The 275155-nt window shown below is 50.3% G+C and overlaps 14 protein-coding genes and 1 long non-coding RNA gene across 22 annotated transcripts; 11 read left to right on the forward strand and 4 right to left on the reverse strand.

The window, feature by feature from the left end:
• Positions 1-282: 282 nt before the first annotated feature.
• Positions 283-31968, forward strand: SIK2 (salt inducible kinase 2). 2 transcript variants are annotated; one of them, XM_068172270.1, is made up of 15 exons: positions 283-526; positions 5771-5887; positions 6762-6825; positions 12109-12270; positions 19479-19603; positions 20899-21022; positions 21254-21474; positions 23012-23164; positions 24411-24575; positions 26856-27084; positions 27701-27985; positions 28189-28352; positions 28805-28927; positions 29751-29842; positions 30279-31968. In XM_068172270.1, the coding sequence occupies exons 1-15, from the start codon at positions 377-379 to the stop codon at positions 30850-30852; spliced, it is 2748 nt and encodes a 915-aa protein (XP_068028371.1). In that variant the 5' UTR covers positions 283-376; the 3' UTR covers positions 30853-31968. The 2 variants fall into 2 exon arrangements, with proteins under 2 accessions (XP_068028371.1, XP_068028372.1); XM_068172271.1 differs by having other exon boundaries at positions 28808-28927.
• A 4728-nt stretch (positions 31969-36696) lies between these two features.
• LOC137462184 (uncharacterized) lies at positions 36697-37745 on the forward strand. The gene is made up of 2 exons (XR_010993613.1): positions 36697-37107; positions 37408-37745. It is a non-coding gene; the product is annotated as an uncharacterized lncRNA (long non-coding RNA).
• A 10104-nt stretch (positions 37746-47849) lies between these two features.
• ALG9 (ALG9 alpha-1,2-mannosyltransferase) lies at positions 47850-67989 on the reverse strand. 2 transcript variants are annotated; one of them, XM_068172305.1, is made up of 15 exons: positions 67831-67989; positions 66966-67104; positions 66583-66717; positions 66281-66351; positions 65393-65481; positions 64866-65001; positions 64484-64571; positions 64265-64370; positions 60589-60711; positions 58936-59090; positions 56454-56559; positions 55669-55816; positions 54569-54698; positions 52029-52159; positions 47850-48177 (listed from the first exon to the last, which is right to left on the reverse strand). In XM_068172305.1, exons 1-15 carry the CDS (start codon positions 67926-67928, stop codon positions 48057-48059), a joined length of 1776 nt encoding a protein of 591 aa, XP_068028406.1. In that variant the 5' UTR covers positions 67929-67989; the 3' UTR covers positions 47850-48056. The 2 variants fall into 2 exon arrangements, with proteins under 2 accessions (XP_068028406.1, XP_068028405.1); XM_068172304.1 differs by having other exon boundaries at positions 56454-56583.
• Positions 67990-69658: 1669 nt separating this feature from the next.
• FDXACB1 (ferredoxin-fold anticodon binding domain containing 1) lies at positions 69659-73922 on the reverse strand. The gene is made up of 5 exons (XM_068171967.1): positions 73542-73922; positions 72251-72407; positions 71925-72128; positions 71346-71504; positions 69659-71051 (listed from the first exon to the last, which is right to left on the reverse strand). Exons 1-5 carry the CDS (start codon positions 73711-73713, stop codon positions 69893-69895), a joined length of 1851 nt encoding a protein of 616 aa, XP_068028068.1. The 5' UTR covers positions 73714-73922; the 3' UTR covers positions 69659-69892.
• Positions 73923-76742: 2820 nt separating this feature from the next.
• On the reverse strand, positions 76743-79553 carry CRYAB (crystallin alpha B). The gene is made up of 3 exons (XM_068172168.1): positions 79170-79553; positions 78094-78216; positions 76743-77087 (listed from the first exon to the last, which is right to left on the reverse strand). The coding sequence occupies exons 1-3, from the start codon at positions 79365-79367 to the stop codon at positions 76884-76886; spliced, it is 525 nt and encodes a 174-aa protein (XP_068028269.1). The 5' UTR covers positions 79368-79553; the 3' UTR covers positions 76743-76883.
• Positions 79554-81277: 1724 nt separating this feature from the next.
• Positions 81278-83028, forward strand: HSPB2 (heat shock protein family B (small) member 2). The gene is made up of 2 exons (XM_068172307.1): positions 81278-81466; positions 82435-83028. The coding sequence occupies exons 1-2, from the start codon at positions 81373-81375 to the stop codon at positions 82884-82886; spliced, it is 546 nt and encodes a 181-aa protein (XP_068028408.1). The 5' UTR covers positions 81278-81372; the 3' UTR covers positions 82887-83028.
• Positions 83029-87640: 4612 nt separating this feature from the next.
• Positions 87641-93272, forward strand: C24H11orf52 (chromosome 24 C11orf52 homolog). Its single transcript, XM_068172296.1, has 4 exons — positions 87641-87672; positions 91395-91435; positions 92159-92205; positions 92934-93272. The coding sequence occupies exons 1-4, from the start codon at positions 87641-87643 to the stop codon at positions 93168-93170; spliced, it is 357 nt and encodes a 118-aa protein (XP_068028397.1). The 3' UTR covers positions 93171-93272.
• Positions 93273-96041: 2769 nt separating this feature from the next.
• Positions 96042-125634, forward strand: DIXDC1 (DIX domain containing 1). Of its 4 annotated transcripts, none has more exons than XM_068172285.1 (20): positions 96042-96101; positions 109249-109378; positions 110057-110182; positions 111010-111250; positions 112275-112382; positions 117133-117245; positions 117943-118091; positions 119011-119100; positions 119197-119250; positions 119670-119720; positions 120669-120773; positions 121230-121283; positions 121792-121884; positions 121962-122033; positions 122531-122617; positions 122758-122919; positions 123018-123084; positions 123678-123786; positions 123975-124083; positions 124908-125634. In XM_068172285.1, exons 1-20 carry the CDS (start codon positions 96045-96047, stop codon positions 124986-124988), a joined length of 2058 nt encoding a protein of 685 aa, XP_068028386.1. In that variant the 5' UTR covers positions 96042-96044; the 3' UTR covers positions 124989-125634. The 4 variants fall into 4 exon arrangements, with proteins under 4 accessions (XP_068028386.1, XP_068028387.1, XP_068028385.1 ...); XM_068172284.1 differs by lacking the exon at positions 96042-96101 and adding an exon at positions 98505-98718; XM_068172286.1 differs by lacking the exons at positions 96042-96101; positions 109249-109378; positions 110057-110182; positions 111010-111250 and adding an exon at positions 98476-98718.
• A 2178-nt stretch (positions 125635-127812) lies between these two features.
• Positions 127813-137287, forward strand: DLAT (dihydrolipoamide S-acetyltransferase). The gene is made up of 14 exons (XM_068172295.1): positions 127813-128112; positions 129465-129566; positions 129820-129944; positions 130061-130217; positions 131208-131334; positions 131632-131825; positions 132211-132376; positions 132582-132649; positions 133334-133420; positions 133506-133613; positions 134059-134174; positions 134435-134597; positions 135077-135213; positions 135691-137287. The coding sequence occupies exons 1-14, from the start codon at positions 127894-127896 to the stop codon at positions 135818-135820; spliced, it is 1899 nt and encodes a 632-aa protein (XP_068028396.1). The 5' UTR covers positions 127813-127893; the 3' UTR covers positions 135821-137287.
• A 1624-nt stretch (positions 137288-138911) lies between these two features.
• On the forward strand, positions 138912-143316 carry NKAPD1 (NKAP domain containing 1). 2 transcript variants are annotated; one of them, XM_068172292.1, is made up of 5 exons: positions 138912-139073; positions 140060-140160; positions 141037-141189; positions 141622-141675; positions 142078-143316. In XM_068172292.1, exons 1-5 carry the CDS (start codon positions 139005-139007, stop codon positions 142601-142603), a joined length of 903 nt encoding a protein of 300 aa, XP_068028393.1. In that variant the 5' UTR covers positions 138912-139004; the 3' UTR covers positions 142604-143316. The 2 variants fall into 2 exon arrangements, with proteins under 2 accessions (XP_068028393.1, XP_068028392.1); XM_068172291.1 differs by having other exon boundaries at positions 138914-139073; positions 141034-141189.
• A 611-nt stretch (positions 143317-143927) lies between these two features.
• SDHD (succinate dehydrogenase complex subunit D) lies at positions 143928-147970 on the forward strand. Its single transcript, XM_068172293.1, has 4 exons — positions 143928-144051; positions 144660-144764; positions 145973-146117; positions 147334-147970. Exons 1-4 carry the CDS (start codon positions 144006-144008, stop codon positions 147497-147499), a joined length of 462 nt encoding a protein of 153 aa, XP_068028394.1. The 5' UTR covers positions 143928-144005; the 3' UTR covers positions 147500-147970.
• Positions 147971-149092: 1122 nt separating this feature from the next.
• IL18 (interleukin 18) lies at positions 149093-152138 on the reverse strand. Its single transcript, XM_068172294.1, has 5 exons — positions 151654-152138; positions 151024-151032; positions 150379-150516; positions 149463-149608; positions 149093-149337 (listed from the first exon to the last, which is right to left on the reverse strand). The coding sequence occupies exons 1-5, from the start codon at positions 151718-151720 to the stop codon at positions 149122-149124; spliced, it is 576 nt and encodes a 191-aa protein (XP_068028395.1). The 5' UTR covers positions 151721-152138; the 3' UTR covers positions 149093-149121.
• Positions 152139-157756: 5618 nt separating this feature from the next.
• On the forward strand, positions 157757-160408 carry TEX12 (testis expressed 12). The gene is made up of 5 exons (XM_068171945.1): positions 157757-157794; positions 158429-158528; positions 159135-159240; positions 159342-159393; positions 159653-160408. The coding sequence occupies exons 1-5, from the start codon at positions 157757-157759 to the stop codon at positions 159795-159797; spliced, it is 441 nt and encodes a 146-aa protein (XP_068028046.1). The 3' UTR covers positions 159798-160408.
• A 5184-nt stretch (positions 160409-165592) lies between these two features.
• Positions 165593-180761, forward strand: BCO2 (beta-carotene oxygenase 2). The gene is made up of 12 exons (XM_068171895.1): positions 165593-165745; positions 170313-170517; positions 171478-171689; positions 172603-172718; positions 174059-174161; positions 175217-175345; positions 175473-175633; positions 176819-176986; positions 178817-178954; positions 179114-179296; positions 179658-179768; positions 180077-180761. Exons 1-12 carry the CDS (start codon positions 165658-165660, stop codon positions 180188-180190), a joined length of 1728 nt encoding a protein of 575 aa, XP_068027996.1. The 5' UTR covers positions 165593-165657; the 3' UTR covers positions 180191-180761.
• Positions 180762-183479: 2718 nt separating this feature from the next.
• PTS (6-pyruvoyltetrahydropterin synthase) lies at positions 183480-186969 on the forward strand. Of its 2 annotated transcripts, none has more exons than XM_068172315.1 (6): positions 183480-183648; positions 184584-184663; positions 185341-185363; positions 185771-185827; positions 186125-186195; positions 186474-186712. In XM_068172315.1, the coding sequence occupies exons 1-6, from the start codon at positions 183575-183577 to the stop codon at positions 186679-186681; spliced, it is 513 nt and encodes a 170-aa protein (XP_068028416.1). In that variant the 5' UTR covers positions 183480-183574; the 3' UTR covers positions 186682-186712. The 2 variants fall into 2 exon arrangements, with proteins under 2 accessions (XP_068028416.1, XP_068028413.1); XM_068172312.1 differs by having other exon boundaries at positions 183482-183648; positions 186502-186969.
• The last annotated feature ends 88186 nt before the right edge of the window (positions 186970-275155 follow it).

Raw genomic sequence — 275155 nt, forward strand, 5'->3', positions numbered from 1 at the left:
GCGCTGTCCCCCGGGGGTGGCGGCACCGGCGCTGTCCCGGCGCTGCCGCTCTGTCCCCCCGGGGGTGGCGGCACCGGCACTGTCCCACCGGTGCCGCGCTGTCCCCCGGGGGTGGTGGCACTGTCCCAGCACGGGTCCCGCGCTGTCCCCCGGGGGTGGCGGCACCGGCGCTGTCCCGGCGCTGCCGCGCTGTCCCCGTGCCGGCGGCGCTGGCGGCGGCCCGGGGCGGGCCGTGGCAGCCCGGTTGCCATGGCGAGGCCCCGCCCGCGGTGACGCGCGCGGTGACGCCGGTCGGTGGCGGAGGGGGCGGCGCGGCCCCGGGGGCGCCGCGCGGAGCCCGGAGCCGGAGCCGCCGCCGCCGCCCCCCGAGCCCAGCATGGTGATGGCCGAGCCCCGGCGGCCCCCGGCGCTGCTGCCCCGCGGGCTCGGGCCCGTCCGCGTCGGCTTCTACGACATCGAGGGCACGCTGGGCAAGGGCAACTTCGCGGTGGTGAAGCTGGCGCGGCACCGCATCACCCGCAGCGAGGTGGGCACGGCGCGGGGGGCGCGGCGGGGCCGCGGGGGCTGCGCGGGGCCGGCGCTCCCGGGCGCGCTCCGCGCCGCTTTTGTCCCTTCCGGCACCTCCCGCGGGGACGCGGCTCGGCACGGAGCGCCGGCTCGGAGCCCCGGCCGCTGGGGTGGGGTGGGGGGGTTTCTCCCGCTCGCATCCTCCTGGGAAGGGCAGGAGAACGCCTCCGAGGCCGCGGGGGGATGCCCGAGGATGTCACCCGCAGGATGTCCCCCCCCCTCCCCGCCCCGGGATGCCACCCGAAAGATGCCACCCTCAGGATGTCACCCCCAGGGTGGTGGCATCACCCCCAGGGTGGTGGCATCGCTGCCGGGATGGCACCCCACGGATGCTCCGGTGCTGCTCCAGCAGCACTTTCTGCGCTCTCCCAACCCTTGTGCTGTGCCTGCCGCCGTGCCCTGGATATTTTCGGTTTTCCTGACCTGGGCAATGCTGGGTTATCTGCTTCAGCAGAGGAACTTGTGTGTGTGTGTGTGTGTGTGTGTGTGTGTGTGTGTGTGCTGAATTCTTCACGGCATCCTGCAAGTTCACCAAATCCAACCATTTTTAGCCTCTTTGTTCAACCGCCCCCGTGTATTACCCGGTGATTATTGTTAATACCTGGTGCTTTACCTAAAACAAAAATGATTGTCAGTCTGCCTGGGTAAAAATGTAGTCGTGTTCACTTTAAAAAAAAAAAAAAGGTATTTGATGAGAGTAATGGCTCTGAGGGATCAGCTTCCTCTTTGCGTTTTTTTAGGTAGTTTTAGTTGCTACACCTAGAGGTGAGCTTTTTGTAAGGCTCTCTTCTGGTGGCTTTCATTGTTGACTGAAAAGAGGTTCCTGCGCTGCTCTGTCCCGGAGCAAAGCCATTCAAACACTGTCCGGAGGCTGCAGGTATTCACCGCCGTGGGCTTGGGGAGGAAAATCATCCCTTCAGGAATGGGAACATGCCCTGAAAGCTGCAGCTCGGCTGAGGACAGCAAACCCCTGGTGCTGACAGGGCTCTGGCCACGCCGTGATTGATGAGCTCTGCATCGCAGGGACTGACAGAAAGTTCTCCTCTTGCCTCATTTCTCAAGTTCATCATAAACTCGGTTCTTTCTGAGCCCTTCCTTGCTCCTGCTGAAGAGCCAAGCAGTGCCAGCGTTCCCTTTCCAAGTTTGGTGCCACGTGCCAGAATTGCAAATGCTCCACTTGAAGATACTCAGTTGTCATTGCTCTTCAGCCCTCATTTCTTTGGCAGGCTTTGTGATGGAGATGAAAACTTTAATCTTGGTTTTTATTGTCGTTTTAGAAAGCGAGTTTGTTTAGCATTGTTGGGAATAACAAAGGTTACAGAAAGCACAGAGCTTAAAAGCTCCCTGATTCCTGGATGATTCTTTCATCTGTGTCCTAAGGAACTGCTGAATTCTCTTAGTCTTGATTTTTTTTTAACCACCTTTTCTGTCCAGCCTGCAGCCTTTTTATCTTCCCTGGGATTTTTACAGCAAATTTGCCTGTGCTGCAGGATTTTTTGTCAAGGTCTTTGATTTTTTGAGTCAGCTCTGACTTCTGCAGTGAGAGTTGCAGGAGTGTTTTTCTGGAACTGAATTGCTGAGTTGGTTGCTGGAAGTATTTACACAATCTTTGAGGAAGGGGAACCCTGTTAAGATGACTTCTGGTGATGTCAGAGGAAATCAATTCCAGCCAAATACTCTTTGGAATAAGCACTTCCAGTTTGGAGCAGCTCACCTGACTGTTGGACCCCTGAGCACACAGAGTGGACATCCTGCTTGTTAATGACTCCAGACGGAAGGGTTTTCATATTTCAAGCTTCTTCTAAACTGTTGCTTAAGTTCCAGTGGAAGAATATTCAGGTTTTGGGTCCTGGAAGGGCTGTGCTGGTGCACCCTCAGGTCTGTGCTACAGGAGGATGCTGTGAAGCTGCTGAGACTTGCTCAAAAAACCTATTTTAAGAGGACTCCTTGTCAAAGTTGCTCCTGAATCTCCTGATTTCAACCCTTTAGATTCAGAACCTGATTGTTGTTGGGCTTTTCTAGCACTGGCGTTCTGAAATTGTGTTTTATATGACTTTGACCTTTAAAATATTTGCCCTTTTTTTTTAACACAACTCTGCCTAGCTAATAACCATCAAATTAAAAAAGATGGGCTCTTATTACCTTGAATGCGGCACTTATGGATTGTGTACAATCCATCCTTTTTATGGAAAGACTACAGGTGAGACGATAAAATTATTGCCATAAATTGTTAGCAGAGGTGGGAATGAAATGAAACCATGAAGCAGGAGAACAACACAGGGTGTGTGCAAGCAAAATCAGAAACCATCATTTCAATTAATGCAAGTTCTAAACAACCATACAGAAGTGTGAAAGTTGGGGAAAATGGGGGGATTAATAAAGATGTCAGGTGATGAAGATATCAGGAATAAATGAATTCAATAAGGATGTGTAGGAATAGAGGTGCTGCCTGACCCTTTTTACTGCCAGTCCACCCGGGGGGGGCTGAGCCCGACCTTTGCTTGGCTTGTTTGGGTGTTTGGTGCCATTTGAGTGGAGGCCACGTGGCTTTTCCCTGCCACGCTCCTTTCTTTATCCTGCTGCCCAGAAATCCTGTGATCCCAGGGCAGCTCCTGCTAATGAGGCGTGGAAATGAGCAGAGATTTTCCTGGGGAGGAGGAGAGGAGGGAACAGGAGTAATTGGAAGCGTAAAAGTTGGAGGAGATGGAGATTTGCTTCCACTGAAATGGGATGGGAGTGGAATAAGGAAAAGGTTTGGAATGTAGGGAATAGGGGGAAAGTTTGGAGTAGGTGAAGGTGCTGCTTGAAAAAGCAGGAATTTGGGAACCCACCCCTAAAAGCCTTAATTAACCCTTAAGGATTAATGCCCTGCAGAGGAACTCTGCTCACTGCTCCCCAGGGGAAAATAAAACCTGGCTCTCCCTGTGGCTCGCAGATGTGCTTTCACCTGGCTGCTGTTACAGGGAATTCGTGTTTTTCTCTGGAAAAAAGTATGAAAAATGCCCCTGCAGCCCGTGATCTGATCTGTGGCACCAATTCAGGTGTGCTCAGGTATTTGCAAAGTGAGTAACTCCAGCAGAGACAGCAGCTCCCTGTGCTGCACAACAAAATGTGGAGTTTTTCCAGACTACAGGAAGTAGTGTTTGTTAGTTTTAATGCATTTTATCTATTTTAAGAATGTAGTGGGTTAACAAATCTGAATATCTGTAACCTGCAGGGACAAAGCTCTGTTTGAATGTGAACTTGTAGCAGGAGGTTGTGTTGTGGTTTTGGTTTTTTTGTTTGGGTGTTTGCTTTTTGCCTTTGTTTTTCCTTTCAAGAATCAAACGAATAAAACAAAAACAATGAAAACTGACAGTTGGAGTAGCTGAGGAGCAGAAGCAGAAGAACTTTCATCTTTTCTTGACAAGCATTTCGTCCTCACTCCTTGGCAGTTGGAATTCCCAGATGTCAGGGGGGGATGGAGCAAACTCCAATTCCCTGGGCCTTCAGTGAGCGAGGGAAGGAAATAAGTGCAATTCTTTTTATTTTAAAACGAGAAGAAACCATGAAAGCTGCAAAGATATCTTGGAATGTAACTCCTTAAGCAGCAAAATCTGGTGACAGGGGGAGATCAGGGATTCCCTTTTTGTTTTCCTTCTCAGGTGAAGGACGTGCTGACATTATATATTGAAATTTGGGGGTTTTTTTGTTGTTTGTTTCGAGCTGTTGCCAGTAGTTTTTGGCAAGATGCATGTTTAGGAACAAAACACACTTTTCAGATAGGAAGCTGCTCCGTGGCTTGGAGGAGCTTCTCCACCTCTAAGAATTACATCCCTTTTCCTGTCATCAAGAGACAGCTGAGCTCATGGACAAAAAGGAGCTGCTGAATTCCCTGTTCCTGCTCACATCCTTGGGAAGACTTTGCTGGATTTTAAGTGTTTTCAAGTGGTTCTTCTGCAAAATCTTCCCTGGTCCTGGCAAGATGAAGATGCAGAATGAGCTGAGGTATTAAATCTGCATTTGAGTGGAGGAGCTGCTGCTCTCCTCTGGTATATACATTTTATGGACTTATTTCATGCGCACTTCAAGTTGTACATTTTCCTGGGAGCTGGGGACACACTAGGGACTTTTAAAGAAGGAAAATCAGATTGAGCTGAAGTCAATAAATAGTTAATTGTGAACTCAGGTGGGCCCATAATCAGTGTTGGAGCAGATAATGAGGTTCACCTCCTGTGGATTTCTGTCTCCTGTGCAGCAGCTCTCCCCTGTTCAATAGTTTGTGAAATTCTGCTATAATTGGAATATTAGTGGGACTTACTTGTTTGCTCCTGCTTCAGCATTAATAAAGTGACATTCAGGGTGAATAAACACCATTTATACATTCAGCACTCTTTACCTTTTTTACCCTTTGCGGGGGCTGTATTTTCACTTTTTCTTGGTTTCAATTTTAAATGTCTTCTGTTGGAGCTTTGTAGTCCCCTGAGCATCCAGAGTTATCTTCCCTTTGCATTTATTGGCTAAAAACAAGGTCAGCAGGGCCAGGATGTGTTTTGTGAATTAATTGAGATGTGTTTCCAAGGTTTGACTGATAAATTCATCTGCAGAGTTTTTTCTCTGAAGGGATGAACTGCAGATACCCTTTTATAACAGCATATGAATTAATTAAACATGCCACAGCTGCAACTGCGTGGAGCCCCTAGGTTTGGAGTGTTTGTGTGGAGCCAACAGGTTTTTTTTCTCCTAAAATATCCTTTTGTGGGACTCAGATTTGTCACCTTGACTCCAGAAATGGGCACCACTGAGCTTTTTAAGGAGATTTTGGTCACTGCAAATTGCTGATTGATGAGCACCTGGAGCACTGGCCTCCCTCACCTGTTCTGTGCCTTCCATTCTATGGAAGACCTGGGTTTTTTTTTCATGGAAAACCTGCTTTTTCTCATAGAAAACCTACTTTTACTCATGGAAAACCTGCTTTTTCTCCTGGAAAACCTGCATTTCCTCACATGCTGATGTGGGTGAGAGCCCTGCAGCCCCTTAGAGGGACCCCAGACACACTTTGAGTGCTGCCCTGCTGTTTTTTCCAGTCTGGGATTTGTATTTCAGAGCTCCCCAGAAAGCCTCCAGTCACCTGGGGCTGCATTATTCCCTTTCTAATCAGGGTCAACTCACGAGGAGCACCTTGGGGGAGTTTCTAAAGCTCATTTTTGCTGTTGGTCTGCAGGTGGCAATAAAAATCATTGACAAATCTCAGCTGGATGCTGTGAATCTGGAGAAGATCTACAGGGAGGTGCAGATAATGAAGATGCTCGACCACCCACACATCATAAAACTCTACCAGGTAGGTTTAGAGGGGATTTCCCCTTTTATTTTTCCCTTTTTCCCCCCCTCTCTTAGTCCTGCTAAACAAAAATGGAGATCCCAGTTAAGACCAGTTCAGCTTTAAATTAATTTTATGCAAAAGAAGCTGGCCTTTAAAATATTTTAAAAATAAATGGTCTTGAATGTAACAGTCTATTTAAAAGATAAAACTGGCCTTTAAAATATTTTAAAAATAAATGGTCTTGAATGTAATGGTCTATTTAAAAGATAAAACTGGTCTTTAAAATATTGATGTAGCAGGTAGAGGTGGAGCTTAAGGAGTTAAATGTGCAACTGCCTTGATAATATCTCCCCTCAGTTTTTTTCTGAATGAATGACACCACACAAAAGTGGCAGAGGAGAGACTGAGAAGATTTAAATGAAGCCTTGAAGGGAGGGTGATGCTTGGGTGGTGCTCACTCCTCCAGTGACTGGTTAAAAATGCGTTTGGTAAATGAGTTTATTTTTAAAATATTGCCTCCCTGGTTTGCTTTTCGTCGTGAGCAGCATCTTGGGACTGTCAGGCCAGTTCATAAATAAAATGCAAAATCAAATTCACAAAGCTCTTGCCCACGGACAAGCTCAGCTGCTGCTGAGCTGTTTCTCTGAGGTTATCGAAATAACCCCAGAATGCACTGGAATTGTCCTGAAATCTGAAATGGCTTTTTGAAGTGGAGGACTTTTCACTCTCAGGGAAGATTATTCTGTTTGCACACGTCGGAAGATTGTGGCAGCTCCACGTGCGTGGCAGAACTTCCCCATTTAGGACCATAAAAATAAAGATCCTTTTGGGTGCTTTTTTGGCTTTTTTTGCTCTTGCCACGAGCTCTCATTTATCCCTGCTGCATCCACAGGTGATGGAGACCAAAAGCATGCTGTACCTGGTGACAGAATTTGCCAAAAACGGGGAGATTTTCGGTAAGCAGGAGAATATTTCCATGCTCAACTTGTTAATGCACTCCTGGTGTCTGCGCAAAGAAGGATCCTTTGGGTCTGATATGAGATTTAATATTTCTGTGCACCTGCAGAGCTGAAAACCTTCCAGGTTTAAATTCCATTCCCTCTGTTCCAGCTGGTTTCTTTTTGCTGGGCTTTGTCTTGGGACAAAAATCCTGCCCCTTTGGCTGGGAATCTAAAATCACTTTTGGCTTCTGTTTTATTATAATATATATTTTTTAAACTATATAAAACAACATATATAAAAAAATATATTATATATATAGTATAGAATAACATAACATAACATAACATAATATAATATAATATAATATAATAAATATAATATAATATAATAAATATAATACTATATAATATAATATTATATTATATTATATTATATTTTTATATTTATTTATATAAATTTTTATATATTTAAATATATTTTTATATATATAACATATATAATTATATATTATAAATAAATATAATTATATATATTATATATATAATTATAATATATATATATAAATTATATATTATAATTATAATTTATAATATATATATGATTTATAATTATATATAATAAATAAATATACATTATATATATTATATTTATATTTATATATGTATATATATAATATATTTTATACATTGTATATTTTGTATATAATATATTTCATATATTATATAATATATATAATATAAAATGTAATATAATATATAATATTATATTATATTACACTTTATATTATATTATATTATATTACATTACATTACATTATATAATATATATTATATATATTATATAATATGTGAAGTATATTATATACGAAACATATAATGTATAAAATATATATAAAATACATAATGTATAAAATATATTACATATAAAATATGTATTATATATTGTATATATTATATATAAATAATATAACATGTAAGGCTTATAAATTATATAATATATAAATATTATATTGTATATAAAAACATAAAATATATATTGTATTCGATAGATATACAATAAATATAATTATATGAGTATAAATAAATATATATGATTATGTTAAAATAAAAATACTTTAAAAATTTAAATTAACAATTTATAATTTTTGTATTAGTTTTTATTATGGTAGTCATTTTTAATAATAATAATAATAATAATAATAATAATAATAATGACAACAACAACAACACCTGCTGCTCCAGGAGGGACAGGGTGATTCCAGAATAAATAATAAATAAATAATACATAAATAAATAATAAATAAATATTAATAATAATCATTATGTGGTTGATGCACAGCCCCTGCTGCTCCAGGAGGGACAGGGTGATCCCAGAATAAATAAAAAATATATTAATAATAATAATAATAATAATAATAATAATAACAACAACAACAACAACAACCACCCCTGCTGCTTTCCGAGGGACAGGGTGATCCCAGAAAAAATTATAAATAAATAATACATAAATAAATAATAAATAAATATTAATAATAATAATTATGTGGTTAATGCACAGCCCCTGCTGCTCCAGGAGGGACAGGGTGATCCCAGAATAAATAATAAATAAATAAAAATTGATGAATAATAATAATAATAATAATAATAATAATAATAATAATAATAATAATGTGGTTGATTCACAGCCCCTGCTGCTCCAGGCAGGACAGGGGGATCCCAGAGGAAATAATAAACACATAAATAAATAAATAAATAAATAATAATAATAATAATAATAATAATAATAATAATGTGGTTGAGGCACAGCCCCTGCTGCTTCATTCGGGACAGGGGGATCCCAGAAGAAATAATAAATAAATAACAATAATATTAATATTATTAATAATAATTTGGTTGAGGCACAGCCCCTGCTGCTCCAAGCGGGACAGGGTGATCCCAGAGTAAATAATAAATAAATAATATATAAATAATAAATTAATAATAAATAAATACAAATAAATAATAATAATGTGGTTGATGCACAGTCCCTGCTGCTCCAGGCGGGACAGGGGGATCCCAGAGGGAATAATAAGTACATAAATTAATTAATAATAATAATAATAATAATAATAATAATAATAATAATAATAAAATGTGGTTGATGCACAGCCCCTGCTGCTCCAGGCGGGACAGGGTGATCCCAGAGGAAATAATAAATAAATAATATATAAATAATAAATTAATAATAAATAAATACAAATAAATAATAATAATGTGGTTGATGCACAGCCCCTGCTGCTCCATTCGGGACAGGGGGATCCCAGAGGAAATAATAAATAAATAACAATAATATTAATATTATTAATAATAATGTGGTTGAGGCACAGCCCCTGCTGCTCCAGGCAGGACAGGGGGATCCCAGAGGAAATAATAAACACATAAATAAATAGATTAATAAATAATAATAATAATAATAATAATAATAATAATAATAATAATGTGGTTGAGGCACAGCCCCTGCTGCTCAGGGGTGATTCACTTTGTGCCTTTGATGTCTGACTTCACCTTGCTGTCACAGGATTTGTCCGTCGCTCTGGGACGGGATGATATTTAGCTTGCAAATATTATGATCTCCCCTTACTGCCAGGCTTTTGTTTGTTCCTGTGCCTTGCCAAGTGAAACCAGCTGAGCAGTGTGTGAGGTGGGCTGGGAGCTCTGGGCTGAGTTTTCAGAGCTGCAGCTCCCACAGGCCAGCTCTGACCACGGAGAAACGTCGAAATGCAAATATTGCTGAAGTTACAGAGCCCCCTAAATGGTGTTTGAAATAAAAATCCTATAAAATACGGGCTAACAAAGCCCCCTGAATGATACTTGAATTAAAAATCCTATAAAACACAGGCTAACAAAGCCCCCTGAATGATATTTGAATTAAAAATCCTATAAAATACAGGCTAACAAAGCCCCCTGAATGATACTTGAATTAAAAATCCTATAAAACACAGGTTTGCAAAGCCCCCCAAATGATATCTGAATTAAAAATCCCCTAAAACACAGGCTAACAAAGCCCCCCAAATGATAATTTAATTAAAAATCCTATAAAACACAGGCTAACAAAGCCCCCTGAATGATATTTGAACTAAAAATCCTATAAAACACGGGCTAACAAAGCCCCCCAAATGATATTTGAATTAAAAATCCTATAAAACACAGGCTAACAAAGCCCACTGAATGATATTTGAACTAAAAATCCTATAAAACACAGGCTAACAAAGCCCACTGAATGATATTTGAATTAAAAATCCTATAAAACACGGGCTAACAAAGCCCCCTGAATGATATTTGAATTAAAAATCCTATAAAATACAGGCTAACAAAGCCCTCTAAATGATATCTGAATTAAAAATCCTATAAAACACAGGCTAACAAAGCCCCCCAAATGATATTTGAACTAAAAATCCTATAAAACACGGGCTAACAAAGCCCCCTGAATGATACTTGAATTAAAAATCCTATAAAACACAGGCTAACAAAGCCCCCCAAATGATATTTGAATTAAAAATCCTATAAAATACAGGCTAACAAAGCCCCCTAAATGATATTTGAATTAAAAATCCTATAAAACACAGGCTAACAAAGCCCCCTAAATGATAATTTAATTAAAAATCCTATAAAACACAGGCTAACAAAGCCCCCTGAATGATATTTGAACTAAAAATCCTATAAAACACAGGCTTGCAAAGCCCCTAAATGATATTTGAATTAAAAATCCTAAAAAACACAGGCTAACAAAGCCCCCTAAATGATAATTTAATTAAAAATCCTATAAAACACAGGCTAACAAAGCCCACTGAATGATATCTGAATTAAAAATCCTATAAAACACAGGCTAACAAAGCCCCCCAAATGATATTTGAACTAAAAATCCTATAAAACACAGGCTAACAAAGCCGCGTAAATGATAATTTAATTAAAAATCCTATAAAATACAAGCTTACAAGGCCCCCTAAATGATAATTTAATTAAAAATTTTTACACAATGTAAGCAAATACGAGAACAAAATGTTCTCCCTGCCTGTGACGCGGTGGGGAGGAGAGAGAGGTCAGGATGGGCACCTTTGGGGTGCTTGTTTTATTCCCAGAAATTAAAAAAAAAAAATACTTTTGTCCACCACACAGCCACTGCTGAGGCGTCAGAGGGACAAGTGTGATGTGAAGCTTAGAGGAATTAAAGCTTGAAGTGTCCAGGATGGTGAAGCAAATTATTCCAAGTATTCCCCACGAATTGTGTTGTGAAAATATTCTGAAAATAATGACCAGGTGGCTGTAGAAGAAGGAGCAGAGAAGAGTTTCCTCTTTTTTTTTTTCCGTTTTTTCGGAGGGTTGAGCGGGAGAACAAGCAGTTGGAAAATGGTTTGAGTTCCCTTGTGCTAATTATTTGGGAGGAATTGAATTTCAGCGGTGTTGCTTGCTGCCCAGTCCATTTGAACCTGAATTGCTTCGTTTTTGAATGATTTGAGTTGCCAGGTGGTGAAAGTATTGATCAGGCAGCCATAAAAGAAGGAGCAGAGGAAAATTTCCTTTTTTTTTCTCCATTTTTTTCGAAGGGTTGAGTGGGAGAACAACAATCTGAAGACTGGTTTGATGTTCCTTTTTGCTAATTATTGGGAAGAAATCATCGAGTTTCAATCTTGTTGCCTGACTCCATCTAAACCCGATTTGCTTGATTTCTGCTGCTTTTATTTCCCAGATTACCATGAGTTCTATTGTAAAAATACCGAGCAGGTAGCTGTGAAAGAAGGAAGAGAGGAAAAATTCCTTTTTTTTTCAGAGAGTTGGCTGGGAGAACAAGCTGGAAGCTGATTTGAGTTCCTTTGGACTAATTACTGGGGGGAAATCACCGAGTTTCATGATTGTTACTTGCTGCCCAGCCTGATTTAAACCTGATTTGTTGGAGTTCTGCTGCTTTCATTTCCCAGATTATGAGTTCTGTTACGAAAATATTGTGCAAATCTTAGGTATTTGGTAAATACCTATTTTTACATACCTGATTTGGTAAATACCTAATTTTAAATACCTAAACATTAGATATTTGTGCAAATATTAGGGATATTACCAGGTAGCTATAAGAGAAGGACCAGAGAGAAAATTTCCCTTTTTTTCTTTTTTTGAGGATTGGCTGGGAGATCAAGAGCCTGGAAACTAGTTTGATTTTCCTTGTGCTAAATTTCTGGGGGAAACCATGAAATGCCAGTGTTGTTGCCTGCTGTCCAGGCTGATGGAAAGCAGATTTGTTTGATTGGTGGTGATTTTATTTCCCAGATTACCTGGCCAGCCACGGGCGCCTGAGCGAGCCCGAGGCGCGGCGCAAGTTCTGGCAGATCCTGTCAGCAGTGGAATATTGCCACGGCAGGAAAATCGTGCACAGGGACCTCAAAGCTGAGAACCTCCTGCTGGACAACAACATGAACATCAAAATAGCAGGTATTCCGTGCAGCAACACCTTATTTTTGTGTATTTTTTTAATAAAACCTCCCCCCGGTAATTCGCTGCCTGAGATTCCGTCGTGGTTTTCCACGTGAATGTTTTTCCATGGTGGGTGTCAAAGTCCATCCAAATTTCCAATATTAACTTCCAGAAAAAGAAGGGGAAAAAAAAACAAAAAAGAAAAAAAAAAAATTCAAGTTATAGACATTTTTTGTGGGTGTCTTTAAAGCTGCCAGATGTTCAAGTTAAAACAGAGTTAATCAAATAACTTCCTTCAACATTAAAAAAAAACCCTCAAAATGGAAGCTTATTGATTTTTTTTTTCCTTTTTGCATGCATGATTTCACTTTAATTATAAATTTAGACACAGCAGATGTTGCTAGCAATAGAAATCATTTTCATTACAATTCCACGGATCCTTCCATGCTGACTTTAGCCCAGAGAGGCTGGAAATGGATAAAATAGGGAATATCTTGATTTGGGGGGCTGTTGAACTTCAGTCTTCAGTAATTGTCTTCTTATATTGGCTCTGTTCTTTTTGCTGCTCAGATTTCTTCATGTTTCTTTTTGGTGATATCTTCCAAGAGGTAACTTTAAATCCCAGTGATAGGGGAGCGGGAAGGGAAGGGGAGTGAAGGAAGGAGAAGGAATTTCCCTTTCTCAGGCTGAGAAAGGTGGAATGGTGAAACATTTCTGATCATTCCTGGATTTTTTTACCTTTTCATTTCCCTGCTGGCATTTCTGGAATGGTGAAAAGGTTGTGGAGCATTCCCCAGGTGGGTTCATCAGTGCTGCCATTTGTGGGGTGCTTTTCCTCTGCTCATTTCTGATTTCATACTTGAATCCACCTCCAGCAGCTCCTGGCAATCAGAGCACCTGGAGAATTATGGCTGAGAGATAATTTATTCACCAGGCCAGTTTATACTGAATAAATCCTAAATTCAGTCTGAGGGCAGCCAGTCACCCCCTTGCTCTGAGGAATTGGGCTGAAAGAAGGGAATTTCTGTGCTGTTGTTCATCTGTGCTTTCTTTCCTGCCTTCACTGGCACATTTTTGCCCTCTGATCCCTCTGCACAGCTCGTGATGTTCGTCCTGGCAGAGCTCTCCAGAGCTCCTCGGGGCTCTCAGCTCCTGCATCCAGAGGTTTTCCTGCCCTGGATGTCCTAAGCACTGCAGGGATGCACATCCCCTGGGAGAAACTCCTTCCAAAGCAGCTCAGGAGAGCCATGAGCTGTTCTGGCCCTGGGAATTTCAGTGCTGGAGCTCTCCAGGGACCCCAGTAGAAGGGCTGGAAATGGGATGAGGAGATTCCACCAGCTCTGCCCTGCCCCAGCTGCTCTCCTGCTCCACTTCTCCAGTGCACAGAGTTAATTACAGGTGGGCTGCATGCAAATGAGTCCATTAACTGGTTCCTCTGTGGATCTCAGTCAGGCTTTATCAGGTTGGTAAGAGCTCCCCGTGTCCAGCCTGGCTGCTGAAGGAGCTGGAGGAAAGTTCAGGCTGCTGGAAACTTTGCAGTGATTTGTGCCGAGTCAGTTGTTGGATTTTTCACTGCAAAGAAGAAGGATGACGAACTCCATCGTGTTTATCTGGGAATTTTGGAGTTATCTGGTGCTGTGCAGATCCCTGGGAACAGCCTCTTCCAGTGGTTCATCTTCCTCACGGCTCATTTATCAGGCTGGGGAAGGACGGAGGGCAGCCAGGATCCCAGCTCTGATAGCTGGGCTTTCCCTCTGATTTCAGTGCATGTAGGAATTGCAAAAACCAGCACAATCACTGATGAATTATTTTGATAAAGCTCTTCTTAACTTCCAGTGGGCCTCTTGGTTCATTCTGCTGCTTGCAAGACTTTTATTGAAGCTTTTTACTCCTCAAGAATACAGCAGTTTTCAGTCAAACACTGAAACATGCACCAAGTTACCTCTGTATTTCAGCCACCAGGAGAATAAACTAACCTTCAAAAGTGTTCCAAAACCCGTGGGTTCATAAGAATGCCACCTTTGATGCTTGAGGCTGGACTGAAATCCAACAGTTTTGTGTTGAAATTGCTCTAAAAGGATGGGGACAGGCAGAATTCAAAGGATCTTTTCTCTCTCAGTAACTGGACAACAAACAGAGGATGAGTAAAGGACTTGAGGTGAGAGCTTTGATGGGTTTATTTTGTAGAAGATAGGAGGTGGTTGGGAGCAGAGCCCTCAAATTTTAGTGTAAGTTGCAAAACGGAAGGTATTAATAAGATAAAATATCCATTGAGAAGGGGGAAGGTGAGGAATTCCTGCCAGGTTTAATGTGGAATCTGTGCTTAGCACTAGCAAGGCAAACCTGCCTGGTTCTTCCCAAAGTTAAGCAGCTGCACACAGGTGATGTGTCCTTTGGATTTGCTGCTTTTTGAGGGCATCATTCGAGGGCATTTCAGCTCCCTGTGCTCTCTCTGAGCACAACCTTTGCTGTGCAGGCAGAAATCCACCAAATCCAGCTCGGAATGGGGGCCCAGCTCCTCCTTCTGTCCTTCCAGCCCCAGACTGGGGTGCCTGCAGGAAATGCTGGCATCCTGCTGTTTGCAGCAGCCCAGGTAGGCAGAGACTGTTATTTTGAAGGAGGCTGGAGCTGCTGCTGGACAGGGAAATGTGCATTGACGTCAGGAGAGGCTGCTCAGCACTCAGCCCCTGAAGTGGGTCAGGTTTGTTGCCGCCACGCTCATGCCTTGCCTTTATCAGCACCTCTGTGCCCATTATCTGCCAGGCTCACATTTCTCCTCCAACAAAAGCTCCCTGTGGCTCTCTGCAGGCCAGGCAGATTGAGTTCTGCTCGTCGTTTTTAGGAGAATGGATTAATTATAGCTCTGGAGCTCCTTGGAGGCTTTTGGAGGTACAAGTGAGAGGCTCTGCCGTCCTGCTGGATGCTCAGCAGAAGTTGCAGGGCTCTGGCAGGGAGCTGCCATTTCTCAGATTGCAAATGGGGCTGAAATCTCAGGCTGTTTCCATTTTTAACGGGAAAACAGACTCCGCTGCCGTGATGTGCGCTCAAAAAAATGATACCTTCGAAATTCAAGATTATTCTGAAGGGGGTAATGAGATTGAGAAACCAAATACCACAACTGTGGAGAGCCAATATTTGCAGATTGCACAAACACAGAGTTTATTCAACTGAACACAATGCTGCAAATGATGGCCTTTTTTGGGGTTTTTTGGGTTTTGTTGTTTTTTTTTTTTTAACGTGCAGATTCAGGGAAATGTTAAGAAGATCACTCCATTATATAATCTCAGTCCTCTGGTAATGAGCCCAATTTCAGTCCTTTTAGAATTCTGTGGCTGGCATATGTTTGTTTTGTTGTTCTGTTTGTTTCTTTTTGAGGGCTGGCGCGTTTTTCCCTTGAATATCAGTGATATTTCCTCTGGAATGAGACATTTTTTGGGTTAAAAATGACCACTTTGGATCCAGAATGGCTGTGACAGATCAGCAATGGCAAAACAGGAACAACGTGGAAGGGAGAGGATGAGAGACTCATGATTGTTTTGTGCTTAACTGAATCCTGGCCACTCCAAAAAGTGGGGCAACTCAACTGACAGTGCAGTAATTAAAAATTGAGGCAGCCCCATGGACCAAGTATCCAGGATCCTGACTAAATCCTGATTTTTTTTTTCTTTGAAAGGGTTTTCATGGATGTTATCCATGCTGGAGTGCTTAGAAATTGTTTCCCAGCCATTTGTGTGGGAAGAATAATGGAGACAAAAGGGGTGACCACAAGAAGTTGTGTACCCTAACAAATAATGCTGATCTTCCCCCACCCAGGGAATTATTTTGTCCAACAACAGAGCAGAATTGGATTTTTTAAAGCTAAGAGCCAGTTGCTGACACAAAGAGCACTGGTATTAATTCCTGTATTGCATGAAAAAGCCCAGTGCCAGTCAGGAGGTGTCTGGCAGTGCTTTGTGCTGTCAGTGCGTGCTGAAATTCAGCTCTGCAGGATTCTGGTGTTTCATTGGTCATGAAAAGGGAAGGCATTGAAGCTTTGGAAGTGCAGGGCTAAGGCAGAGTGGGGAAATCATGCTCCAGGTGTACAAGACAGCGCTCCCAGCCCAGGCACAGGGGCTGCTGAGGAATTCCCACTCGCTGTGGCTGCTCCTTCTGGTAGCAATTCACAGCCTCTCATTCATGAATTTTCTAATAGAGCTCAATCGTCTGTGCTGTCACAGGACCATCAGAGCCAGCCAAGAGCTGCTCTTCCACCCAGTTAAGCACTGCAAGTTCTGCACTTCTCTTGCTCAGAGAGGCCAGGAGCACCTCCAGGGTATCCTTGCTCCTGAGGTCCTTTTGGTGACCAGAAATAAAACCATTATGTCTTACGAAATTAATCCTCTAAAGATAATAATAACATAAACCTGAGGCTTCTCTTATATTGGCTCTGTTCTTTTTGCTGCTCAGATTTCTTCATGTTTCTTTTTGGTGATATCTTCCAAGAGGTTACTTTAAATCCCAGTCTGGACAGGCAAAGAATTTCACTTTTTTGAAGATTTGAAACCCTTGTGCTCCCAAGCAGGTCATGCTTTCTTTAGCTGTGCTTACAAATAAATGTTCTTGTACTTGTGAATCTGATAGGAAGATTTATGAGGGTGGCACCCGAGGGAGAGCTGCAGTTCTGAGATAAAAACCTGATGTTTATCTGCAGCACTACGAGGATGTTGAAAACCTGACAAATCCGAGATAAGTGAGGGGAGAAATCAGATTTAATGACACCTACACGGAGTGGCAAAATGCTTCTGTGGAGAGCAGAAATGGCTCCGTGCCTCCCGAAGCATTGTCACGGTTGCCAAGCCAATTCTGTGGGAAGAAAAGTCTTCTCCAAGAGAATAATGATAAAAAAAAAATTCACAACAGCAGTCTGGCTGTGATAGGGGGGAAAAAAGGGAAAAGGTGAAAAAAGGGAAGAAAGGAAAAGGTGGCACAGTGCTGGGGGGGTTACACAGAGGGATGGGGGGATTTGGGGTGGATTCTGATGTCCCCCCTGTGTTATTGCAGCTGAAGGCGTTGCAGAACTGCAGGAGGATGAGAGGGGAAGGGCAGCAGGCATGTGCTGTCCCGTTCTAGCCCGTGGTTCCTGGAGAAGTTTGGAATCTGAGCCGGCCTTGGCCGCCCCGGGCCCGGTGACGTCCCTGGGCCGCGGTGGCGTCACCGTCCCTGCCCGTCAGGGCTCTGCTGGGACACTCCGGGCTCTGCTGGACCCTGACCTTCCGAGCAGCCCTGGCAGCCGGCGGGGCTGGGAGCAGCCAGCGGGGCTGGGAGCAGCCAGCGGGGCTGGGAGCAGCCGGCAGGGCTGGGAGCAGCCGGCAGGGCTGCCTTTGATGCTGCCCAGGTGCCAAAAGTTCACCCTGCGGGCTGTCGGGTGTGCCAGCCCTGATCCCGCGCAGGCCTCTGGGGCATTCGGGCACCCGCACGTACCAGGGGTTTAGGGCAGTGTAAGGCGCTCGTTCCCGGCTCCAAAAACCACAGCTGTTCCCAAAACCGCTTCGTTTTTGAGTGATCTTGCAGGTGGAGTTCCATCCGAGGCTGCTGGAGCTCCTGCTAGGAAAGCAGCCTCCTCTCCTTTCCCCCAGAGCTCCGGGTTCAGCAGCTCCAGCTCCGCTCTGCTGCTCCAAACCAACTCCAGGGTGACTTCTTCTGGGGCTTTGTTAAATCTCTCGCTGCTTCTCTGATTCTGAGGGATCTCCCGTGGTTTTCTGGCTCCTCTGAGCAGCACAGGCGACGCAAACGGGGTGAATGGGATGGCTCAGCAGAGGCTGTGATAACCACAGCGTTTGTCAGCTCTGCTGGTCAGCATTCCAGCATCCCTGGGAGCATTCAGAGCTGGATCTACAGCCTGTTTGTCACCTACAGCATCCCTGGGAGCATTCAGAGCTGGATCATGTCACCCTGTTTGTCACCTACAGCATCCCTGGGAGCATTCAGAGCTGGATCTACAGCCTGTTTGTCACCTACAGCATCCCTGGGAGCATTCAGAGCTGGATCATGTCACCCTGTTTGTCACCTACAGCATCCCTGGGAGCATTCAGAGCTGGATCATGTCACCCTGTTTGTCACCTACAGCATCCCTGGGAGCATTCAGAGCTGGATCTACAGCCTGTTTGTCACCTACAGCATCCCTGGGAGCAGTCAGAGCTGGATCATGTCACCCTGTTTGTCACCTCCCAGCATCCCTGGAAACATTCAGAGCTGCACCAACAGCCTGAGCCCTGTTTGTCACATCCCTGGGAGCATTCAGAGCTGGATCTACAGCCTGTTTGTCACCTACAGCATCCCTGGGAGCATTCAGAGCTGGATCTACAGCCTGTTTGTCACCTACAGCATCCCTGGGAGCATTCAGAGCTGGATCATGTCACCCTGTTTGTCACCTACAGCATCCCTGGGAGCATGCAGAGCTGCACCAAAAGCCTGAGCCCTGGTTGTCATCTCACAGTGCCCTGTTTGTCACCTCCCAGCATCCCTGGGAGCATTCAGAGCTGGATCATGTCACCCTGTTTGTCACCTACAGCATCCCTGGGAGCATTCAGAGCTGCACCAACAGCCTGAGCCCTGTTTGTCCCCACTGTCACACCACCACCAGCAGCTGCCCAGCTTGAGGGGAGAAGCACCAGCCTCATTGCTTTTGCTTCTTATCCTTGAATTACAAAAATTCAGATTAATGTCAGACCGCAGCTGGTCCTGCATGAAGCCATACCAAGCAGCATTTTAAAGAATTTTTAATTTGTGGGCTGCAGACAGTCCCAGTAGCAGTGTCCTTCCCGGCAAAAGTCCCCGTGGTTTCCCATGCCTGTTGCTCTTGGCACAGCTCCTTCCTCCCAGCTCCAGAGCTTGTCAGAATTTGTTGTGTATTCAAGGCTAGAAAGCACCTCAGGAAAGCCCAGGAAATCTCAGATTATCTCTTGGCAAGTCAAAAATCTCATTTATCTGCTGTGACTGTCGGTTTGTTGAATTTTAATGATGGCTGTTTACAAATGTACTCGAAACTCCTCCAGGTTTGTGAAGGTTTTGCAGTGTTTCAATAACTCCACAACATGGAAACAGCAACAGAGGACACCCAGCACCCCAATATGATCAGGAGGAGTCCCCACGAAAGGACTTGGGATGGAATCACAGTGGGGCAGTGTAATTATTCTTTGTGGTGCAGTGGGAGCTTGGAGTGACTTTTCCCTTCATTTTTTCCACAGATTTTGGCTTTGGGAATTTCTACAAGAGCGGGGAGCCTCTGACAACGTGGTGTGGGAGCCCCCCGTATGCAGCCCCAGAGGTCTTTGAAGGCCAGCAGTACGAGGGACCCCAGCTGGACATTTGGGTACCATTGTCCTTTCTTTTAACTGCATTCCAGTCAACTTTTGGCAAGCTGGAACGAATATTTGATTGCTCTTAAGCTGCAGATCTGGAGTATTTGATTTTTCTGAAGCTGCAGATTTGGAATATTTGATTGTGCTTAAGCTGCAGATTTGGAATATTCAATTTTTCTGAAGCTGCAGATCTGCAATATTTTATTTTCCTGAAGCTGCAGATCTGGAATATTTGACTTCCTTTTAAGCTGCAGACAAGTTGTTCCTCTCCAGCATCACCCTGGCACTGAATTTTGGTCAGGGCAGCTCATGAAAAGTCATTTTTGGGCTGCTCAGTTAATTTAAATTAATCCAAATCACCTTCACAAATAAAATCTTTGTGAAGTTTTAAATAAAATAAATTTTAAAATGTGCTTTTACATACATTTATCTGCCCGTGTGCTGGTTCTGTGTACATAAGCACCTGTTAAATACTGGTTTTAAAAGGGCTCCAGCCTCCCTGGACCTTTGGGAATTGGTAAACACAGAGCAGACGTCAGCCAGGTGACACTCTGGGCATCAGAAGGGAATCCCTGAACTTTGGTAAATATTCCTTCAGTATAAAATGTCCTAAATCATTAACAGGCCCTGCCTGCCCACAGAGAAGGTGTTGGTGTTTAAAATAAAATCACCTTCACTTCTGAGTTAAGGATTCTGTGAAGGTGCTCAGCTTGCAGCAATCCCCAGTTCAGTTTTTGACAGGGTGTTTTGTTATTTTCTAATCTATATTTAATTGTAAAATCTCAGTGTTTTTACAAAGTTTTGAGGTCAACACCTGCTTTCCCCCCCTTGAGAGACCCAGTGCTGTGCCAGGCTGGTGTGGTTCTCTCACTGTTATTTTTTTGGCAAGAACATTCCCACTGCCAGTGCCAGTTCATTGCATCCTTCCAGGAATAAGCAATTGGAGCAGAGTTCTTGCCCATCATTTTCCCCTTTTGCTCACATTAAATAATCCCCTAAACTGACTGTTCGTAGAAACTCCTCCCCACAGGCTTTAAATGTAAAATATTACAGTTTTTCACTTCGAGTGGCTGCTGTCTGAGGGTTGCTTTTGTTTGGGCAAGGCTGAGATTAATAAAAATATCCCGAATTCTCAGCTGAAGTTGGGGTTCACTTCTCAGGTACCCGTGTGCAGCTCCCTCCTTTGCATCTAAATTCCCTTTTTCTGCAGAAAAGAATTATTTCTGTGGCAGGGCTTGGCTTGCACCCTCAGAGACACTGCTGGGAGCTTGGATCTGAGCTGAAAATTGCCTTTTTTCCCCCACAGAGCATGGGGGTGGTGCTCTATGTGCTGGTGTGTGGAGCTCTGCCCTTTGATGGACCCACCCTGCCCATCCTGAGGCAGAGAGTGCTGGAGGGGAGGTTCAGGATCCCTTATTTCATGTCAGAAGGTAACAGTGGCGTGGTTTTACTCATTCGGTGTGGTTTGAATAAATTCTGGGGTAACCAGGAGGTGGGCAGGGGGAATGGCACTGCTGGCCGTGAAGAATTTGGGCTTTTCTCCACTTTAATGTGATTTTTAGTCTTGTTTTGAGAGGTTTTTAGCAGCAGTGATGCAGCTCTGGGCTGGTAGGTCACTGGGCAAGTTTATAATTCTTTTTTTTTTTTCCCCTTGCCAACAGAGTGTGAGCACCTGATCAGGAGAATGTTGGTCCTGGACCCATCCAAACGTTTGAGCATTGCTCAGATCAAGGAGCACAAGTGGATGCTGGTGGAAGTTCCTGCCCAGAGGCCAATCCTTTACCCACCAGGAGAGGAGAACGAGCCCTCCCTGGGGGAGTACAACGAGCAGGTGCTGAGGCTGATGCACAGCCTGGGCATAGACCAGCAGAAAACTGTGGAGGTAAAACTCAGATGGGGGTAAAACACCCTGAAATGGGGGTACAACACACTGAAATTGGGGTATGACACCCTGAAATAGGGGTAAAACACCTGAAATAGGGGTAAAACACCTGAAATGGGGTAAAACACACTGAAATGGGAGTAAAACACCTGAAATGGGGGTACAACACACTGAAATAGGGGTAAAACACCTGAAATGGGGTAAAACACACTGAAATGGGGGTAAAACACCTGAAATGGGGATGAAACACACAGAAAGGGGGATAAAGCATGCTGAAGTGGGGGTAAAACACCTGAAATGGGGGTGAAGCACACTGAAATGGGGGGTAAAGCATTCAAATGGGGGTAAAACACACTGAAATTGAGGTAAAACACACTGAAATTGAGGTAAAACACACTGGAATGGGGGTGAAACACCTGAAATGGGGGTGAAACACCTGAAATGGGGGTGAAACACCTGAAATGGGGATGAAACACACTGAAATGGGGGTAAAACACTCAAATGGAGTTGGATAAATCATTAACTTGGCAGCTGGAGAGAGATGAGGGGGAATTAGAAAGCAAATTAGTTTTGAGGTTTTAAGAGGGTGGCAGATGAGAATCAAAGCAAATTCTGAGCTTTTAAGAGGGTGGGAAAAGAGCGCCAAGCAGGAGCGTGGAAGAAGAAAGCAGCTGACGTGTCTGCCCTGTCCAAAATGCCAGGATTCCCTGTGGAGCTAACAGGATCATTTCCTCTAGGATGGGAGCTCAGTGCCTTGTGCAGGGTTCCCAACGGAATCTGTGAGTGTCCCATCTACCTGGGAGCTCACCACGACCTAGCACTGATATTTTTCTGTCCCTGCCACTCTGCTTTGAACCCTTCTCAGCTCAGAACAGCATTTCCCTTCCCCACTACCTCCTAAACCCCGCCAAATCCCCTCTTTTTCTGACAGAACACGAAAAACCAACCCCCATCCGGCTGCTCCCACATTTGCTGTGGGCTGCTGTGGGATTGCTGGTGTGTTTCTCTTCCAGCCAGGTCTTCCGAGCTCTCAGAGGATCCCATCACACCCGAGATAGCCCAGCTCCCCCAAACAACATAAAATTAGCAGGATGGCTTCCGAGGTAGTGTTGGAAACAGAAGAAGTTCTAATGAATGGCAAAATCACAAAGCTCTTACAGAGAAAAACCAAGCCAGGGGCAAGAGGTTCTTGCTCCTGCTAAAACACCCCACAAAAGCGATTATTTCCTTTGTTCTCTTCTTTTTCTGGTGAATTACCTAGGCGAGACCTCTTGGCCTCTGTCCAGTTGGCAGCCCCAGGTCTGAGGTGAAGTCCCCAAAGGTCCTAGGAAGGGTCCTTGGACCAAATTGGGTACAGCTGGGTACAATTTGGGCCTTTTGGCCTCTGTCCAGTCGGGCAGCCCCAGGTCTGAGGTGAAGTCCCAAAGGTCCTACGAGAGAAACTTGCGGGCTTTTCGCCTTTTTAAGCAGACCAGGAATGATTAAGTCACTCCATCAACAGGGGGCACATTCCTCCACCGTGCTTCTCTTTTCGCAGTCCCTGCAGAACAAGAGCTACAACCACTTTGCTGCCATCTATTACCTGCTGGTGGAGAGGCTGAAGTCGCACCGGAGCAGCTTCCCCGTGGAGCAGCGCGTGGACGCGCGCCAGCGCCGGCCCAGCACCATCGCCGAGCAGACCGTGGCCAAGGTCAGCTCCCTCCTGCACCCCGGGGCTGCTCTGCCTCCTTCCCTTCCAAAATCCCTCCCTTTCCTCCTGCCATCCCTCGCTGCTTGGTGGCGTTTCATCCTGAAGCCTAAAAATGCAAACATTGGGTTTGGCTCTAGCGAGGATCGCGTTTTTAACTTCGGCTCTCAGCTCGTCTCCTGGGGATGCCTTGGGAAGGCTGGCCTGGAACTGGCACCAAGATGCCCTTTGGGATATTTGGATTCTGCTGAGGAAACTCAGCTTCAGTTATGAAAGCACTGGTCCAGGAACAGCGTGGCAAAGATTAAACTCAGGTTTAAGCTTGGTTCTTGTGACGGAAAGTCGCAGTGTCGCAGAGAAAATTATCCATTTTAAGATTTGTTAAAAGCAGGTGGAGCCACATGAGCAAGGAGGAATAAAACATTTTTGGGAGTAAAACATCTCTTTGGGATATTTGGATTCTGCTGAGGTGAAACTCAGCTTCACTTAAGAAAACACAGGTCCAGGAACCGCGTGGCAAAGATTAAACCCAGGTTTAAGCCCGGTTCTTGTGATAGAAAGTCGGAGTGTCGCAGAGAAAATTACCAATTTTAAGTTGTGTTAAAAGCAGGTGGAGCCAGATGAACAAGGAGGAATAAAACACCTCTGGAAAGGGGTTCCTTGTACTGAATCCCTGCGTGTTAGAGCCACATTCCCTCTTTTTTCTTCAGTTACAGCCTCCCAGTTGTCCCAAGGATAATTTGTTTTCACACATGGTGGCACCACAGCTCCTGGCTGAGGGTGATTGTTTCCTTTTGGCCAGTGGTGTGGATCCTTCACTCCAGGAAATAAAGGTTCAAAACCAGGGGAAAATATCCCTGTTCTCCTAATTTCTAGGGAATTTCCAAAAGAAGTCATTGAAACCATTCCTGAGCCTCCTGGTTGCAGTCAGGGGGTTTGTACTCAATATAAAAAAGGAGTTTTAGAGCACCAGAAAGCCCCAAACTCTGGCTGTGCTGCTGGGAATAAGTCAGCTTCAATAAGTGCTGAGCTTAATGCCATTTGGGGTTGGCCTGGGTGTTCTGGGGGTGGTAATGTTGGGGTTTTTTTTCCATGTTTAAAGGCTAAGAATGTTCTTCATCCTGAACCAAGAAATAAATCTTGCACTTCTGCTTTGGCACCGGGCTGCACATTGTTTAATCCGTGACTTTGGATGTTGCTCCCTACCTAAAACTGTTCCAGTTTTGAGTTCTTCAGTTCTGTTTTTTAGGCACAAGCTGTGGTGCCCTCGGTGAACCTGCATTCCCAAAATCCAAGGCTGCTGCAGTCTCCAGGGCTCCCCTCAGCCTCAGGAGCAGAAACCTTTTCCTTCCCCACCTCCAGCTGCCAGGGAGAGGCAGCTTTTATGGAGGAGGAAAGGGTTGAGACACCAAAGGTACAGCTTGAAATCACTCTATTATTTATTTATCTTTTTCCAGAAATCATTCCAGCTAAAAAATATTGTTGTCTTTTAAAAGCACAGCAGTGCTTCCTGCTTGAAGTATTTAAGCATCAGGAGTTGTAGATATTCCAAATTCTCTTTGCCTATGACTCTCCACAGCTGTGTCTTTTTTCATCATTCTTCTGCCTCCTGTCCTTTGCTTTCATTCCATTCCCACCACACTACTTTTGGAAAGGGAAAAAAAAAAAAAAAACAAAACAAAAAAGTGGGTTTCCTTCCCTTGTTCTTCTAAAATGTATTTTCAAGAGCTCTGGAGACTCCTTCTTACACAGAGGGGTCCTGGATGCAGCTGAAGTGTCCAAAAGGAGCTCCAGCCTGATCTGGAGTCAGCAATTAGAAAGGGGAAATAGCTTAAAATAATTACATTTATGAAGTATGTGACTCTCATAAAACTTCTGTTGTTTTCTCTCATGTTGCACCACGTTATAACTTGAATTTCAGCATCTTTATCCTGCCTGGTGCCAGCTGGGGTTTGATTTCCTGCCTGCCAGTTTGAAGGGTTTATTGCTCCCTGGTTTGTTCCCAGCACCAAGAGTGTGGCCCTGGTTCTCAGCTCTGCCTCCTTGTGTGGTCTCTGGCAGCTGGAAAGCACAAACCAGTTCAAAGGCACTTCAAAATTAACATTTCAAGCTTTATTTGGCATCCCCCTTTTGCTTTAGAGCTGCAGTTTGGCCAGGGTAGGTCAACAACTGGTGACAGCAGTGAGGTGTCAAGGCTGAACTCACTTGGGAATATTCTTAATTTTTGTAGGACATGACCACTAAAGACTTGCAGGCTCTGACCCCTGGAAAAACTGCAGGGAGCCAGAGTGGGATTGGTTCTGCTCTTCCCTTCTGCCAGATCAGTGCCAGGCATTTGAGGGGAGAAGTCCCAGATGGGAAGGAGGGAAGGTGTTCAAAAAATGAAATTTGAAGTAAAATCCACTCAGTCAAAACAGAGGCAGCAGAGCCAGAGTTTTCCCGTGCAGGAATCATCATTTTCCTGCTGTTTAAATTATTTCTAGCTGTTTCTTGATGTTTTCCTACCATATAGAACTGCCTCAAGACCATTTGTTTAGAGTTGCTGTCCATGCAGTGAAACCTCTTTCCCAAACACTCCTCCTTTTCAAAATACCAAAGGACTTGGAGGAAAATTCAGGAATGGCTCACAAAAAAATGGCTTTACATAAAGTCAGCTGCAGCAGCACCAGGTTTTGTGGTGAAGGACTGTGATCTTTCCATCCTCATTTTACCCAGTGTGATCCTATTTGTGCAGCAGGACAGTAATTACAGGACAGAGCCTCCAAAAGCTGCAGGACATTGAAATATTTATAAATAAAAAAATATAAAAATAGGAATATAAATAAGTATGCTAACAATTATAATGAAGTATTTAAAATATGTAAATAATAAAGTAAAATAAAAATAAAATAATATAGATATTTTTTTTTTGCTTAAAACCCATATGATTTCATACGGCAAAGAATTAGTTAAGGTACAGAAGGATCCATGGCAAACTGGCTTGGAGAATAAAACCAGAATTAAAATCCTAGGAGCAGTTTAGGTTGGGGAGGTGCCTCTGAAGGTCTGATTCAAAGCAGTGGGAGGCTGCTCAGGGCTTTATCAGGCTGGGTACATCCAAGGAGGGAGATTCCACAGCTTCTCCAGGCAGCCTGTGTTTGCAGGGGAACAACATTAATCAAGTGGAGTTGTGCTGGGAAAAGGTGCATTTATGGAGTTATTCCTGAGCACAGCCCTGCAAGGATGAAATGCAAGGCTGGGTTTTCTTTTTTTTTTTCCTGGTGTTTATCTGAGTGTGATAAATGAGCACAGTAGGTATAGGAAGGGGGGAACAGCAGTATTGCACATTCCATAAATATTTTATACTTGTGACCAAGCTGGCAAAGTTTTTAATAACTCAAAAAAAAAAAAAAAAAAAAAAAAAAACCTACCAAAAAAAAAACAAAACCAAAAGACCAGCCCTGGAGAGCACAGAACTGTGGGAATGAGAATATTTAGTTTTAGGGAATTGAGTGTTAAGGGAATGTAAGTAGGAAATGAAGAATTGGACATGACAAGGCTTACTTAACTCAGCAGAGTTAAAGATCCCAGCTGCCTTCAGGCCGGGGATTTCCTGCTTTTTGGGGGTGATTCTTTGGGCACGAAACAAAGCTGGGCACAAAAACAAAGCTGAGCTCAACCAAAGCTGGGCCCAAAGCTGTCCCTGTGCCCCCAGGTGAACGGCTGCCTGCTGGACCCCGTGCCTCCCGTGGTGATGAGGAAAGGATGCCAATCCCTGCCCTCCAGCATGATGGAAACCTCCATTGATGAAGGCATCGAGGCAGAAGGAGAGGCAGAGGAGGACCCAGCGCAGGCCTTCGCTGCCCTGCAGGCAGCTCGAGGGGGGAAGAGGCGGCACACCCTGGCTGAGGTCACCAACCAGCTGGTGCTGGTGCCAGGCACAGGTACAGAGCTCGTTTTCTCCCTCAGCACTCAGGCTGATCAGCTGGGGGTGGAAAACGGGAGGGTTTAGGAGGGATGAGTACAAGACAGGTTGTATTTGCTAGAAAGGACAAAAGGGAAAAAAAAAAAAAACACAAAATAACCCAAAATCTGCTGTTGAGACAGTATAAAATCAGAGCAGCAAATTTACAGGTGATTAAACTCATGCCACAACCCCAACAGCAACTGGGAAATCTGGCAAAATTGGCTGCTTTTTCAACTGAATGTCCCCAGATCATTCATCCCCTAAAGATGAGCTGGCAGAAATTAAACCCTCCGGACTCCAGTAGCAGTGAGGTGACCAAGCCTTCCAGGCTACAGTTTTGTCAGGATTAAAAAAACCCCTAAACACTTTCCAGACAAGCCAGTGAACGTCTGCAGAGTGTCTGGCTGCTGCAGATACTGCAGAATCCAGTAGCAAATCCCCATTATTGTACTGCAAGCTTCACTTGACAGTTCCTTTGTCAAAATTGATTCTTTTGGCTGTTCACTCTAAGATAGCCACTGCTGGCAGGAGTAGCTCGAGTCAGTGGCACTGATTCCCACTTTTATCTTGGTTTTTGGTTTTTTTTGTCCCAGGGAAAGTCTATTCCTTGGATGAGAACTCCTCCCTGGGCAGCATCGACTCGGAGTACGACATGGGCTCCATGCAGAGGGATCTCAAATTCCTGGGAGAGACCCCTTCCTTGAAGGAGATGGTGCTGAGCAGCCAGCAGGCCCCACGGGTGACCTCCCCTTTCATGGGGCTCAGGCCTGCCAACCCGGCCATGCAGGCCCTGAGCTCCCAAAAACGAGAGGCTCACAACCGCTCCCCCGTCAGCTTCCGCGAGGGCCGCCGAGCCTCCGACACCTCCCTCACCCAAGGTAACTCCTCTGCGGCAGGAATGGGCCTGGCCAGGAACAAGAACCTGGCTCAGTGCTCTGGTTTAATAGCAGTGGCACCCAGGCACAGCAGGGAGTGCCCTCCGTGCTCTGTGGCTGGGTTATCACCCAGCTTATCTCCCCTGCTAACCAGAAAATCTGATTGTTCTGACAAGGGGTTTTTGCTCATCTGCTCTCCTCTCCAGGAATTGTAGCATTTAGGCAGCACCTCCAGAACCTGGCACGAACCAAAGGAATCCTGGAGCTGAACAAAGTCCAGCTGCTGTATGAACAGATGGGATCAGAGGAAGAGCCTTCCCTGACATCAGCTGCCACCCAGCTGCAGGACCTCATTAACAGCCCTGCACAGGTACTTAAATCAGAAATCGAGCTCCATCTCAATGCTTTGGGACAGACCAGGAGAGGATGAGGCAGTGTGGAGATATGGGAAGAGCTAATTGACAGATTGAATGTCCTATTCTCCTTTCTGCCTTCCCCAGACTGGAGAATTTGCAGCCTTTCCCCATCCTCGTGGTGTCAGTGAGTGGCTCTGTCAGCTTTTCAAACCCAGCAGTCATTGCTTTCAATCTGAAGGGTGTTTTGGATTTAGGAAAGGTCAGTAACGCCTTTTCTTGGTGGAGGTACAATTGCAAGAAGCTCTCACAGCCTGATTTGCAGAGTGAATGTTAAAGAGCTCCCAGTGAGTCATTTTGAGTGGAACAGGAGCACGCCAACCACGGAACCTCTGGCAGGGAAAACCCTTAAAGCAAGGGTTAAGAGAGCCTTTTCTGGCCGTGCAGCTTGTTCCTCTTCCCCCTGCAGGAGGAAGGCTGCCAGCAGCAGCAGCAGCAGGAGGCTCCAGCTGCTTTCCCCAACGGTGCACACCCCCCACTACTGTCCCGAAGGCAGAGCCTGGAGACTCAGTACTTGAAACAGCGGCTCCAGGTGTGTTAACCCTTCCCTTCCCTTCCCTTCCCTTCCCTTCCCTTCCCTTCCCTTCCCTTCCCTTCCCTTCCCTTCCCTTCCCTTCCCTTCCCTTCCCTTCCCTTCCCTTCCCTTCCCTTCCCTTCCCTTCCCTTCCCTTCCCTTCCCTTCCCTTCCCTTCCCTTCCCTTCCCTTCCCTTCCCTTCCCTTCCCTTCCCTTCCCTTCCCTTCCCTTCCCTTCCCTTCCCTTCCCTTCCCTTCCCTTCCGCAGCTCTCACACCAGCTCTGGGCTCCTGCTGCCCAGGGAGAGCTCTCAGAGGCTCAGTGAGCAGAGAACAGCTGAAGTGGGAATTGCACTTTGTTTTTGTGGTGTCAGGCACTGACCCTAATTAGGCAAAAAGTGCATTCTTGCTGTTTTCCTCCTCAGCCTGGCAGTGTTTAATAACTGCTGCTGAATACAGATTATTGCTGTGACATCCCATAAAGGTTCTGCATCAGCACCTGAGGAGCCACTTCTTAACCCCCTGGCTCTTCCTCTTCCACACCCCCTTTATTTCAAACCCATTTTCATATACCTTTAGTTCATAAAAACTGGGTTTTGCCCAGTTTTCCAGCTTGCAGCTTCTTCCATTTGGGAAGAAAGGTTTCCATGGATTTTTAAGGCATAATCTCTCCTGCAAAAGTATTGCCTAAGGGTTAGTTAGAAGCCAGTGGGCAGCATTATGGGTTTAGAGTGGCTCTGTGGGCAGCTGGGCAGTTAGAGGGGTAGAAAATCTTTCTCGAGCTCTCTGGACTAATTCATTAAGTCAAAAGCTATTTAAACCAGCTCTGCTTTTCCCTGCAGAAGCCCACTCTGCTCTCCAAAGCTCCCAACACTTGCCAGCTCTACTGCAAAGAACTGCCCCGGAGTCTGGAACAGCAGCTCCAGGAGCACAGGTGAGAATCCCCCAAATTAGGCAGTAAAATGACTCTAAAGAGTAATAAAAGAACTGGAACTCTCTTTGTCCATTTAGAAATTATCTGGAAAAGCAAAGTTTCACTTCAAAACTTCTTTTAAAGGCAAGGACAAGTCCTGCCATGTGTTTACCAATTTCTCTGCGTGATCTTCAGCTCCCAAATTCCCCAGGGCAGTGAAGATGCTTTTTAAAATACAAACACAGTGCATCTCATTCTTAACAAACTGAATTAAACAATGCATGGGGTTAGCTTAAAAAAAATGATAAAGTTATCAGAGGAGACGTGTGACAACACTGAAAGGTGCTAACTTTGATGTGCTGCAAAAGTCAGTGAGCAGGATGGCCTGGGGCTTTTCCAGTGTGCTTGGAGCTGTGTGAGTGGTCCAGAAATAACTGTTCTTCTGTCCTGGCTGCAGGCTGCACCAGAAGAGGCTGTTCCTGCAGAAGCAGTCCCAGCTGCAGGCCTACTTTAACCAGATGCAGATAGCAGAGAGCTCCTACCCCCAGGCCAGCCCGCTGCCCCTGCCCTGCCCGGAGGAGCTGCAGCCCCAGCAGCAGCAGCAGCAGCAGCAGCCCCAGCAGCAGCAGCAGCAGCAGCAGCCAGCCCAGTTCAGCCTGCAGCAGCCCCTGAGCCCCGTGCTGGAGCCCTCCTCGGGGCAGCTGCACTTCGAGCCCTTCCTCAGGCAGTACCCGAAGGTGCAGCTGGAGCCGCTGCCCCCCAGCCCGTCCCGGCTGTCACCCCCGGGGCAGGGCCAGCCAGCACAGCCCCTGCAGTTCCCTTATCAGACTTGTGAGCTGCCTGCTGTCCCCTCTGCCGAGCAGTGCCACCTCCCCCAGAGCAGTGGAGCGCGTCCTGAGAGCCAGGGCAGCTCTGCGGAGGCACAGCCCAGCTACGACTCCCTGCCCCTGTCAGAACTGCCCGGACTCTTCGACTGTGAGATGATGGAGGCTGTGGATCCCCAGCACGGCGGCTACGTCCTGGTGAATTAGCACCCAGGGCCCACTGGAAGGACAAATGGAGAAGCATGTGAATTTTTGGTTGGTTTTCTTTCACCCCCCCCCCCCCAACCCCCGCCCGTTCCTACCCCTCGGAATTCATGGTAGTTTTTCGACCCTTGAATTAAGAGGGGAAGTAAAAATCCACCTGGCTGGAAGAAAGAAAAGAAAAGAGAAAAAAAAAAAAAAAGGCAGGAGGTGTTTGGCCCCAGCGGCAAGGGCTGGAGAACAGGGAGTGCAGCTTCATCCCGCAAAGTCTGCGTAGAAGGAGGCAAAAAAAGTGAATTTCAGAGGAAGGAAAGAGCCCCTCCTGAAAAAATCTGGGGAGTTTGTCAGCATTCATCCACCATCCACTTGGAATGAGGAGAGTGAGTGCACACTTACCGTACTTCTTGGCAATAATAGCAATAGTTTTCATTGAAATTCAGGGTAGATTTGGGTCTGCGCTGATGGCAACTGAAATCCTCTGGAGAACGGGAGCACGAGGTGGAATTCAAGGGAAGTTGCACTTTGGTTGAGCTCCTGGTCTGGAACTGCTCTGTGGCCAGCCCTGAGCGTGTCAGGCAGCCTCCACTTCCTCCTGCTGGCACCTAATCAGGATTTCCCAGGCCTGCCAAGGAGCTCTTCACTGTCTGCTGAAGGAATCTGGAGCAAGGGACACCTTGACTTTGTCAAAAGACACCTGGGACTGTGTGGAGAGACCTCTGGGTGGGCATCGGAATTCTGGAGCATCAAGGATGAGCCAACAGAGACAGAAGGTAAGAGAGCCATGAGAGAAAGAGCGAGAGCTGCAGGAAGTGGCATTAAAAAAAAGAAATGAAATCCACCTGGGTGGCTTTTAAAATTACCCCCTTTTGCAGGAGGGCTCTGTCCTGGAGAAGTTCTGCTCGCTGGAAAGGATCCACCTGTCCCTGGGTTGCATTTTAAAAACAAGCAAGCAAACAAAACTGTGTTTTGAATTTGCAGTATGTGTTGCTGGTGGTTTCTTGAGCTTTGTATATTTGGACAATTATTTAGGGTTTTAGAACTTTAAGGATAAAAAAAAAAACAATGAGCTTATAAAAAAGTAAAAAAACACCCCTGTGAAGTGATAGTGCTGTGCCTTTTTCAGTTCTTTATCAGCCTATATGCTTTTTTCTGAAGAAAGTAGACAATACCCCATTTATGTCCCTGCTGTGGCCAAAGTCCCTTCAGAGCACACGTCCCACCATGTGGGACGTGTTTAACTTTCTTAGTGTTTGAATGGCTCGTGTATATAGGACACTGAGAGTATCACAGCAATATTTCAGCATCAAACTGTTGATGTATCCACCATTTCAAGGGATGCTCCAGCTCCACCAGGAGCTGTGTCTCCAGAACTTTCCACTCATGAAACCCAAGTCGCAGGAGGGGGGTGGCTCAGGGAGCTGCAGGAAGCTGAGATCTCCACTTTGGGGTTTGGCTCTGACCCTGAAGTGTCGTGGGCCAGGCCAGGCCAGTGGCCAGCTGGCCAGGCCAGCCCTTTCCTGAGCAAACATTAAGCACAATTGCAGCTTCATCAAAGCACAAAGAGCGAGAGAGGAACTGTGCTGATCTCACCAGAGTTTGCTGGAAGGTTTGGTCTTTGATACTGCAAATCCCGAGGGCGGAGGGAGGTGGATAATCAGCGTTCACAGCAATAAGACCACATTAAAACATGGAACAGGAGGGGTTTGGCCACTGTGTGTGAGGGGGAGAAGGGTTTAACAGGTGACAGAAGGCATCTGGTCTCTGTGTGTGCAGGTAGAGACAGCTCCTGTTCTCTGGAGCCTGCTCTGATCTGGCCCAGTCCAAAATGCTCGGCTTCTACCTCTGCCAGCACAGGGATTCTCAAGGCAGCAGCAGCGTTGAAGGAACAGGGATCACGAGAGAAAGGTGGGCAGAAAGCTCTGCTTTAAAGGGCTGAGAGAAAAGGTTTTTGTTGTGTGGTTTCCCTTCAGAAGGGAATCTGTCTGCCACCATGGAACACACAGACCCAGTGACACCTGAAGGGAAACAGCCTGACAAAAACTGCAGCAGAGCAGAGCAGGAGCAAAGAGGAAACTCCTGTCCTTTCACTCCTCCTTCCCTACCCCACAGCATAACCCACACGTTCTGGAATGTGAAATCTGTCCCAACACTCACAGACTGGGCAGTGAAAGCTGCTTCCAGGACAGCCAGCACTCTGGAGACAGCCCCAGTGCTGCTCCAGGAGCTGGGTGACTGCCAGAACAATAACCACTTCCTTCCCCATCCAGCTCCAGGATCCTGCACGTTTCAGGACTCAAAAGATAAAAATAATTCCGTTCTGGAGTTCTGCAATTCATTTATCAGGATGTGCCAACCAGTGTGAGCTCCTTTGAGCTTCGCAGTGCTGGGCAGGGGGAAGCTGCAGTATTTTTTAATGTAGTTTAGACTGACTCTTTCCCCTCAGCCAAAAGCATATTTAACATTTCATCTAATTTCCTTTAAGCCAATTAGAACTAAAAGGCTTCTGAAGCCTTCTCATACAGAGAGGATCCATTGGGCACCACTTCCTACTCCTTTGAAGTGGCTTTTTTGTTCCCATCTCTTCTGTTCTAACATTAGAGAACTGTGTACACTACTGTTAGAGTAATTATTAGCTTTATTATCTTGTACTACAGCCTCCTTTGAAGAGACTTTGGTGTGATGTATATGGGGTACAAATTTCATACGGAGAAAAGTGCAATATGTGTGTGTGTGGTATGTTCTTTAATGTATTTTTTTAAGGATTTAGAGGGTTTAGTCTCTGCTTTGGGATAAATGCACTAGTTTTGTGAGCTCCAGTTTGGCAAGTTCATCTGTAGTATTTACATGCAACTGATCTGCTGGACTCTGTAAAGCAGTAACAGTGTATTAATACACAATAAAGAATATGTGCATTTCATTTTTTAAAATTCTAGTGAGCTAAAGCAGCGCCTGCCACTCTTGTCTTCATTAGGCTCAAGTAATTTTCTCTCTGAGGCACCAGAACAATCGATGTCTGCTGCAAACACTGGATTTTCTAGACTGAGGTTTGCTCCCCATGGTTCTGACGCACTTGGGGTTGTTGGTACCACTGACTTTTGCCAAATATGAGTTTGGACAGACTGGAAAACTCGGTGCTACAGGATTGGCACAGCACTTTGCACTTTCATTAATAGAAGGCTCGTTTAAAATTAATTAAAACGAGATCAAAAACCAGTGGAAAGATCCTCAGCAGCTCTTGTTTCAGCATCACTAGTGACATTCCTGTGACATGGGGACAGGGAAAACAGCACGAACCCCTCACAGGGTGAGTGGGGCTGCACACACAGGGACTGACAGTCACCTGTCCCCAAAAACAGGACATGGGACAGGGAAACACCACAACCCCCCTCCCACACTCCCAGTCCATCACTGCTGGCAGGCACAGCAAGGCAGAGAAGGTGACACAGAAGGTGACACGTTCAGCAGACCTCAGCTGGCCTGCAGGACCCTGCCTCCTTCCCTGCTGCCCCCAAAGACCCAGGCTGAGCCATCCTCGTGGCAGAGGGCACAGCAGAACGCCTCCCTGCCCCTGGCCAGGCTCAGAGCTGTAAATCCCTGCATTTGCAGCATTTCCCCCCGGGCCCGGGGCCAGCAGAGCTTTGCTGCCCTGTGCCCTGGCTGCCAGGGCTGGTGGCAGTCCCTGGCACAGGGATCAGCAGCGGGGCACCAGCGCGGGTCACAGCGGGGTGACAGCGCAGGGAACGGCCCTGGAAAATCCACAGGAGCTTTAAAACCATGTCTGAACTCAGTGCACGCAGCCCTGCTGCTGAGCAGGCTTGGAAAATCCAAAAAGAGCCTTAAAATTGTGCCTGGATTCAGTGCAAGCAGCCCTGCTGCTGAGCTGGTCTGGAAAATCCAAAAAGAGACTTAAAATTGTGCCTGAACTCGATGTACATGGCTCTGCTGCTGAGCAGGCTTGGAAAATCCAAGGAGAGACTTAAAACCATGTCTGAACTCAATGTACACGGCTCTGCTGCTGAGCAGGCTTGGAAAATCCAAGGAAAGCCTTCAAACTGTGTCTCATTTCAGTGCACACAGCTCTGCTGCTGAGCTGGTCTGGAAAATCCAAAAAGAGACTTAAAATTGTGCCTGAATTCAGTGCACTCAGCCCTGCTGCTGAGCTGGTTTGGAAAATCCAAAAAGAGACTTAGAATTGTGCCTGAATTCAGTGCACTCAGCCCTACTGCTGAGCTGGTTTGGAAAAATCCAAAAAGAGACTTAGAATTGTGCCTGAATTCAGTGTACACAGCCCTGCTGCTGAGCTGGTTTGGAAAATCCAAAAAGAGACTTCAAATTGTGCCTGAATTCAGTGCACTCAGCCCTGCTGCTGAGCAGGCTTGGAAAATCCAAAAAGAGACTTAAAATTGTGCCTGAATCCAGTGCACACAGCTCTGCTGCTGAGCTGGTCTGGAAAATCCAAAAAGAGACTTAAAATTGTGCCTGAATCCAGTGCATACAGCTCTGCTGCTGAGCTGGTCTGGAAAATCCAAAAAGAGACTTAGAGTTGTGCCTGAATTCAGTGCACACAGCTCTGCTGCTGAGCTGGTCTGGAAAATCCAAAAAGAGACTTAGAGTTGTGCCTGAATTCAGTGCACTCAGCCCTGCTGCTGAGCTGGTCTGGAAAATCCAAAAAGAGACTTAGAATTGTGCCTGAATCCAGTGCACACAGCTCTGCTGCTGAGCTGGTCTGGAAAATCCAAAAAGAGACTTAGAATTGTGCCTGAATTCAGTGCACACAGCTCTGCTGCTGAGCTGGTCTGGAAAATCCAAAAAGAGACTTAGAATTGTGCCTGAATTCAGTGCACACAGCCCTGCTGCTGAACTGGCTTGGACAATCCTGAAATTGAGGAATATGTCAGACTGACTGTAAAATTACAGCAGGAATTAATTCTCCCCTCCTCCCTTTCTCCCTCCACTGCTGGACAAAGTGCAAGACTGGAAAATGAGGCATAAATTCTGCAACCCTGACCCTGATGGGAACACGGCCAAGCAGGTCACCGTGGGGAAAGAACTGCAAGTTCAGCCACCAGAGGGTTTTGCTGATTCAGGTGGTTTTCTGATGGGAATATTGCATTGGAGGGGAGGTCAGATGGCAGAGAGTTCATTTGAAATGTGATGAAAAGAAACTTTTAATTGGGTGGCTCCCATAGGGCATCAGCTGTGAATTTGAGGCAAACCCTCAAAGGGATAAGAACTGGGAAATGAATGGGGAAATAAGGGAAATGTTTCTGCCCCCAGTGCTTTGAGGATTCTGTTGCTTGCACCTCGAGGTACAGAGAATAACTCAGTGCCACTGACTGAGGTTTGCTAGGCTAAAGGAATAGGCTCTGTGTGGACTAAACCTGATATTAATCTGATTTTGGACAGGTTATCCTGATTCTCAGCGGTTAAAAATTAGCAGAACAAAAAGTAAATTGTGGAAGAGCCCAGACATGCAGGCAAACGAAGAAATTTGAGGTTAATCTGAGTGTAAAACCACGAGATTGAGTGGAAGCTGAAACCAAGGAAGAGCATCCTTTAATTTAAAAGAAATGGCCCCTGATGAAAAATCATACCTGGAGCTCCAGCAGCAGAGAATTCCATCCAGTGCTGATAATTTAATAACCACAGAAATTCCGTGCCTGCTGTTAGAAACCCCACAGATCTTACCAAGGACAAGAGTTAACCCTGGGGGTGAAATAAGCAGTGGGTGGGGGGTAAAGACTGAGAAACTGAAGCCTGACAGCCCCAAAAGGCACATCCAAACCCCACACTTCCTTCCCCCTGACCCCAGGATGACCAGGGGGATGCCCTAAGGAACCATCCCAGCACAGGCAATCCCAAAAGGAGCACACCCCCCCATGGCATCATACTCAGGAATGCGGGCACAAGGCTACAGCAGGTTTTATCCTCCTTTTATCTCATTTTAAAAGTTCTATCTGCCCATTTTCCCAAGGTTTCCAATCCACCATCCCTCCCAGGAAAGCTCCGTTTCCCCCAGAGCTGTCACTCAGTGCTTCCTGAGTTTCAATATGGGGCTTTCAGGAGAGATCTCTCTGCTCAAAAATCTCCCTAAACGTGGTGATTTCCTGCCAGGGAAATGCCATCGTGTGGTTTTATGTAACAGCCCCTGCTGGGGTGACTTCTCAGCAAATAAAGGCGGCGGTGTTTTGATAAGGGTCCGTGTGGGGTTGGTTTGCAGAGCAGCAGCAGAACCACTCACACACAGGGAGCTAATGGAAGGTTTGTTCCCAAAACACCCCCAAATGGACATTCACCGAGCTGAGAGTGCCCTGCCAAGCCCAGGCACATTTTGGGAGCTCAGAACCCCCTGCTGCAGAGCAGAGCTGGGAGGGAGCAGTGCTGACGTCAATGGGGGAAATTATTCCAGGGGTGAATCACCTGGGTCTGCTTCCCCCGGGAGGAACAGGGGGCTGTTTCCATGGAAAACGCTTCATCAGAGCAAGGCAGCGTTCCCCAGGACCACCAGGCGCCACCAAAATGGTATAGAATACATATTGCTACAAAAATAAATACCTTGAGCTCCTCTGTCTCTTTGAAAGCTCAGCTCAGGTGCTGTCATACACAGATTACACAGAGCAAAACTTCTCAGAAGGGAGCAAAAGCATCATTTTCCTGTTCTTCCCCTATTCCAGGGCAGGCTGCTCTGTTCAAAATTAACAATTTACATCTTGGTCACTTGGAGAAGCTCCTGGTCTGGGGAATCAGGAGCTTCAACTTCACCAAAAAAGCTCCTTTTCATGGCAAAGAGCCCTGCAGGAGCCGAGTCCTGTCCTTCAGCAAACCAGAACACCCCGGCTGGTGTCCAGCAGCAGCCAGAAAAGGCAGGTGAGGAACTCCAAATACCTCTAAAGGCACAGTCCTCCACTCAGAAAAACTCCTGGAGCTGGAAAATGAGAGCCCAGCATCCCCCAGGCACCAGTTCCCAGCTTCCCCATCCAGCTGGCCGTGCTGCTCTCCGAGCAGGGGTATTTAGTCCGAATCCAGTGGCAGAGCTCAGGAATTCCCTTTCCCCGGGACTCCCAGCCCTGTGCGGGGCGAAGAGAGGAGCAAACCCGCAGAAAAAGTGGCTTGAACTCGCCCTTCCCCGCGAGCCAAAGCGGGAGAACATCATCATTAACGCAGCAAATTAACAGCCGAGCCTCGTTAGCCTTGCTGGCGTCACCGCCGCTGCACGGAGGGGCTGGTGGAGGGATAATTAATTATTCCCACTAATCAGGGCCTGCCAGCAGGAGCTGGGGCACGGGCAGGGCAGGGCTGCGGCTCCCCGTTCCCAGCAGCGTTTCCTTGGAGCCGTTGCCATGCCAACACATCTGGCTGGGCCATCCCAAGTTTCAGGTAATTCAGCTCAGAAAGGTTCTGAAGGGCTTTAACCCTTCCCCTTCCCCTCGGCTTTGGTCACAGCACTCTCACGGGTGCTGGTGGGAAAGGAAACTGGTGCCCAATTTCCCCTGCCGAGGGATCCACCAGCCCTGGATGCAGCAAGGTCAAGAAAACACCACCAAAAACACACACAAACCCCTGAAAATCCAGCAGCTCTGGTCCACTGGGAATTGCCTAAAGGCTGAGTTACAAACCAGCCACTGAGAGGGGCATGTCCTGCTCTAAACCCCACAAAAAGGGGCCCCAGACCTCACCCCCGCACTGCCCCCCAGCACAGCCACCACAATTCCCCACTTCCAGCCCCAAATCACCCCTGGCCAACAGACACAGATGCCAACTGTGCCAAGCTCCCGTTAAAAAGAAGCAAAACCTCGACCTCCTTCTGGAACCACATGCCTTCAGCCCTTACCCTTCACCTCTGGCTCCAAAGGCACTCCTGGCCCCCAAACCCTTCACCTTTCCTTAATGTTTATCTGAAATAATCACTTTTTTTGGTGAGAGGCCAGAGCTTCATGAAGATCAGCTGTTTCTCAGTTCTTTGACCAAATTTATCCCAAATATTGACAATTATGACAACAACTGGTGCATGTCGTATTCCACAGGGCAGGATGGACTTGAAAAGCAAATACTCTGAGTGCCCTTCACTTCATTTCAGCAGTTAAAACAACGGGAATTCTGGGGGAAGGCTTTCTGAAATCCCTGTCAGCAAAGTCACTCTGCTCCCTGAGCTCCAAGAAGCCCCAAGAATTCCATCCTGATCTGCACGGATGGCACGATGTAATCAAGATAAACACAGAGCACCAGCAGGAAAAACAAGGGTTCAGAAGCAGCTCATCCCTGTCTCACCCCTGACTCAGAACTGGAGGCTGGGTAAGAAGAGCAAAGTGGAAGCAAAACCCTGGCATTTCTGGTTTATTTTGAACACGTTGCCTGGAACCCTGGCACGACACAGCCACATTTTTCCCTTTCCCTGGGGGATTTGTCCCAGAATACCAGCCTTTAAAAGGGCTGATTTTTTTTTTCTATCAACAGTTCTTAGAAGCCACAACGGCAGTTTTAATTGTTTTTTTGGTTTTGTTGTTGGTTTTTTTTTTCCTCCAAAAGAATTAATTGTAACCTGCCTAAAAATAAGCCTGGAGAGACTCAGAGGGGAAGGCAACCTCAGCTCCTGGGAGCTCTGCCTTGTTCACTGGGGGATGGGGGAAACCTTTCCAGACCCAGACACCTCCTGAAGAGGCTCAGAAAGAGTCAGAAATAAAAGGGAAAAAAGGGGAACAGCCACACATTTCAGCTCATAACCAAAAGGAGCTGCGATTAGGAGCAGCCCTCCCCTCTGAAATCAAGGTTAAGGAAAAAAAAAAAAAAAAAGAACACAAAAGGGACACACCTTCACCTGGCAATCCAAACTCAACCCCACCTCCACGGCAGCTGCAGACTCAGCCCTGCCTGCATCCAGCTCAGCCTCGGGCTATCCTCAGAGCGCTCAGGTGCTGCCAGTTTGGGTAACTGGAGCCTTTGTCCCCAGCAGCCACGCCCAGGGGCTGCGCTGCCCCCCTGCCCACCTGTGCAGGTGCAATGTGCCAGGTGTGCCTTTGGGCTGGGGCTGCCACGGCCCCAGCACAGGGGAGAGCTCTGGGAAGAGAGGAGGTGACACGTAAAAAGCTCTTTTTCATCACCACCTGTCGCCAGGTTTTGGGGACAGGCCCTCAGAGTGATGCCTGGTGCAGAAAATAGAAACAAATCCAGATGTTTCCCTCCCAGGCACTAAAGGCCTTCCCAAAGCCACGGGGGGTCTGGGGCAGGGTGGGTTTCGCGGAACACGCGGTGGTTTTTTGGGGTGAAGGCAGCGTGTGAGGGCTTACTTTAGGCTGTATCCACACAGAAATGGCCAAAACATTTCCTAAGAGCAGAGGCAGCTGCAGCAGCCGGGGTTTGAGCCAGGAGCAGCTGCTGAGTTTGGTGCCAGAGGTGCCCCTCTCCCCTCGGTTTCGGACACAAGGCAGGCGAGGCCAAAGCTTTGCTGGAGGGATTTGCTGTGTCAGGGGTGATTCTGGACACAGCAGGGTACAAATCCTCCATGAAGTGTCTTTTTTTTTTTTCTCTTAAGACGTAGAAGTCCCTGTTTTATAACCAAAAAAAAAAAAAAAAAATATATATATGTATCCAAACCCTTCATGCGAGTGGGATCTGGGAAAAACCAGATTTTTTCACCACAGTGTGAGGACAAGGCTCTCATCCAAGCTCCATTCTGCCCTGTTTTGGGGCATTCTTTTTGGGAAGACACCAAGTGTCCTACAGAAGGGAAGCACCATGAAATCCTGGCCCTTCCAGCAAGGTGAGAGCTCCAGCTGCTCAGGTCCCACATCAAGACCCACAGAGTTTTACCCCCTAAACACTGCTGCAATTCAACAGAGGAGCTGCTTCCTCTCCAGGAAGATCAGTCAAGTCCTACAGAATTACAGAGCAGCCTCTGACATCTGTCATTAAATATGAATAAATATTGTAATAGAGCTTTTAATTATAGCATCCATACATGCTTCAACCCACCATTATTTATATCTGCTCATAATTGCTCATTAATCACACACCAAGTCAAGCTGGAAGCACCTGAAAAATTCCACTCAAGCTTTGAAAATGACCACGAGTTAAAGGGATGGAAGCAACCAAGAGTTTGCCTTCAGGAAAGCTGGGCCACCCTCACAGGGAAGGATTTCTCCCAACATCCAACCTAAACTTCCCCTCTTTCAGTTAGAAAGGTCCTCATCATGTTATTCCAGTTCAGTCCAATCTGGCCTTTAACCTGAGAGGTTCAGGGAAACAAAACCTATTCCTGTTCCCACTGGAAAGGCCAAACAACAACCTGGCTTTGGGGCTTTATTCCTCTTCCTCCCCTGCAAAGGTTTAAATAGTGACTGAAAAGTTTCCACAGTCTCCCACACAGATTCCAGGATTTACTCTCCCCACTCCCCACCCTTACTTCTGACTGCACCAACCAGGGGAAGAAATTATGGAACTGGGGTTTTGAATAAATCCCTCAAAATAGCTGAAAGTGCAAAGGGCAGAGCAAAAACCAGCCAGACCAAATAATTCCCAACAGGAGGGATGAGTCCAGCTGGTGCCAACAGGTAAAAAAACACCTTTTTTACCAATGACTTCTCCTTTCTGAGGCAGAACTAGACGAAGATAAACTGGTGCAAATCACCTCCAGAACCAATGCGGAGCCCTCCTGCACACAAGAACTTTAAATCTTCCTCCTCCAGAGGTTATAAATCCAGGAGAGACAGGCTTGGAACCAGGCTCACCCGGTGAGGAGTTCCACAGCACAAGGGACCATTGGGGATATTTTTTTTTGGCTTCAGCTCTGAGGGCACAGAGATGGATTTCACTTGGCCAAGCTGCAGAAAGCAATTAAGGACCAGGCTGCCTTCCCCTACCAGTGGAGGAGAAAAGTTTCCTGCTGGAGCCAAACAACTTCAACAAATCCAACAGTTTGCCAGGGAAGATCTTTGCCAGGGAAGATCTTCAAGCCTCTTGTCAGAGAAGCAGAAAGGCAATGCTGAGCTGAAAGGCAGGGCAGCAAATGTTATTCTTCTCTGGAAAAAAAAAATTTCTTGGGGATCATAGGAGTTGCAGAAATAGGGAAATTAAGTGTTTCAGTAATTGAAAATAAAGAGACACTTGCAGTGTCAAAGTTCCAGGTAATTTTGCACACAAGTGGTGCACATACCAAAAATCCTCTTGGACAGGGCTCTGGCAAAGTTTGTTTTTTTTTTTTTATCAGGACTCCTAAAAAACTGCAGGAGCCCATCCTTGTTACCTTCCCTCCTGGATTTTGGTGGAAGCAGGATTTCACCTTGGGGTTGAATAAATGATCCCGTGGCTTCCTCTAAAGATTTCAGCTTGGGGTTGAATAAATGATCCCGTGGCTTCCCCTTCCCGAACTCCAGCCTTCCTTGAGGCAGCTGGGCTGGAACAAGCCCCACTCTCGGAGGAGAGGATGCAAACATGACCTGGCAGTCCCTGGAAGGCTCCCCCAGCCTTGTCTTTAGGAACACCCACGTGCCACTGCTGCACAAACAAAAGCTGCCAGTGTGGGAGACTCTGGGGCAAGATTCCAGCGAGGCAGGAGGAACAAACACCAAAACCAAGAGAGCAGCAGCATTTTAACAGCTTGCCTGCGAGAGTAAATATTGACTGGTTAAGGGGGAAAAGCCAGCTCATCCTCCTTTTTGGGGGCACAGAGGAGGAGCCCTCCCAAGCCACAAGAACACAAAACACAAGGAAATCCCTCGGCAAATATTTCTGGAAGGTGGTACTGGATGATTGATCTGCACAATGGTTCTGTTCACGGGCAGAAGAATCCCAGAGGCTGCCTGCAGTCCCCAGAGAGGAGCTAAAAACATCCAGGGAATTCCCATGGCAGGGAAATGGGTTCTCCACAGCCCTGGAGCCAGAACGGAGCACCAGGAACACAGCAGAGCAGGAAACCAGGCCCAGCTCCTCCCGGGGAGATGCTGGACCCTCCCTGCCCTCTTTTATCAAGGAGTCCTCTCCAGAGGCTGCAGGAATCAGCTTTTGCCTGCACCAGCTTCCCTCGGCAGAATTTGCTGTCCAAGCACCATCAGCACTTCAGTCAGCTGAGCAGAACTGGCCAGAGCTATTTAGGGCGTGAAGAACCGAGCACAAAAACACATCAACAGTTTTCATCACCCCTCTGGGAGGTGCAGAGTCCACAGAAACACGTCTGTGAACTCACCAGCAAAAATAACAGATCATGGAATGTCCTGATTGGAAGGGACCCACAGGGATTGTGGAGTCCAGCTGCTGGCCCTGCACAGACACCCCAAAATCCCACCCTGTGAGTCCCTGAGAGCGGTGTCCAGATGCTCCTGGAGCTCTGGCAGCCTGGGGAATGTGACCATTCCCTGTGACCAACACCCTCTGGGGGAGGAACATTGTCCTGATACCCAACTTAAAGCTCCCCTGGCACAGCTCCAGCCGTTCCCTGGTTACACAGAGCTGCAAAAAATGCCCAGATTCACCCCCCTTCCCATGCACAGCCCGTTCCTGGTGTGACCGGAGGGCCCTGCGTGGGGACTGCCAGACAGCTGAGGGGAAAAGCAGATTTTGGGGGGTGGAACACAGCTCTGGATCATCTGACAGGCCCAGCTCAGAGCTGCTGTTCCTGTAAATCATTCATGCACCAGAGGCACGTCAGACCCCAGGTGACGTTTCAGAGGCAGCCCCGTTAACCCTGACACTGTTGGTGAGCTCCCTGAAGTCTTCTCTTTCCCTTTTGTTTAAACATTTAAAATACCTTCCTGCCTGAAAACCATTTACACACTGCAGCCAAAATCCCAGCGAGTTTTTATGATGGAAAAAAGGAAAATAAAAAGGTCCTGTGGTTTGTTCTGCCTTGTTCTCCTGAGTTTCACAAAATGGGCAAGTCAGACCACCCATTTATCTCATAAATTACTGTTCCCTCTCACCTATTTGGGCCAAAAAAAAGTGAGCAAGGATTGCACCTAATCCTTCCCAATGATCCCCCTCTCCAGGGCTGTCACTGCTGGGAAGGACAGCCACAGCCCTGGACTTCCAAGCAGTTCCCACAAGTTTTTTTTTTGGACTGCCAGGGATTTAAAATGTTTTTTTAGCAAACTCTGCGAGACAGAGCCCAGTGAGCGAACTGAGAGGAAGCAATTTATCATCAGTTTTCCATACAGAATGGATTATCTGTCAATAAGTTTCAGCTCTCTGGAGAAGATGAGATCCACAAATAATCCCAATTAGGCAGGGATTGTCCATCGCAGCCCAGGGACATAAAGGGAGGGAGCTTCCCCCTCTCCAGCCACGGAAACCACCAGGAACACCTGAAAAATGCCTTGAACACCTGCAAAACCACCTGGAACACCTGGAGCCGGACCCCCAGGGCTGCAGGAGGGAGACCAAGTCAGCAGCACCTCCTTCAGGGCAGCGCAGAGCCGGCTGCGCCTTCCATCCTGAAATCCCAAATTTCACCTGCAGCAAAAGCCCCAGCTCCTCACCCGTGCCCAGGGCTTTCATCCCTCCAGCCCCGGCTCGTCCCGCTTCTCTGGAGCACGGTGCCCTCTCCCGGGAGCCCGAGGAAGAGCTGGAGCAGCCTTTCCCGGCCAGGAGTGGGGTTAAACCCGCCGAGGTCCCCACCAGGGACCCTCAGGCTGAAAAGGAGGGACAGGGACCAAAAAGCGCAGCCAGCACCGAGCACAGCCTGCAGAGGACGGGGCAGGGAGCACGGAGAGCCGAAGGATCGTGGAAACAGCTGGGATTTGCCACCCTGCTGCCACTGGGGTGGATGGCTCACCCCCACAGCTGGAATTTGGGGGCTGGAAGGATGAGCTCAGGGGGGGAGAAGCTCCAGCAGCAGGGCAGGCAGGTTCTGGCCAAGCACAGATCCCTTTTCCTTGCCAGCTTTGGAGAGGCAGAGAGAAAATCATGGGTATTTATAAGCAAACCTGTCTCTAAGGCAGCAGTTTCCAGAGTCTAATAATAGGGTTTGGGCTTGGTTGTGGTGTGATTCAGCCAGAGCTGCACAGAGCTGCTGGAGAGCTCCTGTCCCGAGAGCAGATTCCCGGGAAGCTGGGAAGGGAAGGAGCCAAGCAGCCTGGGAACTGCACTCCCTGCTTTGACCCTTTGGATTCTCACACCTGAGCGCCAGGAGCCCCTGGGACCACGCTCTGGGAGAGGCAGGGCAGGGCTGCACCTGCTGCAGAGGATGCCAGGGATGTGGGAAAGCCACCTGTCCCCAAAATCAAGGTGAAACCACAACTGTGCCATGCCTTGACCACCGGGCAGGTCTCAACCCAGAGCTGGCAGTGTGAATCCAGCACCAAGCCCACATCCAGAGGCCCTGGGGCTGTTTCTTGCTGACTCAAAGTGTTGGAGCTTCCCCAGGCAGCTCCCAGGGGAGGATGAAAAACAGGAAAGGTCAAAACAGCCTCGAGTTTGTGCAAGGGAGAGAACAGGGCTGGGCAGCACCTGGACAGGCTGTTCTGAGGCTGGATAATTTCAGGGAGCAGCTCCCCACCCTGCTCCTCGCTCAGAGCCTTTCCAAGCAGCTCATTTCAACACAGAATTCCTCCGTACTCCCTCCAGGCTGGACAAGGGTTACATCAACGCCACGAGGACTGTGAGACACCAGAGGAGCCCAGAGCAGCTGGGTGGGACACAGAAGCTTCAACCTTTCTGTGAAAAGGTGTTTGCAGCCTGTTTGATCTGTCATGTTTAACACTCACCCAGTAATTCACCTCCCCAGCAGAATTCACGGGGTTGCGGCACAGTGAGGATGGAAAAAAGGAAGATAAAAAGGTCCTGTGGTTTGTTCTGCCTTGTTCTCCTGAGTTTCACAAAATGGACAAGTCAGACCACACATTTCTCTCATAAATTACTGTTCCCTCTCACCTATTTGGGCCAAAAAAAGTGAGTAAGGATTGCACCTAATCCTTCCCAATGATCCCCCTCTCCAGGGCTGTCACTGCTGGGAAGGACAGGCACAGCCCTGGACTTCCAAGCACTGCCCCTGTTTACTCCCAGGAACAAACTCTTGCTGTATTCCTCTGGAAAACGTTGATAACTCCTAATTATTGCCAAGTTATCAGCTCCCAACCACCACTCCAGAAGAGGAATCCAAGTGGAAAGAAAGGTGGAGCAGCCACAGTGGTTTCCAAGGGGTGTTTACTGCACTGTGCTCACACCAAACACGAGGTGAGGGCTGGGACAGGGGACAGTCCCAGCAGCACCAGAGCTGCTGCAATCCCTGCTGGAGCTGCAGCTGGTGCTGTGCGTGACTGCAGGTCAGGGGTTAGCAAGGGAAGAGGCAACAAGCAGGGCGAGAGTTTTGGTTTGGATTTAGCAGCAGCAGAGCCCTGTGTGGACTTTACTGAGGGCAGAGCTGGCAGGGGGGAGGTGATGAACACAGACACAGAACCCTGGTGTCAGCTCTGTCCTCCCCAGCCACCCCTCCATGAACACCTCAGAGCTCCAGAGCCGCCCCTTGGGAAGGTGAGACCTGCATTTCCCCAAGGATGGCACGACTTAGGCACCAGCCTAAATCCGAATTTAGGCTCAGCTTCCAGCTGCTGCCCCAGGGAGGGGGGTGCAATGGCAATCTCCATGGCGTGACCATCCAGGCTCCAGGCAGGGCACTGGCTGTAGCACAAACATTAAAAAACCCTTAATGGGACTCAGAACCTCCTCCTGTTTCTGAGGCTGATGCTATGATTGAGCCCAGCCTTGCTGCTCATCCAGCTCCTCCTGCTATGCCCCAGCAGGATCACGTTGGATCACAGCCTTCCCACCCTGCTGAGATCTGCACCCACCACCTGAACCAACACATGGATCCCCAGAGCTTTTCTGGATTCTAAACATCCAGATCTGCTCCCCAATCCCCCTGCTCCAACCCAACCACAGCCACAGCACGGAGCAGGTGCAGAACTTCCCCTCTGCTGCATCCCATCCCATGGATCCCATCCAATCCCGTGGATCCCATCCCGTGGATCCCATCCCATGGATCCCATCCCATCCCGTGGATCCCATCCAATCCCGTGGATCCCATCCCGTGGATCCCATCCCATGGATTCCATCCCATCCCGTGGATCCCATCCCATGGATCCCATCCCATGGATCCCATCCCATCCTGTGGATCCCACCCCATGGATCCCATCCCATCCCATCCCATCCCATCCCATCCCATGGATCCCATCCCATCCCGTGGATCCAATCCCGTGGATCCCATCCCGTGGATCCCATCCCATGGATCCCATCCCATCCCGTGGATCCCATCCCATGGATCCCATCCCATGGATCCCATCCCATCCCGTGGATCCCATCCCATGGATCCCATCCCATGGATCCCACCCCAGAATTCCAGGGATGTGAGTGAAAACAGCTCCCTCCATCCAGCTGGTGATGCTGCATGTTTAAAAATGGAAATTTAACAAGCACAGCACAGCTCTGAGGCATGTTGGACCCACGTAACACATCCTGGCTATTCTGGGAAACAGAACTGCAAAAAAAAAAAAAAAAGAAGATTCATCCTTCTCCTCTCTGGATGATTCCAGAATTTTTAAGATGCTGAAGTCTAGAATTCAAAGGATCTTGAAAAAAATCATTATAAATAGCAAACAAACACTTGGCTTCACAGATAACACCAACACTGATCCCATTAAACACATAATTGTCCCAGTTTGTTTTTTTCTTCCCAGAAGCACAGGTTTATCCCTGGAAATATCTCCTGGACAGAGCAGCTTTGGCTGTTCCTCTGTGGTGCACGGTGTTTCATTCCTTGAGGTTCAGTGCATTCCAGTTCATTGTCAGTCAGGTGTTTCTCCTCCTTTTCCCCTTGGAAAAGGAAAATTCCTAAGCTTTGTTACCTGAAAAAAATTTCCCTGGGTGAAAGACAGCAGCTGAGGACAGCGGAGGGGTGCGTGGGGGAGAGCCAGAGAGAATTTGAGCTGGATTTTCCCAGATTTGCAGCCTGGAGCAGAACCTGTTTTGTTTTCCATTTTTTCTCCTCTCCGGTGTAAGAGGGAACTCGGGGAGCAGCAGGGATAACCCATCCCCGGGCGGCTGCTGGATTTTCCAATGGCTTGAGGCAGAGCAGAGCCTGGCAGAGGAGCAGAGGCTGCCAGAGCTCCTCGGGGAATCCTCCCAGCACCGTCCTTCACACAGGGAGCTGCGCGTGGCTCAGGGGGCTGCCCAAGAGTGCCAGCAGATGCTCTGGGTGGTTTTTTTGGGCCGGCCCAGGTGTGTCCCTAGCCTCCCATTCTCCTCCTGCCTTGCCTCCTGCGGGGTTTCAGGATGGTGTAGTTGGCGTAGCGGGTGTGCTGCTCCGACAGCAGGGGGATGTAGAACGCCCGCAGCAGCCGCGAGGACCTGGAAAAGCAGAAAGGAAAAGCAAATCGCCCTTCAGTGCCCAATCCTCTCCTCCTTGGTGCCACCAGAGCTGGCTGGCACCGGTTTAAGAGCCCAACCTCGTGCCCCCATCATCCATTCCCAGCAGGACTGAGGGGGAAAGAGGGCAGGGAGGTAATTATTGAGAATAACTGTGAATTATTGAAATTATTGAAGGAAATGAAATGGAACTGTAATTATTGAAAGAAATGAAATCCCAGATACCAGCAACCAGGGGGTCCTGGGGGTCACACAGCCCTCTCCTTCGGGGCACTGTGAAGGTGAAAGGCTGCATTTCCCTCCTGGATCTCCCCTCCTCCTTCCCATCTTTCTGGCTGCCTTTTCCCCCACACCTCTCCGAGAAGCAAAAACCAACCTCGAGGCACTGATCGGCTCTTCTGTGGAAATTCTGACTTACAGAGGGCTGGGCAGCTCTAAAACCCACACTCACCCCGTGCCCTGCCAGAGCTGGGAGCTGGCATTTCACAGCCTGTCAAAAACTGGACCAGTGGAGCACGGAGGGCTTAATGATGTCTGGGTGAAATTAGCACCTTTGATTGGGTTGCTAATTGCTGGAGCTGTGCTGGCTGAGAACATTCTGAATGAATGTATTCTCTCACTAATGGCACGGTCCGGGTTTCGATGTGAAGTGGACAAATAAAACGTCCTTCAGCAGCAGCTCTGAGCTTTGTGAAGCTTCAAAAATCTGAGCAACTCATTGAAATCGGGGCTGAGGCAGAGTTTTGCTTCCTCAGCTTCTCTTTTTATGTCTTTAAGATCACCTGGATGGGAAAATATCAACCCTTGCCAGCCACAAGTGTCACCCCAGTCACAGAACGCTTGGAAAAGCAGCAGCAGCAGCTCTCAGATTTGGATTATGAGTGCTCAGGGATGGCACACTCCTGCTGGTCACTTCAGCCCCCACCTCTGCTGCTCTGGACATCCAATTCTAGCGATTTTTTTTTCAGCAGAAAGACGAATTGTGTTTTGTTTGCTTGCACTGGAGATCCTTCAAAAACGCAGCTGAAAAACAAAGGCAGGAACTGCCACTGGGAGCTGCATCTCCCCAGGGACTCCTGGGGCTCTTGCACAGCCTGGCTGGGCTCAGCTGGGATCAGGCAGCTCCTGCACCCTCACGGTCCCCTCCCAGCTCAGAGAGAGGGAACCTTCACCTCCTGTCACCTCTGTGTGTCAGCTCAGCCACCGCAGACAGCAGATGGCACATGGAAGGGGCTGGGTGACAGATGACAGGGAATATATTTAATGTTCTATTTGCATTTGCTGCTAAATTTGTCCCCCAGAGACAGAGTGTGTGGAGCCTTCATCAGCACTCAGCTCCCAGCAGCAGGAGCCAGGCCATGACTGCTCCGAGCTGGCTGAGCAGGGTCTGTTCTCCCAGGGGCTTTGGGCTCTGAAGGAGGCACTGCTGCAGGACAGAGCAGCTCCCAGTTACCCGAGCTGGAACCACAGTGATCCCTGAGCTAAGCCTGCTCCTGCCTGAATTTCAGGAGAAGCAACCCAAAAACTGCTCCAGTAGTGCCAGAGGAAGCCCTCGTGGGATGGAAGGAAATCCCAAGTGAAGATGTTCCAGTCCCCCCTTCCCAAATTCCCAGACTGAGGTGGAACGGCAGCACTTGGACACCTGCAGTGGTGAAGAGCCCTCCTAAAACTGCATTTTTTAAGCTGAGTTTGGTGAGAGCTCAGAGAGAGGCAGGAGAAGGGCAGGGAATGGCAGGAGCAAGGTGAACTCTGCCACAGAGCCATGTGGGCAGGTCCCAGTGCCACCTGGGCGGGTCCCAGTGCCACCTGGGCAGGTCCCAGTGTCACTTGGGTGGGTCCCAGTGCCACCTGGGCAGGTCCCAGTGCCACCTGGGCGGGTCCCAGTGTCAGAGGGGCAGGTCCCAGTGCCACCTGGGCAGGTCCCAGTGTCAGAGGGGCAGGTCCCAGTGCCAGCTGGGCAGGTACCAGAGCCACATGGGCGGGTCCCACTGTCACTTGGGTGGGTCCCAGTGCCACCTAGCCACAAGAAGCTCATGATCAAAGCTCTCTGAAAACCCTTTAATGTTTGCACTTCCTCTGGAGGTTATATTCTGCACCAACACGCACATTTCAGAAGTAATTCAGCTACTTTAAAATCAAAAATATGGCAAACAACTGGAGGAAAGCACCATTAAAGGGAACGAGACAGCCTCTTATCAAAGCAGAGTAATGCTACGCTCCAACAAGGTGACCCAATCATTAATTTTGCACTGAGAATTTTTTTTTTTTTGATGGAAAACCCAAGTGTTTGGTGCAAGCAGACAGCTCAGCCCTAAAGAGCTGGAAAATATGTGCTCCTCAGAGGGGAGCTGTGATATATTTCCCCTTTTCTGTGCCAGATTCGGAGCGCTCAGCCAATATAGAATTAAATGGACCTTGGCAAAGCAGCTTCCTGAGGAGCATAATTAGCTGGTGGCTTGGAGTGCTCTCTAATTCAATTAGCAGCACCATTTATCAGAGCCAGCTGAGATTTACATTTGCACTTGCTGACGTCAACGGGAGACTCGCAGCGAGCCCCAGAAGCCTCCAGTGCAGCAGGACTGAACCGAGCTGCTGGGGTCATTGATTGCATTTATTTCATTTAATTTCACACAAGAGCTGCACTTTGGGCTGAGTTGGGGAGGTGCTTGATGGGTTTGGGGTTTTTTTTTTACCCCTTGCTCTGCAACCACTGAGCTGCAAACCTGAAACCTCAACTCGGCTCCAAAGATAAAGCAAGCAAGATAAAGCAGCTGTAAGAACACACAAGTGTGGCTTTAAAGCAGAAATGCACATTTAAGGGCAAATCCTCTGCACAAGGAGTGCCTTTGATGCCTCAGCTGCCTCATTAATAACATTCATTGGCCACCTCCTTCCCCCTTCCCAAAGTGCTGCCCAAATGTAGCAGCAGGTTCTCCTGGAAAATACAGTTCATGGAAGACCTTGCCAAGGAAAGCTGTTTGTGTCAGCAAGCTGGGAACACCAGAGCTCTCCTGGGAGCTGCTCAAACATTACCACTCCTTCCCCCTGCTCTTCCCAGCCCCACTCCCTGCAGGGCCCAAGCACCAGGAAGCAATCGGGTCTCTCATGGAAAACAGGAGGACACTGAACTCTGGGTTCGTTTCTTACAGAGGTTTTTCCAGTCTCTGTCCTGGGGTGACACCTTCATGAGCAGAGCTCTGTACAGCTGAGGAGGGTTCCTGTATTTGCAGGGATGTAGGAACGACATTCCCAGTTTGACAACCCTGATCCCACTCCCTGACAGCCTGGAGGAGAGCAAGGCCCAGTCTCTGTCTCTCACAGAGATTCCTGGCCAGACACTCCAGCAAGGTGTGCAGAGAGCAGCACAACCTCTGCAGAACAGGCTCCAGCAGGGATCTCTTCCATGGATCTTCTGGTGCCTAATAAAGGTGTGGCCCTGCTGACTGCCTCCTCTCCCTGCCAGCTTTCATATAATTTTTCAGAGCTCATTCCCTCTGATGATTTATACCTGTCTTGAATTTGGCTGGGATAAAACAGAGTGAGAAGTCTCCTGGGAGGAGGTGACATCCACCTCATTTCTTTGGAAAGCAACCCCAAAAAACATTGCTTCAGCAGGAAGCTTTATAAAGAAATTCTTTATTTCTTTATAAAAATACTCCTTCTCACCCCCTCCTCTCAGAGTTTCACCCTCTAAAGCAACTTAGATCATAAATTTTGCAAGCAGGAGTTTGACAAAGGCTCCATTTTGCTGGGAATTGGATTTCAAGCTGGCGTTAGCCCACGGATCTCTCCTCCCCGCCCCCATCCCTCCCTCTCCAAAGTGCAAACCCTACCTGGAAGCATCAAGGAATGGCTTGTAGGCAATGGTCACCCACTCTTCTTTGTTGGAGGAGTACCTTGGCTCCCTCGGGGTCTCTGTTGCTGTGTCCAAGTCCACCAGGTAGTGGCATTTGGAGATGTCAATCTGCAGGCAGACAGACAGTGCTGGGCTTTATCTCCTGGGGGTTTGGTCCTGTCTTCATTCCCAGCAATCAAAAGAGGGCTGCACTCCCAGCAGCAGGTGAAATGCTTCGTGCAGGACACAGCTAATGCAATTTGAAGGTTTTCAAGCAAAACCTTTGTGGGGGAATCCAGCAGGAGAGCACATTATGAAACCTCCTCCTTCCTGCTGGGAATCCTATGTCTTATCCTGCCTTACTCCCTCAAACTCTTCCTTGAGGGACTTCAGCTCACTCTCCCACAAAATTTTACTGCCAACTTCCTTGGCCACACTTGAGATCCCTTTTCTGAAGCACCTTTGGGGTTTAATGTAACAATTTAGGCTGAAAACAATTTAATTAGGTGGATAGCAGATGGCTCTGTGGCATCACAACTGAGTGGCAAATGAAATTACACCACAGGAAACGCAGCTGAGGATGCTGAATCCACTTCTTGCTCTGTGTGAGAGGAACATTCCAGGCCCTGGGAGAGGCTCTGGCTCATTAGCAGAAGGACTCCCAAACCACTAACCAAGTTTCTCTGGAAGTGATGTAGAAAACATTCAGAGAGAGACAAGTTGCTGCCTCAAGGACCTCACTTGTCTCATCCGAAATGCTGCCCTAAAAGGGCTGGGACTCCAAATTCCAGGTGCAAGCCCTGCTCTGAGGGCCAACACAGCACCTCTGCATTGATTTTGGGATTTACACAAGACTTGGGTGATGCACAGACCTTGAAATGAAAGAAAGGAATGAGTCCTAGTGAACAAAGCTGCGAGGGGTTTCTAAACTACATCCTCTCCTCCTTCTGTTCCCCTTTCCTTTTCCTTCTCCCACTCTTTCTTTATTTGATACCACTGCTCTGCCAAGTGGAGGAGAGCTAAGCTGGATCCCATCCTGACTGACAGGAGTGGGAACAGCCCAGAGCTGGAGCTAAGGGCACAACTGCTGCTGCCATGGGGTCTGGAGGGTGTCAGAAGTGAAGAGAGAGTGCTTAAAAACCCCTTTCTCTGAAGGCAGCTGCTGTTAACAGCTTTCAGGCCTAATCTGCTGGTCCTGCTTGGATGTATCTTGGTAAGAAACAACATTCCTTATCTCTTTCTTAGCACTTTCAGAGACAAATGCACCTCCCCAGCCGGGCAAGTGCAAGGTAAGTGCAGCTCAATGTGATCAAGGAAAGAGAGATTGCAAAACAAGATCAAATCACTCTTTCCCCAGTGTCTCATAGCAACAGGAACACTGAGGTTCCCTCTTCCATTTCCAAGCAGAGCAGTAATAGATACTTACACCTGAAACAGTGAGATCTACAGCCAATAACTGGTTTTATCCATGGCTCAGATAATCCTCCTGAACCTTTTGTTTTCTCCCCTTTAAATGACCAACAGCCTCGTGCTATTTAGATTTATCCCCTCTCACAGTCCTGTGCAGTCCTTGCTAATTATTTCTTCTACTTTTTAAAAAATCTGAATATGCTTGTGCTCACTAAATCTGGGGGAAGATCTTGATCTCTTGGTGTCATTAGCAGGTCAAAAGTAAGAGTTTTAAGCCCCTGTTTAATTTCTGATTTCTGAAGTGCTAGGCCCTTGAGCTTGTAGGAGAAATAACAAAGTTGTAGGGTGACATTAAGGAGCAAGCATGAAACAAAAGTGTGTTTTGCTCTATTAGTCACAGGCTGTAGCAGCCAGCTGTCTGTGCTAAAAATAAGCCCCAGTTAAAGATTTCATAAATTAAATGCACTGCAGCAGACAGCTCCTCTCAGGTGGGAACACGCCTCCTTCCCATTTCCAGTAACTGCATAATGAGCCTCAAAATAAGAGTTTTAACCCAGAAGACTGCCAAGATTGAACCTGTTAGTAATTTAAAACATTCAAGCTAGCAATAATTTTAAGGCATTCCTATCTGTGCACTGGCTTTGTTTAGTTCAACCAGGAAATAAATCAGTAATACCAATATACATTATCTAAGCTGATTCCCACTAATGCAATTAAGTTCCAAATTAAGTTCCTCCTCCTCAGTTGAAAATATGATGAATAGTTTTATATTTAAAAAGAAATAGAAGAGGAAAATTTCAATTCCTGCTCAGTGACAAATATTTTCTGTGGGGGACTTCAAATTACTCATTCCTGTGATCACATTAGCACACTACACTAAACCCAAAACTGCAATAATTAGGAGTTCTTACTTCTGCTGCTTCTTTCATTACCATTATGTCTTCAAACTGGCAGATGAAAGGCAAACAGAAGCCACTCACAAGAATGGGGAGATTTCCAAGTGCTGCAGAGGGACCATTTTTGCTTTGGAACTCACAGGAAACAGAAATGGGGAGATCCACTCTGAGGCATTGCATTAATTTAAATTATCCAGCGAGGCAAGGGAAAGAAAGCAGAATAAATCCTTACATATCGAGAAGGCTCCTCCTTGTTCTGGTCGTTCATGTCCATGGGAATGCTCCTTGTGGCCATGGGCCCCTTGGCAAAGGGTTTGGGCAGCTGGCCCCGGAATTCCGACAGGATGAACTGGAGCTGCCAGCTGCAGGGAGCAGGGAAAACACTTTGTGTGGAGAGCACCAAAACCAGACCCAAGGACATCATTCCCAGAGGTTCCCAGGAACTTGTGGCCAGTGTGTGTTACCCTGATTTTTAAAAGTGTTAATTTTTCTTTTATAGTTCTTTTGAAAGTTTTAAAGTTCTTTTAAAAGTTTTCCATGCCTTCTGACGTTTACATATTTCTCCTGGAGTTGTCACGCACTGTTCATGTAAATAATGATTGTTTTGCATTCTTCTCTGTGGGAGGAGAGAATTGATGGACTGTTGGTTTGACCAATGTGGTTGGAGAGGTGGCAATTTCATCCTCCAATCCACTGTCACTTTTGTAATTCTATATATTGCAAAATCAAAACCAAAATTAGCTCTTTTTCTCTTTTAAACTTACCAAGCTTCTGTGAATTCATTTCGTGTCCAATAGCAACAAGTGTGCTGATGAAAATCCTTCAGAATCCCGTATTTGGACACTTTAACACTGTTTATGACACTGCTGGTGACAACAGAGATCCGAGCTCCTGAGGGTTCCCCATTATTCTGCCCCTCATTATTGTGCCCCTCGTTATCCATCTCACCTAATTGCACCTCTCCCATGTGTTGTTATTGGACACGAAGGAAGCACACAAACGCTTGGTAAGTTCAAAGGCTAAAAAAGAGAGTGTTTTATTTGAGCATCTGGTATTTATAGAATTCCAGAAGTGACCGTGGATTGGAGGATGGAATTGCCACCTCTCCAACCACACCGGTCAAACCAACAGCCCATCAATTCTCTCCTCCCACAGAGAGGAATGCAAAACAATCATTATTTACACAAACAGTGCGTGACAACTCCAGGAGAAATATGCAAACATTATCAGAAAGCTGAAGAAGTTTTAGGAGAACTTTAAGATTTTTAAAAGAACTGTAAAAGAAAACTTAACACTTTTAAAAATCAGGGCAACACCCATGGAATCACTCACTTGTCCGGCAGGAGGAAGCTGCTGGGGAACCTGTGCCACTCCTTTCCCACACAGACATTGACTGGCCTCCCCTCTGGCACCGTGTGGATGCTGGGGTCAGTGGCAATCCTGTGGAATTCCGGGTACAGGTCCAGGGGCCCGTGGTAGCCTGTGGGAGGCAGAACATCATCATTAAGGTTAAAGTAAGAGGGGTATTTAATGAGAGCCTACAACAATTGTTTCATGTATAAATTTTTCACTGGTAACTCACTGAATAAATGAACTGGTCTATGCTAAGAAGTGGCTGGATTCAAAGCTTCCCCTCTTACCCTTGGTGTCCCTACCAATTTTATTCACATTTCCCTGTCCTGGCTGTCAATGGTCACCAAAACCCCCAAAAAATACTGATGAGGTGGGAAGGCTCTGATACCAGGAATGTCCAACCCACCTCCATCAAGGAGTCACGCACCTAATTCAAGTTTTACACAGGAAAATGCTTTTCCAAGTGGGATTATCTATTTGAAAGCTGAAGTATCTGCTTTAATACCAGTCAGGTTTTAGATCAGTGGATTTGACTGGTGGAAGGTGAAGAGGATTTTTAGGTGATGCAATTCTGGTGATCCATTCACACAGATCTATGAACGAATGTATAATTAATAATTAATTCATGGTGACCATCAGAACTTATTCCTTCCCCTACAGCAGCAACACCCCAACTTCTCGAGGTCCCTGATTTGTACAGCACAACTTTTGCAGGCCCTGAGCCCAAGAGCCGGGAGAGCAGAGGGCAAATCTCAAATACCAACCTTTGAATAAGGCAACAGAGCGTGACAGTGACAAAAGGCCAAAGAGGAAGACAGTCCCCAGGGCCAGCCAGTTGGAGGACACTGTGTAGTGCTCCAGGCGGTAGCGCTGGAAGATGAAGTGGTAACATTTCTCAGGGAAGAGATTAAAAAAAAAAAAGAGAGACAATATGAAGTTACTCCAACTCGGATCCATTCAGCAAAATTCTCATTTTTCAAAAAGCTCTTACAACAGTGCATCCCCCACCAGATCTCTGGGCTTTTTAAATTCAGAGCCATCAAAATGCACAGAAACTCATAGGGTTTAGTTTATTTAAGTGATAATTTGGGGTATTTCAGCTCTTTTCCCTAGGAAGGTCTCTGGACCTGAAGTGCTCTTCTCAGAGGCTCCAGCCATTCAGCAAAATTCTCATTTTTCAAAAAGCTCTTACAAAAGTGCGTCCCCCACCAGATCTCTGGGCTTTTTAAATTCAGAGCCATCAAAATGCACAGAAACTCATAGGGTTTAGTTTATTTAAGTGATAATTTGGGGTATTTCAGCTCTTTTCCCTAGGAAGGTCTCTGGACCTGAAGTGCTCTTCTCAGAGGCTCCAGCCATTCAGCAAAATTCTCATTTTTCAAAAAGCTCTTACAAAAGTGCGTCCTCCACCAGATCTCTGGGCTTTTTAAATTCAGAGCCATCAAAATGCACAGAAACTCATAGGGTTTAGTTTATTTAAGTGATAATTTGGGGTATTTCAGCTCTTTTCCCTAGGAAGGTCTTTGGACCTGAAGTGCTCTCTCAGAGGCTCCAGCCATTCAGCAAAATTCTCATTTTTCAAAAAGCTCTTACAAAAGTGCGTCCTCCACCAGATCTCTGGGCTTTTTAAATTCAGAGAGCCATCAAAATGCACAGAAACTCATATGGTTTAGTCTATTTAAGTGAGAATTTGGGATATTTCAGCTCTTTTCCCTAGGAAGGCCTCTGGACCTGAAGTGCTCTCTCAGAGGCTCCAGCCTGGTTGCTCCCAGGTGAACCAGGGGCAAGTGTCCTTTTCACACAGCTCTGCAGAAGTTCCCAGCACAGACTCACCTGATTTTCCATGCTGGACTGAATTCCTGCCTAACACAAGCTCCATGACCCAGATTTCCAGAGTGACCTCTGGTTGTTTACCCTGCCTGCACAAACCACAGCTTTGAAGTGGGTAAAACACCACAGAGCACATCTCGCATCCAGCTTTAAACACAAGTCACTCTGAAACTGATAAAAGAAAAACTGATAAAAGAAAAAGTGATAAAAAGAATAATTGATAAAAGAAAAATTGATAAAAAGAAAAACTGATAAAAAGAAAAATTGATAAAAGAAAAATTGATAAAAGAAAAATTGATAAAAGTCCTTTAGGTTTGGGGTTTTTTCAATTAAGAAGCCTTTCTGGGAATAGCCAGGAGGAAATACATCCAGTCCTTGGCTTGGTCCCTCCCTCCTGCGCTGCAGGAGTGGTTATTCACTCCCTACTCTCAGCTGGTTTCTGTTTCTCTTGTCCTGTTTGCATTTTTCTCACAACATCCACATAGTTTGGAGGGGGAGAATGACAAGCTTGTCCTGCTGGTGGGCAACCAGTTCCAGATTCTCAGCTGGATGCTCCATACTGGGCAAAATGTCATCAAACGGTGGCAAAATATGCAAGAAATGTACACAAAACTTTCCTAAAGCCATATTTACAATAAAAATGAATTAACATTGCTCTGCGATGTTCTGAGAGCACAGAGGACTTCTCAGTCAGAGCCAGAAAATTGGTGACATTCCAAGCTGGATCCTGTGTGAAGGCAAGGACTGGAAGTCATCTGGGAATGAATGGAGATCCAGAGAGAGAAGAGCATCTGAGCAAGGGAAGGATGAGGGATGGAGGGGCGGGCAGGAATTCCAGCAGTGCTGCCCAGCAGGACAGAGGAGGAACAGCAGGATGAGGCCAAACAGCTGGGACAGGCTCCAGCAGAGACTCCTGGCTGCATTCCTGAGCCTTTTTAACAGCAGGAGATGAATAACTCTGAGCTTTGGGAAGGTTTATATCACTCTGCATTAGTGCTTTGCTCTGTGAAGTGTTTCAAGTGATGTTTACTAAACATCCAGTTTTTGGCTCTTCCAAATGTTCGATGCAATTCCCAACATTTAAATGAGATCCCTTTGCCTTTTTTTCAACCCGGTGAGGGATTCCTTCTGAAACACATCAAAATGCATTTCCTACACACCCACATTCCTGCCCTTAAAGCTGAGCAGCCAAGGAGGCACAATTCCATCAGCAGGTTCCTGAACCCTCAGTGAATCTCTTGGATTTTGAGTGGTGTTGACACTACAGCACCACAACTCCAGGAATTGCCACTTGGGACTGGAGAACAGCTCAAAGTCATAATGAAATAATGGCTGGGAAAATATTCTCAGCTATTTATTAAAATTTAGAATTTACCTGAAGAGCAGAGAGATTTACTAAAATTTACTAGAATTTACCTGAAGAGCAGAGAGAGCCACAGCACCAGAGAGACAGATGAGGGGATAGATGGGGAAGAGAAATCTCTCTTCTTTGTGTGGCTGGCTGAAGAAAATCAGGATCCAGATGTACATGGGAGCCAGGGTCAGCCAGTAGGGACGGCCCAGATTCTGAACTGGAAGAAACAAAACCTCAGCAAAGGAGTAATGCAGGAATTCCTTCTCTTGCACAATCCCCTCTCACACCCAGAGCCCACTCTGGAGACCCAAACACGCCCTGTTCTGAGCATCCCTGTTGCTAAATCCCAGGTAACACACCCAAACAGCCAGCAGGGCATTTTCCTCAGAGGATTTTTTTGCAGATTCCTACACTCCAGACAATTCCAACGGCCTTAGGAAGAGCAAAAGCAGAAAATAAGTGTTAGTGGATCCACCAAGACACAGAAGCCATCAGGAACTGCCAGGTCTGAAGAGGCAGACAGGAGTGCTGGGTTTCCTGCAGGGCATTGTACACACAAAGATCAGAAAGGGCCTCAGGAGCTCCCCTTCCCCTCCCAAATGGTTGTTTAGAGCCAGAAGTTTGCCCAACCTTCATTGCCTCGTTACAAAAATAACACCACGAGGTCTCTCAGGCACCTTCTGCTTAACAGAGGAAATAACCGATTCAAAAATAACAACAATTACCCTGAATTTCGGTCACACTGAGGCGGGCTCTACACTGCCTGACAATTTTCAGTCCCTTTCCTACCCCCTTGCTACTCCCAACAGCAGAGTTAGGCAATTAAGCCAACGGCATTTCACAGACAATAAGAACAAAGCACTTGGCAGAGTCGCTCCTGCTGTTAAGTTCAAGAACACCAAGTGAACAGCAGGAAATCTTGCACTTACAGAGCTCCTGCTGAGCTTTTACTGCTTTCTGAGAGTTTGTCACTCACAGCCAAGGAACAGATACAAGCAAACACCCCTTAACATACATTTTCATCGAGGATTGTGTTACTGTTTGTGGAAGTCAGTAAAAATAAAACAGAGAGAGAGCAAAGCACTGACTGGACTGATGAATCTGGAGGCTGCTGCAGAGCCTTGATGAATTTTCTTTAGGAAAACAGCAGAGAAGAATTTACACTTCCCCTCTGGAGTCACTTACAAGTGTCATGTGCTCAAACTGATGTCATTTTATTCAAGAAAAAGCCCACTGTGAAGTAGGGAATATTCTGGTTCCTCTTTTTAATTTTTTTTTTAAAACTCTCAGGATATCCACACCCACGGGGACACTTCCCAGAGCATGGGGAGCCTGGCAGGGCTCAGTCCTGGCAGCTGAAAAATCCACAGTGCCCAGAACAGTCCAGCTTCAATCCCAAAAGGTCTCTACCCATTTCCAGCTGCAGACAAGGTGGGAACAACACCAGGTACAGCTTCTTCCCCCTTTAGGAATACTGACTGGGCCATTCCCAATGCATTAAATGTCACCATGAAGCTTGGGAACCACACACCTTGTCAGACTTGCTTTTTTTAACACATTTTTCCTCTTGAGGTGGAGGCAAGGAACAATCCTGAACCCTCATGAGCTCCAGGAACTTTCCTGGTGCTCCAAAGGCTTTCACTGCTCCCAGTTTCACTTCCAGGAAAGACAACTGCTCTTTGGCAGGCAGACTCTGCCAGCTGCCCTGCACTCACCACGGAATTTCTGCAGCAGACACTCCATCAGACAGGTCAGAGGCAGCACGAGCAGGGCCAGCACAAAAACCACATTGAAATTCAGAAAGCCATTGATGAAATAGAAGTACCAGGGTTCTGTACCTAAAGGGTGAGAAAAAAGGAAAAAAAAAAAAAAAGAGGTTTGAAACACAAGCATGGATGGATGGAACAGCAGCTTTGGTCCTTCTTTGCCTGACACAACCCACCAGAGATTCTCACACCCACACCTGCCAAAGAAACTTCATTGTCTTCCTGCTCAGAAATTATTTTTCTCCTTATTTTTTCACTGAGGGTGAAAAACAGTCACTATTACATTTGCTGCCCATGAATCCCAGAGCACTCCAACAGCCAGCAGAACTCTGGGACACAGAGCTCACCCTTGCATTCAGAAGGACAGCAAGGAAGCAGAGGTGGAAACTTGTAAAACTGGGAAACTTGACCCCCAAATTCATTCTTTCTTTCTAACTGCAGAGGAGCAACACAAAACCACACAATGTCGTGTAATTCTGGAGTGAGGATGTTCATTCTGGGCTGGCAGGAACAGAAACTGTACCAAAAAGGATTAAGAAGGAAAGGAGTTTGTATTCTCACTTCATCCCAACAAAGACTGCCACTAAATGCTGGTTTTGGTCCCTCCTTAGACTCAGCACTATTTAAATGTCCCAAATTCAGCCTGTTCTGACACAAACAGGAGCCAGGCAGCTCTGCCTCCACACTTGGGAGCTGGCTGCAAGCTCTGGAGGATGTAAACTGAAAGAAACTCCAGTCCAACTGTCATTTATTTAGACTCTTAATTCAGGATGCTTAAAGCCCTTAACAATGAGGAATGCCAGTTCCTCTCCACACATTTCCCACTCTCTCAGTGTGATTAGCTCAATCAGCCAGTAAATGACACGCGGGGGCTTTAATCACTGCACTGTTGTGACATGTGTCACATGCCACAGCAATTTCCTGCAATCAGAGCCACTTACATTGGGTCCGTGTTGAAATTAATCAGACAACTGAATAGCAGCAAGGAAAACCCGAAAGCTCTGCAGCTCCTGCAGCTAAAAAAGGGGGAGAAGCTGCACTGGGAATGGCACAAACATGACACTGGAGTCACTGCTTGGCCAAGCAGCTTGGGTTTATAGAGGAAACCCTGCGTTATTAGCACTGAAAGCAAACAGCAATTATATAAATACATTTTAATCTTTGAAGGATAAGTCCAGGGACCATCCTGTCACCTTTCTGGCTGTGATGGAAAGCAAAGGGAATTCACCCTGAATTCACCTCTCTCTGCTCTGGTTTCAGATTTGGCAGCCTGGGAGTCAGGAGTGAAGGACATTTTATGAAACACAACTCCTCCACAATCCAAATACAGCCCAGATAACACTGCTAATAAACAGATCATCTGCTCTGAAGCACAGCTTTCACCAAAAAAAAATCCTGCTCGCTCACATTTTTTTGCAGTGTGACTGAATTGCCCAAAAAAAACCAAGCACTGGAGCCTCCTCTCCTTCTCCAATGAGGGATTTTCTTCTCTGTGAGAGGCTAAAAAAAAATAAAAAGGGGAGAAAAAGGAGAAGAGAACAGTGCACAGCAGGCAAAGAGCACCAGGCTGGCTCACTGGTGACGCAGCCATTCAGAGGCACTCAGGCTCAAAGCCTGCCAGGGCAAAAGGGTTTTTATTCCTGTTATTCTCGTGGCTCAAGGTGAACTGAGACAGAACTGCAGCCCCAAAAAGGAACGACCTCACTGCATGTGAGAAGTCCTGGCCCAGAACATCACCTTTGAAGCAGGGAGGGACACTGAGAAGTCTCCATGCTCAGGGTAATGGAAATATGCTTGCAGAGCAGGAGAGGAGATGGAGAATCCTGCAAGGATCCACATCCCAGAGGTGGGCAGGTGTGGGATACAGGAGACAGAGTGGTGAAAGCAGTGGGAAAGGAACACCCAGGCAGCTCCTGACATGGGGTTTCCATGGGGAAAACAGCTGGAAGCACGGTCAGACCCCAGACTCTGAAGTCTGGGAATGGCCCCAGGAGCACTTCCAGAACTCAAAACTCAGGAGTGAATCAAATTTAGCCACGCTGCACCTTGACCACAGGAATGGTGAGGGCAGCTCAGTCCAGAGCAGGGCAGCTGTAAAAGAGGTTCAAGACAAGGAGCCCCACCCTGGGCTGAAGCCTGAGTGCAGGAACTGCAGCTGGCAAGCAGTAAGTAAGCTGCAATAATTTGGTCATGAGTCACAGCCCTCATTCTGATTCAGTGCTGCTACAATGAACAGTCTGCTCGCTGCATTCCATTTATTCTCCCTCTGTTCAAGCAGGGCTCCACAGAGAAAGGTGTCACATGAACAGCTCCAGCACGCTCCACCCAAGCTGAATAAAGCCTCCCAAAGTGGGACAAAACTTTGGTCACAAATTATGACTTCTTAGAATATAAGTACACAAAAGCACCCCAAAGCCTCAGAATCAGGGATATACTCTTGGCAGCTATTTTCTCTTGGCTGCAGAAACCTAATCACTGTTAATTATTAACTGCACAGACAATATTTATGGCGAGGGTGCATATTGCTAAAGACAGAAGAAAAAAAATTAATTGAACCTTGTCTCAAAAATACTGCAGTGCTTACACTGGAGATGATCTGGCCTGGTGACTCTGCCCCCATCATGTGAACATTGGGAAATCCCAGCTTCCAAAGCCAAGAGGGATTGGCCAGCCTTTCATCTCCCCTGGCAGTGTTATTTTTCCCCAGTGTTTTGAAGCTCTCTAAACACACAGCGTTGTCCTGGCCACACTGCATTAAAGAGCAATTCCAGGCAGGCTCTTTTACTAGCCCGAGGATGTTGTATGAATGTCACTGTGAATAAAACTCTTCAGGACAGATTGGTCCCTGGAGGCTCCTGGAAACAACTCATGCACCAGTGTGGAAAAGGTCAGGCACAAGGCCCTGCCAAAACCTATCAGAGACAGAGCCTGGAGTTTGCTTACACAAAACTCCCAGCCCCACGCTTCAGAGCCTTCCTGCAGAGGCCAAGAGCTGTGGCAGAGCAGTTGCTGTCCTGCTGTGCCACGGCACAAGTGACAAATCACCACTCAGCACCACCCAAAACAGCCCCAAAACACCCAACCAGCAATGCCAGCTGCCAGAGAACGCCTTGCACTGCTGAGCCCTCCTGGAACTGTCCTCTGGCCTCAGACAGAGCACAGAGATGGTGCAGGGATCCTCTGGTCTCTGCCAGCCCTCCTGAAGCCCTGCTAGAAATTAATTTCCAGCTCTAGAAGTGCAGGATATGGACAGAAAGAAGTATGGATTCTGCACCATTCCTCACTTTCCCAAACTTCTGCAGCCTGACTGTGAGGAGCAGCAGCCAGGAACAGGATTCAGGCTGACAAACACACACAGGCCACTTGTGCACAGACAGTGAGACACCTCCTGGCAGTTTCACAGGAGTGGAAAGTGAACAAAAGCAGCACAGCTCCCAGCGTGGAGGAACCGGGAGTGCATTGCCAGCTCGACAGAGACATCCCGTGTCCAGCAGCAGCAGCTGCAGCCCGTGGAGCTGGCAGGCTGCTTTTGCTTTAGGGCACGGCAGAAAAAGCACCGCCAATCAAGGGCCAGGGTAGCCAGAAAAGCTCGGGCTGACCCCCTGGCTTGTTATCCCAAACTCACCGTAGAGATCAGGGCCGTGGGGGGTGAAGACATTGTACAAAACGATGTTGAGAGGTGCCACCACCAGCTTCCCATAGTAATAGCTGTCCACCACCACCAAGGGCACCTGGAAGAAAGCAGATTTTAGTTAAAGTGCCAGCAGCTCCAGCTGATTGTCCTAAAGGAACCCATCCCTTCTATTGCCAGCCATTCCCTCTTTGTGCTGTTGCAGGAACTCACCAAAAACAGGACCAAGGACACCACACACCAGTTCAGGAAACTTTTCCACCTCTTCTTCAGGATCAACAAGTCAAAGGCAATAGGAAGCCTGAAAAGGAGACCAGCTGTCAGCTGGAGACTTTGAGAGCCCCACTGCAGGTTCTGCTGCACCTTCAGAACAAGAGACAGAACCACCAGCTCACTGGCCTCTGCTTCTAGTCCAGATTCATCATCCAGCTCAGGTTTTACTGATATTAACGCCAGGAAATTTGCCCAACCTTAAGTTGTTCAAAAGCCAGGAAGCCTGTAGCAATGATCCTGGGCTAAGCTGGCAGCTCAGTGCCTGCTGGTTCTCCCCAGCCAGGTGAAAAGCACCTGCCAAAGGGCAGGAACTGCTCCTTACCCCAGAGCTGCGCTGAAGGGCCAGCCCAGCAGGGCTCCAGCAGCCACCCCCAGCACTGCCACCGAGGTCCTGTCCATGTACCAGCCCGTCATGGCCACCACCGTGGTGTACATGCAGAAACTGCTGGGCAGGAAAGCTGCAACACAAGGGGATTAAAGGTCAGCACAGCTTCCCCACACTTCACCCAACACCTGCAGCAAGTGTTTTACACAAGTCTTACAGTGGTTGGGAAAACAGGTACAGCCAGCCAGAGGCGACAGCACGCAAAGGCAAAGTGCCAAAGTGTCAGCCTCCTTCCTTAGAACAAAAGATGTCAAGGAAGGCAGGCCAAGAGCCTGTTTAAAAGGCACAGCATTATTAAAAACAGCAGGCAGCAACAGAAACAGGCCTGGAAATTGTAACACAGGGAACAAAATTTTAATCAACGCTTATTCTGTCATGAGAATACAACAAGGAGCACCCTGGAGATGGGATTTTCTTCTCTCTCTGGACCTGTCTTTGTTAGTGCCAGTGCCAAGCCAACTCACCTGCAGAAGCACAGAACATCCCCGTGCTGAGCACTAGGAAGGCCAACATCAGCCTGCTCACGTGCAGCCCAAACTTCTTGCACACAGCCCTGGGGAAGCAGCAGAGAAACAGGTACCACAACATAGCCTCAGGGCAAGAATCAGCAGCACCAAGGCATGCAGAGCCACAAACAACCCATGGAGCAGCCTGAGAGCTCTGAGCTGGGGGATTCCCAACACCCAGCTCTGCCTCTGGCTTGGGATTTCAGACCCTGAGTTACACCAGTGCAAAACTCTGGATGGGGCCTGGCTTCTCCCAGCTGTGCTTGTGCAAATCTCAGGAGCTCGTGGCTGCACTGCTGCACACACCCGTCCCTCTGACATCCTCACCCCTCACAAAACCCCATCGTGCAAAAAAGCCAGAGTACTGACAAACAGAAAACTCATGCAAGGTAGTGGCTGGAAAATCAGGAATCAAGAGGCAGCAGGTAAAAATAAAAATGCAATTTACACAAGATAATTGCATGTTAGGGCTACTGATTTTAGTGGCTGTAAACAGCACTGGCAGAGAGATTACAGACAGCAGCAATCAATGTGCTCCATCAAATTCACCGTGATAAGCAAACACAGCACCAGACTCTCCTCAGCCTGCAACACTCCCACCCTGCTTGCTGCCAGCAGTGAGAAAACGAGTGGAGTCAACAAAATGCTGGAGTAGAGGTGTGGGTGGGAGATCCGGGAGTGCAATTTTGTCCTAATTGTGGCGTTCTGACCAACATCTCAGTGAGTTACCATGAGAACATGTATTTTCTCATCTACACACGAGCCTCAAAGCCTGTTTCCAGTGGCAGGAACTGTCCGTGGCACTCACACTGCTCCCACACATCCCCTGCAGACACTGACACTCACTTGTAGAAGTAGAGCTCACAAATGCAGCTCAGGAAGGCCAGGAAGCATCGCAGGAAATAGAAGATGAGAACCTAGCAGACACAGACAGAATCTGAATGAGGCACAGGACACAAAATGGGCTTGTAAAGCATCAGGGGAAACCCACAAACCCTGGGAAATCCTTACAGGGAGGTCAAAGCTTGTCAACAAACCAGTGTTTTATAAACATGAAGTCAATTTCAACACCAAACAGGACGGCTGTTTCCCACACACTACATGTACATTTCTTCCTCTCAAAAGCAGCTTCCACACACAAAATTTACCTTGTTGGTTTGCAGAACCCTGGCATGGAACCAGGCTGGCAAGGCATGGAGCCACAGGTAAGCATAGGAGCGGATGGCGTAGGCTGGAGAGTACTCCCATGTCTGAAACCCCTTCCCATAAATGAGGTAGTGTGTCTACAACAGAGATCAAATCAGTGAATTAACGTGCAGCACACACAGCAGAGAGTTTTCCACTCCCCACCTCTGAATCCCAGAGCACAACATTTCTCATTGAAACAGAGGGATCAGCACAAGGTTCGAAATAAATCTGCATTTGCACAAGCCAAGTGGAAACTGCAACAGAGAGCACAAGGTGCTAAATAAACGGGTATTTGCCCAGGCCAAGTACAAACTGCCAATCCCAAGGGCAGGAAGGGACTCACCGGCTCCCAGTAGTTAAAGGTCTCGTCACAATCCGAGATGTTGCTCAGCAGAGCTGCACAGAACCTGGCCGAGATGAGACACTTGAAAGCTGTCGATCCTTCAGGGGCCCAGACGTGCCCTGCTTTGCTCCCGGATGATCTAATCCAAAAGGGGTTGGGGGGAAAAAAAAAAATAATTACAAATATGCAGCAGGAAGACTCAGCAAGGAGATCAAGGCTCACGAGGTGACAGCGAGCGAAGGGCCGAGTGCGGCATTAGGAGGGATGCCAGTCCCCTCACAAGGAAGCATCCCCAAAGCAGCCGGGCCGGGGGATGCTCCGGCACCGTCCCCACAGCACGGACCGGCGTGTGAACCCCGGCACTGGTAGCCCCGGTGGCCTCAGCAGCCCCGGTGGCCCCAGCAGCCCCGGTAGCCCCGGTGGCCTCAGCAGCCCCGGTAGCCCCGGTGGCCTCAGCAGCCCCAGCAGCCCCGGTAGCCCCGGTGGCCCCAGCAGCCCCGGTAGCCCCGGTAGCCCTGGTGGCCCCAGCAGCCCCGGTAGCCCCGGTGGCCTCAGCAGCCCCAGCAGCCCTGATGGCCTCAGCAGCCCCGGTGGCCCCGGCAGCCCTGATGGCCTCAGCAGCCTTGGTAGCCCTGGTGGCCCCAGCAGCCCCGGTAGCCCTGGTGGCCCCAGCAGCCCCGGTAGCCCCGGTGGCCTCAGCAGCCTCAGCAGCCCCGGTGGCCTCAGCAGCCCCAGCAGCCCCGGTGGCCTCAGCAGCCCCGGTGGCCCCGGCAGCCCTGATGGCCTCAGCAGCCCCAGCAGCCCCGGCGGCCTCAGCAGCCCCGGTAGCCCCGGCAGCCCCCGCTCCGTCCCCGGCGGCACCCACTCGTTCCGCGCCTCCTCGCTGCCCGCGGGCTCGGGCCGCCGCCCCGCCGCGTCCCCGCCGCCCGCCCGCGGCCGCTGCCGGGCCCCCTTGGCGGCCATGCCGGGTACGGGCAGGCAGCGCCCGCCGGCCGCCGCGGCCGGGCCCGAGCAGCTGCGGCAGCGCGGCCGAAGCCGCCGCCGCCATCACGGGTGTGGGCAGCGCGCTCCCTGCGGCGGCGGCGGGAGCGCGACAGGGACCGGGACCGACAGACGGACCGGGACCGACAGACGGACCGGGGCAGGGACGGGGACAGGGACCGACAGACGGACCGGGAACGACAGACGGACCGGGGCAGGGACGGGGACAGGGACCGACAGACGGACCGGGAACGACAGACGGACCGGGAATGACAGACGGACAGGGACCGATACCGGGACAGGAACAGGGACCAACAGACGGACAGGGACAGCAATAGGAACCGCGAGAGGGAGAGCGCTGCCCCGCCCACCTGTGTCCATCACCCATCTGTGTCCATCACCCACCTGTATCCATCACCCACCTGTGTCCATCACCCATCTGTGTCCATCATCCACCTGTGTCCATCACCCACCTGTGTCCATCTCCCATGTGTGTCCATCACCCGTCTGTGTCCATCACCCGTCTGTGTCCATCTCCCACCTGTATCCATCACCTATCTGTATCCATCATCCATCTGTGTCCATCACCCGTCTGTGTCCATCACCCGTCTGTGTCCATCACCCACCTGTGTCCATCTCCCATCTGTGTCCATCATCCACCTGTGTCCATCACCCATCTGTATCCATCACCCATCTGTGTCCATCTCCCGTCTGTGTCCATCACCCATCTGTGTCCATCTCCCATCTGTGTCCATCACCCGTCTGTGTCCATCACCCACCTGTGTCCATCACCCACCTGTGTCCATCACCCATCTGTGTCCATCACCCACCTGTGTCCATCACCCGTCTGTGTCCATCATCCACCTGTGTCCATCACCCATCTGTGTCCATCATCCACCTGTGTCCATCATCCACCTGTGTCCATCACCCGTCTGTGTCCATCTCCCACCTGTATCCATCACCTATCTGTATCCATCACCCGTCTGTGTCCATCACCCGTCTGTGTCCATCACCCACCTGTGTCCATCACCCATCTGTGTCCATCACCCACCTGTGTCCATCTCCCGTCTGTGTCCATCATCCACCTGTGTCCATCTCCCGTCTGTGTCCATCACCCATCTGTGTCCATCACCCGTCTGTGTCCATCACCCGTCTGTGTCCATCACCCGTCTGTGTCCATCTCCCACCTGTGCCCATCACCCACCCGGCTCCATCACCCGCCCCCCGGGTCCCTGCCCCGCACACGCGCCTCCATCGCTCGCCCAGCCCCTGTCCCATGTCCGAGCCAGGGTCCCTGCCCCTGCCTGCCCGGTGCTGGGCAGGGAAGTGAGGGAATGGGGAACGCACTGACGGAGAACGTTGTTTATTTGGTACCCGCTATGATCAGGAGATGGGGAAAGGATGGCACTGGAGGGATATGGAGGGGTTGGAGCGTGTCCAGGGAAGGGAACGGAGCTGGGAAGGAGCTGGAGCCCCAGGACACCTGAGGGAGCTGGGAAGGGGCTCAGCCTGGAGAAAAGGAGGCTCAGGGGGGACCTTGTGGCTCTGCACAGCTCCTGACAGGAGGGGACAGCCAGGGTCGGGCTCTGCTCCCAGGGAACAGGGACAGGAGGAGAGGGAACGGCCTCAGGCTGGGCCAGGGGAGGTTTGGGTAGACACCAGGAGGAATTTGCATTAGTGAAGAGATCGAATCCACTCTCACAGGACCCTAGGAAAGAGAAACTCCACTTTACAAAACGAGGTTTCATTACGCACACACAGAACAGGAGCGCTTGGCCCTCATTAACAGGAACTCCCACATTGAAATGTGTGCTCAAAGTCCACCCTGCCCTTGTGACAGGCACTGCAACAACACAGTGTTAGGTCCAACGACATGCAGGTGACATTTTCCAGGTCAGAAAGGGGCACAGGAGCTGCTGGAGCCCCTGCAAACCACGGGAGATGTTCTACCTCAGGGTCACACCCAGGTGTTGCTGGATTTCCTCCCGAAAGTGCAGCTGCATCTCCGCTGCCTCCCGGCAGCCCAAGGCTCTGTCACAGGACTGGAAAGTCACCCTGTAGCAGAGGCTCCTCCGTCCTGTCCCTGGCTGCTGGAAATTGTCCCTTAGCTGGATGGAAACGACCATTTCACCTGACACCCTCCTGGCAAGGGTGTGAAAAGCCACTTCATCAAACTCCTCCCCGTCAGGGACCCAGAAGCTGACATCGTGCACGTAGGAAGGTGGATAGAGGGAAAAACTCTTGAAAAGCCTCAACTCTCCCTCAGGAAACTGCCTGAGGAAGCGCCTGTCCGATGTCCAGAGCATCCTCCAGTCGGATATTCCACACAGCAGCATGGCCAGGAGGTCCAGGTTCAGCGAGGCCGAGACAACAACCAGCTCATGGCTTTCTAATTCATCAGGAGCCGTCCTGATAACCCCCACACAGGAGCCCGAGGGCTCTGCGTCTGTCCCCGCACAGAGGAAATGTTGAATTTCACCAAGCTGCCCTTCAAAAGCAGCAAAGTCATTTAGCTCAGCTCCAAAACTTGTGGCTTCCTGCAGGCTGATGCTGGGTTTGACGCCAGAAGCGCCCTGGTGAAGGGAATTCACGGTGGTTTTAATGTTATCCACCAACATCTGGATACAGCTGTTCTCTGTGCCCCTGCTAACTGCAAGCACAAGGAGCATCTCGTGGAACACAGGCATGGAGTGGGGAGTGATCCGACATTTCCTGAAAACTGGCCCGCAAAGAAGCTGAAGAGCCCCTGGGGAAAAGGCTCTTTTTTTAATTATTGCCTGAGCATGAGGCAGGAGAGAAGGCCTAAGGTAAAACTGCTTTGCAATTGGGCATCCTTCCCGTCCATACTCATCTGTGTCCTGGCCAAAATGGGAACACAAAACTGCATCTGCCAGTCCCTGAGACATGTTCTCAGTGCCTGGAGCCTCCCCTGGGCTCACAGCAATCCAGAAGATGCTGGAGTGGCAAACACCACCAGGGTGACCTTGCTGGAGCAGAGGAAGGCAGGAGCTGAGGTTCTGCAGTGGAAAAGCTTGGCTGAGCCCTGCACTGAGCTTCTCCTTTATTGTCCTGACTGGATGACTTGAATTAACTTCGAGGAAACCCCTGTGAAAAATAAAAGCGCAAGTTACAGACAGTATCTGTGATTGCCTTCCTGTGGCCATAATTTACCCAAAACACTCTTAAGCCAGCAACTACCTGACCGAGCCAAGTCTTTCACCAAAGGTGTTGCACATTTTCAGGGTACTGGGGTTTGTCTGCAGGTTACAATCAAGAATTAACTGCAGTTTGCTGGTAAAAAAGGATTTCCCAGCCACCATATCCATTTACCTGACTCCACTGCTGGGCATTCCCACTGAGAGCTGCTACTGCCAAAGAGAAACTAATTGTAAAACTCACCTATTAATTTTATCCACAAGGATTTGTGGCACTTGAAAAGAAACTTTTTGGCTTCCCAGTTGAGTCTGGCAGCTCACGGGTGTGAAACACAGGGGTGCTGTGCTCCGTGTGAAAATGTGGTTCAAAGCACCCTCTACACAGAAGGATTTATCCTGACTCCTGAAAATACACAAAAACAGAGCAAAGTCACTGCTAATTTCTGATATTTAATGTGCCAAATTAGGCCAGAGGTCTCTGGCAGCATCAACCCCCAGTCCCCCTGTCTTTAAGCTGAGATTGATATTTGTTCTGAAACGGATGCTTTTGACCTTTAAAATCCTCAGATGGTCTTATTTTTAGAGGGTGCTTTGGCAGGAAGCTTGCATTTTAATCTTGGTTATTCTGCTTAGAGATGAACAAGAACTGCAGCTATTTTAAGGGAAATTAAAAGGAAAATTAAAAGGAAATTTTCAAGGAAAATTAAAAGGAAAATTAAAAAGAGTTCCTCTCCAGCCAACAAGGTACTAAAAGAATATTCTAGCACTGGAGCATTTTAAGAGCACAAACATCAGAATTGCAGTTCTGCCTCGTGATGGTTACCTGTAACCTGTGCATTTGTATCCATCGATAGTCTCTGCTTCAAAAGGATGAACGTGGCTCAGGATAAACCCAGCTCCCGCTGCCACAGCCACGATTTGCCAGCTGTTGTGCCACTCCCTCCTGGGCTGGTCCGCAGGAGTCCCTCCCTGGCCGTTGCAAAGGGCCACGTGGATTTCTCCCTCCTGTGCCAGCACCTCTGCACAGCTGGAAGGGAAGCCAGGCAAGCAGGAAATCCTGTTAGCACAGCCCCAAATCCCCCGGTGCCCGAAAAACACCCGGAACGCAGCTGAAAAGCTGTGCCACGGAATTGTTTCGGCTTTACTCACCTATGGAAAAAGCCGGCAAGGAGCTGCCTGTTCTTCACCACCCCGGCCTTCCTCCCACAGTGAGGGAAGTTGAAATAAATACGATCAAATTCCCGTTCTCCCGGTAAAAAGTGCTCCTTCAGCTTGGTGCAGTCCACGGAAAACACAACCTCGGCTCCTGCGACAGCAAAACAAGGCTCTGATAGCTATCAGGGAGGAAAATTTTAAAGAAAGGTGGGAATGCAAAACCTCCAGGGCGTTTTTAAGTAGGCGAGAGCTGCCTCGAGCATTGGGAACGCCAGGAAGCCCTGTGGGCTTCTCTTTGCTCTCTTTCAAGGCACCAGAAACTTCTGAAAACAGTTGAAAATAATAGTTTCGGTACTATTTCATCAGATCTTAAGGCATTTTATTTAGCCAGCTGGGCCATTCCAGTCCCTCCCCTGAGACGCCTGGAGGGGCGGGGGGCTCCCAAGGGACACGGCAGTGATGCCACCCTGGGTGACAGCAGGGCGACAGCGATGCCGGGAGGGCGACAGCGATGCCGGGAGGGTGGCAGCGATGCCGGGAGGGTGGCAGCGATGCCGGGAGGGTGACAGCGATGCCGGGAGGGTGGCAGCGATGCCGGGAGGGTGACAGCGATGCCGGGAGGGTGGCAGAGATGCCGGGAGGGTGGCAGCAATGCCGGGAGGGTGCCAGCGATGCCGGGAGGGTGTTAGCGATGCCGGGAGGGCGGCAGCGATGCCGGGAGGGCGACAGCGATGCCGGAAGGGTGACAGCGATGCCGGGAGGGTGCCAGCGATGCCGGGAGGGTGTTAGCGATGCCGGGAGGGCGACAGCGATGCCGGGAGGGTGGCAGCGATGCCGGAAGGGTGACAGCGATGCCGGGAGGGCGACAGCGATGCCGGGAGGGCGGCAGCGATGCCGGGAGGGTGTTAGCGATGCCGGAAGGGTGACAGCGATGCCGGGAGGGTGGCAGCGATGCCGGAAGGGTGGCAGAGATGCCGGGAGGGCGGCAGTGATGCCGGGAGGGTGGCAGCGATGCCGGGAGGGTGGCAGCGATGCCGGGAGGGTGGCAGCGATGCCGGGAGGGCGGCAGTGATGCCGGAAGGGTGGCAGAGATGCCGGGAGGGCGGCAGTGATGCCGGAAGGGTGGCAGAGATGCCGGGAGGGCGGCAGTGATGCCGGAAGGGTGACAGCGATGCCGGGAGGGTGGCAGCGATGCCGGGAGGGTGGCAGCGATGCCGGGAGGGTGACAGCCGAGCTCTCAGCAGCAGCTCCACGCCCATCCCCGCGCTCCCCGGCGCGCACCCACCGCTGTCCCGCAGCCGGCGGATGCTCCGCGCCGCTCCCCCGCGCCCGGCCGCCTCCTCCTCGCTCTCGTAGCAAGTGGCCACCACGTGCGTGCCCTGGGCCCCGCACAGCGCCGCGGCGAAGGAGAAGTTGCCCTCTCCGAGCAGCAGGACGCGGCGGAGCGGCGGCCCCATGGCCCCGGCCGGGAGCGGCGCTCGCAGCCCCGGGCGCTCGCAGCCACCGGCGCTCGCTCATGACGTGCGGCCGGTCAGCGGCCACTGCTGGTGGCGTTGCGGCCCCGCGGGCATCCCCGGGGACTCCTCGGCAGCCGCTGGCCCGCCCCCGGGCGCGGAGAGGCGGCGGTGTCCCGGCGAGGGATGCGCTGCGGCATCCCCGGCACCGGGAGCGGTGCGGGAGCGGGGACTCGGGGAGCTCTCCCGGCCGCCGTGCAACAGGAAATGGGTGTTGCGTTAAAAAAAAAAAAAAAAGAAAAAAAAGGGGCGTTGAAAAAGCCGAGGAATCGTAGACTCGCAGAATGGTTCGGGTTAGAAGGGGCCTTAAAGCTGATCTTGTGCTGGGACGCCTTTCGCTACCCCAGGTCAGGTTGCTCCAAGCCCCATCCTCAAACGCTTCCAGCCACTTCCCAGCTCCTCTGGGCAACCTGTGCTCGAGCCTCACCACCCTCACAGGGTAAAATTTCTTATTAATATCCAATCTAAGCCTGCTCTCTGTCGGGTTGGAGCCATTCCCCCTCGGCCTGTCACTCCAGGCCTTTGCGAATAGTCTCTCTCCATCTTTCCTGGGGGCTCCCATCGGGTACTGCAAGGCCACAATTAGGTCACCCTGAAATCTCTTTTCCAGGCTCAACAATCCCAATTCTCTCAGCCTTTCCTCATGGCAGAGGAGTTCCAGCCCTGGAATCAATTTAGTGGCCTCCTCTGAACTGACCTTTACTGTACCTGCAATTTTTATCCTTTGACAATTTTTGTGCTGCTTGAATTCCCAGAAGGGAGGAGCAGAGACAGACGGGAAGAGAAGCAGTGGAAAGGTGCTGGAAGCATCATTAGGTGTCAGATAATTGCAGACGTAATAGGTATAATAAGAAGGTCCCTAATGCCTCAACAGGGTGATACAAGGTAAATTAATTGCCCTGCCTCACATATGTGTGTGGTGCCTTTGAGAAGGAAGGAAATTATGGTCTAGAATATCTACAACAGCCAGGCTTGGGTGTCACCTGCCCCATTTGTGTGCCCACAGCTGGCCCACAGGGCAGGGACAGTGTGTCAGGACAGGGTTTCACACAGATAATGACAGAGGAAGGTTTGAAATGGGCAAAGCTGAGCTCCTGCACAGACCCACTGCCACAGTTTGTGAGCTCTGTGCCGGGCACTGGGTCCCTGTGGCCTTGAGAGAATCATTTTGTTTATTTTAAATGATTTGTAGTCGCCTGGAGAGGTGCTGGGTACTGAGAAAATAGTTACCACAAACCTTCCCATTCCAATAATTACAAAAAACCCCTCCAAACTTGTATTTAGCCATGCTAAATGTCAGTTTTCCTTTCCAGCACACTCACTGCTTTGGAAACAACCTGCTTCAGATTAGAGGGAAACATCAGAGAGGGAATTTCACCTGTGCAGAACTGGGATGATCTGTTGGATGTGAGGAGCTTCTCGATGATGTTTGTGCCTGGAGATGACAGAGGTGTTTTCTGTCATTCCCCCCGTGCTGGGCTGTGCTCCTGTGCCACCCCAGAACAGGTATTTCAGGTCACTCAGGAAGTGGTTCTGCATTTCAAGTATTCCTGTTTGGCTGACCTCATCCAGTTTATCCCCAGAGAGCTTTCACTCAAAATTCCCATTTCTGGCTGCTGATTTGAGCCTGACAAACCCCTGCACTGTTAAAAAGATTTCCCTCAGTGGCACTTTCTGGCTAAATTCTTACTATTTCACATTTACTTCCTTTCAGCCTTGGTTCTTTTAGGATTTGAACAAAAACCTCATTGATTTCCAGGCCACCACCCTGAGCTGGAACCTCTTTTGTGCAGCCCAACTGCCCAGTGCCGCTGCACTCCAGGCCTGCAGGTGGAGAAGGAACAAGAAGGAAGCAGGGAAAGCTCCAGAAACCCCCAGGAACCGGTGGTGCAGTGATTTCCTTCCAGCACCAAGACCTGTCACACATGAAAGCCATGTGGGAAATGTTCTTCCTGCTTTTAATCTGTGTTTTTTTTTTGACCTCTGTGTGCTTCTGGGGTTTGTTCTTGCGTGCAGAGGTTGTGCCTGGCCAGACAAGCCAAATTAACTTAGCTGGGAGAGCTAATTAGAACCAGCTAATAGGAACCAGCAGACCTTGGAAAAGAGGGGGGATTTGGGGTGTTTGACAGTGACCCCCATATCACAGATGCTCATTTTCTTTTTCTCACCCACAGCCATGGAAGGATGTCCTCCCTGCTCAGCTGAGGTGTGCTGTGATCCCTGCTAACAGAACTTTCGTCTCAGCAGGTCTAAGGAACACAGAAATTAGGTCAGGTCATGACTGAGTCTGATGGTCTTTGTGACAGATCTGTCCTTTCTGAAGATGAATTTCAGAAATTCAGTTCCAGTCATCCAGACATCCCTTTCTACCCCTTTGAAGAGAGGTGCTAGGCAGATGAAGATGCCTGAAAAGGACCTTAGTAGTGGTTTGTATCACTCAGCAACGCTGGCATAAATCAGATTATTGCTGTAGACATCAGATCCTGCTCAGTGTTTGAAGGGCACTAACAGCAGAGTTTCAAAGGGATGTGATTTGCATCATCAGAGCAAGATGTTTGCCTTCTCTTTGGGTAGATCTGTTTTTACTGCAGCCCTGCAGTTTTCACCTGAAGCTGCTCTGAACTGGCTGCAGCCCCTGGATGTTTCTCCATTACATGAATCATTTGAGAGATTTAAGATACGGTTGTCTTCCAGCCAGCTGTTATCAAATACCCACACTTCAGATGGGTTTCAGTTGGCATGGAGCTGTTTTACCAGTTTAATCTCCACGGGAGAAACTCTCCTGTTGCTTGTGAAACACTCTGAAATCCTCTGGCAGCGTTGAAGGGAGAGAGAACACAAGGTGTGATGAGCAAAGTGCTTCTGAACACCCAAACAAGCTGTCCTGGACACGCCTGCCACCCAAAAAATGGTGTTGCCCCGCACCTTTTATCCACCTTTCTCAACCCAACCCAAAACAAACCAATCCAAACTGCTTCTCCATGGTTTTATTTGTTAGTAAACTTACTCAGCATAAATAATACGAGCAGCCATTCAGTACAGCCGGCACCTGGTGGAGGAAAGAGCTCTGGAATGGCTCTCCAGGGGTGGCTTTGGGGACAGCAGAGCAGCCCTCACTTCCTCTGGGCGCCTGCGATGGCCGGTTTGTCCTCGCGGGTGATGGGGATGGTGCGCTCGGGGACATCGCTCTGCTTGCGGGGAGCGCTGACGGTCAGCACCCCGTCCAGCGACAGCGACGACGTGATGGTCAGCGGGTCCACGTCGTCCGGGATCCGGTATTTCCTGCTGAACTCCCTGGCGATGAAGCCGTGCTCGTCCTGTGCAAAGGGGAGGAGGAAATCCTCACCGCGCAGCCTTTTCATGAAGGAGTGCTCGCCCGGTGCCGCCGCCTTAACCACGGGGTCTTTGCTTAAAGGCTGGGAATGGGGAGTTGGGGCTCTCAAAGGAAAGCCTTCCAGGGAGTTAAAAGGGTTTTGAAGACGAGCTGTCCCCTTTAGGGAGCCAGACTGGGACAGTGCCCGGGCTGCAGGTGCCTGCAGGTCCGCGGAGTTTACAGGGCGAGGCTCTGTGCCCACCCCTGTGCCAGCCAGAGGCTGCCCTGCGCTCTGTGCTGGCATTCCCGAGGTGCCATTCCCAGCCACAGCTGCCCTCAGTGCCTGGCCCCACTGCTTGGTTATCCTCCTAGCCCAAAAGGATGCCAGAGATGGTGTCAGGATTACAGGCCCCCAGTGCTACAGGGAGCGCTGCATTTCCTGGTGACACGCTGTGCTCCTAGGGGTGGCATTCCAGGGACACAGCGACTTTGGGGACAGGGGATGGGGACTGGAAAATGCTGTTACATCCAGCTCAGGGCATGGCTTTGCGTTTCTGCCTGCCCAGTGTCCACACAGGTCTCCAGAGCCAGCAGGGAGAGGGATGAATGACAGCAGAACACAACTTTTAAGGATTAGAAACTGCTAGCTGGGCCTAGAAAAGGTAACAGACAGGGCAGTGCACTGATTCATTACGTGGCTTGATTGATAGAGTTAATTTTTAGCTCATTGGATGCCTCCCTGCATTCCTGGCCTCTTCCCAGAAAGAGGGGAAGCCCAAAAATGCCCATTTCACAGATGATTTTCCAGTTCAGCTCACAGTTCATGCAACATCAGCAATCAACCTCCACCCTCTTGCAGCCCTGGCTGGGATCAGCTGGGGGCATTGCATGGAGCATCTTGATTAAAAAAATGACAAATATTTGAGATGAGCAGGGGATTGTCTTGCAGTCACCAGAGGTGAGGGAGCTCACAGTGACTCCCTCAGTGGTGAAGTTAAAGCAGGGGGTACCTGGCGCTCCTCGTGCTTCCCGTGGATCTCGATCATGTCCCCGAGCACCTTCACCTTCAGCTCCTCAGGGGAGAAATGCTTCACATCCAGGTTCACATAAAATTTGTCCTTATCCAGTCGCATCTGCAAAAAGCAGGAGGTGACTTCAGAGAAGAGCAAAAGCAAGGAGGTGACTTCAGAAAAGAGCAGGTGAGGCTTTCAGTTTAAAAAGGAATGCAGTGGGTCAAGACTCAAGCTGGTCTCTACACACACACGCTGATCTTTATTTTGGGATCAGATCTGAGTGGCTCTGTCCCTTGCTGGCCTTGTGTTAATGCCCATCACTGCAGGACCTGAGATTCTCCACTTGAATTGGTTAAAACTGACTCTTTATTTAAAACTGACTCTTTATTTAAAACTGACTCTTTATTTTGGCTGCTTCACTGGGCAGCCAGGCCCAGGTCACTAAATCAAGAGGGACGTTATGCAAGGATTAGAATTATGCTTTCACTCCTTCTGCTTGGAACAGCTCCTCAAGCTCCTTGTAAATAAGACAGTTGACTTGCAGGACAGGCAAAAGCCTCTTGGCTCAGCCTCTGGAGGGAGGAGGCGCCTGCTCCATGATCCTCTGGGTCCTGGATCTTATTAAAATGCTGCTTTTCTGGGCAGTGGTTGTTTGAAATAGGCCCCTTTTCCCTCAGCAGCCATGGGCTCCTGCACTGCTTGGCATGAGGATCCCACTGCCCCTGTGCTCTTCGCTTCTCACGTGGGAGTGGGATTGAAAGTTTGGTGCAGCAGAGTGGGAAATTAGAGAAATTAGGGAAATTAGAGAAATTAGGGAAACTAGGCTTCCTCCTTTCCTCTGCCAGCTCCTAGGGTGACCTGCCATGCACACTGAGCTCTGTTCCCATCACTATGGCCAGACTTGCTCCATCCCAAACAATGCAGAGGCGCAAACACAGCACCTTTTCCCCCAGCCTTTTTCCTAAAATAAAACCACCTAGGAGCATCTTCCAAGCTCTCAGCTCTCCTGGGCCTCCAGAGCCAGCAGGCTGTGCCCCCAGCAGCCACAAAGAGCCCGAAGAAGCAAAGATTACCTCCGAGAGTCCTGTCTCTAGCCAACTGGGCATCCGAAGGATGGGGGATCTCATCAGGAAGGGGCTGAAGCTGGGGGAAACAGGGAGCAGCTCCGACTCCGGCAGGTGCTCCCCGAAAATCTGGTCAAAGATACGACTCGGTGCCAACCAAGAGAAGAAAGGTCTGCGGATGAGGGGGTTGTGGATGGTGATATCCATTGGAGAGCGCTGGAGGAGCCTGGCAAACCACTGCTGCAGTGCCGTGCCGGGAGCGGGGACAGCTTTATATCCTGCAGCTGGCCTGGCCTTCCACCCCCCCGAGGCCTCTTGAACAGTGGTGTCAGGGATTTTATTGTCCCGCTCCTGGGCTGGGCCCTTCGGCGGTGCCCAGTAGCTGTCTGAGGGATTTGAGCGCTCTGCTGAGGAGGAGGGGGAAGGGGAGAGGAAGAAGAGGAGCCCAATGGGGCAGCAAGAAGCCGGAGTGGCCCGGCGCCCGCGCCGCTGCCCACGTGCTGTTTATCCACAGTCCCGGGCGGGCTTGGCCCGTGTTCCAGCTGCCCTGGATGCCAGCGGGATCAATGCAGCTCCTATCTTTGGCTCACGGGGACCGGGACAAGGGGCCCTTGTTCCCGGGACCTCGGCTCCCGCATCACCCGCCAGGGCTGAGCCTGTCCCGGCAGCAAAGGGAGCCCCAAAATCAGGGCTAGGGGAGGTGCCAGGAGGGCTTTGCTGGGATCCTGGCACTACAGCTGTGCAGCCCAGCGAGCCCTCGTGGTGTGTGTGAATAAAGGATGGATCCCTCCACCAGCACCTCTTGTCTTTTGCCCACTGCAGAGCACGTTGTTCTGGAAGGAAGACCCCCAGGTTGTGACCCCAGAGAGAACCTGGGCATGGTCACGGCCTCCAGGGTGCTGCACTGCACCCAGGGGTGCAGAACACCTCTGTCTGCCTCTGCCCCTGCACTAACCTGCTTTCCTGCAGCTCTCCTCCTAACAATCCATGCATTTACTTGAATTCCTGCCTCGCCCGTGAGCCCAAATCACAGGGATGGGTTCAGCCTAGCTCCTGTTGAAGGGCAAGATCTTCTCTGCCCGTGAGAGCTTGCAATTTAAACACAATTTTTGGCTCAGAGACAATGCCAGCTCTGCCAACCCTTTGCAAAAGGCTCTGAGCCTCTTCCTCCCGGCTTGGCTGCAAGAATAGGGAGCAGGATTTGCTCTGTGCAGCCATAAATACCCTCTCCAATTCCCCATTACATCAACAGCACTGCACCTGCTCTCCCGCACTGCAGGGCTCAAGGAAATCTCTGGTTTCAGGGTGTGCAGAGCTCAGCTGGGCACTCCTCCCCTGCTGCAGCACCAGCAGCCCACCAGCCCTGCTCAGTAGAACTGGATTTAGGCCAGGTTCAGAGCCTGGGTTAACTGGTGATGGCTGGCACCAGCATTTCTCCGTGGCATTGTGCCAAAGCCCTGGGCAAGGGAAGAGCCTGGGCAGCCAGCAGGGCTCAGGATGGGGAGGTGACAGCAGTGGGACCTGGACCCTGCTTCACTCCCTGCAGCCCTTCACCACTAAAGGAACAGAAGACTTGAGCTCAGCTCCTGGGAAAATCAGGCTCCTCACGTAGGGAACGGGAGGGGTTTGAGCCCCAAGCTCACAGTGGGGCAATGGGTGTGGGCTGTGGCTTCATTACACGAGCTGAACAAGCCCCAGCCACCCACGGGGGCTCAGGGCCACCAATTCCAGTGCCAGGGACTCCCTCAGCCACTCCAGTGAGCCTCTCACTGGCCCTTGCTTTGGAGCAGCAGAGCCTGGGGTCTCTCCTGCTCCTCTCAGCCCCTGAGTCCTGGCTGTGCTGGGCTGCCCATCCACCCCCTGCTCCAGAAGGGACCCTCACAGTGTCCCCGAGGTGTCCCCGAGGGGTCCCTGAGGTGTCGCCTGCCCTGCCTGCCGGAATGCAGCGAGAAGCTTCCCTCGCCGCCCTGGCCCGGCGTCCTGGGGCCTGCGCGGGGCTATTTTGGTCCATCTTTTTTATCACTCCCTCCTCCCTCTGGAATCCACCCAGCTGGAGCCTTGCAGCCTGCAGCCTTCACTCGGAGAGGCTGCGAGGGCTGGGAAGGAAGGAAGGAAGGAAGGCAGGAAGGAAAGAAGGAAGGAAAGAAAGAAGGAAGAAAGGAAAGAAAGAAGGAAGGAAGGAAGGAAGGAGGGTGCCCGTCCTGGACACGCCATGGCTGCCCGCACCGTGCCCCACGCCTACCCCATGAGCTCTGAGTATGAGTTCGCCAACCCCAGCAAGATCTACGACCAGAACTTTGGAGAAGGTAAGGAAGGAGGTGGGATCCCCCCCCCTCTTTGCACCTTTCTCCCCTCTGCTGCTGGAGGGCTGGTGGAATTCCCTCTGGAGAGCTTGAGCTCCAGAGGGGGAAGCTGGAGCTGAGGAATTTTGAGTGGAGGAACCCAGATCAAATCAGGGAGGAACAGCCAGGGAATAGCCAGGGAATAGCCAGGGAAAAAGCAGGGAAAACTAGGGAATAGCCAGAGAAAAAACAAGGCATAACCAGGGAGTAGCCAGGGAATAACCAGGGAAAACCAGGGAATAGCCAGGGAATAGCCAGGGTATCTCTCCTCATGTCCACTTCCCCATCCATGCCCACTGCTGCCCGTCCCGTCCCTCCCTCATGCCAGCCATGCTCTGGCATTCATGCACATGCTGTGAAAACATGGAGCCAAAGCGCTCAGGGGAGGGGGGGAAAGCTTTTCCAGCCGGGGGGATGTGGAGAAAAGCTGAGCTGGGGCGTTCAGCACAAAGCTGGGCAGTGGCTGGCCCAGGGGAAGGAATGTGGGCAGCAGCAGAACCATTCAGCACCAGCACAACAGCGTGAAAAGGCAAAAAGCTCCAAGGAAAGCCCTGTGGACAATGGCGCACAAAAGGCCTTTAGTTCTTCAGGGCGGTTTCTTCACCATCAGCAGTTTCCATGCCCATCCCTGGCTGCGGGCTCGGCTCTGCAGAGCTCCCAGTGCACCCACCAGGCCCTCCCCGTGCAGCCAACATGTCAAGCTGGATGCCAGCCCCGGGCTCGCTGGCAGCTCTGGGCAGCCCAGTGGCACGCAGCAGCTGGCAGGGATGTGGCTCTGGGTGGGTTTTAGGGGCACAAAGGTGGGAACTGCAGCAGACTCCACCCCTGCTGCGGGGATGCGGCCAAGCCAAGGTGTTCTCCGGGTCCCAAAGTGCTCCTGCCTGCTGCTCCAGCCCCATTCCCTGAAACTCCTCACTGAGTCTCCCGTGCAGGTGTGTCCCCATCGGAGATTTTAGCCCCTGCCCTGTACCACGGCTACTACATCCGGCCCCGGATCAACAAGCAGCTGGAGAGGGGCACCTCGGAGATCTGCCTGAACGAGCACAAGTTCCAGGTGTTCCTGGACGTCTGCCAGTTCCTGCCCGACGAGCTCAGCGTGCGCACCGTGGACAACCTGCTGGAGGTGGTGGGGCAGCACCCGCAGAAGGCTGACCGCCACGGCTTCATCTCCAGGGAGTTCACCAGGACCTACATCCTGCCCCTGGATGTGGACCCCTTGCTGGTCAGGGCCACCCTGTCCCACGATGGCATCCTGAGCATTGTGGCTCCCCGGACGGGCAAGGAGGTGAAGGCCAGAGTCAACGAGGTGAAGATAACCCAGCAGGAGCAGCCAGTGGGGGAAGAAGAACAGGCTGAGGAAGGAAAAGAGAAGGAAAAATCCTAAAGTCCGCAGATCTGGGAAGGTGGGGGGGGGGGGGGACAGGGACGGGGAATCCGCAATGCCAGACCCCTGTTTCTCACCATCAGTGCTTAGCAGGGCCCTGAGGCAGCCACACTTCTGCTGCTGATGGCTGGGAACAAAAGGGACTTGGAACTGGAAAAAAGCGTGGGACTGAAGTGTGAGTGTGAGTGACTGTAATGAAAGTTTTCTCCTAGGCCAGGTGACCATGAAGGGAGCTCTGCTCTCACCCAGGGTCACTCCTACCCTTACCTGTGAGGTGTGTCTCAATGGACTGTGCTCCAGTCCAGAAGGGCACTGGGAAGAGAGAAAAGGGGATCCCAGTGCCTGGCTTCTGAGCTGGAGGCTGAGACTCGTGGCTGTGCAAGGTGGCTGTTGCTCTGTAAAAGTGCCTGCAGCAATCAGGAGGAGAGGGGAATAAATCTGCCTCTGCTCTTCTCTTGTTTGCCTTGGATTTGTGACGCTCCTGTGCAGCAGGAAGGATGGACAGTGCCCAGTTGGGGCTGAGCTCACCTGTGGAAGTGGCACCAGTGGGGACATGGAGGGATTGTGGCCACCTCTGGGCCTCAACCCCTGGCCCAGCTGCTGGTTTAGGGAGCCCAGAGTGAAGTGACCTCAAGGACAAAAAGGTGAGGAGTGATGAGCCCTTGGAAGGTCCCTGGGCATCTCCAGAGCTGCAGCTGGGATGAGCCCGAGTTAATGGGGCACAAATGAATGCCCAGCCGCAGCCTGTGCCTGCTCAGCCCTTTAGTTACGGGACATCCTTCACACGCAGACCTTTGTGGGGCGACTGAGCCCAAAACACTGAAGGGAGAGGCTCTGCTCAGCCCCCAGTTGCCTTGCTGGCAGCCCAGCCCCGTCTGTGAAGGCAGGGAGGGGCTGAATTTGGCCCCTTTTGCAGACGCTGTGATGCTACGTGAGCAATGTCCCCGTGGTCTCGTGATGGGGACAGGGATCGTGTGTGCTGCTGGCGTTGGCAGCTGCTGCCCCAGCGGCCCCGGGGCTCAGCAGGTGACAGTTGCCACCCTTGTGTCGTCAGGGCCGAGCCAGGCATAAAAAATGCTGTGTCAGTGGCTAAATTTGGGGGTGCCTGGCATGCCTGGGTGCAGCTCTCCCAACAGAGAGGAGGGGAGGCTCCAAAACCCTGGGGGATGTGACTTCCCCCTCTCCCCGGGGCTCTGCTCCACCCCACTCGGGGCAGGAATGCCTGGGGCAGGAATGCCCTGCCCAGCACATCCCTTTGGCACTGGAACACGCGTGTGAGGCTGGTTTTTGTCCCCTGCCAGGCCAAGTGGGATCCAGAGCAGAGCACTGCCCGGCTATTTTCAGCTCTCTTCTGCTTCCCAGCCCTGGGGATCAGTCAGATGAGGAGCAGCCCTGCCTGCCAGGCTCAGGCTCAGGGGGCACAGCGAGGGTGGCTGAGCCCAGGGCAGAGCAGGCGCCCTCAGTGTCCGACCTCCTGCCCTGACCCCTGAAGTAGAACCAGATAAGCTGTCAAAATAAAAACTCACCTTTCCAACAGGCATTGTCTAAGTCATTAATAATCATTCCAGGCACAGTTCTGGGCTGGGGACTCTCAGTCACCTGCATCCCTTTCACCCAACACCCAGCCAGAGCCCAGATCTCAGGAGGGCTGAGCTCCTGAGCCCTGTGGCGAGGGCAGAGCCCCGGGGGTGTGTGGGCTCAGGTGTGGCCATCACGTCCTCAGTCCCCCTCACAGAAGGGACCCACAGACCCACAGACGCACCGTGGCTCTAAAAGGCCTCCCTGTGTCCCTGCTCTGGCAAGAAGTGCTGCTGGTCCCTTTGCTCCCTGCAGGTTTCCTGCGGTGGGGATGGGCTCCTGCTCTGCCTGGGGATGGGGGATGGCCAGCAGGTGAGCCCGGAGCTGGGCAAGGAGAGCACGCACACGGTCTGGCACGCATGGCACAGCCTGGACCATCGGGTGCCACCTGTGCCTGCCCAGCAGCTCCGGGGGCTGACAGCAGCGCTGGGGCTGCCCGGGGAGAGGATTCGGAGACAAAAGGAGTGGCCAAAGCAGCGCAGAGCCCTCTCCCCTGCATTTCTGCTAGACAGTGCCAGCTCGCTGTGCGCTGTACCGCTCCTGTCCCCGTGCCTGAGGGACCCGCACGCTCTTGCCATAAAAATGCCCAGAATTAATAGAGACTGCACAATTTCAGCTCCTCCTGGCCCGGATTTTGCTCTCCCCTGTTCATTCTCCCCCGCCGGGCGCTTGTGCCGTGCCGGTGTCACAGCAGCGATGCAGGACCGGGGCTGGCAGTGCCCGGGGGCGGGCAGGGCTGTCCCCGCCGCTGTCCCCGCCGCTGTCCCCGCAGCATCCCCGGAGCCCTGCCCGCCCCCATCCCCGCCGGGCAGGGAATGCGGAGTGGCAGCCAAGCGCTCCCCGGCCCCGCCAGTGTTTTTGATGCTTTTCTGTTTCTCTGGTGGAGCTCAAAGCGGCAGCTCCAGTGTTTGCGACAGAGGCTGATGGGAACAGGCTCCCAGCCGGTTTTGTTTTCCTCCTTCCCCACAAAGCAACAAAGGCCGAGTTATCCCAGAAATCACAACAGACGCTGGCTCATTAAAACAACAGTGTCTGTGGCACGGCCAGAGACACAGAGTCTGCAGCTTCCCAGGCAGGGACAGGCTCTGGGAACACCTGCACCCTGCAGGACCCTGAGAACACGAGGCCAGTACTGAATCCCAGCTGTCTGCACAAATCTCATCCTGGATTCTGTGATGTTTCTCCAGCCCCAAGCTGAGGAGCAGTGTCAGAGCAAGGCTCAGGCTCTGCAGGTCGCAGTGCTGCTCCCCCAGAGCCAGCTGTGACCCTTCCAAAGCAGAATCCTTCTCCTTCTGCCACTCCAGGACAGGTCCAAGCTTTGCTGTGCCCTTGGGCAGGTGCTAACTGGGGCTGTGAGCCTGGCTGAGGGTGTGGGTACACCTGGAGTAGGAAGCAGGGCCAGCTCCTGTCACAGAAAGGTGAATTAATGCTCAATTAATGCTCACCCGGTTGTTGGGCACCCCTAGAGGGATCAGACCTGCACAGAACCAGGGCTGATTGCTGGGGCAGAGCTGTGGGGCAGAGCTACTGCTCAAACAGAAATGATATCGTTCAGGAGGATCTGTTCTCTTAGACCTGCCTGAGATAAGGTCCCAGGAATTACCCAACCCTTAGGGCCAGGAATGACCAGGGCTCCGGTCACTCAGGCTGGACAGTCTGAGGGGCTCTCACCAGGGGCATAGATGTGAAATGCAGGTCCCTGGTCCCGTCTGACCCGCTGGGGCTGAGCCTGAGGGCTGCACTGCAGCTCCTTAAGGCTGTGGGGGTCCCCCGGGACCCTGCCACTCTCAGAGGCACAGAACTGAACCCTTTTATCCAGGTAGCTTGAAAGAAAGTGGATTCCCACTGTCCCTGAGGCTGTGGGGCAGCAGCAGCAGACCTCAGCTGAGACGAGAACTGCAGGAAATCCGCTCCTTCCCAGGTGATGCCACCCACGGCACAGCCTTCCTCGAGGTGCGAGGGTGGGCAGCGGGAGCTAGCCAGGAACGGCCGCTGTACGAGTGACCAGAGTGAGTTTTAGCCAGGAACGGCCGCTGTACGAGTGACCAGAGCGAGTTTGAGCCAGGAACAGCCGCTGTACGAGTGACCAGAGTGAGTTTGAGCCAGGAACGGCCGCTGTACGAGTGACCAGAGTGAGTTTTAGCCAGGAACAGCCACTGTATGAGTGACCAGAGTGAGTTTTAGCCAGGAACAGCCACTGTATGAGTGACCAGAGTGAGTTTGAGCCAGGAACAGCCGCTGTACGAGTGACCAGAAAAAGTTTGAGCCAGGAACAGCCACTGTATGAGTGGCCAGAGCGAGTTTTAGCCAGGAACGGCCACTGAAAGAGTGACCAGAGCGAGTTTGAGCCAGGAACGGCCGCTGTACGAGTGACCAGAGCGAGTTTGGGCCAGGAACGGCCGCTGTACGAGTGACCAGAGCGAGTTTTAGCCAGGAACGGCCGCTGTACGAGTGACCAGAGCGAGTTTTAGCCAGGAACGGCCGCTGTACGAGTGACCAGAGCGAGTTTGGGCCAGGAACGGCCACTGTACGAGTGACCAGAGTGAGTTTTAGCCAGGAACAGCCACTGTATGAGTGACCAGAGTGAGTTTTAGCCAGGAACAGCCACTGTATGAGTGGCCAGAGCGAGTTTTAGCCAGGAACGGCCACTGAAAGAGTGACCAGAGCGAGTTTGAGCCAGGAACGGCCGCTGTATGAGTGACCAGAGCGAGTTTGAGCCAGGAACGGCCGCTGTACGAGTGACCAGAGTGAGTTTGAGCCAGGAACGGCCGCTGTACGAGTGACCAGAGCGAGTTTTAGCCAGGAACGGCCGCTGTACGAGTGACCAGAGCGAGTTTGAGCCAGGAACAGCCGCTGTACGAGTGACCAGAACAAGTTTGAGCCAGGAACAGCCACTCTATGAGTGGCCAGAGTGAGTTTTAGCCAGGAACGGCCGCCGTACGAGTGACCAGGGCGAGTTTTAGCCTTTTTGCATCTTGTGACGCCCGGGGCCACGGCGAGCCCTCGCCCCGCGCTGCCGGGAGCGGGGCACAGCTCCGGTAGATGGCACACGGCGCCAGCGCTCCGAAACCCGACCCTGGCAGACACTCCCCGAGCAGCCGGGGCCGAGCAGGAACCAGGAAATACGAGCTCAGCCTGTCCAGAGAGCGCTCGGGCTCCCCGGGGGAAGGAGCGCCATGGGCAACCTGTGCAGCTGCGGCCGGCCCTGGTGAGTGCGGCTGCGGGCAGCGCTCGGGAGTTTGCGCCCCTCTGCTGGGCTCGCCGGGGCTCCGAGCCCTGCACCTGGCCGGGAGGGACAGGTGAGCACGGCGGCACGGCCGTGCAGGTGTCCCGGGCAGGGCAGCACGGGCACAAGGAGGGGTTTTTGTCACATCTCAGCCCGGACGGCAGCGGCAGCTCGGGGTGCTGCAGCCGCCCAGCAGCTGGGGAGGAGCTGGGGAAATCCTCAAATCGCCGTCCTCAAATCTACCTGGCGCTCCCCGGCCAGGTCGACACCATAAGGTGTCCCTGTCAGGGGCCCCTGGGACAAGGAGGGCGCTCAGCCACCCTGTCCTGCCCTCAGCCGTCCCAGCCCCTCTCCCTGCCCGCGTCTGTCTGGGGTTTATTTCTGCTCGGGAAATCCTGGCCGCGGTGTTGAGATGCTGTGGCTCTTTGTCCCTGGGAGGGAGGGTGACACTTTAATCCCTCCTGGCTCCTGCTGTGCCCGGCACCTCCTGCTCGCAGAGAAAGGGCATCACTCGCTGCCAAGTGGGAATATTTTCAGCTCTGCGAGGGGAAGAGCCATGGATTTCAGACGAAGCTCCGAGGGCGTTCTCTCTTCCGACGCTGCTTTTGTTCAAAGTACGAGAAATTCATCCAGTTTTTAATAATTCCAAGAGGCACAGCATCACCTAGTGGAGGAAGGCTCAGGAGCTGAGGACACCGAAGTTCTTCCAAGCCCTGAGCCTCGAGGAGTTTGGGATTTCGGAGCAGGAGTTGAAGGTGGGAGGTGGAAAGCTGGTCACCCACCAAAACTCCCACTTTTTATTTCCTCTGCCCTGTGGCAGAGGGTAAATGAGGCTCCCAGGGCATCGGCAGGTAAGGGCTCGATCAGGGGATGCCTGGGGCACAGTCTGAGGTCTTTAAAGAAAAGCTGTCACAGCAAATTTATTCTGTCTGGGAAGTCATTGCTGAAGGAATTGTGCCCTCGGGTCTGGGCGCCTCTGCCCCCGTGCGGGGCAGGCCCAGGCTCTCACCATTAAAGTGGCACTAAAGTGGCACAGACGGGGAAAGCTGCCCAAATCCAGGCCCCAGGATTGTGTAGGGCAGGAATCAGGGTGGCCTTGGCACGGGGAGAGGGCAGGCGGCAGTGCAGGAGCAGGGCCGTGGGCGCTGCCCTGGAGAATTCTCTCAGGCTGGGAGCTCCGACAGCCTGGCCCGGTTTGGAGGGGAGGGGAGAGGTTTCCCTGCTCCCATTTCCCGTGCCACACGTGTCCCCATTCCCAGGGAGAAGCCTGGCTGTGATCATCCTGCAGACAGGAATAGCTCCAGCCCACACACTGCCTGCAATGTTCCCTCCACAGAGGGAGCAGCCTGGAATGCCAGCCCAGCGCCTGTCTGCCCGCAGAGAGGGGAGGGCCCTGCTGCCTCTGCCCCACAAGGGGCTGGGCTGGTGAAATCCTCCATGCCTGGGTGCTGGAAGTGCCCCAAAGGTGCTGGCCTGGTCAAATCCTCCGTGCCTGGGTGCTGGAAGTGACACAAAAAGTGCTGGTCTGGTCAAATCCTCCATGCCTTGGTGCTGGAAATGACCCAAAAAGTGCTGGTCTGGTGAAATCCTCCATGCCTTGGTGCTGGAAATGACCCAAAAAGTGCTGGTCTGGTGAAATCCTCCATGCCTGGGTGCTGGGAGTGCCCCAAAAAGTGCTGGGCTGGTGAAATCCTCCATGCCTGGGTGCTGTGAGTGACCCAAAGGTGCTGGGCTGGTGAAATCCTCCATGCCTTGGTGCTGGAAATGACCCAAAAAGTGCTGGTCTGGTGAAATCCTCCATGCCTGGGTGCTGGAAATGACCCAAAAAGTGCTGGTCTGGTGAAATCCTCCATGCCTGGGTGCTGGAAGTGACCCAAAAAGTGCTGGTCTGGTGAAATCCTCCATGCCTAGGTGCTGGATGTGACCCAAAAAGTGCTGGTCTGGTGAAATCCTCCATGCCTGGGTGCTGGAAGGGACCCAAAGGTGCTGGTCTGGTGAAATCCTCCATGCCTTGGTGCTGGAAATGACCCAAAAATTGCTGGTCTGGTGAAATCCTCCATGCCTGGGTGCTGGATGTGACCCAAAAAGTGCTGGTCTGGTGAAATCCTCCATGCCTAGGTGCTGGAAGTGACCCAAAAAGTGCTGGTCTGGTGAAATCCTCCGTGCCTGGGTGCTGGCAGGAAGGGAAGTGCTCTGCCACACAAACCTGGGCAAGGAGGAGACACTGCAGACAGGGGAGGAGGAGGAGGAAGAGGCTGTGAGAGCCCCACAAAGGGGTGCTGCTGTGAGTTAAAGCCCAAATTCCTGGGGAGAACCCCCCAGATTTTGCCTGTGGAGGGCTGGAGGTGCCCCTGGGGCAGTGCCGGAGCCTTGGCCACCCTGCCTTGCCCAAAGCTGCCTCTGCCTGCCCAGGCCTGGTTAATCATTGCTGGCCATTCCAGAGCTCTCTGCCTGCATTCCCGGGGGTTTTTGTTTTCCCGCTGGAGTGCCAGGGCATGGCTGCACAGCCTGTGCTGTCCCCCACCCCGGGAGCTGCCTGGGAGAGCTGGCACAGGCACAGCCCTGCCCGGGGCACTGCTCTGTTCCCGGCCGTGCCAGGGCTGCCTGGCCAAGGCTCAGCCCGTGGCACACACAGCATTCCCTGGAGCCCCATCCAAGGCACTGCCTGCCCCCCTGGAGCTGCTGAGCAGAGCCACAGCCCCCTGGGAGCCCCTCTGGTCCGTGTGTGTGCGGGAGGGGCCGCACAAGGGCTGGCACCTGCTCCCCAGCCCTCTGAGCTGACATTTCCTTCGTGCATCTGTCCCAGAAGGGGACACGAGTCCCCTCTGCCAGTGCCAGCCTGCAGGAGCTCGGCTCCAGGCTCTGTTGTTACAGCTGGGATGAATTTGGCTCCTGTCCTCTCCTGGAGCACATCTGTGCTTGGCCTGTCTCTCTCTGCTCACACAGGTACAGCTGAGAGGAGGCTTTGGCTTGGCTCGTGGCGAGGGCAAAGCTTGTTTGGTTTGGTTCTGTTCTGAGTGGAACACTGAGAGCAGGAAAAGTGTCTGAAACCTTCAGTCAGACAGCTGCTCCCTGGGCAAGGGGGGCAGCGCTCGGGGAGTGGGGCTGGCAGAGCAGCTGAGCCCAGGAGAAGGGCTCGGTGCCAGCTGGGATCGTACCCTGCAGCCCGTGCCTCGGAGCTGAAAAGCCCCAAGGAGGGGAGCTCCCGTTCCTGGGGATGCTGCTGGGACGGGAGGGCAGGAGACAGAGCTGGGGTGGCTGTGGGGTGTGGTGGGTGTGTCCCAGAAGGAGGAAACACATCCCCACACCTTCCCTTTGGACATTTGGGCCAGGAGCTCAGGAGGAAACACATCCCCACACCTTCCCTTTGGACATTTGGGCCAGGAGCTCAGGAGGAAACACATCCCCACACCTTCCCTTTGGACATTTGGGCCAGGAGCTCAGCAGGAAACACATCCCACACCTTCCCTTTGGACATTTGGGCCAGGAGCTCAGGAGGAAACACATCCCCACACCTTCCCTTTGGACATTTGGGCCAGGAACTCAAATGTCCCTTTGGACATTTCCCTGCAAGGGTCACTCGGGCTCTGGTGTGGCTCTCCCCGGGCCTGTCCCGTTCCCTGGCAGCCCAGGTGTGGTGTGGGCAGGTTTGGGCAGGGCAGAGGTTTGGGATTTTCGGGGCTGATGTGTCTCTCTGATTTTAGGAAGTGTCCTTCGCCTTTCAAAAGAAAGAAGGAAAAGCAAGGTAAGGATGTGTGACAGTGCTTTGAGGTGGAGTGGCAGAGCCCCTGGGGAGGTGACACCAGTGCCTCAGCCTGAGGCTGAGCTCCCCTCCCACACTCCTTTTGTACTCAGCCTTCCTCAGGAGAAGTTTGAGGCAGCGTTTCTTTAAATCTTAAAGCAAGGAGGGTGATGTGCCACGGGATTTGCCAAGGGGGAGGGAAGGTCCTTCAGCAGTGCCTTTAAAACAACCAAGTCCCACCCCAAAACACACCCAAGTGCTCTCCAGCAGAGCAGGAGCTGCAGCCACCTCCTGCAGAAGCTGCAAACATCTGTCTGACAGTGCTCCCCAGAATCAAGGGCATTCCTCAAGCTGTGTCCTGTGGCCTTTGGACCCTGCTGGGCAAAACATGTTTGCCAGGCAGCAGAGGAAATAACAAAGTTAAAAGTGGATCTGACTCCTCCGAGGGCCTGACAAGAAGCTCTCTGTGCTGTGTCCGTGGCTTCTGCCAAGAACTCTGTGGTCCACAGCGTGCTGCCATCCTGGGAAACCTTATTTTTCCCAAAGAAACAAGCCCAGGCTTTCTCCTTGCAGACATCAGGGCAGCGTTAGGGCTGAGGGAGTCAGATGAGCTGGAAATCTGATTTGTGCCCAGCGGGGAGAGCCCATGGGCCAACACAGCACTGCTGCATCCCAAGGTGGAACAATAAGCTGGTTTTAGCTGAGCCCCTGGTGTTTCCTTTGCAGGAGCTGATGTGAGGCGTGAGGCTCAGCAGCAGCAGCCTGGCAGGAAGGTAAATAAATTACTTTCCAGAGGGTTTTTCCCTAAGTGTGTGTTGAGAAGACAGAGCTGCCCTGAGCTCCGTGGGCTGGGAGGACACAGGGCAGAGTTCAGAGCCATGAGTCCATGAATCCTCTCGTGCTGTGCAGCCTCAAACGCGGGCACCGTGCCCATGGCTTTTCCCACGTTTTTTGCCCCCTGCCTGTAGGAATGTGCCCCCTGTTGATGGAGGCACCAAATTACTCTTTGCTTAAAAAGGCAGAAAGCCCAGAAGTTTCTCTCCCAAAGACACCTCCTAGGACTTTGGGGACTTCACCTCAGACCTGGGGCTGCCAACTGGACAGAGGCCAAGAGGTCTCGCCTAGGTAATTCACCAGAAAAAGAAGAGAACAAAGGAAATAATTGCTTTTGTGGGGTGTTTTAGCAGGAGCAAGAGCCTCTTGCCCCTGGCTTGGTTTTTCTCTGTAAGAGCTTTGTGATTTTGCCATTCATTAGAACTTCTTCTGTTTCCAACACTACCTCGGAAGCCATCCTGCTAATTTTATGTCGTTTGGGGGAGCTGGGCTAGCTCGGGTGTGATGGGTTCCTCTGAGAGCTCGGAAGACCTGGCTGGAAGAGAAACACACCAGCAATCCCACAGCATCCCACAGCAAATGTGGGAGCAGCCTGAGGTGCCAGAGGCTGCCTGGTGCTGTGGGATTGCTGGCGAGCTGAGCTCCCAGAGCTTTTTTCTCCCCAAAGGTCCCCACGTATGAAGATGTCCCAGATGTCCCTGTCTACGCCACGGTGAGCAAGCCCAGGGGCGTGCAGCAGGATGACAGCATCCACTACGCCGACATCCAGGTGTTCTCCAAGGTGCGGGAGCGCTCGGCGGCCGAGGTGAAGAGCCTGCAGCTGCAGAACGCCACCGAGTACGCCACCCTCAACTTCCCCAGGGCCAGGCTCAAGTACGACAGCAAAAATGGGACCTTGGTCTAACAGACTCGGCGGCCTCGTCCTCCTCCTTCAGCAGGAAAAGGAGCTCACGGCTGTAGGTCCAAGGAAACCTCGCGGACACGTCTGAGATTTTGGAGAGGTGTGTCTGCCGCCTCAACGTTCTCACTGGGGAGTTTCCCGTCTCATTCTGCTGGCAAAAAACGCCTCCTCCCCTCGGGAGAGCTGCCCCTGGAGCTGGCAGCCCAGCTCCTGCCAGCCCTGCGAGGTGGCAGAGCTGCTGCTGGGCTGGTGAAGGCTCAGGGCTGCAGGCAGAAAATCCCTGCGGTGGCACAGCTCCAGCCGAGTGCTGCCTTTGGGAATTCAGGACTAAAGGGAGGGTTTTGTGTTGGTGTTAAAGCTCTGAGTGTGCAGAGGACACGTGGGTGGTGCTGTGAGGAGAGGACACCTCCAGCAGGATCTGCTGCTCTGTCTCCTTCCAACAGCTGCTCCTGGAGGTGCAGCCAGGCCCTGGGTGCATCCCCTTGTCCGAAAATCAGTGTTCTACAGCCATGCACAGCAGCTGGCAGCCAGAAACGCAGAATTAGGAGGGTAGAGAACAATTTCTGTCACTGATGGGCTGTTCAGAGGTGCATCCTCGCTCCTCTGTGCAAACAAGCGAGGAGTGAGCTCCTGGCTCTGACTGGAAGTGAAACAAGGGAAAATTGGCAATTTAGCTGCAGATCACTGCCTGTATTTAGGGCAGTTCTCCGAGTCCAGCAGCTGCCTGGGATACTGGGAATGAATCCTGGGCAGCTTCAGAGAGGACTTTGGACTTTGCCTCCACTTTTTCCTCCTTTTGTGCTGTCAGCCCTGGCTGTAAACCCCAGTGACACAGAGCACACCCCACGTGGGGCTATCAGCTCCACCTCTGAGAACCTGTTTCTGGATTTGAAATAGTGTCAGTAATTCAGTGTATCAAAGGTCCAAACTGGGCAGCACTGGCAGGGCACCAGGGCTCCCCAAACCCCATCTTCAGGCACTAAAGCAAGGCCTGGCACATCCTGCTCCTCAGTCTTGGCCTGCAGAGCAGATTCTGGGGCAGCCCCGGTCACTGGCAGCATTTAGAAATGGCTCCTTTTATCAACACCCAGAGCTTTGCATTTTATAGCTCGGCTGGGTGGGAAGAACATGAAGGAGTTCCTGCTCGTGGTGAAAAGTAAAGCTGCTCTGGACTGTGTTTGCCAGGGTGGAAGTGTTTGAGGACCAATCTTCCCATTTTTTCTGCATGTTTTAATGAGTGCCCGAGCCCCTGGAATGGTTCTTTATCTCCCGTTCCCTGAGGAGCTCTGGCTTCCACACCACCCTCGGGGCTGTTCCTGGAAGTACAGTTCATCCTAGAGACAATTCCATGCTCCCATTCCGGTGATTTTTCCCAGGTTTTCCATGGGGAATTGTGGAAGCCACGTGTTCTGCAATAGAGATTTTCCCGAAGGACTCGGTTTTGCACTGAATACTAAAATCTGTGCTTCCCGCGGCTGCCATGTGTGCCACACGAGTGCTGATGTATCATTAAAGATGCAATATTTAGTTTTAAGTGAGAAATCCGCACTTTGGGCGAGGCTTTGCGGGGCTGGGGGGGTACACAGGGCCCCGCTCCCGGGGCGGCGGTGCGGGGCTGGGCAAGGGCTGCCCCGAGCTGGCTCTGATCCCGATCCCTATCCCTATCCCGATCCCGATCCCGATCCCGGCCCCTCGATCCCGGGGAGGAGCCAGCGCTATCCCGCCCCATCCCGCCCCCGTTCCCACGGCAACCGGAGACGCGCGCCGGGAGCAGGTAGGGCCGGGGGTGCGGGTCCTGGTACTCACCGCATCCCACCGCATCCCATCCTACCCTGTCCCGTCCCATCCCGTCCCATTCCACCTCTCCCCATTCCCCCTCACCCCACCGCATCCCATTTCACCCCATCCCACCCCATCCCACCTCATCTCACCTCAACCCCACCCAGTCCCATCCCATTCCACCCTTTCCGCCCTCTGTGCCCGTTTCTCCCCGTGCCACCCCATCCCCAGCATCTCCTTGCCCCCCAGCACTGCCCCGTTCCTGTACCTGTGCCCCACATTCCCATCCCACAGCCTATCCCAGCCTTGCTCCTGGGTGTCCCCGTGCTCCAGACCCCATCCCATCAATCCCATCAATCCCATCAATCCCATCCCATGGATCCCATCAATCCCATCAATCCCATCCCATCCCACCCCATTCCATGGATCCCATCCCATCCCATCAATCCCATCAATCCCATCCCACCAGTCCCATCCCATCCCACCCCATCCCACCCCACCCCACCCCATTCCATGGATCCCATCCCATCCCATGGATCCCATGGATCCCATCCCATCCCATCCCATCCCACCCCATTCCATGGATCCCATCCCATCCCATTCCATCCCATCCCATCAATCCCATCCCACCCCATTCCATGGATCCCATCCCATCCCATCCCATCAATCCCATCCCACCCCATTCCATGGATCCCATCCCATGGATCCCGTCCCATCAATCCCATCCCACCCCATTCCATGGATCCCATCCCATCCCATCCCATCAATACCATCCCACCCCATTCCATGGATCCCATCCCATGGATCCCGTCCCATCCCATCCCACCCCATTCCATGGATCCCATCCTGTCCCATCCCATCAATCCTATCAATCCCATCCCATCCCATCCCATCCCATCCCATCAATCCCATCCCACCCCATTCCATGGATCCCATCCTGTCCCATCCCATCAATCCTATCAATCCCATCCCATCCCATCCCATCCCATCCCATCCCATCCCATCCCTCTCTGAGGGCTCAGGTCCCTGCTGGATTTGCTTTTCCCCTCAGGTTCAGGAGTGCTGGGACCCTCCCCTGGTGCTGAGGTGACATCCAGCATGGGGACTCCGATGGACACGGGGCCCTGCCAGCCCCCGCAGCCTCCTGCACCCTCCGTGAGTTCCCGGCAGCCTTTCTGGTGTCCTTTCTGCCCCTTTTGGTGCTTCACGAGGAGTTTGGGATCGGTGGCACGAGTGCAGCGGTGGCTTTAGGCAGCTCTTTGGGTTCTTGCTGCAGTCACGGCCCCACAAACCCCACGGGTGAATTCCTGACCCGGCCTCTCTTGTTTTCATCCCCCCAGCGCCGATTTTAGTGACCAAAAGTGTGTAAGGACAAGGGCTGGGGTCATGCTGGAAGTGGCCAGGAGGTGGCAATGCCACCAGCCCAGCTGCCACCACGCCGTGGGCTGGGCTCGGAGGTCACTGACCCCAGGAGCAGCTGCTGGGGGCATCAGTGCCCCGATGGGTTTGGAGTCACTGGGCAGAGGAGTCCTTTGGGAAAATTCAGGGAGAATTCTGAAGCATCCTTCCTGTCAAGGGAAGGGCTTCTTGTAAAAGTAGCACTGGAAGGCACCTACTGTGTAAAAGTGACAGGAAAACACAACCCCTGCCACAAGCAGCTGGAAACTTGGGAGTGAAACACAAAGGGAGAAGGGGAATTTAATTTTTAGAAGTTATTTTTAGCCCACACACCCACCCCAGACCCATTTGTGTCCCCACAATGGACAGGAGAATGGCTCAGCGTGTCCAGCCTGGTTTCTGTTCCCTGGCATTCAGGCAGAGATAACAAACCTCCTGCAGAAGCAAATCTTTGATGAGAAAATCTCTGAGCAGGACTGTACCTGAGCCTGGCAGGGGAAAGGAGAACATTTGGAACATTTTGTCTTTGCTGGTGTTGGGGCAGGAGGGGGCTCTGCAGGAGGGAGATGGGATGGAAGGGAGCCCCTGGGTCCCAGACTTCAATCCCTTTTGGTTGACCCCAAAATCTCAGCATCCTTCCTTGTCATATTAGAAATCCTCTGTGAATGTGTGTTTGCAATATAAAAGCCAGGTGGTAAATATATATAATGTAATAAATAGAAATATATCTAAGAAATTATTAGTCAAGAAGAGCTTTCTAAAGTCCACAGTGGAAGCTCAGGGTGTGTTTTGTTGGTTTTTCCTCCAAAATTAGGTCGCTTTTTGTCTCATGGGGGAACCACTTCATTTTCCCACAATTTTTTATTGGAATTGTACAGGCATAAGCTACTCAATTGCATTTAAAAACGGGGTTAAATATTTATTTAATGGCATTTTGAAGCTCAAAAGTAAACGGGATCAAGGCTCCAACCCCCCAGCAGCTCCAGCTTACAAGGCTTTGTGCAAAGCCTCGCTGTAATCTGTTGTTTTGCTTAACAGATGTGGTATTAGAACCGATGAAAACATAAAAATCTCCACTCCCACGGAATTACGGAAAGCAGGGAGAGCAAACATGAATGACTTCAAACGGGAGGGGAGGGAACCGCCTCCTTTTGGGTTGGTTACAGAGGCAAGCGACCTGTTGCTTCTCTTTATTTTAGCTGTGGCAGAATAAAGCTGTGAAATCACTCCATTGGTTTTTCCTCAGGATGCTTCAACACTTAGGCAGGGAAAAAAAAAAAAAAAGTTTGTTTTTAACTGCGTCTCACGCTTAGAAATGCCTGGCTAAGACTGAGGGCAGCGGGGGCAGTGCTGGCAGGGCTGCTGTGTGCCTGCCAGGCACTGGCCCTGGCTGGAGGGGCTCTCACCCATCCCGGTTTCATTTTCCTTTTTTGCTTTCCCGCTGGGCACTTCCTGTAAGGTGACACCAGCTTGGAGAGGCAGCCTGGAGACACTCGATACTTATTTCTGTATTGCACGTATTGATGCAGAGAGCGAGCTGGGCGTTGTGTTTAATTGTTTGAACGTTTTCTTTCGGGTTTGGGGGGTTTTTGTTTTTTTTTTTGTTTGTTTGTTTTGGTTTGGTTTGGTTTTTTGTTTGTTTGTTTGGGTTTTTTCTTTGTTTGTTTGTGGTGGGGTTTTTTTGTTGTTGTTGTTTTTTTTTTTTTTTTTTTTTTTTTTTTTTTTTTTTTTTTTCTCTGAAAAATACGATGTTCAAACTTGCAAACCTCCCAGCTGTCGTGGCCTGGCTTGCCGCTTCCTGTGGCTGCAGAACCGTCTTCTCTCAGTGCTTTGCTCCCCGTGCAAGGCATCACCTCCCTTCCTTCTCCTCCTCCCTCCTCCTCCTCTCTCCCCCCACACCAAGCAGAGCTCCCTGTGTATGGCGGGTTTGAAAAATCTCATTTACACAGCGGGTTTTGGGAGGGTTTTTTGTTGGTGGTGGTTTTTTTGGTTTGTTTTTTTTTTTTTTTTTTGCTTTTGGCTGGAAATGGGTTTCAGATGTTTTCCCCGCGCCTGCATCTCGTAAAGCCGCGGCGTTGCCGTGACAACCGAGTGACATCTCTGCCCGGGCTGCTCCCTCCTCCCGCCGAGCATGCCCAAAGCGAGCCGCGCTCGGGCTCAGCTCTGCCCGGGCTGCACAGATGGGACGATGAGCGCCCTTCCCGATGAGCTCCCGGCCTTTGTGCTCGGGAGGAAGAGGAGGGAGAGGCGCCCCGAGGCGCCGGCAGCGCGGCCCCGCATCCCCTGAGCCGCTGCCGGCGGCTCGCCCGGGACGATGCTCGCCTGCCTGGCCAGGGGGAATCTGCTGGATATCCTTCAGGAGGGCTTCACCGAGGTAAAGCCACGTCCCCGAGCCTGGCCGGGAGGAAGGCAGAATGGTTTTGTGCAGAATTGTTGCGTTCGTGGGGCAGAAAAGCGGGGGGAACAGCGAGGTTCCTCCCCGGGGGGCTGCGCTTCGGCAGGAGTTGGGTGAGGAGTTTGTGGCCGGTTTTACAGGCGGGGTTTGTGCGGCTCGGGGGGGTTTGTGCTCTTCTCGCTGCTTTGCTGCTGTCCCGGTAAATGATACAAACTGCTGGAGGCTGTGGGGCAGCGTTTGTTGTGTAAAATCGACTCCTCTCCTGAGGGATGTGCCGTGTCCGTGTGCCTGGGGGCTGTAAATCTGCTTTATGGACTCGCATTTATTGGAGCTGTTTTGGGGTCCCCCCATCTTTTTCTGTAAGGTGAATCCCCAGGGCACTGAAATTCAGCTTGGTCGGGAAAATGTAATTTTCCAAGTGTTCTTTATTTGCCTATTCTGCCTGGAGAGTAATGAATCGTAAAATAAGGGCATGCACCAAGAAACTCCAGAGCTGGGAATCCTGCGGCTGTGTGGGGAGTGCAGTGGGACTTCCCTCTTTGGGGAGCAGAAAAAATGAGTTTTGTTGGGTATTTACACACAGTAACGCCCGGGCAGCCCATGCTGGAGCACGATCTGCTGTCTGAGAGCTGGAAAGGAGGAAAAACTGTGGGGGATTTGCTGGAACCACAGAGCTGCTGCTGTTCCATCTCTCACTTTTGGGGGGAGTTTTATTCTTTCTTTGAGCGCAGAACTCAGTTCTGTTCCGTGTCGGGTGATTCCTCAGCCGTGCAGCGCCTGGCTGCTGTGCCTCCACGAGCCCGTTATCCCCAGAAAATGAACACTGCGCATCCCTGCTGGGCTTCCCGGCCCCGCTCCCCTGCGGGAAAACAAACTGGGGGTGAAACCTGAGCCTGCCCCGGCCCCAGGGCGGCCCCAGGGCTCCTTGGATCGCGGGGCTGAGCTGGAATCGCTCCATCCCCTCCTCCTCCTCCTCCTCCTCCTCCTCCTCGCAGTGTCAGGCTCATTTTTAGCCAGCCAGGGTCTGGGTTTAAATCCAGCTCGTACTTCCTGTGCTCGGGGGCAGCACATCCTCCCCAGGCACAATTAGTAACTTATTTATTAATAACGTAATCAACGACGGGAGCAAAGCCCAGGGGTGTTCAGTGCCTCGCCCTGGCTGGTTTGACCCACAGGCAGCTCAGCTGTGGAGGAAACTTCCCTCTCCCACCAGAAAAACAGATTCTCGGCATCTCCGCCTCCTCGCACTGGAACAGAAGTAAAACTAAAACGGGTTCGGCAAGGGGAGGACCTGCGATTTGTGACCTGCGACCTGCCCGGGCATCACAGCCCAGGCACTGGAGATGAGAGAGGAGCTCTGGCGCTCCATTCGTACCAGCCCTGCGTCCCGCCCGTCCCTGCTTGCCCGTTTAGGTGTTTATTTACACAAAAATGACCGTGGCATTGAGACAGTGCAGCGTGCTGACCGAACCCTACACAGCCTAGAGCCTCCGGGGAAGTTCCTTTGTCCTCTTGCTTCCTTTTCCCTCTCCCTCTCCATCCCTTCTGACTGAGGGCACCTCGGCAGCCCAATTACCCCCTGATTAGCGCTGGAGCAGGCAGCAGCGCTGTGCTGCCCTCCCGCCTGCTCCCTGCACAGCTCCGCTGCACTGCTGCTCTCTCCACCACGTGCGGAATCACATCCTGCCCAAGGCACCCCGGAATTGCTGAACTGTCCCTTCAGGCCAGTTTATTTCCCTTTTCCCCCTTCCTCTCCATCCCTTCTGACTGAGGGCACCTCGGCGGAATCACATCCTGCCCAAGGCGCCCCGGAATTGCTGAACTGTCCCTTCAGGCCAGTTTATTTCCATTTTCCCCCTTCCTCTCCATCCCTTCTGACTGAGGGCACCTCGGCGGAATCACATCCTGCCCAAGGCACCCCGGAATTGCTGAACTGTCCCTTCAGGCCAGTTTATTTCCCTTTTCCCCCTTCCTCTCCATCCCTTCTGACTGAGGGCACCTCGGCGGAATCACATCCTGCCCAAGGCGCCCCGGAATTGCTGAACTGTCCCTTCAGGCCAGTTTATTTCCATTTTCCCCCTTCCTCTCCATCCCTTCTGACTGAGGGCACCTCGGTGGAATCACATCCTGCCCAAAGCGCCCCGGAATTGCTGAACTGTCCCTTCAGGCCAGTTTATTTCCATTTTCCCCCTTCCTCTCCATCCCTTCTGACTGAGGGCACCTCGGCGGAATCACATCCTGCCCAAAGCGCCCCGGAATTGCTGAACTGTCCCTTCAGGCCAGTTTATTTCCCTTTTCCCCCTTCCTCTCCATCCCTTCTGACTGAGGGCACCTCGGCGGAATCACATCCTGCCCAAGGCACCCCGGAATTGCTGAACTGTCCCTTCAGGCCAGTTTATTTCCATTTTCCCCCTTCTTCTCCATCCCTTCTGACTGAGGGCACCTCGGCAGAATCACATCCTGCCCAAGGCGCCCCGGAATTGCTGAACTGTCCCTTCAGGCCAGTTTATTTCCATTTTCCCCCTTCCTCTCCATCCCTTCTGACTGAGGGCACCTCGGCGGAATCACATCCTGCCCAAGGCGCCCCGGAATTGCTGAACTGTCCCTTCAGGCCAGTTTATTTCCCTTTTCCCCCTTCCCTTTCAGAGTCGGAGCCCTCGTGGGCGCTGTTACCTGCAGACTTCTGAAGCCAGGATGGTTTTGGCTGATGTCGAGATGCAGCCAAGTCCCCCCCGTGGGCATTAAAGCCCCTCATGAATGGCCTGTCCTGCCTTGAGGGTGTTTCCCTGCTGTTTGTGGGGACTTCTCCCGCTCCCAGGCAGATAAATAATTGAACCCCACAGCTGGACGGTGCCCTGGGGATGTGTGGCTGCTAAAAGCAGGAGTTTATGATGAAAGGGGGCCACAGAGAGGGGTCTCGTCTGCGCTGACTCTGTCCATGTGGCCTCAGCCTGTTCCCTTTCCTCGGGGAAATGCAGTTTATTTATGTGCTGCCACTTCTGTCAGCTCTTGGAAACAGATGGGGCACAGAGAGATGTGTCACAAGCGGCTCCAAGCTGCATTTTAACAATAACACACCTCCTCTCTTTCGAGCTGGAGGATCATTTCCTGTGGCAAACTTAATTATGTGGCTGCTTCTGTGCAGCGAGTCATTTAAAATAACTATTTTCTTTCCCCCCCGCCCCACCCCCGAGATTATGTTGAACAAACACATCCATTCCAGAGAGGACAGGGAGACTTTGAGGGCCCAAGCAGAGCTGTTTGGCAAGCAGGGCTGTGAAAAACACCAGTCACTTGTTTTTTAGAATATCAAAAGTTTATTAGTAATAAAATAGTTACTAAAAATAGTAATAAAATTAGAGTAATAAGAATTGGGACAGTGAGGATCAGGACACTGTGAGACAATAAAAGCAAAGAATTACAGACGTCCGGATGTTTTTGGGCACTGAGCTGCCAAAACCATGCCCTGTGTGCAAAGGAACAACCCTGAAAAGCAACAGCCTGTTGTATATTTATATATTTTATACATGATGCAGAAATTCTTTGTAAATTAAGAATTTTTTTTTGGTTTTTGTTAAATTTTTTCTCTTCATTTTGGTGGTTCTATAAAGATGGAGAGGAGGTGGAAGGATGTTTGTATTTTCTGATAAGGAGGCTGTAACTCTTTGTGTGCCCAGTCGCTGTTATCTCTGTGTGAAGAATTTTTTGTTTATCTTATATTTTTTCTTGAGCCATTAAAAAAAATATTTTACATTGTAGAGATTCTATTTTAACATTATATTGTAACTTAAAACTATATTTAACATGCTACTTAAGAGAATTAATACAGCATAACTTCCTAACGTTACACATATAATATTTATTTTAATATTTGCAAAAAGCCAATCATAAAAATTGGATTGGATTTCGGTTGGTTTCTCTCTCTGGGGTTATTTTCTGGCGGTGTGGCCCGGCCCTGGCTCTGCTCCCCTCGGGCCAAGGTCCTGCTCTGTGACAAAAAGGTCCCTGCTGTGTGACCCCAGCACAAGGAGCTGGCACTCACCCTCTCCTGCCGCCAGGGCTATTTATAGGATTAATAGGATTCACCATGGAGAGCTGTTTTGACTTCTGGCTCCCTCATCCTGCTCAGCCTCAGTGCTCCCGGGCAGTGAATCCTCCCTGGACACACCAAGCTCCAGAGGTGCTGCTGTCTCAGAACTCACCCCCACACTGGGGTGACCCCGAAAGGTGGAAAAGTCTCTCCTCCAACCCGTGCCTCCAAAGAAAGACTCAGTAGTCTTCAGTCGTCCGGTTTCAAGGTAGTTTATTGTGTGTTCTCTAAAAGATTTCTCCCTGAGCTGCTGCGTTCCGTTCAGCAGTCAGGCAAGGGCACACACTGACTGCCAGGGGGCTGGTGCCCTCTTTTATATCATACATTGCGTGTTAAATGTTTATGGTTTTACCCCAGTGCCCATCACCTGTATTGAACAGTGACTTTCTACTCTAAACCAACCTGTGAGTGCCAACATCACCAAGAACATAGAGGTTAGGAAGAAGAAGGAAAGAGGACAGGGCACACCCAAGTCCCTTCATCTTAGAACTGATGACCCCCATGTACAAAACTCAGACCCCTCTGTACAAGGCCTAAATCCCCCCAGTACAGCACTCAAAAACTCTTCCTCTCACTTTGTGACTACTTCTACTATAATATCTAAACTTTTGTGATTTCTTGTTCTTCCTGCAAGGTTGGTAAATTGTTCCATGGGTCAGGTTCAAAGCCACAGGGGTCTGTGGCTGCATTCCAGGGTCTCAAATGCTTCTGACCCGGGCCCAGAACATCCAAGAGTGTCCAAGGGACATTCTGGGTTCCGACACTGCTGGTTTGTCACCCCAGCTTTGTTCTGGGGCGAGGCTGGCAGCATCTCACACCTTCCCCACCTTGCTAAAGCCACGGGGAGGCAGCTGGGTCTGAAGAACCCTTTGAGCCTTTGCAGGGTGTCTGACCTGCCTGGGCTGCCCTGAAAGCCCTCCAAGCCTCCAGCACAGACAGAAAGCACAGCTGGGGCTCCCCACACCTGCATTTACCCCCAGATGTGCTTTCGCAGACCAGTCCTTGCTCTGTGATCAGTTTGCCCCCAAACCCTGGTGCCTGGCCAGCACTGGGACTTCTCAGCAGGTATTTGCTGCTCTGTCGGATTAGGGCTGGAGCAGTTAGGACTCAATCCCTGCCTTGATGGCTAAGCCAGGCTGTCCCTTTGCGGGGTGTCTTTACGGAGCATTTGCACAGGAGCACTCACAGATTTCTGGTTTTCAAACCATTTTACCAGGAACATGAAGATTTTTGCAGCTGCTTTATGGGTAGGAAGAGGTCAAGGGGATGCCACACTCCCAGCAGGTCATGGGCAGAGGGAATTCAAAATTCTGTGTCCTAAATGTGCCTTTAGAGCTTTCATCCTGGGCCAGAGATCCTCCTTGGGTGTCCCTCCCCTCTGCAGAGTCCCTGCCTGCAGATTTTGGAGTCCTGAGGAGCTGAGGCTCCCGTCAGAGCTGCCTGTCCCTGCCTGGGGATGGGGATGCTGCTGAAGGAGGAACGAGCTCCTTTTCCTCCCCGGAGCACCAGGGGATGTGTCAGTGCAGCGTGCTCGGACAGACCCTGGCCTTTGCTCGGGTCTAGTGGAACCATCTGACAGCTCAGGGTGAATCATGTGCTCCAAAGTCCTCTTTGGACTCCTTTGCACTCAAAGCTCAGCTCTTTGCCAGCTTTTGCCTTTTTCTTTGTGTGTTTTTTTTTTTTTGTTTTGGTTTTTTTTTGGTTTTTTTTTTTTGGTTTTTTTTTTTTTTTTTGCCTGTAGCTGGCACACAAGCTCTGCCTGGGTGGGAAAAGGGCCTCAGATACCTGCTGAGCATCATGTGAGAGGTGCTGCTGCTTCAGGATCGTACATCTGCATTATTAAGCCCTTTCACAGCACACAATTAATGAAATGCCAGTGTATCTAGGCACAGGTGGGAATGACTTCATGCTGCACTGGAAGCTGGATGACTCTGGAATGGGCCATGGCAGTCTTTGGCTTTACGAGAAGTGAAAATTAGAGAAATAATTTAGGGATGGAATTGGGCCTTGCTGCTCACACTTAAACTCTTCCTGTCAATGGGTAAAGAAAGGACTGAGGAAAAGGTGGAAAACTCTGCAGTCAAAAATTCCATGTCCTGCTGGAGAGCTGGGCAGTCTGGAAATCAACACCTGCTTTAAATTAAGAGTTGTATGAAGGAGAACTCCTGTGGGTGCTGTTGGTCATTCTGGCTTCCCTGTGGTCATAACTGGGTGGTTTTCACTGTGGGATGCATCTCAATACATTGAAAAACCCAAATCACGTTCAAGCATCAGTTTTGACAGGGGGAAATGAAATCTTCTGCTGGCTTTGAGAGCAGAGGGAATAATTTTCTTTGCTTGGGAATTTGTGCTTTCTGCTTCTACAAAGGCCTCCTTGAACAACAACAAAAAATTAATCAGCAAACTGGAGGAAGGCTGGGTGGAAAATTGCAGTCCCCATTTAATTAAGGTAATGCCAGAAAGCTTAGAAATCACACAGGGCCTCAACCAGCACGTCCCAATGCAATTAGGCTGCTGCAGGCCTTTGGCTCAGGGCTCTGGGGGGAGGAACAGTGAATTCCTTTCATCCTGGGAGCACCAGGGCTCTTCTTGGTGACCTCCTCAGACCTGGGGCTTGGGCAGTGGCCACAAGCGTGCAACAAAGGGAAATGGGTGTAAAAAGCCTCAAAAACCTCGTCCTGGCAGGATGATTCCCTCCATCAAACAGTAACGATGGATTCCAGCTCATCAAAGCAGTGCACAAAGGGAAATCAGTGTAAAGAGCCTCAAAAACCTCGTCCTGGCAGGATGATTATCCGAGTCCAGTGATAAGGATGGATTCAAACTCATCAAATTAATGTAGAGAAGGGATCTGTTTCTAGAAGGAAACAGGGTCACAGGATCTACTAGAAGACAAGAGTGAGCATGGCAGGCCCTCCTTGCTAGAAAAATGATTTTGTCCATTTGTTCAACACCAAAATGTGCAATATTTTAATTCCAGAGAGGTAAAAATGAACCTCATATATCCCAACCTGTAATTCGCCCGTGGAACTCTGTTGGGATGTCCTATAGTCCCTAACACCTTGCTTTAAAAATTATCTCCTGCCCTGCAAAGTCTTCCAGAGGAAGACAAAAACGCCCCCCAAAGCTCTGCCTGGAGCAAGCTGGGCTCCAGCTCCCTTCAGGCACAGCTGCTGCTCTTCCCCATGGCAAGGTACAGGTAAAAGGGGCTTTTTTTGGAACACAAAGCTGTGCTAATGTAAACAGGATTAAGCTTAGCTCCAGCATAATCCTAAATAATGTGTGTTCTGTATGGTAAACCCCACACCAGGCTGGTTTTCCTCTGAAAAATCCTGGGTTTGGAAGAAGTGTTGGTGAGGAGCTGAGCAGCCTGAACCCTGAAAATTCCAAGGCTGGGCTCCAACCAAAGTGCAGGGGAAGCAGGAACACTTGAGGAGTGTCATGCTCATTCCCAGACCTTTTTTTATTTTCCCTTTGGAATTTTGTTGGCTAAAAGGAGCTGAGAGCTGTGTGAGGGTGGGTGTTGTGATGCCTGCAGCCCCAAATGGGGATGGAACCCGTGGGTTTGGGGCATTTCTGTGGGCAGATGCAGGCTCAGGGGTGTTTTGGTGTGGTGGGATGGGCTGGGAAGAGCTGCTGCTCCCAGGGCAGGACACATCCCAGCAAATCTTTGTCCTCCCTGTGCTGGAAGTTGATTCCTGGAGTATTTCCCAGGGCAGGTGGCAGGAATGATGTCCACCCAAGCAGCAAAGCATGCTGCTGTGATAATATTTAGGGCTGTGTTGAAGTAGCTGCCTTGGGGCTTGAAACAAATGGAATCCTGAGGAGGCGAGACAAAAAATCTTTCACTTCTTTTGGAGGCCTGAATCTGTGGATTTAGAGGTGGAAATCAGCAGTGAGGGCTGGTGTTGAAGGTGAAGGGCTGAAGGTGCAGCCCACAATGTCCTTTGTTATTCCCCAGCTGATGGAGAAGTGAAGCATTTTGGACTCTCCAGCTTCAAAAACTGCCCTTGGGGTTTCTGCTGAGCAGCTCGGGGCTTTGTCCCTTCATGCATTTCACAGCACTAAGCCATTTTTAGGTCACTTAACTTTTATTTCTGATAAATTTCCTTGGGAAGTTCAGTCACATGCTCCCCTCAGCTGCCAGCAGAGACAGCTCCCTCCCTGGATTTTTGGGCTCTGCAGCAATCCAAGGCTCTTGCTGAAGTCACTCAGTCTGCCAGGTTTTTGGGTACAAAGTTAGGAAATGCTCTTCAGTCCAACTGTCTGAACGCCTGCAGGAAAATCTTATGTTTAATGGAAAAAACCCAAAACCAACCAACCACGTCTGTTAATGAAGTGTAAGTCTGCAGAATTACAGCAGCCATGGGAGTGAGACGACTTTGTCCTGGTGACATCCCAATTCCATTGCCTCAGAAGCCTCCTTTCAATACTCATTGTTTAAAATGTAACTGCTCTGGGATGTAGGGATGGCTTTTTTTATTTTTTACTAATAATAACAGTGACAACCTCCTCCTGCTTTTAAGAGATAGAGACTAAAGTCTTGCCAAAAATTCTTTCTTGTGAATGCACGAGGAATGTTCTGAGAGGAGGAACAGAAAACAAACTGCTTGGTGAAAGGGTTTTTCCTCTAAATGAGACAGAAGTGGAAGAGCCACAGAGACTCCCCCAAAAACAGCAGACTTTGGGGACACAGGATTTTTTTGGGGACACTGCAGATTTAAACAGGACACGGGAGGGGCTGTGCCCTTGGGGAATCAGTGCCAGTTCCTAAAATGATTAGAAAAAGTACAAAATAGAGACTTCTGGGGCTGGGCATTGCTGCCACTACAGCAGAAGAAGCTGCAGAGCCCCTCCCCAGGGCAGGCCAGGTCTGCCCCAGCAGAGATGGATCAGATCTGACATTTCTGCTCCCTTTTCCCCCAGAGCCACCAGGGCAGCCCCTGAGCCCCGTTGAGCTCCCCAGCCTCTGCTGAGTGAGCAGAGCTGCCTCACACAGGTCCAGGCACCTTTCTGAACCAGCAGACCGAGCCATGAGTGATTCAAGCTGGATTTCCTATGTCAGGGTAATTAAGAGCCAGGCTGTGACCAGATTGTGACTTTGATGGGCTGTAAAAGCATCAGCTCTGCCTGGCACTGCTGAGATCATATGGAATGGGGGCTTAAAACCTGCTGCATGGGCACAATAACGGGAAGCTTAGTGAAAAGGGAGGTAATCCCATCAATGGATCAGTTTGTTTAGCCTCCATGTCCCACTGCAGCCCTGCCCGAGGGGATTGCAGCCTTTGCAGCAGCCCTGGAAGGGTTACAGAGAGAGGGGGTGGAAAGGGAAAGGTCACGGGGATCTGCTCTTTGCCTTTGGGTCATTTGTGCCAGGTGGGTCCTCAGGGTGACCAGGAGCCTGAGTTTGAGTTTCCTTGGTCTGAGTTTGAGTTTCCCTGGTCTCTCAGACCGACCAGAACCTGAATTTGAGTTTCCTTGGTCTCTCACACTGACCAGAACCTGAATTTGAGTTTCCCTGGTCTCTCACACTGACCAGAACCTGAATTTGAGTTTCCCTGGTCTCTCACACTGACCAGAACCTGAATTTGAGTTTCCCTGGTCTCTCACACTGACCAGAACCTGAATTTGAGTTTCCCTGGTCTCTCACACTGACCAGAACCTGAATTTGAGTTTCCCTGGTCTCTCAGACCGACCAGAACCTGAATTTGAGTTTCCTTGGTCTCTCACACTGACCAGAACCTGTGTTTGAGTTTCCTGGTCTGAGTTTGAATTTCCTGGTCTGAGTTTGAGTTTCCCTGGTCTGAGTTTGAGTTTTCCTGGTTTGAGTTTGAGTTTTCCTGGTCTCTCCCACACACAGCATCCCTCCTGAGCTGCTGGCCAGGCCCTGCTCCTGGCTCCCAGGGCCCAAGGCAGCTTCCCTGCATGCAGGAATAGAAACTGGGCCACTGGAAGTGCTGAGGCAGCTCCCAGGACGTGCAGGGGCTGTACAAGCATTCCAAATGAGCCATGTTGGGAGTGTTACACAGGGAGGCTCTCGTCTCTCCCAGGAAACCTCCCCTGCTTGTCCTGGAATTGTTAAATGGGCAATAACTCGGGGCTCCCTGCTCCTGCACGCTGGGTTCCTGCTCTGGGGATGGGACACAGAGTGAGCCAAGCGAGGAGGTGACAGCGCTGGTGTGGCTCAGTGCAGATGAAGTGAAAAGCTCTCAGGTCAGCCTGCCCAGCTCAGGGGTCCCGTCCTGCTCCCTGCTCCCACCCTGGCGGGGCTGAGCTGCCCCACAGCCTGCAGGGATGGCAGCCAGGCTTTGGGGTGAGCGCTCTGCTGTTCGCTTCCCAGGGCGGACGGCCGAGATCTGCGGCGGTCAGAGAGGAAAGCGAGATGTCTGCATCGCAAACCTTTTGGTTTCTGTTTTCAGCAACAGCTGCAGGCCTATGTGGCCTGGGTGAATTCCCAGCTGAAGAAGAAGCCGGCGGTGAGGCCAGTGCAGGACCTGAGGCAGGACCTGCGGGATGGGGTCACTCTTGCCCTGCTCATCGAGATTGTAGGTCAGTGCTGCCATCTGGCCCTGTTTTTCCCCCTCAGCTCTGGCTCTGGCGCTGCCTTGGCTCTGGCATCTGTCAGGCAGATGTTGCTGGGGGGTGGCAGAGCTGGCTGGGAAGGCAAACAATCATAAATCAGATCATAAATGCAATTCTATTACAGCCCTTATGGCTCAGAGGCAGAGCAGATGGGGAAACCTGGCAGGGGCACTGGGAACTCCCACATGGAGGTAGGGGGTGTTTTTTGGGGAGACCGGTTTGCTGGTGTCATTGGGCAGGGGGACAGGGCATGGGGGTGCAGTGAGTTCATTGTCCTCGCTGCTCCTTCCTCCTCACACTCACCCCTGCCCCACTGGGGGACAGTTCTCCAAACTCCTCCCAAGTGGGTCTGTCCCACGTGCCTCAATTCTTCACCAGGTCAGCCCTTTCCATGGAGCTCAGTCCTTTGGGAAGAGGCAGCTCCAGTGTGGGTCCCTCGGGGGGCCACAAATCCTGCCAGAATCCTGCTACAGCCCCCCAAAACCTTGCCATCGTCCCAAAACAGCCCCAAACCCAGTTACACCTGGTGCTGGACCAGAAGCCCCATGCAGCACCCAGACATGAGATCAGAGCAGTGCCAGCGATCCCCCTGGCACTCCCCAGAGGTTCAGCTCCCCTCTTACAAAGCTTTTCCACTCCCTTCAGCTGGTGAGAAGCTGAGTGGCATCGAGCTCAACCCCAGCAGCCAGCAGGAGATGAGAGAAAATGTGGAGAAAGTCTTACAGTTCGTGGCATCGAAAAAGATCCGCATGCACCAGACGTCAGCTAAAGGTGCGTGGCCCTGGGGGGGATTTTAGCTGCTGTGATCCTGTTTCTGCCTTTGTTTTCTGTGCAACTGGTAATTTATGAGTAAATTAATGTGTCAGTTTGTGGGGAAGTTGAGGGTTTTTGCCCCCTCTGGTTTAGAGAAGGTTTTGGGTTGAAAGATGGACAATGCAGAGAAAAAAAAGTGACTTTTTTTCCTGCTACTGAGCACTGAGAAGCCCAGGTGGTGGTGTAATGAAAAATACAGGCTTGGAATCTTTCACCAAAAGGACACATAAACCTGCTAGAGTGAAAGGAGACATGGAAAAATATTTGTGGTTCACTGGAAGCCATGGGCTGGAAGCAGAGAGGAGACACAAGGCACAATCACATGTCTGTGGCGTGGCTTAGTCAGGACATTGAGCAGCTCTGACTAAATTGTTTTGGGAAATCTTGGTCTGGAAGAGTGGCTGATCTTTGCCATGACATCATGGAAAATGCAGTGTGATATCACTGAAGAGGATTCATTTACATTTGCAGGGTGCTGCAAACAGTTGATGGCGCACCACTGGAGAAATGCATTGCTGTTCTGCTTTGGTGTTTTAAAAAAGGCAGTTCTCTGCTAATAAAGTCAGTGACAGTGCTCTGCTTCGGAGTGAGCCCTCAGTAATTATGTGTTCAGTAACTAACTGCTGGAAATGGCCATAAAGGGAGGCTCGTGGCTGTGCTGTGGAGGTGGCAGGCACTTTGCTGGGCTGGGACAGCCCTGCTGCCTTTAATTATCTTCATCTTGTTGGGCAGCCACAGCTCTGCTGGCACTCCACGTTAACCACCCAAACATTTGCGTTTTGCAGATATCGTCGAGGGGAACTTGAAATCCACCATGAGGCTGATCCTGGCCTTGGCTGCTCACTTCAAACCAGGCTCTGGCAGAGCTGGCACCCCTGGCTCGGGGGGCAGGAGCTGGGCAGCACCCCCGGGCAGCCTCCGGCCGCGCTCGGCCGCCGCCGTGGCCCAAGGGGCGGTGGCCGCGCTGGCTGATGTCCGGCAGGACGTCCAGCAGTCCGGCCGGGACGTGTTCAGGCACAGACAGAGGTGAGGGGCTCTTCCCTGCTTATGCCAGCCTGGGTTGGATTGAAATTCAAAAGAAAATGAAAATAAATGTACTTTTGTCCGATTTATTCCTGGTGGGAGGAAGCTGTGTTGTGCAAAAACACCTAAAAGTGCCCTCGCAGAGGGGGCACTGACCTGGCTCTGCTGCCAGCCCAGGTTACTCTCAGGTTTTACAGCAAAACAGCAGCTGGGTCTCTCTTTATCTCCCTGGAACAGAACAGGGAGTCTCAGCCCAGGCAGAGGGAACTGTGCTGCCTCCTTCTCCCCACGCTGCCCTTGGTGCTGTCTCCTTGGAGATGTTCTCATGCCAAGCGAAACACGAGTCAGGTTTTCACCCCGGAGATCTGGAGCTTTATTTCCAGAGCTGAGGATGTTGTACAAGTCCTTTCTGGCTCCTCCATTGCTCATCCCACTGCTCCAGGCGGCTGCTGGGTCCTGGGGATGCTGAAAATCCACACACACACACAGGGAATAATTCTGAAAATCCCATTTGCCCCTTGCCAGAGGTGCTGTGTGGGTGACAATAACAATAATAGCAGTGACATTTAGCTGGGAGCCAGGTGCTGGGGCTGTGCAGGGTTTCATTTACACAGCTGAAGGTCATTTGCCCATTTGATACTGGCTCAAGGGAGCGCCCATGAAGCAGTCTGGAAAGGAGGCTGAAAGGGTAACTTGCGTTGAAAAATAATATGTTAAAGGTTTCCCTTGCAAAAGCCTCGGAGTTCTTCAGGAAAGCCAGTCCTTGTGATGCTTCCTTGCATTCCCAGAGCTTTTGGAGTTTTGCAGTCACAGAATTAGGGATGAGTTTCAAACAACAAGGCCTGTTTGCCCGTTTTCCCTTAACACCAAGAAGATGGGGATCCCTGATAGGAAAATTGGCATTTTTCCGGCTGCCTCCTCTTCCTTACCTCCTTTTCCTCAGCTCTCCTCCCCTCCTTTTTGGAGAGAGAAGAATTCCAGCAGCACTCAGGTGAGGCTCCCCTCATTTTGTGCTTGTTCCCCCCAGGAACAGCAGCATGGACGAGGAGATTGAGAATCCCTACTGGAGCGTGCGGGCCCTGGTGCAGCAGTACGAGGGCCAGCAGAACGTGCCACTGGAGTCCCACCCTTCCAGGTGAGGAATTTTATTGCCAAGATGTGTCCTCTGCCTGACATCCCCTGAAGTGCCTGTTCTCCTCACCAAAATCCGCTCAGTTCTGATGGAAAAGGGCATCCCTGGCTGGTCTGGAGGGTGAAACCTCAGGAATCAATGTGAAGCAGTTTTCTGTGAGAAAATGCAGCCAAAAAAGGGGCTTTTGAAGGAAAATTACTCCAGTGAGGGAGCTGATCCAGCATGGAGAGCTCTGTAGTAAAGGGAAGCCGCTCCCTTTTCCCCCAGAGAACCAGACACTACTCGGAAGAGCAAGAAGTGTGTTACTGAACAACTGGAGCTCCCTCTGGAAGTGCTGCTGTGCTCCAGTTAATCTCATCTGGAGCAGATCCGAGGGCAGGGCTGCACGTGGCCAGCTGCAGCTCTTTGCTCCAGGGTCTCCCATTGCCACTGAAAGCCCCACCTCTGATTTTCCGTGTCCTTCCCCTGCCTGGGCTGTTCCCCGAGTGCCTCCCTCCCGTTTGTGTGCGAGTGAGGAGCTCATTTGCCAAGGACAGATTGCCACTGACAGCCTCTCAGCAGGCAGGACGTTTCCCCAGCGTTTCTCAGGCCAATTTTTACGCTCCGCAGCACCAATAATTCTCTGTGTACCTGAAAATTGAGGTTGCTTTGCCCAACAGAGGAGAAAAACACAAGAGTTTGTGTTTATCCCCCACTTCTGCTGCGTGTCATCGAGAGAGGGTTTGTAAACAGGCTTTGGGAGGAGTGTGGGGCTCGCAGGGAGGCAGTGCTGGAGCAGTGCCTCCACATGATGTCAGCAGTGTGCTTTTGAGGCCGGCCTGCCAGGGGGGTGTAAAAATCCTGCTCTTGGCAGCAGCGTTTCGTGGATAATGCCACAGGACCTTGGCGCTGGCTCTTGAACTCCGGAGCTCAGGAGCGCCACGCTCTGCTCTCATCCCTCAGTTTAAGGGAGATGGAATTTGATGTATTCTTCTACCCTATCAGGTGGCTGCTGTTTCCTCATATTTTGGTATTTTGGTGGTAAACAAAAATCTCTCTGCGCATCCTGCCTTCCTGTTTGATTTTTCCCCATAATGTCATGAATTCTCTGCCCAGAATGCAATGGTGATGTAATTGCTGATAGGGCAGAACACAGCGAGAATCTTTCCAAAAGTGATCAAAAACTGGCAGAATTCTTCCCCTCCAGCTGCTGGGGGTGTCTCTGCTGACACAATTCTGCACGATGAAAACAAGACGCTTTCCCTTTCCTCGCGGGGAGGAATGTGCTTAGCTCAGTTAGGAGAACTGGCTGGGAGAAACGAGATGCTTTTTTTATTGCTGAGAGAAATTATCGAGTGCAGCGACCCCCCTCCAGCCCGCCCTGCTGCTGAGGTGTCCCAGGGCAGCATCCCCGGCTCCTTCCCCGCTCCGAGCTCTCCCAATTCCCAGGGACGGCAGCACCAACGAGTGCAGGCTGCCGAAAAGATTCATGGAAAAATTTGCCAAAAATCAGATGATTCCCAGGCCGCCGAGCCCCTCACCCATCCCTCTCCCTTTCCCCTCCCCTTCCAGCAGCATTCCCTCCCCCACCCCTGAGCCAGGCATCTCGGAGAAAGGCTGTGCCTGCACAGCCCGTGTGACAGCAGGAGGGAGAGGGAGCCGTGCCTGGGGCTGGGGAGAGCCTGGGCAGAGCCCGCATCCCCCTGGAGGCCGGGAGAGCAGCCTGGGCAGAGCCTCCATCCCTCTGGAAGCCGGGAGAGCAGCCTGGGCAGAGCCCGCATCCCTCTGGAAGCCGGGAGAGCAGCCTGGGCAGAGCCTCCATCCCTCTGGAAGCCGGGAGAGCAGCCTGGGCAGAGCCCGCATCCCTCTGGAAGCCGGGAGAGCAGCCTGGGCAGAACCCGCATCCCCCTGGAGGCTGGGAGAGCAGCCTGGGCAGAGCCTCCATCCCTCTGGAAGCCGGGAGAGCAGCCTGGGCAGAGCCTCCATCCCTCTGGAAGCCGGGAGAGCAGCCTGGGCAGAGCCTCCATCCCTCTGGAAGCCGGGAGAGCAGCCTGGGCAGAGCCTCCATCCCTCTGGAAGCCGGGAGAGCAGCCTGGGCAGAGCCTCCATCCCTCTGGAAGCCGGGAGAGCAGCCTGGGCAGAGCCTCCATCCCTCTGGAAGCCGGGAGAGCAGCCTGGGCAGAGCCTCCATCCCTCTGGAAGCCGGGAGAGCAGCCTGAGCAGAGCCCGCATCCCCCCGGCAGCGCAGGGACCCCGCGCCGGCAGCGGCTCCTTCCTTCCCCCGGCGGCTCCTCGGATGCTCGGCAGCACAAGGAGGGCGGGATGGGATGAGAAACACCCCCGGCAAGCCCGGAGCCTGGTGATGAAAACAACCGGCTGTGCAGCTGACCAAAATGCAGCAGCAGGAGACGAATAACCTGCGAGGGAAAGCAGCGGGAGCCGAAGGCAGGCTGCAGAATTCCCCGGCTCCGGAATCAAACCCCCTCGTGGGGGCTGCGGATTTGCCTCTCAGCTGGCGAAGCCCCCGAGTTGGTTAATTTGTGTGCGTGTGTGTGTGTTGTTTCTGCTGGGAATCTTCTCGGCACTCCGGCTCGCAAAGCTTCCCCCAGGAGTTTGTTTGGCAGGAGCCGGGCGTGCGAAGAAGGGAAGGAGGCATGAGCGGAGCCGGGATCCTGCGGATTCTGTGAGGCCACAAGGTCCAAGTGGGATCATGGGAGGGAAGCAGGTCAAATGGTGAGCGATTGTGTCCATTGTCCTCGGGAGCAGCAGGGATGGGGCGTTTGTTAAAATTCGGGACATTCAGGGCTTCCTTGCCCTGAAGCCCCGGCTGTGCTGGCGGCTCTGGGGCTCGGGGGAGGCAGGATGTGGGTTAAGGAACCAAGTGGTGAAAGGAATAAAGTGGAGCAGTTTGCATCATAAATCTCTCTTGGAAAGCTTTCATTTCCCAGCCCTCGTTTCTGCACGCTCTAATAGGGAATTGTTCTGCACTTTTAAAGGCATTGCATCAGCGGGTGTTTCATACTCTGATGGCCTGCACTGATACAGAACCTGGGCAAGTGTTTCCAGCATTAATTGGGTGATGCAGAAAGCAACCTGACCTGTGCTGCTGCTCCAGCTGCCTCTGCCACTGTTTGCAGTGTCTGGGAGGTGGTTATGGATGCTGGCTGAACCCAGTGGCCTTTTGAAATAGGAAAACTGCCTGGAAAGGGTCTGGGGACATGGGAATGCCTCAGGAAATGTAAAGCTGTCGGTGTTGTGGGGACCTATCCCCACCTGTGGTGCCTTTTATTGGCTTTGGGCTGCAGATCCAGTGCTGGGAGAAGCGGATTTGGAATGTTATTTCCGGGCTCATATCCTTGTTTTTCATCCTGCTCATCCTTTTCGCTTCCCCTGTCTCACCACCTTCTCTCCCATCTGTGCCTGGTGGTGTTTTTCTGGGACAGCTTTTGCACAGATGAGAACCAGCAGTGCCTCGGGGTGAGGGCAGCTTCAGAGCATCAGCTGAGAAGGGGAGGGAGGGAATTCTGAGATCTGTTCCTAGAAGGAAGCAAAATCCCTCCTGGAGCTGCTGGCCATGTCAGACCAGCTGGGCTTCCTGCTGGCATCTGTGTTGTGTGAAAGTTTCATCCTTTCTTCTGACCCTTCTTACATAATGCAATCCCAGCAGAACTGCCAAATCAAGTAATAAAGAACATTTAAAAAAACCCAAAGCCCCATAATTTTATGCCATGCATAATTCATTCAGCAATGAGCGGGAGCAGGGGCTGGTTACAAATTTGATATTAAAAATATGTCTAATGAGGGACTGCTGTGATGGATTTGGAATTCCTGGAGGTAAATCCTGGAGCAAAGCCAGGTGGCTGGGAGCCCTCGAAGCATCATGGACACACCTGAAAGGACAGGCACTGTCCCTGTGGGACATTTCTATTGGACAATGATTATTCTTTCACTTGAACACGGGGGAAGTCTGGACCACGAAAACCTGGACTCAGGTCTGTGATTTGAATGAGGAGAGGCTCGTCCTGGCCGTGGGAGTGGGGCAGGCAGGAGCAGCAAGTCATTTCCATCTCTATTGCAGGGCTTTTCCCATTCTGTGGGAGCTGTGGGAGACGGAGCAGCAGTGCTGGGAAGATGCAGGGAGGGAGCTGCTGAAGCCTCTTCTTTTTCTAAACCTATTATATTATTTCCACACTGTTTTTCTTTTTGTTCCCCGCCCTTTGTTTCTGTGTTGGGGGAGAATGAAAAATTAACTCCTGCTCACACTTGCAAGGATTAATTCCTGCGACTTTCGGGGTACATTGAATGGGTCAGTGAGCTTCAGCCACCTTTTGATGTTGTCTGGGAGATGCACGCAGGAAGAATCTCTGAGAAAAAGATTGCTTGACCCTCCCAGTCAGCTGAGATGGCTCCTGTGAAAATATGTGGGCACTTCCAAGAAGTTTTAATCGAAGAACACGAGTGAGTGGAATCTGACTCTCAAATATATTGGGATTTAAAGTTGAAATGATTCATCTGAAAGCTCTGGAGCAAGAGATGAGGCCAGGGTGGCTTTTTGTCCAGCATAAGGCTGGCAGTAAATTACCCCTGAGTGCGGTCCTACCCCTGTGTGAGAGTCTGAATTCAAAAAATCACATGTCCAGGCTGGGTTGTTGAAGGTTTCTCTGGGATGCAGATAATTCTTAGATAAATGTGAATATAGAGAAATGCTTGATCAAAATTAGTGCTGATCAACATCATCTTCATCTAAAAGAGCTGTTCCTGCCTTGCTCTGCAGCCTGACTTCACCCAGCCCTGTCCACAGTGCAAAGAGTGAGTCCACTGTAGCCCCCTCGGAGGAGAAGGAGAGACTTGTGATCCTCCAGACTGAAGAGACAGAGCCTAAAGCAGGTAAAACCTGGGACTGTTGTGTGTGATGAAAGCTGGAAAGCTCCCCAGGGACTGGAATGGCTTACTGCTGCCTGCTGGGTGTCCCTGGGGCTCTGAGGGATGCTCTGCAAAGCCCACAGGTGCTTTTCCCCCTCTGTCACACACACTGTCCCCAGTGCTGTGCTTGGAGATCTCCCTGAGCCTGGTGGGAAGTTACCTGGGATAAAGTGTGTGTAGGAAAGCTTGGGTTGCCTCGGGAATGAGGCATAAATCCTTGGGGTCAGATGAGCTGCCACAGCTTGGCCCTGGGGAGTGGAGCAGGGCCCTCCTGGGCTGCCAGGAGCACATGCAGCTGTCACTATTGGACACGAAATGAGCACACAGGAGCTTGGTAAGTTCAGAAGAGAAAAAGACTTAGTTTCATTTAAAAATCTGGTATTTATAGAATTCCAGAGGTGACCGTGGATTGGAGGATGGAATTGCCACCTCTCCAACCACACTGGTCCAAAGATCAATCAATCATTTCTCTCCACCCACAGAGAAATATGTAAACTATTCTATTTCTACATGAAATTGTGTGGGAACTCTGACTCTCAAATATGTAAACATCAGAAGGCTAAAGAAGTTTTATGAGAACTTTAAAACTTTTAAAAGAACTATAAAAGAAAAGTTAACACTTTCAAAAATCAGGGCAACATGCAGCTCCTCTCTCTTGCAGAAGAGGCCAACTCTCACTTCCAGCCCGAGTGGCAGGCAGGGAGCTCCGGGTCCTACTTGGAGAACTCATGGGAGGAGCAGCTCCTGGAACAGCAGGACCACCTGGAAAAGGAAATGGAGGAGGCGAAAAAGATGATTTCGGGTTTGCAGGTGAGAGATTTCTCTTCTCAGAGAGTGTTCCCTTCCAGGGTCACCCAGCCCTGCGTCAGTCATTCCATGAGCTTGGCTGAACCTTCACATTTGGCACATTCTCCCCACAATTCTCAATTTGTGGGACCTTTCCCTCGCTTGCCCTCCCTGCCCCTCAGCCCGGTGTGTGTTTGGCTGTGCCTGGGGAGCCCTGGATCCATATGGTGAAGGCACTGAAGTCTCTCAGGAACATCCCTTTCTGTTTGTGCTGGGAACCACAGTGGCTTTGAATTGTAAATATTTATGTGGCAGTAAACAAAGCAGAGATTGTGTGAGGAGCACAGGCAGCTGGGCGGGCACTTTCCCCGGGGACAATGGGCAGGACACAAAGGAGTCACCAAAACAAAAAACAAATTCCTTGGGTCACTGGTAAAATCCGTGCATTTTGTGCCCACTGGGAGCAGGGACAGGAGGGACTGGCACTGCTGCCCCCTCATCCCCTGGGACTGGGGGGAGGCAGCTGATGTGGCCAGCCAGGAAATTGGATTTGATTCATCGATTTTGCTCCTCTTACTCAGTAATTGAGAAGCTCCAGATTGTGACAGTTTGGTTGGAATACTGGGGGTCTGATGCACACACACCCTATAAGGTGCTAAAGCTGAGACTTCACTCCCTGGAAATCTGAGTTCTCCTTGTTTGGTTCTTTCTGTGGGGAAGAACATGGGCTGACAGACCCCTGGGAGAGCTTTGTCAGGGGATAAATCTTCTTGTTCATTCCTGAAGGAAACCTCTCATTTTTGAGGGGAATAAATCAGCAGAAATGGGAAATGAAGCTGGTTAGGGACTGTTGGTAGGAGTGACTGCTGGCCAGAGCTGCAGCTCACCTATTTCCCGTTGAAATCTCTGAAAAGGAGATTTTTTTTCCCCTTTACCTCCCCAGGCTTTATTGCTCAATGGGTCTCTACCTGAGGATGAGCAGGAAGGGTCCTTTGAACTTTCTGAGCGTGGAGCCTGCCCTGAGGAGCAACTGGTGAGAACACCCCTGGACCCAAATTTCCCTGCTGCAGCTGCCTTTTCCCTGCCCTGCCCCTGCTGCACAATAACAACGCTGATATTTTGCACTCAGATCATCATCCGAAGCCGTCTGGACCAGAGTGTGGAAGAAAATCAAGATCTGAAGGTCAGAGGGTGACACATGCAGGGGGAAGAGAGGTTTTGCAGATTGCTCTACTTGATTTTTTAGGGGAAAACAGGGTGGGGATGAGGCAGGGTGGGCAACGTGATGGATGAAATGGGGAATATTCTGTGAGGGCTCCAAGTCTGGAGGCTTGGGACCAGTTCTGATGCTGGCAGAAGTGTTTGATGTTGGCCTGAAGGAGAGATTTGGGGAACTGGGCAATCATTATTTTCCCCAGGACTTTATTAACAGAGCTTAAGAGCTCAGCTCTTTGTCGTGTTTGTAACTCATTAAAATTTCTCAGGCTCTTGGATCTGTGGGAGAAGGTGGGATTGCTTCCTCCTGCAGCAGAAAACACCAGCTCTGGTTGGTTCTGAAGGGCTGACAAAGTGCTGTTTAACCAAACTGTCTTGCATTTGCAGAAGGAGCTGCTGAAATACAAACAAGAAGCTCGGAACCTCCAGGGAATAAAGGTGAGGAAAGGGGCATTTCATCAAAAATAAATAGTAGTGCTTTAGGTGAGTAGGGCCAGCAGCAAGCACACACCTCTGAGAAATCTCAGATTGTGGAAGGAGGAGTACTGGAGGCTTGGAGGTGGGGGGTCCTGTGGTTTATTTCTGAATTTTTAGGCAGGTGTAAGGTGCTGGGTTTCCAGTTTTCTGCTCTGTCTGTAAGATTGTGGTCAAGTATTCCCCCTTTTCTTTATTCCCCCCTGTTTCTCCTAAACAAAAAGAGGCATAAATTGGTTGGCTGGCTCTTTTATTCCCTCCTCTCTCTTGGAGTACACACCCAGAAGCATTGGCCCAGTGAACTCATTCCTGCCAGCACAGGAAAAAGAGCCTGGGGTGTCCCTGTCCTGCCCAGAAACGGCTCAGTTTGTGCCTCTGGAGTGGTGAACACTGCTGATCTCCTCCTGACAGAGGTATTTTTAGAGCTGCCTGTCAGAAGGGAGCAAACAGCAGTAGCTGTCCAAGGTGGAGCTCTGGGTGAGTGAAAGGTGCAGAATTAGTGCTGACTTTGGCCTCTCCAGAGAGGATTGCACTGCACAACTGGGTCACACTCAGGGCTTAAGGCTGCTTGTGTCCTGGGCTGATCTTGGCCTCTCTGTGCCCTCTGGATGAGTGGCTGGAGCAGGAGCTGCAGGGCTGAATGCCCTCCAGAGCTGCTCCTGTCCATCAGAGCCACTGTTCATCACTTCTGGAGCAGGAAATTTAGGCTGAAGCAGAGAAATCCCTCTGTGCTGGTGGCCAAAACGTTGGCAGGGAAATCAGCTTTGGGGAAGGGAGAGGCAGGAGGGCTGAGAGCCCTCTAGGGGCCCTGGCAGCACCTGAGCCCCGAGTGGCCACAGTGTGTTCTGGCCACGGAGCCCCAGGGAAGGGCCCTGCCCTCCCTGCCCTCCTGCAGAGATCCCCTCTCCCCAGGACGCTCTGCAGCAGAGGCTGCTCCAGCAGGATGCCTCAGTCCTGCAGCTCAAGCAGGAGCTGCTGAGAGCCAACATGGACAAGGAGGAGCTGCACAACCAGAACGTGAGTCGCTGCTGCTGCTGCTGCTGCTGCTGCTGCTGCTGGGGTCATTTTGGTGGGGGGTTGGTGGCCCCGGGGGTGGCTGCAGCAGAGATTTCGGGGTCGTGGGATAGCGAACAAGCAGCCAGAGGTCTCTGCACAGCACAGGCTGCTCACAGCCTGCTGGCCAGCTGTGAGGCTGGAGATTCCTGACCTTCACTCCCGCTTCCTGTCCTCCAGGACCTTCAGCTGGGACAGGGAGGGGCTTTCCCTGACGTTTTCAGTGCTGTTGCATTTGTCCCTCCTCGCTCCCTGGCTTAGCAGGTGGCACCTGCCCTGTGCAGGTCTCTGTCCAAAGGTTGCCACCCTAAACAGCAGCTCCCTTGATCTCTGTAGGTTTTTGCTCACCCTTTAGCACAAGGGGCAGTGGTTTTCACTCTTTGGGAATATCTGCCTCCCAGCTGGGTGTTATTCCTGCAGGTTGACCTCCAGAGGAAGGTTGAAGAGAGAAACCGGCTCCTGGCGGAGTACAAAGTAATGGAACCTCTTCCATTGGGGTTTGGGTGGTTCTTCAGTTCTGGGAATGGGATTGCTCTTTCCCTGGCACCTGGACAGCCCCGGGAAGGAGCTGTGGGAGCCAGGGTTGTTTGTAGTGGGGTGGAGGGATCAGAAGTTCTTTGCATTCCCCTTAGAGTTTCTTGCAGATCTTTTATTGTCGTGGTTTTTGGTGGTGGCTGCTGAGCGTCCAACACTTGTGCAGATGAGGGTGGGTGACCTGATTGTCCTCTGATCCCTCGGGAATCTGTGTTCTCTGGGACAGCTGTGTGACCTCAGCAGCGGATCTTTGGCCAAGGGGACTTTGAGCAATAAAACCCTGATTGACCTTGTCAAAAAAAAACCTCTGACACTCAGCTCTAACATCTGCAAAGCACACCCTGTGCAAGTCACCTGATCCTGGCAGATGACACGACTTTCCCTGCCACGGGAAGATGACTGAGCCTCCCTCCCTGCCCTGCTGATTCCCTGGATCCCTGTGTTGCAGAAGGAGCTGTGCCAGAAGGATCGGCACTTGCAGCAGCAGCAGACCAAGCTGGATGAGATGCTCAGGCAGCTCTCCGAGGCCAGCTACCAGCAGGTAGGGAGAGCTGGGCTGCACTGGGAGCTGCTCTGGCTGGCCCAGTTGGTGGTGACTGCTCTGCTGCCCCTCCACAGGTGGACTTGGAGCGGGAGCTGGAGCACAAGGAGGCCCTGCTGGCTCACTGCATGAAGAGAGAAGCTGAGGAGGTACGGGAGCCTTGCTCCACACCTGGGGTGGTGTTTGCCCAGCACCCTGCAGGCACCTGTCTCCAGAAACCCTCCCCTTCATCCCAGAGAGCTCTGGCTCTGCCTTCTCCCTGTCAGAGCCCTGACCAAGGCAGGCAAAGCCCCCAGCACTGAGCACTCTGGCTCAGCAAGCTCTTGGCTCAGAATCCTCAGAAATGAAAGCCAGAGCCTTTCTCAGCTTCCAGCTTTGCCTCTGACCCTGGCAATGGTTAGACCACTGCTCAGTTTACTTCCTCATTTTCCTGCTGACCCTGGTATTGAGTCTTTCCACCTTTACGTGAGGAATCAGGTCTGTGCTGTGACCAGGAGCTCCCTGCACACCTTAGGGGGTGTCTTTATCTGGGAGAAGATGGGAGTTTTATCACTGATGCGGAAGGCTCTCACTCCCTCTCATTTTGAAGTCCATAAATGGGGATTTTTGGGAAGCTCCTGACACTGACACATCTTCCCCCGCCCAGGTGATGGCTTACAGCAGTCACAGTGCCCAGAGCAATGGCTTTCTCCAGCCAGCAGCAAAAGGAGCTGCTCCCACAGCCCACCGAGGGGTAAGTGCGCCTGAGGGGTGCATTCCCAGCCAGATGTCCTGGAACTCTTTTATGTCATTAAGAGAGCTTTCCCCTTGCTGGGGAGAGGAAGCCGGGGAGGCAGCAGCCTGGGCTGGTCTCAGCTGTGCTGTTTTGGGCAGACCAGTGACCTGCAGCTGGTCCGGGACGCCCTGCGCAGCCTCCGGAACAGCTTCAGTGGCCACGACCCGCAGCACCACACCATCGACAGCCTGGAGCAGGGCATCTCCAGCCTCATGGAGCGCCTGCACCGCATGGAGACGCAGAAGAGGCAGGAGAGGAGGGTAAAGGCTCCCCTCGCTCAGCTCCTGGCCCTCACTCGCCACCCAGGGGGCTCTGGCCGGGAGGTGACACTTTGTCCTTGTTTTGGTTTTGCACCCAGGTGCGGGGGAAGTCACCAGCAAGCAGAGCAAGCAACGAGTGCAGAGACTCCTGGCCTCCCAAATCCAGTAAGTGCCTTGCAGATCCTGCCCTCCCGCTGCCAAACTCACTGCTCGGGTTCCCGGGTGGAGAATCCCCTCGGGAATCTGCCCCCTCCAGGATCCTCCCTGCATCAGAGCTGCCTGCAAAGGGAAGGGACACACGTTTATGGCTGGTTTTCTGTAAAGCACCATCGCAGCGCTGGGCCGAGCCTCTTGGGCAGTGCTGCAGCACAAATAACCATGGCAATCGCTGGGAAAAGGGATGTCATCCCAGCTTTCCTGCTGCTGGGCACCATCTAGTGGGGACAGAGGAGTGTTCCCTGCTCCCTGCTCAGTGTTTACTGCTTTTCATCGCCACAGAACGGCGCAGCCTTTTTAAACACCACATTTCCATGTGTCCAGAGTATTTTCTGCTTAAAAGGAGCCTTAAAACTGTGGAGTTCAGTTCCTCTGTTTCAGCTCTTGGGGGGAAGCAGGAAGTAAGGCAGGAGCTGGGGAGAGAAACACAAACGGGCAAATTAAAATGCACGCACCACCATCCATCCTGGCCAGCTGGAACGGGAAGATGGGGAGGGATAATGATGGTAAGGGATGATAATCAGCGAGTTGCTGCCTTGCAGAGCTGCCTCACTCTCAGAGCACGCCCGTGATGAGCACCAGTGCCTGCACCAAAGTGTTGTACTTCACCGACCGCTCCCTCACCCCCTTCATGGTCAGCATACCAAAGAGGTGAGCCTGGGCCTTCCTGACCCTCCTGTGCTCCTAAAACCAGCACTCTGATTTTCTGGGAATGCTCCCAGCCAGCACAGGTTTGCTGTGCCTTAACTGGATTTCATGCTGTTGGCTGGGGGAAATTATCTGCAGTAGTCCCTGAGCTTTGTTGTTGTGTTTTGTATTTACATTTATTTCCCTTGCAGGTTAGGGGAAGTGACTCTGAAGGATTTCAAGGCAGCCATCGATCGGGAAGGAACCCATCGGTACCACTTCAAAGCCCTGGACCCAGAGTTTGGCACAGTGAAGGAGGAGGTAAAAGTGGGACTGAGCTTTGGGATCAGTGTCACCACACAGCCCTGGGGACCATGGTCACCTCACTTTTAAACTAATGAAATAGTGGATGTTTCCCCCAAACAAAACCGTCTGCTTTCCCAGCCGTGGGTTAAGCTCCTGTTGTGCTGAAATATTTTCATCCTCAGCAAAAGCAATTCCATGGGTGTGGTTGTGACTGCCTGGGAGCTGCAGAGCCCCTTGGGCAAAGCCAGCCTGTGACACAGCAAAAATCTAGGCTGCAGGTTTTACAAACCCTACTGCAACGGGAGAGCCTGTATTAAAAATGCAATCTCTTCCTTTCTCCTGAAGGTTTTTCAGAGAGAACTCTGTGTGTGTGGCATCTTTCCCTTTGTGTGCTGCAGTGCAGCCCTGTTCGTGCTCAGCCTGGTGTGGGTGTGGATTGGATTCATCTCAGGTTATTGGGACAGTTCTTGCTTCACAAATTGATTAGGGCAAGGGCAAAGGGTCACCCTCTCTGGGGACAGGCAGCAGCAGCAGCTGGAGATTGGGGTCTCACTCAGAAAAGGCGTGATTCCTGTCTTTAGTTTACCTTCAATATCCGAAAAAACCAAGCTGATAATAATCCTGATATTCATTGGTTAGTGAGGCCTGGTCTGTTATTTACCTAAATTGTGAAAATGTGACTCATACCTCAGCCATCATTCCCATGTGTTCCCTGGATTATTTTGGGAAATCTGAGCTGGGATTTGACTTCATGCCCCTGATGCCACTCACACTGCAGAACCCTGTGTCCAGACCCCAGACAAGTCTGAAATACTTTCTTTATTTCTTTATTATGGTAGGTGTTCCATGATGACGACATCATTCCTGGCTGGGAGGGGAAAATCGTGGCCTGGGTGGAAGAAGACCACGGGGAGAATTAATGGAGCTTTCAAGCTCTGTTTCTATGGAAACCTGTGACTGTCTGCAGAGCTCAGAGTGACCAAGGAGCCCAAGTGCTGGGAGGAGACCAATTCAAGCTGCCAAAAAAGAGCCTCTGTGCCAGCCACGGGTGGTGCAGGCTGTGTGCATGGACAGCTGGCACCTGAGTGCCCGTGCCCGAGGGCAGCTGCTGTCCTGAGGCTGCAGGGACTGGTCTGTGGGGCAGAAACGCCCGGCTTGGCCCTGCCAGCAAAACCCTGGAGGCCTTAAGGATGCTTTGCCCCCTTCTCCTCCATCTCTGCACTGTGTGCTGCAGGCTCAGCTGGGCATCTCCTGTGCTGGTGTCACAGAAAACTGCACTGATGGTGAAAATGTGAAGCTTCGCCTTCATGGAGAAGAGGTTGCTGGATTGTGAGAGCTGAAGTTGGACCAGCTGTTGTCCTGCAGGAGCAGAGTGACTCGGGACATTGCAGGCTGACAGGACCTGTTCTGGGTGGGGGGAGAGTCCTCTGGAGGGTTGAAGCAAAGCTCACCAACCTGGCCAAGCTCCCTTTCTCCCAGACTCAGGCTCCCATTTCCCAGCCCTGCTTTCCCCACTTTCCGAAGCTGTTCCCATTTCCGAGGCCCTCGGGGTTTGCTCTGCAGCTGTGGGGATCTGTGGGATCTTAGTGGTTGTTTGTTTGCTGCAGGATTTCATGGGTGGGGGAGCTGGGATCAGCTGCTCCCTGAGGTCCTGGCACCCCCTGTCCTTGCTGAGCCTGTGTCCCTGCACTCCTGCCCTCTGTGCTGTCACCTCCTGTGCACAGGCATCCTCTGCTGCTGTCCCCCCACTGCCTGGGCCACCAAGCACTTACCCACACCAGTTCCTTGCTACGCTGAGTCCTGAAGGATCAGGAAAGAACTGCTGGGCAAAGAACAAGCTCTAAAACCCCCCAAGGGTGGGTTTTTTTCCCTTTGGTTTTGTGGTTTTGTTTTTCTACATCGCCCGTGGGCTTGGGAGGACAAATGGGCTCTGCTCCTTCCCAGCTCCTGCGGGCCTTCCATGGACTGTCTGTGTGTGCTGTGCATGAGGCTGGGAGAGGGGGCAACCTGGTTTTACTGTTTTATATTAACATGTCCTTTTGTAAACCTGTTCTTGAAATTATTTTGTACCGATTCACATTTGTCTGAGGACTGTGGATATTTTTATACTAGTGCAAGTGCTCTCTGTATATTTCTGCACGCATTATATTGTGTTTTACTCATTTCCTGGTGGATGCTGAGATGTTTTGTATCATCTTCTGTTGACACAACACTGGCCTTGTAATTTTATCTTACTGTGGAAATCCAACTGGTTGATACCGGGTTTTATATTAGGGCTCCTACGTGGTTTTGTGCCACATTGGCACAACACAAGCTGCCTCCTGTTCTGGACAATTTGTGTGACTTTCTGCTCTCAGACAGCGGGAGGAAAGTTCATCAATGAGCAGGTTAATTAATGGGGGAAATACATCCCTTTTGGAAAAGAAACAGCGATTTTCTTTCTCCCCTGGACATAGTTTCTCTGTTGCATGGTCTCTAGTGAAGAGGGCATGGGCTTGTGATACCGAGATCAATTGTATTTGAATTGCAAACTTCTCACAAGTGTTTCATTCTTTGGGTTTTACTCATGGGTTTTATTTCAGCAACAGCCACGCACCCAGGCTGGAGTTTCACGGAGCAAATTACGAGGCTTTTCAAGGTCTGTTGTTGGCCAGCTTCATGTCCTTCTCTGCTATCCAGAGGAGCAGTTTGCTTTGGGAGGTTTCTCCCCCATAAAAGCAAAAAGTTTCACTTTTAAATGAGCTTTAACTCTGACTCCAGAGATCTTGCTACAAGATCAAGTTAAACAAGCAAAGGAACGGGAAAGTCACTCTGAGGAAAGCTGGGCAGAAATAAACCAAGTGTAAGCAGCGCAACAGACAAGCCTGGGATACGGCAGCGAGAGCACATCTCAGAACAAACCCACCCTCGGCGGAAACAACTTCTTGCTTGGGTTGAGGTGGAACTTGCTCTGTTCTGGTGGATGGCCTCTGCCGCTCCTCCTGGCGCTATCCCCGTCACCGCTGGGTGTACTCCTGTGTTCTGGCCCGTTCCCTCTGCTGCTGTTCCCGCGGAGCAGAGCCGGCCCCGGGCTGTCCGCTCCCTGTCAGGGAGCTGTGCAGAGCCACAAGGAGCCCGGCGCTCCGCAGGCCCAGCCGCCTGCCGCCGGCCGCGCTCCGGGCGGGGCGGTGCCGAGGCGGTACCGAGGCAGTACCGAGGCGGTGCCCGAAGCGGTGCCTGAAGCGGTACCGAGGCCGTGCCCGAAGCGCAGCCAAGGCGGTACCGAGGCGGTACCGAAGCTGTGCCTGAAGCGGTACCGAGGCGGTGCCGAGGCGGTGCCGAGGCGGTGCCCGAAGCGGTGCTTGAAGCGGTGCCGAGGCGGTGCCGAGGCGGTGCCGAGGCGGTACCGAGGCCGTGCCCGAAGCGCTGCCGAGGCGGTGCCGAGGCGGTACCGAGGCCGTGCCCGAAGCGCTGCTGAGGCGGTGCCCGAAGCGGTGCCCGAAGCGCTGCCGAGGCGGTACCGAGGCGGTGCCGAGGCGGTACCGAGGCGGTACCGAGGCGGTACCGAGGCGGTGCCCGAAGCGCTGCCGAGGCGGTACCGAGGCGGTGCCGAGGCGGTACCGAGGCGGTACCGAGGCGGTACCGAGGCGGTGCCCGAAGCGCCGCCAAGGCGGTACCGAGGCGGTGCCGAGGCGGTGCCGAGGCGGTGCCTGAGGCGGGCCCGCTCCCGCCCGCCGCCGCTTTACGGCCGCCCCAGTGTCGCGCCGCGCCGCCCGCACGGAGGTCACCGAGCGCCGCCGGCCCCGGCCCAGCCCGGCTCCAGCCCGGCTCCAGCCCGGCCCCAGCATGTGGCGGGTGTTGGCGCGACGCGTGTCCCGGGGCGCGGCCGGGCCGCCCGGCCTGCTGCGGCCCCGCCGAGCGCTCGGGGCCGGGGTCGGGGCCGGGGCGGGCCCGGCCCGGCGCGGCCCGGTCTGGGGCGGCCCCGCGCCTCGCCCGCTGCTGCCGCCGCCCGCCTGGCCCCGGCTCGTCCCGCGCCGCTGCTGCAGCCTCCCGGCGCACCAGAAGGTGAGAGTCACCCCCGGGCCCCGGGCAGGGCTGTCCCCCGTGCCCCCTCCGTGCCCCTTCTCTTTCCCCTCTCCCTGCCCCTTTCCCCTCTCCCTGCCCCTTTCCCTTCTCCCTGCCCCTTTCCCCTCTCCCTGCCCCTTCTCTTTCCCCAATCCTGCCCCTTCTCTTTCCCCAATCCTGCCCCTTCTCTTTCCCCAATCCTGCCCCTTCTCTTTCCCCAATCCTGCCCCTTCTCTTTCCCCAATCCTGCCCCTTCTCTTTCCCCAATCCTGCCCCTTCTCTTTCCCCTCTCCCTGCCCCTTCTCTTTCCCCTCTCCCTGCCCCTTCTCTTTCCCCAATCCTGCCACTTCTCTTTCCCCAATCCTGCCCCTTCTCTTTCCCCAATCCTGCCCCTTCTCTTTCCCCCCTCCCTGCCCCTTCTCTTTCCCCCCTCCCTGCCCCTTCTCTTTCCCCTCTCCCTGCTCCTTCTCTTTCCCCTCTCCCTGCCCCTTCTCTTTCCCCTCTCCCTGCCCCTTCTCTTTCCCCTCTCCCTGCCCCTTCTCTTTCCCCTCTCCCTGCCCCTTCTCTTTCCCCTCTCCCTGCCCCTTCTCTTTCCCCTCTCCCTGCCCCTTCTCTTTCCCCTCTCCCTGCCCCTTCTCTTTCCCCTCTCCCTGCCCCTTCTCTTTCCCCAATCCTGCCCCTTCTCTTTCCCCCTCCGCATTTTCCATCCCCTCCCCATGCGGCTCTGTTCGCCCTGGGGATTGAGATCATCAAGGCTGGAAAAGTCCTGTGGGATAAGCAAGCCAGCCCGGCCACTGGAGCCCCCCACCCGCACAGCTCTTCGAAGCCCCCGGGGATGGGGACTCTGCCACCTCCGTGGGGAAACCTATTCCAACCTATTGCCTGGCCGCCCAAACTGGGAGAAAATCAGTGGTTTCTGTGTCTTTGGCACCACTCAGGCTCAAGCCCCTGGGTGGCTGTTGGTCCTTTAGCCCAGCACCGCTGTTGGTCCTTGGCAGACCCAGGCCAAGCCCTGGCTCTCTGTAACCTTTTCTTGGTAGAATCACTGAGTGTTAAGGGGTTGGAATGGACCTTAAAGCCACGTGCAGGGACACCTTCCGCTGTCCCAGGTTGTTCCAAGCCCCACCCAGGCTGACCTTGAACACTTCCAGGGATGGGGCAAGCACAGCCTCTGCCCTCAGCACCCAGTGTGGGTTTGCCGGGGATCTTCAGCAGCAGCTTGGGGCAGTGCTGGGGATTTGCAGCAGATCTGTGCCCCACATCCCACGCTGAGCTGAGGATTTGTGTCTGTCCCGTGTGTGCTTCCTGCTGCTGGATCTGTCTGGGCTGTGACACTGCCCTGTCCCTCGCAGGTGGCCCTGCCAGCGCTGTCCCCCACGATGCAGATGGGCACCATCGCGCGCTGGGAGAAGAAGGAGGGGGACAAGATCAATGAAGGGGATCTCATAGCAGAGGTATCCGGGGGACGAGGCTGGGCTGGTCTCTCTTGAGCTGCACGTGTGGCCTGGGGGCTGTCCCTGGCTGAAGACAGATTTTGGATCGCAGATCCCGAGGGATGCTGGTGGGAAGGAGTGGCTGTCAGCCTCTCAGAGCTGGTTTGAGGGCAAACTTCCCTAGAGCTGCTGCCTCAGGGTGATTTTTCCAGAGCTGTGACCATAGAACACACTGTGAGGCTCTGGGCTCACCATTTCCTGTTCTCTCTCAAAGGTGGAGACAGACAAAGCTACAGTTGGCTTTGAGAGCCTGGAGGAATGTTACCTGGCCAAGATCCTGGTGCCTGAAGGAACAAGGGATGTTCCTATTGGGGCCATAATATGCATCACAGTAGAAAAGTATGTATTTTCCTAACCCTTGATGTGAATTTTCCCTCTTGGGCCTTCTGGGGTGCCTTGAGTGAAAGACTGAGGCCATCACCTGACGGGCTTTGGGGCTTTGTGTGTTCTTCTAGGCCTGAATATATTGATGCCTTCAAAAATTACACCCTGGATTCTGCAGCAGCTGCTGCCCCCGCTGCCTCAGTGCCTCCCCCTCCAGCTGCTGCCCCCTCCCCACCACCTCAGCCTTCTCCTCAGGCCCCTGGCAGCTCTTACCCTCCTCACATGCAGGTAAGAGAGCACTGCTCCTGCTGTAAGGCTTCTTGCACTCTTTTTCTGTCCCTTGGCATTGCTACCTGTGGGGCATTTTGTCATAAAAACTGTCTGGAATGGGAATTTATTAACTGTGCCACTTCAGTTGTTGTGTGCTTAGAGCAGGTGTTGGGGGACATCCCAGAAAGCTTTTTTAATAAATTCATTTCAGCATCCCAGCTGCTGGTGGAGGAGAGACTTGTTCCTCCAGGGTTGTTGTCTTGAAAAATGTGCCAGATCTGCATTATTTGGGCAGCTGTGGTATAAAAAGACCTTGTGCTTAGTGTGAGTAAGCTCTGCTCTTGTCTCAGAGCAGAACTCCAGTCTGTGGTGCTCTGGTGACCACGCCAGATGTGTCTGTGGGTGACTAATAATGACCTGTGTTTGTGGGTGTAACCTTTTTGCTCTGCTTAGGTTTTGAAGTGTATCCACTGATGGATTTGAGCACTTTGTACAGGGGGTTGCTTTGACACCCCTTTGAAAAAGAAACTCTGGAATACTGAACCCCATTCCACAGATGAAGCCTGTGGGAACTGATTTATCTGAGATGTTACTCAAAATCAGTAATAAAAGAATTAATGAATGGCTTCTAAATTTGTGTTTTGGCTACTACAGTTGCTTTCTTCCCTCTGTTTGCCCCCTCTGCCCAGTTCTGCTCCCCGTGTGTGTGTCACAGTGACGAAGTGACTTGCTGCAGCCTTCCTTAGCCTTGCAGGGTGATGGCAGTGATGATTATTTTGCTTTACCCATTTCTTGCCCTCTGCTCTTGCTTGCTGTCCTGCTCAGGCCTTGCTAAAAGAAGCCAAAGCAGCACAGTGGGACAGCTCTGCTTGGCTGTCATGGATCCAGACCTAGGAGTGCATTAAAGCTGCTTCTTTAGGTTGGCATCATGACCCAGGGGTTCACACTGTGTTCCTGAGCCTTCTGGGCGAGCAGGATGTGACTGTGTTGTGTTCTGTGCCTTCCCAGATCACCCTCCCTGCTCTGTCACCCACCATGACAATGGGCACAGTGCAGAGGTGGGAGAAGAAGGTTGGGGAGAAGCTGAATGAGGGAGACTTACTGGCTGAAATTGAGACAGACAAAGCCACAATCGGTGAGTCCCCAGCCAAGGTGGGTGAGGTGCCCTTGGAAGGGCCCTGAGCAGCCTCTGCCAGCTCCTCTGGCTGCTCAGGGGGTGGTGCTGTGGGACAAGTTTTGTTAACATCTCATTCCACCGGAGAGCCAAACATTGGAGCTCCTAAAAACACTTCTATTTCCTCATCAGTCCTTCTTAGCAAGTGTGTGGAGAGGTTTCCTGCTGGAAAGGATTCTCCTGCTTCAGCTGCCAGTCTCCAGCAGCAGCACTTGGAGCAGCTCTTCAGTTCCTCAGTGTTGTTTCTCTCCCCTGCAGGCTTTGAAGTGCAGGAGGAAGGCTACCTGGCAAAAATCTTGGTGCCTGAAGGAACAAGAGATGTGCCCTTAGGAACTTCTCTGTGCATCATTGTGGAGAAGGAGGCTGATATTCCAGCCTTTGCTGACTACCAGGCTGCTGCAGTCACTGACATGAAGGCAGCAGCTCCTTCTCCTCCTCCTCCTCCTCCACAGGTAAGAAGTCAGGGCCACCAAGCCTGACCTGAGCTGCTGTTGACAGTGAGAAGCCCAGGCTGCAAGAGGAGTGTTCTGATTTGTGAGTGCAAGGCTGATCCATGTGTTGAGAAGTGATCACTAATTTGCCCTCCAAGACCTACAGCAGTTTCATTCATTCTGATCTTTTCCCCAGCTTGTTGCTTGTGCCTCCTCATCCTTGAAAATGGGGAGCATAAGTTCTTTGTTTTATTTGGTGCATAGCTCAGCTGACCTCCTTCCCAGTGAGTTTCTGATTTCATTTCTGGGGGCCTTTGTGCAGATGAGTCATTGTCTCTTGACTGATAATTAGATGGGCCAGTTCTCTTGCTGTGGGTTCCACTGATGGCTTTGATTCTTTGTTAAGGTGATGGCAACTCCTGCAGCTGCTCCTCCTCCTCCCCAGCCTGCTGCTGCTCCTGCTCCAGCAGCCCCCTCAGCGGCCCCACCCCACAAAGGAGGAAGGGTCATGGTCAGTCCCCTGGCAAAGAAGTTGGCAGCAGAGAAAGGAATCGACCTTACCCAAGTGAAAGGTACCTTTCCTTTCCACTTCTTTGCTCTCACTGTCAGTTTTCTGTCCTTGTAGATCCATATTTTCCTGTTCTTCCTGACTGTGCAGCTGTGAGCCAGGAGTTGTGTTCAATGATTCTCTCTGTTGAATAAAACTTTGCTTTAGAAGCAAAGCCATGTTGTTGGAAATAATCAAAATCCTCTCCCATTTTCCTTTGCCTCTTTCAGGTACTGGACCAGATGGCAGAATCACCAAAAAAGATGTGGAGTCATTTGTGCCATCAAAGGCTGCTCCAGTGAGTAGGCTGGAAATCTGTGGGTATGGATGTTACAGGAAGGGAAAGGCTCTGTGGAAGGGCAGTTCCTGCATGGAACTGGCATTGCTGGATTGTGTGGGTGGTGGTGACTGTAAGGTTGGGAAATTTAACCTGCCAGAAACACTGATGAAGCCTTCTCCCTTTGTTTGTCCCTTTGATATTCCATTAAGAAAAAAAAAAATAATGTGCTCCCAACCCTTCCTTTGGCTGCTAAATCTTCACGGGCTGAGGTCATCCAGTCCCAACTGGTCCAGCATTGCTGAAGAGAGGGGCTCAGAAGGAAAGCCAGGTCTAGCAAACCCCAGCCTGTCGCTGCTGCCCCAGAAGTGTTCTGATGCTGTGGTTTGTGTTGGCCCTGAGCAGATGGAGGTGTTTCTCTGTGTGCTGCAGTTCGGGAGAGCCCCCCAGCACAGCTCTGCTGTCTGTACAACAACCAGAGCAGGACTGGCTGTGCTGGGAGCTTCACAGCAGCACATCTCAGTGTCGAGCTGCTGAAGCACTCCATACTGCATTTTATAGCCAAATGTAGGGGTTAGAAGGAGCCTGGTGGGCACTGGAGAGGTGGAAATAGCTGCTGCTCTTACCAAGAGGCAGCTTGGCCTCAGCACTGAGCTGCAGTTGCTCTTTGGGTGTTTCTGGGGGTGACGCTGGTGTTCCCTGCAGGCTGCAGCTCCGGAGGCAATTCCTGCTGCAGTGGGGGCAGCACCCGAGGGGACCTTCACGGACATCCCCATCAGCAACATTCGCAGGGTAAGGTTCCCGTCTTTTCCAAGATCACTGGCTGAGCTGGGAGTGTTCCAAGCTGATCCGTGTTCTGTGCTCTGCACACCCCCAGGTCATTGCTCAGAGGCTGATGCAGTCCAAACAAACAATACCTCACTACTACCTGTCCATCGATGTCAACATGGGAAAAGTCCTGGTGCTAAGGAAAGAGCTCAATCAGGTGAGTTCTGGCATCTTGGCTTGGGAAAAAAACTTTCTTTTCAGTGCCTTTTGTGGGTCAGTTCTGGACTGTCTGTGACAGAATGAGATTTTCCTCATGTCTTCTGATTCCTGACTTCCCTAAGGGGCTGTTCTCAGCTCTGCTTGGTGGTGATTCATTATTTCAGGTGGAAAATAAAAGGATAGAAAGCTTTATAATAGTAAGAAAGGTAAAAAAAATAGGCAGAATAATAATTCTAAGCCAAGTTTGAGGAAAACGAAACATTAAAAAACCCTATGTTCTTAAATTGTGGAGATGCTTTCACCTTCTAAATTATCCTTGAATTTTAATGCTTGCAAGTGGTGTGATTGTTTTCTAACGTTTCCTGTGAACTGCAGTGACTACCCTCATCAACTGGGGGGATGTGCAGGGGACAAACTGACACCTGGAATCTCTTTTTTTGCAGGAGGTCTCGGAGAACATTAAGCTTTCTGTTAATGATTTCATAATTAAAGCTTCTGCATTGGCATGCTTGAAAGTGCCTGAGGCAAATTCTTCATGGATGGACACAGTTATTAGGCAGTAAGTTTATGGCATGGTCAGAGCCAGAAAATTCCTTTGTTCATGGCAAAACAGAACTTCTGCTGGGATTTCAGGGAGGGGAAAAATATGATGTGAAGGTGAGAAGTTCTGTTAAAGTGATAAAACCTTTGAGTCTAAGGCTGGTGGGCAAGGTAAAGTAATTGTCACAAATTCACGTTAATTTTATGTTGTCTGGACTGTTCTGATTTTTTCTGTTTGCTCCCTTGCTGGAGTGATTTCAGCTGCTGTGTGTGTTGCAGGAATCACGTGGTGGACGTGAGTGTGGCCGTCAGCACCCCCGCAGGGCTCATCACCCCCATCGTCTTCAACGCCCACATCAAGGGCCTGGCTGCCATCAGCAAGGACGTGGCTTCCCTGGCAGCCAAAGCCCGGGAAGGGAAGCTCCAGCCTCACGAATTCCAGGTGAGACACCCATGGAGTTATTAAACTCTGCTGCTCTTGGCTTGTTTAAAAGGAGCAAAGGCTGTTTTGTGATGTTAGAGCCTTGTTCAGTGATCTCAGAATATCCTGAGTGGGAAAGGGACTCACAGGGATCATTGAATCCATCCCCTGGCCCCACACTGACACCCCCAAATCCCACCCTGGGCATCCCTGGCAGCGCTGTCCAAACACTCCTGGAGCTCTGGCAGCCTTGGGGCTGTGCCCATTCCCTGGGGAGCCTGGGCAGTGCCCAGCACCCTCTGGGGGAAGAGCCTTTCCCTGATCTCCATCCCAAATTCCCCTGGCAGAGCTCCAGCTGCTCCCTGGATCCTGTCCCTGCTCACCAAAGAGCCTCCCCTCATCAGGAAGCTGCAGACTGGAATGAGGTCCCCCCTCTCCTCATATTCCCGCATAAAACAGTTTTTTGAGTTTGCCCATGAATGTGTTTTGTTTTCTTTTAGGGTGGGACTTTCACAATTTCCAATTTAGGAATGTATGGGATTAAGAATTTCTCTGCCATAATCAATCCACCTCAAGCCTGCATCCTGGCAGTGGGTTCCTCAAAAGAAATGCTAGTGCCAGCGGATAATGAGAAAGGGTGAGTTTTCATCTGATCCTGAGCTCAAACTCTGAAATCATGCCTAGTTTCCTAACACCTACATTAGATAATAATTTTAAAAACCCTAAAAATTATTGTTGACGCTGTGCTTTCAGTACCTGCTTCAGTTTGCATTTAAGGAAAACCTAAAGGCTGGATCCTGTTATAATATCCCCTTGCTTGGAGCTAAAAGGGTTGCTTTCCTTCGTGTGGGGCTGTCTTTCTGCTGCAAGGAAAGCTGAGCTCCCTGCCCTAAGGGGAACACACAGAGGTGTTTTTAGTGCCTGTGGGGAGTTCCTTCCTTGGTTTTCCTCAGAGAAGGGATGAACATGATCTGCTCCCCAGTGCAGCTGGGGGAAACATCTGTCACCAAGCACCAGCTGCTATTCCTGGCTCTCCAAGTAGCTTTTCTGCTGTGTAAGTGGCACTGCCTTGCAGAGGAATGTGTTAACCCTTTTTTTGTTGTTTTTCTCCCAGCTTTGACGTGGCCAGCGTGATGTCTGTCACCCTGAGCTGTGATCACCGTGTTGTGGATGGAGCAGTTGGAGCACAATGGCTTGCTGAGTTCAAGAAATTCCTTGAAAAGCCAGTAACCATGCTGCTATAATTTAACCATGCAAACCAGAATTTTCATGGGTCACACTGTTGTGTTTTAAACAAGCTATTTAGACTTTAGTGTTCAGACTTTGAGAGAGTTCCTTTTTTTATTTAAAAAATGTATTATATTATCTGGTAATGTTATTTACCAGTCTGTACAGAAAAAAAAAAGTTTGCAAAAGTGCTTTTCAGAGCAATATTACAGCTACACTGTATTTTTATACAGTTAGTTAAATTGCAAACTCTTCCAAAACAGAGTTAAGCATCCCAGATTTTAAAAATAAACAAAATTATCCTGGCATTGTGCCAGCTGCTTCTAAACTCGGGTGCCCAGGGGGTGCATACCAACAGTTTCACGACCTCGGTGTTGTCAGAGACTGGAATTTCAAACATCTCTTGACAGGAGCGCAGGTGAGATGGCCACAGAAGGGTGGCAGGAGGAGGGGAGCTCCCCCACATCCTCTTCTGGGCTGGGGAGATGGCACAGCACTGAAGTGCCTGGGGGTGGTGTCTCAAAGGCCAGCGCAGCTGTTCCAAAGCCTTTTTGGAATTTGGCACTGGCCGGGACCTCCTGAGCTCCGTGATCCCTTGTGAGCACTTTAAGGGGAAAGAGCACTGCTGTCTGTGGGGTCACAGCTCTGGGGCTGTGCTGTCTCCTCAGCACTCTCACTGACATCTGCTTTTGCTGTGGAAACTCTGTAGCTGCTGTTCCTCTGGCTGAGTTAACCCCGGGCTCCGAAGCCATGGAAGTAACTGTTTTGCAGAATGTTCAGTGTGTGTTGGAAGGCAGTGTAGACAAATCACACCTGCTGATAGCCCCACCAGGGGACGTTAATCATGTGAGGACCGGGATGGTCGGGATTTTTCATTTCAGGCGTTCTAACATAGGAAGCTCTGACTTAAGCCACTGGAATTGCAGACCTCCCCTGGATTGTCGATGTTGTCCAGCCCCAGTGAAGCTGCAGAATGTGCTCTCCATGTACATATTGTATTGTAAGGTGCTTCTCCAGTCTGTTGGACTCGTGTCCACTTACCCCAGGCATTGTACCCTGCAAGGGCTGCAGTGCTGAACGTTCTGAAATTCCACTTTCCACATGGAAACGTTCATGTAAAAAAAGGACAAATGTGCAGTAATGACAGAGTGACCAGGAGAATTAAATAGGGGGGCAGAGTTGGAAAAAAAGGAAGAAGTTGTTCAGGCTGATCCTGTTATTCTGTATATTGCATTAAGTACTGTCTCCTGTAAAATTCTACATAATTCACTAAAGATACTGAAAGAAAATACTGTGGAGATTAAATATTTTTGTGGGAACTATTTAGTGTCTGGTTGCTGTGATGCCTTGCTTAAGCGCAAAAAGAAACAAACAAAAGTGCATTAAGATTTTGGATTTTCTTGAATGACCTGAAATACCCTGATTCCAGACTGGCTCTAGTGAACCCATGATCCATTAAATGTTTGGAATTGACAACTACTAAACCATGTCCCAGTGCTTTTCTCTTCAGCTGTGTGTGGCTTTCCTGCTCTGGGTCAGTGCTCTGCAGCCTTTCAGTCTCACAGTGCAACTCTCCCTATTAACCTGAAATTTAATCCCAGATCTTCCCAGACATTTGCTTTTTGCTGCCTGCAGCTTCCTCTCTGCGCTGTCCAGCTGTGGGGCTGCGTGTGACAGGTTGTTCCAGCATTAAATGCTCCAGGAGAGCTGCTCTAACCATGGGATCCTGTCCGTTTATTTAACAAAAACACATCACCACATTCCTGCTGTCCCTTCAGTAAAGCCTGTAGGCATTGGTGGTTCTTTACTACAGCAGATAGCAAGTACTGTGACTAAATACTCGAGTATTCTTTGAATATTTACAGTCTTTACTCTTTTTTTGAAGTTTGGTGGTGCTGCTGTTCCTCCAGCCTTCCTTTTCTCCTTTCATCTCTAAAGGCATTTGAGATTTCACCCCTCATGAGTAAAAAGTGAATTGAAAACGCCCTTAGCCCCACTCCTACCAAAGATTTTCACTCGGGGCTTTTGTTGTGTAATCTGCCAAAACTTCCAAGAAGTTCCAGTCGTTTTCCCAAGCTGTGTTTCTGCAGAAGTATCTTACAACAGCTTTGCTAAAGGCTGGCTAAGAATATCCACAATTACAGAAAACAATCAATTAAAAGGCAATTTTAAAAATTAATTATAAACAAGACCCAAAATTGATTAAAACTATCATTTAATATTTTATTAAAACCATTATTTAAAATGGAATTTAAACCATTCCTTAAAATGGAACTTAAACCATTCCTTAAAGTGGAATTTAAACCATTATTTAAATTTTATTAGCTCAGTAGTTGATTTAAACAATGAGCGAGTTCTGTCGTTTCCAGCACTAGCCAGCCACAGTGTTTCTGGGAATTTTGGGGCTATTTTCTCCCCAAAAGAGGATTTCTTTAGAGCAGCCGCCTGCTGTCCGGGCCCATCTCGAGCTCCGGGCCAGGCCGGGCTGTCCGGGTCCGTTCGGGGCTGTACCGGGTCCGTTCGGGGCTGTAACCGGGTCCGTTCGGGGCTGTACCGGGTCCTTTCGGGGCTGTACCGGGTCCTTTCGGGGCTGTCCGGGTCCGTTCGGGGCTGTACCGGGTCCTTTCGGGGCTGTACCGGGTCCTTTCGGGGCTGTCCGGGTCCGTTCGGGGCTGTACCGGGTCCGTTCGGGGCCGTACCGGGTCCGTTCGGGGCTGTACCGGGTCCGTTTGGGGTGGTCCGGGTCCGTTTGGGGCGGTACCGGGTCCGTTCGGGGCTGTCCGTGTCCGTTCGGGGCGGTACCGGGTCCGTTCGGGGCTGTCCGGGTCCGTTCGGGGCGGTACCGGGTCCGTTCGGGGCTGTCCGTGTCCGTTCGGGGCGGTACCGGGTCCGTTCGGGGCGGTACCGGGTCCATTCGGGGCTGTACCGGGTCCGTTCGGGGCGGTACCGGGTCCTTTCGGGCCGCCCGGAGCCCGCGGCCCTCACGGCCCTGGCGGCCATGGCGCCGCCGTTGCCCCGGAGACGGCGCCGGAAGCGGCGCGCGCGCGGCCCCGCGCGTTTCCGCGTCCCCCGCCCGGGCCGGCCCCGCCGCAAACACCGCCGCAAACAAACACCGCCGCAAACACCGCCGCAAACACCGGCACCACCGGCACCACCGGCACCGGCCCCGCGCCCGGGCCGGCCCGCCGCAGCGCCCGCAGCATGTCCCGCGTGCCCGTGGGGAAGGTGCTGCTGCGCAACGTCATCCGCCACACCGGAGCGCACAACAAGGTGAGGCCCGGGCCGCCCGCGCCGAGCGGGGCCTGCGGGGCCGAGCGGGGCGGCCCGGGCTGCGGGGACACCGTGAGGCTGCGGGGACATCCCGGGCTGCGGGGACACCGTGAGGCTGCGGGGACACCGTGAGGCTGCGGGGACACCGTGAGGCTGCGGGGACATCCCGGGCTGCGGGGACATCCCGAGCTGCGGGGACATCCCGGGCTGCGGGGACATCCCGGGCTGCGGGGACACCGTGAGGCTGCGGGGACATCCCGGGCTGCGGGGACACCGTGAGGCTGCGGGGGCACCCCGGGCTGCGGGGACACCGTGAGGCTGCGGGGACACCGTGAGGCTGCGGGGACATCCCGGGCTGCGGGGACATCCCGAGCTGCGGGGACATCCCGGGCTGCGGGGACACCGTGAGGCTGCGGGGACATCCCGGGCTGCGGGGACACCGTGAGGCTGCGGGGACATCCCGGTGGTGCCACCCGGCGATGCGGGTCCTGCTGATCCTGCAGGGGAGAGCGGGAGTGTTGGGCAGAAATAAAAGGAGTTTGGTCAAGCGGCCACGTCCTCTGGGTCACTTTTGGTTTAACGGCGTTCCGGTTTCCCCGAGTTTCGGTTTCACCGCGTTTCTCACCGCGCTGAGGGAATATGTCTGTAGTTACTTAAAAAGTAGCAAATCTTTAATAGGCTTTGTTTCATTTTATTTGTTGCGCTGTGTATGTGCTTTTAATTGCATGAAACAATTTGGACGTTGTGTGCACAGGCAGGATTTTAGTGCAGGATTAAGCAACTCCATGAAGTTTAGCAAACGGTTTCATGAATCATAATTCAGCAGGTCTGACCACCACCAGGAAGTTCTCTTTTGGACACAGATATGTGTAAATATTCCTTTGTTTAGGGATGGTAGGAAAGGTGGCTGTGAGTGTTGAGGCTGGTGCTGCGTGCCTGTGAATTTTCCCTGATGTTAAACTCATTTCCCTTTCTGTGACTTTCAGCTTCAGGAAGAGACAGAAATGTGGAAGATAAGGGAGTGGGAGAAGCAGACAGAAGAGACTTACTGGAAAAGGCAGAGCAGAATGCTGTCAGACACCTCCAGGTGAGACACACCACAGAAACATTCGTTATCTCCTTAATGACTCCCTGGAAAGAGGTCAAGCCTCTGCTTAAGCCTGACCATTCATGTGAGATGTGACACGTTGGAGGTCCCAGGTGAATGAGGGGTGGCTGGGAGGGGTTCCCCACCTGAAGGGGCTGTTTCTCACCTGAAGGAGCTGTTCCTCACCTGAAGGAGCTGTTCCCCACCTGAAGGAGCTGTTCCTCACCCGAAGGGGCTGTTCCTCACCCGAAGGGGCTGTTCCTCACCCAAAGGGGCTGTTCCTCACCCGAAGGGGCTGTTCCTCACCCGAAGGGGCTGTTCCTCACCCAAAGGGGCTGTTCCTCACCCAAAGGGGCTGTTCCTCACCCGAAGGGGCTGTTCCTCACCCGAAGGGGCTGTTCCCCTTCTGAAAGAGCTGTTCCTCACCTGAAGGAGCTGTTCCCCACCCGAAGGGGCTGTTCCTCACCTGAAGGGGCTGTTCCTCACCTGAAGGAGCTGTTCCTCACCCGAAGGGGCTGTTCCTCACCTGAAGGAGCTGTTCCTCACCTGAAGGAGCTGTTCCTCACCCGAAGGGGCTGTTCCTCACCTGAAGGGGCTGTTCCTCACCTGAAGGGGCTGTTCCCTCACTTGAAGGAGCTGTTCCTCACTTGAAGGAGCTGTTCCTCACCTGAAGGGGCTGTTCCTCACCTGAAGGGGCTGTTCCTCACCCGAAGGGGCTGTTCCCCACCTGAAGGGGCTGTTCCCCACCTGAAGGGGCTGTTCCCCACCTGATGGGGCTGTTCCCCACCTGATGGGGCTGTTCCCCACCTGAAGGGGCTGTTCCTCACCTGAAGGAGCTGTTCCTCACCTGAAGGGGCTGTTCCCTCTCCGCAGCAGCCGCATGCGCAGCGATGGCTTCGACGAGGAGGGGCACAGGGCAGACTGGAAATCCAGGAACCCACAGCTCCTTGACCTGGTGGAAGATGATCTCCTCAGGGCCAGATCCTGGAATAAAAAGCTGTATGAATGTGAAGCCAACATGCCAGACAGGTCTGTGAGGGAATTCTGTGTGTCTGTGGTTGTAATTAAAACATCTTTTTGGAGCCCTGTACAAAAAAATGACACATTTCTGTTCTGCGTGACATGTACAAACTTCTGCCATGTCACAGAATAACCAATTTGAGCTCATCTGTGGAGTTTCTAAGCCACACTAAGCACCATAAGCCCAGCCCTAAGCTTAATATTTATTACTCTACCCAATAAGCTTAAAAAATCTCAAGAAACACAACTCCAGGGTTGGATTTAAAGAAATCAGAGTTGTGGTTTGAGAACATAAGGTGTATTTAAATAGCACCAACCAAATCAGTCCCATTTCCTTCCTGTCTAAACTCAGATTCATTCTGTGGCTCTGCCTTTCCAGAATTGCATTTTTGCCCTCAAACAAGTTGTCTGTTTTTAATGGATGGTTCTGCTTTCTTACAGGTGGGGGCACAGTGGATATAAAGAGTTGTACCCTGAAGAGTTTGACACAGACAGGTAAGGCAGACACCCTTACTGATGGATCCAGAATCTGCCTTCTGACGAGCTCTGCAGGGAATTTTACAAACTCTGTTTTAAATTTTGACTAGAGATCAACCTTGAATGCAAAGCCTTACTGTTAAAAAAAACTCAAATCCATTAATGTGGTGTGAGTCTTAGGGGAATCTTTTGTATTAAGATAGTCAGGTTTAGCTGGATTTACCAAAATCTATGAGTCTGGGAGGTAAATAAATTCTTGCAGTATCCTGGAGAGTGGAAAAACAAGATTTTAAGACAGAATTAATTATTTTTAACCTACACCCAGCAGAATCACCAATATTTTCCAGGCTTACAGATTGGACATGAATGAGTCTCGTCACTCAGTGGCTTTCAGTTCATCTCCTCCTGTTCTTTTTCCAGTGATCAGCAGGAAGGAGACGAGCAAAATGCTGTCAATGGGAAGAAGAGATCCCACCTGGGGAAGCAAACAGCCCGTGAGTCCCACAAAAGGAAAAAAACCAAGAAGTCCCACAAAAAGAAACAAAAAAAGCGCTCACACAAAAAGAGGAAGAAAAAGAAAAAGGAGCAGGAGAGAACTTCCACAGATTCCTCCCGGGGGGAGAGCGAGGGCTCAGGAGAGGAGACTCCAAGCAGCCGGAAAGGAAAACACAAGCGCAAGAAAAAGCCCAGGAAAGTGCCTGCCAAGGAACCTACCTCTTCTTCTGGGCAGGAGAGTGACTTTTGCCATGCAAGCAGCTCCAGCACCAGCAGCTCTGAGGACACTGAATCCGAGGGCAAAAAGGAGAAACGGCCCCCAAGGAAGAGAAAGAAGCGCCACAACTCCGTGCCCGAGAGGCCGAGTGAGGTGCCGGAGAAGAGGAGCAAGAGGAAGAACTGGAAGGTGGCGGGGGATGAGAAATCTGAGGACAGCTCTGATGAGGACTGAGGGGTCTGGGTGCAGCTCAGAGCAGGAGGGGAGGACAGAGGGAGGCATTTGTCACTCAGCACTGCCCCACTGCTCCAACACTGGTTTACACACACGCTGCCAGCCCACAGGGAGCAACGAGCCTGGGCAGCCTCGGACTCGCCAGGCAGCACTGCAGGACAGCACCTACCTGGCCCACAGGTGGGCTCGAGCTGCCAGCTTGGCTGTGATCAGGTTGGTTTTTTTCTTAAATTATGTTTGGACAGATTGCTCTTTTGACTCACCAAAACAATGGCCAGTAGGAGAGAGGACAGGCTGATAAATCAAGCTGGTAATAGAGGCAATGTCACTGTAACCCCCACAGTAGTTTTGTCTTCCCGTCCTCCACCAAAAGCAGAGGTGTGGGGGCATGCACAGCGTCAGCTGGACACGGAGGGGAGCTGAGGGAGTATTCCCATTCCAGCTGAAGGGGCAGTGACTTCTCTAATGGTGAAAAAAGCCACCAGTTCATTTGCTTGGTTTAGACTCCTGTCCTGAGCCTGCTGTGGGCTGGCCACCGTGTCTACCTTCCTTCCTTGTCTATGGGGATGCTGAAACCATTTGTGCTGACAGAGAGGCCTTGGTGGGTGTTGTGTCCTGTCTCTGCTCTGCCCAGTGTGTTACTGGAGAAATTGGTACCAGGCTGTTCTCCCTGCAGCGAACAGCCAAGCCTTTTAATAAAAGAAATAAATCCAGATGTGTTTGATGCTTTTGTCATTGTTCTGGAGCAAAGCCCGGGCACAGAGCACAGGCCTGGGAGTCTGGGTGGTGCCTGTGTTCTCCCTGTGCTGTTTGTTTCTGCTTGAGCACACTTGCAGGAGATGAAATCAGGGCCCTGGGGAAATGTGTGGAGCGATTGTTGTGTCTTGGACAAGCACAAAACAGCGGCCCCAAATCCTCACTGCAAGCCCCCATTGCTGTTCCTTTTTTCCCTTCAAATGGAAAGAAAAACGGGATGGTCACGGAGGTGTCTATGGTGTGTACAAAGGTGTTTCAGTAGTGAACACACAGGTGAGTTGCACCTGTGTCTGCTGCAGGGTCTAAGACAGAATTACAGAATTACAGAACGCTTTGGGCTGGAAGGGAATTTAGAGAAATTCCAGTTCCGTGAGCACCACACCTTCCACCAGCCTGTCCGACCTGTCCTTGGGCGCTCGCAGGGATGGGACAGCCACAGCCACAGCTCCTCGGGGCAGCTGCGCCAGGGCCTGCCCACCCTCACAGGGGAGGATTCCTCCCCACAGTCCCAGCCACCGCTGCCTCCGGCAGTCCGCAGCGGCTCTGCGGCCGCCGGCCCCGGCCGGGCCGGTGTCCCGGAGGCGGAAGCGGCGGCGGAAGCTCGGGCGGCGCTTCCGTGTCCGGGCGCGGTGCCCTTGGAGCGGACATGGCGCTGGCGCTGCTGCGGCCGCGGCCCCGCGGGGCCGCCCTGGGTGAGCGAGGCGGGGACCGGGACCCCGGAGGGTGCGGGACCCCGGAGGGTGCGGGGACCCCGGAGGGTGCGGGGATCCCGGAGGGTGCGGGGACCCCGGAGGGTGCGGGATCCCGGCGGGTGCGGGACCCCGGAGGGTGCGGGATCCCGGCGGGTGCGGGATCCTGATGGGTGCGGGACCCCGGAGGGTGCGAGGAACCCGGAGGGTGCGGGATCCTGATGGGTGCGGGGAGCCCGGAGGGTGCGGGATCCCGGCGGGTGCGGGGACCCCGGAGGGTGCGGGACCCTCGGATGATGCGGGGTTCCGGAGGGTGCGGGACCCTCGGATGATGCGGGACCCCGGAGGGTGCGGAGTTCCGGAGGGTGCAGGACCCTCGGATGATGCGGGGTTCCGGAGGGTGCAGGACCCTCGGATGATGCGGGACCCCGGAGGGTGCGGGGTTCCGGAGGGTGCGGGACCCTCGGATGGTGCGGGACCCCGGAGGGTGCAGGGTTCCGGAGGGTGCGGGACTGCAAAGGTTGTGGGACCCTCGGAGGGTGCGGGATCCTGATGGCTCCGGGATCCCGGCGGGTGCGGGATTCTCACGCCGCGCCCCGTTGTCCCCGCAGCTCTCCTCGGCTCGGCTCTGCTCCGCCGCCCCGCCGCGCTCGGTGCCGCCGCCGCCCGCTGCGCTCCGGCCCGCGACAGCCACGGCCCGCCCCGCCAGGGACACGGTACGGCCCTGCGTGTGTCTGTCCGTCTGTCTGTGTCTGTCTGTCTGTGTGTGTGTGTGTGCGTGTGTCTGTCCACCTGTCTGTGTGTCTGTGTCTGTCCGTCTGTGTCTGTCCATCTGTGTGTGTGTGTGTGTGTGTCTGTCCGCCTGTGTGTGTGTCTGTGTGTCTGTCCACCTGTCTGTGTGTCTGTGTCTGTCCGTCTGCGGCTGTCTGTCTGTCTGTGTCTGTGTGCGGGGGTCTCGTTTTCCCAGGATCAGGACCCATTTTCCCATCCTTGGAAATGCTGAACCCCAGCGCCCGGGTCTAGCACAAGGCGCCCTGCCCTTGGCAGGCGTTGGGATTAGATTATCCTTAAGGTCTGTTCCATCTTCTGAATACTCAATGATTCTGTCCAGAATGGGTTGTGAAGGACCAGATCTTGGCTCAGCTCCTCCAAGGGACCAACAGCAGTGCAGGGATAAGGAATAGAGCTGATGGAGGTGATACCCGAAGGTCATAGAGGGATTTAAAAACAAGATGAGATTTAAGGTCCTTCCCATCCCAAACCAGGCTGAGTCTATAATTTTTTTGGGCCACTCTAGGAGATTTTAAGTGGCAGCTGTAACAAAGAACAGAAGAGATTTACACATGGTGCAGTGGTTTTCTTGGTGTCTTGTTGGGTGATGCACAGTTAAGGGTGTTACCAGCAAAGGAAAGCATAATCCTAAATGCCCGTTGATTTAAGGGAAAAGTTGTGAAATGCTGAGCATTGTTAGATAGGACAGTAACCGTGCAGAGATGTTACTTGTGATAAATAACGGTGCAGTTGTGGTGCCTCAGGCTGTGAGGAGTGTGTGTACCCTCACCTTCAGCAGCACTGTTACCAGTTAATAGCACTTCAGTTTGCACTTTGCCCAAGTCCAAACTTCAGATCCTGTGCTTTCCTTCTCTTGTCACTTTCTGAATTTCTTTTCTTTGTGCCAAAACGAAGGAAAACATTTGCATTTTGGTTTAGGTGGAGGGATATCTGTGTGTTAGTTGAGCACTTTGGGGGGTGTTTCATTGATAATTTCAGTCAGTTCTTGATGGTTTCAGCCTGGGCTGATGCTCCCGTTGTGTTTCCAGGTGTTGCTCATGCAGGGTTTTGGTTTGCAAACTCTCCACATTTCAAAGCCATCCCTTCATCCCTTGGCAGAGGGGCTTTTCCCTGAGGATGCTTCTCCTTGCAGGCACTTCCAAGGCTGCATCTTTGCACTGGACAGGGGAGCGAGCGGTCAGCGTGCTGCTGCTGGGGCTGCTGCCCGCAGCCTACCTGTACCCTGGACCTGCCGTGGACTATTCCCTGGCTGCAGCCCTCACCCTGCACGGCCACTGGTAAGCACAGCAGGGCTCGACTCACTGCAAAGAAGGTTTGGTGCCTCCAAGCCTCGTCCTGGTCTAGTGTAAAACACCTGGGAAAAGTCTTTGGTCTCCACGTTCGATGGCAGCCGTGATCTTTGGCAGGAGTGGTCGTACTTTGGTCTTCCTTTCTCACGCTGTTCTCTCAGTCAGAATAAGAATCCATAAAATCTCTGTAGTATCTTAACCATAAGAGCACTTCCTTGCCCCTGGAGGTGTAGAATCCTGGATGTTTTTAGCCTGTGGAAGAACCAGTGTTGTGTGAACAGAGGGAACAGAAAGAGGACAGAGCTGTATAAAAATAATACAAAAATATTCTGCCTCTAAAGCTCCATGCACTGGCTTTGTGCATCTGAGTGGTGATGAGGTTCTGCATAATAAAGAGCTCACAGCAAATATTCCACTAAGGAGACCTGGATGATTATTTCCTTTATTCCTGGCTGGATGTTTGCTCAGTGTAGTTCTGCTGTGATCCTTAATGAGAGCAGGGACAGAGCTAATTAGGAGTGGATCTACATGGCTGGCCAGGCTGGCAGCATCCACCTTCCTGAGGTGATCCTGGTTTGGGAATTCCTTGTTACAAGGATAAAGCAGATTTTCATGGTACTTTGGGGGTGCCAGGTTTTCTTAAACCTCAGTTTTGCCCTTAGGAATTTGTGCCGGGGATTCTTGCACTTCCCTTGCTCTGGGAGCTTTTTTCCCAAAACAAGCATCCTGTGTCTCCTGTTTCTAGATAGTTCAAATCTGGACAGGAGTTCACTTCCAGATATGGAAAAAAAAAAAGAAAATGAGCTAATTTCTTTGGTTGCCACTCTTCTAATCTAAGTGCATACCCAGGAGTCTTCTGTGCCTTTGTGACAATGGCTGGTCCCAGAAATTTCCTTGGTTTTCCTCTTTTCCAGTCAGATAAGAAGGCAGATTCCAAGGATTCTGTTTGGAGAGCTGTGGTCAGCACTTGTTTTCTCAAGAAAACTCTGAGCCAATCTGTGTATCTTCAGTAGAATCTGTGGGATGTTTTGTTTTGTTTTGTTTTGAAATAGGTTCTTCCTCTTTCTGTGTGGGAACTGAGCATTCTTCAGGAAAGGCTGATGGCAGCGGGGCGGGGGGAAAGCGAGTTGGTAGAACGGGGACACAAAGTGGATGGATTTCAGTGAGTGAACTTTGCCAATTTGAACTTTTCTCTCTTGTTCAGGGGTCTGGGCCAGGTAATTACTGATTATGTGCACGGAGATGTCCCCATTAAAGTGGCCAACACGGGGCTGTACATCCTGTCTGCCCTGACCTTCGCTGGCCTCTGCCACTTCAACTACCACGACGTGGGCATCTGCAAGGCCGTGGCCATGCTCTGGAGCCTCTGAGGAGCCCCAGCCCTGACACACACGATTGTCCTCTGCTGCCTCTGCTTCATCAGCTTGTGAGCAACGTCCTGCACCACAAAGGAACAGCCAGGGGTCCCCCGTGAGCCTGCAGGGGGCTCAGAGCTAATTTAGAATATACAGAGAAAACACAGGTTTACATAGAGATTTAACTGGAAAGTGTCCAGTGAGAGTGAGTGGATTCAAGCTGCACGGTAAATTGGGGTGAATGAATTCCATCAGTGGCAGATTTGCATAGCTAAAGGGAACTCTCCTTGTAATATCAGCTTTAATGATATTTCTAACTGTTGGTTGATTTCCTGTTCTGTAAAACAAGCTTGGCTTGTGGAAAACTGAACTGCTTCTTCTGACATCAGTGTGTAAGGCAGACCCTGTAACTCTTTGGACCCTGGGAATTGATGTAGAAAAGGGAATACTTTTTTCTTAATCCATGCAATAAAGAATTTCCAGAAACTTCGTGTGTGCTTCTGAACCATTTTTACTGCTTTTGAGTTGCCTAAAATGTTTTCTCTGTAGCTAGGTCTGCTCTGCCTTACTTCATAAAACGAAGAATATTTGTGTGAATGAATGCTTAGAGGTGACTTAGACTTGACTTAATACAAGGATAATTCATGTCCCTTAGAAAATACAATGAGGACTGACGTAGAATAAAATACTTTTGCAGATTGACTTTAGGAACATTAAACTTCAAGGTTTTTATGTTCACCTGCAACACTTTTTTGAGGTTTATTTTCTAAAAACTCTGGTCTGTGTTGTCCTGTGTGACTGAAAAGACAACGAAGAGGAGGCTGAGGGAATGTTCTGTTAGGGATTTTTTAGGGGGGAACTGAGATTGTGGTTTTTAACTTTCAGCTTCATCCTGTCTGACTTTCACATTGCTAAGGAGTGGAAAACTCTTTCCACATTCTCATGGTACTTCTGTGGCACTATGAGGAAGAGAATTTGTGTAACCATCAGTGATTCTGCAATGACCCAAGTCACTGTTTGGAGTCTACAAGACTTTCTGATTTTTTTTTTTCTTTTTAATGTGGATACGAAATTTTATTTATTAGCAAAAGCAGGTAGCTGGCCAATTTTTTGTTGGTGGTGTGGTCAGAATGGAGCTGTGATGTGGTTAAATGCCAACATGTTGCTTTTGTCCCAGGAGGAGGAGCATGGTGAGTCATGGGTAAGTCCCTCTGGGCAAGCTGAGGGTCTCTCGTGGAAAGTGTCTGAGGTTTCCTCACACAGGATGCAGCTGGATGTGCTGTTTAAGCTGCTCGGGTGAGAAATTCCTCATCTGAGAGGTTTGGCAATGTAAAAGTCCAAACCTAACTCAAAAGCTGTTGGGTCAACAGGCATTAAAGATTTTATGGATCAAATTCTACAGGACTGTATTGACATGCACATTCTTGTTTCTTCAGTGTGTAATTTTCTTCGGACTGGAAAACATGCTTGGCCTTTTGCCAAGAACTTGCATTTATTTTTTTAATAAGTACTGACAGTAGTTAAAACATAAAACTGACTTGTTTTGGATAAAGACAGACTAAAGTTTCTTCTATATAAAAACCGAGCTGTATTTTAAAACTGTTGAAGTGTTCCATCATAGGTTGTGATTTTCATTCTTAACATAAACTTATCTTCATGGTTTCATCCACTTCATCTTTTGACAGTTTCTTTAGGATTAATTTTCTCAAGTAGCCTTCTTCCTCAAAGGCCAAGAACATTCCTTGTTCCATTGAGTATTCAAACTTAAATGCTTTGGAGGAGCAAGATGTAAATGTCTTTTTGAAAAAGATGATGTTGCTTTCACCAGGAATTTCTTTGGGAACTTCTCCTTCCTGAGAAAGGAAAAAGGGGAGCAGGTTAATCTCAGCACAAGCCCTGACCAGTTTTACTCCAGCTCCGAGTTTTGAATTCTGCCTGCTGGATTTGTACCGATGAGGAGAGGGAAGCAGATGCTTACCTTGAACCTAACGATCATTTCTCCACATTCCCTCTCACAATACATGTAATAACTTTTGTCTTCCACTTGGACACTGAAGGCCACGGGCAGCCCTGCTAAGGGCCTGGTGGTTTTGTAGCAGTGAATGCTGAAATGCATCCCTTTGCCTGGAAATAAATGGGTTATTATTGATAACCTGCTCCAAGGGAGCTGCAACAACGGAATTCAGCGATGTTTTACCATTCCCCTGGCAGCCAGCCCTGGCTGTCTCGCCAGGGTATTCCTCCTGACAGAAGAGCCAGGACTTGAATTTTTATGGCTTCTGGTTGTGCTTTATGCAATCAGGCAATAACCAGGGTGCACCAAAGCAGCTGAGGTCACCAGGCAGTGTGGGGAGGGGGTCAGACCCTTTTGTGTGCATGCAGAAACTGAGACCGGCATGTGGAAGTGGCTGTCTGCAAATCAGAGCATGGCTGGATATAGGTGATCCAGAAAGAAATATGGGCAATAAATAGAGCTGTAAATAAATTGCTGAAGCACCCCAAAAAGTCAAAGCAAAAACTGTAAGTTTATAGCTAATATCAGAAGAAAATAAGACCTTTCAGTGCCAATTCATTGTTTGAATTTTAAAATGAGTTTTTGTAATCCAATATAAGAAAAAGGAGGGAATTAAGGATTTTGTGATCAGAGCCAAGCAAAAATCTTAACAGCCCTTTTTCTGCATGTGACATCCCGCAGGCTTTGGTCTGACTCAGAAATCTCATCCATCACCAATGCCCGAGACACAAAATTTCACTCTCAGCTTAGTTTTCTTCTTGCAAATGAAGTTTTAAATCATTATTCTCAATCCCATCATTGGGTGGATGATTACAAAGAACAAAACTACCTCCAGGATAAAGCAGCAGAGCAGTGGTGATGGTTTCTGTTTGGAAATTACCAGATTGCATCTCCTGGTCTGTCACATCCTCAAAGGCAGCCACGTTCAGGTCGGGGCGCACCACGAGCAGTTGGCTGTTCACGTTCCTCAGCACTCGGTGCAGGGTCCTTTCCTTGCAGAGGGCATCACACTCCAGCTCTGCAGGAATAATAAAGCAAAATTCTTCATATTTTAGCTGTTGTCACCTCAGGTCTTGACAGTTTGCTGCCAGCTTAATCCTGGCATTACGGATGTCGTGTGAAAGGAGTTTTTAGAATGACATCAAACACATCATCTTTTTCACCTCTGCTTGAAGCAGATTTCCCAGAATCTGAAATTTATTTATATAAGCAAGAAAAGCTGCTGTGTTTGTTAACGAGAATTCAGAAGCATCAGTTCTCTTTTGCCCAGTAATTAAAGTGCATCAAAAGGTGCTGTCAGGGAATCCACTACCCTGTGTCTTAAGAGGAATTAAAGCAACATCAGCATCACAACTAGCAGTGAGCTGTAGCTGGGGTGGTTTTTTTGGGGTTTTTTTTGGGGTTTTTTTGTTTTGTTTTGTTTTGTTTTGTTTTTTGCAGCCACTCTCAGTGTGAAACTTGTCCTCTCTGGAACAGTAAGTGTGAAATGAGTAACAAAATCATAAAAGATGAGTTCTTAGCTTACCATCGTCGTCTTGGTTCCAAGTGAGCAGTGAAAAAAAAGGAAAGAAAAACAACATTAAGCTCTGCCCCCACAAAAGAAGTCACTTTGTGCCCAGGCAGCCACCTACATGTTCCCACAGCCCAGTGCCACCAAGGCTGAGCTGATGTCACTACAGACAGGGTTTATCTGTCAGCAAAACAAATGAAAACGCAGTCATTTGAGAACTGGAGTCACCACCAAACCAGAGGTATGCAAAATACTTTTATAGGGTGAGAAGGTCACTCTAAGCCTAAAACTGAGGAATAATTGCATGCAAATTTTTGGTTTTATCAGTGCCTTTAAGTGAGCAAAAGGACAAGAAGAACTCATTACAAATTGCTTTTAAAGAAGAAACTGTTTTCTAATTGACTTTTTTCCACAAGATTGGAAATTACTCACTCACTCCATGTCCACTCCCAGTATTCCAACGATTCTGAGTATCCTTTCCCAGATTTTTTTGTGAAAGCAACAAGTATTCCCCTGACTCAGCTACTTGGCTAACAACACACAAACTGAAGCTTCCGGGGAAGTTAGGTGAAATTAGACTGACAAAGGAATTGTGTTAAATTGTGTTAAACTCAAACAGATAAGGTTATTAAATGCTCTAATTACCATCAAAATAGAGGCAGAAATTTTTTCCAAGTTCTACTGCACGCACCAGAATCTCTTCAGCACTCATCTTCACCCTGCTCACAGCACAGGGAGAGGGATCAGAGTTAAGCTTGATGCTTCTTACCCCATAAAGAGATAAAAGCTAAGTATGCACAGACTGATCTTACCAGGTTCCCCCTAGAAAAGCATGAGCTTCCAAAATACCCAAAAGTTAGAACCCATTCTGACTGCCCCTAGAAAGGTCATCCCTTGCACACAAGATAATAAATGTCTTAAAACCAGGTGAACAACGGGGAGATCTGGCTCTTGCACGGGGATTTGATTGTGCAATCAAAATACCCAGCTCACTCCAAAGCTTTTCCACCAGTTGAAAATGACCTTTTATACAAAAAGGGAGCAATATAAACATAAGTAAACACGCACACCCAGAGGGATTAGGGTGGGAATCACCGTGGTTCTCTTTGTCCCTCTAGCAAAGCACTTTGAGGACTGTATTTTGGAGTGACTTTTTCTCTTTGTATTTCATATGTTTTTTATGTAGCTGTAGCTGTGCAGAAGAGATGGCAAGGCTCCCAGCAGCATCTTTGTTTGCAAACATGCACATGCACACCGTGGAAACGAGATACCGCAACACCCAACCGTGCAAGTCTCATTTTTAGCATATTAACCTGAAAGTCCTCTGTTATTCTAAAACCCAGGGGCAAGCAGAGGCAGAACTTTTGACAGAGGACTGAAGGAAAAAGTGGCCCTTGGTTTTATGGGTGGCACAAAATGACTGTGCTTCTTCCCGCGATCATAGAATCAAATAAGTTGGAAAACACCTCCAGGATCATCAAGCCCAACCTTGAGCAGTAAAAGATGGTTATTTAGACCTTTTACCGAGGACCATTTTTGGACCTTTTACCGTTTGAAAGGAACTGCAGACGCTCAGAGGAGTTTCTGCCTGTCGGACGTGGAATGACTCACCCGGAGAAGCCGCAGGGTTGCGGGGCGGGAGCAGAGGCGGCAGCAGAGGCGGCCGGAGGTGGCTCCGCGGGAGCTGCAGCCGGGCGGTGGGAGCGGGGAGAAGGGCAGGGTGCACGGGCAGGAGCAGAGGTGGCTCTCGGTGGTCTTTTCTGGCTCTTCGGGGATCCTTTCTGGCTCCTCGGGAGTACTTTTTGGTTCCGCGGGAGCTGCAGCCGGGCGGTGGGAGCGGGGAGAAGTGCAGGGTGCACGGGCAGGAGCAGAGGTGGCTCTCGGTGGTCCTTTCTGGCTCCTCGGTGGTCCTTTCTGGTTCTTCGGGGATCGTTTCTGGCTCTTCGGGGATCCTTTCTGGCTCCTCGGGGGTTCTTTCTGGCTCTTCGGGGGTTCTTTCTGGCTCTTCGGGGATCCTTTCTGGCTCCTCGGGAGTCCTTTTTGGTTCCGCGGGAGCTGCAGCCAGGCGGTGGGAGCCGGGAAAAGTGCAGGGTGCACGGGCAGGAGCAGAGGTGGCTCTCGGTGGTCCTTTCTGGCTCCTCGGTGGTCCTTTCTGGCTCTCGGTGGTCCTTTCTGGTTCTTCGGGGATCGTTTCTGGCTCTTCGGGGATCCTTTCTGGCTCCTCGGGGGTTCTTTCTGGCTCTTCGGGGATCGTTTCTGGCTCTTCGGGGATCCTTTCTGGCTCCTCGGGAGTACTTTTTGGTTCCGCGGGAGCTGCAGCCGGGCGGTGGGAGCCGGGAGAAGTGCAGGGTGCACGGGCAGGAGCAGAGGTGGCTCTCGGTGGTCCTTTCTGGCTCCTCGGTGGTCCTTTCTGGCTCCTCAGGAGCTGCAGCCGGGCGGTGGGAGCCGGGGTAGGCGCAGCTGCGGGGCTGCCGGAGTCAGGATCGGAGCTGTGCCAAGGCCACCCCGCCGCCGCCAGGGATGCCCCGGCCGGAGGGAAGCCAGCGCTGCCGTAACGCTGCCGGGAGGGGCTTTATAGCGGCTGCGGCGGCCGAAATCGGGACGTTTTCCCAAGGTCTGCGCCTACGTCTGCATTTCTCGCATAGCATTTCCCCTCCTCGCTGCAGGAGGCAGCGCCTTATGCAAATGCAGGGTTGCGAGGGTGGCTTTGTGCCGCTCGCTGTCACGCCGCTGTCAGCCGGCTCCGTCCTGTCGCTCCCGCTGTCCTGGAGCAGGTGCCGCCCGTGCCAGCCCGGCTACCTGTCGGAATGGGATGGAAATCACCGCGCTGCTGGTGCTCCACTGCTGGTGACAGCAGTGCCCAGGAATGCCGGCGTGGACGGAGGAATGTCCCGTGCCAGCCCCGTGTGCAGGAGCGGCCGCATGGGAGGAGTTCAGCTCCTGCGCTGGGATAACGCCCCGTCCCCGCATCCCGCGCTGCCTTTGGGGAGAAAGGCTGCAACTCCAGTCATTTACAGGCCCTAAAAACAGGGCACCGAGCTTGGGCACGAGTTATTTCCCAATGTCTTGATTTAGGGCAAATTTGGGAGAAAAACTCTTAAGGGGTTTTCTCTAGAAAGCAAATTTAAGTGGCCTTTCTTCTAATTGGTTTGCGGAAAAGATTTCTTTGGAGAAAAGTGGGGAAAACCTGTTTATTTAACAGGCAAAGCCTTCACTAGCACAAAAAATGAACAATATTGAACAATAAAACTTTTTGCTGCTCTGAAGAGATGACAAACTCAGAAAAGTCCCCTTTGTGGGCTGTAGCTCGGTCACTCAGTCTCTTATTAGTCCCTCTGGCACAGCCCAGGCTCGACCCGCTGGGCTATAGGTGAGAGCTGCCAGTGCTCTTCTGGGTTTCCAGTCCAGAGCAGGTTTAAATAGTTCTAAGGAAAAATAAAAACCACAGTCCAGAGAAACTTCTCTGCCTCAGCTAGCTAAAAACGAACTAAAAGCAAAGGACGGCTCCGTCTCACCATCTGCCTGTCTGCAGACAACACAGTGCAGGAGCAGGACAGTGGGGGAGTGAGTGCAGTTTCTGAAAACAAACTCCACGCTTCTTCTTCCCCCTTTGCTCTCAGAACCAGCCTTAAAGGTGCAGAACTTATTTCTGGGCTAAGCAGACCAATGGGGATACACTGAGCATCACAAAGTCACCCCAGTTTGTTACATCTCCGCGCCTGGATCTGCTCTTTCTGCCGCTGGTCAGAGGTTAGGGCACTCAGCCCTGCAGCTTGGTGGGTAAACTGAAGAGCCCCAAGTTGTGAGGATGCTAAAAACACCCCAAATCCCCACATCAAACCCAAGTCCCCAAGACATTCTCTCAGCTGCTCACATGCCTTTTACTGCTCTTGGAAGGTAAAAAAAAAACCTAACAAAAAACCAAAAAAACCCAGACAAAACCACAACCCAAAGTTCATAGGCATGCTTTAATATCTGTATGATAAACATGAGGAGCTGATTTTGAGGTTTAAAGCACATCTTTCAACTTTATTTGAAATGGTGAAGAAAAGAATAACTGCCTCTTTTACTAATAACTCTGGATTTTGGCTGGTTTAGCCAAAAACATTTTTCAAAAATTAATGCTGTACTAATGATTTATCATTTAAATTTAAATATACATTCAGATCATTATTTATTTTGTATTACCTTTTGGCGCTACTATTTTTGGTAAATTGATATTCCATACAAGGAGGACTTGGTCTTTCATGTCAGCCTTTGAGAGCCTTAAAATTCAATTAGTTCATTGAACACATTGAATAAAAGGCATTTCCTTATCTTTTGTGCACATATTTGCATTTTTCAGGAGCAGATCTAACTCATACAATAGGTTTTGTGGTACATTTAAACTTTCATTTCTCCTGTAATTTAATATCTCAAATCTTAGAGGAACTGCAACTACTTTTAGAGTAATGGCTTAGATAATTTTTCTCCAATTTTAAAGGAACTGTAACTCTGAGTGAATTCTGTCCCCTTAGATAATTTTCTTTTAAATGTTTTAATGTTGCTTTTAGTCTGAGTTTTACTTATAGACTGTCATATCCATAAGAAAATGAAAATGAAAATACAGATGTTTAAATTGTTTTACTCCAGGTGGTCTGTTAATAAAAGCTATTACCACAACACAATTTAGTAAAAATTTCAATAATATTTTCCTACCATATTCTGTCACATCTGTTTCTTAACATTTAGATAATAATGTTAATAACGTAATTATCTATGAGATATCTGATCATTAAATTAAATGGGCCATGGCAGCTTTTTAAAAGTTGTTTCAACTTTGAGAAAGTATTTAGTTCTTGTTCTTTCAGGAGTTTGATTTCTCATAATAATGTTAATAACGTAATTATCTATGAGATATCTGATCATTAAATTAAATGGGCCACGGCAGCTTTTTAAAAGTTGTTTCAACTTTGAGAAAGTATTTAGTTCTTGTTCTTTCAGGAGTTTGATTTCTCATAATAATGTTAATAACGTAATTATCTATGAGATATCTGATCATTAAATTAAATGGGCCATGGCAGCTTTTTAAAAGTTGTTCCTACTTTGAGAAAGTATTTAGTTCTTGTTCTTTCAGGAGTTTGATTTCTCATGCTGATATTTTCATTTCTTCTATTGATTATGTATGTGAGATTCAGGTCCTTTCCTCTCTTCAAAACAGAAAATATGAAGAAAAGAAAAAAAAAGGAAAAAAACCCACCAAGCCAGAGGCAAAATTTACATTCCATTACATACCATAACTTAAATTATATATCATAGCATATCATAACAAAATGCAGTCTTGGCAGCCGCGTGTTGTGGCAGTGTTACTCATTTGAGTGTTTTTACTCATGTCAGTGTTTTTATGCGTTTCAGTATTTTTACTCATTTCAGTGCTTTTACTCATGTTAGCAATTTCTGCATTTTAGTATTTTTACTCATTTTAGCGCTGTTTCTATGTTAGCGTTTTTCTGCATTTCAGTATTTTTACTCATTTTAGCGCTGTTTCTATGTTAGTGTTTTTATGCATTTCAGTATTTTTACTCATTTTAGCGCTGTTACTCATGTTAGCATTTTTCTGCATTTTAGTATTTTTACTCATTTTAGTGCTGTAACTCATGCTAGCATTTTTCTGCATTTTAGTATTTTTACTCATTTTAGCGCTGGTTTTATGCGTTTCAGTATTTTTACTCATTTTAGCGCTGTTTCTATGTTAGCGTTTTTCTGCATTTCAGTATTTTTACTCATTTTAGCGCTGTTTCTATGTTAGTGTTTTTATGCATTTCAGTATTTTTACTCATTTTAGCGCTGTTACTCATGTTAGCATTTTTCTGCATTTTAGTATTTTTACTCATTTTAGTGCTGTAACTCATGCTAGCATTTTTCTGCATTTTAGTATTTTTACTCATTTTAGCGCTGGTTTTATGCGTTTCAGTATTTTTACTCATTTTAGCGCTGTTTCTATGTTAGTGTTTTTATGCGTTTCAGTATTTTTACTCATTTTAGTGCTTTTACTCATGTTAGCATTTTTCTGCATTTTAGTATTTTTACTCATTTTAGCGCTGTTTTTATGCGTTTCAGTATTTTTCTGCATTTTAGTGCTGTTACTCATGTTAGCATTTTTCTGCATTTTAGTATTTTTACTCATTTTAGCGCTGTTTTTATGCGTTTCAGTAGTTTTACTCATTTTAGTGCTGTTACTCATGCTAGCATTTTTCTGCATTTTAGTGTTTTTACTCATTTTAGCGCTGTTTTTATGCGTTTCAGTATTTTTACTCATTTTTGTGCTGTTACTCATGTTAGCATTTTTCTGCATTTTAGTATTTTTACTCATTTTAGCGCTGGTTTTATGCGTTTCAGTATTTTTACTCATTTTAGCGCTGTTTCTATGTTAGTGTTTTTATGCATTTCAGTATTTTTACTCTTTTTAGTGCTGTTACTCATGTTAGCATTTTTCTGCATTTTAGTATTTTTACTCATTTTAGCGCTGTTTTTCTGCATTTTAGTATTTTTACTCATTTTAGCGCTGTTTCTATGTTAGCGTTTTTATGCGTTTCAGTATTTTTACTCATTGTAGCGCTGTTACTCATGTTAGTGTTTTTACGCCCTTTAGTGCTGTTACTCATTTTAGCGCTGTTTCTATGTTAGTGTTTTATGTGTTTTAGCGTTTTTATGTGTTCTAGTGTTTTTACTCCTTTTAGCACTCTTACTCATTTTAGCGTTCTTATTCATGTTAGTGCCCGGCCGCTCAGACTGCACTCATTTCTGGCTCGTTTTTCCGAGCCAGATCCATTGCGCACTCCAAGAAACTCATTCCAAGGATTTCTCGTGGAAGGTGAAAATTGACGGGAAAGGTTTGAGGAACTGTTCAAAGCTTTAATTGATAGAAGGGCCCGGGCCGGAGCCGCTCCCCGGGCCCTGAGGGAGCGCCTCGGGCCGCGGCTGGCGCTGCCACCAAGGGTGGCACCGGGGGTGCTGCCAGCCCTGAGGGCAGCGGGTGTCCCTTGTGTCCCGTCCCTTGTGTCCCCTCCCTTGTGTCCCTTGTGTCCCTTGTGTCCCGTCCCTTGTTTCTCGCCCCTCGTCCCCTTTCCCTGGTCCCCACAGTCGCGGCCCCTCACGGCCATCGCCCGCCCGCCTGAAGGGGAAGCCGCGGGGCCGGGCCGTCCCGGGCGCCTCGGAGCCCTCAGGCTCTGGGGGGGATCAGAAAGGGATAAATCCCCTCGGATAAATCCCCTCGGATAAATCGCCTCGGATAAATCCCCTCGGATATCGAATTTAGGCGGGCCCGGTACTCCCCGCTGTCTCCAGCCCTGCGAGGCGCTGCCTTTCCGGTGAGAGGAGCGCCCTTGCAGAGGAGCCAGCTTCACGTTTTACAGGTTTTTTATGCAAACATTCCCCCCAGCGTGACCGCTCAGCAAACACATCGTGCTTTTCCTGAGGCAGCCATGGCGAGCAAATCGCAAAAAGCAGATAAAAACAGAAATAAAGGCAAAAAGATGGAGGTGAGCGGTGCTGCGTGAGGGAGGACCCCTGTTATGTGTCCATACCTTCAGTAGTCACTGCAGGTACCAATATCCAAACCTGACCACTAATTAGTTTGACTACCAACTTCCTTAAAAAATTCACCTTGTGTCAAACCACGGCAGCCCCTCATCCCACGTTCTCCTCTGGATTGAAGGAACAGAGATCCACGGCACTTTAGGGAGGTTTAGGGGAACAGAAATCACTTTCTTTGTGTGGGGAAACTGCAGTTTCTCCAAGGGCTTGAAGCCAAACAAAACTGAGTAAGCACAGGGACATATTTATGTAGAACTTCTTGAGAGACAGCTTCTGAAGTGCACCAGCTTTTACTGAGATATATGTACTACAGTTAATAGTATATAGATAGAAATATGTGTGTATATATACATAAACGTGTATATACAGAGATTTCAATCTGGTACTTCCAGCCACTCCCCAAAATGCCCACGATACTGTGAACCTACCCCCATTTTCTCCAAAAACACCCTCAAGGTCTTTTTAAACCTCTTCTTTCTCTCAGCCAAACTCTGTGCAAGGCTTGTTTTAAATCCTAGAACTGTATTTTTCCTAATGTGCTCTGTTGTTAGAATGAAGCTTCAGAAAATCCTCAGCTGTCTGACAAAACAGATTTGGCTCCTTCTGAGGACTCGCAGTCCCTTTTCAAGACTGAACCACTGGAAAAGGTTTTAAACGGTGATGTAGTAAATATACTGGAAGTAAGTACGGAATGACCTAATTTCATGTTGAGATTCATCCAAATGTTTAAATAAGATTATCTTTTTCTCTCTTAACAGAGATCAGCAAAGAAATTAATAACTTGTTATCCAAATATGCTGACACTATAAGGCAAGTTAACTTTGTGCTATTTGCACAGCAATTTTAAAACTGTCTAGAAAAGATGAATGGGTGGCTGCAGTTTAGGAAAATTAACACTGAAAACTGTCCAACAGATCTTGAAAGGAAAATGGTTGTTTTTATTACTACAGAGGATTAATTTGATCAGAAACTGGGTGTTGATAGACAACACATTTTAAGAAAGACATAAAAGTAGTGAGAAAGTTAATGGCATTAGCATTGATTTTAACCACGGATTTCTTCACTTTAGTGCAAGAATAGCATTGGATTCTTCTTACGTCCAGGAACTTGATGAGATCTTAAAAGAAGCCAGGGCCATAGAAAAGCACTTAAAGCAGAAAAGGGAGAAGCTGAAACAGAGATTTGCTGTCATTGCCAATAGTCTGCAAAGCTAAATGGAGTTTGTTACAGAAATGCAGAGCCAAAGTTGTGTTTGTGAATGAAAACAAACTGTGAGGAGTGTGGTGATGTCTGTTTCTTGTATAAATATTTCTGTCAGTTCAGGAAACTTCCAACAAGTAAAGCAGATACTTAGTGTTTAAATACATAGTGCAGTGGTAGTTAATAAAAACAATTCTGAATATCTTGTTTTAAATCCTGTGACTCAAGGGATTAAGACCCATTAAACATAGCAAAAAACATTTATATGAAACATAGAAATTTATGATGTAAGTGGAAAATGACCTCAGATTATTTCATGTTAACCATTTTCTGGTTGTGTTTTTTTTTTTTTTTTCCTTTCTACTTTAAAAAATGTTTTTGTTCTGAATCTTAGTAGAAGATACTTGCAATGTTATTTCCATTTTGCCTCAGAATGTAAACAGGTTGAAAGATCAGCTTAGAAATAAGAGAGTTCTGTAAAGAACTTTGAGAAAGTATAAAGTCTTAATTTCAAATGCATTGTAATACTGGTAAATATGTGTTACATTTCAAGGCCATGTTGATATAAAACACAATCACAGTTTTGCTGTTTATGTCAATAAGTAAATAGATAATGTTAACATGATCTAGAATTACAGTGTTATTTTGTTATTTGCCTACATGAGCGTTGTTTGTTGATACTCAGTTTTTCTGAGAACACTGAGCCCTTTTTCTTTCTTGTCATTTTACTCTGTTAAAAACAACCAACATGGAATGTACAAAGGATCACTTGTACAAAGTGTGGGGCTTATGTAATAAAGAGAAGTGCTGGAACAAGATACATTTCCATCTCTACCCCAGTAGCGTGCAGCTATTTCATCTTTAAATCCTCTCAAACCTAATCCACCCTCCTTTCCCCCTTTCCTGAGCTCAAAGCCAAATGTGCTACGTGTCACAGTGACACGATTTAAAGCAAAGAATGAGAGGAACTGGACATGTAGGGTGAGATTTAGATCCCTAAAGATGCAGATATGTCCTTAGCAGGATTTTCAAAGTGCCTAAGCATGGTGTAAGCGCCTTACACGCTTAGGAATTTTGGAAAATCCCATAAGGTGCCTATCTGCATCTTTAGCATCTAAAGGCTTCCCAAAGTCTCACCACTGCTCTGCCATCATATTTAGCACTCTCCTATATTTTCCCCTGATACTCTCACGCTTCTCTGTTTATACAGAGAAATGTGGGAGGAAAAGAGATTTAGGAAGTGACATTTTCTAAAATATTGCGCTGAGTGTTTCTAAAATCCTCGCTCTTCTGTAGTGATGACACAACCCGGAGTTTCACAGTGATGTCCGCCAAGGGCCTCAACTCAGACATTCAGCCACAGTTATTTATGAATAATAAAGAAAAGCCACACAAATCTAATTACTGAGGAGCATCTGCCTGCGACTGCATTTTAGCTGTTTGTGCTTGGGGAAATCACGCAGCCTTTTTAGAGCATCTGGATTTGGATTTACTTTATGTGGCCAGTATATCCAACTATTATCAAGTGTCAGAACTTAGATTTTGGGATACAATGATTTGATAAGGTTTTTCCCATGGGGAATCAAGTGCTCCTGTTGCAGCAGTTTGCTCTATTTAAAAACTTCATAAAAAACAACAAAAATAAGTAAAACTCCACTTTTTAAAACAATGAAGGACTGCTTAATGCAGTTCAATCCAAAATATATTTTCAGAATGATGACTCTTGGTTTTTTTAGAGTGATTTCTTATACAATTGGTTGTCATTCCAATTAATAACCTTTAACAGAGTGGAATCTCTGGGATAATAGGAGGAATTTAGACTTTGAAGAGTAAAGTCAGTGAGTATGGCCACAGTAACCTAGGTGAGCTATGAACAGTGTGGTTATAATTATTAATTTTTTAAAATTACTAAGAGCAACAGAGCTTCTGGCTTTGCTGCACAAATATGGGTGAGGATATAATATTTAAATAAATGAAGTAAAATTAATTAAATATCTATTTTATAGGGTTTAGGCTTGAAATGGTGAGTTCAGAAAGTTTAAAACATCTATTGAAAATAAGTCAGCCTCTCCTCTTTTGAAGTTAAATAATATTTCAGTAATGGAAATACTTTCTACATTGGAAATTGGAATTGAAAACGAAAATGGAAATCAATCATACATTTATCTCTCCCTGTTTAAAGGGAACTTTCCATAATTATTGTGCTGGTCAGAAATACAGAGCACTTTTTTGGTGGCTGCTCTTTAGTGTTCCACTCAGTATCTTAATATATGGACACACTTATTACACACCATTTTCCTTCTAAACCATTAAAAAATAAAAATTTATCACTTTCCTATTTGACTGCAACTCATCCGCCCTGCAAACGATGCTGCTGATTGCCCTTCTTATGGATTTCAGTGTTTATTGGGAGGAGCAAAAGAACTTTTCTCTTCTGATCTGATCTTTCTGATCTTTCTCCTTCCTGCTGTCCCTGAGGAGTGAGCTCTTCGTGAAACCCACCTGGCATCCATCCCATCCCCATCTTCTTTCCAGTTTTACTGCAGGAGGTTTGGACAGAAAATTAATTGGATTTAAAGCTGCTAAATCTGATCGGCAAAGCTCAGCTGGTAACTACGTTTTCTTTTAAGCTTCTCCCCTCCTTGTTTAAGCTCCAGCGTATAAATTAACAAGAACATCTAAGATGACAGATCAGTAACAGAATATAAATGGATTTTTTTTTAAATCTGGAAGCATTTTAGACAAAGTTCCGACCCTCTTGGCATCAAGGGGATCCTGACACTGAGCCTTTGCATTTCTGAGCTTGCTGTGAATTTCTTCACAGGCTGGAAAGTGTAAGTGATGAAAAACTCAGTTCCTCTCATTGCTCTTCTATTATCTAAAAGCTAAAAATGGGAAATAACAGATAATGCAGAGAGTTCAGATAATCAGACATGAGAATTCTTTCCTGAGAAAAGGCTAATCTTGACAGTTTACTTAAAATGAAACTGCCTTTTAGTATAAATGTGGGTCAGAATAGAAAAAGACCAAATCTAGTAGGGACTAGAGGTGTTTTAGGCGCAGGACATTCTGTCCAGAACTAATCAAAATTCAATTTTTCTAATGGTGGAATGTTTGACCTTTGAATTGTCTTTGAAGGTGAAACTGGAACAGAACAGAGTAAGCATTTTGCACCAACGGGGGAAGAGCCAGAAAAAAAAGGAGGGGAAAGATCCATAGCTTAGTCAGCCTAAATCCCATCCTGGAGAGAGTCTGGAGGAAATTTCTTAAGTATGACTTGGATAACAATAAATTTTTAAAAATTCATTTATGAGAAGAGCTGGCTTAATATGGAAAAATTACCAGTGGGTACAGTTTGGTGTACGATCACTGACACCATTGTGTATGATGATGTAGAAAATAAGAGCAATCAGTAAGTGGGGGCAAACAAATGAGTTTCAAAGTCAATGAATACACTTTTTTTTTCCCTCATAGATCAGCCTATGTGGTACTGTATAGTGATGTGCTTCCAGCTTTGCTTATTCTACATTATCCCAAATGATTTAGAAAAAGGACTTTAGAGGCTATATTTTTTTTAAAAAGCAGCAAACTAGAAGTCACAAATGCATCAATAATATACACTAAAAATTCGTGGTAATCTCAAGAACATGAAGGATTGAGTGGAAATCAAGATTTCCAGAAAGAAGAAATAATAAAGAGCTGAGAAAAGATGATCTGTGGGAAAAGGTTGAAGCAGTTGGGTTTGTTGAGAGAAAGCACAACTCAAGGGAGGGAATAATAAGAGAGGAGTTCTAGAAGTGCAGGAAGGACAGCAGGAAATCAGCTTAATTCACAGCAGGTTTCGGATGAGATTTAATCTGTCTGTGCAATGGGGTCCCCGGAGTGCTGTGCCTGCTGCCCAGCTCCCTCTCCAGGCACAGCGCAGCCTTTAAGAGCTGCTTAATGACATGAAACCAATGCTTCATCCAAATGCCAAGCGCTGGCAGCTCGCTCCTGGCATCCCGAAGAGAAGGGTCTGTCCTAGGCCCAGCTCAAGCTGGGATCAGCAGAGCACAGCCCATCCTGCTGGATTTGGTGGGGGAATCTGGCGTGGCAACCAACATTCCTAAAACCCCGACACTCATTACGGTGCAAAATGGCTCCTCAGGTTTTGAAGCATTTCTGGGAGGCGAACACCAAGGCGAGGTGACGGGAATTTCTGAAGGAATTACCTGGAAGCCTGGCTGCTCTGATACACAGATCTTCATCCTATTCCTACCTGTCTTGCCATCTCTCTGGCTGGAACAGAGCGCTGGAGTATTTTTCCCAGGGGTGGCAATGCCCTGGCAGTGGTGGCAATGCCCTGGCTGTCTCTGCAATGCCCTGGCTGTGGTGGCAATGCCCTGGCCGTGGTAGCAATGCCCTGGCAGTGGTGGCAATGCCCTGGCTGTGGTGGCAATGCCCTGGCTGTGGTAGCAATGTCCTGGCAGTCTCTGCAATGCCCGGGCTGTGGTGGCAATGCCCTGGCTGTGGTGGCAATACCCTGGCTGTCTCTGCAATGCCCTGGCAGTCTCTGCAATGTCCTGGCAGTCTCTGCAATGCCCTGGCCGTGGTGGCAATGCCCTGGCCGTGGTAGCAATGCCCTGGCTGTGGTGGCAATGCCCTGGCTGTGGTAGCAATGTCCTGGCAGTCTCTGCAATGCCCGGGCTGTGGTGGCAATGCCCTGGCTGTGGTGGCAATACCCTGGCAGTCTCGGCAATGCCCTGGCAGTCTCGGCAATGTCCTGGCAGTGGTAGCAATGCCCTGGCTATGGTGGCAATGACCTGGCAGTGGTAGCAATGCCCTGGCAGTCGTGGCAATGCCCTGGCAGTCTCGGCAATGCCCTGGCTGTGGTAGCAATGCCCTGGCTGTGGTGGCAATGACCTGGCAGTGGTAGCAATGCCCTGGCTATGGTGGCAATGACCTGGCAGTGGTAGCAATGCCCTGGCAGTCTCTGCAATGCCCTGGCAGTCTCGGCAATGCCCTGGCTGTGGTGGCAATGCCCTGGCAGTCGTGGCAATGCCCTGGCAGTCTCTGCAATGCCCTGGCTGTGGTGGCAATGCCCTGGCAGTCGTGGCAATGCCCTGGCAGTCTCGGCAATGCCCTGGCTGTGGTGGCAATGCCCTGGCAGTCTCTGCAATGCCCTGGCTGTGGTAGCAATGCCCTGGCAGTCTCTGCAATGCCCTGGCTGTGGTGGCAATGCCCTGGCTGTGGTAGCAATGCCCTGGCAGTCGCGGCAATGCCCTGGCAGTGGTGGCAATGCCCTGGCTGTGGTAGCAATGCCCTGGCAGTCTCGGCAATGCCCTGGCTGTGGTAGCAATGCCCTGGCAGTCGCGGCAATGCCCTGGCAGTGGTGGCAATGCCCTGGCTGTGGTAGCAATGCCCTGGCAGTCTCGGCAATGCCCTGGCTGTGGTAGCAATGCCCTGGCAGTCGCGGCAATGCCCTGGCTGTGGTAGCAATGCCCTGGCAGTCGTGGCAATGCCCTGGCTGTGGTGGCAATGCCCTGGCTGTGGTAGCAATGCCCTGGCAGTCGCGGCAATGCCCTGGCTGTGGTGGCAATGCCCTGGCTGTGGTGGCAATGCCCTGGCAGTCGCGGCAATGCCCTGGCAGTGGCAGCTCACCTGGCCCAGGTGCGTTTGGGGCCGGCGAGCGCAGCGCTGGCGCAGGACCCGCCCCGGCCCGCAGAACGCGGCGCTGCTGCGGGCAGGGCGCTGCTGCGGGCACGGCTCTTATTGTGAAAGGATGATGAGAGGCAGCGCTCACCTCTGCCGACCATCACTGCCTCCTGCTCGCTGCCCTGGCACCGCTACCTCCTCCCGGCCACTCCGAGCCGATGCCTTCTGCCCGCACGGAATATGTTGGCCAAATTCCTTTTGTCCGCCGCCAGCCTCCTGCTCGCTCACCTGCTGCATTTCCTCTCCTCTTTGATGCAATTCATTCCAGGTAAAACGCGTTAAAAATCCCTTTCATCCCGTCCCCTCGGTAAGGGGCTGCTGCCGCTGCCGCACGGGTCGGGAGAACAATTCCTACTGTCAGAAATTCGCCACGGAGCGATTTGAAGTCTTTGTTCGATGGCAGAAAGTGTCTGTTATTTGTTGAATGGATAAACGGCAGAGGCAAGGATTACAGCAGATACAGATGGTCTAGGGCTCGAAAAGCAGCACACAGCAGATTCTCTGTGCGAGGGAGCCAGCTGGGAGAGGGCTCTTTGGAGCTGCATCGTTGCCGAGGCTTTAACCTGAACGTGCAAATGGTGTACTGCCCCAAAGGATTTTCTATCACAGCCCGACTCTGCGCTTCGTGTCATCATTGCACAGCTGATTGCATCATTGAGCTGTTTTGTTTGGGCTTTTTGCTTCTTTGTTTTGTTTTGTTTATTTGATTGCCTGTTTTCAGAAATTAGGAGCCAATAAAAATCATAGCCGATCTCATGGGAATTTCTGCTTTTTGATGGTAGTGGTGGTTTTGTGCCCTTTAAATGCAAAGCCTTGCTTCCGAGGTATCCAAAGAGCTGAAAAAAAATCTCAAATCTGCCTTGTTGTGCCACCAGAAGACCCCAAAGCACAGACTCTATTTCTGCCGGGAAACCAACAGCTATTTCATGTGCTTGAGTTCACTGTCACCTTTCTCCTTTCCTTCCTTTGAGCCTTCCCCTGCTCTTTATCTCCATTTATTTTTTCCCCTGTGTTTTCTGTCGCTTCTTTCCTGTTTTCCTTTGCTCCTCTGGCTGTTAGCGAGGAAGTCGGTGCCTCAGCCCCTGGCCACGGGGAACCAAGCAGCTGCATGGAACAAGGAGCCCAGCACGGGCACATCTCGGCACTCCCAAGGCAAGTGCTGCACCTTCCCTTCGGAAATCCCAGTGGGAGCTCAGGGCTCCAGCCCTGGGGAAGGCTGGAGTCTGGAGGGCACAAATCCACAGCTCCAGCTCGGGCTGAGGTCGGGGAAAACTGCTTTGCTTTCATGTTGTTCTAGTCTTTGTTTTATATGTAACAAAATGCAGCTTGTGCCAGAGGATTATTCCCAATTTGAATGATCCTCAGGGAAAACAGAATTCTCGCCTCATTCTCCCTACTTGAAGAATAAAACAGAAATTTTTATTATAATAGAAATAGTTATATTTGCTAAATTTTGCCCTTAATTCTGGATGTCCTTCTGAGTCAAACAGACTGTGCATAGAGAGGTGGTTCCTGAGCCTTGGCTTTGAACCTGTAGCTTAAAATCAAAATGGCTTTGCCCTCTCTCATGTGATCCCAATGTTAGCAAATGGCTCCCATGGTTCTGTCATCCATTACAGATTTTGTGTCCCACCCACTGCTCTTGAAGTACAAATTAATGTCTGATTCATGATGGCTGCACCCACACAGCTTCCTCTTCAAGAGCCTGGTCCTTCATCCAGCCATTTCTGCACATGAACAATCAATCAATAATCAGTGCTGGGCTGTCAGTTTGTACTGGGCAGTGAAATCATGGCGCACTGTGCAGGGAAAGAGGAGCTGAACAAAGGGCCACCCAGGATAACTCTGCAGTCATTGTCTGCTTTGTTTAGAAAAGATTGGAGGAAAGTTACAGCTCCGTGTTTGGCACAGCCTCTGCTTCCATATGCCAAAGACATTAAGCTTAATTTTAAAAGTCTGAGGTAGGATGGAAACTACGGTGGAGAAATGAGGGTTCTGAGATCTTATGCTGATTTTCAGGTGTTCAAGCACACACAGAGAGCCCCACTGGGACTATAGGGCTTTAATTGTGGGTTCAAGTTCTTCCATCTCAGAGTGAGCCAGAATAGAAGGAGTAATTTTATTTGCATATTTCTTAATAATAAAAACCAGTCTGTCTTCTGCCTTCTTCAGAGAGAGATTGGCCCCTAATTGGGGAGCTGGATGCCAGAAAAAAATTTAATCTATGACTGAACTTTCTTCTGAAGCCATAACACCTTTTTTTTGAAATTACTCAGGATCATTGTGTTGAGGGGGAGTTTTCTGTGTTCCATGTCCTCAGTGCAATTAATTCAAAATGCAGTTAAAATTAACAGTTATTCAGAAATGTTTCTGTTTAATAGGGAAGATATGTAGGATTTTTTTTTCTTCTTTTATGACTTCCTTCCCCCTAGCTATTCATAATTGTCTGCAATGACTTGTCTTGTTTCTGGGAGCTTGTGTTTTGGCTGGTCTGGGTGTTGGGATTTTCTCCCATTTTGCACTCATTTCTGCCAGGGTCTTCAGCTCATTTGAGTGATGCCCAGCAGAAAAAAATAATCCATTCTCTTGCTGTGCTTCTTTCTCCCTCTCTAGCCTAGGTTTGGGGCATTCCCTTAAATATTCTTGTTGTTTGTAGTCTGTTCTATTGATCTCCAGTTTGTAGGGGATGCCTTGGAATGAATTCTAAGGAGATGAGTTCTAACTAGATCAGATTTCAAGGATTACTGAGATGATCACGTGAATGGTTATCACAGGACAAGAAAAACAAAAAGAACTTGGCTTACTTAGCTTAGGAAGTGATATGATTCTTCACCCTAAATACAACACTGTCGCCCTGATTTCTTAGGATTTTCTAAAGCCTTCTGAATTTACATTCTTGTAGAGAACTTTCTCACGCAACTTTCTGTAAGCAACCTATTGTTTTGCATTCTTTCATAGAGGTGGAGAAATTTGATAGACTGGTAGTTTGTCCAGTGTCGTTGGAGAGGTGGCACGTTCACCTTCCAATCCACTGGCACCTTTTGAGAACTATAAATGATTGGAGTCAGAAAAAATAAATTAGTCTCTTCATAGTGACCAAAGCTGTGGTGCGTCGTTTTTCATTGTGTCCTCTGGTGACACAACACAAGGAAAGGAAAACTACCAAAACCACGCACCAGAGCTTCAAGAAAAACAAGAATAATGTCCTTTGGTAAATTCAAAGCATTTTCCTGATCATCTGGACAAGGAGCAGTTATCCAAAGAGGGAATAAGTGCCTGTAGACATAATAATTTTTAAGACAGAGTTCTAATATAAGAATTTCTGGGGCAGCAGTTGGGAGGGGTGGACTCAGGAGGTCTTTTCCAGCCCTGGTCAGGATCTTTTGTGGGATGTATCTTTCCCAAATTTCCATTTACATTGCTGTCCAGGAACTTTTGATGTACTGCTGTCCTGAGTCATGCCAGCTTTGTTTCTGCTTGGACACAAAATATCTCCTTACGGATGTGTTCCTCTCATTCTTTAATGCGTATTTTGCACCTCTGCAAAAGAAATCTTCAAAATATCTCCTTATGGATGTGTTCCTCTCATTCTTTAATGCATATTTTGCACCTTTGCAAACCACATCTGCATTTGCAAACACTTCAGAGATCTAAATGAGGATTTGGGGATTGGCAGATTGGAGAGCTACACTGGAATCTTGCATTTTACCTTCCTGCAATCCTAACACCCAACCTGTTGGTGTTTTTGTGTAGAGAAACAAGCTCAGCAGAATTCTGCCTGCCAGCTCAGGTCTTTTGCAGATATTCCAGCTGAAACAGAAGATTTCCTCTGGAGATATTAAGCAAAGGGTTTCAGAGGAGGGAAATTGGGCAGCAGCCACACTTGGTCACCTGGATTAAAGGATGTAGGCCAGAAGCAGCGGTGGAGAAAGAACAGAAAATCAGAGTGAATTCAGTGGCAGCCTGGATTCCACTCAGTGTGTGGTGTCTGCAGCAGCCCTGGGTGATGGAGTTCTGCCTGCCACGTGCCCTTTTTGGTCAGTATTTCACTCCCAACTCAGTGCTCAGCAGTCCAGGCTGGTTCCATGGTCTCGGGGAGAGCACAGAGCACAGAGCAGCTGCACGGAGGGCAGGATGGGCAGGTGCCAGCCTGGGCAGGGAAGCACCCCCGGCTAAATCCACCTCTGCAGCTAAATGGATTGCTAAAACAATCCTTGTGTTGATGAGGCTTTGCAAACCAGGCTGTGGGAGCCAATCACTGACATCACTGGTAGCTCACAGCATTCCAATAACTTCACGCTCTCCTGGGACTTTTGTTCCCCAGAAGGGGTTGTTGCAGCCAAAACAGAGGCTCCATAAGAAATTATGCTTCTCTGCTTATTTCCTTGCCAAATAAAACTTGTGTCTGTTTTGTCCTGTAAATGGGCTTTGGCTCAGTTTTATTGGTGTTCTTCCACTTTTTTAGGATCGCAGTTTTGTTTTTTTTTTTTTTTCTTCTCTTAATTATTTGTGAAATTAAATCCAAATATACATTTCTTTGATTAAAAGAAAAGTCATCATCTTTTCTATCATCCTATATTCTGTTACCTCCTCTGGGCTGCAGAACTAGGGTCTCTTGTGGGTTAACTAGAGCAGAGTAGAATCCACAGGATTTTCAGCTCCCTGTGGATATGTTGGGTTTTGTGGCTTTACCTTGAGTATCCACCACAACTTGGCTGTTTGCAGATGCTGAACGCTCTTCTTCCTGACATCCAATCTCAAGATCTAGCATTTGTCACTTTATTCCAGTGAAAATCTCAATTCCCTGCCTTGTGTTCCCCCTGCTCTTTTTGCAGGTTTCAAGAATTATCTGCCCAGCCCATCCAAGGAGCAAATCCTCTGCCACAGTCCCCGGGGGCTGCAGTGCATCTCCCCCTTAGTGCAGAGCGTGGAGGAGACCCCCGAGCCCATCCCAGCCAAGATCAAAGGACATATCCCCAAGTGGATTAATGGCAATCTGCTGAGGAATGGCCCTGGCAAGTTTGAGTTTGGCAATGACAAGTAAGTCCTTTAAATGAATTTTTAAATGGTTCTGGTCTGAACTCTGCCTAAACCTAAAGGGGACACCCCTCATCTCTATTTAGAGTATCTTTTAGTTTCTTTTTACATAAGGGAAGGAAGAAATATCGATGTCACTCTTTCGAGAGCAGTTGCTCCCTCATTTGGGAACTCCCATTTTCTGCAAAGAGGAGCTGAATGGTGAAGTCACCTAGGCTGGAGAAGCTGAGTCACAGACAGGCTCTCACCCACTCACCGTGGTGGGATGGGGAAGAAAACATCCCCAGCTTTGTCCTCTGTCCTGAACAAAAATCCATCCCTGAGCACTCTGAAATAAATCCAGGGCAGGAATTTGGAGAGTTGGTTGCACCAAATGGCGTGACCTGCTTTAGAAGCGAATCCACCCAGTTTTAATAATAATATATGAAAATATTTCCAAAAGGCACTTATCCCTGTGGCTTGGAATGTGCCGTTCTAGTAACTGACACTTCAGCTGATGGCAGCAACTGGCCAAAGCTGATCTCCTCCTCATATTCCTAGAGTTAGACCATCAGGTGTTCTGGGAGCCTCACAGATCCCTTGGTTTGGAAACAATAACATCCTGCAACAAGCTGAGAGCTAAAGTCCTCTGGGTTTACAGTAATAATTTATTTTGTTGTACAGTACAGCTCAAACTCGATTCTCTGTGCAGGAGTGGGTGGTTTATCTGTATAGATTATTTCCAAAAAAACCTTCCACACAGCATTTGTAGACATCACATCCCACAGCTGCAAATACACTTGTTTTGATTTATTTTGTTTTGGTTTGTTTGATTCAGGGGTTTCCCCCAACCAAGCTGTGCCTGATTTCTAATTCAGGGAGTTTGGGAATCAGCTTTTACAAATATCAGTAAACATAAAAGAGGGTACTGCAGAGCATCATACAATGCCCCGCTCTTAATCTCTTTTTTCTCTCTCCTGGAAGGTTCAACCACTGGTTTGATGGCATGGCCCTGCTGCACCAGTTCCAGCTGGCCCATGGCACGGTGACCTACAGGAGCAGGTTCCTGCAGAGCAGCTCCTACCTGAGGAACAGCCAGCACAACCGCATCGTGGCCTCGGAGTTTGGCACCTTGGCCATGCCAGACCCGTGCAAGAGCATCTTTGGGCGCTTCCTGTCCCGCTTTGAGCCGCTGCGTAAGAGTGGTTCTGTAAAACAGGAGAGGCTTCTCAGATTTTCTTGGAGGAAATTGTGGTTAGGTGGAAAAGGAGGGGTGAGGAAGCCTGACAGACTTTCTGTGAGCCCATGTTTTTCTTAGAATATGACCCAAATGCGAAAATTATGCAAATTGGTGTCAGCCTCAGCTGGGGGAGGCAGAGTTTAATGTTCTAATACCACCTCAGTTCGCTCAATCCTGGATCTTTTCGCAAATTTCCCAAAGAAAGCTCTCCCCGAGAGAACATCCTGTGTGGCGCTTATAATGAGCATTACACCCTGATGTTCTACCTGAGACACAGCTTTGCCCTTAAAACACCTTGCCTTGCTAAGCTTGTAGGGTAAGTGGGCTAATCCCTCCCTTCCTGGACTAAGGGGCAGGAGATTATTGAGTAAGGTGAGGGATGGTGCTGCACAGGAATGGAAGTTCCAGTACCTTTAGGATTCTGTGTACGTCAGGGAAGAAAGAGGCTTAAATGCAAGCAAAGTGTTCCCCACTAAAACCAGCGCAGGCTGAAGTCTGCAGCTTGTTGCTGATGCTGTGACCATCCTCCGTTTCTCCTCTCCCCTCCTGCCAGGTCATCTGTCCTTTCCTGAGGTGCTCACACCTTCACTCACGGTCACCCCAGCTCCCTCAAGACATTCCAGACCTATCCACATCCCTCATCTGCCTTTGCCCAGCTCCAGCAGTGATTTCCATCCCTGTCCTTGGTCTTTTAACCCAGCTTCACCTGCACAGGCAGTTTCCCTTTGTAGATTAGCAAGATATTTCTAATCAATGTCACAGGGATTAATGTCACTGCAAATAGGTTTATTTGTTTAAACACATCTAACTTGCCATAATGTAACATGAGCTGCACAGAGCCGTGCACAACTCTGGGATTTCTGTTTCAGAGCCCAGTGACAACTGCAATGTGAACTACGTACTGTACAAAGGGGATTATTATGTCAGCAGCGAGAACACCTGCATGCACAAGGTGGATCCAGAGACGCTGGAAACGAAGGAGAAGGTGGGTAGGTGGGATAAGGGAGCTGGGGTACAGGTGGTGCAGAACCACACCTTGCTGGATCAAGGGGAGTTCCAGTTCCAAAGGAATTTGACTGGGCTTGCAGCATCTCTCTGCTGAGTCCCTGTGCAGCAGCAAGGCTGCTCTCCGGGGTGGAGGTGCAGTCACTGCCTGGCTGGGCACAGCTGTCACTTCTCCTCTGCTCTCCCGGCTTGCCTGGGCTTGTCTGCACCTCTTAGCAGAACAGGAAACAACTTTTTTCTGTGTACAACAAAAAGTGAACTTGCTGATCTCACATCTGCCTTTTCCCTGGTGCTTTGCTTTCATTTCAGTTTTCTTTACCTGCTTTTTACACCTCAAGCTTTGCACACTCCATAGCTGTCCTTTATCAAACCCTCCATCGTAAAGGGGTGGTTCAGCTGCCACTTGATTTTCTCCCCCCTGCTAGGAAATGATCAAAACATCAGGTAAGTTTTTCCCTGTGTCCTGTGCATCCTCTCTCAGGAGCGTGGCTGGATGTGACAGAAGAAGGTGACCTGTGACAGGACAGCACAAGCTATGTGTCCCCCTGCCTGCACCCTTAGAGGGGATTTGGGCTGGACAGCTGCGAGAAGGGCTGAGGGAGGATTCTGCCCTTCCTGAATCAGTATTTACTGCTGAGCTTGTTTGACACCAAAAAATGCCAGCTCAGAGCAACCCTCAGGTCTTGAGGGAGCCACTCCAGGAGTCCCTGCCTGCAGGATCAGTAGTGAGTCATGAATAATCTGTGTGCAAAGCACAGCCACCGAGCTGGTGATTTGCCAGCTGATCTGTTTGTAAACCAGAATGCAGTCATGAAAAGATGCGTGGGGAGTATTAGGTTCAGCTCTGTTAAACCATCTTGTCATAAAATGAAAAAAATTCCCCTCAAGCAGTTTTTTTTTAGATGCAGACTTATTTTTTTGGCCAAGTGGAAGGGATGATTTCACATTTCAACTCTCCAGTCTGAGTTGCCTTAGTAGCACCTGGTTTTCTGAGCTTCCAGTGACAAAACTCTTGGTGATTTTTTGGGGCAGTGACTGTCCCTTCACACACCTGCCTCTGCTTATTATGGGCAACATTCCCACTGTGTCAGCACTTGTGCCATAAGGAACATCTGTCTTTCAAGGAATGTCTACTGCTATTAGTCCTGCTTTACTGATAGAGAAATGTCCTTATTTTCAAGGATTTGCAGGCAGAATGAAGGCTGGAGTCCAGATCCCACATTATTAATAATGAATAAAATCTGCTCTTCTTCCCCAGACTTCCACAAAACCGACCCTTTGGGAAGTTCTGCACTGACTGAAAATCTTTGGCATTTGCAGGTGGACTGGAGCAAGTTTATTGCAGTGAATGGGGCCACAGCTCATCCCCACTACGAGTCTGATGGGACAGCCTACAACATGGGCAATTCCTATGGGAAGCACGGTAAGGTGGGCATGGCCAGGCTGGTTTTTTGGGCAGGGTGTACAGGATACTTCCTGGTGCTGCTTCAAGGAGCAGCTGTTGAAGAAACACCCAAAGAGACCTGGAAATTGCTGTCCCTGAGTCAAAATATCAGTGTCAGTCTGTCCCATAAAACTGGCTCCTCTCAGGATTTAGTTTCAGGTGCTTCTGACTTTGGCCTGTGAATATCCAGCAAATTGTCCTCTTCCTCTCCCAAGCTTTGCTGGAAAACAGAGAATGATTTTTTAAAGTCTCATTCACTGTTGAAGCCTCATCTGAAGAAATTTAGCAGTCACATGTTTGTCACTTACAATAATTGGTTTGTGATAAGCATCATAAGGGTTTTTTGCAGGAGAGAAGATAGAATTTATGCTGGTCACCTGGCTATCTTACAGCAAAGCTGAGTTTTATGGGATATTTTTCTTCTTCTCAGAACTCTGAGCATCTTGATAGGATCCTGTTCCATCCACATGGCTGCCCAGAGCTATCAGTCCCTGTCAGCTGTGTGAAATCCTTCTTTCCCAGAGGCCTCTGAAAACAGACACTGCCCTTTATTGTGATCCTTTAGGACAGCTCCACATTTTCCCAGTTTGGACCATTTTTCATTCTTGCTGTTTTCATTTCCTTTTGGCCTCAGCAAAGTCCAGCTCTGTACCACATGCTTTTTTCAGCTGGACATACCAAACTCTAGATCACTGGTATTCAGAAGTGCCATCCCTTCCTGCTCATATGCTCAGGTTTATGAAATGAGCATTACTAAGGCTCAGAGTTCTCATTTCCTGTGAGCTTGGTTTTCATCCTGCCCCTGTTGTTATAGGAGAGCACTTCAGGCAGAGCTGGCATTCTCCCAGACTGAGAAGATCCCTCTACTTCCTTTCAAGCTCCCTTTTTTTTTGTTTTTCTTTTGGTAGAAAAAGCCTCTGTAGAATGTTTTACTGCCTGTTGGGTTTCTGCTCGGTTTAGGAGAGGTGGTTCCGAGTATTCCTGGGGAATAGGAAGGAGCAGAGTTTGGTTTGAACACCTTTTCCCCTTTCCAGGATCCAGCTACAACATCATCAGGGTTCCCCCACAGGAGTCAGGCCACGGGGACACGTTGGAGGGAGCCAGAGTGCTGTGCTCCATTCCTCCCAGGGACAGGGCAAAGCCATCCTACTACCACAGCTTTGGTAAGATTCCACCCCGAACTCAGGGAATTTGGGGAAATGTGATGCAGAAAGGGCTGGCACGTTCTCTCTGCCCTTGAGATGTTTTCTTGCCTCATATTTGAGTGATATCCCTTCCTTCTCTCCTCAGGAATGACTGAAAACTACATCATTTTCATTGAGCAGCCCCTCAGGCTGAACCTGTTGAAGATCATCACCTCCAAGCTCCGTGGGAAAGCCATTTATGATGGGATGAGCTGGGAGCCTCAGCACAACACCTACTTTCACGTGGTGAACAAGCACACTGGAGAGGTGAGGGGGTCTTTGGCCCCTGCAGCAGCTAATCTGGAACTTTAGTTCCAAATTTCCAATTTTTTTTTTCCAATTTTTTGGGAACTTTCGTTCCCAAAAGTGCTACATAGCAGCCATGGGGAGTTTAAGAATCAAGCCAGAAGTTGCTGCAATTAACACTTTAAAGCAGGGGTGTAGACTGGTTAAAAATGGGATTTCTTCATAGATTTCCCTCTTTATTCATTCATTTCTTTGCCAGCCCTAAAAGGACAGGCAGAAGGAAGCAGTTTGGAGCTCATGAGACTTCAGCACAGGGACTGAAGTGCAGGTGTCAGGTACTACAGGGTATAAAAAGCTCAGAACCCGGAAAAGATGCACAGCAAGGGGCTACTTGGTATTTTGGCGTTTTTATTTCCAGTTTTGCTCCTTACTTGCTTAAAGCAGCCCTTTTGTGGTAACACAGGGACAGAAGGGAACGAGAGGGGTTGAAATGGGGGGGAGAGAGGAGAAAGCTCTGCGAGGTGAGGCTGGGAGCTCTGCAGAGGAGGTGCAGTGTCACTGTTGAGGCAGGGACAGGGATGAAATGACTCCATGTTCAGAAGGCAAAGAATGAACTTTATCAACAAGTAGCGTTCCTCTTTTCTAGCCAGGATCGCTAAGGTGAAATATGATTGGCCTCAAAGTGAAAACTTCTCACACCGCTGGTGCACGATGAATAGCACACGGTGGCAGAACATACCTATAAACAATATGGACAGAAAGAGAGCTAAAAGCTTATGGGTATTCTCAGTTCAGTCAGAGAGAAAAAGAGACATTTCTACCAGGCTGGGCCTGGGAGAGAGTTGGAAGAGAATGTCAGTAATTCTCTATCTCTCTTGTTGTTCACATTGTTAATAGATATGTTCTGCCACCGTGCGTCATTCACTGCACACCAGTGGTGTGAGATGTTTTTACTTTAAGACCGATGAAATCAGTCTGCACCATGTTCTCTATAAATAGAGTGATGCATTTGAAATAAATTAGTAGAGTTTTCTTCTCGCCTTGTGATCTTGGAGTTCTTCTGTTCCCGTCCTGCCCCAACAGCGACAATAGATGGTTTACATTCCTCTCGGACTTTTTCCTAGGCTTAGCCTGGCAGAAATCTCTCCTTTTCTCTCTGACTGAACTGAGAATATCCCTAGTGCAGCTGTGCTGTGGTCCCTGCAGGTGCTGCCGGGCTGTTGGTGCTCCAAGCCCTTCGTCAGCTTCCACCAGGTCAACGCCTTCGAGGAGCGGGGCTGCGTGGTGCTGGACCTGTGCTGCCAGGACCAGGGCACCAGCCTGGCCCTCTACACGCTGCAGAACCTGAGGAGGAGCGGGGAAGGGCTGGACCAGGTGAGATCCCTGCCTCTGCTTCCCCTGCAGGAGTTGCTTTTCTGCAGCAAAGCTCAGGTTGGTGGAGTGGAGAACACCGTGGGGACAGCACGAGCACAACTCCATGAAAACTGAAATGATCACCTCTTGATGCTTTCTCTCCTTTTACATCTCTCTCCATGGAGCATGCCCTTGAAACTCTTCAAGCTCTGTGTGTGATACAGAGCTCCATAGCCTGGCAGAATTTATTTCTGTTTTAAAACCTTGGTTTTAATGGCATTCATTTTCCTTCTCCTGGTGTAATACAATTTTCCCCCAAGAAATTATGCAAAATAAGTTGCAGCATGACTTCTAAATGGAAAAAGAAAAAGGAACCCTGTTCTTGAAGACATTACTTCAGAAAAGGAGCAGTTTTTATGAAAATCACAGAAACACAAATACCACGGAAACCCCTGCACTGTTCCCCACAGACACCTCACAACAGCACATTCAAATAAATTATTTATTGTGTCCAGCTCTGTGAAAAGCCCCGTTTCAGGCCATGTGAGGGGCATTATTTTGCATAGGTCACACATGGGAAAAGTGGGGGTGCTTTCAGTTTCTCACCCTGCAGATGTGTTTGTTGGAAACCCAGCGTGCTGGGGGGGCTGCTGCATGTCCAGACAGGGCTGAACTTCCTCTGTCTGTGTCCTGAGCTGTCTAGAACCGACTCAGCTCCGACCTGAGAGGAGCACAGCTGTGTCCCATCGGGTTCTGCTTTCTCTTGGCATTTATTTTGGGCTTTTTTCAAGCATTTTTTGAGCATTTTCAAGTACAGCAGAGTGTTAATCCCAGCCTTTTGTTTTTTTTTTTCCTTCTCTGAGCACAACCCGGGTGGGATTTGATGTGGTTGAAGGTGTCCTGGTGTCAACACTGGGCCTGTGTTTCCAACAGGCACGTTCTTCAAGTGACAAGTGGCATCACCAGCACACTTCACCCCCACACACACAGAGGAGTAATTTCAGAACAGAATCTCAAACTTCACTACATCAAAAGCCTCAGGAGTGTCTGGGCATGGCTTGTCTCCTTTCCCCAAATTTTCTGACTCACTAACCCTGGCAGAGTATTTTGTCTGGCAGAGTTCCACAGCCAGGTTACGTAAACCAGAAAAGTTTTGAAAACAGGGTTCCAGGATTAACACGTATGATTAAAGTGAAGTTCACAACTGAACTGGTGAGTTGTGGATTGAGGTAACTGAAAGACACCAAAATAGGGTCCTCATCTATTTTACTTAAATGGGAATATGGTGGGTTTTGAACTTGCCTTCAGCAGAGCTTTAGTGGCAGTGGTGGAATTATCCTCTCAATGTGCTGAGTGTCTGCCACACTGGGGGCTACACATCATTCCCCTGGACTTCCAGCCATGAATCCACGTGTGCCTGAGCATGGAAGAGGGAATCCTGCAGGGGAACTTCAGGCACTGAAGGCACAGTGCTCTCCTGCTTCTCCACAGAGTGATGTAAAGGAACATAACCCTGCTCTAACTAAATAAAACGTAGTGCAGGGTCTGCCCACTGCTGGATTTGGAGATAATGGGCTGGTTTGCATACCCAGCTCAGCATTAATTACTGTGAGAGCACTGCTGACCCTTTTAATTCTTGTGGTTTTGGTTTCTGCTGTAAATTACTGGAACATGAAGGAACTTCTTCTTTCCATTATGTGCTTTACCTTACCAGAACTTGGGCAAACACATAAGGAAAAGAAGAAGAAGAATTCAGGGGTGTCTAAAACTTCAGAACTGTTCCCCAAAAGTGCATTTAGGCTGAAGTGTCTGTCCTCTCTCCATCACCATCCCTCTCTGTCTCTGTAACAGGTTTATGCCTCCGTCCCCAGAGCTTTCCCTCGCCGCTTTGTTCTCCCTCTGGACGTGGATTCAGACACACCCGTGGGGAAAAACCTGAACCCACTGCCTTATAGCCAGGCAAAGGCTGTGAAAGGTGCAGATGGCAAGGTGTGTATCAAACCATAAATGCATTTATGCAGCAGCTCCTGCCCTGTGCCTCAGAGCTTTAACCACTTTTGGTTGTGGGGTGGTTGGTGGGACCCGCCAGCTCTCCTGCCCTGTCCAAGCTGAACCAACCCTGCTGTAATTTCTGCACGCTTCTCCCAGGTCTGGTGCACACACGAAAATCTCCACCCTGAGGGCTTTGAGAAAGTTGGGGGCCTGGAGTTCCCCCAGATCAATTACGCTCGGTACAACGGCAGGAGGTACCGCTACTTCTATGGCTGTGGATTTGGGCACTTGGTTGGAGATTCCTTGATCAAGGTTGATGTGGAGACCAAGAATTTCAAGGTGAGCTGAAGTCAGCTCATTTTGTCCTTCCCCTGAACTGGATTTGAAGGTGTGCCATTTACTGGGGGTTTTAGGGCTTTGCCCACATGGGTCTGGGATGAGATTCCCAATTTCATCCCTCATCTGGCACCTTATGAACATGGCACAGTCACCAAACAGGAGAGCCTGGCACCATCGCACTCCTGGAATGAAAAAAAGTTAACAAAAAGTTGAACTGTTAAGTTTCTTGGAGCACAGAGTATTTCCAGGCGCCTTTGTGGGCACCACTTGTAACTCTGCTCACTGTAGTAGACAAGTATTAATGAAATGAAACTCATCCATATGTCCCTGAAACTGATCCATATGTTCCTGTGCTTGCTAGATTTGGCAGGAGGAGGGATCCTACCCATCAGAGCCTGTGTTTGTGCCAGTGCCTAATGCCACGGCAGAGGACAGCGGAGTCATCTTGTCTGTGGTGGTCTCCCCCGCTGAGGTAACTTGCTGGCAGCAGTTTGTCAAAGTCACACAGCATTAATTCACTTTTCAAACCTCAAAGCCCAGTTGGAGGCCCCTTGGCAGGTAGTTCTTGCTCCCCAGAGTGTCTGGCTCTGCCGTGGCCAAGCACAGGCAGTGCAGGGAAGAGCTGTCCCAGAAGGTCAGTGTCTCCCGAGTGGAACCTGTGAGGCTCAGCGCTCCTGCCCTGCAGGGTTGGTCTCCATGGCCTGCTTTGTGCCTTTGTGTGCAACCAGGGGAAAGAAGTCCAGCCTGGACACTCACTCTGCCTTTCTGCTCCTCCTGCAGAACCAAAGTGCTTTCCTGCTCGTCTTGGATGCAAAGACCTTCCGGGAACTGGGGCGAGCAGAAGTCGGGGTGCCAGTGCCTTTCGGGTTCCATGGCATCTTCACTGCCCACTGAGGAACTCCTGGGCACCTCCTGGGACTCAGGGCTGAGCCAGCCTCAGAAAGAACCTCTGCTGCTTTCACCTCCCACCTTTCCATCACATCTGGGATTAAGGAACTGCTTTTTCTCCACCACAACCTCCTGTATTCCTAACAAAATACAGCCAAGGAAGGCAGAAGCCCCTTTGCTCCCACAGCCCACTGTTTTATCTACATTTTTTTTACTATCTTGCTAGACCAGCTATAGCACCAGTTCACAAAGGATGCCAGGGTGAGGCTTGCAAGGGAGAAAATGGAAACTGATGTGATCAACCCCTTCTTTTGGTGCTCTGAGGGGAAGAGAACATCAACGCCTGGGGCTGTGACTTTGGCTGAAATGTGTAAAGCAGAAGAGAGGAGTAAAACCCATCAGGTGACAGGTGGGCCCAGTGAAGGGGAGTAAATCCCCCCTCCCTTGCATCAAGGTTGCCTTCAGTGGGCTCCAGGGGATAGATGCAGACACTCACAGAAGCTGTGCTTGTGCTACTTTCTGTACCATAGCAGTGCCCTCAGATAAAACCTTGGGAAGTTTTTCCTTTCTCTCCCTGCCCTCATACAGTCTTGTAGATGTGGGGGACACATCTCCAGGGCAGGGCACAGCTCTGCTGGCTGACAGTTCCTGCCTTCCTCCCAGTTCAACCAGTAGGAAACACCAGTAGGAACACGGAGAGCGCCACTGTGGCCTAGGTGTCCCTCTGGGGTTAAGCAGAGCAGAATGAACTCCAGCCCCCTGTGTCATGCAGGCTTCTCCAGCTGCTGGATGCTGAGGTGTAGGTGAGTGGGTGAACAGTGAAGATTTCCGGATCTATTTCTTCACTGCGAGACGCCTGAAGAATTATTTGAATCATTTCCTTGGGTAATAAAGGAGGCCTTTCGCCCTTGGGGCTTTTCCTCCTCTGAGCTTCCTTCACCTTCCTTACAGGTCTTGGGAAAAGAAAAAGGATTTTACCGCAGGGCTGCTGCTCTGGGAGAGGCAGAGGAGGCTCAGCAGGAGCTGCTCGAAGCCACTAGATGGCAAACAGCTCCCGTTCCTGCCGCTCCAGCCCTGCCCTGCAGCCTCTGCTCATTGTCACTCCCTGCCCTCCTCCTGGAGCCTGTCCCCCGCGGGGAGCAGGCGCCAGCACCGGCAGCAGAATGATGCTCCGAGGTGTTTACGGGAGTTCAGGCACCATCGGTTGTCGCAGGCACATTCTTCCGTCTCTCAGGATTTTTTCATAAAGCAGCACAGAGGGAAGAAAGAGAAAACAATTTCTATTTCTGCTCCTTGTTTTTCCCATGTGGAATGTGTTTGGAGAATTGTTTACCTGGGCTGATTGCTTGGTTGAGGATTGGGTTGATTCTGGTGAGGATTGTTTGAGCCGATGACCAATCCAACCCCCCTGTGGCTGCACTCTCAGAGAGGGGCACGAGTTGTGAGTGGGTTAGATACGGTAGTTAGGAAAAGAAGGTTTGTAGTTTTAGTATCTCCATTAAATAGTTTATTAATGTATTATAAAATAGTTATAATAAAGAAATCATTCAGCCTTCTGGAGTCAGACATCAGCATTTCCTCCCACTGGCTTCTCCTGCATTTACAATAATTGGTTCTCTTTTTAAATTTTTTTTTCCTCGTTGAGGTGGGAAACGAAAAGGGGTCAGAGGCTGAGGTGCCACCTTGTGTGGATTACAGCCAGGCCGTGCTGTGTCCCCAGAGCTGCCGTGTTTAAAGCTCTGCTTCCCCAGCACTCAGCCCCCGCCTGGGCTGCGCTCGCCCACCTGAACAACAGCTCCTGTTCCTCTCACACAGAGATCCTGCCCCGAGGGTTGGGGTTTTCCCACCCTGACAAACAGACCTACTCCGTTATCCCCGGGAATTCCCCGGAATTAAGGGAATGTACATTCAAACACTTGCAGCACCGAGAAATCCAGGTTGTCCCCGTTCCCCCAAAGCTTTCTGAAAATCACCACACTTTAAGGGCTCCTCTGCTTGAACTCCATGGATGTTATTCCCGGGGCACGCTCCTTCAGGTATGTCCATAAACCATCCCGGGTCCAGCAGTGACACAGGGGGACAGGAGCATCCTGGGGCCGAACACGGGGGAACTGGAGCATCCTGGGGCCGAACACGGGGGGATTGAAACATCCCCGGGCTGAACGCGGGGGAACTGGAGCATCCTGGGGCCGAACATGGGGGGATTGGAGCATCCTGGGGCCGAACATGGGGGAACTGGAGCATCCTGGGGCCGAACACGGGGGAACTGGAGCATCCCGGGGCCAAACACGGGGGGATTGGAGCATCCTGGGGCCGAACACGGGGGGATTGGAGCATCCCCGGGGCTGAACACGGGGGGATTGGAGCATCCTGGGGCCGAACATGGGGGAACTGGAGCATCCTGGGGCCGAACACGGGGGAACTGGAGCATCCTGGGGCCGAACACGGGGGGATTGGAGCATCCTGGGGCCGAACACGGGGGAACTGGAGCATCCTGGGGCCGAACATGGGGGGATTGAAACATCCCCGGGGCTGAACACGGGGGAACTGGAGCATCCTGGGGCCGAACATGGGGGGATTGGAGCATCCTGGGGCCGAACATGGGGGGATTGGAGCATCCTGGGGCCGAACATGGGGGGATTGGAGCATCCTGGGGCCGAACATGGGGGAATTGGAGCATCCCGGGGCCGAACACGGGGGGACCGGAGCATCCCCGGATCTGACATTAGCACCGGGGGATTGGAACATCGCCGGGGCCGACACCGCCACGGAGGGACCAGAACATCCCCGGGGCTGAACACGGGGGGATTGGAGCATCTTGGGGCCGAACACGGGGGGATTGGAGCATCTTGGGGCCGAACACGGGGGGATTGGAGCATCTTGGGGCCGACAATGGCACCGGGGGATTGAAACATCCCCGGGACTGAACACGGAGAGGACTGGAGCATCCTGGGGCCGAACACGGGGGGATTGGAGCATCCTGGGGCCGAACACGGGGGGATTGGAGCATCCCCGGGGCCAAACACGGGGGGATTGGAGCATCCTGGGGCCGAACACGGGGGGATTGGAGCATCCTGGGGCCGAACATGGGGGAACTGGAGCATCCTGGGGCCGAACACGGGGGGATTGGAGCATCCTGGGGCCGAACACGGGGGGATTGGAGCATCCTGGGGCCGAACACGGGGGGATTGGAGCATCCCCGCATCCAGCGCCGGCACGGAGGGACCGGAGCATCCCCGGGTCTCGGCGGGCGGATCCCGCGGACTGGAGCCGCCCCGGGGCCGGGATGAGGCCGGGCTGGAGCCGCCCCCGGGCCGGGCTGGAGCCGCCCCCGGGCCGGGCTGGAGCCGCCCCGCTCCGTCCCCGCTCCGTCCCCGCTCCGTCCCCGCGATGCCGCCGCGCTCCGCCCGCCTGGCGCGGCTGTCGCGCTCCGTCACCTTCAGCGCCTGCCACCGCCTGCACAGGTGAGCGGCCCCGCACAGGTGAGCGGCCCCGCACAGGTGAGCGGCCCCGCACAGGTGAGCCCCGCCGGGAGAGGCTCCGAGCCCGCGCTGCGCTTCCCGGCTCGTGCCTGGCTCAGCCCCTTCCCGCAGCCATCCGTCAGCGCCCGGCTGCAGTTCCGTGTTTTGACGGAGCCGGTGGCGCTTTCGCTTTGTAAACGTGGCCCTGTGCCCCCCCCCGATCTGCTGGGTTTTCCCCCAAAACGGATATATTTCCTGACCTGAAACTGCCGCAAAGGAGGTTTTAGGCTCGGACTCTTCTGTCAGGCTGGGAGCGATAGGACCAGGGGAAACAGCCTCGAGCTGTGCCAGAGGAGGCTTAGGCTGGAGATGAGCAGGAATTTCTCCGTGGAAAGGGTGTCAGGCCTTGGAAGGGGCTGCCCAGGGAGTCCCCATCCCTGGAGGTGCTCTAGGAACTCCCGGATGTGGCACTCGGTGCTCTGAGTCTGGTTGGATTCCATGATCTCACCGTTCTTTCCCAGCCTCAGTGATCCTGGGATTCTGTGATGTTCCCAAAATGTGCCTTGACCTGAAACATTCGGAGCAGGGCCCTGGATTGCTTCAAAGGGAAGAGTGACAGGGAATTCCTTTGTACCTCTTGGAGAGGCTCCCTAAGCTTTGTTAATCAGTAATAAACCCAAATGTGCAGCTTGCTCCAGGCCTAAGTGATTTTGGGCCCAGATGTTGAACATTTATCCAGCAGTGGTGTCAGGCAGATGCTGTGAAACAGACACAAAACCACAGCAAGGAAAGATTCACTGCTGTCAACAACATCTTTCCATGGACCAGACACTCCTCTGGCGGTGCTTGTGCCTCCTGAGCTGCTGGGTTAAATGTGGGAGAGGGAAGAGATGGAGAGTTGAGGATGTGGAACACATCCATGCCTGCCTTTCCCACAGTAAATCCCTGAGTGATGAGGAGAACCTGAAGCTGTTTGGGAAGTGCAACAATCCAAATGGCCACGGACACAACTACAAAGGTAGGAAGCTGATTTCCATCCTTGCTCGTGGAGTGATGCAGCTCTCAGGGTGGGGGTAACCCCCAGGAGGGCTGAACCACTCATTCTCAGCAGCTGATACAGCTTTCAGTGGCTGGGTTTGTGTTTTTATTAAGAACTAGGAGGAAATTTCAGCAGCAGGGGGTTGAACCATAGCATGGGTTTGCCATTTTTCAGCTGAACAGATAATAAATATTTATCTTCAAATGCCACTTCTGGAATCAAATCTGCTTGTTTACACTCTGCAGAATCATTGTGATTGGAATGGAGATTTTTCTAAGCAAAAGCCATGCAAATTAAACAGCCTGTAAACATTATTTGAATGGGTTTTTTCACAAGTTCTCCCATTTGTACACCCCGAGCACACAGAATCAGATCTCTCCAGTTCCTGGAGTGGCTCCCTGTGTTGCTGGCACCCTGAAACCTCTGCTAAGGAGCTGCTTTATCAGGGAAGACAGGCTTATCTCCAGCCTGCCTGGGGCATCAGACCTTGGGGAGGGATTTTGGTGCCTCTGAGTCACTGTTCTTATGGATCATCCCTTCATTTTATAAAAGCAGTCCCTGTGGGTGAGCAGGGATGGGGTGGGGTGTCCCAGCAGCAGCAGATTTGGTTTTGGGTTCATGGGCATCCCAGTGACCTGAACTTTTCTTGTTTTCAGTTGTGGTCACCGTGCGTGGAGAGGTGAGTGCAACCAGCATCTTTTTTCTGTTCCTCAGTGTTGGCAGAATCCCCACAGTTCTGGCTCCATGCCTGGATTTCCCAGGGCATTTTGGAAACTCTGTGCACATCACTAGAGAAGAAGGTTTTCTGTGGTCCTGTTCATGACAAGGATTTGCAGTTTAATGCTGTTTTCGTGCTTGAAGACTCTTCCAGTGAGTTGTTTCTGCCTGGTGTCAGCTTTTAGCAGAGAGTGGAACCTCTGGAATTGTTTCCAGGCTGTACCAAGCCCTTGGGAACATCACAGGATTGGAGCTGGAGCCCTCTGACAGTGGGAAGAAATTCTCCTTGTGGCTCAGATGAGCTGAGCCCAGGTATTCCTGTCTGATTTGTGTTGCCAGGCCACCAATCTCCCTTGTGCTTCCCTGCAGATTGACCCAGTCTCGGGGATGGTGATGAACCTGACCGACCTGAAGGAATACATGCAGGTAAAAACTGCCCAGTTTTCCTTCCAGTCCCCTGGGAGAATTGATTAGAGCTTGTCTGGTACCAGCATGGAGACGCGGTGAGCTGCTGATGGCAGGACGTAAAAAAGAAATTAGGGAATAATTGAAGACTTAAATGCCTTAGCTCTGTTATGTGAGGCAGTGCCGCGTCTCCAGCTGGGAATTTCACAGCAGGCCTTGGGGCTCTTTCCCTTTTTTCCCTTCCTGCTGCCTGGCTGTGTGTGGTTACCTGAGCCTCAGGCCAGCAGGGACAGGGTTGTCACCGTCCTCTCCCTGCAGGAAGCGATCATGGAGCCGCTGGACCACAAAAACCTGGACAGGGATGTGCCCTACTTCTCTGAGGTGGTGAGGTGGGTGAGGGGCCTCCTGGAGGGGCTGGAACAGTCTCCAGGGCCTGATCCTACCTGGGAAGTAGCAGCCTTTACCTGTGTGCTGCCCACACCTGAGTCCAGCCCTGCTGGCCCTCGTCACATCAGCCTGGACAGACAGGACCTGCCCACCCCACCCCATCCCACCCACGTTTGCTGGCAGTGCCCCCCAACAATCCCCACTTAACTCAGCTGCCCCTCAGCATCCCCCCAGCCCATCCTGGCTGCCAATCTTGGTGTCATTTTGCCATTTCAGCCAGCTCTGACCCTGCTGCTGTTCCCCCGCAGCACCACGGAGAACGTTGCCGTGTTCATCTGGGACAGCCTCCAGAAGCTCCTGCCCCAGGGAATCCTGTACAAAGTGGAAGTGCACGAGACAGAGCAGAACGTCGTCGTGTACAAGGGAGAAGAAGCAATTGTCAAGTGAAATCAGCCTCAGCTCAGCTGCTCAGGAGAAATGCTCCATAATCAGCTCCGTGGATTCCTGCAGCCCTGCTCAGAATTTCCTGCAGCCAGCCCTGGGTTCTGTGTTCCATCAGAACAAGTGCAGATGTCTCACAAGGACCCTCGAACCCCTCCTGTGTTCTCAGAATGGGTTGGTTTCTCTGCTTTTCCTCAAGACCTTCCTGTTTTGCCAGCTGATGTGAAATTTAGAATTGTGCCGTGGTGAATAAAGCAGCTCTGGGGAGAGGAGGTGGCCTGGCAAAATCACAAAAGTGTTTGATTTCTCTCTGATTAAATATTAAATTAATTTATGGTATTTGATAATGTGAGCTTTGGTGTTGCTTTGCTTCTTGATCAAACAGAGAAGCATTTTTGAGAGTCAGAACTACGTTATCTTTTATCAGTTTATTTCCTGTGCTGCAAACATGTTTCTTCCTGTGGCCAGCAAATCTTTCTCTGTGAGAGGAACTGGTGTAGTGGGCAACAAAAAAAAAGCACTTCTGATCTAAACTGGAGAGCCAAAGGGAGCAGGATGTTGGTGAGAATGGAAAACTGAGGAAACTGCAGTGGGAATGTCACAGCCCCAGTGGTGACAGAGCCCTGGGGAGGGAGTGCAAGAATAAACCCTCCAATCAACCCTCAAATCAACCCCAAAATTCAGTGGAGGTTGCTGCAGCAGGGTGAGGCTGTGAGAGGAGTTTGGATGGACACTACCCCAATTATCGTGGATATTCCTGGAATTGGGGGCACGCTGGGAAACTGAGGAAGGGCAGGGAGGGAATGGCTATTGCACAGTTGCTGTGGTTGAAGGCCATCAAGTCCCAGTGTCTGTCCAGAGGCAGCAGTGGCAGTGCTGTGTGTGATTCCCTTTGTCACATCAGCAATGTCCTGAGGAGTAATTAGGAATGGCCATCAAGAATAACTTCATGCATATAATTAAAAACAACCTGAAAAGCAGGGCAGCAATTCCCTTGCTTTCCAAGGAAATGGAGTATTTGAATAATGGAGCAAACATCCCCTTTGGGGAGGTTTAATGGAGCTTGACTAATTGTCCACCTTGCTCTGCACCGGACTGAGGTAAAGTGGGGTTTACACTGCCAAAAAATACCTGGGCTGGTTTAAAAGTGCTTTGGAATGTCAGGTGGGGGCTGCTTTACCTGAAGGCAGTTCTGTGCTGTCCCCTGCCCTGCTTCAGCTTCACTCAACCTCCCTGGGAGAGCTTCAGAAAGGGAATTGTGAGAAAAATGAGGGATATTCCCTTTGGCAGAGCAAAACCTCTGCCCTGGGAGCTCCAGCTTTGGGGAATTTTTTCCTTTTTAAAGGGGGTGCTTTGGGGGATATCTGCCTGCAGGTTCCTTGCAGTGTCAGCCAAGCAGAGAGCGCTCAGTGCCTCGGATAAAATGAACACTCGGCTGGCACGTTCGCCCCTTTTCCCTGCTTTTTTCTCCCCCCAGATGTGGAGCCTGTCATTTTTGTTCAGCGCGGGCTCCATGCGGGGGGGGTTTGCTGCTGCTCTGTGCCTGCGTCACTGCTGAAGGGGTGCAAAGTCCTGCTGCTGCTGCGGATTCACAGAGCAGCCGGTGTCTGCAGCGAGTCGCGGACGCTCCAACACCCCATGCGCTCTCTTTGTCAGAGCAGGAGTCCATCCCGCTGCTGGCAAAGGCCAGGCAAACAAACGCTTACATCTGTGCAGCACAGCCCTCTGCTTTTATTGGCATGGAGGCAGAGAAAGCAGCCCAGACTGCCGTGGATTTCTGCAGTTCCACAGCCCTGCCAAAGCCCCACGACAGCCTGAGCGTTTGTATTTATTGCTGGGAGCACCCTGGAGATTGATCTGTGCCAGTTTTTCTGATCTCTCGGGTTTCAATGCCTGAAATGGGAAGAAATTGGGTGGCTGGGCAGTGGTTTGGGTGAAAGGGGTTGGAAACACCAGGGCTGGAGCTGGGATCCCAGTGGGTGCTGTCCCTCCCCCTGCTCAGAGGGGCCTGGAGCTTTGCAGGGAATTCTCCAGTGAGAATGGGATGGAGAATGGAATCCAGTGGATTCCGAATTCCCAGCTGAGGGAGGGAGGGAGGGAGGGTTTTACAGGGAGGGAGTGAACTCCCACAATTAAACATTAAGCTCTGCCCGAGTTACTGAGTGATGAAATGCTTTAAAGGAGAGCTGTTCGGGTGACAGCGGGGGCCAGGACAGCCCTGGGAGGTCACGGCTGATCCCAGCAGAGGCTGTAGGAACAGGACTTCCAGCTTTAATGCATGGAAATGGGAATGGCAGGGGGATAATGACAGGAAATGGCATTAAAACTGCCCAGTTATGTTTAGTGGGACTGAAAGACCCAGCTCTGCCTTCCTGTCACATGCTAAAATCGAAACAGGCTTTGTGGAAGAGCTGGACACAATAAATAATTTATTTGAATGTGCTGTTGTGAGGTGTTTGTGGGGAACAGTGCAGGGGTTTCTGTGCTATCTGTGTTCCTGTGGTTTTCATAAAAACTGCTCCTTTTCTGAACTAATGCCAGGGCAGGGGCTGGCTGAGCAGTTTAATACCTGAGGCACCACCTGCTCCCGTCAGCCAAAACCAAAGGTTGAGGCTGTCCAGGAAATCTGTCAAACAGCAGCTTTCCTTTTTATTTTAAATTTATTTTAATTTAAATTTTTAGTTTAGGGAGGTTTTTCCCATTCTGCCTCACTGGAGGAGGAAAAATCTTATTTTTTTTCCCTGTGTTTGAAGCACAGTGGCCAAGGGAGGACCGAGGGTGCAGCTCTGGCAGTGGAACTGATCGTGTTCCCGTGGCACCTGGGGAGATGTAAGAGCCCAAAAGGAGCAGCAGAGAGAGGAACTCCACCAAGTCCTGCCGCTCAGGCTCAGGGGCCACTCCTCGGGCTGGTTTTCTACAGCCCATTGTAGCCCAAACAATGAAGGCGTTAATAAATAATCCCCATATCGAGGGATGAGGAGCTGCTCCTCTGAGCTCAGAGATCCAGCTGCACCTCCCAGTTCCCCACTGGAATTTCCCTCCTTAAGGTGGTTTTGTTTTTGGGAGGGGAGTGCCTGGAGATCAGGGAGGGCTGCAGGGGGCTCACAGGACCCCTGCTCACTTTGGGGCAGTGCCATGAGAGGGAACTGAATGAGGCAAACAAGGAGCAAGAACTGGGGAAGGTCGCTGGGAAAAGGAGGTGTCTGCCCCAGAATTCCCAACATTTCCTCATTTTCCAGAGCCCCAGAGCAGAGGCAGCCCAGGGACCCTCTGTTCCCACCCCGCGTAAAGCTCATTAGGGTGTTTGCTTGTGCCTGGCGCTAATTGCCACTAATTAATTACCCTGTGCAGCGGGGAGGCCAAGTGGAAACAGAGCGTGGAAGTCTGAAAAACGAGGAGAACAACTGGGGCTGGGCGTTTTCAGGGCTTTTCCCTGAAATTGTTTGTACTCTGGAGTGGAAAACTCAATTTGTGCTCATACACGTGCCTAGAAACCCAGGGAATGTGGCAAAGGGATGGACAACTCTGTCCCTGTAAATCCAGGGAATGTGGCAAAGGATTGAACAACTCTGTCCCTGTAAATGTACCTTGGAAATCCAGGGAATGTGGCAAAGGATTGAACAACTCTGTCCCTGTAAATGTGCCTGGAAATCCAGGGAATGTGGCAAAGGATTGAAGAACTCTGTCCCTGTAAATGTACCTGGAAATCCAGGGAATGTGGCAAAGGATTGAACAACTCTGTCCCTGTAAATGTACCTTGGAAATTCAGTGAATGTGGCAAAGGATTGAACAACTCTGTCCCTGTAAATATGCCTGGAAATCCAGGGAATGTGGCAAAGGATTGAACAACTCTGTCCCTGTAAATGTGCCTAGAAATCCAGGGAATGTGGCAAAGGATTGAAGAACTCTGTCCCTGTAAATATGCCTGGAAATTCAGTGAATGTGGCAAAGGATTGAAGAACTCTGTCCCTGTAAATGTGCCTAGAAATCCAGGGAATGTGGCAAAGGATTGAAGAACTCTGTCCCTGTAAATGTGCCTGGAAATCCAGGGAATGTGGCAAAGGATTGAAGAACTCTGTCCCTGTAAATGTGCCTGGAAATCCAGGGAATGTGGCAAAGGATTGAACAACTCTGTCCCTGTAAATGTACCTGGAAATCCAGGGAATGTGGCAAAGGATTGAACAACTCTGTCCCTGTAAATGTGCCTGGAAATCCAGGGAATGTGGCAAAGGATTGAAGAACTCTGTCCCTGTAAATATGCCTGGAAATTCAGTGAATGTGGCAAAGGATTGAAGAACTCTGTCCATGTAAATGTGCCTGGAAATCCAGGGAATGTGGCAAAGGGATGGACAACTCTGTCCCTGTAAATGTACCTTGGAAATCCAGGGAATGTGGCAAAGGATTGAAGAACTCTGTCCCTGTAAATATGCCTGGAAATCCAGGGAATGTGGCAAAGGATTGGACAACTCTGTCCCTGTAAATGTGCCTGGAAATCCAGGGAATGTGGCAAAGGGATGGACAACTCTGTCCCTGTAAATGTACCTTGGAAATCCAGGGAATGTGGCAAAGGATTGAAGAACTCTGTCCCTGTAAATATGCCTGGAAATCCAGGGAATGTGGCAAAGGATTGAAGAACTCTGTCCCAGTTCAAGGCACCTCTGGGCCAAATGTTCGTGCCCCAGGTCTGCAGGTGTCCTCTGGCTCTCCCTGTCCCTGCTGAGAGAGGAAACTCAGCGATGTTTCCACCAGGGATGCAGCCAAGAAGAGACCCAGGGATAAACCCCATCTCACTCTGCAGCTCTGGGGTTTTGGTGGGGATGGAAATGGAGCAAATTTAACCCTGAACGTCGTGCTGTCCCCAGAATTCCTCCTGTGACACCCACAGGAGGATGTTTTGGTGAGAAATCATCTCCAATCCAAAAGGCTGGGGCTGTTCTGCTGACTTGCTTGAGGTGAGATGGCAGAGCAATTAAAACTTCAGGGATTACAGGAAGTCACTGGAAGGATGGGACAAGTTTCAACAGGGCTTTATGCAGCTGTAATCACTGTGTTCATGATTAATCAATGTTTTAAGAGCTCAGTGCTGCCAGCAACAGCTTTCTGCTCACGGTTAGCTGAGGGTTTCGCAGATGTGGGTGAGGAGTTTGGCCTCAGAGCTCATCTGGGACATCTTAGAGCCCCTTCTCTGCCTCTGTAGGCAGAGTTCTGCCCAGTTGTTTCTGTAAAATTTAAGTTTTTAGCTTTTTTTTTGGTGTGAATTTAGTTTTTAGCACTTTAAAAAAAAGTTTTTTCCCAATCTTTTAGGGAAAACAGACAGGGCGTAAAAGGAAATGTTCATTTTTGCTGCTCAATAGAGTAAAAATTAATGAAAATGCCATTGGTGAGGCTCATGGATGGGACAAAGCAGCAGGAGCCACGTGGGGGTAATCTGGGACATGGGAGGTGCCACAGGGATATTTAAATGCAATTTCATATTTATTATCCAAGGCTGTAATCTTAGGAGATAGATGGGTCAACAAAGAGGCTGGAGTTGAGCAGTAATTTCCAGCACTAATTAGGATTTTACTGTGTGTTGTGCACTGATAAAGCATGTCCCTAACTCTGCTAATTACCCTGCCTGCTAAACAGATGCCAGTTTTAATGGCTGGGCACTAAAAAAGTCATTTCTCTGAAATTCTGTGAGACCATTCCATGCATGCAGCACTGCAGGGTCAAATGTCACCTGTGAAATTGTGCTGGGGAATCCTGGCTTTACAGCCCAAGCCCTCCACAGCGCCTCAGGAAACCGGGAAAGAAGTGGAAATTGGGATGAAACAAGTGGAATTTACACTGAGGGCTTGGGAGGGAGAATTACCTTTATTTTTTGAGGCAAACCATGGCTTTTGTACCATTTGAACAAACAAGAATTGAGTGAAAGCTCAACCTGAAAGCCAAACCAGCCTTAGCAGCTGTTCAATCACAACTGTCAATTTTTAGGGATAATATTTTGGACAATTCTGATGGAATTTTTAAAAAAAATTCCCTCTTAGACCTGATGTCTGAGCTCCTGAGAAATATAAATTGGCAGGGACAATTTTTTCTGAATTCCTGAGAAATATAAATGGGCAGACACTTTTTTTCTTTTTTTTTAATTCCTGAGAAATATAGATGGGCAGGGACAATTTTTTTCTGAATTCCTGAGAAATATAAATGGGCAGGGACAAATTTTTTCTGAATTCCTGAGAAATATAAATGGGCCAAACATTTCAGAATAATTTCACTCCTCCCACCCCCCAAACATCACAACGAAGCCAGGAAATAATGGGAGGTGCAAGAACCAATTTGAATTTCTTATTTTATTTAGATCGGCTTAAGAAAAAAAAAATTGCTTCCCACAAGTTGGAAAATGTCTAAATAAACGTTTTGCCCGTATAAAAATACAAACAACAATAAAATCAACACATCCATTGGCCCACACAATAATCTTGCCCTACAGCAAAATCAGCTGTTGATTAAAAAAAAAATAAAAGAAAAAAGAACACAAAATGCCCACCTTGCCTTTCCAGGGAAAAATAATAGAGGGAAAACAATGAGAAACTTCGTTATCTGCTGAAAGAACAAAACTTAGGGGATTTTGGACCAAATAAGGACATGGAGCAGAAATTCTAGGGCTTGGTGCGGGGTTGTTCAGCCTGTCCTGCTCCCCCTGGAGCAGCAGCTCGGTTTCCCTGGGCTGGCCCTGGAGGGGCTCCGGTGGGTTTTGAGCAGGATTTCCCTTCCCAGGCTCAGCTCTGCTCCCTGAGCTCTGGGGCTGGGCCAGGAGAGGGTGAAGAGGCAAACCCACAGCCCTCCGGGAGCTTCTCCGCAGCTCTGGTGCCCCGCGAGGAGGAGGAGGAGGAGGAAGAATTCCCAATTCTCCTCTCTTCAGGCGTTTGGTGCTTCACAGAATGCCAGGCGATGAGGAAATCATGGATTCACGAGTGTCCCGTGCTACATGGGCTCTGCTGACCCATGTTTGTGTCTGGAAAGCCAGGGCAGAGGGATCTCTGCTGGGGAATATTTCCTTTAGCTGGAGGTGTTTCCTTTTGCTGAGGATATTTCCTTTTGCTGGGGAATATTTCCTTTTACTGGGGAATATTTCCTTTTGCTGGGTGATATTTCCTTTTACTGGGGAATATTTCCTTTTGCTGGGGAATATTTCCTTTTGCTGAGGGTATTTCCTTTGCTGGGGAATATTTCCTTTTGCTGGGTGATATTTCCTTTTACTGGGGAATATTTCCTTTTGCTGAGGGTATTTCCTTTTGCTGGGTGATATTTCCTTTGCTGGGGAATATTTCCTTTTGCTGGGAGATATTTCCTTTTGCTGGGTGATATTTCCTTTTACTGGGGAATATTTCCTTTTACTGGGGAATATTTCCTTTTGCTGGGTGATATTTCCTTTGCTGGGGAATATTTCCTTTTGCTGGGCGATATTTCCTTTTGCTGGGCGATATTTCCTTTTGCTGGGGAATATTTCCTTTTACTGGGGAATATCTCCTTTTGCTGGGGGTGTGGGCGAGGGCAGCAGGGGAGGATCAGCTCGGCGGCCACACAAACCTTCATCATTTACTGTGGAAGTGCATTTATCACCCTAAGGCGCCCCAAGGAGCAGTTTTCCTGAGTAAATCAGCTCAGCCCCATCTTCCCCGGGGAGGAGAAGGGCCAGCACAGCTGGGCCCCTCTAGGAGAGCAGGCTGCCCGTGAGCAGCAGCAGCAGGGCAGCCAGGAGCCAGGAGCTGCCCTGAGCCCTGCTCACCGAGCTGCGAGTGGTGCTGGGGGTTGAGGTGGTCCTGGGGGGCACCGTGGTGGTTTCTGCCCCTGAAATTGGAAAGAAAAACGCGATTACAAATCCAAAGGAACAGCTGAGAGCTTCTCCACGAGGCTGCAATTCTGATTTCACAGCAATGAGGGGTCAAAGCCTCTGTGGAGGAGCGGGGTGGCTGAGTCCATCAGAGCAGCAGCATCACCCTCCGGGCTGGAGGAGCAGAAACGCTCCCTGACAGCAAAGCCACAACTCCCAGTCCATTCCTCTGCCAGTCCCTGCAGAAATAAATAAGCCTGGCCTCTGGTTTGTAGCTGTTCCACATCCCTTAAAGCAAAAGAGGAGCTTGGAAAGGTTTTAAGTTGGAGTTGTAAGCTGAAAACCCTCTGTCTTTGCCCGACTGCTGGAGATCTGGGACATCCTTCAGCTCCAGGCACCCCGAATCCCTCTTTGCCCTCTCCCCAAAGCCCAGAGCATGAGCGAAGCCCTGCTTGGTGTGTCCTTCCCCAGGTGCTGAAATGAAGATTATTTACCTCTGCTCAGCATCCAAGTCTTGAGCTCGGTGGTGTTATCAGGGGGGATGAGGTAGACCCTGTGGGAGGAGGGAAGAGAGAGGAGAACAAGTTCAAAGGAGAGAAGCTGAGTGTCCCAGTGGGGATGGAAAGGGGACATTGGAAGCAGATGAAGAGACAGGAATTTTGGAGCCATCCCGAGCCCGCCTGTGCTGCCCTCCAGCCACACTGAGCTTTTTTCGGGGGGTATTTTTAACATCTGAAATTGTTTCTCCACCACACTTTGGCTGCTGCTGGGCTGGGCTGGGGATGGGTGGCGATTAACTGGGCACCATCTGCTCCCTGTAACTGGAAGCAGTCCTGGCAGGAGCTGGGCTGGCCTTCCTCTCTGAGGATAAGGCTGAAGGCTCTGCTTCCCTCGGACAAACATCTCCCACTGGCGCTAATGGAAGCGCTCAGCCGGGCCATTTCCCTGGAATTCATCTGCATTTCTGCTGCTGGGAGCATCTCCAAACGCCCACAGCAGCCCAGGCGTGGCTTTTGGCAGCAACGTTTTCCTTGGTGAAGGAAAAGGAAAAGGGAAATGTCGCTACTGGACACGAAATGAGTACACAGAAGCTTGGTAAGTTCAGAGGAGAAAAAGAGAGAGTTTTATTTGAACATCTGGTATTTACAGAATTCTAAAAATGACTGTGGATTGGAGGATGGAATTGCCACCTCTCCAACCATGCTGGTCAAACCAACAGGCCAGCAATTCTCTCCTCCCGCAAAGAAGAATGCAAAACAATCATTATTTACATGAACAGTGCGAGACAACTCCATTAGAAATATGCAAACATTATCAGAAGGCTGCAGAAGTTTTATCAGAACTTTAAAACTTTCAAAAGAACTAGAAAAGAAAACACTTTTAAAGATCAGGGCAACAGGGAAAGGAGAGAGAAAATCCAGAGGGCTCTGGAGGATTTGCTCAGCCCCTGCTCCAGAGGAAGGGGTGACTGTGGCTTCTGGGCCAGCTGGCGGCTCGGAGGGAGCAAATGCTCACCTGATCTGCACAGAGGAGAGGCTGCTGTCGGGGGATGTCCAGCGGGCCGTGTTCTCGGTGATGTTCAACACGGCTGTGAGCACGGAGCTGCAGTTGCTGGTGGCTGCGTCCCTCCACTCCCCCACCGAGGCGTTCTGGGGGGACAGCGCCTGCAGCAGGAGCTGCCCGGAGCTGTGGTTCCTGTCGTCCTTTATTGTCACTGGGAGCAGAGCAAGTGGGACAAAATGGCATTCCTGCCAAAATGGCATTTCTACCAAAATGGCATTTCTGCCTAAATGAGATTCCTGCCAAAATGAGATTCCTGCCAAAATGTGATTCCTGCCAAAATGAGATTCCTGCCAAAATGAGATTCCTGCCAAAATGGCATTCCTGCCAAAATGAGATTCCTGCCAAAATGTGATTCCTGCCAAAATGTGATTCCTGCCAAAATGAGATTGCTGCCAAAATTACATTTCTACCAAAATGGCATTTCTGCTAAAATGGCATTCCTGCCCTGCCAGGACCCCGAGCCCTCAGGGTTTGCTCACACCCTGTGTGGCACTCGTGGTGACAGCTGCACAAATGGTGTTTTACCCCAAAAAAATCCCCATTTTTCTGCCCCTGAGCTGCTCAGAGCCCGGGCTCAGCCCTGCTGCCGTGGGTGCCACACCTGGCAGCCAAAGCAGAGCCCTGTGCAGACAGCAAGGGCTGGAAAAGGAACCTCTGGGCAGCCCCCAGCCCTGGCTGGGTGTGCCTCACCCTTCCCCCGGGGCTCTCGGGGCTTTTCTCCCCAGCAGAAGCTGGACCATGGTCGGGTGGGGCACAGAGGAGCTGGTGGCCAGCCCTGGTGGCACCCAGGTCCCTGTGAGTGTCCTGCCACGTCCCTCTCAGCCTTCAGCACCCCTCGGGCCAGCCCTGCTTCAAACCAAAGCTGTCAAGACCATCAGAACCTCCAGGAGCTGATGTGAGGCAGGAGCTGACATCAAACCTCAATTCCGTGCCCAAAAAAATTGAAATAAGAGCAGCAAATGAAAAGAAAAACCCCAACCGCCTGCTGTGGGTGCTGCTGGGTGTGATCTGAGGGCATCCATGTGGTTCCCACCTCCTCCCCTGCAGGAGGGGATCGGGATGTCTCTCCTCCACTGTTTCCTCAGCATTTTAGGTTTTGCTGGGCCTCAGGGAAGAGGGAGATTTGTTGGCAGTGTCAGGCTGCAGTTGACCACATCCTTCTGCAGCGTGAAATCCATTTCCTACCATGGATGCTGAACGTGTGTCAGCACCAAAGTTACCTCTTCCCCTTTGTCTGTCCCCTGAAAAAGGCAAAGTGTCCGAGAGGAGGGGAGGGAACCAAACCACAAACCAACTTCCCCAAGTTTTGCCTTTTCAAGAGCGTTCGGCTCCTTCTGTGCAAGTTCAGGCAAAAAGATAAAGGGGGAAAAAAATCATCCTGAAAGAGAATTTGGGATTGAGCTGTGGAGGGGAACATGAAATAGGAGCAAGGAGGCAACAACAGCGCCGTTTTTCAGCTGCCTGAAATTAAAAAGAATTGAAGGAGAAAAAGAATGTCACAGTGGAAGCAGATCTGAGAGCAGCACGGGAGGCAGGAGAGTCAGGGACAGAGACTTCTGTGCAGGGGGAGTCTGAGGTGCAGGCAGGGCTGGCTTACCCAGGTAGGTTGTGTTGGCCTGGTAGGTCTCAGGTGTTGTTGTCACAGAGAAATTGCCTTCAGTCGCATTCCAGAGCCAAAGGCACTCTTCCATCTCTGTGTCTGCTTGGCCAGCCACCGTCCCCAGCAGGAGCAGTGGTGCCAAGAGGAGGAAAGCTGCCATGACCCCTTTGGTGCCTCCTCCTCCTCCTCCTCCTCACCCACCTGCCCCTGGGAAGTGAGGAAGCCTCACGCCTTCCCAGCCCCTTTTATACCCGGGGTTTGATGAGGTAAATGCAAATATTTCCTCCTCCCCGTCCAGCTCACGCGTCCACACCCCCCTAGAGGTTTCACTGATACAGACACTTCCTCCTACCTGCCCAGCCTTGGAGACAAGTGGGGAAAAACAAGGGGTGACCCGCATTGAAGGGGTTCAGATGGGCAGTGGGTTCATCCCCGAGGAACCCGTGGGCTGGACGCCAAGGTCTGTGCATGTCTGTGTCCCTTGGAGTGGTGACCAGTCCTGTGACCTCTTGCAGAAACCCTGGAAATGTGGAGGAGCCTCCAGTCTTGCTCCCAGCTCTGGTCCAGGCTTTTCCTGAAGTTCCAGAAAATGTGGAAAGCCCAGGCAGGGAACATCCTTGTGAAAATGTTCAAATTCAGCTTCTGATCCTGCTTGGAAAGAGCTGGATCATGAAGCTCTCTCTGTTCCAAGACCCTGTGGAGGGCTGGTCTCTCCAAAGCCCCTTTCACAGCCCCTCACTGGTGAACACGACATTTTCTTGCTGGGGACACGTCCCTGGTGTGATTCCTCTCCAGTAATTTTGGCTGAACACCTCAAATAACAGAGGAAAACAGCCCGAGTTTGTCTCTCCCCTCCTTCCTGGATTTTCCCCCATTTCCCCCTCAGGCCCTTGGCTGATTTTGGCCTGAAGTATTTCAAGGCTGATTTTGAAGCTGATTTTGAAGCTCATTTTGAGGCTGATTTTGAAGGAGTTCAAGGCTGATTTCAAGGCTGACTTTGAAGCTGATTTTGAGGCTGATTTTGAGATATTTCAAGGCTGATTTCAAGGCTGATTTTGAAGCTGATTTTGAGGCTGATTTTGAAGGAATTCAAGGCTGATTTCAAGGCTGATTTCAAGGTTGATTTTGAGGCTGATTTTGAAATATTTCAAGGCTGATTTCAAAGCTAATTTTGAAGCTGATTTCCAGGCTGATTTTGCAAGTGCCCCCTGAGCTGTTGGGGCAGCGCTGTGGGATCAGTGCTGGGGACAAGGACAGCACTTCCCCGTCCCTGAAACAGGTGGGATTCCTCCTGCTCACCTTCCACCTCCTTGGGAAAGGAGAAGGAGCTGGGGCCAGAGCGAAACCCGGCGTGTGAGACACCCAGTAATTAGAGGTGATGATCCTGAATCAGCATCCCTGGATGGGGATGGCTCCAGATCCTGCTCCCAGCCACGGTTCCACTGAGGGTGGCTCTTTCCAGCAGTCAAAATGAGCAACACAGGCGTGCCAAATGAGCGGGATCCCCCCCAAAAAATGAAGGGAATGGCCTCTCTTTCTGCCCCACAGATCACAGAACCCCAGGGTCATGGAGAGACTAAAGCACACCCCTCACTGCACACCCAGTGACTCCACCGCCTCCCTGGCAACTTATTCCAATGCCTGACCGCTCTTTTCTCTGATTTTTTTTCCTAATATCTACTCTGCTCCTCCCCTGGAGAAGGGGATGAACCTCACTGGTGTTTCTGATGCCCTCATGCTGTGGTTTTGCCAAGCTCACTCCATCCTCCTCCTCCTCCTCCTCCTCCCTGGCCCTGCTGAGTCACTCGTGCTGCCTGAGTGGGAGTTTGGGTTTCCTTCCCTGGGCTCATCTCCCCGTGCCCCAGCCCCACAGCTCCTCACCCAGTGGGCTGCAGCTCTGGGAAGTTGTTGTGTAAAATACTGCCAATAAAAGTTGAACGGAAGTCGGAGAAAAAGGAGGAATGGAATAGGGGAGTTCAGGGCAAAGAGGAGAGCAGCAGGAAAGGTGCCAGGGAAAAGGAGAATGTGTTGGAAATGTCCAGTGATGCTGCATTGTTTGGAGGTGAATTTGGCGCCAAGGCAGGGAGTGTGAGCAAAAAAAATTAAGATTTTCTGGTCTGCTGAATTCACAGAATCAAATTCTCCTGCAGAGCCTCATTTCTGTATGGTTTTTATCTTCTTTTCTGCCCTTCTGGGAGCTTCCCTGGGCAGTTCCTGGGGCTGCCCTGCTGCCCAGGGCCGGCCCAGGCTGACAGGGAGAGCTCCTCAAAGGCTGCAGCTGCGTGGCAATGGGAGCTGCTCTTCCCAACTGCTGCAAAGCCTTTCCTGGCAGCCCCACAAGGGAAGCACGTCAGCAGTGTGAGAGCACATGGAACAGGGAAACGAAATGGGAATGGAAGCAGAGGGTTTTGCAAGGCCAGCTTCCCCCGGGTGCTGTTTGCCCTGGGCAGTTTCATGTGAATTCTCCTTGCCAAAGCTCGGTGCCATCCTCTGGGTGGTGGGGGTGACTCAGTGGGGTGTCACTGGGACTCCCAGAGAATTCCATTTGGGAGAGAAAAGGCAGGATGGGAGTGCTACAAAAACCCCCCCAGGGCTGAGGAGAGCCTTGTAAGAGGTGCTGGAAGTGACAATTCTTGTTACATGATCTGCGCTCTGGGGCTTTTCAGTTTTGTTGGTTCTTGAAGAGGTTGGTGTTCTGTGGGAGCTGAGCCCTGCCTTGGGGAGAGGATACAGCCAGAGAGCTCTGGGGAACAGTAGAATTAATACTTTTATCCCTGAAGGTGACTGCACAATCGTTAATTCAGCCAGGGATAAGCCCATGAAACAAAGCCAATGAAATGGGTGTGAAGTCCAGTGGAGGAAGGGCAGGAAAGAGAAACTTCTGTGGGAGATTTGTGTGTTACAGAGGGACATGAGCTTCTAGAGCGCCCAAAATGTTTGGGGAGGAGGCGGCAGGGCTGAGCCTGCTCAGAGCAGCAGGAGCCCCGCAGAGCCTGTGGCTGCTCTGGCTGGGGCAGGAGCAGCCCTGGGGTGGGGACTGCGGGATGTGGCCCCAGCCGGGCTGCCAGCTCCAGGCTGGCTTTAGGAGCCAGAGCAAACAGAGGCTCAGGGCAAGGGCAGCAGCCCCAGCTCTGATCCTCAGGGCTGGAAATGCTGGAAATGCATTTCCAGCATCTGATCCTCAGCTTGGAAAGGCTGCAGGGGTGTTTCCCTGCTGCCACCCACGCGGCGAGCCTTGCACCAGATGGGATGACTCGGGATTTTGCTCCCTCTTGGCAAACAGACAGGAGGAGTCTATTGTGAATGCAGGTGAACCCGGGGGAGGAAATGCTGATGTGTGACTCCAGCTCAGGAGGCTGAATGGTTTCTTTATTAGAACTATGCTATAATACATTCATATACCATTTAAAGGAGATACTAAAACTACAAACCTACTTGTTCTAACTCCCATATCTAACTCACTCACCACTCGTGACCCTCTCTGAGAGTGCAGCCACAGGTGGGTTGGATTGGCCACCAGCTCAAACAATCCTCACCAGAATCCAACCAAGCAATCAGCCCAGGTGAACAATTCTCCAAACACATTCCACATGGGAAAAACAAGGAGCAGAAATAGAAATTGTTTTCTCTTTCTTCTCTCTGTGCTCCTCTATGAAAAAATCCTGAGAGAGAGAAGAATGTGCCTGCCACAGGTGTCAGCTGGGCTGGCCTTGGCAGAGCTGGGCTGATCTGTGAGCTGAAGGAGTTAAATGGGCATTCCCGGGGTCCCCAGCAAACAGCAGCGCTTGGAGCTTGGGGCTGTGCTTCGGGAGCAGAGCTGAAACCCTGCAGCACGCTGGCAATAATCCGGGGAAGGGCAGAAGGCAGGAAAGCCAAACCTCCTCCCACCTGCGCTCACCAGGCGGGGATGGCCAGGGAGGGGGGGGGGCTTTTTGGACAAAATGCAGCAGAGACAGGGAATAAAACAGAATAAACAACTGCACAAGCACCTGCTCGGGAGCACGGACATGCGAAGCACAGGGAGAGCGGCTCAGGCTGCGCCTGGCTCGGGCAGAGGGCAGGGCAGGGTGCTGGGCAAGGCAAGGACAGGGAGCTCTCTCTGCTCCATTTCCTGGTGCTGGAACCGCTCGGGCTGAGCTGGGCTGGGCTGGGCTGCAAGCACCCTGCACATCGGGGCATCCTCTCCCCTTCCCTTCCCTCCCCTCCCCGGGCTGCTGGCCCTGCCTGGCACAGGGTGGACTCTGCCCAGCCCTGGGCAAGGAGAGCAGTGTTTGCTCTGAGCTCCTCGGCAGGGTTTATGGGGTTATTTGCTTTGCGAGAAGAACAGTTGAGATTTACTGGCCTGTTTTGCAAATATTGTGCTTTGTAAATGTGGGGATGGACGGGTTTTTTTTTACTGCTTGAACTGCTGAGCTGGCTTGAAAAGATTCCTTGTCCTGCTGGAGGTGTGGGGTGAGTTCCCAGAGCTGGGATGGGCTCAGGGCTTGGCAGCCTGTCCCTGCAGTGTCCTCAGCTCCAGGATTCCACCCCCTCCCTGCCTCCAGCCAGGAGGGAAAACAGAGAGGGCAGCAGGGCAGGCAGGGCCCTGTGGCTCGCTGGAGTTGCAAATGAGGTGTGGAATGGATTTTGCATCAAGAGGCGACACGGAGGCTGCCAGTCCCCGGTGTGCCGGGCTTGCTCAGCACGGCTGCCCTGCCAGCTCTGCGCGGGACTTCCCACAGGCAGCAGGGGGAATCCTCAGCTCCGAGGCTTTATCCCAGCCCGTCAGCCCCGGCAGGGCTCTGTCCAGGCTGGAATGACAGAAGGTGGATTGTTCTCTGCAGGCAGGAGGCCCTGAAAGCCCCCTCGTAACCCACGGGGAGGGGAGGGCAGGAAGGACAAAGATTTTGCCGAAAGGCTCTTCCCCAAAGTGAGCAGCGTAACAAGGGAACTCTCCTGCTTCTTTGGACTCCTCCAGAAGCTCCCTGGTCACAGGAGGCAGGAGGAACAGCGGCCAGGAGCTCGTTCTGGGCAGCTGGGAGCTCTGGGCTCACCTGCCTCCGCAGCTGCTCTCTCCCCAAACGCAGACAGTTCTCCCTGCTGGAGCAGAGCTCTGCTCTCTCCTTGTGTCTGCAGAGCCTTTCTGGGACAAAGCCCATGCTGGCTGTGCTGGTGCCTTTGCTGCACTGCCCCTGTCCCAGCCCTGGGATGGATCCCTGGTGTGCCCAGCTCCATCCCTGGTGTCCCCAGCCCTGGGATGGATCCCTGGTGTCCCCAGCCCTGGGATGGATCCAATCCTGGTGTCCCCAGCCCTGGGATGGATCCCTGGTGTCCCCAGCCCTGGGATGGATCCCTGGTGTCCCCGGCTCCATCCCTAGTGTCTCCAGCTCCAATCCTGGTGTTCCCAGCCCTGGGATGGATCCCTGGTGTCTCCAGCTCCAATCCTGGTGTCCCCAGCCCTGGGATGGATCCCTGGTGTCCCCAGCCCTGGGATGGATCCCTGGTGTCCCCGGCTCCATCCCTGGTATCTCCAGCTCCAATCCTGGTGTCCCCAGCCCTGGGATGGATCCCTGGTGTCTCCAGCTCCATCCCTGGTATCTCCAGCTCCAATCCTGGTGTCCCCAGCCCTGGGATGGATCCCTGGTGTCTCCAGCTCCATCCCTGGTGTCTCCAGCTCCAATCCTGGTGTGCCCAGCCCTGGGATGGATCCCTGGTGTGCCCAGCCCTGGGATGGATCCCTGGTGTGCCCAGCTCCAATCCTGGTGTCCCCAGCCCTGGGATGGATCCCTGGTGTCCCCAGCCCTGGGATGGATCCCTGGTGTCCCCGGCTCCATCCCTAGTGTCTCCAGCTCCAATCCTGGTGTCCCCAGCCCTGGGATGGATCCCTGGTGTCCCCAGCTCCATCCCTGGTATCTCCAGCTCCAATCCTGGTGTCCCCAGCCCTGGGATGGATCCCTGGTGTCCCCGGCTCCATCCATGGTGTCTCCAGCTCCATCCCTGGTGTCCCCAGCCCTGGGATGGATCCCTGGTGTCCCCAGCCCTGGGATGGATCCCTGGTGTCCCCGGCTCCATCCATGGTGTCTCCAGCTCCAATCCTGGTGTTCCCAGCCCTGGGGAGGGGACAGGAGCCTGCCCAGGTGTCTCGGTGCCAGCTGCAGCAGCGCTGCTGTGGCAGGGCGCACGGGTGACTCCCAGGTGACTCCCAGGTGATTCCCTGGATTCAGAGCCCCGCAGGGCACTGCGGGCCCGGCTGTCCCCGTGTCACAGCGCTGTGTGCCTCTGTCACACAATGCGGAGGGACAGCCCTGCTGCCAGCGAGGTGACATCAGCCTCAGTGCCACCCGAGCTGTCACAGGCCGGGCAGGTGGCGCCGGGAGCGGCACTGGGGACAGGAGTGTGGCTATGGGACACGAAATGAGTACACAGGAGCTTGGTAAGTTTAAAGGAGAAAAGGAGAAAGTTTTATTTGACTTTGTAATAGATAGAATTCCAAAAGCGGCAGTGGATTGGAGGATGGAATTGCCACCTCTCCAACCACACTGGTCAAACCAACAGTCCATCAATTCTCTGCTCCCACAGAGAAGAATGCAAAACAATCATTATTTACACGAACAGTGCGTGACAACTCCAGTAGAAATATGCAAACATTATCAGAAGCCTAAAGAAGCTTTATCAGAACTTTAAAACTTTCAAAAGAACTATAAAAGGAAAAATAACACTTTCAAAAGCCAGGGCAACACAGGAGGGAGCAGCAGCCCTTGGGAAAAGCAGCTGCAAGGGGCAAAGGGTGCCCCGCGGAGCCGGGCTGCCCAGGAGATGGCAGCAGCTTCCCACCGTGCCAGGGCTGGTGTCCTGGCTGCTGCCACCGCTGGGCACAGGGCTCAGCGCACCTGGGAAGGCGTTTCCTGCCGGATTTACGTTTGTACATTTACATGACCCCCGGTCCCCAGGAGCAGGCAGGAGCTCCGCTCCCTCTGGGAGGGCAGGGGTTGGGCTGGAATTTGCCTGGCTGCTCCTCCATCAGCAGCTGGGGCTCCGAGGGCTGGGGACAGAAGTGTCCCTGCCTGTCACTGCGCTCCCATCCTGACTCCACAAGGTCAGGAACTTCCCTGCTGGTGCTCAGACTCCGGGCGGAGGCAGCAGAGGGGGAATGCCCGGGGTGGTGGGAGGCTGCGCTCACCTGCGAGGCTGCTCCGAGCCTGGCCCCGGCACCCGGGGGCTCCGAGGAGCCAGCAGTGACTCTTGTGAGAGCTGCCAGGTTGAAACCGTGCTGGGCAGCGCCCTGGGGTTGCTCTCCAGCCTGGGAGTGTGGCTGGACGGGAGCAGAGCCAGTTTAACAACCCCAGGGCCATGCCCTGATCCCGCTCGGGTCCCCTTGCTCTGTGTGAGCAAGCCCCTGCCTTGGACCCCGGCTTTGTCCCCCCTGACCTGAGCCCGTTCCCAGCTCTGGGTTTGCCCTCCTGGACACAGCAATTTCCAGAACCTGGGAGGTTTTCCTGCCTCGTTCCCTTTCCTGGCAGCCCTGGGTGGGGCAGATGGGCTGAGCCCAGAGCTGGGAGCAGAGCCTGATGCTGCCGCCGCAGCTGCCCACTCCGAGGTGGAAAATGAGCATTTTCTTGGCTGCAGAGCCAAGATGTGTGGTCCTGGATGAGGAATCTGCAGCTTTATCCCAGGGAGGTGTTCCCAGCTCCCTGCTGAGACCATTTATTTACCTGCTGTGATCCATTTGTCCTGCTGAACCTGAGCACCGGGAAGGTGACTTCAGCCAGGCTGGAAGGACGATGGATCCAATGTGTGGAGCGTGTTTAATCATCCCTTCCTAATGGCATTTGGGGATTTCCTATTTAATCAGTAATTAATGTGCCTGGCAATTAATTCTGCAGGACTCTCGGTGCCCTGAGCACCGCAGGGTGGATTCTGAGCAGCCCCTTTCTTACTCTGGGGGAGTTCTGAGCAGTGATGAATTTGCTGTGATGAATTGCAAGAGATATCAATTTCTCTCCTGATTCCTTCTAATGAGTATGTATTTTTTTTTTTAACCAGGACACGTACATTTCCCTTTTTGGAGGACAAGGACCAGGCAAGCAAAGGAATGAAAAGAAAGAGAAAACTCTTGGATTAGAAAAAGGGAAAAACAAGTGGGTTTTGCCTTGCATCTCTCAGCTGTGAGACTCTCACATCCTTGAGGCAGTTTGAAAGGAGAATTTTCCCCCTGATTTGCCACCCTACGTCCCTGTAAGGGATGCAAGGTGTGGCCTGTGCTGTCTGTCTGGGAGTGAGCAGCTGGTCCCTGCTCTGGCCTTGCAAGAACTGAGCTTGGCTGCTCCTGGACAGCTCCTCCAGAGCCACCGGAGCTCTCAGCTTGAGCTCCAGGAGCCTTTAGCAGTAAGTGGGTGACCAGGCACTGAGGAAAGGGCTTGTGGAAGAGGCACAAGTGTGGGAAAACACTGCAGAACTGGGCTGCTTTTTCCAGGCTTTGCTAAAACCCTTCCCCCCTGTCTCAGAGCACCTAGACCTGATCATTTGTGTTCATGCCTGGCAACTCTGCACTCGCTGGGGAGAGAGAAAAAAATGGAGGGGGAAAAACATTAAAAATGCTTCACTTGAGCTGGAGATTCAGCCCTGCCTTGGCTTTCTGCCGGCTTCAAACACAGCAGCAGAACCTCTTGTGTTTAGCCCCCAAAGGAGTCCCTAATTAGTGGAGAAACTGCAAAGCCCTGAACTTGTTTGGGAATGCTTCAGTGCAGTGGCCCCCTGAGGTTCATTAAACAAATGAATTCAAAGCAGTCAAATAGCTGGGATCCTCAAAGTGACAAGGACCTCAGTCCCCGACCAAGGCAGGCTGGCACTGCAAATAAAATATTTCCTGGAATGGCGGAACTGCTCACACTGACATGCACGGAGAGAACAGAGAAGGGAAGCCCTGGACAAAGCAGACTGCCAAAGGGAAGGGGCAGCAGCAGCTCCAGCCCTGCTGCACCCTCTGCCAGGGGCTCTGGGGAGACAAGCAGCAGCCAGGTAAGTGCAGGGATGGGGGACAGGGGATCTGCCTGTGGCACTGGTGCAGCTGAGTGGGACAGGGCTGTGGGGAGCAGGAGCCCTGCAGGAGAAGGACAGGGGTGTGGGGAGCAGGAATTCCTCAGGAGAAGGACAGAGGTGTGGGGAGCAGGAGAGGGACAGAGGTGTGGGGAGCAGGAGAGGGACAGAGGTGTGGGGAGCAGGAGAAGGACAGAGGTGTGGGGAGCAGGAGTTCCTCAGAAGGAAAGGGCTGAGGGGAGCAGGAGTTCCTTGGGAGAAGGACAGAGGTGTGGGGAACAGGAATTCCTCAGGAGAGGGACAGAGGTGTGGGGAGCAGGAGAGGGAGAGGGGTGTGGGGAGCAGGAGAGGGACAGGGGTGTGGGGAGCAGGAGAAGGACAGAGGTGTGGGGAGCAGGAGTTCCTCAGAAGGAAAGGGCTGAGGGGAGCAGGAGTTCCTCGGGAGAAGGACAGAGGTGTGGGGAGCAGAAGGACAGAGGTGTGGGGAGCAGGAATTCCTCAGGAGAAGGACAGAGGTGTGGGACTGCTCCAGAAATTCGTGGAAAACTCCACACCTGCTCTTCTCACTGGTTTTGACCAAACCTCTGGCACTCCCCCAGATATTTTGGACACAGAGCCTGTCTCATAACAAATGCCCACTCTGTCGGTGCAGATAGGGCCGGCTGAGCCCGGGGCAGTGACATTTCTGGGGCAGGGCTGCAGCTGAGCTCCGTGAAATGTTACCCAAATACCTCCAGCGCCTCCAGGGCACGGCTGCTCTTTCAGTGCCCAGCCCTTCCCTGAGCTGGGACTTCCAGCAGTGGGGAATAAGAACCAGATGGAGCTGAAACTCTCTCAGGATGGAGGGGAAAGAGGGAGAGAGCTCCAAGCCTTGCCCTGGTGCCTCTGCTGTGGTTTCCTTTGCTCCAGCTCAGCAGCTCCGGGGCTGGCTGGGCTCCTCCTGCTGCCTCTGCCCTGGCCCAGCAGCATCCAGGAATGACAAACTGATGGCTGCTGCTGTTTGCAGAGCCCGTGTGGGCACCACAGCTCCATTTCTCAGAGCTGAAGAGGGAGCTGAGCTGTTCATACGCGCAGAATTACATTAATGCAACCCGACAGGCTTTAGTTCAGCTCTCCAGCCTGGTTCAGGTACTGGATCCTGCTACCCGAAGGCATTTCTGCATTTCTGTCGTGCCCTGCAGGGAAGCAGGGTTTGTCTTGTCCTGGGCTTTCTCTCCTGATTGCTTTGACCCAGGAATTTCCAGGTAAACCAGTTATTTTTAGTAGAGATACTTATTTAAACTTTGGCTCCTGATATTTGTTTCCATTTCGCTGATCATTACCGAGCTGCTGTGAGATGCAAACTCATTTCTTGTGAGTTTTGGGTAGCAGCAGCTTCTGTGTCGAATATTTGGTGACTTTTTCTCTGACCTAGGGACAACTTGTGCCTTCCTCCTGGCCTGTCCTACCCTGGCACTGGTTCTGGCCCTTTTCCGAGGGTATAATAATTATAATTTGGTTTCTAGAGGTTATGTGTTGGAAAGCTGAGACCAAGGTGTCACCCTGCATAAATCACCCTCAGATTCTCACTCCAAACACAGACAACACCTAAATATTGCAAATCCCTGGCAACTCTTGGACTTTTTAAACTCATTTTAAACCCTCAATGAAACCCTCCCACTGCAAGATCCGAGTTCATTTGTACGAATTATCCGGTGCTTTAGTTAATAACCTTCCCCCAGTGCCACAAATTCCACAGTGTCCATGCAATTAATTATTGAAATGCTGCATGAGTCATGCAGGGCAGAGTGGAGGGGACAGCAGGAACAGAGCCTGAGCAGGAGGGAAGCGAGGCGGGGAGCGTGGGGTGAAGTGCTCGAGCACGGCCCCACTGCAGCGCCTGCCGCATTTCCTGGGATTTCAAGGTTCCTAGATGTTGTGATGCACTAAATAGTTCTGTGGTTGTCGGAACCCAGAATGTGCCTTGGACACTCTTGGATGTTCTGGGCCCAGGTCAGAAGCATTTCAGACCCTGGAATGCAGCCACAGACCCCTGTGGCTTTGAACCTGACCCATGGAACAATTTACCAGCCTTGCAGGAAGAACAAGAAATCACAAAAGTTTAGATATTATAGTAGAAGTAGTCACAAAGTGAGAGGAAGAGTTTTTGAGTGCTGTACAGGGGGGTTTTAGGCCTTCTACAGAGGGTCTGAGTTTTGTACATGGGGGTCAGAAGTTCTAAGATGCAGGGACTTGGGCGTGCCCTGTCCTCTTTCCTTCTCCTTCCTAACCTCCATGTTCTTGGTGATGTCGGCACTCACAGGTTGGTTTAGAGTAGAAAGTCACTGTTCAATACAGGTGATGGGCACTGGGGTAAAACCATAAACATTTAACACACAATGTATGATATAAAAGAGGGCACCAGCCCCCTGGCAGTCAGTGTGTGCCCTTGCCTGACTGCTGAACGGACCGCAGCAGCTCAGGGAGAAATCTTTTAGAGAACACACAATAAACTACCTTGAGACCGGACGGCTGAAGACTACTGAGTCTTTCTTTGGAGGCACGGGTTGGAGGAGAGACTTTTCCACCTTTCGGGGTCACCCCAGTGTGGGGGTGAGTTCCTATATGTAGTTGTTGTTTTGCACTGGGTGATTGGGAATTTGCACTGAGTATTTTTTATATTGCACTCTGCCACATTGGTCTGTCCCACACACCTTTCCCCTCCCTCCCCCAAGCCTCGGGTGTGCTGGGCTCTCCCTGACCTGCTCCCCCCTCTCCTCACCTGTGTCCCACTGGGTGTGGCCCCTCGGCTCTGCCCCACCCATTTTTCCCTGGGCTCAAAACCCCTCAAACCCCTCGGCCTCTGTTACCCCTGGGGCGTCGCCTGGATCTGAGGCAGCTCCTGATAATAAACAGGATTTGGTCCCGAGGATTTAGTCCTTTTCTCTTTTACCTGTGTCCATGTAGGATTCCCACCCCGTGCTCAGAGGGGACTAAAAGGGAATTCCTACACCCAAGGCAAGCAAATTTCGGGGTTCTGTGGTCACGATGACCCCGAGATCGTAAAAAGTCCTTTCCTCCCAGCCCCGCAGCCAAAGAAGTCCAGATGCGTCGGGTTTGCTCCTCAAGGTTGTTTATTTTCCCTTATCCAGAACATTCTTCTCTGCCCTGCTGAGCTCTGTCCAGCAAGTCGGATCGTGGCATTCTGTCTGCCCTCTAGGGCGCTAGTCACATTTTATACCAAAAACTCCGTGTGCTTTATTTACAATTAATTCCCAATACCTATCACCTATGTTAGACAATGTGTCTCTACTCTAAACCAGAGTGGCTGGGAGGCCCGGGGCTGATCAAACAGCACAGAAGAAAACATAAAAATAAATTAATAAAAACATAATGAATTAAAACAATAAAAATAATAAAAATTAAAAAGAAAAATATTAATTAAAATAATAAAATTTAAATTAACATTTAAAATACTAATACTAATAATGTAACAAATTAATATATCATATGCAATATAATGTAATATATAATATGATATGATATGATATGATATGATATTATATTATATTATATTATGACTTAATATAATATAATATAATATAATTAATATAATACAATATAATATGTAGATATAATATAATATAATATCATAATATAATATAATATAATATAATAACAATATTCCAGCTCGCTGGGCTCAGGGCGATTTTTTTGCCACGGATTTGACAGAATTGCCTGTCCCTGGCAGTGCTCGGAGCCAGGGCTTTGGAAAACATTGATTTCAGCACTTTCTGCTGCAGGAGGGGCTGCTGGGGCTCCCCAGGGAGGGATGGGATCCATCCTCGGGAAGCTCTCCCTGGGTTTTCAGCTGTGCTGGTGGCAGAGCTTTTTGCCACATTTAGGGAAGGAGAAGAGCACGTGCAGAGAGCTCCTGCCACCCTCTGCAGGGAGATCAGCCACAAATCTGCCTGTGCTGGGTTTGCTCCAGTTAATAAATTCTGCTGGAGAATAAATAGATCCTAAATTACACCCTGGCCTGGCCAGAACTTTTATCTTGCCTGTCAGGACTGTGTAATATTAATTATAGCCTGCTCCAGCTGCCCTCAGGGAGAGCTGGCACATGGCTGCAGCACTCAGCTGTGACTCTTATTTGATTTTTTTTTTTTTTTCATTTAATCAATGCCCAATAAATCTGTAATCTCCTGAATCTGGACATCTGTGCTTAATGTATCCGGGGAGTGACCTAATTAAATTCCAGTTTAGACCGTCTCAGGCTGGGGCTGGACCCTTGGGTTCCTGCTCTGGTGGCATCACAGGGGTGGGGGAATATCTCCAGCGGGGGAAAACATCCCTGGTGAGGTTTGTGATGGCCGGGGAGCCACCAAAAACGACCCCCTAAAAGTGACCATGGCACAAACTCCATCACCACAGCTCCTGCAAGGAAATGCTGCTGTTAAACCCAGCTTAGAGCAGGGCAGGGATAGGCAGGGCTTAGAACTGCTGTGCTGGATCCTCCAGCCTGGTGTTGGCACGGAATGATGAATATTTAGAGATGCAAAAGCAGAATTTATGTAGTGCTGCCTTCAGTCTGGGTGTGTTAAGGGCTTGCTGCGCTGCAGGGCACCTCCAAAGCCCGGCCTCTCTGTGCTGCTGGCTGGTAAACAGAGGCCAGATGGATTTCCTGCTCTTTGGGAACTCTTTATCAACCCTGGCCGTGCCACCTCCGCTGGCGGCCACCAGAGCGTTTGTTATCTGCAGCTCCCTCCCTCCTGCTCAGCCTGCGGCCCCTGCTCTGCGTGAAATGCATTAACAGGCCGTGGGTTTGTTTTCTTTCTTTCAGATGAGCAGGAGATGAACCCTCCTGCCGCAGAATGAGATTTGCAGCTCGTGCCTGGTTGTTAATGCAGTTCATTTTCCCCGAGGACCCTCCCCTGAACCCCACCCGCATCACGAGGAGCAGATCCCATTATTGTGTGGGGCAAGGATCTGCTTTGTCTGCTTTGTGGCGACCTCAGCAAACCCCCTTTAATGAACGCTAATTGTCCTTAATGCCTTCAGTGCACGACGGCCGTCCCCACTGCCCACCCGTGTCCCTGGGGCATCGCCAGAGGGTCTCTGTGGCAACTCCTCGGCAGGTGGCATCCCGGGGATGCCAGGGTGACACCCCGGGGATGCCAGGGTGACATCCTGGGGGTGGCTGGGTGACATTTGGGGGCTGCCAGGGTGACATCCCGGGGATGGCTGGGTGACATCCCGGGGATGCCAGGGTGACACCCCGGGGATGCCAGGGTGACATCCTGGGGGTGGCTGGGTGACATTTGGGGGCTGCCAGGGTGACATCCCGGGGATGGCTGGGTGACATCCCGGGGATGCCAGGGTGACACCCCGGAGATGCCAGGGTGACACCCCGGGGATGCCAGGGTGACATCCTGGGGATGCCAGGGTGACACTCCGGAGATGCCAGGGTGGCATCCCGGGGATGGCTGGGTGACACCCTGGGGTCGCCAGGGTGACATCGTGGGGATGCCAGGGTGACACCCCGGAGATGCCAGGGTGATATCCCAAGGATGCTAGGGTGACACCCCGGCGATGCCAGGGTGACATCCCAAGGATGCTAGGGTGACACCCCGGGGCTGCCAGGGTGACACCCCGGGGATGCCAGGGTGACATCGTGGGGTTGCCAGGGTGACACCCCGGGGATGCCAGTGTGACATCGTGGGGATGCCAGGGTGACACCCCGGGGCTGCCAGGGTGACACCCCGGAGATGCCAGGGTGACATCGTGGGGTTGCCAGGGTGACACCCCGGGGATGCCAGGGTGACATCGTGGGGTTGCCAGGGTGACACCCCGGGGCTGCCAGGTCCCCGGGCTCAGGGACAGCTCCGGGTTTGCTGGGAGGGGAGTGCAGGGAGGCGCAGGGCACAGGACAGGGAGGGGTTCTGGCGGTGTTCCAGTGCTCAGCCCCCTCCCAGGAAAGGATTTCTCCCTCAGCTTCGGGGGATGCGGCTGTGACGATCCTTTGGCATCCCCGACGAGCACTTCCAGCTCGAACCTCCCGATGATTCCGTGGGTTCCCCTCGCTCCAGGGTCGGGCGGGGCTCCGGGCTTTCCCTCGGTGCCAGCAGATGGCAATCCCTGCCCAGGCAGCGCTGTGCTGCCCTCCGCCCCGCTCCCCGCACAGATGTGCCGCTCCAGAGGTGCTCCGGAGCATCCAGAGGTGCTGCTGGCCCTGCAGCTGGCAACCCACCCACCTCAGCAGCTCCGGCAGCTGCAGCCAAGGATTTGCTGGCTCCGAGGAGTGGAAGGAGCCTGGGGGCTCTGAGAGAGGCTGGGGTGGATTTTTGGGCAGGCAGGGCTGGCTCTCTCCCCGTGCTGCCGTGCATCACTCACATCCCTGCCGCAGGATTCTAGCTCAGCTGCCTCTGGAGCGTTCCTCTGGGAGCAGCAAACGCTGCTGGTTTGGGGATTCTTGCTCTTCTCACACGCTCTGGGCAGGAGGATCAAAGGGGCAGAGCCAACTGAGGAATTGGAGAGGAGGGGAACGAGGTGAGGTCTGGGCAGGTTTGTGGGGTTCATTCACTGCTGGGGAGAGGAGCAGGCAGGAGAGGATTGCTGCTGGGCTGGGAAATGTGCTTTCCCTCAGCCCCTTGCTCTGACACGGAATTCCTGCATGACCTCGCTCCCACCCTGAGCCTTTGTGTCCCTTTTGTGGCCCAGTGCTCAGGAATATTGTGGCTTCTGCAGGGACAGCAGCTTTTGGGGTGGGACACGAGGAGCACAGGGACATCAGGGGCTGAATCTCCTCCCTCCTCACCCGTCCCTGCTCTCCCTTCCTTCAGCAGCCCCTCTGGGGCAACACATTCTGCTTTTCTCTCACTGTTTGGTGTTTTCCATGCCCCACTGGCTCTGACAGCCAGCGCTGGCCTTGCTGGGAAAACCAAATGAAAGCAGAGCAACAAATGCAGCAGCGTTTGCTCCAGTGGCTCCTGATGAACTCCTGGCAGCTGACGGTGAATTTTTCACTCCCTTCAGTGCCACGTGCATTTCCCCATGGCCCTTCTTGCAAGAGGTAGGAAAATCCCAAGCCCTGCAATTATTTTGTCTCCTAAAGTCTTTTTTGGAAGCAGAGTGTAGCATCCTTCCTTTGATAATTTTACCCACGTGTTCAGCTTTGGGATTTCAGGGCTTTGCCAAGGAAATTCAGTCCCCCAGGTGCCTCAGTGGCTCCAGCTCCCTAAATTTTTTGCTGGAGGTGTGTGCAATGCTGGGCAGGAGCTGGGGGTTCCCCTGCCGCAGAGGAGCAGCACAATCTCCTTTTTTAGGCATCCTTTGTACGGATGGGAGCGTGGCCTAGAAACCTCACTGAGCCCGTGTTCTGAGATTTCTTAGCCCCAGAGCAGAGATAAATGCCAATATGAGCATTTTGAGTTCTGACTTTTCTGGGTTTCTGTGTTCCTTCTCATGGAGGGAGAGTTTTCACTGCAGTTCCATGCCAGGAACTGTTTTCTTGCTAAGAAAACCAGGGTATTTTTAAATTGATTCTTATTTTTGCCTGTGCCTCAAAAACACTCATGAATTTTGCAGTAACATCTTGAAACCTTTCTTGTCTTGTTATATCAAAAGCATTTTCCAGACAGTGTTTAAGATCAGCCATTCCTGGGACCATTAGCATTGAAAAGCCAGCAGATACTGGATCATGTTAAATAGGCTTGGAGAACTTCCTCCTGACAAGAATCCTCTGAAGGCTCCTCCAGGTTTGGGATTTTTCCTTTGCCAAATTTCTCTTAAAAACTATTTTCAGCAGCATTTTACACCCTGTCCATTCCGGCTTTGGGTAAAATCTCCTCTAAGAAGTCGTTTTTTACTATTTTTTTTTTTTAATTAGTGCCTAAAGCTGACCTGGGAGGTGAAATCCTGCAGATCCAACCCAACCCTTTCCTCCTGAATTTATTGCTGGGGATTGATTTGCTTGGGAAAGGTGGCTCTGGGATCTGGGAGAGCCTGGATCATCCCCGTGGAGGCTTTGGGAAGTTTTGTGTGCCTGGGAGCCTTCACTCATCACTTAGGATATCAAACTGTGACTCTCCCTAAAGAACGGGCAAACAAAAATGAACCCACAGAACCCAAAAGCTCCAACCTGAGAGATAAAAAGCCCTTTATTGCAGCCCTGTAAAGCTGTTTTTGATGGAGTTTTCAGCGCTACCTGCCCTTAAATCCAGCCAGGAAGGAGCTGATGCCAAGACCGAGCTGTGTTTTGGGGACATTTTGCTGTCACTGTCCCAAACTCCATCTCCACACGTCTTTTTTCCCATCAGTATCTGAGATGTCCTTTTTTCACATGCTCTGGTGGGGTCACTCACCCTTAATTTAAAATTTTCCACTCTCACAGTCTGTGAGTTTGGATATGCACATTTCTTGTGCAATTAAACCCACAAAGTGCAGCAGGATCTGCATTAAAAACATCCTGCCCATTAAAGTTGTCTGAAATTTCCTCCATGATCCATGGCTCTTATCCTCCCAGACCAGTGAAAAAGAGCATTTTCTGTCTGGGAGCCCCAGAAATGATCAGCAGAAGGAAATTGTTGCTCTTAAGAGCCTTATTGCTTATTAATGGAAGTAATTAAATGGCTCTAGGCTGGGGCCAGCGTGCAGCTGAGAGTGCAGGCGCATGTTCCTGGCCCGAGTGCTGCACTCAAATTAACAAAAGAATTGATGTAGACAGTGGCTGATGGCTGGGAATTGCTCTTGAGACTGTAATGAACACAGTTGCCTCCTTTAAGCTTCCTTTCACTGAAATAAAGCTAAAAATAGCGCAGGTTGACACTGGCAGCAGAGCAGCTGTTGTGCAACAGCATTAGATGTCACAAAAAACCCAAAATAGATGGAGGGGTGGAGGATCCAGGCTGCTCCTGCTGCTGAGAGCCAGAGGGAAGCAAAGAGCTGGAGCAGGGCAAGGAGGTGAGATCCTTGAACCCCTGTGCCTGTTGCAGGTGGGGTTTTGTGGATATTCTCAGTTCGGTCAGAGAGAAAAAGAGAAAGGTTTCTGCCAGGCTAAGCCTGGGGAAAAGTCCGGGAGGAATGTAAACAATCTGTTATCTTGCTTTCCGTTCACATTGTTTATAGATCTGTTCTGCCACACTGACCTGAGTCCCGTGTGCCAATCAGGTGAAATGTTTTTACTCTAAGACCAATGGAATCAGTGTTCACAATGTTCTCTATAAAAGAGAGAAGTGCTTTCGAATGAAGATCATTCTTTGCCTTCTGAAGATGGAGCCTCTTCGTTCCCATCCCTGCCTCAACAGCCACAGGGTTTGGGCTTGGAACCAGACAAACACAGCAACTTCTGTGCTCTCTGCTCCTGGGTGGAGCCCCCGAGGTCTGGGAAGCCTCTGGAACTGAAATGTGAGAGTCTGCTGTGTGTAAATAGTGAGAATTTGAAGCACAAATGTCAGAGAAGTGCCCTTTCTGATGGGAATCTGCTGGGTTTTCAGCTTGCTCTGGAGCAAAAGACCTTGGTGTTTGCAGCCCTGGGCTGTCCCCTCCTCTGACAGAGGGGGAACTTGGGTCAGGAAAAGCTAAACTGGCCAAGAAACCTGAATTCTCCACTGCCTAACCCTCTGTGCTGATGTGCTGATGCTCATTTAACTCTTGCACTGTTATTTAACTCTTACCCATGTATTGTTATTTAATTCTTACCCATGTATTGTTATTTAATTTACCCATGTATTGTTATTTAACTCTTACCCATGCATTGCTATTTAACTATTACACATATATTATTATTTAATTTACCTATGTATTATTATTTAACTATTACACGTGTATTGCTATTTAATTTACCCATGTATTGTTATTTAATTTACCCATGTATCGTTATTTATCTCTTACCCATGTATTATTATTTATTACACATGTATTTTTATTTAATTTACCCATATATTGTTATTTAACTCTTAAACATGCATTGCTATTTAACTATTACACATGTATTGTTATTTATGTCTTACCCATGTATTGTTATTTAACTATTACACGTGTATTTTTATTTAATTTACCCAAGCATTGTTATCTAACCTTTACAGATATATTGCTATTTAATTCTTACACATTTCTTGTTCAATTCTTAGCCATGTATTGTTATTTATCTCTTACCCATGTATTACTTCACTCCTACACATGTTTTGTTATTTAACTCTTACCCACGCATAGTTATTTCGTTCTTACACACGCGTTGTTATTTAATTTACCCACACATTTTTATTTAACTCTTACACAATCCCGGGGCAGAGAGGTTAAATCTGAGGTTTAACCTGCCAAACACCACCGGTGAATCAGAGCTGCTGTGTTTTCTTTAACTTGTGCTAATCCCATCAGAGGTTGCAAAGGTCCTGGGACCCTGGTGGAGAAGAGCAGAGCCAAGTGAACGATTTGGATTTTCTGAATAGCATCAGCTCTGCTCTGCTGAGCAGCTGGAACACCCTGCTCAAAATGAGCTAAGGCCAGAGCAGGAACGCGGTTGTTAACCAGATTATACAGAATATTTTGGCTTTCTGCTGTTAAGTGGAACATAAATTTTGGGTTCTGCATAAAATAGGCTCCGGGTTTTGCTGTAGTTCAGTGGTTCAGTGCCTTGATTTGCTGCCTAATAAAGGTGCCAGCAATGAGAAATCAAAGCTCTGAGCTGGCACAGCTTCACCTGGTGGGGTTTGTGCCCACGAGACACAAAGAGGAGTTAACAAAACCCCTGGAGGATGAGTAGGAGTCTGGAAAGGCAGGACATGGAGTGTTTAAAGAGTGTTTAAAGAGTGTTTAAAGAGAGTGAACCCTACAAGAGCCTCTGAAGGGAAGAGGAACTGCTGCTGATAAAAGGATAGGATCAGCCAAGTGCTCCAGTGATCTCCAGCACAGGGATGGAGCAGTAATTCCTCTTACCCCAACGACCTCATTAATCAGCTCTCATTCTGTGATGTTGCCTGGTGGTGGAAGCTGTCTCTGGATATTCTTTATTGCTCTGCTGTTCCCCACTAATCAGTGGAAATGAACCACCAGAAACTCGCCCAGTCTCCCGATAGTGTGATAAGCGTGGAGCTCTGAGAAATCAGATTTTTTGGCAGTGTGAGGCAGCGCTCAGTGACAGCTTGTGACTCCAGGGGATCACACACCAGCTTTTCTTCATCAGCAGCTCCATGGATCCCCTAAAAAGTCCTGATTTGCTTCAGCACAGGCTTGTTAGAGACAGGTTTGTTAGGGACGGGCTTGTTAGGGACGGGCTTGTTTGGGATCAGTGAGAGAGCCCTGCTGCCCAAATCACCTTTTCCCTGGCTGGCCCTGCCCTCAGGATGTCCTTTGAGATGCCCCCAGCACTGTCTGGGCTCGGGGAGGGATGTGCTGGGCACAGCTGGTGCCCAGAACTCACCTCTGGACCTTTACCAAAAGGGAAAGTCACCAGCATTTGGAGGGACTCGGGAGGTCTCGGGGCAGACAGGGATGATGCTCGATTTCTCTTCCCACTCCACTTCTCTCCGGGAAGGTGATGTGACAGCTCCCAGCCTGAGAACCTTTCCCTGGGGAAGACTCCCTCTGCTGCTGTCAGTGCTTTCCAAGCTGGAGATGCTCTAGAAATGAGCTCTGAACGTTTCCCCACTAATGGGATTTAAGCCATGATTGTGCCAGGCTGCTCAGCCTGGAGTTCAGCCACAGCCCCCAGGGTAAACCAGCTGGGTTTTTGCCCTTTTTTTTTTTTTTTTTTTTTTTCCTTTTCCTGTGCAATCTGCTCCAGCTGAGCTGCCTGTGCTTGGTTTGCCTCGCTCAAGTGGCTCTGCCTCTGGCTCCAGCTGAGCTGCCTGTGCTTGGTTTGCCTCGCTCAAGTGGCTCTGCCTGCTGGAGCCTGGAGATTTCCTCTGGATCCGGCAGATCCCGGGCTCCCAGAGCCTTGCGCAATGCTCAGAGCCTCGGCTGATCTGTGCCATCAGCAGAGATCGGCAGCACGGAGCCCTCCCGGCCGGGGTTTTACAGCGGGGCTGGGAGCACTGAACAATAGCCGCGGGGTGGCTTTAATGCAGCTCAGTCCCCGTGAGGACGGAAAATCACAGATTAACTTCTCATATTGGCAAGAACAACGCAAATCCCAGGAGATTTCCTTAGTTACAAGTAAGAGTTTAAGGCAAGCTGTTCCCTTGCCATCTCTTGGCTGGATCGTAACAATTTGTTTCTCTTGTTGTGGTGGTTTTTTGTGGTTTTTGTTTTTTTTAATCTGGAAGGTGATCTGCCAGGGGAAAACCAATGCAAACATTGTTGTCTCCGTTCCAGCGTGAAATGTGGAGTGGTTCTACCTGTTCTGGGTGCCAGAAGCAATGGACTTCCCGCAATAAAAAAGGAATTTAGGATATCAAAGGCTCACCTGCCAAGGAAAGGCTCAGCTTTAAATATTATTTTGGGGCAATGGGGAGTCCTGAAGCGCAGTTCTTGCCCAACCAGTGATGCCAAAACAGAGTTTTTTGGGAAATTCTGCACTCTGGGAAGCAGACACACATTGAGTCCAGCTTCCCAGGTGAGGCGTGCTGTGGAGGTGTCGGACACCTTTGTGTGGCCCTGGGCCCGGCAGGAGGAGCTGCCTGTGCAATGCGGAGGTGTAAATGTGGTTTCAGCTGGGATCTGGCCCTGCTGCACACGAGATCTCCAGTCTGTGGCCACTCCCACGGAATTCCCATCCCCTTCCCCCTGGAATTCCCATCCCCGTGCCCCGGGGGCTGTGCCAGCCCAGGTGGGTCACTCCCCTGGTTCCTGGGGCAGATCCCCGCTCCTGCCACATCCCCCGCGGCTCCAAAATCAATCGGGGGCTGCTCCCCGCTGCATGTTTGCGCTGGGGCTGGAGATCAGTCCAGCTCACTTGGCTGAATACGCCAGGGGAAGGAATTTAGAAGAGGCAAAACCGCCTCGGTGATGCTCGGCTTAGCTCGTTGCTACGCGACACCGTGCGGTAACCATAGCGACGCCCAGCAGCCGGGTACAGCCCTTTTCTGGGACAGAAATCGGGAATTGGGGTCCTGGAGGCTTCTCACATCGCCCTGAGCATGGGCTCAGCAGCCCAAATGTGTCCCAGTATCCCCTAGGTTTGCTTTTGCAGCTGAAACTGCTTTGGTTTTGTTTTGCAGTTATTCCTTAAAAAAAAAAGTGGAATTTTCCTGATTGTCAGCCCTTGGATGAAGAAACGCTGGCCAGAAGAGCGATAAAACTGCAGGGGAGCCGAGCAGGCAGTGGTTACACGGGCCGTGTTGTCCTGAAAGCAAAGCAGCAGATTTGTTCTGGGTTTTTCCTGGTGAAGAGAAGGGAATCGTGTCCTTGTTCCTGCAGGGTCAAAGCCATTGGAACTGCCACAAAGAAACACTCCCTGCTCTGACCAGCATCGGGTCCTTATTGCTTCTCCCGGGGGATGGCCCCAAGAGCAAGGAAAAGTGGGAAATCAGGGATGGGAATGAGGTCAGAGCGAGGCGTTCGGAGCTGGCACCAAGCGGGGAGCCACGGGGGCTGTGCCAGCGGAGCTGCCCGTCCCTGCTCCCCAGGAAAGGTGCCTGAGGTGGCAGAGGGTGCGTGGCTAAGCCAGCTTTCCACAGCATCGCTCCTGACCACGCTCTGAAGGGAGGAGTCTCCTTTGCATCCCTTTGAAGTGCGGTGCTGCCAGGACGCGGCTCCGGGCACCGAGTGTCCCCGAGGATGTCACAATTCTCCTTCCTCCCTGCCCCAGCCCGGGGACAGCTCCCGCTGCGGAGGGAGGCACAGCCCAGCACAGCAGCGCTGCCGGGACCAGCTGGAGACGCTGCTGCAGGGCAGATCGTGCAAGAGAACGCGAAGGAGAAGGAGCCTTTGGGAAGAACGAGCACGCACGGGAGTAGGAGGCTCGGAGTAAAATGTGATAAATGTTTGGGATAAAGCACTAAACCCAGAAGGGGAGAGTAATCTGGATCACTGCTGAGGAGGCGGAGTGGCTGGCTGTCCATCTGGAGTGTTGCAGGGATGGCTGAGGGGAGCCTGCTGCTCTCAGCAGGGCAGATGTGCCGGGAGAGGGTGGAATAGGGACGGGAATCCCAAAACCTGGGAGCAGGGGGGGATAGGGCCGGTTTAACCACTCGGATTTGGACTCAGAGCAGCTGGTAGATTTTACCCCGCTTTGCTTTGGAAGCCGTCGTGGGAGGGGAGCTCCGGAGCTGAGAGCAGGACCTGCCCTGCGGGGGAAACCCTGACGGGGAGCGGGAGGAGCAGCCCCGGCCGCGGGCACACGGGGCTGCGCTGCTGGGCGAGCCCGGTTCGGCCAGGACAGGCGGGCCTGGGCTGTGGGGCTGCTGGGACGGCCAGGGCAGGGCTGGCCGTGGCCACTGGCGGTCACTCGCGGCCGGCAGTGACCCTGCAGCCCCAGCAGAGGCTCCGGCGCATCCCGGTCCCGGGAGCAACAGCGCGATCCTGCCGCAGCATCCCTGCCCTCCCCTGCCTCCCCTCTGCCCCGGCACGGCGCCTCCCCTCCCTGGGGCTGCTCTGAGCCCTCCTGGCTTCCCTCTCCTCGGGAAAGCCCCGGCAGGGAACCGCTGTGGGGCTGGGATGCTCTCTGGGGTTTAGGGACGGGGAGATCAGCGGGAGCTGCTCTGGGTGTGGGCGCTGGAAAGGCGCGGCCTGATTTTTCGAGGAAGAACGGGAATAAAGCCAGGCAGCACCTGGAAAGCTTTGTCCCCTTTGTCTCCCACAATGAGCTGCACTCGGAGTTCGTTAGGTGCCCTCTAATCCATCAAATCTGGCAGGGGGACTCTGGAGCTCCTCACGAGGGGCAGGGACAGTCGGGTGTGTGTCCCCAAATTCCTGCAGCCTCACCCTCCCACGGCATCCCTCCCTTCTCACCTGGCAGGGCTCAGTCCTGCAGGGGCCGGGGGCCCTTACCCCTGCCTGCTTTGTCCCAGGATTGTAAAGGATGGGCCTCAGCAGGAAATCCAGCCTGGTTTAAGGGACAAGAAGGGAGTTCAGGACACAAGGCAGCCCAGGACAGCCAGGAAGGGGTGTGGGAGGACTGACAGTCAGAAAACTGCTGCTCCTTTCTCTTTTTTTTTTTATTTTTATGGCAGATGATACTTAGTCATTGGCTTTTATTCCAACTGTGATTTTTTTCGCTAGCTTTGAAGTAAAATTGGTTTTGAGGTGTTCATTCCTCCCCAGAAATCCAAGTTCAGCCCTCTACAGCCTCTCTCACTAAATTCAGCTCCCCCAGGCCAGTAGTTCCCTGGCAGTAAACACCTTGTCCTGCTCCTAAAATCCATGAAATTGCCAGAGGATGTCAGGGAAACAGCCATGGCACAGAGGCACGGTGAGAATTGAGTCAGAGATAATCAGCTCTGGGAAGCAGAGGGATGGTGCTGGCCCCGTGCAGGGGGTTTGGGCACAGGGGCTCAGGAGCTGTGCCCTTTCTGCTCTGCTTCTTGGGCCTTCCCAGAATTGTTAGGGGTGAGGAACGGTGCACGTCCCACAAAGAGGGGGGAGTTTATGTTTCTGGGGGTGTGGTATCCTCCAAAAAATATTCCCAAAGGGAAGCAGCCACAGGAAATACTGCAGGCAGTCACAAAACCACTTCCACCACCACAAGAAAAGCAGCTCCAGCAGAGGAGAGCTGGCCCTGGTATTTAAATGATGGAATTATCTCTGAGTGGGGAGCTGAGCTCTGATTTCAGCTTTAGTGCTGCTCTCCTCCTCTCTTTTGTTTGGAATTCCAGGTTGGGAAGACATTTGTGGGCTCTCCTCCATGGCCAGATTACACAGGGTCCTCCCCTGGGTGTTTGTGCCTCACCACCACTCCCTGTTAATTTGGGGTTTGTGCTGAATAAATAGTGCCTGGCTATTTGATTTTATTTTTTTTTTAAACACATTTGTGATGACAATAAATTAAATTGCTTTCTGATGTTTGACAAATATAATTTACAGGGTGGGGTTTTTTTTTTCCATCTTTTTTTCTACTGACAACGATTGCAAATAAAATAAAAAAAAAAAACCCAACCTAACCAGTCATCAACTCCAGAAAGCAAGAAAGTGCATTTTATCAACAGAATGAAATTAGATACCTGTCAAAATACATTTGTCCTCAAAATAACTATTCATACACTTCATTTTCCTGCATAAATAGATACTCATCTGCTCTCTTCTGCCTGTCATTTGTTACTCAGATCCAGCACTGGCTGTGGGAGGGAAATATTTAAAGCTGCTTCCAAAGCAATGGGCAGGCTGGCTTTATAATTTCTGCCTCTGGCTTCCTTCACTTCATTATGAACGGGGAGGGAAACATCTACTTAAAGTCAATCAAATCAAACTGTCTTCCAAAACATGAATCCCTGGCTGCAGCCCCTGGCTGGGCTCGCTCAGATGTGTGCAGCTCTGGGGGTTTTGATTTCCCAGGCAGGGCGGAGCCCTGGGAAATCCAGGGGCTTTAGGGCTCTGAGATGGGAGCACTGAAGTCCTTTCCATAAGGGATGGACACTCCCAAGCGTCCTTGTGGTGGTCAGAGAGATCTAAAGGGGGTTTAGGGCTCTGGGATGGGAGCACTGAAGTCCTTTCCATAAGGGATGGACACTCCCAAGTGTCCTTGTGGTGGTCAGAGAGATCTAAAGGGGGTTTAGGGCTCTGGGATGGGAGCACTGAAGTCCTTTCCATAAGGGATGGATACTCCCAAGTGTCCTTGTGGTGGTCAGAGAGATTTAAAGGGGGTTTAGGGCTCTGGGATGGGAGCACTGAAGTCCTTTCCATAAGGGATGGACACTCCCAAGCGTCCTTGTGGTGGTCAGAGAGATCTAAAGGGGGTTTAGGGCTCTGGGATGGGAGCATTTGAAGTCCTGTCCACAAGGGCTGGATGCTCCCAGGTCTGATCCGCTGGATTTCTTTGGAGGGCTTTGGTGGAAAAACCAAATTAATCAGCCCCAGGGCTGCAGGGAAGGTCAGACGTCCCCCCTCTGTGAGTATCCTGCTTCCTTAAAACACTGGAGCTGTTTCCAGCTGAAAATTCCCACTGGGAAGCAGCTGGAAGGTGCCTGTGCCAGTGCAGCTGGGCAGGGAGAGCTCTGAGGAGATGGTGGGAAAATATCAAAGTAAAAAGCTGGGGAGGTATTTCTACCTAGATCAAAACCCTAAAAATACCACATGAAAAACAACTTTGCAGCGTAATCTTGAGGCCAGTGGGATTTAGAATTCATCGTGGTTTGGATCCAGCCTTTATAAAGATAAAAAATGGTTAAAAATCCCTACCCTGCTGCCGAGATTTGGGAGCTTCGCTCTCTCCCTCACTTTGTATGGCAGAGGCAGCTCTGGCAGGCAGTTCCTGGAGGGAAGGGGGCAGATCACTGGCAGGTTTGTCTGAAGTGTGTGGACTGGGTTTTAATTTGCCAGTCCCAGCCCTCCATGAGGAGCTGCTAATAACATTTCCTCTCTTGTAAAGTCTTCCAGCATGAGCAGAGCACATCTGAAAACGCTGCCGATGAAAGAACTTCCTTTGACCAAAGGAGAAAGCACGGATTTGAAAGCCTGCAGAACCAACAACACTCATTAGCATCTGCCTCTCTTCTGGAAGGGCTCTCGGGGGGATGTGAGCACGTTTAACACCGGGTGTATCAAAGGAAACCACTCGCAGCTCAGCAGAACATCCCTGGTGACAAAACTCCTGTGGTGGCAAAGGGCCCCGCTCTGCCCAACAGCACCCCGGGTTCTGCTCCCAAATCTCCCAGCTTCTTCCTCCCGGCTGAGCTGGGAATCCAGGCACAGCTTTTCATTCTCTGACCTCGTTCCAGTTTTACTTCTTTGCTGCAAAAAGGGGGAAAGGGGTGGGTGAGGAGCTGGGGCGAGGAGCGCTCCCTCAGTCTGGTGCATCCCTGATCCTCCCCCTGCTCTGGGGGTTCACCTGGCTTCCCCCTGCCCAGCTGCCCTGTATTGATGTGCTCCAGGCACCAGCAAGGACTGGTCTTCGGTCAGGATCTCCTTCCCTTCTCCCCACAACAGTTCCATTCCCGAATTTGCTTTAAAATTAAGTGGGAAAAGCACAGGTGGGAAGTGAAGCCACGGCCGGCACAGCAGCAGCCCAAGCCTGGCTGGGCTGTCCCCTGTCCCCTGTCCCCTGTCCCCTGAGTCCCAGCAGCTCGGACACATCCACACCAAATTTGCCAAGGTGAGCTCTGGACCTGGAGCTTCAAATCTGGGCATCCCCAGAGTGTGGAAACCATTCCAGTGGGTTTCCTCAGCCCCAGAGGGTGCTGAGCACCCCCAGCACCTTTGTGGGATGGGGAGAGGGGACAAGGCACATCCCAGCCCCAAATCCCACTGGTTCAGCCCCCCTTGCCCTGCAGAGGTGGAGGAGCAGAGCAGAAAGCCTCGTTAAATCTGCAATTTGGAGCTGAAATATCCTTTATCAGAAATTTATAACCCATTTAAAATGAATCCATTCAGGGCCCAGCGAGGGTCCTGGCTGAGGCAGGAGATAATTCCCCAGGTTTATTTATATAGTTTGATAGCTTTTATGCCAGGTTAGTAAAAAAGAGTCTGTGCCAATAAAATACTTTTTCTGCTTGTAAAACTCGGGAGGGTTTTATCTGTGGTGCTGAATGGTGCTGCCTTTTATCTTTCTGTGGGATCTGGCGGAGGCAGGAGAGAACAGTGGTTCAGCCTCTCTTCCCAGCATCCCAAACCATCCCTTGGCATCTGAACCACCCTTGAACTGCTCATTTGGGTGTAAAGAGAGCTGGGACTCACTGGTGGAAGGAAAACCCATCAAGGTCTAATCAAAAATCCCCTCAGCTTTCCATCACAGGGATAGAATTGTTAGAAATTACACAAAGTTTAAACTTTTTTAGTGTAATTTTAGTCATCAGCAGGGAATAAAGGAGATGCTAAGGCCTGGGTGAGCTTTGCTCTAATCTGAGGCTCCTTAGGCTCCTTCTCAGCTCCTCAGCTCCAGGGATTGTTGGTTTGGACTGAAATTCCCAGTTTTTCCCTCACACTCATCCATTTCACTGCCCAGCTGGATGAGGCTCTGGTTTTGATACCCATTAAAAGGTGCCAAGCAGGACCAGTGGTTTCTTTGTCCTTGTTAACAGAAAAAGAGAACCAAGTGGAAGAGGAAGAACCCCACACTCCAAGCCCCCCTCCCCGGGCAGTTTTAGTCTTGGTTTTCTGTGCTAAGCTGTCTTCAGGCTGAGTTTAGTGCTGGTGTAATGATGGTGGGGTAATAACAGCAGCTTTGACAACTCTGATTAGATTGGAATGCGATTCCTGCTGCAAAAAATATCATTATTGTGGAATTTACAGTGACTGGGGAAACACTGGATAATCCTCTGCAAAGTGGAGCATCAGGAAGAGGCAGCAGAGGTGATGCTGCTGCTTAATTTTGTGACCCACACCTGCCAGGTGCTGCTGTGGCACCCAGGAACGGTGCTGGAAACTCACATTTTTGGAAAAAAAACATCAGGCAAAACACTCCCCTGGGAATTTCACCTGGCAGGGAATGTCCTGCTCGTGCATTTTGTGGCCCTGGAAAAGGCCTCAAAGAAGGAATTCTCTGGAGATGGAGGCTGTGGGCGTGCGAGCAGCAGCAGCAGCCGGGAGAATGGAGACAGGGAATTTGTAATTTGACATGCTGTTATGGCAGGGGCTCCAGTCACGATGGACTCACGATGCAGGGAAGAAAGGGAACTCCGCGGTGGAAGAGAGCAGCCGGAGGGGAGACAGCGGCAGGGAAAGGAGCAGGAGCGGCGGCGTTATCTGTGACAGCGACACAGTGTCACCTGGCAGAGGGACAACACAGGGGGAACCGCGGCTGCAGTGCCTGCTGATAACGGAGAGCAGGCACCGGGATGGAGGGATGAATCCACGGAAATGAAACAGGAGAGAGCAGCGCACCGGGATGGAGGGATGAATCCAGGGAAATGAAACAGGAGAGAGCAGGCACCGGGATGGAGGGATGAATCCAGGGAGATGAAATAGGAGAGAGCAGGCACCGGGATGGAGGGATGAATCCAAGGAGATGAAATAGGAGAGAGCAGGCACCGGGATGGAGGGATGAATCCAGGGAGATGAAATAGGAGAGAGCAGGCACCGGGATGGAGGGATGAATCCAGGGAGATGAAATAGGAGAGAGCAGCGCACCGGGATGGAGGGATGAATCCAAGGAGATGAAATAGGAGAGAGCAGGCACCGGGATGGAGGGATGAATCCAGGGAGATGAAACAGGAGAGAGCAGGCACCGGGATGGAGGGATGAATCCAGGGAGATGAAACAGGAGAGAGCAGACACCGGGATGGAGGGATGAATCCAGGGAGATGAAACAGGGGAGAGCAGGCACCGGGATGGAGGGATGAATCCAGAGAGATGAAACAGGGGAGAGCAGGCACCGGGATGGAGGGATGAATCCAGGGAAATGAAACAGGGGAGAGCAGGCACCGGGATGGAGGGATGAATCCAGGGAAATGAAATAGGAGAGAGCAGGCACCGGGATGGAGGGATGAATCCAGGGAGATGAAATAGGAGAGAGCAGGCACCGGGATGGAGGGATGAATCCAGGGAGATGAAATAGGAGAGAGCAGCGCACCGGGATGGAGGGATGAATCCAAGGAGATGAAATAGGAGAGAGCAGGCACCGGGATGGAGGGATGAATCCAGGGAGATGAAATAGGAGAGAGCAGCGCACCGGGATGGAGGGATGAATCCAAGGAGATGAAATAGGAGAGAGCAGGCACCGGGATGGAGGGATGAATCCAAGGAGATGAAATAGGAGAGAGCAGGCACCGGGATGGAGGGATGAATCCAGGGAGATGAAATAGGAGAGAGCAGCGCACCGGGATGGAGGGATGAATCCAAGGAGATGAAATAGGAGAGAGCAGGCACCGGGATGGAGGGATGAATCCAGGGAGATGAAACAGGGGAGAGCAGGCACCGGGATGGAGGGATGAATCCAGGGAGATGAAACAGGGGAGAGCAGGCACCGGGATGGAGGGATGAATCCAGGGAAATGAAACAGGAGAGAGCAGGCACCGGGATGGAGGGATGAATCCAGGGAGATGAAACAGGGGAGAGCAGGCACCGGGATGGAGGGATGAATCCAGGGAGATGAAACAGGAGAGAGCAGGCACCGGGATGGAGGGATGAATCCAGGGAGATGAAATAGGAGAGAGCAGGCACCGGGATGGAGGGATGAATCCAGGGAAATGAAATAGGAGAGAGCAGCGCACCGGGATGGAGGGATGAATCCAGGGAAATTAGGGAGAACAGTGCACTGGGATGGAGGGATGAATCCGGGGAAATGAAATTAGGGAGAACAGTGCACTGGGATGGAGGGATGAATCCAGGGAAATTAGGGAGAACAGCACACTGGGATGGAGGGATGAATCCAGGGAAATGAAATTAGGGAGAACAGTGCACCGGGATGGAGGGATGAATCCTGGGATGGAGGGATGAACCCAGTGGGGATGAGCACTTGCAGAGGATGGGGCGCTGCCACAGGGATGGGAAGGCCCTGGGCACTGGAATTCCCGATTTCTGTGATTTTTTTTGTGGTATGGACCCTGCAGGTGGTGCTTCCCCTGAAGAGGCCAAAGCTGGAAGCAGCTCGTGGAGACAAAAGGGATAAATTGCCACTGGCCACCTGTTTTATTTAGAGTCCCCTACCCTTCCCATATTGCTTTTGCCCCTGACTAAAATCCTCTGGCAACTTCGATGGAGTCAATCGATCAGGATCTGAGACATTCATGAAACTGAGCACCTGGCACTGCTTGGGAGGACAGGATCTGCTGCCTTCCCAAATGTGCAAGAATTTCTGAATCCTCCCTTTTCCCCATTCCAGGCACTTGGTTTCCTGCTAAATCCTGAATTCACTGTAATCTAGGTGATTAAAGAAAAATCCATAGGCAGTACGATGGGAGTGGAAGTTAAAATATAATGAGCTCCAACTGCTTTTTTTGTTATTGTTGTTTTGCAAATCAGTCCATGCACCCTGCAAAGAATCCAGGGAAGTGCAGTTGGTGTAATGAGCTGCAATCTTTAACCACGGAGAGAAGCCAGCCACAAAGCAAAACCTTAAAAAAACCGACTTATTTTCACCACCTCCAACATGGAATTGTGAAATAAAAGCATGAGGGTGATGAAAATATTCAAGCAAGTCCCAAAAGGGAAACAGGGAGAAGCTGTTGATAGTGGAGACTTGCATTTTTACTACAAAATAAATCTGGATTTGGGCTGGCATTGACCTGGCTGCTCACGGATCTCCAGGAGGATGGAATTCCAGAGGGGGAATGTGGTGCTGTGCTTTGGAGCTTTCCCAAAGAAAAATTCCTCTTGGATACTGATGTGAACAGAGAGGGAAATGAGCGCGAGGAGATCTGCAGTCCCCGTGCAGTGCCAACTTTGCAGGCACTGATAACAAGGAGGAAATTCAGTGTACAGGCAGAGCAGCTCCCCTCCAAAGGCATTTAGGGCAGCAGTGACATTTCACAGGCTCCGTGGTGCCAGCAGAGCCATTAAAAGTTGTTTATCACACAGGCTCATCCCTCTTCTGGGGATTTGGGGGCAGCCATTTGGCTTCCACGACAATTTAATTTCAAGGTGCTGAGTTCCCCTCGCGGTCTTGTGTTGATTTGCCTGGGTTGGTTGAGTGTCTTGTAATGGATCTGAGAGAAATGGCCTGGGTTGTGCTGATGGAATTTTAGAGAATTCCCAACCAGACTAGAAAAAAATTCATACCTGGACTACAGCAGCCTTGCGCATTTGTACTTTAAATCAAGTGAAATCACTGAAAAATAACTGTTATTTGTTACTGTATTGACATGTTGCAATTTTGCATCTTTTTCCTGCCCTGTTCTGATTTTCCCCTGCAGGTGAGTGGAGGCCACAGGTAAATTCTGACACTTTAGGGAGCACAGTGAATCCCTTAACACAGCTTTGGGAGCTAAATTCCCCCAATAAATGCACACTTGTAATACCTGGGAGTGAAAGCAAGGGCAAGGCAGCCTGCAGTGTCTAAAACTCCTTTTTTCCAACTATTAAAATAATCACTATAATCAATCTCCCCGTTGCCAAAGCAGGAGGATCCTCGTAAAACCAACTCTGAACAAGTGGGTGCGGAAGAAGTGGATAAATATTGCTGGGAATGGCTCAGGATGGGGATGAGTAATGGCAATTATCCACACGTTCAGAGGTGTTTACACTGACGTGTGTCACGGCAGGAAATGTGCAAGGAACACCTTTAGATGGGATTTTGGGAAGGAATCCTTCCCTGTGAGGGTGGGGAGGGGCTGGGATGGAATTGCCAGAGGAGCTGTGGCTGCCCCTGGATCCCTGGGAGTGTCCAAGGCCAGGCTGGAGCAGCCTGGGACAGTGGGAGGTGTCCCTGCCATGGCAGGGGTGGCACTGGATGGGATTTAAGGTCCTTCCACCCCAAACCATTCCAGGGTTCTGTGTCTTGCTTCTCTGGAGAATGGATTTGCCATGGAGCAGAGGAGAGCCCTGTGCTCTGGGAAGGAGGGTGGCCATGGGGCACATGGATCACCCTGATGTCCCCAAACCCATGTGGATTCTGTTGGGGCGGCACTGGGGGAGCACTCAACCAGATGGGTTCTGTGGCAGGTTTAAAAAGAACGAGGAATAAATTCCCTCCATCCAGTGAGAAGCAAACACATCAAATCTGCCCGCTGGGGCCAAACACTGGGGAAAACCAGAGAGGAAAGGGCAGAGAGGGAACATCTCCAGGCTGATCCCTTCAAAGTGATGCACAGGGGCTGGGCTGGTGGCAGGAGGAGCAGCGGGGACAGTCCCTGCCCAGGAACAGGCTGAGCTCAGTGCCCACCTATTGTGAGTGCAGGTGAAGCCGGTGGGAGGAAATGCTGATGTGTGACTCCAGCTCAGGAGGCTGAATGATTTCTTTATTAGAACTATGCTATAATACATTAATGTACCATTTAAAGGAGATACTAAAATTACAAACCTACTTGTTCTAACTACTGTATTTAACTAACAACTCGTGCCCCTGAGAGTGCAGCCACAGGTGGGTTGGATTGGCCACCAGCTCAAACAATCCTCACCAGAATCCAACCAAGCAATCAGCCCAGGTAAACTATTCTCCAAACACATTCCACATGGGAAAAACAAGGAGCAGAAATAGAAATTGTTTTCTTTTTCTTCTCTCTGCGCTCCTCTATGAAAAAATCCTGAGAGAGGGAAGAATGTGCTTACTACACCCGCCTTGTTTACATCCCAAACGAGCAGTGAAATGAGGGAACGCGATCCTGACAATCTCCGGGCAATTAAATCCCAGCTCGGCTGAGGTGTTCGGGGTGGTGCAGCTCAGCCCTGCGGTCCCTGCCCTGCTCCAGGGGCTGTGACAAAAACCCGCCTGGCCCTGGGCATTAATGACCCTGTGGAATCTGAAAACCAAACGGGGAGGAGAGAGAAAAAACCACTGATTTTTCTCCCCACCTTTTTTCCTTTCTTTTATTAGCCTCTAAATAATTAAGAGGCGGATGGTGCTCTGCTTTGCAGCCCGAGCGGGCCCTGGAGCAGATGGAATAAATCCATGGGTTGCCATTCCCAGTTCCCTAGCAACGAGCCAAAGCAGGGAAAGGCGCTGGGCTGAGCGCAGGAAGATGTTCAAGCCATTAATATTCCTCACCCGTGGCTGCAAAGGGCAGCCCTGGTGCAGGGACGGGCTCGGGGAGGGAGGGAATCCTGCCAGCCCCAAACCAAGGGGGCACAGAGGGAACATCTGAGAGTGGGGAATGGGAAAATGAGGGTTTTTTTCTGGCGAAACATCGTGTGGCAGGTGTGCGGAAGACACGGATTTGGGGGTTAAATCGTGAATCCATGCATCCTGCCCAGCTGAAGGACTTCGTGCAGTTTAAACCAAGCTCAAAAATCAGATTTCTTCAGCTGGCTGCAGATCCCATACGTGGCAGGGAGCCTGGGCTGGGCACTGGGTTGTTCCACGCCGTGGCAGCAAATAAATGAAGTTTTGGGGACTTGTTTTCGAGCAGCCTGGGGTAGATGGAGAACTTTGGCTGTGGAAAACACAGCTGGGCTGGGGGAGGAGGGCGAGGCAGCACAGAACCAAGCCCTGGTTACTTAAAACAGCAAAATTCAGAGAAATAAATTTCCTGTGTGGTGAACAGGGACAAGCTGACGGTGACGGCAACAAGGGAAGGGGAATAATTGTCCAAGTGGGGCAGGAATGCCAGGCAAGGAAGGGCTCTGTGTCCCCAAAATCCTACGTGTGCTCATCCAAAATTGCTTTGGACAACCCGAATTACCCAAGGATTATCTTGGCTGCTGCAGGGAAAGCTCCCTCCTTATCCTGCTCTGGATAACCCGACTGAGAGGTGCATTTATTTCCATCCTAAAGCTTGGAGGGATTTTTTTCTTCACCAGAGTGAGAAAATTGAGGTGTAACAATGTTAAAAACCAACCATACAACCCCTCAAGGATGTGCTTGAAGCACTTTGGCTTCCTACAGTTTTTTTGTGGATGAGAAGCAACGTCAGATTTCCTCCCGATGCAATAAATTCTCTGCCAGGAGACCAGGTTAAAACACACTTAATTGACCCCTGACTCATTAATTGTTTAAGGGGGAAGATAGCGACAGCTTCAGAATATTTAATTAACCGCTGAAAATTCGGCAGCGAGTTAATTACCACGTAACATTTGCCTCTCTAACAAACATTTCTTGAGACGGGGTAAGCAAGGCAACAATAATTGTAACAATTAATTAGAAATTAAACTGATAATGGCTACAGCTGCTTACAATTAGCGGCTAATTATGTCAAGCACTTTAACCGTTTGGAGAAGGACTGGCGGCTGGTCGGAGAGGGATAAATAATGGGCTCCACCCTTCCTGAAATTTGACGCTTCGGAGTTTTTTGGGAACGAAGAAGTTCGGCCGGGTTCCAGGGAAGACTGGAAATTCTGAATTAGCAAGGACTGGGACAAGACCCATTAAAAAACTCCGTGTTCATCAATAATTATCCATGTTTAGAAGACTTTAGGCCTTCAAGTTTTAGGGCACCATCAGTATTTTTACTTTATTTTACTGGGAAAAGCGTTTCCAAGAGGCTTCACACAGTGCAAAAGCTGCCCTTTCCCAGTACTTTATTTCTTCTTGGTTTGGAAAATAACAATTTAATGTTTTAAACGCCTTGGGCCACCATGATGTGAACAGTGAAGAGCAGGAATTGGCTGTCTCAAGGCTTGGATCGACGTGTGAGGAGCCAGTGGCTTTTATATCCCTCTAGAAATTCTCTATTTTGGCATCTCTTGGTACTTTTTGCCATAAAAATGGGTCTGTTTGATGCTGTGAGAGCTTGGAGTCCTTCCTGTTGGTCTGGACAGCTTTTCCCCATGTCCCCTTCCTGTTTCTTGGAATCCAGACCATATCCCAGGGCAGCCATTCCATGGAGATGGTTCCTGCTTTGGTTCTCCTGAGCAGGGTAGGTGCCAGCAGCAAAAATATGGGGTTTTCTCACTTTTTCCCCCCTGTGAGTAACACTAAATTTCTCACTGCAGCATCTCTGGTGAGCAAAACATCAATTTTGACCGATTTGGGCCCCAGGGGTGACCTTGGGGCGTTGTCCCCTGCCTTGCCCCACACTGTGGTTGCCCACTTGCTTTTCCCTCCCCAGATCCCAGCCTCCAGCAGCCCCTGGTTGTTTTTGGAGCACAATGAAGCCCGGACTTTGCCAGCACGAGACAATGGAATGTAATGATTGGAGCTGTAAAACCCATCTGTTCGAGCACGCGGAGTTTTTTCTGCACGGTGTGGAATTGCTTGTGCTCCCCAATTATATTTAAATCCGGTGCCTGCGGAGGGAACTTGCCCTGCCAAAGCAGCGGAGCCTCTGGGATGAGGGAATAGCCGTGCCCAGGGGTTTTCAGGGCTCAGGCTGTGCACCCAGTGGGGGCTGCACCTTCAGAAGGCACAGAGCTGGCGCTCCCGAGGTGAATCCTGCTGCATTTTGGGCAAATCTGGAGGCCAATTATTGGTGTTGGTGGGCATCAATGAGTGGTGCTGCCATGGGAGGGATGTGCAGGTCCTGGCTTGCCCGAGCCCTGTTCTGCTCCAGCTTCTGCCCAGTCTGAGGAAGTGAAAATCCCAGGGATGTTAAACCACAGGCTTTAACTTCTCATCTTCTCAGGCGCTCAGCAGCACTTTCTCATTTAAATCACTTCTTATGTTAAATACCTGCGGTTTGGGCCATCCCACCCACATTTACCTCATTTGTGTGCCTGAGGGGCTGAATTTGCCCGAGGCTTGGCCAGTAAGGACCAGTGAAGACCTGCAGGATTAGTGGGCAGGCCCTGCCAGGGTGTTATGCAGGCTGCTGGGCTGCAGTTCAGGTAAAATTCCAAGTTTAGCCTGTTTTTTTTTTTGGCAAGAACCCATTTCCTGGCTGCACCAGCGTTCCTTGCAGCAATGCTTTGTTGCTTTTGTTGTGCTTACCTATTTTATATAAATGTAATAGAATGGAATGTATAATAGCATATAATGTGGAACAGAATATATAATAGAATAAAAAATTATCCCTACCACCTTTTCTTCAGAAATCTCCTGCACGAAGCTCGTGCACCATCTTAGGGAAACCAGTTTGCTGGTGTTGGGCTCCACAGAGGTGTCTGGTGAATTCAGCTTTTTATTTTTAGTCAGGGAAGCCACACGTGGCTCTCGCTGCTGTTCAGGAGATGGATCCATCAGCAGGCAGACAGGTGGGAGAGGGGAATGTGGAGATGTTTTCCCCATGTGCTGAGGCAATCAGCAGCAGGATATTCTGGGAGCTGGGATGTGCTTGAAGGACAAAAAATCTGGAGGAACAGAAACTAAAAATCCCTGCGTGGCTGTCAGATAGGTCTGGGGAAAAACAACCCAAATGAAATTAAAGCCCATCGGGTTTTTGAGCAGTGTTTTATGAGCTGGAGAGGCCGCAGTGGCTCTCCCCTCTGCAGGGATGCTGCAGTAAGATGTCAAATCTGCATGGAGGCACCATCAGCGAGGAGGAGATGGAGTCTGCAGGGCGGCTGCTGGTGATTCCACCAGGGAAGAAATCCATTAATCCACCTGCCTCAGTGCAGCCAGGCAGGAGGAGCAGGGAGGTGGCAGCATGTGGAGACTCCTCTGTTCAGCAGTTTCCTGGCTTTGATGGGGTGGGGAGGATAAAACCCAGCCCTGGGCACTCCCTGCGATGCTCCTGGCTGGGAATGACCTTTGGGCAGCACCCAGACCCTGCAGGAGCACTCAGCACAGAGCAGGGGCAGCAGCCTCCACCTCCTCTGGGTGTTTTCAGCAAAGAGAGACGAGCTGGGAGGTGGGGAAGGGACAAAACCACCTTGGAACCATCTTGAAGGAGTTGGGATGGGCCTCAAAACGAGAACAGGGAGCTTCCATGGCTTATCTATCAATGGCAGCTGAGTAACAACTGGAATAACAGCTAAAATCAAGTTTCATGCTTAAGTTTAGGGGGATAGAGGGTTTTTTAAATGCACATTAAAGCAGTGATAACCTGAAATGGGCCAGGAGAATCCAGTCCCAGTTTGTCAGGGGGGTCTGGGGAGGGGGTGAGGCTGTTCCACGGAGTCCCATCTGACATTCCCAATCCACGTGCAGGGAGGAATGCGTGGCTGTGCCTTGGTTTCTCTGGCAGGGATAGCAAAGCCCCATTTCAGGCTCTGGGACAGGAGCTGTTCTCCTGCCAGGCTGCTCCAAGCTCTGCTTCCTCATGCTCTGGCCAAGGCAGGAAATCTTTGCCCCACAGCTCCCCTCAGACGGAAGCAACAACAAAAATCAAAATAGAACCTGCATAAAACCCAAACCCAAACATTTCGGACCTGTTGATTTTGCTGGGACAGCAAAAGGCCGATGCCTGGATGCATCCCACTCCCTGTTTTCCATTCAAAGTGCTTTGCAGTGCTGGTGTTTCAAGGAAACCTCTCCCTCTCCTGCTCCAAGCAGAGCAGATTCCCATCCCAATGAAGCTCCCTGCTGCCAGAGCTGTGCTGCACAGAGCCGTTACTGCAGGAACCATTTCTCCTCGTGCCCACACTCTCCATTAAGTGCAGTTTAAATAATTTTAGGAGTTTTGGGAGCCCCAGAGAATGCTCTGTGTTACCCCCTTCAAATCAAGGCTCAGATCAGCATCTGCTGGGTCTCCTCAGGTGAGGTGGATCCTCTGTGTGTGTAAAACCTCCCTTTTCCTCCTCTGTTCCCTCGCTTCTGCTGGCAAACACAACATCTGTGCCTTGCACCGTTAGCCTTTATGTGGATATGAGCAGACAGGGATTTTCTCTGCAATAAAAATCATCAACAGAGCCATGAAATGGGTTTGCCTCCCTGGCTTGGGCTGCACACGTCCAAACAGTAAAATCTGTAACCCAGAGGTGAATGTGCAATAAAAAAAAAATATAAAAAAAAATAGCAGCAGGAGTTTACCTCAAGTTATTTTCTCTGCTTCTGAAACTGGCAGCGCATTTAAGGATGTTTGTGGCCTTGTGCTTAATATTTCCTTGATAAATTTGGGTCAGGGATGGATTGCTGTAGGTATTTTAGTGCAGAGGAAGAAAATATTTGTAGAACAGGAGCTCAGGGGAGGCAGCACAGGTAGGGGGGTTGAGCAGTGGGAACCGGCACTGGTTATACTGGGATGGCTTTCATTGGGGAGAATATCCTGTGTGATTTCTGTTTCGGAGCAGTGGCTGTGTTCACAGGGAGCAATTCCTCCCTCTGAGGATTCCTCACCCCCTGGTGCTCAGTCTGGGGCCCTCCTGCAGGGTTCCTGGAGCCTCTTCCAGGCATGGATTCACGGATCTGTGGGTTCAGAGCCCATGCTGATGCACCGAGGTTTATTTTCTTTAAAGCCAGGGATGTTTGCAATTACCCTAAGTGTGAACACATGCTTCCAGTCCTTGTGGGAAGAAAGCCCTGGCTTCTGATGAGATTTATTCCCCCAAGCCTGAAATAAACGGAACATGGCAGCACGAGCTTTTCTTTCTGCAGCAATGCAGCGAAGCTGTAAATATTCCTCCAGTGATCTAATCCTTTTACACTCCTCACCAGGAGAGGCACTTCCAAGTGATTCCCTTTTAAGGCTCCTTTTCCACCCAAATTCCTCTCCCGTGCAGTCACTGGGGTGGCTCTGAGCAAGGTCCAGGGTGGTTCCCCTTCAGCACCTGGAGGAGAAAGGGTTAAGAGGGAGACTCGAGGCCTGAGCCAAGAGAGGAGCTGCACAAGGGACACTTTTGGCTGATTCCTGGTGGATTTTGAACCTTGCACACGAGCTGTAGGAGTCCTCTGGCCGGGAGGCAGTGCTGCTGGTTTCTCCCTGCTTTCCCCGAGCCACAGGCTGGAGTTTCAAGCTTGTGGAGGATCAAATTGTCCTCCCGGAGCTGTGGCTTTAGGGTTGGCATCTCTCAGGTTGTGGATAAACCCCTGTGCTCAGGGCAGGAGGTGCTGGGCCCCACCAGAGACCCCCCCCCCATTCAAGCCTGGGCAAATCATTCCAGCCTGTGCCTGAGTTTGTGCTTGGAGCTGTGTTTTAAACCTCTCCTTTTCCTGCTGCAGGCTGTCACCTCAGGGAGGACACCACGGAGCAGGGGCTGCCTGGGAAGGTGACAGCGAGATGGATGCGAGGCAGCCAAGGAGCGTGGCTTGAACCCCTGCTCCCAGCCAGGAAGGCTCCCAGTTGTTTGCACATCTGGATTCTCTGTTTGTGGTTAGAGGAGGTGTTCTCGTTCTGGAGAGGGCCTGACAAAAATTACTTTGTGGGGAAAAAAAAAAAAAAAAAAAAGCTCTCCCTCCTGCTCAAAGTTTAATTTGCCAGTAAAATGCCCCAAATATCAGCTGTTGTCAATTATTGGGGTGTCTAAAGAGTAACCCTACTCCAGGTTGTAAATGGCTCTGAGTAGCAGAGATGCTCCCTGTGAACTGTGAGAAACAACACAAGTCGAAGGCAATAAATAAAGATGTCTCATTATGAGGAATGAAATTAATTAGGAAACTCAAAGGTCATAAGAAATGGCAAATTTGGGGATGTCATTTGCTTGCAGTGACTTGATTAATGCTGGGCAAAGCTCTCTGCCGGTGGAACAGATGAACTGGGGCTTCATCAGGGCCTAAAGAACAGAAGGGACTCCAGACCTGCTGCTTTCTTCATACTTCTGTCCTGTACTTAGAAAAAAAATAGTTTTCTTTGAACTTATTAGCTGTGAGTTCTTTGGGTACTCTAAGAATGATTCAATAGCTTGGCCTTAGGTGACTGTTTAATCTAAATTGTCAAACTAGGGTTTTATACCATGCCTTCTAAACAGATCAACGTCACAGACATGGTCCTTGCAACCTCCTCCTGTTCCTGGGGCCTTTTCCATTCCTGTTCCAGGTGCTCTCCATCCTGCTGGGGGTTCAGCTGAGCTGGGTGAGCCCTCCCAGCCCTGGCTCCTGGCAATGAGGGATCCTGCTGGGCCAGGACCTCTGTCCCACACGGGGTTTGTCCCCCAGGCACCTCTGAGGTGGCTCCCACAGCTCCAGCACAATCCCCTGGCTACACTCGGGCTCCTCTGTGCTCAGGGGACTCACAGTTCTGCTCGGGGTCCCTTGGCAGATGCTTCCTAAAAATGAGGCCCCTCCCCATTGGTTTCCTCATCCTGAACTTGCTGTGCTCTGGCAGAATTCCCATCCCACAGCCACTGCTTTCCCTGCCATGGCTGCCATGTAAGGAATTAACAGAACTCTGAGGGAAAAAAAAAAAAAAAACAAACCACTGATGGCAAACTTGATGTGGCTTCAAATTGTAAACTCAGCTTGGGTGTGTTAGTTTTGGTTGGAGATGGGAGAATTCAGGGTTTCCTTTCTTTCCTTGAGATGTGGATCCGTGTTCTAGGGAGCTCGGATGAGTTGGAATGAGCTGATCTGCTGCTCTGGGAGATGACATTGATGATGATGATGATTACTGATGGCTATTGCACCTTTTTAATGCAGGAGCAACCCTGATGCCCCAAATGTTCCACTGAACCAAACCCCAACCCCAACCTCAGAATTTAAAGTCAATCCTCACAAATTCTGCCAGGCCCCTCTGCCTGCTGCCTCTGGCTTTTCCATGTCCATATTGCAGGCTGGAGAGATGCTCACAGTGCTTTAATTATGCTCTGTTTTCCCCCTCCTGCCTCTACCTTGAGCTTGCAGGGGCTGCAGAGAGTGAAACCCCAAATATTTTGTCACTTTGGTGGCCCCAGGGTCGTTCCCAGCTCTTTTCTGTCTGACCTGGCTGCCAGGGCTCCGCCTGGTTAGCACCAAAGATCAGCCCCTGGCTCCCTGCCCCTTATGGAATTTCATGTCAATTTTTATTGGGATTATCGATTGTTAATTAGTCCCACCTATAATTACTCCGAGGAAAACCTTTCATTTGGCACCAGGGCCTGTTGACTCAGCTTTCCTTGGGAATGGCTGGGGATCAGCTCAGCAGCTGGCTTTTTAACAGCACCCCTGGCACTTGTTCCCAGCACTCAATTCCCATTTCCAGTCCAGGATGAGCCTGGGGGGAATCTGAGCACCCCTTTCTGCACTTCCCATCCCCGTGGCTCCACTGCCTGGGTCTCACATGGAATGAGGAGGTAAATCAGAATAGAACTGGGATTTCAGGCCTCTTTCCTGGAAGGAAAAGTTCTCCCCCAAACAAATCCTTGAGGCTCCAAGTGAGCATCTGCCTGCAGCATATGGGAAACAATGTCTGGGAGAGCCAGGCTTCAAAGCAGGGAGGTGATGCTGGCAAAAGGCATTTTTGGGATGTTTGGGGATGAAAACAGGCTGCTGGATAAAAATTGAATTTTTGGTAGGATTCTTTTCCTGTATAACTTCTTAAAATGATCATCAGAGAATCTCAGTCTTGGAGAATGTCATTACGACTAAAGGTTAGATTTTTATTCCCAGTGTTTGAAAATGGAACCACTTCAGCCCCAATTTCTGCACGTGGTGTGGGCTGTAAAAGCCTCCAGATTCCCAGCCATTTTCTGGGGAAAAGGGCTGGAAAAATTCATTTGATGCTGTTTCTCTGGAGCCAGAAATGGCTTTATCCTGTATCCCATCATCCCAGGCCATTTCTATTCAACCCTACAAGTGAAGGAGCTGATAGAAACCTCCCCCCACATCAACAAAGCGCCCTTATCTTAATAGGAGAGGACCTTTGGGGTTAAAAAGGACTGGAGGGGGTCAGAAGAGGGAATCTCTTCCAGGAGAAATGAGGCAGTGCTCCTGCTGACACCACAGGATTGATTTTTACAAGTGGGGCACTTCAACATCTCCACTTTCAAGCAAATATTCAGGGGGTCGCAGATAAGCTGGGAAGATCAGCAGCCCCCATTGTGTGGGACACTGGAAAGCCCATCAGGTAGGAAGGATTTGGACAGGAAATGTTTAAAAAAGAGGCTCCTGAATTTAAATTTTCAGACAGATTTTTTTTTTATTTTCTCCTGGGAGCAGAAGGGAGCTTTGATGGTGGAGCTGAGGACAAAACAAGCAGGAATGTGTGAGGAATGACACATTGACAGAGTTCCTGTCTCCCAGCTGCAGATTTTGGTGCTTTTCTCAGCTTTTTCAGCCTTTGCAGCCCCTGTGGGTGGGGACAAGTGAAGCTCACTTGGATCTGGGGTTGGCAGTGGCAGGAACTGGGGTTGGACCAGGGAGATTCCTTATTTTTGACTCTTACTCTGCCTGTTTCTTTGTGGTTGCCTCCCCCTTACAAATCTTGCCCGGCTGCAGTTCCAAAGCAGCGTTTTAGAAGCAAATCACATCTTTTTCCCTCATAATCCCTGAGAAAAAGAGCTCCCCAGCAGCCCCAGGCCTGCACGGTGCAATTAGGTGAGCTCGTGGCATTCTGCACCTCAGACCTGACTCCCAGTGGCCTTCTGGGGACAGCAAGCTCTGATTTTATTGGCTTCATTATCCTTTTCTCAGGAATTAATAGCTCCTGAGACTCCTGGCCTAATGTGGCTGATTTATGTTGGAATTGAGCAGCAGCAGGGAAATTGCTGGCTGGAGCTGAGGATGCAAACAGGAAACAAAGCTCACCCGGGGGGGAGATGCTCTGGCTGTGCCAGAGGGGTTTGGGGGCTGCTGCTGCTCCCCAGGGTTAGCCCTGAGCTCTTGAGTGGCTGGACACTTAATTATTGCTTTAGTTTTTAATGTGCTGGGGGAAACATGCCCTGAAATTAAAGAGGCTGGGCAGGTGAGGTGGATGTTTTACATGGAGAATGTGGGAGCAGCAGTTTTCTTAAGGAATTCCAAGTATTCCCTGGTTCCCAGGAATTTCTGGTTTGGAAATTCCATTTTCCGGCTATTGATAAGATATGGACAGATTTCACCATGTGTGGGAGCTTTCTCTGGGCAGGATCTGCATCAGCTGGAACTCTGGAGCTGCTTTCCCCCCAGCACACACTGTCCAGAAGGGGCTGTGCTCCCTAAAATCCCTGGATTTCAGGCAGGCTGGATATGTCAGTCTGTTGTAGATGCTGTAACTGCTGCTCCTGAGGTTCACTCTCTTGTGAAAGAGAAGAAATTCCTCCCTGAGGAACCCTGAGGGATCTCAGCTCTGAGGGAGAGGGAGCAAAGAGGGGATTTTCTGTAGCCTTGGCAGTTTCAGAAAGCACCACCCCGGTGCCACAGGGGCTGGTACAGGGAGAGGTGATGGATGTCATCCAGGATGTTGGCCCTGGATAAACAGAGCACCTGGATCCTGCAGAAATGGAGCTTTGCCCTTCACTGATGCTGGCAGCAGAGTTCATGAGCCCGAGAGGGATCAGAGGGCAACTTTTGGAAATTCCCGCCTTGGGAATTGATGAATTGGGATCTAAACCACGGGGAAAGTGGGTTAGCAGGTGGAGGAAATGGCAGATAAGGCTTGGCATGCCACAGGATGGGTCTGAGAGCTGTGCAGAGAGTGTGGAGACCTTTGGTAGTGCAAGGGATGGGCTGGCTGCGAGCTGCCGCCCTGGGGATGTGCAGGGACAGGGGAAGGGCCACGTGGAGAAGGGTTAATCCCACCTGGATTTGCCAGATCAGCCCTGCCCTGCTGCTGTGTGAGGTGAGACCGCTCTGCCTTGTGGTGCTCCCCCTAAATCCATCGTGTGACTCCAGGGCAGCTCAAACCCCACCATTTTCTTGCAGGAGCAGCTCTCTGGCAATGCCCAGCTGTCCCTCCCTCATCCCTGCAGCCCTGGAGAGCCCTTGGCCCATTCCTGCCCTGGGCTGGAGGGAAAGCAGAGCTGATCTGCCCCCGAGGTGGGGCTGGGGGCTCGGGGCTGGAGCCACTGGATGGCACTGCTGCCTTGCACAAATCCGGGAGGAGCTGCCTGGATCAGGGAGGTAAAAAGGGAATGCTGGCAGGGACAGAGCTTTGGGGTGGCACTTGTCGCATGTCCCCATGGCTGGGTCCTTCTGTCAGCGATGGACAGAAGAGCTGGGAGTGTTCCCCAGGTAGGAATGGCCCTGGGAGCCCTCAGCCTGGGCACATTCCCTGTGGGATGGGGCTGTGCCGTTTTCCCAGCCTGGATTTGGCAGAGGTGGGGTCAGGGCTGCCCAGGAGCAGGGGACAGATGGATCCCAGAGCCTCCTGCCATTCTTGGGTGCCCCGAGGTGGCTTCAGCCCCTACTTTGTGCTTGAAGGGCAGCTTCACAAAGACTCCCGGGGCTTTGCTGTCTGCTCCCTCCCCATGTCTGAGCTGACTTACGAGAAAGGGAAAAACCCAAGAAACACCAGGCAGAAGAAAACTTGCAGAGAGAATGAGTAATGACATTTCTTGGACTGTGCTGAGAAACTTTGCAGGTCACCCTTGCTTAGATCCTGTTCTGGACCTTCTTCAGAGCACGGCCACAGCTGGGGGAGCCTCAGGCCCGGGAGGCAGAGCAGTGATGACAAGTCCGGAGGGTTCACAGGGAGAGGGAAATGGAGGGGAAAACTTTGTGTGAGATCAGCAGATGAAAACCCAACCACTTGACCTTCTTTGAACTTATTTCAAACCCATCAGGCATGGAGAAAATTGAGGCTATAACTCAGGTTGCTCCTGTTGGTCACATTACCAATTCCATTACCCTGGGCTGTTTGTCTTAATTGAGCTGCAGTCTGGCCTATGACTAATTGCCAGGTCACTCTGGCCCTAAATTAAAGAACACGGTTGTTTTTTTTACTTTTAACAACTTTAAAGTCCAGTTATTGTCACATTTCTTCCAAAAGTCTGTGGGTTTTTTCCAGGCAGGCTAAATGGTGTGCTGAGTTCAAACCAACCCACATTTTTCTTCTTGGGATGGTTATTTATATTCCAGTGGTGGCTACACAGAAAAATGGCACTGGATGTTACTCTGACCACTGGGAGTTCATTACATCAACAGGAAAAAAAAGGTGAGAAAACGGCTTCCTGCTCAAAAAATCTCCTTGCTGCTCCCTCTTACCCCACACCATCATCTGTGGTGGGGTTTGGCTCCTCTCGCTTCTCCCCAGCATCACCTGTGAGCCTCAGCAGCACTCTGGGGGCTGGGACTGCTGCTCAGAGCTGCCCTGCAGGCTGAAACCCCTCCCGACCCTGCAGCTTGGGTTCTGGGGGTGCAATCCCCTCCCGACCCTGCAGCCCAAGTTTTGGGGGTTTGGGGGATGAAATCCCCTCCTGACCCTGCAGCCCGGGCTCTGGGCATTTGGGATCAAAGCCAGGTGCAGGGTAAAACCCCCTCCTGACCCTGCAGCCTGAGTTTTGGGGGTTTGGGAGATGAAATCCCCTCCGGACCCTGCAGCCCAGGTTTTTGGGGGTGAAATCCCCTCCTGACCCTGCAGCCCAGGTTTTTGGGGGTGGAATCCCCTCCTGACCCTGCAGCCCAGGCTCTGGGGATTTGGGGTAAAGCCCAGGTTTTGGGGGTTTGGGATCAGGCCCCTCCTGACCCTGCAGCCCAGGTTTTTGGGGGTGGAATCCCCTCCTGACCCTGCAGCCCAGGTTTTTGGGGTTAGAATCCCCTCCTGACCCTGCAGCCCAGGTTTTTGGGGGTGGAATGCCCTCCTGACCCTGCAGCCCAGGTTTTTGGGGGTGGAATGCCCTCCTGACCCTGCAGCCCAGGTTTTTGGGGGTGGAATCCCCTCCTGATCCTGCAGCCCAGGTTTTTGGGGGTGAAATCCCCTCCTGACCCTGCAGCCCAGGTTTTTGGGGGTGGAATCCCCTCCTGACTCTGCAGCCCAGGTTTTTGGGGGTGGAATGCCCTCCTGACCCTGCAGCCCAGGTTTTTGGGGGTGGAATCCCCTCCTGACCCTGCAGCCCAGGTTTTTGTGGGTGGAATGCCCTCCTGACCCTGCAGCCCAGGTTTTTGGGGGTGAAATCCCCTCCTGACCCTGCAGCCCAGGTTTTTGGGGGTGGAATGCCCTCCTGACCCTGCAGCCCAGGTTTTTGGGGGTGGAATCCCCTCCTGATCCTGCAGCCCAGGTTTTTGGGGGTGAAATCCCCTCCTGACCCTGCAGCCCAGGTTTTTGGGGGTGGAATGCCCTCCTGACCCTGCAGCCCAGGTTTTTGGGGGTGGAATCCCCTCCTGACCCTGCAGCCCAGGTTTTTGGGGGTGGAATGCCCTCCTGACCCTGCAGCCCAGGTTTTTGTGGGTGGAATCCCCTCCTGACCCTGCAGGCCGGGCTCTGGCGGTTCGGGATCACGGCCAGGCTGAAGGCAGGGCCTGGCTGGGCTCAGAGCTGCTCCCTGTCAGGCTGAGCTCGCCCTCGCTGCTCCAGCAGGGCCCTCCCGGAGCGAGGGCTGCCTGTTCTCAGCCAGAGCAGCTGTCCCCAGCCGGAGCTGCCCGGCTTTAGGGCTCTGCAGGCAGTCCCAGGACATTGGTGTCCCCGTCACCCCCGCGAGGGAGGCTGGGCCTGCAGCAGTCACCATGAGCTGAGAGCATTCCTTACGGTTCCAGGGCCTCGCTCACAATTATCCTCCCTATAAACTGCACATCCATTTCCAATGATCACTGCAAGATGGCTGGCTAATGATTCTTCCCCTCTGATGATTTCCAGGGCATTTCCTCTGCCTCGGCCCAGGCCGCCAGTGTGGCTTCCAGGCCCTGCGGCTTTCGGCCTTTGCTGTGGCTTGGGTTCGGGAGGAGTTCCAGCACTTCTGGAGGGGACATCAGAGGGAGAGAGGAGGGGATGACCTGCCTCGTGTGAAAAACGCGTATTTTAGGATTGGCTTTTGGCAAATATTACAATGAATATTATATGTGTAACGTTAGAAAGTTATGCTGTATTGATTCTCTTAAGTAGGGTGTTAAATATAGTTTTAGGTTACAACATGATGTTAAAAGAGAAACTCTGCGATGTAAGGTGTTTTTTACTAGCTCAAGAAAGGGATAAGCTAATCAAGAAACTCTTTGCACAGAGATAACAGCGACAGGGCACACAAAGAGTTACAGCCTCCTTATCAGAAAAGACAACATCCTTCCACATTCTCTCCTCTTTATGGAACCACCAGGGGAAGAAGTTGACAAAAACCAGAAATATTCTTAATTTGCAAGGAATTTCTGCACCATGTATGAGATATATGAATATGCAACAGGCTGTTGCTTTTCAGGGTTGTTCCTTTGCTTACAAACCATGCTTGTCGTAGCTTAAGTGCCCGAGAGCATCCAGACATCCGTAAGTCTTTGTTCTTTATTGTCTTTTAATTGTCCTAACTCTAAATTTTTATTACTCTAATTGTATTACCCTTTTTATAACCATTTTATTATTATTAAACTTTAAAAAATTCTAGAAACAAGCGATTGGCGTTTTTCACACTCGGGAGCTGGGCAGAGGCCGCGCTGGGTTTTTCCCTCACTGCAGAGCACTCGGAGATGTCCACAGGCATCGTCTGTGTGAGGGAAGCTGATCAAAACGAGGATCGCAGCTCCTGCTGGGAGGGCTGAAAGCACCAGTCCCCATCAGGGGATGCTGCCGGTGTCCAGAATATTCTGGAGGGGCTTTGTGAGGCTGGGACAGGGCTGGCCTCAGTGCCCTGGGGAGAGGGAGGATGTGGCACAGGGAGGAAAGCCCTGGTGTCCTTCCCTTGCATCCCCCAGCAGCATTCCCAGAGAAAAGCCAAATCAAAAGCAAATGAAAGGCCGAAGAGCCCCATGCCCAGGGTTTGTGCAGGTCCTGCATCCTGCCCCAGCCTTGCCTCATGGGAATTATTGAACTCCCTTTGCTCCTGGCCTATAAAATGAGGATCCTGCTCTGTCACAAGGAGAGTTAATTAATATTCATGAGGCAAGGTAATATTCCAGGGGAGGGAATGGTTCTAACTGCTCTGACTAATGAACATCTGTCATCTCCAGCACTCGGGAAGGTAGGAGTGATAGAAAATGTGAGGTACTGCTGCACACCCAGACACTTCAGAGCTATTTACCCACTCACACAAACCAAATTAGCACCTGCTGGGGAAGTGCAGGGGCATCCATTCACACAAACAGATTTTTTTCCATCAAGGAATGTGCTTCAGAGATAGAGGCAGCCTCGGTTTCACAATTAGGCAATTAACGGGGCCATTAAAAGTGAGTTCAACGCATTGAAGCCAAATGAAGTGCACCCAAAAATTTGGAACTGGATATCACAGCCTCAAAGCAAGGTATGGCTTTACATTCCTGATGGCTGTCACTGGTCCCTGGGATGTGACAAAGAACTGGCTCTCTCCAAATTCCTTGGAAAAATACCAGCGCTGACACCACTGCAGCAGCCTCAGCTGCCTCAGCCTCAGCTGCTCTCAGTGCTGAACACTTGGCAAGAGGATATCTGGTTCAAGGGGCAAAAAATTCAAATTAAAACAACCCAGGTGCTGCATAATGCCTGTTTCAATGCCAAGGAAACTTCCTCAGAGCTGGTGAGACCCAAAAGTCACCAGGTCCTGATGCAACCCAAGTTTTGTGTGTTGTAACAGAACCTCTAATATCTGAAATTTTCTGCCCTCTAAAGGGCTCTGATCCCTCATTTCTAATTATAGCAGCTGGGATAACAATCTGTGCTGGGAAAAGCCTTTTACAGAGCTGTGCTGATTTGTCCTGAGTATTTATTGATTAATATAATCCAAGCTTACAACTCCTGAGCACTGACTCCTCTTTATTTATTTTTTATGGCTTATTAGCATTCACCTGGAGGAAAGATGGGTGCTTCAAAAAGAGCAGAATTCAGAAAAGCAGCTCCCTGCAGAAAAGCCACTCCATCCTTTGCTGTGCCCCAGCCCAGTGATTTTGGCTTCATCACAAAGCTTCTCCCCCACACCCCGTTTTTTGTCCATCCAAGGGAAATGCTCAGGAACAAGAGCGGGGCTTGTTGAAAGGGAATGTGAGGGAGCAAGAAAAATCCCCTGCAAGAAAAGAGGTCAAGAAATTATCAATAGGAGAATCTGTCAAGGTGGCCACTCGGCCAGGTTTGATTTCTGTGAATGTGTCCCCTCTGATTAGCTTTACATCTCGGGGCTATTATGGGAGTGTATTGTGTTGGAAACCATTCTCCAAACTGAAAATGTCCCACTGCTTCTCAGGCCCTTTTTTTTTTTTGAGCAGGGAGTGGGAATGTTTTGTGTCTGGGATGAACCGTGGCCTCTCCTCCCGTCCTGAAGCTTCACAGATTGTTCTCAGATTTGGACACACTTCAATGGACACTTTTTAATATTTTTTTTTTATTCTGTCTGTAGGTCTTTTGTATATTTTCTTTCTTGCTTTTCAAGGCTGAGAGAGAGTTTTGAAGATAACAAGTCCATTTTTCTGCTGCTTTTTGAAATGTAGATATCGATTTTTGCTCAATTTCCCCCATTTGCACCTGAAGTCAACTGGACCGAGGAGCCAGAAGAAAATGATGGACCACTGAGGAGAAAGATGAGCTGGAAAGCACAGGAGACTCCTGCAAGACTGAATTTTGGCTCTTCCATCCTTTTGTAGGTGGTGTGAGCGAGTGATTGTGAACAAAAAGCTGCTCCTGGCTCCCCCCAGTGCAGCCAGGGGAATGTTACCCACGGGTGCTCTGGATGGTGTTTATTGAATTTTTATTGACTGCCCAGCCCAGCTCTGGGTTTGATGTTCAGTTCATCTGCAGGATATTCCTCCATTTGTGTGGAGGTGCTTGCTGGGGGAGATTTGGGGCAGCAGAAGCAAGGAAAGAGGAGAGTAGGTCATTAAATAATTAGCAGGAGGTGCTGAATTCCCTTATTTCTGTGCCTGGCAGGATTATATTCCTGCCTAGGTGCAGTGGTCCCGAGAGAATTGGGACGACAACTGGATTTTTTCCCACCAGATTTGCCCTGATGCTCTGGAATTGCTGGGTAGAACTTTCAGTGCTGTCCAGCTCAGCTCGTGCCCTGGGCTGCCTGGCTGGAAAATGGGAAGCAAGGCTTGGATGAGCCTTTTTGGGGGGCAAAATGACATTTGTGTGGCACAGACTGGTGTAAAAGTAGGTTTTTGTGGAGTGCACCAAGGAAATATTATAGGTACCCTGGAGAGGTGTTCTAAATCCATATTTCTCCACGAAAAGTGTTTAGCAATGTGCTTTTTTTATTTTTGGTGGGAACTTGGCATGTTCGAGTCTCCACCTCAGCATTTTGAGGGTTTTCCAAGGAGTTTCTCCTTTTCTTCCCGAGAGCCTGGGCTGATCATCTGCACATCAGGTGGAAAGCCCCTCCTCCAGCAGGATGGTTGCTAATTTTGAGGTGAGGTGGCTGTCACAGCTCCGCCAGCATCGTCTTGGATGTGACATTTGAACAAAGCTGCTGCAGGCTCTGTGCTGCGCTTCCGTAACCATCAGCATGCTAATTAGATGCAAATTGTGTCTAAATATTTAAACTCAAATCAAAACAAGCCACTCTCCCTGCTCCATACCAAGCACCCAGCTCACCCATGGCATAGCAACCATCTCCAGGAGGTTTGGGAGGCATCAGGAGGGATGGGAAGGGGTGTGGGGAACACTTCCAACACGACCTTTAAGGATTGAAAGCATTTGTTCAGAGCGACATATGGGTACACAAAGCAGCTCTGACAGCTCTATTAGGGAGTTTTCACAAACTGTTGTTCCATATTGGAATCTTATCATGGCTGCAGTTTGTGTACACGTTTATTTATTTGATTTTTTTTTTGTTTTGTTTTGAGGCTGTTTCTTGGGAGGGAGGTAGGAGAAAGGAAGATCAGAGACTGTGGAGTGAATTTCCAGCCCGGTGCTTGGCAGAGATGGGCTCGACCTCCCCACACAGCACAAACAAGATCACACATCCCCAACTTTGCTTTCTTGGAGAGGTTTTGCCATTTTCCTCAGGGAAGGGAGGCTTTTCCCAACAAAACCGATCAACACCTTCTGTTGTAACGAGATGTTTGTCCTCTCTGCTTACATGGAGAAATCCAGTGTGGAAGGAGTGCCACAGGGCCTCACCTCATGTGGGATGCTGGAAAAGCTGGGATTTTGTCCGAGGGGAAGCCTTGGCAGCAGCTCAGTCCCCAGCACTGCAGCAGCTGCCTCCTGTCAGCCTGGGTTGAGCGAGGGGGACTGAGGGAGCAGAGGCTGCAACCAGGACTGAAAATCAGGGGCTGCACTGCGTGCTTTGCTGGCTGCAGGAAAATGAAGAAGGATTTGGGATGTGCTTGCTTATTTACAAATACATCCGTGTGACTTTGTCACTTCTAAGCCTCATTTCTGCTGCTCAGAGGCCGAAGAACTTCCCTTGTGTTTTATTCCTCTTTTCACCTCTTGTTCCCCTCTCAGGGCAGAATCCCTGGCGGGCAGGCCTGGCTCTCCAGAGCCTGGGGCTGTTGTTCTAGCTGTTCTCTCCCCCACAGGATTTGCTGTGCCCTCCTGTGCCAGGGCCACTGTCCCACCGTGCCCTGGCTGCGTTTGGGGACAAACTCTGTGATTTCAGGCTTCATGCACTGCTGTGTTTGCGCACAACCTCTGCTCACAGCATCCTCAGCTGCTGGGATGAAATCACCAACAGAGCATGGAACAGCCCCAAATTTCGCCCTGCACCTGCTGAATTCCTGTGGAAGTTTGGGATCAGGGGGACACAGGGCCAGGACCCTCCTGTCTGAGCACCCCAGCAGCTCCTCTGCCCCGAATTCCGTGCTCCAGGTGCTCAGTGCAGGTTCCAGGGGCTCCTGGGATGTCAGACACTGCACCCACACAAAAACCCAGCAGCAGCAGCTCTGGCTTGCTCAGCCAGATGCCTTTAAATTGAATTAATCTCCAACTCCAGTTCTGTGCAAACTCCATCAATTTGTCCGCAATTAACTCGTGGCTCTTGCAGAATTAAGTTGTTTTTTATTTTTTTCCCCTTGGAGAGAGTTAAAAAACAAGAGGCAAATCAGCAGCCGATGGAGTCCTGCTTTTCATTGTCCAAACTGCCAACTCCTGGCTCTGTCTTCTCATGCCCACAAACAATAGGGCCTTCCCCTTCGTTAGGTTTTATTGCTTCTGCTGGATTGAACAATAACAAAGGTGCAGGAGTTAAACTGCAGGTGCAGGATCCACTTCCTGCCCTCAGTGAGTGACTGTGGCAGTGGAGGCAGTGATTTTATGGGCTGTAACCTCAGACAAACACGAGAAAATCAGAATTTAGGGTGTGACAATAAAAGTTTAGGCTCAATTGGTTTTTTTGCCATGGACTAGTGGGGTGCACAGAGGTAATACTGAGATTTATAGCTTTATTTAAGTTCTATTAATTTGTTTAGCTGGGTGCATGTCTGAGTCTGAACTTTCATTTAATGCAAGGATTATTTCCTAGGTGGGATTTAGGCTCTGTGTGTAATCAATGAGGAGAAAAAATTAACTTCTTTGGATAAACTTGCATCTCAAAGATGACATGAGGTTCAGGATTTATACTCCTGAGCTAAACATTATGACAGGAAAAATTAAAATGCATTATGCGTCATTAAAATTAATTAATTTAATTTAATTTAAATTTTTGTGTTGCCTGTTCTGGGTTTGAAAAAAATTCAAAAAACCCTAAAATTAAAATTTAAAAAAATTAAAAATAACATGTGTCCCAGTCAAATTTTGGTGTTGCCAGTTTTGGGTTTTAAATTCCCCCAGCCACCTCCAGAGCTGGAATTTCGTGTGTGCTTTCACGAGCCGCCCTTGGTAAAAAGTTCTGGTGGAAATGAAAGGGTTGGGTTCCTTTGCTTATCTTTCAAACTCATCTGCCAGCAAAGGTCAGGGCACAGTGCACGCAGCTGGAAGCAGGGCTGCCTTTGGCAGCTGGGGCACTGGGCTTGCTCTCATTGTTCCTGGCAGAAAGGAGAGCAGGAGCAGCTCCCCCAGCCCGGCACGGCCCAAAATGTTCACATTTGTGCACATTTGTTCACATTTGTGCACATTTGTACAAGTCTCCCCTGTCCTGCCATGAAAGGGGCCTTTGGGAGTGGCTCCCAGAGAAGGAGGAGGAATTTCCAGCCTGGGTTTTCCAGCCTGGATTAGGTGCAGGTCTCCCATGCAGCTCCTGAGCAGCCTGGCCACACAAATGTCCCACTCTTTGGGGACTGAAATAGAACCTCCTTTTTCAGAGCTCTTCCCTATCGAGTTAGAACCCAAAATGATGCTGGCAAATGTTCTTTGGGCGAGTTACACGCTCAACACGTGGCTGGAGGAGGCAGGGGCTGTGATTTGGGGCAGAGATTTGGGGTTGTGCAGGAAAAGCTGTCAGGATCGGCTGGATCCTGTAAAAAAACTCTCAGGATTTATCTTCCCCCTTCTTCCTCATGATGCTGAGCCTCCTGATCCACAGCAGAAGGATCTATAGAATGGAGATCCACAGGAGAAGGATTTTTCCATGTCCTTTTTCACCCTGTCCCATCTCACATAACTCGGAACCATCTCTGTAACTGCATGTCCAGGGGTAAAAACTTCATTTCCCTCAAAATCCCATTTTTAGGAGAGTCTGGCTCTGGGATTTCAGCCCTTAATACTGAGATTGTTCATTAATTGAGAACCTGGGTTGAGAATGGGGCAGGGTCTGATGGTTTTAGGTGACGGGAGAGTTTTCCATGTAATTCCTGTGGGTTCCACAGGCATTTTCCCATAGAAAATTTGGGATCACCCATTGCTGCAGCAATGATCAGATAATCTCAGCCCCCAGCCTCGAAACACTGAGTTAAAGCCTGGCTCCCCTGTGGGAATTGCCAAGTCCCTTCAGGGGAGGATGAGCATCAACAGCAAGAGGTCCTGCCAGGCTTTGCCAGGATTTTGGGCTGGGGGGAGCTCCTGGATTTGTGCCAATGTCTGGAAGTGAGGATGGAACACCCACGGTGCCGACCACACAGATCAGGCCCTGACCTGCCCTGTTTGCTCCAGAAAATGCAGCTTTTCAGCACAGTTATTGATGGGATTGGACTCAGCCCTGGGGGGCTTTTCCAGCCCAAATGGTTTTGTGATCCAGCAGAACAGAAAATGCCCAGCACAGGGGAAACCAACCTTCACCAGGAGCTTCTTGGCTGCCCCTCTGCCCCTTCAGTGTCTGCAAGGGAGACCTCTGGGCTGGCAAATTCAACCTGGCTGCAACTTCTCTCTACCAGTATTGGCTTCTGGGAGAGGTTTAAGTCCCTTTTTGTGTGGCTTGAGGATTGTTTTCTCTGCTCTGTGCTTGTTTTTTCGGTTTTCCTCTTGACTTTGTAGTTTGGTTTCACTCAAAATAGAAACATCTGTGGCTGGTGCCTCTCTCCAGAGAGCCAGGCCTGTTTATTCTCCTTTTTCTGGACTAAAATTGTTGGAGAAATTACTGTTCAAGTCCTTGGGTAAGTCCTGACTCCACAGACATCAGATTTCTCAGGGAGTTCAGCGGTACAAATGTTTTCTTGAGGGGGTTTGGTACCTCTATTTTCTCTACTATTTAAATGCAAGAATTAGGGGAAGAGAAATACCCTGTAAAGGAGTCAGAACATCAGTGGAGGGATCCTTCTCTGCTTTGCTGTCTGAAGGAGCTTCTAATTCCAAGTTGTTCCCAGCTGTCGAGCTTGAACTGAGCAAAGAATGATCCCATGAGAGCCTGCAGAACCCTCCCTGCCCTCCAAATCTTGCAGCATGTAGCTTTTGGCCTGCCATTTATTTTCCTTGGGTTTAAGAGAGGAAAGAAGTAGAAGAGCTGGAAGTGGCCTGGAGCACTTTGTCATCTTGGGGTTCATTGTTGTGCTGCCTTGATGAAAAGTTTGCTCTTTTTGACTCCTCCACCCTTCCCTGCATCCGATCAAAACTGCCCAGGGAGCTCCAAGCGAGGAGAAATTTTGTTTGCAGGGGATCAGATCAGCTTTGTCAGCCCCGCTGGGGCTGGTGCCCTCACAGAGGTCAGCCCAGGAGCAGGAGTCGTTTGTGCAGGGCAGAGATAAGGGGCAGCATCAGGCTGGGAGTTTGCACAGGCTCCCGGGGAAAAGCCAGCCAAGGAAAGCAGTCCCTGATGTCACCCTGGCTTGGATGAGTCCCAGCTGGGAGCTGGGTGTCCCTCCTGACAAAGGGCAGCAGGCAGGAGCAGCGTAAGACATCCCTAAGGGCCTTGGAAAAAGGAGGAACGACAAAAGTTTTGTGCAAATTGGAATTAATGTAAATATTCCCATATGATAAACTTTCATTTATCACTGTAAATGACTTAATGGTGGTGAAATCTTTCTTCTTTAAAGACCTAAAAATGCCCTGGTGCTGTCTGGGATGCTGGAGCCAAGGAACATTCCTAACTCAGCAACACCAAAGTAGTGAAACCAAAGCTTGAACTTTTAGGGCAGATTTGTCAGAATCCTTATCCTGACCTAGTGCACAAAGGACAGTCCAAACAATGGAAAAAAAACCAGAAAAAACAAAAAAAAAAACCTCCTGGTCTTTAATTTGGGGCACTTTGGGACAAGAAGTCGCAGGGAAACAAAGGGAAGAGGAGCCCCATGGATATTTACTGGCATGGCCCCGTGTCCTGGGAGGGCTTTGCCTCAATTATCAGGTGGCTCTGCAATCCCTGGGTGGCACTCGTCATTCCTGGAGCCTCAAGACTTCTGGAATTCACTGTTAGAGAAATAATGCTAAAAATCCTTTCCCTTCCAAATCAGGAGGACCCTTCCCAAGTGGAGCAACCCCACTCCCAGCTGTGGCACTTCCTCAGTTTCCCCAGGTCCAGGAGCTCCCCTGCACCTGCAAACTCTGCACACCTGGGTCTCCAGGAGTTGCCTCAATGAACCCCCCAGCCCTTTCCAGCGTTCCTGGCTTTCTTATTTGAGTCGTGCAATTCTTCCCACTGGTAATTAGGGTAATTAAGGGGTGTAAATAAGGGGTCTTGGATGCAGAACGTGGTGCTCGAAGTGAGAGCTGTTCCTGCTGGGGGGAGACATTTCCAGATGCATCCAACTGCCCTGGAAGTGAGGATGCTCCTGGCAGGAATTCAGGGGATTCTGTTTCAACCTTCGGGGCTTTAACGGCTTCGCAGAGCAGTTAAAGGGAAATTAGGGCTGAAAAAATGCAAATGTGACGCTGGGATCGCGCTGTGTGTGAGGTTAGGGGGTGTCTGGGTTTGTTTTCAGAGGAGATCATTTAGGGGAAAGCTGGAGTGAAGAATTCCCCGTCCCAGCCCACCCAGGCTGCTGTTCCTTCACCCAAGTGTTTCTCCACGGATGCTGCAATGAAAGCCACGTGTGAACACGCAGGGAAGGGGGAAGCAGCGCCTCCAGGCACGTGGGATCGATAATTCCCTGCCTGGGAAGAAGATCCCCAGCTGACTAACTCAGCCCAGATTCCCTGCCTTGCTCTCCAACAGCCTCTGTGCAGCCTGGGGAGAAAGGAGTTAATTTCAAAGCTGTGGTGGAGATTGTCTGGTGCTTTCTCTCTTCTGCTCTTCATAATTAAACATTTCAGCTTTAATTTCTCCTGTCTCTATAAACAGCATCATCTTTTACCCTCTAAGTTATGCTCTGATACCTTTGCTGCAAGAACCTCAGTCACCACAGTTCTGTTCTCTCCCCAGATTTTAACAGCTCACTCCTCTTCAAGAGCCATTCAGAGTCTCATTTGAAGTCTCTAAAATATGAATTATCTGGGAAGAGACTGGGAAAATATTGGAAATGTATTGGATTTGGGCTCCATAGCCCAAGGTGAATAGGATCTTTGGCCCCTTATTTACAGGTGTCCCTTTAAAATGGGGATTTTGAGAATTAGAGTTTATTCTTCTCTTGTGATCAAAGTAGGAATAGAGATTTCTGAATAATCTTGAATCTTCCTCCTGGTTTGTTGGTTTGTTTGTTTGGTTTTTTTTCCAATCAATTGATTTACTTGGAGCTGCTGTCCTAAAGGCTAATGAGGCAGTACAGAGATTTATGGATGATATTTCCCTAGCTCTGATGGGACTCTTTTAATGCCTAATTAACTCTGTATCAAAGCGTCCCAATCCTCCTGAAATCTGAGCCACCAAGAATCCACTTCTTGTTGATTTTTCACCCATGACTTGTGAAAACTCAGTCTTGGCTTCCCTGACTCCCTTGGAATGAACCACCAGCACCACTGGCTCTGGGATTGGGCCTTTGTGTGCAAAGATTTGGGGCTTTCCATACAAAATGTCACCTTCTTTGGTGAAGAGTTGAGGGGATGTGTGAAAAGTGGAATTTGCTTGTGTGGCTGAGACATTTTTGGTCGAGCCTGCATCTCCTTTGAGAGAGAGATTGTAGGGGCAAGGCTGAGCCAAACATAAACAACTTTGGGGAGCCGGAAATTCCTTCAAGCCCATGAAAAGAACAATATTTGTGGAAAAGCTGGACGCCCTCGTGCTGGATGTAAAGCCAGCCATCTCCAGAACAGTGTGAGCATCTCCACGAGGTTTGTTTTGAAACAGAAGCCACCCAGAAACGTGAGCAGAGCTTTCATGGCTTTGGCTTCTCTGCTGGAATGCGGCTGCTTGCAGAGGGAGAGGGATTCAGAGCATCCTCAGGAGAGAGAGGCCTCAGGGCTTTGAAGCTGATACTGTAATTAAGGCCATATTTATATAAAAGTAAACATTTGGGATAAGAACTCAGCACTTCCTCCTTTCCTGCTGCTGCTGGGTGAAACTGGTGGGTTTTGCTTTTTATTCCTGAGCTTGGCCATGTCCAGATGATTTCCAGCAGCTCAGGGTGAGGGGGCATCACTGATGTCCACGGAGGAGCTGCTCGTGTGGCTCTCCAGCATCACTCCTGGCAAATTCCATGCTTGGGAGGCTTGGGAAACAGCTCCTGAGAGGCCAGGATTGGGATATTTGTCTTACATGCACTTTGGGAGGTGGTTTGCTGCTGCAATCTGTTGTGTAAAATGTTCCAGAGAGAGGACTGGGAATGGATTCTTCCCCAAACCTTTTGGGGGAGTGGGAGGAGGGAGAGAGAGGAGCAGTCTGAGGAGAGGTGTGGCAGGAGGGAGGTGGGGTTGGGATCTCACAGATCTCAGTCCCATATTCCAGCAGCCCCTGTGCTGCTCTCTGCTCCTGCCTCTATTCAGCACCACAACAAGATTTTCTGCCCCTCAGAAATGTCCTGATTTTTTTTTTTTTTCTGATTTCCCCAGAAATTTGCCCCTGATTTCTGGAGACCAGGGAATCGCTCCTGCCTAAACCCGTGCCCAGCTGGAATTCTGCTTGAACGCCTCCAGGCCACGTTTGTGCTCCTCAGAGGTGCTGCCTCTCCTGATTAGCAGAGTGCAGCCATTGAAGCTCCTTCTGCAGGCACCATTTGCTGGGTTCCACTTCCAAGTGGTTCTGTTTTCCAGGGCAGATCAGCTCTGTCGCATCAGAAAGAGAAGCACTTAGAGAAGGAGTTTGATTCTCCTCAGGAGAGAAGGAGGAGACAACCTCTGAATCTCCCTAAAAAATAATTTACCTGGAAGTGGCTCTTCAGCTGAGAGGGCACAGCACTGATGGACCTGCAGAGGAGCTGGGCTGTTATAGTTAGAGATATTGTATATAAATATAATTTTCCAGGCGTTCTGTGGATCTACAACCAGCCTGGGCTAAATCCTCTCAGTGTCTGTGTAAGAACCTGCAAGAACTTCTCTTTCTGGGCCATTTTTTATGGAGTGAGTTTGGGAGAAAGGTTCTTCTTGCCTGTTGATGTGACCTTCAAAAGCAGAGAGGGAGTGGAAGGCTGGAGCACAGGCTGGAATGTCTCATCTCATGAAAGACACAAGGAAAGTTAGATTGATTGATGGATAATTCCCTAAGGGGAGAGAATTTTATTAGAGGAAATGACTGCCAAAAAAATCTTGAAATAATTAATATCAGCACTTGCAGTTTTTAAGTGCTGGGAGAGAGAGAAAATGAGGGGAATTTATAATCCAGAGCAGAGGAGCTGAATTCAGGGGCTGTGTGTTTTATCCAAGGTACTGAACGAGCTGATGGAGAAGCAGATATTTCACAGTTTCAATTAGCACAGATTACTTTATTACTTTCTCCCAGACAGTAATTATTTTTGGTGATGAGGAAGCCTTGCAGATTTTTAAATTTTCCCTGTGCATATGGGATGGAGTACAAGGATGAACTGTAGTGACAGGAAGTCAGATCCCCTGAGAACTTCAGTCTCTCTGAAGGGATGGATGGCTCAAGGAAACACTTCTGACATTTAACAGCATGCAAGCGTCAGAAACGTCTGATCGGGGAAATTAACAGTGTTTATTAGCAAACAGAAAGACAGCATTTTTAAATCCCTTTCATTAGGGCTGTGTTTGGAGAACAAGGAGCAGGACTTGTGTGAGAATTTTAAAATGGAGCTGGCAGGAGTTGGAGGATGAATGAATCTTTTTTTCAGGCTCAGACTGCCTCATTCCAGTCCCTGAAATGGGGAATTTAAACTGGGAGTGTGGTGGTTTCAGGGTCCTTTAATGGGCTCATTTATCTTCTGCTAAGGGCAGGGATGTTCTGGGCTCCAGAGCTGGCCCTGAGCTTCCCCTTCCCGTGGAAATCTGGGCTGGGGAGCCCCAGGTTCAGCATCCCAGGTGTGCTCAGATCGTCCAGGAGGACGTGCTCTGCTCCAGCACGGTCTGTCAGGGTCAGAGAAGAAGGGAGGGGAAGGGCTGAGCTGCTGAAATGATCTGGGTGCTGGTCCCCTCAGAGCTGCTGCCTTGTGTTCACAAAGCCCCGCAGCAGCAGCAGGACATGCACAGAACCAGCTGCAGTTTAACAGCAGCTTTTGGGAATGTTTTCAGCAGCTCCTGCCTTGATTTTTCCCCTTTCTCTTTGGAGTTTGACTGGTTCTGTGGCCAGGGCAAAAATCAGTTGTGTTTGTGCCTGTGATCTCTTTTGAGGGGGAAAAACCTACAGGGAAAAACTGGAATAAATCGAAGCCAAACAGTGGGGTTTTTTATTATTATTATTTGAAAGATTTCCATTTCTTTTTCCACCGAAATTTGTAATGGGCCAGAAGTTTTTATTTCAATAAGGCCCTGTTTGAGTGAGGAAAGTGGCTGAGAAAAGACAGGACTAGATGGAGTAAGAGGCACTTCAAGAGCTGCAAAGAAACCACTCTGGCCCTGCCCTATTTGCCATGCTCAGGCAGAGCTGAGCGTTTTATTTTGCTCTGGTACTAATCCATAAAAGTGTGATTAGGAAGCCTGGCTTCCAAGCTGCTACTGAGCAGATGTGCCCATTGTAAAATCCCATTTCTGTTGTTCATTGCCTGCTTTTTGTTTCCTTCCAGGCCTCTCCTCTGCCCAGCAGCCCAAAGCAAACACTGCTGGCACTCTGCAAACAGCCAGGCAGGCTGAGCAGCCTTTTTGGGGGTACAGAAAAGGAGATTTTATCTGCTCCTCTGGCCCCTGGCAGCTGCCCAGGGCTGTTAGCTCCATTCTTCCCCAATAAATATGATTCTCCTGGGCAGAGGTGGGTGATAAAGGTCTCTGTCCTGCAGGGCCTTTGTGCTCAGCCTTATCAGCCCCTGCCCAGGGATCCTTTTCCTGGCTCCCAGTGGCAGGACCTGCTCCTGGAAGGGCTGTGTGGAAGACATGCCTTTTGGCTGTATGGTTTTGCACAAATAGAAAATAAGAAAGCCAGCTCAAACACTAAGAACTGTGTATTTCTGCAGTAAAAGTCAGTGTGGCTCCACTGATTTCACAGACTTTGGTAATTTACACTGGATTTTCTCTGGTGAGTCTGATTTGGTTTTAATCCCTTGGCAAAATGAGGGAAAATTGCCATTTCTGGGGCAGACAGGCCCCAGATGTCACTATTCCATCTACAAATGAGGAAAATACTGAATTTGGGAATACTTTTAATGCTCCTGGAACTCCTTTCCCTTGGCAGGAGCACCGTGGGTTAAAAGGGAAGGAGTCACTGTGGATTGGGCTGCAAAACAGCCCAAAACCTGGTCAGTATTTATCTCTATGATAATAATTAGCCCAAAATCCACAGATGTATCCCTCTCCTGGCTCTGACACCCATCGGAGCAGCTGAATCACCCACCAGGGGCTGGAAATGTCAGGGGACACCTCCCTCGAAGCACTGCCCTTTGCTGCTTTCCCTCTGCCCCTTGTTTCTGGGGCCAAACCAGGTGGGAGAGGGAAAGCAGGAGCTGTTTCATGGCTTTTTGGTGCAGAGAGCCACTCTAATTTTAGTTCTCTGCCTTATAATTAAGGCTTTGAGCTGGTTTTTCTCTGCTTCCCCTCTCTGTGGTCGTGTTTACCAGGAGGAAAATAAATAGGAGCACTCCCAAGGCCAACTCTCAAATTGTACCCTTAGAAAATGTTGGGTTTAAATTGCCTTTGGTCCTGAAGCTCTTCTCAAGGCCCTGCCTTGGTCTCAGTTTAAGAGCAGCACTATAAATAAGTACAAGCAATGGTAAATCTCTGAGTAATGTGGTTCTATTATGTAGCAGAAGCTCTAAAAAATCAGCACAAAGATGCTTTGCAACCCAGAAATTCAAACTGCTGTGTCAAGCAGGCTAAAGCTGAAGCATGCATGAGGTAAAGCCAAATATATCCTAAAGCCTTAAATTTAATCCACCCCATTCTGTGCCATGAGGAATCGTTTATTGCTGTAAATCACCACAAGAGATGATTAATTGCCTGGCATTAGCACCACGTTCTCTGGTGAAATTATCACTCCAGCCATGGCATCAAAACATATTTCACCTCCTCACCCCAGGATGAAAACAGGAGCACGTTCCTGTGTGTTAATCAAGCCCTCCATTAATCAGGGTAAGACACTGAAATTGTGATTACAGTCAGAAATCAATTAATGCTCACCTTAAAATAAACCAGTGCTCTCAGCTGCAGCAGGTGCCCACTCTGTGACTTTAAAGCCCTTTTTGGTCTCCACAGCACCTCAAGCCATGCCTTGCTTTGCAATCAACTGCACTTGTTGTCTTTTCATTCCCTCCCTTCAGAAGGTTCTGGTGCTGCTTCCAGAGCAAACAGCTCTGGAAAGTCAGGGGCATAAACATTCCTCAAGGCTCCTGGGGCTGCTCGAGTGAGATGTTAAACGTGGGCTTTTGTCTCTCCTGATCCCTGGGACTAATGCCATTTTTGGCATCCTGCTCTGGCCAGCCTGGTCCTCTCTGCAGCCTGAATAATGTCCTGGTTTTCCAGGCTCAGCGTTCAGCTGGGTCTCTCAGCTCAAAGTAGACATTTGCAGGGCACAGGAGAGGGACTGGCCTGGGACTGGGGTGTCACAGCATCCTTGAGTGGATGTTCATTCCCTTTCTACCCACCCAGGCTCCTCAAAGGCTCCAGAATTCCTGGGTGTGCTCAGCTCCCTTCAGTGTCCTGACTGGCGTGACTGAGACTCCGAGTGTGACCACCCAAGAGGAGCAGCTCCCCTCAGCCCTGCTGGGGATGAGCTCTGGGACAGGACTTGCAGGACTTGTTGAAGTTTTTGGGACGAGAAATGAGTGGCTGAATAGCTGAGAGGGCTCAGAAGAGAGGGGAGCTGATGGTCAAAGGATGTGACCCCACGTCTCTGGCTGGGAGGAACTTTCTGGTTAGAATGAACTGGCACAGACAGCAAAGAAATCTCTGGTTTGGGGCTTGCCAGCCCTGCCCACAAATGGTTAAGGGAGGAAAGGTTATGGTGGTTTCCCTGGGCAAGGACTGTTCACCCTTTCTGTGCCTGCAAACAGCTCTTGCTGCCCCGTGCCAGCGAGTTTGTCCCAGGCTGCACAGGCAGTGAGCAGAAAAGCCACAGCAAAGGTAGAACGAGGCTGGGGCAGGCAAGAAAACAGAGTTTGGGACTGTTTGTTCAGCAGAAACTCTTTTGGTGCTTCCCCTTTTCAATTAAGCCACCAGAAGAGAATCCAGATTGATTTTCAGATCTAGATCTGATGAGCAAACGCTGCTTTGCTTCCCTCTCTAACAGCTCTCCTTTCAAATATCACTCGCCTCAGTTCTGGCCGCAGCTGGTGGAGAATTTCCCCGAAGGAAACTACTCCTTGTGGCCTCTGGGAAGAGCTGTGGAGCAGGAATTGCCCTCCCAGCAGCTCCCACCTCGTGTCCCCTGCCAAGGAGGCAGATGGAGGTGGGCTCTAATCAGGTCACTGCAGGAGAGGGGAACCGAAAGACTTGGAGGAGGCAAGAACTGGGAAAGGCTATCACAGCTATTTTTGATTCCCGAAGAGGAGAGATTAATTTAGATCGTCTGGTGTACACAAGGAAAGAGGGGGAAAAAAAAAAATCTGTTTGAAAACAAAGGGGCCCAGTCCTGACTGTTCTTCTGGGCTCCGTCATTAACTGCGCTGATGAAAAGGGAACAAACGGCTCCTGCATCATTACTGAGCCCGGGCTGTCACACAAACTGCTCCAGACACGGCCCTTTGTTCCCAGCAGAAAGGGAAGGCACACATGCCCTGGATGCAGAGAGAAGTGCGGGCTCTCATGTGGCTGATTAGGGGACACAAAAGTGGAAACGCAGGAACGGCGATGCTGACGCACTGCAAAAGCCAACGGTGCCTTGTGACCTCAGCCCAAAATGGGAAAACATCCCAAGCTTCACACACTGGAAACCCAGTGAGATGATTTCTGTTGAATTCTGTCACTCTTCACCAGGGAAGTTGGGAAGCAAATGCTCTCCTGAAGAGCAAACCACCAAAATGTCTCAAACTCCTCAGCAGGCTGGTGTGAAGCGCTGAATGGTCAGGGGTGCTGAGCTGTAAAATAGGAGGGAGGGGTAAAATCCTGTGGTCTGGGTGATCTGTGCTCCCCTGGCAAATATTTGAACCTGGAAACGTTGATGGAAGAGCGAAGGAAGAAGCTACAAAGGATTGTGCAGCTGGAAGAATTACAGAAGTTTGGGTGTCACACTTTCAAGCTTAAATTTAGAGTGATCCTGCTCTTGGCAGTTGTCGGAGGTGAAGGACATGAAGCATCAGGTGGCAACAGTGCAAGCCCTTGGATCTTCTCATTTTCTTGCCCCTTTTCTCCCACAAATTTCTCCAAATTAGCAGATTTTACTTTTCAGACAGTGGCTAAGGCAGCTGTGAGCTGGGTGAAATTCTGAACGAATGGAAACTGCTCAAAACAAGAGCTGAAATACAGAAGTAAAGCGAGGCTGGGTCTGTTCACAAGCCAATTCCGGGGGTTATTAGCCCACTTCTACTCCTCCGTTCATCAGGCAAAGGTCGGCAATTTCTTTATTGCCGTAGGAATCCTAACACAAACGCAGCAAATGAAGTGAAAACCTCATGTAAATGAAGTGAAAGCCTCATGGAAATGAAGTGAAAGCTTCATTTAGGACTCAACTCCTTTGCCTCACCTTTTCCTGTCAGAGCAGAGAGAAGGAAGAGTTGATAACAGGGAGAGGCATTGAACCAACCTTTCCCCTCCTGAATTTAAGTTTAGCTCAGTCTCTGACCAAAGGCTCTGCAAATCAATTAGGGCTGACAAGCCCGGCTCTGAGTGCAGCACCAGGGCAAACGCTGATGTCTCAGCACTGAGAAAAAATCTCCAGTGTTTCTGACCTTGGGTGGAGGAAAACAACTCAGAGCATGAGCAAAACAGAGAAAAAAATCATTTATTGGTGAGCACCAGAGTTGGAGAATAACCAGCTCCCTACAGCTGCTGGATGGCTTTGGCTGGGATGTGACCAATTATAAGATTACTGGGGAAAAACCTGAATTTCCAGCATGATTTCCATCCTTCCTGTGAAAAGGTCCGTGGAATTTCTCTGGAAGACTGAAACTTAGGGCTCGTTCCTCCCTGGGAAAATGACATTTGGTGCTGGGGCATCCACCCTCTTCCTTTTGGTGCTGATCATTCCCATTTATTGGCTTTGATCCCTGTCAGTGCCACCAGGATGGATTTTGGCTGACAAAAGCAGCCCCTCATCCCCGGTTTTGGAGCTGAGGTGTATTCAGCCATCAGGTGATGACAAATTGCTGCTTATTGGGATCGCTCTGATGGGATAAGGACAGCCCTGGGGGACTTCAAACTTCCATTACTTTTTAATGGGAGGAACTTTAATAGAAAGGCTGAAATGCAGCTTCTTATTGCGGTGCCTCAGCATTTCTGGAGCCATAAATTCTCCCCTTGCCCCTCTGTTATTACTGATGTATCAATTCTTTCTACTTCTCTGAGCACTTAAATTGAAATAAAATCAGGTTTTAGGCTTTATGTATTTTTAATATAATGAAATTCAGCTTAAAGTTGTAGAAAAACACTCCTTGGCATGGAGTCCTCAATAAATGAGAGCAGCAAGAGGGGAAATGCAGGATTGTAAATCCGGGAGGGGGAAATTCCCAGTTTTGTCTCTGTGGCTCCCTCCCTTATTTCAAATCCCCCCCTTTTCCCTGTTAATTCTGCCTGCTTGAGTTCATTCTGTATTTTTTCTGCTTTATCCCCATTTCTCAGCCAAACTGCTGAGGCACAAAGATCTTTTCACATTCCATGTCCCCCACAGCAACAGCAGAGGCGTGCAAAGCCAGGTGATTTTAGGAACAGCCAGGTGAAAATCTCACCTTCTGTACGGGGGAAGAAATGAAACAAAACCGGGTTTGGTTTCTCGGGGGCTTTTTGGTGCATTTTTTGAAATCCAGGTGGATGTTTGAGTTTGAAGTGCTGAAAGTCCGGAGGAACACGGGAAAATGGAGGCGTGTGGGAGGATTGGGATGAACATTCCTGGAAAGGGAACTGGACTGGAAGCCCCAAAGGCTCTTCCCAACTGCTCCCACATTCCCCTGCAGGGCGTGCAGGCAGAACCTCACCAAGCATTGAGGCCAGCGCGGTGCTGAGCCCAAACTAACCCAGAAACCCCAAAAAATCATCTTTTCTTTTTTTTAAATGGCCTGGCAGAGATGCACGAGACATGGAAAAGTCGATGTTTTTAGGGAATCTCTTGTTGGAGGGAGAACACTCAGGATAAAGTTATTTTATTAAGGCATTTTCTGTTTAATTTTTTTTATTGTTGCATAAAATTATGTCAGTCCTTGGGAGAGACTCTAAGCTGAAGAAGATATAGATATAGATATAGATATAGATATATAGAAATATAAACGAATATATAAATAAATATAAGCATGTAATTGACTGGCTATATAAATAAATACATAAATATAATTAAATATATAAATAGATATAAAACAAATATATAAAGAGAGACCATTTAAAGAAATAGAAATAGAAATAGAAATAGAAATAGAAATAGAAATAGAAATAGAAACGACATGTATAAATATATAGAATATTTAACTATAACTATAAATATATAAAAATATATTTGTGACTATATAAAAATAGAATAGTATATAGAATATATAAATTTTTGCAACTCTAACTGTAAATATATATAAAAATAGAAATATATTTGTAGATATTGTCCAAGGTTCATTAGAGGAATTACAGTTGCCATAATTGCCAGCTGCCTCGTCCCATTGTCCCCGTGCCCGCTGTGCCCGCCCTGGCACCGGGGGAAGTGCATTCTTTTATTGTTCCTGATCATTTGAGGATTTTAATCAAGCAGGGACTGACACAAAACACTCCCAGCGAGCCCTGATGGGTTTCATAACTGGATCCAAAGCTGTTCCCTGCGAGCCTCCATCTCTGTGTCCCTCACTGGGGGAGCCTGGGGACAAAACGGGGCCACTTTGGGATTCCTCATTGTGAAAAATGCAGATTTTATGATTGGCTTTTGGCAAATATTACAATGAGTATTATATGTGTAACGTTAGAACGTTATGCTGTATTAATTCTCTTAAGTAGGGTGTTAAATATAGTTTTAGGTTACAACATGATGTTAAAATAGAAACTCTGCGATTTAAGATATTTTTTACTAGCTCAAGAAAGGGATGAGATAAACAAGATAAACAAACAGGAAGAACTTGGTGGGGAAGTCAGTGAAATCTTTTCTTTCCCAGCCCTCCTGGTGCTCCTAAATCTGATTTTAAGTGTCTTCAGTTGGGATCACACAGGATCATTTGTCCATGTGTGAGATTGCCAGTTGCCTCCAGGACTCTGTGGAATAGCTAAATAAGTTAAAAGGGGGGAGGAAAAACAGAAATACACGAATTTCACAGGAAACTATCCAAATGAGGAGCAGCATGGCAGCAGTTTGCAGGGAGCTTTCTGAGCAGGCATTTGTGGATTGCTTGGGAAGGACATCCAAATGTCAATTAACACAGGCAAAGGCATCATTATCAGGGCACCCCGAGGGTCCCAGCCCTTCCTGGCTGTCTCTAGGAGCAGTAATTGAGCAAATGAAGCCATCCTGGGCCGGGGCTGCTGTCAGCTGGTGCAGGATGCAGGGGGCCATGCAGGGGCTGTTTGCAGAGAGAAAAGAGGGCTCAGCTGTGGGAAAGGGGGAAAAACGCTGCCCACAGCAAGGTGGGAGCTCTGTGTCCAGCTGGGAGCATCAGCCTCGGGTTCTAGAGGGGCTCTGAGGAGCCCCCTGCAGAAATCTGCCTCATTCCTCATCCTTTCCAAAACCTCTTCCCTTCCCAAGCTCTCCTTTTCCTGCCTCCCGAAATATCCAGCTGCCATGCCATGCTCCACATCCCAGAACACTTGTTGGGCCAGCAGGAAAAAAAAAAAAAAAAACCTTATTTCCAGGTTGGAAAAAACCTTTCCAGCAGGAAAAAGAATAAACTTCCAGCCCAAGGACAGAGCTTGGAGCAAGCTGGGGCAGTGGGAGGTGTCCCTGCCCATGGCAGGCTAGAATGGGATGGGATTTGGGGTTCCTTCCAACCCAACCCATTCCAGATTCCACGATTCCCAAGCGTGCACAGAAACATCCCTCATCTGTGGGAAATATGGAGGTGCAAACCCCCTGCCAGTGGAGCCAGCAGCAGCTCAGAACCCCCTGCTCCGGGCGTGGTACAAATGCGCCAAGCTGAACAATCGGAGGATGGCAGCTCAGCAGAAATGAAATTACAGCTGCTCCCAAGGCACCGTGACCCTGCGAGCAGCAGCCCTGGCAGGGGGCCAGGCCTGCACTTAGAGGGATGGTTCTGGAAAAACCAGGAGGCTGAATGACATTTTTCATATTAATATCTATGACACTTTTCATATTAATATCTATTCCTTCCCTGACCCCCAGCATGTTAAATTCAACTGTGCTCCAGCCATGCCAGTCCAGGCTTGTATTCCCATTTTCCAGCTGAGTTTTGGGATCATTTATTAAGCCAGAAACAATTAAATCAAGTCCTGGTGTAGCTGTTAATTATAAGGAAATAAGGACTTACTTCAATAATCCTACTGTTGTGTTCTGCTTTTCTTTTGAACTCAGTTTTTTAATCAGATAGAAATGGGAAATCGGGATGCTTGGAAGAATCTCAGCATCCAGATTTCCAAGCCTGGTGCCTCTTTTCCTTTAAGCCTCAACCCAAAAGCTTTATTTTTAAAACTGCTCTCACTCTGCGGTATCTCTTCAGAGCTTCTGTTCCATTTGGCAACTTTAGCAGCTCATTAGGGCTTCTTGCTTTTATTTTGACTTGGGTAATGAGGGCTGTAAAGAATTGCGAGTCTACACTGGTGTTAATGAAAACCAGAGTGCAAAGGGCAGAGCTGATAAATCCCGCTCTGCGAAGGGGCTGAGAATGGAGCAGGAAAACATCTCAGCCAGGATTAGCCCGAAGCTGCCTCAGCAGGGCCCAGCTTGGCGAGGGATGGTTTGTCTGGGGGATAAAATCAGCCACGTGGGGGTTGCCCCTTGGTTTTCAGCAGGGTTGGTGCTCTCAGGCAGCAGGGAAAGCACTCCCAGCGCCTCCCGTTCTTCCAGGCTGCCTGTGAGCTGGGTCCCAGACTGAGCAGATGGCTCAGCTCTCCCTGCTCAGCCTTCCACCTTGACTCAGGGCTTTGCTTTTGCCAGGGTGAATTAGGGACAAGGAGGAAAATCCCTCCCCTGCTGCCTTTCCCTGCGGGCTGTGGCCAGCCCTGCTGTCCCTGTGCGTTCCCCACCCCTCTGTCACCTGGCTCACCTGGATTTCTCCCCGTTGCCATGGCAGAGGCTGCAGGCACAGCTTGACACCCTCTGCTGTCACCTCCACAGGCTCTGAGCGCGTGTGGCTGCTTCTCCTGCAGTCCCTGCACATAAATATTTCATGCCCGCAGCCCAGAGTGCATTTCATCAGTCTGAGCGCCACCGTGCCCTGACGAGGGCTGGATTTGCAGGACCAGACGAGGCTCTGCAGGCTCAGTGATCGTGTCAAGGCCTGGCTTTTCCTTCTCCAAACCCGCTGTGAAACCCGGCCTGGCACTGCCCACATCACCCTGTGCCCCTGAAAATTCATCATTTGTCATTCCCAGTGTTCTAAGTCTGGCCTGGCTCCAGAGAGGTCTGACAGAGAGGAGGTTTAGATTGGAAATTAGGGAAAAATCCTTCCCTGTGAGGCTGGGGAGGCCCTGGAATGGTTTCCCAGAGCAGCTGTGGCTGCCTGACCCCTGGCCAGGTTGGAGGTGTCAATGTCCCTTCCATCCCAAGCCATCCCTTGATCCTGGCAGTGTCTGCAAAATCCCCCCGAGGATGGGAGTGTGAGCTTGTCTGTGAGGCTGCTGCTGCTGGATTTGGCTCCTGCCAGGAGAGCTTTGATCCCCAGCTCCTTGGAGAGCCCACTTGTTGAGATAACCCAGCCCAGAGCGCTGAGCATCCTCCTGCCGTTCCCATGGCAACGGGATGCCTGCTCCATTGTCCCAGGGACCTGTTCTGGGGACACCAGGGGACACACAGGCTCACCCCTGCGAGCTGCTGGCCCCATCACAGGAGCCCTCACGGGGATTTGGTGCTGCTGCTTCCCCAGGGAAAAGAGATCTGGGAACTCTCCAGGATGTGCCCCATGAAATCCCATTTTCTGCCACGTTTTAATGTGTGACATCTGTCCAGAGCCGCTCCTTCCCCTCCAACTCCCGGAATCCTGGAGTTTTAGCTCCTGTTCTATTCCTATTCCATCATTTTTAAAGCATTCAAACACCCTGGGAGTCGAGCTGGTTACGACTCCTCTAAAAAAAGCATTTCAACAAACCTGACCTGGAAATGTGCTCAGCTCCCTCCATCAGGGAAAATCCCACGGGCAAATCCAGAGGTTTCTCCTGGGCTTTTAACTCCTTCCTGCACTCTTCGGTGATGTTCTGCTGCTGCCAGGAAAGGCAGGAGAAAAGCAGAGGGAAGGCTGCTGGCTCCTGGTTGACGGTGTTGGAGCATCAGCAGGTGTTTTCTAGGAAAAACCCCAATTTTCTAGGAAAAATCCAGGGGTTTTTTTGAGTTTTCAGGTGTTTTCTAGGAAAAATCCAGTATTTTTTTGAGTTTTCAGGAATTCACAGGAGGGCTTTTTCAGCAGGGCTTTTTTTTTTTTATTTTTTTGGTCCTGGACATTTTTTTCCCTGATTCTTTGTCGTGCTTGGCCCCATTCACCCACCTGAGTTTCCCTTTTGGAATTACCCCCAGGAAAAGCAGCTTTGAGGCATTGTCCCTTCCTTCCCAGGGGTCTCTGTGCCACAATTTGTGCCAGGGAGGGATTTTTACAGTGGCTCCACATTCTCCTCTCCCCCCAGTTGATTTCATCTATCAGCAGGATTTTTTTAAACCTTTTGTTGGCAAAAAAATTGTAATTTTCCCTGCATTTTCTGTCATCTCTAAAGGCAGGGACCGTGCTACTGTCCCAGAATTGTAATAACTTATCTCTCCTTGTTGCCTTTGTGTCAGGTGTTATTATTAATCCTTATCAGTCTGTTGAGGGGAGGAAATTAAAAGGTCTGAAGGGACTGAAACTCAGAAAAAAATTGTACTTTGGTCACAAGCAGAAGCAAAAAAAAAAGATTACGTACAAGATTGAGAAGTAGAATTTAAAAAAGATTTCTTTTATTTTTGGAAATAAGCAGTACAGAAGCCAAAAAAAAAAAAAAAAAAAAAAAAAGGAAAGGAAACTCTGCCTTCATCCCCAAGAAGGGTGGGAAGCCAAAGGAGAACCACAGCAAACCCAGACAGGGCAATTCAGAATTCAGTCCAGCATTAAATTGCAGAGTTAAATATATTTAACTGCAAAGAAGTTATTTGAAGTTGCGGTGAATAAATAATAGATTTCATTTTCATAAACAACTCATTTTCCTTCACAGAAAGCACCCACAGCAAATGTTGCTCTGAAATTGTTTAATTACCAAGCCTTGCACTGAGTTATTTGTTATGAACTTTCTGTCTTTCAGCATCTTCCCCTCTTAGATTAAATCTCATTTTCCCACTCAAATGCTGGGGTGTGAATGGAATCAGCACTTTCTGTATTTAGAATGGAACTGGGTTTCTGCATTATTAAAAGGAAAAAAATGGGGTTTTCAGGAATCCTGGAGCTCATTTAGCTTTTCTGTTTCTTGTTTGCAGAAATGCTTTTCAGGGCAAGCACAAGGAGTGGGGTCCAGTTGTTCTCCAGCTGTAAAATGAAAAGCAATTTTGCTCCAGTCCCACGTCCATGACCTTGTCCAGCTGCTCATAAAATGGGATTTATTCAACACCATCCCAGGCTTTGACCTGAAAGGTTAATTTTAACCAAACTGGCCAATTTACCTTTAATGGGATTTATTGGCACCCAAATAGGAATCAATAGGAATTCTCCATTACCGGGCTTGTAAAACCATCACCGAAAATAGAAATAAATAGGAATTAGTAGAATCAAGAGAACAAAAGTAACAAATCCAGAGCTGTGCCTGGAGCTGATTCTTTGGGGTTTAGGTTTCCATACCCCGCAGGATTTTGGTGTGGATTTGGTGACCACATTCCCTCCCTGCAGTTCCTAAACTTTTTTTTAACAGAATTTCCTGCAGGGCTTCGGGGAAATCTGATCTGTGCCCTGAGGAAGGTTCATTTCCAAACTGACTCAGGCTCCTGCCCCTTTCTCCCTTCCCAGCTGGAGCCAGGGATGCTGTTTGCGAGCTCAGCACGCATTCCAGCCTTGCACGGAGATTTTGGGGGCTGTGAGAGGGGCAGTCCCAGCTCCCAGGGGAGTTGCAAGGTGGGCAGGTTGCTTACAGAGGCTCAGCTCTCCTTCCTGCTGCTGTCAGAATTCCCTGCATTTCCTGGGAAGTTGTTTAATCTCAGAACAACCCCCTAAGTCAGGACTTGTGGGTAAACAGCCAGCTCTGTCTGCAAAAGCAGTCATAAAACAGAAAATGCAATCCTCTTCCACCAGAATGCATTAAAATCTCTCTTTAATTTTTTTTTTTCCATGGGGAAAGATACCTTCGAGCCGTTCCAAAGCTTCCAGCTCCAGCCTCATTCCAGATATCCAACAGGGTGGAAAATGTCCCAGCTTTTCAAAGGGCAGCCCAGAGCTGGGGCAGGATCTGTTCACTTCAGATCAGCTGAAGGTTTGGCTTTTAGTGCCTGCAGCTTTGGGGGCTGAGCTAAAGGGGTTTATTTTTCCACCCAGACATGGATCAGACAGTGCTGAAGCCAGGACATTCTATCAATAGAGCAGGAAGTGTAAAGCACTTTATGTGGGAAAATAAATATTAATATTTGAGCTAGGACTCCCAGAGAACAAATATCTGATAACCAGAAACAGATTTAGGTGCAGATTCTTTTTTTCCCCCCTGAACTTGCAGGAAGTTTGGGGGCTCTGTGTATCTTGCAAAGAGAAAAGGAAAGCCCTGAGAGCAGCTCAGGCTCTGTTGTGTTTGGGACGAGGAGGTTTGATCTGTGCTGCTGTGGGAAAGGCTTTGCCAGGCTGGGCTCAGAGCTGGCAGGGCAGCAGGGGCAGCTCCCAGAGCACTTTTCTGTGTCATCCTCTCACTGAAATCTGCTTTTTCGCCCGGCCTGGTTCAGAGGGAGACTGCTCTGCAGCAGGGTCCTGATTCAGCTGCAGGGGACCCATGGGGGATTTCCTTTTGGATCACTGCAGTGCTGGAAAACCCCACAATCACAAACGCTCCTCTCTGCTGCCCTGCAGGTTGGAAGCATCTCAAGGACCTGAGCACAATTCCAGGCTGCTGGGGGTGAGAAAAAGTTGGATTTTTGGCTGATAATCAAAGGCTGAGTCTGCATCCTGCCTGTGCCACCACCTTGGAGTGAGCCTCTGGGTTCGTGGCAGAGGAAAGTGAGCTTTTTCATCCCTGCCAGGGCCTGGTTGGGGGTTGCTGCAATAATTTGGGGATGTTTAAGGAGGCTCAGGGGGGATTTCTCCCTCCACAGATCCCTGGCAGGAGGGTGCAGCCAGCTGCGATGGGGCTCTGCTCCCACGGAACAGCAGGGAAAGGAGAACCAGCCCCAAAGTGTGCCAGCTTTCCTAGAAATTCCCTTGTCTTCACCCTGGGGGCTGACACTGGGAACCTGGCAGGGAGGTGAGGGGACCCCAGTGGAACCCTGCCAATTCCAGCTCATTCTGTAAAGCACAGAGAGCTGCAGTGACGATGCCACTGATTTACCTGCTGGAAATGTGTGGTTTAAGGTGTGTTTTCCTGTCTCCTCCCCTTTCTCTTCACACTTGCATTTGCAACATCGCTAAATTCCCTGGTTAACAAATCTCCTCTAAGCCCTGCTCTTAAACGTTTCCCTGCTGCCATAAATCCAGGCTGAGGAACAGATTGGAGGGGTGTAAAAAATGCCACATCAGGCAGCAAAACGGGGAGATAAGGGGCTGAACAAGCTAGCAGGTGTTTGATCATTCCTCACGTGCTGTCAGAGCAAACAAACCTTTAAAAATAAGTAAATGGACAACGTGTCCTTTTCATCTGCTTTATCTCGTCTGCTCCGAGCCGGGAGATTCATAACTCGCTCTCCTCGGGCCTCGTAAATTGTTTCTATTATTCATGATTAAAGTCCGGAGCAGAAGGTTCTTGCATATATCAGCAGACACTTGTTAGAGACATCCTGATGTTATTAAGACATAGATTCAGCCAAAGGTCGTTAGGAGAGCATCCAAATGGAAATATCACATGGGAGACAGAGGAGAAAATTAGGGCTGAATGTAAAATAGGAGTGGGGAAGCGTCACAGCAGGACAAAAAGGGGACAGGGGGACAGCTTTGGGGCAGGAGACAAGAGGGAGGAGGTGCAGCACATCACTGTCCCCTCCTGGTAAAGGTCACATGGGGGACAGAGGAGAAAATCGGGCTGAATATAAAATGGAAGTGTCACTGGGAAGCAGAGCAGGGCAGAAAGGGGATGGGGGAAGAGTTTTGGGGCAGGGGAAAAGAGGAAAGAGCTTCAGCACATCACCGTCCCCTCCTGGTGGAGTTCAACCCCAAAACCCCGCCCAGTTTGTCCCAAGCATCTTTAAGCTGGGCTTTATCAGGGCAAATTCTAAATGTAAAGCCACACTAGAGCTTATCCCTGTTTAACACGGCCCCCTCCATGCCTGGCAGGAATATCCAGATGTTCCCGAGCCTCACGCAGGCTGTGCCTGCAGTTCCAAGCCTCAGAAAGCAGCTGGGGGCCTGGATGATGTGGGAACGTGCTGCTGCTGGCCCAGATGAGCCCTCCAAGCTCTGCCAACCCCCTCCTGTTGGAGCTGGAGGTGCTGGGAAAACAAAGGTATTGATTCATCGGTGGTGGTTTAATCGGAACAGATCCACAGAGCAGGAATAGCTGCAGCTCCCAGGGGTCCCAGGGAATATCCAGGCAGGTGCATTTGTCACATGCTTGGCAGATTTGGAGATCCATAGGAGGAGTCTGAAGGGGAATTAAAGGGTATTGAGAGGCGAGGAGCAGAGTCCCACATCTGGGAGCAGATTCCTGCCTGCCAAACCCCTCCTGTGCGTGGTTTGGGATGTGTTTGTGTGCCTGAGAACAGCTCCTGGCAGGTATTCCATGGAATACTGGATTGGCAAAGCGTGCTCTGTGCTTCAAAAGTGCAAACATAACTCCACGTGCCTTATCTTAGACTGGAGTCAAAGCAGACCCCATGAAAGTATCAAAAAATCATTTTTTCAGTTGAAGAGCCTGTTTTGTTAAATCACATCAGAAAGGGGCCATAGACAATGGCTGTCAGTGGGGGGTTTGTTAATTCTCACCACAACGCCTGGACCAGCACCATCAGTGCCTCAAAACCAGCCTTTTGTGCAGGGAGAAAGTCCAGAAAAGAAGATGATGTTGCCTTTTTAACAGGGAATGGGAATCCTTTCCTCTTAGTTTTTATTTTTAATTTAAATGATGAAGTGCTGTTCGAGATCCCAGCTCACTGGGAGCACTTCTCCTCCTGCTGAAGGCAAGAGAGCTGGGTTGAGTCTCTGCTTCTAACCCAGCTGCTTTTGGCTTCCTGGATCTCCTGCACAAAAGGCTGGCTTCAAGGCCCTGGTGGTGCTGGCCCAGGCGTTGTGGTGAGAATTAACAAACACCCCACTGACAGCCAGCCACTGTCTATGGCCCCTTTCTAATGTGATTTAACAAAACTGCCAGCGAGTCAAAATTAATGCAAATGAGTGCAAATTCACATATTCCAAAAGGATTAGAATATCATTAATGTGGGCATTAAATATTTAAACAATATCTCTATGAAAGAATGATGAGCTTTCAAAGCTTGTCTGTGTTTTATGACCACATTAAAGCAGTTGTAATGACATCTTCTATGCTGGGACCTGGAATTATCCTTTTTTTAAAGGATCATCGTGGCCAGAGCCCCCAGTGTCCCCCCAGGTCGTGGTGGCCCTGGGTGTTGTGATCCAGAGCTCAGCTCCAGTGGATGTGTGGGGGTGGGAGAGGCAGGAGCGTGGCTGTGAGTGTAAAACCCAACCAGCATCACCAGCAGGGCTCTGCAGGGCCATTCCACCTCTGTTCTGGAGTCGGAGCTCATCCCTGGCCTGTGTCCATGTGGGATTCACCTGCTGGAGAGCTGGGAAGGTTCTCCTGGCTGTGGGCGATCCCGTCCCCACAAAGCGTGCAAGAATTCCCAGAGCTTTGTTCCCTCTGCTCATTCTGTCTCAGCCCCAAGGGATCTCTGCAGCCAGGGCTGTGCAGACACAGGGATCTCCTTTCTCGTGGAATGAGTCTAATCCATGCTTTATTTACACATCTGCACCTGATACTCTGCTTTCCCATCTAAACCAAAATTGAAGCCACGTGATAAAACAGAGGCACGTTCCATAACCAGCTGCAGTGAAAAGTTCTGATTTTTCCAGGAACAACTTGATGGAAAATCTGCCCAATTTCAGTTACAGGAGCAGGAGGACTTGGAGAATGTCTCAGCTGAGAGAAGAGCTTGCAGGAAAAACAGATGACCACAGATCAGATAGGGACAGTGGGGATCAAGGCACTTCTTTGAGTGGCAAGTGTAAAATTAAGATGAACTTTGATATTCCTAGCGAAGGCTCGGCCTATCCTGAGCGTGTCAGGCCTTTCCCTGGCTCTCCATGAGAACAGGAGCTCATCAGGATAACTCAAGGGATCCAAATGTAAAATTTGGATGGTCCCAACAGCCACAATGATGTTTTTAAGCCCAGGAGGGCTGTGACAGGCAGGTCTGCAATGGGATCTGAGCTCAGCTCTCCACTCCTGGTACAAAACACTTCTTCTGTGCCATTTCCAGCAGTGCCATGTGTGCCTAACAAAGGGATTAAAATTAAAAAATCAAAGGGAATCAAGTGCATTATTCCTCTCAGGGAAAAGAGAGAGGGGTGAAGAGCCCACTTGTGCGACTTAATGCGTTTTTTAAGGAGCTCTCTGGCACAGTGGGGAGGATTGCTGGGAGAGAGCCACGGATCCAGAGGCAGGGGGAAGATCTTTGGTGATGGCAGGGAATTGTTCTCCAGGCTCTCCAGCCTCTGCTGCCGAGGCACTCAGCTCTGCCAAGTGCTGGGAGCTGGCAGTGGGACGTGCAGGGAAGCACAGTGGGCTGAGAAGATTTCCCAGACATTCTGTGCCTCCAAGCTCTGCCGCTCCTCACAGCTCCCTGCAAGGGTTTAAAATGAGCTGGGCCAGCACCTGTGGCTGGACGGAGAGGGGTGGCACTGCCGGGAGGCAGGGGACAAGGACTGGAGCATGCCCCCGGGCCCCTCCCAGCTGGGGGTTTTCCATGAGTGTTCCTTGCCTCGGGAATAGCAGCTTTTGCTCTGGTTTTGGGCACAGAGCGCGTGGCCCTTTTCCTCAGGGCTGCAGGGCGGTGGGAGGAAGGGAGCAGCAGGAAGCTGGGCTGGATGCACAGGGCTGGGCTTTGGAATCCGGGCGGTGGCACTGGAAATCTCCCC

The sequence above is a fragment of the Anomalospiza imberbis genome, chromosome 24 (genome assembly GCF_031753505.1).
Source record: "Anomalospiza imberbis isolate Cuckoo-Finch-1a 21T00152 chromosome 24, ASM3175350v1, whole genome shotgun sequence".
In the NCBI taxonomy this organism is placed as follows: domain Eukaryota; kingdom Metazoa; phylum Chordata; class Aves; order Passeriformes; family Viduidae; genus Anomalospiza; species Anomalospiza imberbis.

Bases quoted from the DNA above. Each gene is read 5' to 3' on its own strand.
- TEX12 (XM_068171945.1), top strand. From the start codon at position 157,757: ATGTTAGTGCCCGGCCGCTCAGACTGCACTCATTTCTG. The intron at 157,795-158,428 runs GCTCGTTTTTCC...CATTCCCCCCAG, and splicing joins TCAGACTGCACTCATTTCTG to CGTGACCGCTCAGCAAACAC. The intron at 159,394-159,652 runs GCAAGTTAACTT...TCTTCACTTTAG, and splicing joins AAATATGCTGACACTATAAG to TGCAAGAATAGCATTGGATT.
- SIK2 (XM_068172270.1), top strand. From the start codon at position 377: ATGGTGATGGCCGAGCCCCGGCGGCCCCCGGCGCTGCTGCCCCGCGGG. The intron at 527-5,770 runs GTGGGCACGGCG...GTTGGTCTGCAG, and splicing joins ACCGCATCACCCGCAGCGAG to GTGGCAATAAAAATCATTGA. The intron at 21,475-23,011 runs GTAAAACTCAGA...CTCTTTTCGCAG, and splicing joins ACCAGCAGAAAACTGTGGAG to TCCCTGCAGAACAAGAGCTA.
- C24H11orf52 (XM_068172296.1), top strand. From the start codon at position 87,641: ATGGGCAACCTGTGCAGCTGCGGCCGGCCCTG. The intron at 87,673-91,394 runs GTGAGTGCGGCT...CTCTGATTTTAG, and splicing joins TGCAGCTGCGGCCGGCCCTG to GAAGTGTCCTTCGCCTTTCA. The intron at 92,206-92,933 runs GTAAATAAATTA...TTCTCCCCAAAG, and splicing joins AGCAGCAGCCTGGCAGGAAG to GTCCCCACGTATGAAGATGT.
- DLAT (XM_068172295.1), top strand. From the start codon at position 127,894: ATGTGGCGGGTGTTGGCGCGACGCGTGTCCCGGGGCGCGGCCGGGCCG. The intron at 132,377-132,581 runs GTACCTTTCCTT...TGCCTCTTTCAG, and splicing joins CGACCTTACCCAAGTGAAAG to GTACTGGACCAGATGGCAGA. The intron at 133,421-133,505 runs GTAAGGTTCCCG...GCACACCCCCAG, and splicing joins CCATCAGCAACATTCGCAGG to GTCATTGCTCAGAGGCTGAT.
- IL18 (XM_068172294.1), bottom strand. From the start codon at position 151,720: ATGAGTGCTGAAGAGATTCTGGTGCGTGCAGTAGAACTTGGAAAAAAT. The intron at 149,609-150,378 runs GTAATTTCCAAA...ATTTATTTCCAG, and splicing joins AGACCAGGAGATGCAATCTG to GCAAAGGGATGCATTTCAGC. The intron at 149,338-149,462 runs GTAAGCATCTGC...TTCCTTTCTCAG, and splicing joins AAATGATCGTTAGGTTCAAG to GAAGGAGAAGTTCCCAAAGA.
- BCO2 (XM_068171895.1), top strand. From the start codon at position 165,658: ATGTTGGCCAAATTCCTTTTGTCCGCCGCCAGCCTCCTGCTCGCTCAC. The intron at 174,162-175,216 runs GTAAGGTGGGCA...TCCCCTTTCCAG, and splicing joins CAATTCCTATGGGAAGCACG to GATCCAGCTACAACATCATC. The intron at 175,346-175,472 runs GTAAGATTCCAC...TTCTCTCCTCAG, and splicing joins ATCCTACTACCACAGCTTTG to GAATGACTGAAAACTACATC.
- DIXDC1 (XM_068172284.1), top strand. From the start codon at position 98,659: ATGCTCGCCTGCCTGGCCAGGGGGAATCTGCTGGATATCCTTCAGGAG. The intron at 121,284-121,791 runs GTAATGGAACCT...CCTGTGTTGCAG, and splicing joins GGCTCCTGGCGGAGTACAAA to AAGGAGCTGTGCCAGAAGGA. The intron at 124,084-124,907 runs GTAAAAGTGGGA...TTATTATGGTAG, and splicing joins TTGGCACAGTGAAGGAGGAG to GTGTTCCATGATGACGACAT.
- NKAPD1 (XM_068172291.1), top strand. From the start codon at position 139,005: ATGTCCCGCGTGCCCGTGGGGAAGGTGCTGCTGCGCAACGTCATCCGC. The intron at 139,074-140,059 runs GTGAGGCCCGGG...TGTGACTTTCAG, and splicing joins ACACCGGAGCGCACAACAAG to CTTCAGGAAGAGACAGAAAT. The intron at 141,190-141,621 runs GTCTGTGAGGGA...GCTTTCTTACAG, and splicing joins GAAGCCAACATGCCAGACAG to GTGGGGGCACAGTGGATATA.
- ALG9 (XM_068172304.1), bottom strand. From the start codon at position 67,928: ATGGCCGCCAAGGGGGCCCGGCAGCGGCCGCGGGCGGGCGGCGGGGAC. The intron at 60,712-64,264 runs GTGAGTTTGGGA...CTCACCCTTTAG, and splicing joins CCACGGCCCTGATCTCTACG to GTACAGAACCCTGGTACTTC. The intron at 55,817-56,453 runs GTTGGTATTTGA...TGCCTCCCACAG, and splicing joins CTCTGTTGCCTTATTCAAAG to GCTACCACGGGCCCCTGGAC.
- HSPB2 (XM_068172307.1), top strand. From the start codon at position 81,373: ATGGCTGCCCGCACCGTGCCCCACGCCTACCCCATGAGCTCTGAGTAT. The intron at 81,467-82,434 runs GTAAGGAAGGAG...TCTCCCGTGCAG, and splicing joins CGACCAGAACTTTGGAGAAG to GTGTGTCCCCATCGGAGATT.
- FDXACB1 (XM_068171967.1), bottom strand. From the start codon at position 73,713: ATGGGGCCGCCGCTCCGCCGCGTCCTGCTGCTCGGAGAGGGCAACTTC. The intron at 72,129-72,250 runs GTGAGTAAAGCC...CTTCCCTTCCAG, and splicing joins CTTGCCGGCTTTTTCCATAG to CTGTGCAGAGGTGCTGGCAC. The intron at 71,505-71,924 runs GTAACCATCACG...GTGTATTTTCAG, and splicing joins TACAAATGCACAGGTTACAG to GAGTCAGGATAAATCCTTCT.
- PTS (XM_068172315.1), top strand. From the start codon at position 183,575: ATGCCGCCGCGCTCCGCCCGCCTGGCGCGGCTGTCGCGCTCCGTCACC. The intron at 183,649-184,583 runs GTGAGCGGCCCC...CCTTTCCCACAG, and splicing joins GCCTGCCACCGCCTGCACAG to TAAATCCCTGAGTGATGAGG. The intron at 185,828-186,124 runs GTAAAAACTGCC...CTCTCCCTGCAG, and splicing joins ACCTGAAGGAATACATGCAG to GAAGCGATCATGGAGCCGCT.
- SDHD (XM_068172293.1), top strand. From the start codon at position 144,006: ATGGCGCTGGCGCTGCTGCGGCCGCGGCCCCGCGGGGCCGCCCTGG. The intron at 144,765-145,972 runs GTACGGCCCTGC...TTCTCCTTGCAG, and splicing joins CCCGCCCCGCCAGGGACACG to GCACTTCCAAGGCTGCATCT. The intron at 146,118-147,333 runs GTAAGCACAGCA...TCTCTTGTTCAG, and splicing joins CTCACCCTGCACGGCCACTG to GGGTCTGGGCCAGGTAATTA.
- CRYAB (XM_068172168.1), bottom strand. From the start codon at position 79,367: ATGGATATCACCATCCACAACCCCCTCATCCGCAGACCTTTCTTCTCT. The intron at 78,217-79,169 runs GTAATCTTTGCT...TGCTTTTTGCAG, and splicing joins TAGAGACAGGACTCTCGGAG to ATGCGACTGGATAAGGACAA. The intron at 77,088-78,093 runs GTACCCCCTGCT...CCCTTTGCACAG, and splicing joins GGAAGCACGAGGAGCGCCAG to GACGAGCACGGCTTCATCGC.